This window comes from Stegostoma tigrinum, unplaced genomic scaffold, assembly GCF_030684315.1.
Source record: "Stegostoma tigrinum isolate sSteTig4 unplaced genomic scaffold, sSteTig4.hap1 scaffold_216, whole genome shotgun sequence".
In the NCBI taxonomy this organism is placed as follows: Eukaryota; Metazoa; Chordata; class Chondrichthyes; order Orectolobiformes; family Stegostomatidae; genus Stegostoma; species Stegostoma tigrinum.
In genome coordinates this window covers 168,535-385,000 of record NW_026728153.1, presented here as the reverse complement: position 1 = coordinate 385,000, position 216,466 = coordinate 168,535, and the positions used below count along the sequence as shown (strand labels likewise).

The following is a 216,466-nucleotide window of genomic DNA, read 5'->3' as shown; positions in this document are numbered from 1 at the left end:
GTTTAAAAGTGAACAAATCCCCACGCCCAGATGTGTTGTTTCCAAGACTGCTGTGGGAGAAGAGAAAGAAAATCTCTTCAGAGATAGTAGCAACTGCAGATGCCGGAGAATCTGAGGTAAGGAGGTGTAGAGCTGGATGAGCGCAGCAGGCCAAGCAGCATCAGAGGAACAGGACGGCTGATGTTTTGAATCTGGACCCTTCTTCAGAAATGGGGCAGGGGAAGGGGATTCTGAAATAAATAGGGAGAGAAGTGGAGGCGGATCGAAGATAGGTGGAGAGGAGACAGACAGTTCAAAGAGGTGGGGATGGAACCACTGAAGAAGAGTGCAGGTGGGGAGTTAGAACATAGAGCAATACAGTGCAGAACAGGCCCTTCGGTCCTTGATGTTGCGCTGACTTGTGAACTAATCGAAGCCCATCCCCCGACACTATCCCTTCATCATCCATATGCTTATCCAAGGACTGTTTAAATGCCCCTAATGTGGCTGATTTAACTACATTGGCAGGCAGGGCGTTCCATGCCCTTACCACTCTCTGAGGAAAGAACCTGCCTCTGACAGCTGTCTTAAATCTATCACCCCTCAATTTGTAGCTATGCCCCCTCAACCAGCTGATGTCATCGTCCTCGGAAAAAGACTCTCACTCTCCACCCTATCTAATCCTCTGATCATCTTGTATGTGTTTCTTGAATCCCCTCTTAGTCTTCTCCTCTCCAATGAGAACTGACCAAGCCCCTCAGCCTTTCTTCATAAGGCCTTTGCTCCAGACCAGGCAACATCCTGGTAAATCTCCTCTGCACCTTTTCCAATGCTTCCACATCCTTCCTGCAATGGGGCGACCAGAACTGCACGCACTAGTCCAAAATGAGACCGCACTCGCATTTTGTACAGTTGCAGCATGACATCTTGGCTCCAGAACTCATTCCCATTTTGAACGCGACCTCTATTGCCTCAGTGGGCAAGCCCTCCAGAATATCCTTTCTAGGTACAGATGTAATATTTCCCACAGGTTAGGAGAGCACCTCCTTCTTTTACCTTCCCCTCTATCTTCTCGAAAACAATGAAACCCTGGAACATTGAGCAACCAGTCCGGTCTCTGTCTCAACCAAACCCATGTAATGGCCTCAACATCAGAGTCCCATGTACTGATCCAGGCTCTAAGCTCATTTGCCTGAGCTATAATACTCCTTGCAGTGAAATAAACATACTTCAGCTTGTTCGTGCCATCATGTTCATGTCTGACTGCCATTCTTTTCTGATTTATTGGTCCTAACATGTACCTGCTATCAATTCATCGACTTGCTGACCTGCTGCTCTCGTTTCCAGCTGCCTGCCAGCCTTTAAATCATCCTAAGTAGCACTAGCAAACCTCCGTGTGAAGATATTTGTTCCCGTTCAGTTCAGGTGCAACCCATCCCTCTTACACAGGTCACCCCTTGCCGAAGAAGTGGACCCAGTTATCCATGAACTTGAAACCCTGGCCCCTGTACCAGCTCCTTAACCATGCATTCATCTCACCTATCTTTGTATAATTTAGCTCACGAACATGTGGCTCTGGTAGTAACCCAGTAACTATTACCCTCTAGGCCCTGCCTTTCAGCCTCTTTGCTAACTCCTTGTACACAGTCCACAGGATCACATCCCTCTTTCTTCCTACGTCATTGGTACCAATGTGGACAATGGCCTCTGGCTGCTCACCCTCCCCCTTAAGAATTTGTTGCAACCACTCAGAGATGTCCTTGACCTTTGCACCAGGGAAGCAACACACAGCCCTGCTGTCTCAAATGTGGCGACAGACACCATGCCCCCAACGAATGAGCCTCCAACCACAATCACTCACTTGGATTTGCCTGACCCTGTTCCACAGCAGGGCGGTTTGTACCACGGACCTGGCTACTGCTGATTAGATAACTGACCCAGTTTAGTTTTAGATCAGTGTTAACCTTGATGAAGTGGATAGCCAAGCACCTCAGTAGTCTACAATACAGGAGAATTAAATTCTTAAGCTCACGGATTCTGTGACAGTCAAAGAGAAGCAGTGAATTTTTCTGACCTCATTTCCAACACCTGGCCCATAGCCCTGCATGGCTTGGATAGCACTTGTACATTTAAAAATAAATGTAAGGATGATGTTCAGGTAAGGACATGGAATTTTGTGATATGGTCATATTCTCTCTTGTTGGAGCTGATTGCTGCTTAGCACTTGTGTGGTGCAAATGTTACTTATCATTTATCAGGCCCAGCCTGATCGTTGTCCAAGTCTCACTGTATTTTCTCATTGTTGATTTCACTGTTGGAAAAGTCATGAATTCTGCTGGACACCTGGACAATATTCAATGAACATTCATGTCTCCAATTTGGTTCAAATGAAGACATGACTTCAACCAGTGCAGGTATCCAGTGAATGCCACTGACTCAATTTTCTATTCCTCTGCTTCACACCACATTCAATCAGAAGTTGCCTTGGTGGAAATGACAGATTGCACTTTCCTTCCTTTTCAAGCTCAGGATCGCTGATCATATTTGTGGTAACTCCTGAATGAGGTTACGAGAAGTGTGGCATGACGAAAAGTAAACTGAACCTTAGTGTGCAGCTGTTTGACAGCACGGTCATCCAGATGTTGCATTACTTTGCTGATGATTGAGAATACATTGAGGCCATAATTGGTCAGCACAATTTGTCTGACTATTACATGATAGGTCATCTTTCTCTGAAATGTGAGTGTCGCAAGTGTTTAAAAATGTACTGGAAAACATTTACTGTTGGTGTGCTGACCTTGGGGCACATTGTTCCAATACAGTTTGTCAGATGCTGCCAGGTGCCATGGCATTTGCAGTATCCAGAACATTCAGTCTTGTCATTGCATGAAATAACTTGAATTGCGTGTAAGTTAAGATCTGTGATGCCTCCTCAGGATGAGGGCAAGAAGATCATCCAGACTGATGCTATGAATGGTTTCATCTGCCTCTTCACCTTTTGTTCGTAACATCTTGTGATAACTGCCATGTAGCCTGATGAGAAACTGAAGCTCATCTTGATTCATTTGCATTTGAAGGTGCCTATTTTTCCCAAACAAAAGGACCCATCACTGAGCGGGAAGTATGGAGAATGTTATAGACATCAGTGGTGAGACAATGGTGGATCTTGACCAGAAAACCATTGTTGTGTTGGTGAAATGCAAACAAAAATCTTTTCTGATGTAAACTTTATTCTCAGCTAATCCCTTTCTCAAATGACAGATTCTGATGTCGGTAACTGGAAAACCTCCATGGTTGGAGGACGAGAAGCCGTATCCAATTGAAGCAGCAGAGGCTTTTGCGATGACTGTGGAAACCACTGCTTATGCCTTGCTTCAAGCATTGTCAAGGAATGATATTGACTATGCAACACCGATTGCGAGGTGGCCAACGATGCAACAGAACTATGGTGGTGGATTTCACTCGACGCAGGTAAATGCTTGAGATCACAACAGCAGGCATTCAGATATTTCCATTGATCATGTTACTAACTGGTGGTTGATGCTGTTTGCAATCAAACTGGACACTGCATTTTCATCTGCAGGTTTGGTGCATTGGCACAAATACCAGTTCTTCAATGGTGTTAATCCTTTGTTAAATTCTTACATGCACTTTGACTGTGCATCACTTTTCCTTTTGGCATTGTCCTTGAAAAGTACCTGTTTCTGTTAACCTTCACTTGCTTGTCACAGGATCATTGAGGGACAGCATAATAGAGTGCTATGGCAATGGAACAGACCCTTCAGCAAATTGTATGTGCCCTCACAAGATGCAAGTCCCGAACTATTCTCATCACATTTCCCAGCACTCGACCCAGAGCCTTGTTTGCCTTGGCATCGCAAATGCCCAATCACAGACTTGTTAAATGTTATCATGCTTTCTGCCTCTACCACCCACACAGTCGGTGCGTTCCACATTCTCACCACAGTTTGGGTGCAAAAACAAGTAAGTTTCCTCAAGAGATAGTAGGAACTTGCCAATGCTGGAGAATCTGAGAGAGCAAGGTGTTGAACTGGATGAACACAGCGAGCCGAGCAGCATCAGAGAAGCAAGAAAGCTGACGTTTCAGATCGAGACCCTTCTTCAAAAATGGGGGAGGAGAAGGGGATTCTGTAAAAAATAGGGAGAAGTGCGGAGGCAGATAGAAGATGGATAAAAGAGAAGATAGGTGAACTGTCCCGTGCTGTCCACTCACTGTCCCCTGCTCCAGAATCATAGAATCAGAGAATTCTACAGAATTGAACAAGCACTTCTCCATTGTGTCTGTAACCACTGAAACCACACTAAGTTGACATTCGGCTCATGTTCTAGCAATAGGCCAATTGCCTTGAATGTTATTTCATTTTACGTGCTGTACCAACCCTTTTTCTTTAATGTGAAAAGATTATCCACCTCAACTGAAGTCCCAGACAATGAATTCCAACCCCCCAGCACCTTCTGGGTGTCTTTTCTTTCCTGAAATTCCTTCTGAGCTTTTAGCTTCAATGTATGTATCTCTTCCTCTCCCACCACCGCCCCCCGACCGACCCTATTATGGACCTTCTTTTTACCTCGCCCCTACCCATATTAATCTAAACAATTTTTTCAGGACCTCCTTCAACCTTCTCTACTCGAAAGAAAACAAGCCAACCTTATCCAGATAAAACAGTGATGCTAGATACAATGGGAACTGCAGATGCTGGAGAATCCAAGAGAACAAAGTGTGGAGCTGGCTGAACACAACAGGCCAAGCAGCATCTCGGGAGCACAAAAGCTGATGTTTCAGGCCTAGACCTTTGATCAGAGATCGGCAACAGTGATGCTGCCTGGCCTGCAGTGTTTCTCCAGCTCCACACTGTGTGATCTCAGACTCCAGCATTAGCAGTTATTGCTAACGCAAACTTATCCAGACTCTCCATCGAGTTAAAATGCTTCACCCCCTCAGAACATCCTGATGAATGTCCTCCACACATGCTCAAATGCAAACACCTCCTTTCTATAATGGAGAGACTAGAACTGCACTGAGCACTTCAGCTGGGGCCGAACCAAAGTCCTGTACAGCTCTTGAGCCATGTGCTTTCTGAACTGTCCTTTTAAGCTGCCATTCCATGTTCAGGAATCTGTGGACAAGCACCCCAAGATCACACCATTCCTCTGATCTTCCTAGTGTCCTGGCATTTCTTTGAATGATTCCTTGCCTTGTTAGTTTGTCCAAATTGCCTTCTTGATCAGGGTTAACATTCCATCTACCGTTGACCTGCCCATTTGACCAATCTGTAACTTTGGATTCAACTTGCTGTATTTTCCTGGACCCCCCGAGCTTTACCTTCTTTGCCACGCTCCCATTTGGGACCCTGTCCAAGTCTTTGCTGAAATCTATTTTCATTACATCAACTCCCATCTGCACACTCCGTCACCTCTTTGAAAGAATCATCTAAGTTTGTGATGCGTGACCTCCCTCTGACAAAGCTATGCTGACGGTCGCTGATCAGACCCCACTTCTTGAAATGGAAATTAAGTCTGCCGTTCAGAATTTTCTCCAATATTTTCCTCTCTACTGATGTGATACTCACCAGTCTGTAATACTCTGCTTTATGTTTGTTACGCATTTTGATAAGTGGAACGATGTTACCTGTTCTCCAGTCCTTTGGTACTTTTGAAAGCTCTGTATGAGGGCGAGGGGAATGTTTTCTCTCATCTCCCTGGGCATGCTTGGCCTGCTGTGCTCATCCAGTTCCACACTTCCTTATCTCTGTCCATTTGCCTGTTCATTCTATCGGACATGAATCATTGGATATTTCGTTCCTAACATTTATCCCCTAACAACCTTGTCTCTGTGATACCCAGAGTGATGTATCTGTCAATTTCAATGCGCACCACAAACTCATTCACTTAGTTTCATACACTCCCTGCAATTAAATACAACATCTTCAGTCTGGCATTTACAGCCACCCTTCTTAGCTGCTGCACCTGAAGTGAGAGTCATGAACATTTCCAAACTTTTTGTCCTATTACTTGCTCTGGAAACTTTGCTGAGCACTTACCAGCTTCTAACTTTTTCCATAATTTTCCATGCAACTGCGCTCACCCACTCCAGGCATTTTATTTTAGCGCCCTACCCCGAGACCTTGCTCTGTATTTTGCCAGGAGACTTGTCCCAATATGATTCTCGTCGAGCCGATACCACCAGAACAACTCCCTCCTTCCCCGTACCGATGCCAATGTCCCATGAATTCAAACACATTTCTGCCATGCCACCATTTGAACAATGCATTTACATCTATAAATTATGCTCACACCGTGCCAAATTGCTCAGATCGTAATCCAGAGATTATTACCATTCTGGTTCTGCTTTCTCACCTCAGCACCTTGGCGCTCATAATCCCTCAGCAGAACCTCTTTCCTCTTTCTTCCATATCAATGGTACCTGTGTGGACCACGATAGCTGGATTTCTACTCCTCCCACTTCAAGTTCCTTTGTAGCCGAGATGGAATATCCTGAACCTGGGCACCAGGCAGGCAACACTACTTTCGAGACTCTCGATCCTCATCACAACCAACAGTGTTCATTCCCCTAACTATACTACCTCTGATTATAACTACATTTCACTTTTTATCTCCTCTGGAATGTCCCCCTGTACCACAGTGCTACAGTCAGTTTACTCATCTTCCCTATACCCTGCACTCTCATCCACACAGGAAGAAAGAATCTCAAACCTGTTAGATAAGATCAAAGGCCAAGGTTCCTTCTGCACTACATCCTGGATCCTTCCACCTGCCCTGTTCTTTGTCACACTCTCACGTCTCTGGCCACTGACCGAGTCAGCTAGTTAATCTAAGGTGTGTGACTGCCTCCTGAGGCACAGCATTCCCCGGTAACTGTCCCCCACATGATTTGTTGATTGGTAAAAACTGAGATTCCAGTTCATCAACCCTGAGCTGGAGTATGGGGTCTGACCACTACCCCGTCACGTAGGTATAAATCATCGCCTGGCCTGGCATCTCCATTTCAATTACTTCGATCTTAATTTGATTTGAAAACATTCTGGTCTTTTAGTTTGTAGCCTGTAAATATTTCTCCGATTTACTTTCAATCTGAAAGCTACCGATAATAGATTCTTAAACCAGAAGCGATCACCAACGAATGAGCCTGGTTCACCCTCCGGGTCCCTGATTCTGGCTTCAATTTACCCTGTCTCAAAAAAAAATGCTTACAAACTATCAGGCAAAAAAAGCAAGCAAATGGCACCTCTTACACTCTGCACTGACTTACCGCATTGGCACCAAGTTCCCCAAAATATATATTCACTTGGTGCATTTCACTCGAGATGTCATCTCTCCTTCCAGAACGTGCAAAGCATACTGATCCAAAGCAATATACTACCTTCAAAACCTCAGCTCTCAGCTTATTACTTTTGAGTACATTCTCAAATGCTTTCTCCAAGTCCAAACACAACACATTTACTGGTTTTTCTCTATTAATTCTCCTTCCAAAACTTCCTCCAAAAACCCAAACAAATTAGCCAGACATAATTTCTCTTTCAGCAGGCTATGGTGATTCTGTTTGATTAGATTCTGATTTTCCAAATGTTCTGCTATTATTTTCTTCATAGTTGATTGCCACATATTTCCAACAATAGATGCCAGGCTGTTTCGATTGTAGTTATCTTCTTTTTGCCTCTCTCCTTTTTAAATAGGGACGTCACATCGGCATTTTTCCAGCCCTCAGATGCTTCTCTAGAATCTAAACCTTTTTGGGAAATTACAATCAATGCATATAATAAAATGTGAGGCTGGATGAACACAGCAGGCCAAGCAGCATCTCAGGAGCACAAAAGCTGACGTTTCGGGCCGAGCGAGACCCTTCTACTTCTGTGTGTTCATCCTACTGTGTTCATCCAGCTCCACACTTTGTTACCTTGGATTCTGAAGCATCTTCAGTTCCCATTCTGTCTGATACAAATGGACAGAGATGCCAGGGTTGGCTTGTCAGTAAGAAATGAGGTCGCGCTGAAGGAACCACAGCTCTTGTGCTTGTTTATTAATGACTTGGAGGAAAGAGGTGCATGTGCTGTGGCTAAATTTGTAGATGACTCAAAAATATTTTGAAAGACAAGGCATGACAGAGAAACAGAGATTTACCAGGATGTTACTTGGATTGGAATGTATTAGCTACAAGGAGGGTTTGGTGGAAATGTTGGATCATGACAAATGCAATGAGATCAACAATGACCTCACAGAATGATGGAGGAAATTCAATGGGCCAAGTAACTTTTTTAGTGAGTCTTCTTGTTTGACAATGCATTCATAAGGGTGTTTTTTTTCCTCTCTTGAATGAAATGTGAAAATGAAATGGATACACTTCCTTTTCATCTGGGAATAAATAATTGTTCTGAACGATTTCCATTGACTAATAGCAATCTGACAAGCATCACAATGTAAAGAGATTTTTAGCTTCTTTTTAATTGTCAAGTTATTCTTTGGAATTAATTGGGCATATATTATTTGCATCTCAGGAAGTATGTTCATCACTGCACCTCAAAAAGTGCTCTGTTGTATGACAACAGCTTTTTAAAGATCACTTCAATGGTTGTGATTTTCAGTTGCCATAACACACATTAGATTACATTGTTGGCCAATCTGTCCATGATGATTTCATTATCTTACGTTTCAAACAGACAAGGAAATATTGGTGATGCAATGAAGAGTTTGATTCTCAAATATAATTGCTGTTATAGTTTCCACTTGGAAGAAAGATTCACATCAAATTGACTGGTCAAGGAACTGGGACACTGACTGTGAGTACTTTGAATGTTCGAGTTATTCCTAAAATGAAAGTCATGACCTTGATGATTTATCTTGCATGCAGATATGAAGAGACTCTTTCAAAATATCCTCTAGGTTAGTGGTTCAGGCATAAAAGTGTTATATGTGTATTTATGTATATACATGTACATGCGTAATCTGAAAAGAAAATGACGAGAAATCACTTGTTGCAAGGTGAGAATGAGTTATCCAGATGGTAAGACCTGCCAATGTTGGTGTCTGTGATAACACATTGTGGAGCTGGAGGAACACAGCAGGGCAGGCAGCATCAGAGGCTCAAGAAAGTTGAGGTTTTGGGTCAGGACCCTTCCTGAGAAATGGAGGGTGGAAGGGAGCTCAGAAACAAATAGCGTGGAGGGGGAGGAGGTGCTGGGGAAGGTAGGTGGGATGGTAATAAGTGAGTACTATCCAGATGAGTGAAATGGGATGCAGTGACTGAGTGAAGTGGGATGCAGCGACTGAGGGCAATGGGATGCAGCGACTGAGGGCAATGGGATGCAGTGACTGAGGGTCATGGGATGCAGTGACTGAGGGACATGGGATGCAGTGACTGAGGGACATGGGGTGCAGTGACTGATGGAAATGGGATGCAGTGACTGAGGGAAAGAAGATGCAGTGACTGTGGGAAATGGCATACTGTGACTCAGGGTAATGGGATGCAGTGACTGAGGGGAATGGGATGCAGTGAGTTTTTGAATTTGAATACAGCGTCTGAGAGATACGGGAAACAGTGACTGATGGAAATGGGATGCAGTGACTGTGGGACATGGGATGCAGTGACTGAGTGAAATGGGCTGCAGTGACTGTTTGAAATGGGATGCAGTGACTGTGGTGAAGGAGATGCAGTGATTGAGTGAAATGGGATGCAGTGACTGAGTGAAATGCGAAGCAGTGACCGCCTTAAATGGGATGCAGTGACTGCGTGAAATGGGCCGCAGTGACTGAGTGAAATGGGATGCAGTGACTGACTGAACTGGGATGCAGTGACTGAGTGAAATGGGATTGCCATGACTGTGGAAAGGAGATGCAGTGACTGAGGAAATGGGATGCAGTGACTGAGGGAAATGGGATGCAGTGACTGAGGGAAATGGGATGCAGTGACTGAGTGAAATGGGATGCAGTGACTGAGGGTAATGGGATGCAGTGACTGAGGGTAATGGGATGCAGTGACTGAGGGTAATGGGATGCAGTGACTGAGGGTAATGGGATGCAGTGACTGAGGGTAATGGGATGCAGTGACTGAGGGTAATGGGATGCAGTGACTGAGTGAAATGGGATGCAGTGACTGAGGGGAATCGGATGCAGTGACTGAGTGAAATGGGATGCAGTGTCTGTTGGAAATGGGATCCTGCAACTGAAGGTAATGGGATGCAGTGACTGAGGGTAATGGGATGCAGTGACTGAGTGAAATTGGTTGCAGTGACTGAGTGAAATGGGATGCAGTGACTGACTGAAATGGGATGCAGTGACTGAGGGGAATCGGATGCAGTGACTGAGGACAATGGGATGCAGTGACTGAGGTCAATGGGATGCAGTGACTGAGGACAATGGGATGCAGTGACTGAGGACAATGGGATGCAGTGACTGAGGACAATGGGATGCAGTGACTGAGGGCAATGGGATGCAGTGACTGAGGGCAATGGGATGCAGTGAGTGAGGGCAATGGGATGCAGTGACTGAGGACAATGGGAGGCAGTGACTGAGGGGAATGTGATGCAGTGACTGAGGGAAATGATATGCGGTGACTGAGGGAAATGGGATGCAGTGTCTGTGAGATAGGGGAAACAGTGACTGAGGGACATGGGATGCAGTGACTCTGGTGAAGGAGATGCAGTGATTGAGTGAAATGGGATGCACTGACTGTGTTAAATGTGATGCAGAGGCTGAATGAAATGGGATGCAGTGACTGTTTGAAACGTGATGCAGTGACTGAGTGAAATGCGATGCAGTGACTGAGTGAAATGCGATGCAGTCACTGAGTGAAATGCGATGCAGTGACTGAGTGAAATGCGATGCAGTGACTGAGTGAAATGCGATGCAGTGACTGAGTGAAATGGGCTGCAGTGACTGTTGGAAATGGGATGCAGTGACTGTGGTGAAGGAGATGCAGTGATTGAGTGAAATGGGATGCAGTGACTGAGTGAAATGAGGTGCAGTGACTGAGGGAAATGGGATGCAGTGACTGTGGTGAAGGAGATGCAGTGATTGAGTGAAATGGGATGCAGTGACTGAGTGAAATGCGAAGCAGTGACCGCCTTAAATGGAATGCAGTGACTGCGTGAAATGGGATGCAGTGACTGACTGAAATGGGATGAAGTGACTGAGTGAAATAGGATGCAGTGACTGTGGGACGTGGGATGCAGTGACTGAGGGAAATGGAGCAAGTGACTGAGGGACGTGTGATGCAGTGAATGACGGACGTGGGATGCAGTGACTGAGGGACATGGGATGCAGTGACTGAGGGACATGGGATGCATCGACTGAGTGAAATGCGATGCAGAGACTGAGGGAAAGGAGATGCTCTGACTGTGGGAAATGGGATGCAGTGAGTGTGGGAAATTGAATGCAGTGTCTGTGAGATACGGGAAACAGTGACTGTTGGAAATGGGATGCAGTGACTGTGGTGAAGGAGATGCAATGATTGAGTGAAATGGGATGCACTGACTGAGTGAAATGGAATGCAGTGACTGAGTGAAATGTGATTCAGTCAGTGAGTGAAATGGGATGCAGTCAGTGAGTGAAATGTGTTGCAGTGACTGAGTGAAATGGGATGCAGTGACTGAGTGAAATGGGATGCAGTGACTGAGTGAAATGGGATGCAGTGACTGAGGAAAATGGGATGCAGTGACTGAGTGAAATGGGATGCAGTGACTGAGTGAAATGGGATTGCCGTGACTGTGGAAAGGAGATGCAGTGTCTGAGGAATTGGGACGCGGTGACGGATGGTAATGGGATGCTCTGACTGAGTGTAAAGTGAAGCATTGAGTGAAATGGGATGCAGTGGCTGTGTGAAATGGGATGCAGTGTTTGTGTGAAATGGGATGCAGTGTTTGTGTGAACTGGGATGCAGTGACTGTGTGAATAGGGATGCAGTGACTGAGGGAAAGGAGATGCATTGTCTGTTTGAAATGGGATGCTGTGACTCAAGTGAATGGGATGCCGTGTCTGTGGGGAATTGGATGCAGTGACTGTGGGGAATGTGATGCAGTGACTGTGGGGAATGTGATGCAGTGACTGTGGGGAATGTGATGCAGTGACTGAGGGACATGGGATGCAGTGACTGAGGGACATGGGATGCAGTGACTGAGGGAAATGGGATGCAGTGACTGAGGGAAATGAGATGCCGAGACTGAATGAACTGGGATGCAGTGACTGATGGAAATGTGATTCAGTGACTGCGTGAAATGGGATGCAGTGAATGAGTGAAATGAGATGCAGTGACTGATGGAAAGGTGATGCAGTAACTGAAGGAAATAGGATGCAGTGACCGAGGGAAATGAGATGCAGTATTTGTAGGAAGTAGGATGCAATCACTGAGTGAAATGCGATGCAGAGACTGAGGGAAAGGAGAAGCTGTGACTATGGGAAATGGGATGCTGTGCGTGTTGGAAATTGAATGCAGCGTCTGTGAGATACGGGAAACAGTGACTGTTGGAAATGGGATTCAGTGACTGTGGTGAAGGAGATGTAGTGATTGAGTGAAATGGGATGCAGTGACTGAGTGAAATGAGGTGCAGTGTCTGAGGGAAATGGGATGCAGTGTCTGAGGGAAATGGGATGCAGTGTCTGAGGGAAATGGGATGCCGTGACTGAGGGAAATGGGATGCAGTGACTTACGGAAATGGGATGCAGTGACTGACGGAAATGGATTGAAGTGACTGACGGAAATGGATTGAAGTGACTGATGGAAGTGGGATGCAGTGACTGAGTGAAATGCGATGCAGTGACTGAGTGAAATGGGCTGCAGTGACTGTTGGAAATTGGATGCAGTGACTGTGGTGAAGGAGATGCAGTGACTGAGTGAAATGGGATGCAGTGACTGAGTGAAATGCGAAGCAGTGACCGCCTTAAATGGGATGCAGTGACCGCCTTAAATGGGATGCAGTGACTGCGTGAAATGGGATGAAGTGAGTGAGTGAAATGGGATGCAGTGACTGTGGGACGTGGGATACAGTGACTGTGGGACGTGGGATGCAGTGACTGAGGGAAATGGATGCAGTGACTGAGGGACGTGGGATGCAGTGAATGACAGACGTGGGATGCAGTGACTGCGTAAAATGGGATGCAGTGACTGAGTGAAATGAGATGCGGTGACTGAGGGAAATGGGATGCAGTGACTGAGGGACATGGGATGCAGTGACTGAGGGACATGGGATGCATCGACTGAGTGAAATGCGATGCAGAGACTGAGGGAAAGGAGATGCTCTGACTGTGGGAAATGGGATGCAGTGAGTGTGGGAAATTGAATGCAGTGTCTGTGAGATACGGGAAACAGTGACTGTTGGAAATGGGATGCAGTGACTGTGGTGAAGGAGATGCAATGAGTGAGTGAAATGGGATGCACTGACTGAGTTAAATGTGATGCAGAGGCTGAATGAAATGGGATGCAGTGACTGAGGGAAATGAGATGCAGTGTCTGTTGGAAATGGGATCCTGCGACTCAAGTTAATGGGATGCAGTGACTGAGTGAAATGGGATGCAGTGACTGAGTGAAATGGGATGCAGTGACTGAGGGTAATGGGATGCAGTGACTGAGGGTAATGGGATGCAGTGACTGAGGGGAATGGGATGCAGTGACTGAGGACAATGGGATGCAGTGACTGAGGACAATGGGATGCAGTGACTGAGGACAATGGGATGCAGTGACTGAGGACAATGGGATGCAGTGACTGAGGACAATGGGATGCAGTGGCTGAGGGAAATGGGATGCAGTGACTGGGAAATGGGATGCAGTGATTGATGGAAATGGGACGCAGTGACGAAGTGAAATGGGACGCACTGACTGTGGCGAAGGAGATGCCGTGACTGAGTGAAATGGGATGCAGTGACTGACTGAAATGGGATGCAGTGACTGAGTGGAATGGGATTGCCATGACTGTGGAAAGGAGATGCAGTGACTGAGGAAATGGGATGCAGTGACTGAGGGAAATGGGATGCAGTGACTGATGGAAATGGTATGCAGTGACTGAGGGAAATGCGATGCCTTGACTGACGGAAATGGGATGCAGTGTCTGTTGGAAATGGGATCCTGCGACTGAAGGAAATGGGATGCAGTGACTGAGGGTAATGGGATGCGGTGACTGAGTGAAATGGGATGCAGTGACTGAGGGTAATGGGATGCAGTGACTGAGTGAAATGGGATGCAGTGGCTGAGGGGAATCGGATGCAGTGAATGAGGACAATGGGATGCAGTGACTTAGGACAATGGGATGCAGTGACTGAGGGCAATGGGATGCACTGACTTAGGACAATGGGATGCAGTGACTGAGGGGAATTTGATGCAGTGACTGAGGGAAATGTGATGCAGTGACTGAAGGAAATTGGCTGCAGTGACTGGGAATTGGGATGCAGTGACTATGGGAAATGGGACGCAGTGACTGAGTGAAATGGGACGCAGTGACTGATGGAAAGGAGATGCAGTGACTCTGTGAAATGGGATGCAGTGACTGAGCGAAATGGGATGCAGTGACTGAGTGAAATGGGATTGCCGTGACTGTGGAAAGGAGATGCAGTGTCTGAGGAAATGGGACGCGGTGACGGATGGTAATGGGATGCTCTGACTGAGTGTAAAGTGAAGCATTGAGTGAAATGGGATGCAGTGGCTGTGTGAAATGGGGTGCAGTGGCTGTGTGAACTGGGATGCAGTGACTGTGTGAATAGGGATGCAGTGACTGAGGGAAAGGAGATTCTGTGTCTATGGGAAATGGGATGCAGTGAGTGTGGGAAATTGAATGCAGCGTCTGTGAGATACGGGCACCAGTGACTGATGGAAATGGGATGCAGTGACTGTGGTGAAGGAGATGCAGTGACTGAGGGAAATGGGATGCAGTGACTGCGTGAAATGGGATGCAGTGACTGCGTGAAATGGGATGCAGTGACTGCGTGAAATGGGATGCAGTGACTGCGTGAAATGGGATGCAGTGACTGCGTGAAATGGGATGCAGTGACTGCGTGAAATCGGATGCAGTGACTGAGTGAAATGTGATTCAGTCACTGAGTGAAATGTGATTCCGTCTTTGAGTGAAATGTGATGCACTCACTGTGTGAACTGTGATTCAGACAGTGAGTGAACTGTGATGCAGTGACTGAGTGAACTCTGATGCAGTGACTGAGTGAACTCTGATGCAGTGACTGAGTGAAATGGGATGCAGTGACTGAGTGAAATGGGATGCAGTGACTTAGTGAAATGGGATGCAGTGACTGAGGGAAATGGGACGCTTTCACTGAGGAAAAGGGGACGCTTTGACTGAGGGAAATAGGACGCTTTGACTGAGGGAAATAGGAAGCTTTGACTGAGGGAAATAGGACGCTTTGACTGAGTGAAATGGGATGCCTTGACTGAGGGAAATGGGGCGCAGTGACTGAGGGAAATGGGACGCTTTGACTGAGGGAAATGGGACGCTTTGACTGATGGAAATGGGATGCAGTGCCTGAGTGAAATGGGATGCAGTGCCTGAGTGAAATGGGATGCACTGACTGAGTGAAATGGGATACATTGACTGAGTGAAATGGGATGCAGTCAGTGAGAGAAATGTGTTGCAGTCACTGAGGGAAATGGGATGCATTACTGATTGAAATGGGCTGCAGTGACTGAGAGAAATGGGCTGCAGTGACTGAGAGAAATGGGCTGCAGTGACTGAGAGAAATGGGCTGCAGTGACTGAGAGAAATGGGCTGCAGTGACTGAGAGAAATGGGCTGCCGTGACTGAGAGAAATGGGCTGCAGTCACTGAGTGAAATCTGTTGTAGTCACTGAGTGAAATGTGATGCATCACTGAGTTGAATGGGATGCAGTGACTGAGGGATATGAGATGCAGGGACTGAGTGAAATGAGATGCAGTGACTGAGGGAAAAGCGAATCACTATTTTTGGGAAGTAGGATGCAATCACTGAGTGAAATGCAATGCAGAGACTGTGGGAAAGGAGATGCTGTGACTATGGGAAATGGGATGCAGTGAGTGTGGGAAATTGAATGCAGCGTGTGTGAGATACGGGGAACAGTGAGTGATGAAAATGGGATGCAGTGACTATGGTGAAGGAGATGCAGTGATTGAGTGAAATGGGATGCAGTGACAGAGTGAAATGGGATGCAGTGTCTGCGTGAAATGCGGTGCAGTGACTGCGTGAAATGGGATGCAGTGACTGCTTCAAATGGGATGCAGTGACTGAGAGAAATGGGATGCAGTGTCTGCGGGAAATGGGATGCAGTGACTGAGTGAAATAGGATGCAGTGACTGAGTGAAATAGGATGCAGTGACTGAGTGAAATGGGATGCAGTGACTGAGTGAAATGGGATGCAGTGACTGAGTGAAATGGGATGCAGTGACTGAGTGAAATGGGATGCAGTGACTGAGTGAAATGGGATGCAGTGGCTGAGTGAAATGCGATGCAGTGACTGAGTGAAATGCGATGCAGTGACTGAGTGAAATGCAATGCAGTGACTGATGGAAATTGGATGCAGTGACAGAGTGACATGAGCTGCAGTGACTGAGTGAAATGAGATGCATTGTTTGATGGAAATATGATGCAGTAACTGATGGAAATGAGATGCAGTGCTGAGGGAAATGGGATGCAGTGACTGAGTGAAATGAGATGCAGTGACTGAGCGAAATGGGATGCAGTATTTTTGGGAAGTAGGATGCAATCACTGATTGAAATGTGATGCAGAGACTGTGGGAAGGGAGATGTTGAGTCTATGGGAAATTGGATACAGTGAGTGTCGGAAATTGAATGCAGCGTCTGTGAGATACGGGAACCAGTGACTGATGGAAATGGGATGCTGTGACTGTGGTGAAGGAGATGCAGTGATGGAGTGAATTGGGATGCAGTGTCTGAGTGAAATGGGATGCAGTGACTGCGTGAAATGGGATGCAGTGACTGCGTGAAATGGGATGCAGTGACTGCGTCAAATGGGATGCAGTGACTGCGTCAAATGGGATGCAGTGACTGCGTGAAATGCGATGCAGTGACTGCGTGAAATGGGATGCAGTGACTACGTGAAATGGGACGCAGTGACTGACTGTAATGTGATTTAGTCACTGAGTGAAATGTGATTCCGTCACTGAGTGAAATATGATGCACTCACTGAGTGTACTGTGATTCAGTCACTGAGTGAACTGTGATGCAGTTACTGAGTGAAATGGGATGCAGTGGCTAAGTGAAATGGGATGCAGTGGCTGAGTGAAATGAGATGCAGTGACTGAGTGAAATGAGATGCAGTGAAATAGTGAAACGGGGTGCAGTGACTGAGTGAAATAGGCTGCAGTGACTGAGAGAAATGGGCTGCAGTCACTGAGTGAAATCTGTTGCTGTCTCTGAGTGAAATGTGATGCATCACTGAGTTGAATGTGATGCAGGGACTAAGTGAAATGAGATGCAGTGACTGAGGGAAAAGGGATTCAGAATTTTTGGGAAGTAGGATGCAATCACTGAGTGAAATGCGATGCAGAGACTGAGGGAAAGGAGATGCTGTGACTATGGGAAATGGGATGCAGTGAGTGTGGGAAATTGAATGCAGCGTGTGTGAGATATGGGGAACAGTGAGTGATGAAAATGGGATGCAGTGACTGTGGTGAAGGAGATGCAGTGATGGAGTGAATTGGGATGCAGTGACTGCGTGAAATGGGATGCAGTGACTGCGTGAAATGGGATGCAGTGACTGCGTGAAATGGGATGCAGTGACTGCGTGAAATGGGATGCAGTGACTGCGTGAAATGGGACGCAGTGACTAAGTGAAATGTGATTCAGTCACTGAGTGAAATGTGATTCCGTCACTGAGTGAAATATGATGCACTCACTGAGTGTACTGTGATTCAGTCACTGAGTGAACTGTGATTCAGTCACTGAGTGAACTGTGATGCAGTCACTGAGTGAACTGTGATGCAGTGACTGAGGGAAATGGGATGCAGTGACTGAGGGAAATGGGATGCAGTGACTGAGGGAAATGGGATGCAGTGACTCGGTGAAATGGGATGCAGTGACTCGGTGAAATGGGATGCAGTGACTGTGTGAAATGGGCTGCAGTGTCTGTGTGAACTGTAATGCAGTGACTGTGTGATCTAGGATGCGGTGGCTGAGTGAAATGGGATGCATTGGCTGAGTGAAATGTGATGCAGTAATTGGTGGAAATGGGATGCAGTGACTGAGGGAAATGCGTTGCAGTGACTGTGTCAAATGGATGCAGTGACTGAGTGTAATGGGATGCAGTGACTGTTCGAAATGGGATGCGGTGACTGACAGTAATTGGATGGAGTGACGGACGGTAATGGGATGCAGTGACTGAGGGAAACGGGACGCAGTGTCAGAGTGAAATAGGATGCAGTCAATGAGTGAAATGGCATGCAGTGATTGAGTGAAGTGGGATGCAGTGACTGAGGGAAATGGGATGCAGTGGCTGAGTGAAATGGGATGCACTGACTCTTGGAAATGGGATGCAGTGACTGTTGGAAATGGATTGCAGTGACTGATGGAAATGTGATGCATTTACTCAGGTAAAGGAGATTGCGTGACTGTGGAAACAGGATGCTGTGACTGAGGGAAAGGAGGTGCCGTGACTGAGGGAAAGGAGATGCCGTGACTGAGGGAAAGGAGATGCAGTGTCTGTGGGAAATGGGATACTGTGACTCAGGGGAATGGGAAGCAGTGACTGAGGGGAATGAGATGCAGTGACTCTGTGAAATGGGTGCAGTGTCTGTGTGAACTGTAATGCAGTGACTGTGTGATCTAGGATGCGGTGGCCGAGTGAAATGGGATACAGTGGCTGAGTGAAATGGGATACAGTGGCTGAGTGAAATGGGATGCAGTGGCTGAGTGAAATGGGATGCAGTAATTGGTGGAAATGGGATGCAGTGACTGAGGGAAATAGGATGCAGTGACTGTGTCAAATGGATGCAGTGACTGAGTGTAATGGGATGCAGTGACTGATCAAAAATGGATGCAGTGACTGACAGTAATTGGATGGAGTGACGGACGGTAATGGGATGCAGTGACTGAGGGAAACGGGACGCAGTGTCAGAGTGAAATAGGATGCAGTCAATGAGTGAAATGGCCTGCAGTGATTGAGTGAAGTGGGATGCAGTGACTGAGGGAAATGGGATGCAGTGACTGCGGGAAATGGGATCCTGCGACTGAGGATAATGGGATGCAGTGACTGAGGATAATGGGATGCAGTGACTGAGGATAATGGGATGCAGTGACTGAGGATAATGGGATGCAGTGACTGAGGATAATGGGATGCAGTGACTGAGGGTAATGGGATGCAGTGACTGAGTGAAATGGGATGCAGTGACTGAGGGAAATGGGATGCAGTGACTGAGAAATGGGATGCAGTGATTGATGGAAATGGGACGCAGTGACTGAGGGAAATGAGATGCCGAGACTGAGTGAACTGGGATGCAGTGACTGATGGAAATGGTATGCAGTGTCTGTTGGAAATGGGATCCTGCGACTGAAGGTAATGGGATGCAGTGACTGAGGGTAATGGGATACAGTGACTGAGGGTAATGGGATGCAGTGACTGAGTGAAATGGGATGCAGTGACTGAGGGTAATGGGATGCAGTGACTGAGGGTAATGGGATGCAGTGACTGAGGGTAATGGGATGCAGTGACTGAGGGTAATGGGATGCAGTGACTGAGGACAATGGGATGCAGTGACTGAGGGCAATGGGATGCAGTGACTGAGTGAAATGGGATTGCCGTGACTGTGGAAAGGAGATGCAGTGACTGAGGAAATGGGACGCAGTGACGGATGGAAATGGGATGCCCTGACTGAGTGTAAAGTGAAGCATTCAGTGAAATGGGATGCAGTGGCTGTGTGAAATGGGATGCACTGGCTGTGTGAACTGGGATGCAGTGGCTGTGTGAACTGGGATGCAGTGACTGTGTGAATAGGGATGCAGTGACTGAGGGAAAGGAGATGCAGTGTCTGTTTGAAATGGGATGCTGTGACTCAAGTGAATGGGATGCAGTGACTGTGGGGAATGAGATGCAGTGACTGTGGGGAATGGGATGCAGTGACTGTGGGGAATGGGATGCAGTGACTGAGATAAATGGGATGCAGTGACTGATGGAAATGGGATGCAGTGAATGTGGGAAATGGGATTCAGTGACTGTGGGGAATGGGATGCAGTGTCTGAGGGAAATGGAATTCAGTGACTGAGATAAATGGGATGCAGTAATTGGTGGAAATGGGATGCAGTAATTGGTGGAAATGGGATGCAGTGACTGAGGGAAATGGGATGCAGTGACTGTGTCAAATGGATGCAGTGACTGAGTGTAATGGGATGCAGTGACTGATCAAAATGGGATGCAGTGACTGACAGGAATTGGATGGAGTGACGGACGGTAATGGGATGCAGTGACTGAGGGAAACGGGACGCAGCGTCAGAGTGAAATAGGATGCAGTCAATGAGTGAAATGGCCTGCAGTGATTGAGAGAAGTGGGATGCAGTGACTGAGTTAAATGTGATGCAGAGGCTGAATGAAATGGGATGCAGTGACTGCTTGAAATGGGATGCAGTGACTGAGTGAAATGTGATTCAGTCACTGAGTGAAATGGGATGCAGTGACTGAGGGAAATGGGATGCAGTGACTGAGGGAAATGGGATGCAGTGACTGAGGGAAATGAGATGCAGTGACTGAGTTAAATGTGATGCAGAGGCTGAATGAAATGGGATGCAGTGACTGAGGGAAGTGGGATGCAGTGACTGAGGGAAGTGGGATGCAGTGACTGAGGGAAGTGGGATGCAGTGACTGAGGGAAATGGGATGCAGTGACTGAGTTAAATGTGATGCAGAGGCTGAATGAAATGGGATGCAGTGACTGCTTGAAATGGGATGCAGTGACTGAGTGAAATGGGATGCAGTGACTGAGTGAAATGGGATGCAGTGACTGAGTGAAATGGGTTGCAGTGACTGAGTGAAATGGGATGCAGTGACTGAGTGAAATGGGATGCAGTGACTGAGGACAATGGGATGCAGTGACTGAGTGAAATGGGATGCAGTGACTGAGGACAATGGGATGCAGTGATTGATGGAAATGGGACGCAGTGACTGAGTTAAATGGGACGCAGTGACTGAGTGAAATGGGACGCCGTGACTGAGGGAAAAGAGATGCCGTGACTGAGGGAAAGGAGATGCAGTGTCTGTGGGAAATGGGATACTGTGACTCAGGGTAATGGGAAACAGTGACTGAGGGGAATGAGATGCAGTGACTGAGTGAAATGGGATGCAGTGACTCGGTGAAATGGGATGCAGTGACTGTGTGAAATGGGCTCCAGTGTCTGTGTGAACTGTAATGCAGTGACTGTGTGATCCAGGATGCGGTGGCCGAGTGAAATGGGATGCAGTGGCTGAGTGAAATGGGATGCAGTAATTGGTGGAAATGGGATGCAGTGACTGTGGTGAAGGAGATGCAGTGATTGAGTGAAATGGGATGCAGTGACTGAGTGAAATGAGATGCATTGACTGAGGGAAATGGGATGCAGTGACTGAGGGAAATGGGATGCAGTGACTGAGGAAAATGAGATGCCAAGACTGAGTGAACTGGGATACAGTGACTGATGGAAATGGTATGCACTGACTGAGGGAAATGGGATGCAGTGACTGAGGGACACGGGATGCAGTGACTGAGGGACACGGGATGCAGTGACTGAGGGACACGGGATGCAGTGACTGAGGGACACGGGGTGCAGTGACTGAGGGACACGGGGTGCAGTGACTGAGGGACACGGGGTGCAGTGACTGAGGGACACGGGGTGCAGTGACTGAGGGAGATTGGATGCAGTGACTGATGGAAATGGGATGCAGTGACTGAGGGAAAGAAGATGCAGTGACTGTGGGAAAGAAGATGCAGTGACTGTGGGAAAGAAGATGCAGTGACTGTGGGAAATGGCATACTGTGACTCAGGGTAATGGGATGCAGTGACTGAGGGGAATGGGATGCAGTGAGTGTTGGAATTTGAATACAGCGTCTGAGAGATACGGGAAACAGTGACTGATGGAAATGGGATGCAGTGACTGTGGGACATGGGATGCAGTGATTGAGTGAAATGTGATGCAGTGACTGAGTGAAATGCGATGCAGTGACTGAGTGAAATGGGCTGCAGTGACTGTTGGAAATGGGATGCAGTGACTGTGGTGAAGGAGATGCAGTGATTGAGTGAAATGGGATGCAGTGACTGAGGGAAATGGGATGCAGTGACTGTGTCAAATGGATGCAGTGACTGAGTGTAATGGGATGCAGTGACTGATCAAAATGGGATGCAGTGACTGACAGGAATTGGATGGAGTGACGGACGGTAATGGGATGCAGTGACTGAGGGAAACGGGACGCAGCGTCAGAGTGAAATAGGATGCAGTCAATGAGTGAAATGGCCTGCAGTGATTGAGAGAAGTGGGATGCAGTGACTGAGTTAAATGTGATGCAGAGGCTGAATGAAATGGGATGCAGTGACTGCTTGAAATGGGATGCAGTGACTGAGTGAAATGTGATTCAGTCACTGAGTGAAATGGGATGCAGTGACTGAGGGAAATGGGATGCAGTGACTGAGGGAAATGGGATGCAGTGACTGAGGGAAATGAGATGCAGTGACTGAGTTAAATGTGATGCAGAGGCTGAATGAAATGGGATGCAGTGACTGAGGGAAGTGGGATGCAGTGACTGAGGGAAGTGGGATGCAGTGACTGAGGGAAGTGGGATGCAGTGACTGAGGGAAGTGGGATGCAGTGACTGAGGGAAATGGGATGCAGTGACTGAGTTAAATGTGATGCAGAGGCTGAATGAAATGGGATGCAGTGACTGCTTGAAATGGGATGCAGTGACTGAGTGAAATGGGATGCAGTGACTGAGTGAAATGGGATGCAGTGACTGAGTGAAATGGGTTGCAGTGACTGAGTGAAATGGGATGCAGTGACTGAGTGAAATGGGATGCAGTGACTGAGGACAATGGGATGCAGTGACTGAGTGAAATGGGATGCAGTGACTGAGGACAATGGGATGCAGTGATTGATGGAAATGGGACGCAGTGACTGAGTTAAATGGGACGCAGTGACTGAGTGAAATGGGACGCCGTGACTGAGGGAAAAGAGATGCCGTGACTGAGGGAAAGGAGATGCAGTGTCTGTGGGAAATGGGATACTGTGACTCAGGGTAATGGGAAACAGTGACTGAGGGGAATGAGATGCAGTGACTGAGTGAAATGGGATGCAGTGACTCGGTGAAATGGGATGCAGTGACTGTGTGAAATGGGCTCCAGTGTCTGTGTGAACTGTAATGCAGTGACTGTGTGATCCAGGATGCGGTGGCCGAGTGAAATGGGATGCAGTGGCTGAGTGAAATGGGATGCAGTAATTGGTGGAAATGGGATGCAGTGACTGTGGTGAAGGAGATGCAGTGATTGAGTGAAATGGGATGCAGTGACTGAGTGAAATGAGATGCATTGACTGAGGGAAATGGGATGCAGTGACTGAGGGAAATGGGATGCAGTGACTGAGGAAAATGAGATGCCAAGACTGAGTGAACTGGGATACAGTGACTGATGGAAATGGTATGCACTGACTGAGGGAAATGGGATGCAGTGACTGAGGGACACGGGATGCAGTGACTGAGGGACACGGGATGCAGTGACTGAGGGACACGGGATGCAGTGACTGAGGGACACGGGATGCAGTGACTGAGGGACACGGGATGCAGTGACTGAGGGACACGGGGTGCAGTGACTGAGGGACACGGGGTGCAGTGACTGAGGGAGATTGGATGCAGTGACTGATGGAAATGGGATGCAGTGACTGAGGGAAAGAAGATGCAGTGACTGTGGGAAAGAAGATGCAGTGACTGTGGGAAAGAAGATGCAGTGACTGTGGGAAATGGCATACTGTGACTCAGGGTAATGGGATGCAGTGACTGAGGGGAATGGGATGCAGTGAGTGTTGGAATTTGAATACAGCGTCTGAGAGATACGGGAAACAGTGACTGATGGAAATGGGATGCAGTGACTGTGGGACATGGGATGCAGTGATTGAGTGAAATGTGATGCAGTGACTGAGTGAAATGCGATGCAGTGACTGAGTGAAATGGGCTGCAGTGACTGTTGGAAATGGGATGCAGTGACTGTGGTGAAGGAGATGCAGTGATTGAGTGAAATGGGATGCAGTGACTGAGTGAAATGCGAAGCAGTGACCGCCTTAAATGGGATGCAGTGACTGCGTGAAATGGGACGCAGTGACTGAGTGAAATGGGATGCAGTGACTGACTGAAATGGGATGAAGTGAATGAGTGAAATGGAATGCAGTGACTGTGGGACGTGGGATGCAGTGACTGAGGGAATTGGATGCAGTGACTGAGGGACGTGGGATGCAGTGAATGACGGACGTGGGATGCAGTGACTGCGTAAAATGGGATGCAGTGACTGAGTGAAATGGGATGCGGTGACTGAGGGAAATGGGATGCAGTGACTGAGGGACATGGGATGCAGTGACTGAGGGACATGGGATGCATCGGCTGAGTGAAATGCGATGCAGAGACTGAGGGAAAGGAGATGCTCCGACTGTGGGAAATAGGATGCAGTGAGTGTGGGAAATTGAATGCAGTGTCTGTGAGATACGGGAATCAGTGACTGTTGGAAATGGGATGCAGTGACTGTGGTGAAGGAGATGCACTGATTGAGTGAAATGGGATGCAGTGACTGAGTTAAATGTGATGCAGAGGCTGAATGAAATGGGATGCAGTGACTGAGTGAAATGGGATGCAGTGACTGAGTGAAATGGGATGCAGTGACCGAGGGAAATGAGATGCAGTGTCTGTTGGAAATGGGATCCTGCGACTGAAGTTAATGGGATGCAGTGACTGAGGGTAATGGGATGCAGTGACTGAGTGAAATGGGATGCAGTGACTGAGGGGAATCGGATGCAGTGAATGAGGACAATGGGATGCAGTGACTGAGGACAATGGGATGCAGTGACTGAGGGCAATGGGATGTAGTGACTGAGGGCAATCTGATGCAGTGACTGAGGGCAATGGGATGCAGTGACTGAGGGCAATGGGATGCAGTGACTGAGGACAATGGGATGCAGTGACTGAGGACAATGGGATGCAGTGACTGAGGGGAATGGGATGCAGTGACTGAGGGGAATGTGATGCAGTGACTGAGGGGAATGTGATGCAGTGACTGAGGGGAATGTGATGCAGTGACTGAGGGGAATGTGATGCAGTGACTGAGGGAAATGTGATGCAGTGACTGAGGGAAATGGGCTGCAGTGACTGGGAATTGGGATGCAGTGACTATGGGAAATGGGACGCAGTGACTGAGTGAAATGGGACGCAGTGACTGATGGAAAGGTGATGCAGTGACTCTGTGAAATGGGATGCAGTGACTGAGTGAAATGGGATTGCCGTGACTGTGGAAAGGAGATGCAGTGTCTGAGGAAATGGGACGCGGTGACGGATGGTAATGGGATGCTCTGACTGAGTGTAAAGTGAAGCATTGAGTGAAATGGGATGCAGTGGCTGTGTGAAATGGGATGCAGTGGCTGTGTGAAATGGGATGCAGTGGCTGTGTGAAATGGGATGCAGTGGCTGTGTGAAATGGGATGCAGTGGCTGTGTGAAATGGGGTGCAGTGGCTGTGTGAAATGGGGTGCAGTGGCTGTGTGAACTGGGATGCAGTGACTGTGTGAATAGGAATGCAGTGACGGAGGGAAAGGAGATGCAGTGTCTGTTTGAAATGGGATGCTGCGACTCAAGTGAATGGGATGCCGTGTCTGTGGGGAAAGGGATGCAGTGACTGTGGGGAATGGGATGCAGTGACTGAGGGCAATGGGATGCAGTGACTGAGGGCAATGGGATGCAGTGACTGAGGGCAATGGGATGCAGTGACTGAGGGCAATGGGATGCAGTGACTGAGGGCAATGGGATGCAGTGACTGAGGGCAATGGGATGCAGTGACTGAGGGCAATGGGATGCAGTGACTGAGGGCAATGGGATGCAGTGACTGAGGGCAATGGGATGCAGTGACTGAGTGAAATGGGATTGCCGTGACTGTGGAAAGGAGATGCAGTGACTGAGGAAATGGGACGCAGTGACGGATGGAAATGGGATGCCCTGACTGAGTGTAAAGTGAAGCATTCAGTGAAATGGGATGCAGTGGCTGTGTGAAATGGGATGCACTGGCTGTGTGAACTGGGATGCAGTGGCTGTGTGAACTGGGATGCAGTGACTGTGTGAATAGGGATGCAGTGACTGAGGGAAAGGAGATGCAGTGTCTGTTTGAAATGGGATGCTGTGACTCAAGTGAATGGGATGCAGTGACTGTGGGGAATGAGATGCAGTGACTGTGGGGAATGGGATGCAGTGACTGTGGGGAATGGGATGCAGTGACTGAGATAAATGGGATGCAGTGACTGAGATAAATGGGATACAGTGACTGATGGAAATGGGATGCAGTGAATGTGGGAAATGGGATTCAGTGACTGTGGGGAATGGGATGCAGTGTCTGAGGGAAATGGAATTCAGTGACTGAGATAAATGGGATGCAGTAATTGGTGGAAATGGGATGCAGTGACTGAGGGAAATGGGATGCAGTGACTGTGTCAAATGGATGCAGTGACTGAGTGTAATGGGATGCAGTGACTGATCAAAATGGGATGCAGTGACTGACAGTAATTGGATGGAGTGATGGACGGTAATGGGATGCAGTGACTGAGGGAAACGGGACGCAGCGTCAGAGTGAAATAGGATGCAGTCAATGAGTGAAATGGCCTGCAGTGATTGAGAGAAGTGGGATGCAGTGACTGAGTTAAATGTGATGCAGAGGCTGAATGAAATGGGATGCAGTGACTGCTTGAAATGGGATGCAGTGACTGAGTGAAATGTGATTCAGTCACTGAGTGAAATGGGATGCAGTGACTGAGGGAAATGGGATGCAGTGACTGAGGGAAATGAGATGCAGTGACTGAGTTAAATGTGATGCAGAGGCTGAATGAAATGGGATGCAGTGACTGAGGTAAGTGGGATGCAGTGACTGAGGGAAGTGGGATGCAGTGACTGAGGGAAGTGGGATGCAGTGACTGAGGGAAGTGGGATGCAGTGACTGAGGGAAGTGGGATGCAGTGACTGAGGGAAATGGGATGCAGTGACTGAGTTAAATGTGATGCAGAGGCTGAATGAAATGGGATGCAGTGACTGCTTGAAATGGGATGCAGTGACTGCTTGAAATGGGATCCAGTGACTGAGTGAAATGGGATCCAGTGACTGAGTGAAATGGGATGCAGTGACTGAGTGAAATGGGATGCAGTGACTGAGTGAAATGGGATGCAGTGACTGAGGACAATGGGATGCAGTGACTGAGGACAATGGGATGCAGTGACTGAGGACAATGGGATGCAGTGACTGAGTGAAATGGGATGCAGTGACTGAGGGACACGGGATGCAGTGACTGAGGGACACGGGATGCAGTGACTGAGGGACACGGGATGCAGTGACTGAGGGACACGGGGTGCAGTGACTGAGGGACATGGGGTGCAGTGACTGAGGGAGATGGGGTGCAGTGACTGAGGGACATGGGGTGCAGTGACTGAGGGACATGGGGTGCAGTGACTGATGGAAATGGGATGCAGTGACTGAGGGAAAGAAGATGCAGTGACTGTGGGAAATGGCATACTGTGACTCAGGGTAATGGGATGCAGTGACTGAGTGAAATGGGATGCAGTGAGTTTTTGAATTTGAATACAGCGTCTGAGAGATACGGGAAACAGTGACTGATGGAAATGGGATGCAGTGACTGTGGGACATGGGATGCAGTGACTGAGTGAAATGGGCTGCAGTGACTGTTTGAAATGGGATGCAGTGACTGTGGTGAAGGAGATGCAGTGATTGAGTGAAATGGGATGCAGTGACTGAGTGAAATGCGAAGCAGTGACCGCCTTAAATGGGATGCAGTGACTGCGTGAAATGGGCCGCAGTGACTGAGTGAAATGGGATGCAGTGACTGACTGAACTGGGATGCAGTGACTGAGTGAAATGGGATTGCCATGACTGTGGAAAGGAGATGCAGTGACTGAGGAAATGGGATGCAGTGACTGAGGGAAATGGGATGCAGTGACTGAGGGAAATGGGATGCAGTGACTGAGTGAAATGGGATGCAGTGACTGAGGGTAATGGGATGCAGTGACTGAGGGTAATGGGATGCAGTGACTGAGGGTAATGGGATGCAGTGACTGAGGGTAATGGGATGCAGTGACTGAGGGTAATGGGATGCAGTGACTGAGGGTAATGGGATGCAGTGACTGAGTGAAATGGGATGCAGTGACTGAGGGGAATCGGATGCAGTGACTGAGTGAAATGGGATGCAGTGTCTGTTGGAAATGGGATCCTGCAACTGAAGGTAATGGGATGCAGTGACTGAGGGTAATGGGATGCAGTGACTGAGGGACATGGGGTGCAGTGACTGAGGGAGATGGGATGCAGTGACTGATGGAAATGGGATGCAGTGACTGAGGGAAAGAAGATGCAGTGACTGTGGGAAATGGCATACTGTGACTCAGGGTAATGGGATGCAGTGACTGAGGGGAATGGGATGCAGTGAGTGTTGGAATTTGAATATAGCGTCTGAGAGATACGGGAAACAGTGACTGATGGAAATGGGATGCAGTGACTGTGGGACATGGGATGCAGTGATTGAGTGAAATGTGATGCAGTGACTGAGTGAAATGTGATGCAGTGACTGAGTGAAATGTGATGCAGTGACTGAGTGAAATGCGATGCAGTGACTGAGTGAAATGGGCTGCAGTGACTGTTGGAAATGGGATGCAGTGACTGTGGTGAAGGAGATGCAGTGATTGAGTGAAATGGGATGCAGTGACTGAGTGAAATGAGGTGCAGTGACTGAGGGAAATGGGATGCAGTGACTGTGGTAATGGGACGCAGTGACTGAGGGAAATGAGATGCAGTGACTGAGTTAAATGTGATGCAGAGGCTGAATGAAATGGGATGCAGTGACTGAGGGAAGTGGGATGCAGTGACTGAGGGAAATGGGATGCAGTGACTGTGGTGAAGGAGATGCAGTGATTGAGTGAAATGGGATGCAGTGACAGTGGGAAATGGGATGCAGTGACTGATGGAAATGGGACGCAGTGACTGAGGGAAATGAGATGCAGTGACTGAGTTAAATGTGATGCAGAGGCTGAATGAAATGGGATGCAGTGGCTGTGTGAACTGGGATGCAGTGACTGTGTGAATAGGAATGCAGTGACGGAGGGAAAGGAGATGCAGTGTCTGTTTGAAATGGGATGCTGCGACTCAAGTGAATGGGATGCCGTGTCTGTGGGGAATGGGATGCAGTGACTGTGGGGAATGGGATGCAGTGACTTTGGGGAATGGGATGCAGTGACTGAGGGCAATGGGATGCAGTGACTGAGGGCAATGGGATGCAGTGACTGAGGGCAATGGGATGCAGTGACTGAGGGCAATGGGATGCAGTGACTGAGGGCAATGGGATGCAGTGACTGAGGGCAATGGAATGCAGTGACTGAGTGAAATGGGATTGCCGTGACTGTGGAAAGGAGATGCAGTGACTGAGGAAATGGGACGCAGTGACGGATGGAAATGGGATGCCCTGACTGAGTGTAAAGTGAAGCATTCAGTGAAATGGGATGCAGTGGCTGTGTGAAATGGGATGCACTGGCTGTGTGAACTGGGATGCAGTGGCTGTGTGAACTGGGATGCAGTGACTGTGTGAATAGGGATGCAGTGACTGAGGGAAAGGAGATGCAGTGTCTGTTTGAAATGGGATGCTGTGACTCAAGTGAATGGGATGCAGTGACTGTGGGGAATGAGATGCAGTGACTGTGGGGAATGGGATGCAGTGACTGTGGGGAATGGGATGCAGTGACTGAGATAAATGGGATGCAGTGACTGATGGAAATGGGATGCAGTGAATGTGGGAAATGGGATTCAGTGAGTGTGGGGAATGGGATGCAGTGTCTGAGGGAAATGGAATTCAGTGACTGAGATAAATGGGATGCAGTAATCGGTGGAAATGGGATGCAGTGACTGAGGGAAATGGGATGCAGTGACTGTGTCAAATGGGATGCAGTGACTGAGTGAAATGTGATGCAGTGACTGAGTGAAATGCGATGCAGTGACTGAGTGAAATGGGCTGCAGTGACTGTTGGAAATGGGATGCAGTGACTGTGGTGAAGGAGATGCAGTGATTGAGTGAAATGGGATGCAGTGACTGAGTGAAATGAGGTGCAGTGACTGAGGGAAATGGGATGCAGTGACTGTGGTGAAGGAGATGCAGTGATTGAGTGAAATGGGATGCAGTGACTGAGTGAAATGCGAAGCAGTGACCGCCTTAAATGGGATGCAGTGACTGCGTGAAATGGGACGCAGTGACTGAGTGAAATGGGATGCAGTGACTGACTGAAATGGGATGAAGTGAATGAGTGAAATGGAATGCAGTGACTGTGGGACGTGGGATGCAGTGACTGAGGGAATTGGATGCAGTGACTGAGGGACGTGGGATGCAGTGAATGACGGACGTGGGATGCAGTGACTGCGTAAAATGGGATGCAGTGACTGAGTGAAATGGGATGCGGTGACTGAGGGAAATGGGATGCAGTGACTGAGGGACATGGGATGCAGTGACTGAGGGACATGGGATGCATCGGCTGAGTGAAATGCGATGCAGAGACTGAGGGAAAGGAGATGCTCCGACTGTGGGAAATAGGATGCAGTGAGTGTGGGAAATTGAATGCAGTGTCTGTGAGATACGGGAATCAGTGACTGTTGGAAATGGGATGCAGTGACTGTGGTGAAGGAGATGCAATGATTGAGTGAAATGGGATGCAGTGACTGAGTTAAATGTGATGCAGAGGCTGAATGAAATGGGATGCAGTGACTGAGTGAAATGGGATGCAGTGACTGAGTGAAATGGGATGCAGTGACTGAGTGAAATGGGATGCAGTGACCGAGGGAAATGAGATGCAGTGTCTGTTGGAAATGGGATCCTGCGACTGAAGTTAATGGGATGCAGTGACTGAGGGGAATCGGATGCAGTGAATGAGGACAATGGGATGCAGTGACTGAGGGAAATGGGATGCAGTGACTGACGGCAATGGGATGTAGTGACTGAGGGCAATCTGATGCAGTGACTGAGGGCAATGGGATGCAGTGACTGAGGGCAATGGGATGCAGTGACTGAGGACAATGGGATGCAGTGACTGAGGACAATGGGATGCAGTGACTGAGGACAATGGGATGCAGTGACTGAGGGGAATGGGATGCAGTGACTGAGGGGAATGTGATGCAGTGACTGAGGGGAATGTGATGCAGTGACTGAGGGGAATGTGATGCAGTGACTGAGGGAAATGTGATGCAGTGACTGAGGGAAATGGGCTGCAGTGACTGGGAATTGGGATGCAGTGACTATGGGAAATGGGACGCAGTGACTGAGTGAAATGGGACGCAGTGACTGATGGAAAGGAGATGCAGTGACTCTGTGAAATGGGATGCAGTGACTGAGTGAAATGGGATGCAGTGACTGAGTGAAATGGGATTGCCGTGACTGTGGAAAGGAGATGCAGTGTCTGAGGAAATGGGACGCGGTGACGGATGGTAATGGGATGCTCTGACTGAGTGTAAAGTGAAGCATTGAGTGAAATGGGATGCAGTGGCTGTGTGAAATGGGATGCAGTGGCTGTGTGAAATGGGATGCAGTGGCTGTGTGAAATGGGATGCAGTGGCTGTGTGAAATGGGATGCAGTGGCTGTGTGAAATGGGGTGCAGTGGCTGTGTGAACTGGGATGCAGTGACTGTGTGAATAGGAATGCAGTGACGGAGGGAAAGGAGATGCAGTGTCTGTTTGAAATGGGATGCTGCGACTCAAGTGAATGGGATGCCGTGTCTGTGGGGAAAGGGATGCAGTGACTGTGGGGAATGGGATGCAGTGACTGAGGGACATGGGATGCAGTGACTGAGGGACATGGGATGCAGTGACTGAGGGACATGGGATGCAGTGACTGAGGGACATGGGATGCAGTGACTGAGTGAAATGGGATGCACTGACTCTTGGAAATGGGATGCAGTGACTGTTGGAAATGGATTGCAGTGACTGATGGAAATGTGATGCATTGACTCAGGGAAAGGAGATTGCGTGACTGTGGAAACAGGATGCTGTGACTGAGGGAAAGGAGGTGCCGTGACTGAGGGAAAGGAGGTGCCGTGACTGAGGGAAAGGAGGTGCCGTGACTGAGGGAAAGGAGATGCCGTGACTGAGGGAAAGGAGATGCAGTGTCTGTGGGAAATGGGATACTGTGACTCAGGGGAATGGGAAGCAGTGACTGAGGGGAATGAGATGCAGTGACTCTGTGAAATGGGTGCAGTGTCTGTGTGAACTGTAATGCAGTGACTGTGTGATCTAGGATGCGGTGGCCGAGTGAAATGGGATACAGTGGCTGAGTGAAATGGGATGCAGTGGCTGAGTGAAATGGGATGCAGTAATTGGTGGAAATGGGATGCAGTGACTGAGGGAAATAGGATGCAGTGACTGTGTCAAATGGATGCAGTGACTGAGTGTAATGGGATGCAGTGACTGATCAAAAATGGATGCAGTGACTGACAGTAATTGGATGGAGTGACGGACCGTAATGGGATGCAGTGACTGAGGGAAACGGGACGCAGTGTCAGAGTGAAATAGGATGCAGTCAATGAGTGAAATGGCCTGCAGTGATTGAGTGAAGTGGGATGCAGTGACTGAGGGAAATGGGATGCAGTGACTGAGTGAAATGTGATTCAGTCACTGAGTGAAATGGGATGCAGTGACTGAGGGAAATGAGATGCAGTGACTGAGGGAAATGGGATCCAGTGACTGAGGGAAATGAGATGCAGTGTCTGTTTGAAATGGGATCCTGCGACTGAGGATAATGGGATGCAGTGACTGAGGATAATGGGATGCAGTGACTGAGGATAATGGGATGCAGTGACTGAGGATAATGGGATGCAGTGACTGAGGACAATGGGATGCAGTGACTGAGGGTAATGTGATGCAGTGACTGAGTGAAATGGGATGCAGTGACTGAGGGAAATGGGATGCAGTGACTGGGAAATGGGATGCAGTGATTGATGGAAATGGGACGCAGTGACTGAGGGAAATGAGATGCCGAGACTGAGTGAACTGGGATGCAGTGACTGATGGAAATGGTATGCAGTGTCTGTTGGAAATGGGATCCTGCGACTGAAGGTAATGGGATGCAGTGACTGAGGGTAATGGGATGCAGTGACTGAGGGTAATGGGATGCAGTGACTGAGTGAAATGGGATGCAGTGACTGAGTGAAATGGGATGCAGTGACTGAGGGTAATGGGATGCAGTGACTGAGGACAATGGGATGCAGTGACTGAGGACAATGGGATGCAGTGACTGAGGACAATGGGATGCAGTGACTGAGGACAATGGGATGCAGTGACTGAGGGCAATGGGATGCAGTGACTGAGGGCAATGGGATGCAGTGACTGAGGGCAATGGGATGCAGTGACTGAGTGAAATGGGATTGCCGTGACTGTGGAAAGGAGATGCAGTGACTGAGGAAATGGGACGCAGTGACGGATGGAAATGGGATGCAGTGACTGAGGACAATGGGATGCAGTGACTGAGGACAATGGGATGCAGTGACTGAGGGCAATGGGATGCAGTGACTGAGTGAAATGGGATTGCCGTGACTGTGGAAAGGAGATGCAGTGACTGAGGAAATGGGACGCAGTGACGGATGGAAATGGGATGCCCTGACTGAGTGTAAAGTGAAGCATTCAGTGAAATGGGATGCAGTGGCTGTGTGAAATGGGATGCACTGGCTGTGTGAACTGGGATGCAGTGGCTGTGTGAACTGGGATGCAGTGGCTGTGTGAACTGGGATGCAGTGACTGTGTGAATAGGGATGCAGTGACTGAGGGAAAGGAGATGCAGTGTCTGTTTGAAATGGGATGCTGTGACTCAAGTGAATGGGATGCAGTGACTGAGTGAAATGGGATGCAGTGACTGAGTGAAATGGGATGCAGTGACTGAGGACAATGGGATGCAGTGACTGAGGACAATGGGATGCAGTGACTGAGGACAATGGGATGCAGTGACTGAGGACAATGGGATGCAGTGACTGAGTGAAATGGGATGCAGTGACTGAGGACAATGGGATGCAGTGATTGATGGAAATGGGATGCAGTGACTGAGGACAATGGGATGCAGTGACTGAGGACAATGGGATGCAGTGACTGAGGACAATGGGATGCAGTGACTGAGGACAATGGGATGCAGTGACTGAGTGAAATGGGATGCCGTGACTGAGGGAAAAGAGATGCCGTGACTGAGGGAAAGGAGATGCAGTGACTGAGGGAAAGGAGATGCAGTGTCTGTGGGAAATGGGATACTGTGACTCAGGGTAATGGGAAACAGTGACTGAGGGGAATGAGATGCAGTGACTGAGTGAAATGTGGTGCAGTGACGGAGTGAAATGCGATGCAGTGACTGAGTGAAATGCGATGCAGTGACTGAGTGAAATGCGATGCAGTGCCTGAGTGAAATGGGCCGCAGTGCCTGAGTGAAATGGGCCGCAGTGCCTGAGTGAAATGGGCCGCAGTGCCTGAGTGAACTGGGCCCCAGTGCCTGAGTGAAATGGGATGCAGTGCCTGAGTGAAATGGGATGCAGTGCCTAAGGGTAATGGGATGCGGTGACTGAGGGTAATGGGATGCAGTGACTGAGTGAAATGGGATGCAGTGACTGAGTGAAATGGGATGCAGTGACTGAGTGAAATGGGATGCAGTGACTGAGTGAAATGGGAGGGAATGAGTGACTGAATTTGGGAGGCAGTGACTGAGTGAAGTGGGAGGCAGTGACTGAGAGCAGTGGGATGCAGTGCCTGAGTGAAATGGGATGCAGTGACTGAGTGAAATGGGATGCAGTGACTGAGTGAAATGAGAAGCATTGAATGCACTGTCTGTGAGATACGGGAAACAGTGACTGATGGAAATGGGATGCAGTGACTGTGGTGAAGGGGATGCAGTGACTGAGTGAAATGCGATGCAGTGACTGAGTGAAATGCGATGCAGTGACTGCGTGAAATGTGATGCAGTGACTGCGTGAAATGTGATGCAGTGACAGAGTGAAAGGCGATGCAGTGACAGAATGAAATGGGATGCAGTGACAGAGTGAAATGGGATGCAGTGACTGACGGAAATGGCATGCAGTGACTGAGGGAAATGGGATGCAGTGACTGAGGGTAATGGGATACAGTGACAGAGGGTAATGGGATGCAGTGACTGACGGAAATGGCATGCAGTGACTGAGGAAAATGGGATGCAGTGACTGAGTGAAATGGGATGCAGCGACTGAGTGAAATGGGATGCAGTGACTGAGGGAAAATGGGTTGCAATGACAGATGGAAATGGGATGCAGTGACTGTGGGAAATGTGATGCAGTGACTGAGTGAATTGGGATGCAGTGACACACGGAAATGGGATGCCTTGACTGAGGGAAATGAGATGCTGTGTCTGAGTGAAATGGGATGCAGTGACAGAGTGAAATGGGATGCAGTGACTGACGGAAATGGCATGCAGTGACTGAGGAAAATGGGATGCAGTGACTGAGTGAAATGGGATGCAGCGACTGAGTGAAATGGGATGCAGTGACTGAGGGAAAATGGGTTGCAATGACAGATGGAAATGGGATGCAGTGACTGTGGGAAATGTGATGCAGTGACTGAGTGAATTGGGATGCAGTGACACACGGAAATGGGATGCCTTGACTGAGGGAAATGAGATGCTGTGTCTGAGTGAAATGGGATGCAGTGATTGTGTGAAATGGGATGCAGTGACTGAGGGAAATGGGATGCAGTGACTGATGGAAATGGGAAGCAGAGTCTCAGGGAAATGGGATGCAGTGATTGAGTGAAATGGGATGCAGTGATTGAGTGAAATGGGATGCAGTGACTGATGCAAATGGGATGTAGTGAGTGATGCAAATGGGATGCAGTGACTGAGGGAAATGGGTTGCAGTGACTGAGGGAAATGGGATGCAGTGAATGAGGGAAATGAGATGCAGTGACTGAGGGAAATGAGATGCAGTGACTGAGGGAAATGAGATGCAGTGACTGAGGGAAATGGGATGCAGTGACTGAGGTACTGGGAAGGAGTGACTGAGTGAAATGCGATGAACTGACTGAGTCAAATGCGATGCACTGACTGAGTGAAATGAGATGCAGTGACTGCGTGAAATGTGATGCAGTGACAGAATGAAATGGGATGCAGTGACTGACGGAAATGGCATGCAGTGACTGAGGGAAATGGGATGCAGTGACTTAGGGTAATGGGATGCAGTGACAGAGGGTAATGGGATGCAGTGACAGAGGGTAATGGGATGCAGTGACAGAGGGTAATGGGATGGAGTGACTGAGGGAAATGAGATGCAGTGACTGAGGGAAATGAGATGCAGTGACTGAGGGAAATGGGATGCAGTGACTGAGGGAAATCGGATGCAGTGACTGAGTGAAATGGGATGCAGTGACTGAGGGAAAGGAGATGCTGTGACGATGGGAAATAGGATGCAGTGAGTGTGGGAAATTGACTGCAGCGTCTGTGAGATAAGGGAAACAGTGAGTGATGGAAATGGGATGCACTGACTGTGTTGAAGGAGATGCAGTGATTGAGTGAAATGGGATGCAGTGACTGAGGGAAATGGGATGCAGTGACTGAGTGAAATGGGATGCAGTGACCTAGGGAAATGGGATGCAGTGACAGAGTGACATGTGCTGCTGTGTCTGATGGAAATGGGACGCAGTGACTGAGGTACTGGGAAGGAGTGACTGAGTTCATGGGGATGCAGTGCCCGAGCGGACTTGGGGTGCAGTGAGTGAGGGAAATGGGATACAGTGCCTGAGTGAAATGAGATGTAGTGACTGAGGGAAATGGGATGCAGTGATTGAGTGAAATGAGATGCAGTGAATGAGGGAAATGGGATGCAGTGACTGAGGGACATGGGACGCAGTGACTGAGGGTAATGTGATGCCGTGACTGTGGGGAATATTGCGCGGTGACTGATGGAAATCGATTCGCTGTCTCAGTTGAATAGGATTCACTCTCTCCATTAAATGGGATGCAGTGACTGAGTGAAATGGGATGCAGTGACAGTGGGAAATAGGATGTAGTGACTGAGAGAAATGGGATGCAGTGACTGTGGGAAATGGGATGCAGTGTCTGAGTGAAATGGGATGCAGTGTCTGAGTGAAATGGGATACAGTGACTGAGGAAAATGGGGTGCAGTGACTGAGTGAAATGGGATGCAGTGACTGAGGGAAATGGGATGCAGTGACTGACTGAAATGGGCTGCAGTGACTGAGTGAAATGGGATGCAGTGACTGACTGTAATGTGATGCCGTGACTGTGGGGAATTGGGTGCGGTGACTGAGTGAAATTGGATGCAATGACTGTGGGAAATGGGATGTAGTGACTGAGAGAAATGGGATGCTGTGACTGAGAGAAATGGGATGCTGTGACTGAGTGAAATGGGGTGCAGTGACCGTGGGAAATGGGATGCAGTGTCTGAGTGAAATGGGATGCAGTGACTCAGGGAAATGGGATGCAGTGATTGAGTGAAATGGGATGCAGTGACTGATGCAAATGGGATGCAGTGACTGATGCAAATGGGATGCAGTGACTGATGCAAATGGGATACATTGACTGAGGGAAATGGGTTGCAGTGACTGAGGGAAATGAGATGCAGTGACTGAGGGAAATGGGATGCAGTGACTGATGGAAAGGAGATGCAGTACCTGACGGAACTTGATTGCAGCGTCAGTTGAGAAACGGGATGCAGTGACTGCGTGAAATGGGATGCAGTGACTGCGTGAAATGGGATGCAGTGAATGAGTGAAGTGAGATGCAGTGACTGATGGAAAGGAGATGCAGTGACTGAGTGAAATGTGATGCCAGGACTGTGTGAAATGTGATGCAGTGACTGAGTGAAATGTGATGCTTTGACTGCGTGAAATGGGATGCAGTGACTGCGTGACATGGGATGCAGTGACTGAGGGAAATGGGATGCAGTGACTGATGGAAATGGGAAGCAGAGTCTCAGGAAAATGGGATGCAGTGACTCAGGGAAATGGGATGCAGTGATTGAGTGAAATGGGATGCAGTGACTGATGCAAATGGGATGCAGTGACTGATGCAAATGGGATACATTGACTGAGGGAAATGGGTTGCAGTGACTGAGGGAAATGGGATGCAGTGAATGAGGGAAATGAGATGCAGTGACTGAGGGTAATGAGATGCAGTGACTGAGGGTAATGAGATGCAGTGACTGAGGGTAATGAGATGCAGTGACTGAGGGAAATGGGATGCAGTGACTGAGGGAAATCGGATGCAGTGACTGAGTGAAATGGGATGCAGTGACTGAGGGAAAGGAGATGCTGTGACGATGGGAAATGGGATGCAGTGAGTGTGGGAAATTGACTGCAGCGTCTGTGAGATAAGGGAAACAGTGAGTGATGGAAATGGGATGCACTGACTGTGTTGAAGGAGATGCAGTGACTGAGTGAAATGGGATGCAGTGACTGAGGGAAATGGGATGCAGTGACTGAGTGAAATGGGATGCAGTGACTGAGGGAAATGGGATGCAGTGACTGAGGGAAATGGGATGCAGTGTCTGATGGAAATGTGATGCAGTACCTGATGGAAATGGGACGCAGTGACTGAGGTACTGGGAAGGAGTGACTGAGTTCATGGGGATGCAGTGCCCGAGCGGACTTGGGGTGCAGTGAGTGAGGGAAATGGGATACAGTGCCTGAGTGAAATGAGATGCAGTGACTGAGGGAAATGGGATGCAGTGATTGAGTGAAATGAGATGCAGTGAATGAGGGAAATGGGATGCAGTGAGTGAGGGACATGGGATGCAGTGACTGAGGGACATGGGAAGCATTGAGTGAGTGAAATGCGATGCAGAGACTGAGGGAAAGGAGATGCTGTGACTGTGGGAAATGGGAAGCAGTGAGTGTGGGAAATTGAATGCAGTGCCTGTGAGATACGGGAAACAGTGACTAATGGAAATGGGATGCAGTGACTGAGTGAAATGGGATGCAGTGACTGAGAGAAATGGGATGCAGTGACTGAGTGAAATGGGATGCAGTGACTGAGTGAAATGAGATGCCTTGTTTGATGGAAATATGATGCAGTAACTGACGGAAATGAGATGCAGTGGCTGAGTGAAATGGGATGCACTGACTGCGTGAAATGGGATGCAGCGACTGTGTGAACTGGGTCGCAGTGACTGAGTGAAATGTGATTCAGTCTCTCAGTGAAATGGAATGCAGTCGCTGAGTGAAATGGGATGCAGTGACTGAGGGAAATGGGATGCACTGCCCGAGTGAAATGGGCCGCAGTGCCCGAGTGAAATGGGCCGCAGTGCCCGAGTAAAATGGGCCACAGTGCCCGAGTGAAATGGGATGCCGTGACTATGGGGAATAGGGTGTGGTGACTGATGGAAATTGATTCACCGTCTCAATTGAATAGGAATCACTGTCTCCGTTAAATGGGATGCAGTGACTGAGGGAAATGGGATGCTGTGACTGTGGGAAATGGGATGCTGTGACTGTGGGAAATGGGATGCTGTGACTGAGTGAAATGGGAAGCTGTGACTGAGTGAAATGGGATGCCATGCCTGAGGGCAATGGGATGCAGTGACTGAGGAAAAATGGGTTGCAATGACAGATGGAAATGGGATGCAGTGACTGTGGGAAATGCGATGCAGTGACTGAGTGAATTGGGATGCAGTGACACACGGAAATGGGATGCCTTGACTGAGGGAAATGAGATGCTGTGTCTGAGTGAAATGGGATGCAGTGATTGTGTGAAATGGGATGCAGTGACTGAGGGAAATGGGATGCAGTGACTGATGGAAATGGGAAGCAGAGTCTCAGGGAAATGGGATGCAGTGATTGAGTGAAATGGGATGCAGTGATTGAGTGAAATGGGATGCAGTGACTGATGCAAATGGGATGTAGTGAGTGATGTAAATGGGATGCAGTGACTGATGCAAATGGGATACATTGACTGAGGGAAATGGGTTGCAGTGACTGAGGGAAATGGGATGCAGTGAATGAGGGAAATGAGATGCAGTGACTGAGGGAAATGAGATGCAGTGACTGAGGGAAATGGGATGCAGTGACTGAGGTACTGGGAAGGAGTGACTGAGTGAAATGCGATGCACTGACTGAGTGAAATGAGATGCAGTGACTGCGTGAAATGTGATGCAGTGACAGAGTGAAAGGCGATGCAGTGACAGAATGAAATGGGATGCAGTGACTGACGGAAATGGCATGCAGTGACTGACGGAAATGGCATGCAGTGACTGAGGGAAATGGGATGCAGTGACTTAGGGTAATGGGATGCAGTGACAGAGGGTAATGGGATGCAGTGACAGAGGGTAATGGGATGCAGTGACAGAGGGTAATGGGATGGAGTGACTGAGGGAAATGAGATGCAGTGACTGAGGGAAATGAGATGCAGTGACTGAGGGAAATGGGATGCAGTGACTGAGGGAAATCGGATGCAGTGACTGAGTGAAATGGGATGCAGTGACTGAGGGCAAGGAGATGCTGTGACGATGGGAAATAGGATGCAGTGAGTGTGGGAAATTGACTGCAGCGTCTGTGAGATAAGGGAAACAGTGAGTGATGGAAATGGGATGCACTGACTGTGTTGAAGGAGATGCAGTGATTGAGTGAAATGGGATGCAGTGACTGAGGGAAATGGGATGCAGTGACTGAGTGAAATGGGATGCAGTGACCTAGGGAAATGGGATGCAGTGACAGAGTGACATGTGCTGCTGTGTCTGATGGAAATGGGACGCAGTGACTGAGGTACTGGGAAGGAGTGACTGAGTTCATGGGGATGCAGTGCCCGAGCGGACTTGGGGTGCAGTGAGTGAGGGAAATGGGATACAGTGCCTGAGTGAAATGAGATGTAGTGACTGAGGGAAATGGGATGCAGTGATTGAGTGAAATGAGATGCAGTGAATGAGGGAAATGGGATGCAGTGACTGAGGGACATGGGACGCAGTGACTGAGGGTAATGTGATGCCGTGACTGTGGGGAATATTGCGCGGTGACTGATGGAAATCGATTCGCTGTCTCAGTTGAATAGGATTCACTCTCTCCATTAAATGGGATGCAGTGACTGAGTGAAATGGGATGCAGTGACAGTGGGAAATAGGATGTAGTGACTGAGAGAAATGGGATGCAGTGACTGTGGGAAATGGGATGCAGTGTCTGAGTGAAATGGGGTGCAGTGACTGAGGGAAATGGGGTGCAGTGACTGAGGGAAATGGGGTGCAGTGACTGAGGGAAATGGGATGCAGTGACTGACTGAAATGGGCTGCAGTGACTGAGTGAAATGGGATGCAGTGACTGACTGTAATGTGATGCCGTGACTGTGGGGAATTGGGTGCGGTGACTGAGTGAAATTGGATGCAATGACTGTGGGAAATGGGATGTAGTGACTGAGAGAAATGGGATGCTGTGACTGAGAGAAATGGGATGCTGTGACTGAGTGAAATGGGGTGCAGTGACCGTGGGAAATGGGATGCAGTGTCTGAGTGAAATGGGATGCAGTGACTCAGGGAAATGGGATGCAGTGATTGAGTGAAATGGGATGCAGTGACTGTGGTGAAGGAGATGCAATGATTGAGTGAAATGGGATGCAGTGACTGAGTTAAATGTGATGCAGAGGCTGAATGAAATGGGATGCAGTGACTGAGTGAAATGGGATGCAGTGACTGAGTGAAATGGGATGCAGTGACTGAGTGAAATGGGATGCAGTGACCGAGGGAAATGAGATGCAGTGTCTGTTGGAAATGGGATCCTGCGACTGAAGTTAATGGGATGCAGTGACTGAGGGGAATCGGATGCAGTGAATGAGGACAATGGGATGCAGTGACTGAGGGAAATGGGATGCAGTGACTGACGGCAATGGGATGTAGTGACTGAGGGCAATCTGATGCAGTGACTGAGGGCAATGGGATGCAGTGACTGAGGGCAATGGGATGCAGTGACTGAGGACAATGGGATGCAGTGACTGAGGACAATGGGATGCAGTGACTGAGGACAATGGGATGCAGTGACTGAGGGGAATGGGATGCAGTGACTGAGGGGAATGTGATGCAGTGACTGAGGGGAATGTGATGCAGTGACTGAGGGGAATGTGATGCAGTGACTGAGGGAAATGTGATGCAGTGACTGAGGGAAATGGGCTGCAGTGACTGGGAATTGGGATGCAGTGACTATGGGAAATGGGACGCAGTGACTGAGTGAAATGGGACGCAGTGACTGATGGAAAGGAGATGCAGTGACTCTGTGAAATGGGATGCAGTGACTGAGTGAAATGGGATGCAGTGACTGAGTGAAATGGGATTGCCGTGACTGTGGAAAGGAGATGCAGTGTCTGAGGAAATGGGACGCGGTGACGGATGGTAATGGGATGCTCTGACTGAGTGTAAAGTGAAGCATTGAGTGAAATGGGATGCAGTGGCTGTGTGAAATGGGATGCAGTGGCTGTGTGAAATGGGATGCAGTGGCTGTGTGAAATGGGATGCAGTGGCTGTGTGAAATGGGATGCAGTGGCTGTGTGAAATGGGGTGCAGTGGCTGTGTGAACTGGGATGCAGTGACTGTGTGAATAGGAATGCAGTGACGGAGGGAAAGGAGATGCAGTGTCTGTTTGAAATGGGATGCTGCGACTCAAGTGAATGGGATGCCGTGTCTGTGGGGAAAGGGATGCAGTGACTGTGGGGAATGGGATGCAGTGACTGAGGGACATGGGATGCAGTGACTGAGGGACATGGGATGCAGTGACTGAGGGACATGGGATGCAGTGACTGAGGGACATGGGATGCAGTGACTGAGTGAAATGGGATGCACTGACTCTTGGAAATGGGATGCAGTGACTGTTGGAAATGGATTGCAGTGACTGATGGAAATGTGATGCATTGACTCAGGGAAAGGAGATTGCGTGACTGTGGAAACAGGATGCTGTGACTGAGGGAAAGGAGGTGCCGTGACTGAGGGAAAGGAGGTGCCGTGACTGAGGGAAAGGAGGTGCCGTGACTGAGGGAAAGGAGATGCCGTGACTGAGGGAAAGGAGATGCAGTGTCTGTGGGAAATGGGATACTGTGACTCAGGGGAATGGGAAGCAGTGACTGAGGGGAATGAGATGCAGTGACTCTGTGAAATGGGTGCAGTGTCTGTGTGAACTGTAATGCAGTGACTGTGTGATCTAGGATGCGGTGGCCGAGTGAAATGGGATACAGTGGCTGAGTGAAATGGGATGCAGTGGCTGAGTGAAATGGGATGCAGTAATTGGTGGAAATGGGATGCAGTGACTGAGGGAAATAGGATGCAGTGACTGTGTCAAATGGATGCAGTGACTGAGTGTAATGGGATGCAGTGACTGATCAAAAATGGATGCAGTGACTGACAGTAATTGGATGGAGTGACGGACCGTAATGGGATGCAGTGACTGAGGGAAACGGGACGCAGTGTCAGAGTGAAATAGGATGCAGTCAATGAGTGAAATGGCCTGCAGTGATTGAGTGAAGTGGGATGCAGTGACTGAGGGAAATGGGATGCAGTGACTGAGTGAAATGTGATTCAGTCACTGAGTGAAATGGGATGCAGTGACTGAGGGAAATGAGATGCAGTGACTGAGGGAAATGGGATCCAGTGACTGAGGGAAATGAGATGCAGTGTCTGTTTGAAATGGGATCCTGCGACTGAGGATAATGGGATGCAGTGACTGAGGATAATGGGATGCAGTGACTGAGGATAATGGGATGCAGTGACTGAGGATAATGGGATGCAGTGACTGAGGACAATGGGATGCAGTGACTGAGGGTAATGTGATGCAGTGACTGAGTGAAATGGGATGCAGTGACTGAGGGAAATGGGATGCAGTGACTGGGAAATGGGATGCAGTGATTGATGGAAATGGGACGCAGTGACTGAGGGAAATGAGATGCCGAGACTGAGTGAACTGGGATGCAGTGACTGATGGAAATGGTATGCAGTGTCTGTTGGAAATGGGATCCTGCGACTGAAGGTAATGGGATGCAGTGACTGAGGGTAATGGGATGCAGTGACTGAGGGTAATGGGATGCAGTGACTGAGTGAAATGGGATGCAGTGACTGAGTGAAATGGGATGCAGTGACTGAGGGTAATGGGATGCAGTGACTGAGGACAATGGGATGCAGTGACTGAGGACAATGGGATGCAGTGACTGAGGACAATGGGATGCAGTGACTGAGGACAATGGGATGCAGTGACTGAGGGCAATGGGATGCAGTGACTGAGGGCAATGGGATGCAGTGACTGAGTGAAATGGGATTGCCGTGACTGTGGAAAGGAGATGCAGTGACTGAGGAAATGGGACGCAGTGACGGATGGAAATGGGATGCAGTGACTGAGGACAATGGGATGCAGTGACTGAGGACAATGGGATGCAGTGACTGAGGGCAATGGGATGCAGTGACTGAGTGAAATGGGATTGCCGTGACTGTGGAAAGGAGATGCAGTGACTGAGGAAATGGGACGCAGTGACGGATGGAAATGGGATGCCCTGACTGAGTGTAAAGTGAAGCATTCAGTGAAATGGGATGCAGTGGCTGTGTGAAATGGGATGCACTGGCTGTGTGAACTGGGATGCAGTGGCTGTGTGAACTGGGATGCAGTGGCTGTGTGAACTGGGATGCAGTGACTGTGTGAATAGGGATGCAGTGACTGAGGGAAAGGAGATGCAGTGTCTGTTTGAAATGGGATGCTGTGACTCAAGTGAATGGGATGCAGTGACTGAGTGAAATGGGATGCAGTGACTGAGTGAAATGGGATGCAGTGACTGAGGACAATGGGATGCAGTGACTGAGGACAATGGGATGCAGTGACTGAGGACAATGGGATGCAGTGACTGAGGACAATGGGATGCAGTGACTGAGTGAAATGGGATGCAGTGACTGAGGACAATGGGATGCAGTGATTGATGGAAATGGGATGCAGTGACTGAGGACAATGGGATGCAGTGACTGAGGACAATGGGATGCAGTGACTGAGGACAATGGGATGCAGTGACTGAGGACAATGGGATGCAGTGACTGAGTGAAATGGGATGCCGTGACTGAGGGAAAAGAGATGCCGTGACTGAGGGAAAGGAGATGCAGTGACTGAGGGAAAGGAGATGCAGTGTCTGTGGGAAATGGGATACTGTGACTCAGGGTAATGGGAAACAGTGACTGAGGGGAATGAGATGCAGTGACTGAGTGAAATGTGGTGCAGTGACGGAGTGAAATGCGATGCAGTGACTGAGTGAAATGCGATGCAGTGACTGAGTGAAATGCGATGCAGTGCCTGAGTGAAATGGGCCGCAGTGCCTGAGTGAAATGGGCCGCAGTGCCTGAGTGAAATGGGCCGCAGTGCCTGAGTGAACTGGGCCCCAGTGCCTGAGTGAAATGGGATGCAGTGCCTGAGTGAAATGGGATGCAGTGCCTAAGGGTAATGGGATGCGGTGACTGAGGGTAATGGGATGCAGTGACTGAGTGAAATGGGATGCAGTGACTGAGTGAAATGGGATGCAGTGACTGAGTGAAATGGGATGCAGTGACTGAGTGAAATGGGAGGGAATGAGTGACTGAATTTGGGAGGCAGTGACTGAGTGAAGTGGGAGGCAGTGACTGAGAGCAGTGGGATGCAGTGCCTGAGTGAAATGGGATGCAGTGACTGAGTGAAATGGGATGCAGTGACTGAGTGAAATGAGAAGCATTGAATGCACTGTCTGTGAGATACGGGAAACAGTGACTGATGGAAATGGGATGCAGTGACTGTGGTGAAGGGGATGCAGTGACTGAGTGAAATGCGATGCAGTGACTGAGTGAAATGCGATGCAGTGACTGCGTGAAATGTGATGCAGTGACTGCGTGAAATGTGATGCAGTGACAGAGTGAAAGGCGATGCAGTGACAGAATGAAATGGGATGCAGTGACAGAGTGAAATGGGATGCAGTGACTGACGGAAATGGCATGCAGTGACTGAGGGAAATGGGATGCAGTGACTGAGGGTAATGGGATACAGTGACAGAGGGTAATGGGATGCAGTGACTGACGGAAATGGCATGCAGTGACTGAGGAAAATGGGATGCAGTGACTGAGTGAAATGGGATGCAGCGACTGAGTGAAATGGGATGCAGTGACTGAGGGAAAATGGGTTGCAATGACAGATGGAAATGGGATGCAGTGACTGTGGGAAATGTGATGCAGTGACTGAGTGAATTGGGATGCAGTGACACACGGAAATGGGATGCCTTGACTGAGGGAAATGAGATGCTGTGTCTGAGTGAAATGGGATGCAGTGACAGAGTGAAATGGGATGCAGTGACTGACGGAAATGGCATGCAGTGACTGAGGAAAATGGGATGCAGTGACTGAGTGAAATGGGATGCAGCGACTGAGTGAAATGGGATGCAGTGACTGAGGGAAAATGGGTTGCAATGACAGATGGAAATGGGATGCAGTGACTGTGGGAAATGTGATGCAGTGACTGAGTGAATTGGGATGCAGTGACACACGGAAATGGGATGCCTTGACTGAGGGAAATGAGATGCTGTGTCTGAGTGAAATGGGATGCAGTGATTGTGTGAAATGGGATGCAGTGACTGAGGGAAATGGGATGCAGTGACTGATGGAAATGGGAAGCAGAGTCTCAGGGAAATGGGATGCAGTGATTGAGTGAAATGGGATGCAGTGATTGAGTGAAATGGGATGCAGTGACTGATGCAAATGGGATGTAGTGAGTGATGCAAATGGGATGCAGTGACTGAGGGAAATGGGTTGCAGTGACTGAGGGAAATGGGATGCAGTGAATGAGGGAAATGAGATGCAGTGACTGAGGGAAATGAGATGCAGTGACTGAGGGAAATGAGATGCAGTGACTGAGGGAAATGGGATGCAGTGACTGAGGTACTGGGAAGGAGTGACTGAGTGAAATGCGATGAACTGACTGAGTCAAATGCGATGCACTGACTGAGTGAAATGAGATGCAGTGACTGCGTGAAATGTGATGCAGTGACAGAATGAAATGGGATGCAGTGACTGACGGAAATGGCATGCAGTGACTGAGGGAAATGGGATGCAGTGACTTAGGGTAATGGGATGCAGTGACAGAGGGTAATGGGATGCAGTGACAGAGGGTAATGGGATGCAGTGACAGAGGGTAATGGGATGGAGTGACTGAGGGAAATGAGATGCAGTGACTGAGGGAAATGAGATGCAGTGACTGAGGGAAATGGGATGCAGTGACTGAGGGAAATCGGATGCAGTGACTGAGTGAAATGGGATGCAGTGACTGAGGGAAAGGAGATGCTGTGACGATGGGAAATAGGATGCAGTGAGTGTGGGAAATTGACTGCAGCGTCTGTGAGATAAGGGAAACAGTGAGTGATGGAAATGGGATGCACTGACTGTGTTGAAGGAGATGCAGTGATTGAGTGAAATGGGATGCAGTGACTGAGGGAAATGGGATGCAGTGACTGAGTGAAATGGGATGCAGTGACCTAGGGAAATGGGATGCAGTGACAGAGTGACATGTGCTGCTGTGTCTGATGGAAATGGGACGCAGTGACTGAGGTACTGGGAAGGAGTGACTGAGTTCATGGGGATGCAGTGCCCGAGCGGACTTGGGGTGCAGTGAGTGAGGGAAATGGGATACAGTGCCTGAGTGAAATGAGATGTAGTGACTGAGGGAAATGGGATGCAGTGATTGAGTGAAATGAGATGCAGTGAATGAGGGAAATGGGATGCAGTGACTGAGGGACATGGGACGCAGTGACTGAGGGTAATGTGATGCCGTGACTGTGGGGAATATTGCGCGGTGACTGATGGAAATCGATTCGCTGTCTCAGTTGAATAGGATTCACTCTCTCCATTAAATGGGATGCAGTGACTGAGTGAAATGGGATGCAGTGACAGTGGGAAATAGGATGTAGTGACTGAGAGAAATGGGATGCAGTGACTGTGGGAAATGGGATGCAGTGTCTGAGTGAAATGGGATGCAGTGTCTGAGTGAAATGGGATACAGTGACTGAGGAAAATGGGGTGCAGTGACTGAGTGAAATGGGATGCAGTGACTGAGGGAAATGGGATGCAGTGACTGACTGAAATGGGCTGCAGTGACTGAGTGAAATGGGATGCAGTGACTGACTGTAATGTGATGCCGTGACTGTGGGGAATTGGGTGCGGTGACTGAGTGAAATTGGATGCAATGACTGTGGGAAATGGGATGTAGTGACTGAGAGAAATGGGATGCTGTGACTGAGAGAAATGGGATGCTGTGACTGAGTGAAATGGGGTGCAGTGACCGTGGGAAATGGGATGCAGTGTCTGAGTGAAATGGGATGCAGTGACTCAGGGAAATGGGATGCAGTGATTGAGTGAAATGGGATGCAGTGACTGATGCAAATGGGATGCAGTGACTGATGCAAATGGGATGCAGTGACTGATGCAAATGGGATACATTGACTGAGGGAAATGGGTTGCAGTGACTGAGGGAAATGAGATGCAGTGACTGAGGGAAATGGGATGCAGTGACTGATGGAAAGGAGATGCAGTACCTGACGGAACTTGATTGCAGCGTCAGTTGAGAAACGGGATGCAGTGACTGCGTGAAATGGGATGCAGTGACTGCGTGAAATGGGATGCAGTGAATGAGTGAAGTGAGATGCAGTGACTGATGGAAAGGAGATGCAGTGACTGAGTGAAATGTGATGCCAGGACTGTGTGAAATGTGATGCAGTGACTGAGTGAAATGTGATGCTTTGACTGCGTGAAATGGGATGCAGTGACTGCGTGACATGGGATGCAGTGACTGAGGGAAATGGGATGCAGTGACTGATGGAAATGGGAAGCAGAGTCTCAGGAAAATGGGATGCAGTGACTCAGGGAAATGGGATGCAGTGATTGAGTGAAATGGGATGCAGTGACTGATGCAAATGGGATGCAGTGACTGATGCAAATGGGATACATTGACTGAGGGAAATGGGTTGCAGTGACTGAGGGAAATGGGATGCAGTGAATGAGGGAAATGAGATGCAGTGACTGAGGGTAATGAGATGCAGTGACTGAGGGTAATGAGATGCAGTGACTGAGGGTAATGAGATGCAGTGACTGAGGGAAATGGGATGCAGTGACTGAGGGAAATCGGATGCAGTGACTGAGTGAAATGGGATGCAGTGACTGAGGGAAAGGAGATGCTGTGACGATGGGAAATGGGATGCAGTGAGTGTGGGAAATTGACTGCAGCGTCTGTGAGATAAGGGAAACAGTGAGTGATGGAAATGGGATGCACTGACTGTGTTGAAGGAGATGCAGTGACTGAGTGAAATGGGATGCAGTGACTGAGGGAAATGGGATGCAGTGACTGAGTGAAATGGGATGCAGTGACTGAGGGAAATGGGATGCAGTGACTGAGGGAAATGGGATGCAGTGTCTGATGGAAATGTGATGCAGTACCTGATGGAAATGGGACGCAGTGACTGAGGTACTGGGAAGGAGTGACTGAGTTCATGGGGATGCAGTGCCCGAGCGGACTTGGGGTGCAGTGAGTGAGGGAAATGGGATACAGTGCCTGAGTGAAATGAGATGCAGTGACTGAGGGAAATGGGATGCAGTGATTGAGTGAAATGAGATGCAGTGAATGAGGGAAATGGGATGCAGTGAGTGAGGGACATGGGATGCAGTGACTGAGGGACATGGGAAGCATTGAGTGAGTGAAATGCGATGCAGAGACTGAGGGAAAGGAGATGCTGTGACTGTGGGAAATGGGAAGCAGTGAGTGTGGGAAATTGAATGCAGTGCCTGTGAGATACGGGAAACAGTGACTAATGGAAATGGGATGCAGTGACTGAGTGAAATGGGATGCAGTGACTGAGAGAAATGGGATGCAGTGACTGAGTGAAATGGGATGCAGTGACTGAGTGAAATGAGATGCCTTGTTTGATGGAAATATGATGCAGTAACTGACGGAAATGAGATGCAGTGGCTGAGTGAAATGGGATGCACTGACTGCGTGAAATGGGATGCAGCGACTGTGTGAACTGGGTCGCAGTGACTGAGTGAAATGTGATTCAGTCTCTCAGTGAAATGGAATGCAGTCGCTGAGTGAAATGGGATGCAGTGACTGAGGGAAATGGGATGCACTGCCCGAGTGAAATGGGCCGCAGTGCCCGAGTGAAATGGGCCGCAGTGCCCGAGTAAAATGGGCCACAGTGCCCGAGTGAAATGGGATGCCGTGACTATGGGGAATAGGGTGTGGTGACTGATGGAAATTGATTCACCGTCTCAATTGAATAGGAATCACTGTCTCCGTTAAATGGGATGCAGTGACTGAGGGAAATGGGATGCTGTGACTGTGGGAAATGGGATGCTGTGACTGTGGGAAATGGGATGCTGTGACTGAGTGAAATGGGAAGCTGTGACTGAGTGAAATGGGATGCCATGCCTGAGGGCAATGGGATGCAGTGACTGAGGAAAAATGGGTTGCAATGACAGATGGAAATGGGATGCAGTGACTGTGGGAAATGCGATGCAGTGACTGAGTGAATTGGGATGCAGTGACACACGGAAATGGGATGCCTTGACTGAGGGAAATGAGATGCTGTGTCTGAGTGAAATGGGATGCAGTGATTGTGTGAAATGGGATGCAGTGACTGAGGGAAATGGGATGCAGTGACTGATGGAAATGGGAAGCAGAGTCTCAGGGAAATGGGATGCAGTGATTGAGTGAAATGGGATGCAGTGATTGAGTGAAATGGGATGCAGTGACTGATGCAAATGGGATGTAGTGAGTGATGTAAATGGGATGCAGTGACTGATGCAAATGGGATACATTGACTGAGGGAAATGGGTTGCAGTGACTGAGGGAAATGGGATGCAGTGAATGAGGGAAATGAGATGCAGTGACTGAGGGAAATGAGATGCAGTGACTGAGGGAAATGGGATGCAGTGACTGAGGTACTGGGAAGGAGTGACTGAGTGAAATGCGATGCACTGACTGAGTGAAATGAGATGCAGTGACTGCGTGAAATGTGATGCAGTGACAGAGTGAAAGGCGATGCAGTGACAGAATGAAATGGGATGCAGTGACTGACGGAAATGGCATGCAGTGACTGACGGAAATGGCATGCAGTGACTGAGGGAAATGGGATGCAGTGACTTAGGGTAATGGGATGCAGTGACAGAGGGTAATGGGATGCAGTGACAGAGGGTAATGGGATGCAGTGACAGAGGGTAATGGGATGGAGTGACTGAGGGAAATGAGATGCAGTGACTGAGGGAAATGAGATGCAGTGACTGAGGGAAATGGGATGCAGTGACTGAGGGAAATCGGATGCAGTGACTGAGTGAAATGGGATGCAGTGACTGAGGGCAAGGAGATGCTGTGACGATGGGAAATAGGATGCAGTGAGTGTGGGAAATTGACTGCAGCGTCTGTGAGATAAGGGAAACAGTGAGTGATGGAAATGGGATGCACTGACTGTGTTGAAGGAGATGCAGTGATTGAGTGAAATGGGATGCAGTGACTGAGGGAAATGGGATGCAGTGACTGAGTGAAATGGGATGCAGTGACCTAGGGAAATGGGATGCAGTGACAGAGTGACATGTGCTGCTGTGTCTGATGGAAATGGGACGCAGTGACTGAGGTACTGGGAAGGAGTGACTGAGTTCATGGGGATGCAGTGCCCGAGCGGACTTGGGGTGCAGTGAGTGAGGGAAATGGGATACAGTGCCTGAGTGAAATGAGATGTAGTGACTGAGGGAAATGGGATGCAGTGATTGAGTGAAATGAGATGCAGTGAATGAGGGAAATGGGATGCAGTGACTGAGGGACATGGGACGCAGTGACTGAGGGTAATGTGATGCCGTGACTGTGGGGAATATTGCGCGGTGACTGATGGAAATCGATTCGCTGTCTCAGTTGAATAGGATTCACTCTCTCCATTAAATGGGATGCAGTGACTGAGTGAAATGGGATGCAGTGACAGTGGGAAATAGGATGTAGTGACTGAGAGAAATGGGATGCAGTGACTGTGGGAAATGGGATGCAGTGTCTGAGTGAAATGGGATGCAGTGTCTGAGTGAAATGGGGTGCAGTGACTGAGGGAAATGGGGTGCAGTGACTGAGTGAAATGGGATGCAGTGACTGAGGGAAATGGGATGCAGTGACTGATGAAATGGGCTGCAGTGACTGAGTGAAATGGGATGCAGTGACTGACTGTAATGTGATGCCGTGACTGTGGGGAATTGGGTGCGGTGACTGAGTGAAATTGGATGCAATGACTGTGGGAAATGGGATGTAGTGACTGAGAGAAATGGGATGCTGTGACTGAGAGAAATGGGATGCTGTGACTGAGTGAAATGGGGTGCAGTGACCGTGGGAAATGGGACGCAGTGACTGAGGTACTGGGAAGGAGTGACTGAGTTCATGGGGATGCAGTGCCCGAGCGGACTTGGGGTGCAGTGAGTGAGGGAAATGGGATACAGTGCCTGAGTGAAATGAGATGTAGTGACTGAGGGAAATGGGATGCAGTGATTGAGTGAAATGAGATGCAGTGAATGAGGGAAATGGGATGCAGTGACTGAGGGACATGGGACGCAGTGACTGAGGGTAATGTGATGCCGTGACTGTGGGGAATATTGCGCGGTGACTGATGGAAATCGATTCGCTGTCTCAGTTGAATAGGATTCACTCTCTCCATTAAATGGGATGCAGTGACTGAGTGAAATGGGATGCAGTGACAGTGGGAAATAGGATGTAGTGACTGAGAGAAATGGGATGCAGTGACTGTGGGAAATGGGATGCAGTGTCTGAGTGAAATGGGGTGCAGTGACTGAGGGAAATGGGGTGCAGTGACTGAGGGAAATGGGGTGCAGTGACTGAGGGAAATGGGATGCAGTGACTGACTGAAATGGGCTGCAGTGACTGAGTGAAATGGGATGCAGTGACTGACTGTAATGTGATGCCGTGACTGTGGGGAATTGGGTGCGGTGACTGAGTGAAATTGGATGCAATGACTGTGGGAAATGGGATGTAGTGACTGAGAGAAATGGGATGCTGTGACTGAGAGAAATGGGATGCTGTGACTGAGTGAAATGGGGTGCAGTGACCGTGGGAAATGGGATGCAGTGTCTGAGTGAAATGGGATGCAGTGACTCAGGGAAATGGGATGCAGTGATTGAGTGAAATGGGATGCAGTGACTGATGCAAATGGGATGCAGTGACTGATGCAAATGGGATGCAGTGACTGATGCAAATGGGATACATTGACTGAGGGAAATGGGTTGCAGTGACTGAGGGAAATGAGATGCAGTGACTGAGGGAAATGGGATGCAGTGACTGATGGAAAGGAGATGCAGTACCTGACGGAACTTGATTGCAGCGTCAGTTGAGAAACGGGATGCAGTGACTGCGTGAAATGGGATGCAGTGACTGCGTGAAATGGGATGCAGTGAATGAGTGAAGTGAGATGCAGTGACTGATGGAAAGGAGATGCAGTGACTGAGTGAAATGTGATGCCAGGACTGTGTGAAATGTGATGCAGTGACTGAGTGAAATGTGATGCTTTGACTGCGTGAAATGTGATGCTTTGACTGCGTGAAATGGGATGCAGTGACTGCGTGACATGGGATGCAGTGACTGAGGGAAATGGGATGCAGTGACTGATGGAAATGGGAAGCAGAGTCTCAGGGAAATGGGATGCAGTGACTCAGGGAAATGGGATGCAGTGATTGAGTGAAATGGGATGCAGTGACTGATGCAAATGGGATGCAGTGACTGATGCAAATGGGATACATTGACTGAGGGAAATGGGTTGCAGTGACTGAGGGAAATGGGATGCAGTAAATGAGGGAAATGAGATGCAGTGTCTGAGGTTAATGAGATGCAGTGACTGAGGGTAATGAGATGCAGTGACTGAGGGTAATGAGATGCAGTGACTGAGGGTAATGAGATGCAGTGACTGAGGGAAATGGGATGCAGTGACTGAGGGAAATCGGATGCAGTGACTGAGTGAAATGGGATGCAGTGACTGAGGGAAAGGAGATGCTGTGACGATGGGAAATGGGATGCAGTGAGTGTGGGAAATTGACTGCAGCGTCTGTGAGATAAGGGAAACAGTGAGTGATGGAAATGGGATGCACTGACTGTGTTGAAGGAGATGCAGTGACTGAGTGAAATGGGATGCAGTGACTGAGGGAAATGGGATGCAGTGACTGAGTGAAATGGGATGCAGTGACTGAGGGAAATGGGATGCAGTGACTGAGGGAAATGGGATGCAGTGTCTGATGGAAATGTGATGCAGTACCTGATGGAAATGGGACGCAGTGACTGAGGTACTGGGAAGGAGTGACTGAGTTCATGGGGATGCAGTGCCCGAGCGGACTTGGGGTGCAGTGAGTGAGGGAAATGGGATACTGTGCCTGAGTGAAATGAGATGCAGTGACTGAGGGAAATGGGATGCAGTGATTGAGTGAAATGAGATGCAGTGAATGAGGGAAATGGGATGCAGTGAGTGAGGGACATGGGATGCAGTGACTGAGGGACATGGGAAGCATTGAGTGAGTGAAATGCGATGCAGAGACTGAGGGAAAGGAGATGCTGTGACTGTGGGAAATGGGAAGCAGTGAGTGTGGGAAATTGAATGCAGTGCCTGTGAGATACGGGAAACAGTGACTAATGGAAATGGGATGCAGTGACTGAGTGAAATGGGATGCAGTGACTGAGAGAAATGGGATGCAGTGACTGAGTGAAATGGGATGCAGTCTCTGAGTGAAATGGGATGCAGTCTCTGAGTGAAATGGGATGCATCACTGAGTGAAATGGGATGCAGTGATTGAGGGAAATGGGATGCAGTGACTGAGTGAAATGAGATGCAGTGACTGAGTGAAATGAGATGCCTTGTTTGATGGAAATATGATGCAGTAACTGACGGAAATGAGATGCAGTGGCTGAGTGAAATGGGATGCAGTGACTGCGTGAAATGGGATGCAGCGACTGTGTGAACTGGGTCGCAGTGACTGAGTGAAATGTGATTCAGTCTCTCAGTGAAATGGAATGCAGTCGCTGAGTGAAATGGGATGCAGCGACTGAGGGAAATGGGATGCACTGCCCGAGTGAAATGGGCCGCAGTGCCCGAGTGAAATGGGCCGCAGTGCCCGAGTAAAATGGGCCACAGTGCCCGAGTGAAATGGGATGCCGTGACTATGGGGAATAGGGTGTGGTGACTGATGGAAATTGATTCACCGTCTCAATTGAATAGGAATCACTGTCTCCGTTAAATGGGATGAAGTGACTGAGGGAAATGGGATGCTGTGACTGTGGGAAATGGGATGCTGTGACTGTGGGAAATGGGATGCTGTGACTGAGTGAAATGGGAAGCTGTGACTGAGTGAAATGGGATGCCATGCCTGAGGGCAATGGGATGCAGTGACTGAGGGTAATGGGTTGCAGTGCCTGAGTGAAATGTGATGCTGTGACTGTGGGGAATAGGGTGTGGTGACTGATGGAAATTGATTCACGTCTCACTTGAATAGGATTCACTGTCTCCGTTAAATGGGATGCAGTGACTGAGGGACAGGAGGTGCCGTGACTGATGGAAAGGAGGTGCCGTGACTGATGGAAAGGAGGTGCAGTGACTGAAGGAAAGGAGGTGCAGTGACTGAGGGAAAGGAGGTGCAGTGACTGAGGGAAATGAGATGCAGTGACTGAGGGAAAGGAGATGTAGTGACTGAGGGAAAGGAGATGCAGTGACTGACTGAAAAGGGAGGGAGTGACTGACTGAAATGGGATGCAGTGACTTAACGAAATGAGATGCAGTGACTGAGTGAAATGTGATGCAGCGGCTGAGTGAAATGGGATGCACTGGCTGCGTGAAATAGGATGCACTGGCTGCGTGAAATGGGATGCAGTGACTGAGTGAAGTGGGATGCAGTGACTGAGGGAAATCGGATGCAGTGACTGAGGGAAATCGGATGCAGTGACTGAGGGAAATGGAATGCAGTGACTGACTGAAATGGGAGGCAGTGACTGAGTGAAGTGGGATGCAGTGACTGAGTGAAGTGGGAGCCAGTGACTGACTGAAATGTGGTGCAGTGACTGAGTGAAATGTGGTGCAGTGACTGAGTGAAATGCAATGCAGTGACTGAGTGAAATGCAATGCAGTGACTGAGGGAAATGGGACGCAGTGACTGAGGGAAATGGGATGCAGTGACTGAGGGAAATGGGACGCAGTGACTGAGGGAAATGGGACGCAGTGACTGAGGGAAATGGGACGCAGTGACTGAGGGAAATGGGACGCAGTGACTGAGTGTAATGCGATGCAGTAACTAAGGAAAGGACATGCAGTGACTACGGGAAATGGGATGCACTGACTGAGTGAGATGGGGTTCTCAGACTGAGTGAAATGTGATGCAGTGACTGAGAGGAAAGGAGATGCACTGACTGACTGAAATGGGAGGGAGTGACTGACTGAAATGGGAGGCAGTGACTGAGTGAAGTGGGATGCAATGACTGAGTGAAATGGGAGGCAGTGAGTGATTGAAATGGGAGGCAGTGACTGAGTGACATGTGGTGCAGTGACTGAGTGAAATGCGGTGCAGTGACTGAGTGAAATGCGGTGCAGTGACTGAGTGAAATGGGCCGCAGTGCCTGAGTGAAATGGGCCGCAGTGCCTGAGTGAAATGGGCCGCAGTGCCTGAGTGAAATGGGCCGCAGTGCCTGAGTGAAATGGGATGCAGTGCCTGAGTGAAATGGGATGCAGTGCCTAAGGGTAATGGGATGCGGTGACTGAGTGAAATGGGATGCAGTGACTGAGTGAAATGGGAGGGAATGAGTGACTGAATTTGGGAGGCAGTGACTGAGTGAAGTGGGAGGCAGTGACTGAGAGCAGTGGGATGCAGGGACTGAGGGAAATGGGATGCAGTGCCTGAGGGAAATGGGATGCAGTGACTGAGTGACATGTGGTGCAGTGACTGAGGTAAAGGAGATGCAGAGACTGAGGGAAAGGAGATGCTGTGACCATGGGAAATGGGATGCAGTGAGTGTGGGAAATTGAATGCATCGTCTGTGAGATACGGGAAACAGTGACTGAGTGAAATGTGATGCAGTGACTGAGTGAAATGTGATGCAGTGACTGAGTGAAATGTGATGCAGTGACTGAGTGAAATGTGATGCAGTGACTGAGTGAAATGTGATGCAGTGACTGAGTGAAATGGGATGCAGTGACTGCTTGAAATGGGATGCAGTGACTGAGGGAAATGGGATGCAGTGACTGAGGGAAATGGGATGCAGTGACTGAGTGAAATGTGATTTAGTCACTGAGTGAAATGGAATGCAGTCGCTGAGTGAAGTGGGATGCATCACTGAGTACAATGGGATGCAGTGACTGGGTGAAATGGGATGCAGTCACTGAGTGAAATCGGATGCAGTGACTGAGGGAAATGGGATGCACTGACCGAGTGAAAAGAGATGCAGTGACTGATGGAAATGGGATGCAGTGACTGAGGGAAATGGGGTGCAGAATTTGTGGGAAGAAGGATGCAATCACTGAGTGAAATGAGATGATGAGACTGAGGGTAAGGAGATGCTGTGACTATGTGAAATGGGATGCACTGAGTGTGGGAAATTGAATGCAGCGTCTGGGAGATACGGAAAACAGTGACTGATGGAAATGGGATGCAGTAAATGTGTTGAAGGAGTTGCAGTGACTGAGTGAAATGGGATGCAGTGACTGAGTGAAATGGGATGCATCACTGAGTGAAATGGGATGCAGTGACTGATGGAAATTGGATGCAGTGACATAGTGACATGAGGTGCAGTGACTGAGTGAAATGAGATGCAGTGTCTGATTGAAATGTGATGCAGTGACTGAGGGAAATGGGACGCAGTGACTGAGGTACTGGGAAGGAGTGACTGAGTGAAATGCGATGCACTGACTGAGTGAAATGCGATGCACTGACTGAGTGAAATGCGATGCACTGACTGATGGAAATTGGATGCGGTGACAGAGCGACATGAGCTGCAGTGACTGAGTGAAATGAGAAGCATTGAATGCACTGTCTGTGAGATACGGGAAACAGTGACTGATGGAAATGGGATGCAGTGACTGTGGTGAAGGGGATGCAGCGACTGAGTGAAATGGGATGCAGTGACTGCGTGAAATGTGATGCAGTGACAGAGTGAACTCTGATGCAGTGACAGAGTGAACTCTGATGCAGTGACAGAGTGAACTCTGATGCAGTGACAGAGTGAACTCTGATGCAGTGACAGAGTGAACTCTGATGCAGTGACAGAGTGAACTCTGATGCAGTGACAGAGTGAACTCTGATGCAGTGACAGAGTGAACTCTGATGCAGTGACAGAGTGAAAGGCGATGCAGTGACAGAGTGAAAGGCGATGCAGTGACAGAGTGAAAGGCGATGCAGTGACAGAGTGAAATGGGATGCAGTGACAGAGTGAAATGGGATGCAGTGACAGAGTGAAATGGGATGCAGTGACAGAGTGAAATGGGATGCAGTGACTGAGGGAAATGGGATGCAGTGACAGAGGGTAACGGGATGCAGTGACAGAGGGTAACGGGATGGAGTGACTGTGCGTAATGGGATGCAATGACTGAGTGAAATGGGATGCGGTGACTGAGTGAAATGGGATGCAGTGACTGAGTGAAATGGGATGCAGTGACAGAGGGAAAATGGGTTGCAATGACAGATGGAATGGGATGCAGTGACTGTGGGAAATGCGATGCAGTGACTGAGTGAATTGGGATGCAGTGACACACGGAAATGGGATGCCTTGACTGAGGGAAATGAGATGCTGTGTCTGAGTGAAATGGGATGCAGTGATTGTGTGAAATGGGATGCAGTGACTGAGGGAAATGGGATGCAGTGACTGATGGAAATGGGAAGCAGAGTCTCAGGGAAATGGGATGCAGTGACTCAGGGAAATGGGATGCAGTGATTGAGTGAAATGGGATGCAGTGACTGATGCAAATGGCATGCAGTGACAGAGTGAAATGGGATGCAGTGACTGATGCAAATGGGATACATTGACTGAGGGAAATGGGTTGCAGTGACTGAGGGAAATGGGATGCAGTGAATGAGGGAAATGAGATGCAGTGACTGAGGGAAATGAGATGCCGTGACTGAGGGAAATGGGATGCAGTGACTGAGGGAAAGGAGATGCTGTGATGATGGGAAATAGGATGCTGTGAGTGTGGGAAATTGACTGCAGCGTCTGTGAGATAAGGGAAACAGTGAGTGATGGAAATGGGATGCACTGACTGTGTTGAAGGAGATGCAGTGATTGAGTGAAATGGGATGCAGTGACTGAGGGAAATGGGATGCAGTGACTGAGTGAAATGGGATGCAGTGACCTAGGGAAATGGGATGCAGTGACAGAGTGACATGTGCTGCAGTGTCTGATGGAAATGTGATGCAGTACCTGATGGAAATGGGACGCAGTGACTGAGGGAAATGGGGTGCAGTGACTGAGTGAAATGGGATGCAGTGACTGAGGGAAATGGGGTGCAGTGACTGAGTGAAATGGGATGCAGTGACTGAGGGAAATGGGATGCAGTGACTGACTGAAATGGGCTGCAGTGACTGAGTGAAATGGGGTGCTGACTGAGTGAAATGGGGTGCAGTGACCGTGGGAAATGGGATGCAGTGTCTGAGTGAAATGGGATGCAGTGACTGATGGAAAGGAGATGCAGTACCTGACGGAACTTGATTGCAGCGTCAGTTGAGAAACGGGATGCAGTGACTGCGTGAAATGGGATGCAGTGACTGCGTGAAATGGGATGCAGTGACTGAGGGAAAGGAGATGCTGTGATGATGGGAAATAGGATGCAGTGAGTGTGGGAAATTGACTGCAGCGTCTGTGAGATAAGGGAAACAGTGAGTGATGGAAATGGGATGCACTGACTGTGTTGAAGGAGATGCAGTGATTGAGTGAAATGGGATGCAGTGACTGAGGGAAATGGGATGCAGTAACTGAGTGAAATGGGATGCAGTGACCTAGGGAAATGGGATGCAGTGACAGAGTGACATGTGCTGCAGTGTCTGATGGAAATGTGATGCAGTACCTGATGGAAATGGGACGCAGTGACTGAGGGAAATGGGGTGCAGTGACTGAGGGAAATGGGGTGCAGTGACTGAGTGAAATGGGATGCAGTGACTGAGGGAAATGGGGTGCAGTGACTGAGTGAAATGGGATGCAGTGACTGAGTGAAATGGGATGCAGTGACTGAGGGAAATGGGCTGCAGTGACTGACTGAAATGGGCTGCAGTGACTGACTGAAATGGGCTGCAGTGACTGAGTGAAATGGGATGCAGTGACTGACTGTAATGTGACGCCGTGACTGTGGGGAATTGGGTGCGGTGACTGAGTGAAATTGGATGCAATGACTGTGGGAAATGGGATGTAGTGACTGAGAGAAATGGGATGCAGTGACTGAGAGAAATGGGATGCAGTGACTGAGTGAAATGGGGTGCAGTGACCGTGGGAAATGGGATGCAGTGTCTGAGTGAAATGGGGTGCAGTGTCTGAGTGAAATGGGATACTGTGACTGAGTGAAATGGGATGCAGTGACTGATGGAAAGGAGAGGCAGTACCTGACGGAACTTGATTGCAGCGTCAGTTGAGAAACGGGATGCAGTGACTGCGTGAAATGGGATGCAGTGACTGCGTGAAATGGGATGCAGTGAATGAGTGAAGTGAGATGCAGTGACTGATGGAAAGGAGATGCAGTGACTGAGTGAAATGTGATGCAGTGACTGAGTGAAATGTGATGCCATGACTGTGTGAAATGTGATGCAGTGACTGTGTGAAATGTGATGCATTGACTGCGTGAAATGGGATGCAGTGACTGCGTGACATGGGATGCAGTGACTGCGTGAAATGGGATGCAGTGACTGCGTGACATGGGATGCAGTGACTGAGGGAAATGGGATGCAGTGACTGATGGAAATGGGAAGCAGAGTCTCAGGGAAATGGGATGCAGTGACTCAGGGAAATGGGATGCAGTGATTGAGTGAAATGGGATGCAGTGACTGATGCAAATGGGATGCAGTGACTGATGCAAATGGGATGCAGTGACTGATGCAAATGGGATACATTGACTGAGGGAAATGGGTTGCAGTGACTGAGGGAAATGGGATGCAGTGACTGAGGGTAATGAGATGCAGTGACTGAGGGTAATGAGATGCAGTGACTGAGGGTAATGGGATGCAGTGACTGAGGGAAATGGGATGCAGTGACTGAGGGAAATCGGATGCAGTGACTGAGTGAAATGGGATGCAGTGACTGAGGGAAAGGAGATGCTGTGACGATGGGAAATGGGATGCAGTGAGTGTGGGAAATTGACTGCAGCGTCTGTGAGATAAGGGAAACAGTGAGTGATGGAAATGGGATGCACTGACTGTGTTGAAGGAGATGCAGTGATTGAGTGAAATGGGATGCAGTGACTGAGGGAAATGGGATGCAGTGACAGAGTGACATGTGCTGCAGTGTCTGATGGAAATGTGATGCAGTACCTGATGGAAATGGGACGCAGTGACTGAGGTACTGGGAAGGAGTGACTGAGTTCATGGGGATGCAGTGCCCGAGCGGACTTGGGGTGCAGTGAGTGAGGGAAATGGGATGCAGTGATTGAGTGAAATGAGATGCAGTGAATGAGGGAAATGGGATGCAGTGAGTGAGGGACATGGGATGCAGTGACTGAGGGACATGGGAAGCATTGAGTGAGTGAAATGCGATGCAGAGACTGAGGGAAAGGAGATGCTGTGACTATGGGAAATGGGAAGCAGTGAGTGTGGGAAATTGAATGCAGTGCCTGTGAGATACGGGAAACAGTGACTAATGGAAATGGGATGCAGTGACTGAGTGAAATGGGATGCAGTGACTGAGAGAAATGGGATGCAGTGACTGAGTGAAATGGGATGCAGTCTCTGAGTGAAATGGGATGCATCACTGAGTGAAATGGGATGCAGTGATTGAGGGAAATGGGATGCAGTGACTGAGTGAAATGAGATGCAGTGACTGAGTGAAATGAGATGCCTTGTTTGATGGAAATATGATGCAGTAACTGACGGAAATGAGATGCAGTGGCTGAGTGAAATGGGATGCAGTGACTGCGTGAAATGGGATGCAGCGACTGTGTGAACTGGGTCGCAGTGACTGAGTGAAATGTGATTCAGTCACTCAGTGAAATGGAATGCAGTCGCTGAGTGAAATGGGATGCAGCGACTGAGGGAAATGGGATGCACTGACCGAGTGAAATGGGCTGCAGTGCCCGAGTGAAATGGGCTGCAGTGCCCGAGTGAAATGGGCCGCAGTGCCCGAGTGAAATGGGCCGCAGTGCCCGAGTGAAATGGGCCGCAGTGCCCGAGTGAAATGGGCCGCAGTGCCCGAGTGAAATGGGCCGCGGTGCCCGAGTAAAATGGGCCACGGTGCCCGAGTGAAATGGGATGCCATGCCTGAGGGTAATGGGATGCAGTACCTGAGTGAAATGTGATGCCGTGACTATGGGGAATAGGGTGTGGTGACTGATGGAAATTGATTCACCGTCTCAATTGAATAGGAATCACTGTCTCCGTTAAATGGGATGCAGTGACTGAGGGAAATGAGATGCAGTGACTGAGGGAAATGAGATGCAGTGACTGTGGGGAAATGGGATGCTGTGACTGTGGGAAATGGGATGCTGTGACTGTGGGAAATGGGATGCTGTGACTGAGTGAAATGGGATGCTGTGACTGAGTGAAATGGGAAGCTGTGACTGAGTGAAATGGGAAGCTGTGACTGAGTGAAATGGGATGCCATGCCTGAGGGCAATGGGATGCAGTGACTGAGGGTAATGGGTTGCAGTGACTGAGTGAAATGGGATGCAGTGACTGAGTGAAATGGGATGTAGTGACTGAGTGAAATGGGATGCAGTGCCTGAGTGAAATGGGATGCAGTGCCTGAGTGAAATGTGATGCTGTGACTGTGGGGAATAGGGTGTGGTGACTGATGGAAATTGATTCACGTCTCACTTGAATAGGATTCACTGTCTCCGTTAAATGGGATGCAGTGACTGAGGGACAGGAGGTGCCGTGACTGATGGAAAGGAGGTGCCGTGACTGATGGAAAGGAGGTGCCGTGACTGATGGAAAGGAGGTGCAGTGACTGAGGGAAAGGAGATGCAGTGACTGAGGGAAAGGAGATGTAGTGACTTAGGGAAAGGAGATGCAGTGACTGACTGAAAAGGGAGGGAGTGACTGACTGAAATGGGATGCAGTGACTTAACGAAATGAGATGCAGTGACTGAGCGAAATGAGATGCACTGGCTGCGTGAAATGGGATGCACTGGCTGCGTGAAATGGGATGCACTGGCTGCGTGAAATGGGATGCACTGGCTGCGTGAAATGGGATGCAGTGACTGAGTGAAGTGGGATGCAGTGACTGAGGGAAATCGGATGCAGTGACTGAGGGAAATGGAATGCAGTGACTGAGGGAAATGGAATGCAGTGACTGACTGAAATGGGAGGCAGTGACTGAGTGAAGTGGGATGCAGTGACTGAGTGAAGTGGGAGCCAGTGACTGAGTGAAATGCGGTGCAGTGACTGAGTGAAATGCGGTGCAGTGACTGAGTGAAATGCGGTGCAGTGACTGAGTGAAATGCAATGCAGTGACTGAGGGAAATGGGACGCAGTGACTGAGGGAAATGGGACGCAGTGACTGAGTGTAATGCGATGCAGTAACTAAGGAAAGGACATGCAGTGACTACGGGAAATGGGATGCACTGACTGAGTGAGATGTGGTTCTCAGACTGAGTGAAATGTGATGCAGTGACTGAGAGGAAAGGAGATGCACTGACTGACTGAAATGGGAGGGAGTGACTGACTGAATTTGGGAGTTGTGACTGACTGAAATAGGAGAGAGAGACTGACTGAAATGGGAGGCAGTGACTGAGTGAAGTGGGATGCAATGACTGAGTGAAATGGGAGGCAGTGAGTGATTGAAATGGGAGGCAGTGACTGAGTGACATGTGGTGCAGTGACTGAGTGAAATGCGATGCAGTGACTGAGTGAAATGCGATGCAGTGACTGAGTGAAATGAGATGCAGTGACTGAGTGAAATGAGATGCAGTGCCTGAGTGAAATGGGCCGCAGTGCCTGAGTGAAATGGGCCGCAGTGCCTGAGTGAAAGGGGCCCCAGTGCCTGAGTGAAATGGGATGCAGTGCCTGAGTGAAATGGGATGCAGTGCCTAAGGGTAATGGGATGCGGTGACTGAGGGTAATGGGATGCGGTGACTGAGTGAAATGCGATGCGGTGACTGAGTGAAATGGGATGCAGTGACTGAGTGAAATGGGAGGGAATGAGTGACTGAATTTGGGAGGCAGTGACTGAGAGCAGTGGGAGGCAGTGACTGAGAGCAGTGGGAGGCAGTGACTGAGGGAAATGGGATGCAGTGCCTGAGGGAAATGGGATGCAGTGACTGAGTGAAATGGGATGCAGTGACTGAGTGAAATGCGATGCAGTGACTGAGGGAAAGGAGATGCAGAGACTGAGGGAAAGGAGATGCTGTGACCATGGGAAATGGGATGCAGTGAGTGTGGGAAATTGAATGCATCGTCTGTGAGATACGGGAAACAGTGACTGATGGAAATGTGATGCAGTGATTGAGTGAAATGGGATGCAGTGACTGAGTGAAATGGGATGCAGTGACTGCTTGAAATGGGATGCAGTGACTGAGGGAAATGGGATGGAGTGACTGAGGGAAATGGGATGCAGTGACTGAGTGAAATAGTATGCAGTGACTGAGTGAAATAGTATGCAGTGACTGCTTGAAATGGGATGCAGTGACTGAGTGAAATGTGATGCAGTGACTGAGTGCAATCGGATGCAGTGACTGAGTGAAATGCGATTTAGTCACTGAGTGAAATGGAATGCAGTCGCTGAGTGAAATGGGATGCAGTGACTGAGGGAAATGGGATGCACTGACCGAGTGAAAAGAGATGCAGTGACTGATGGAAATGGGATGCAGTGACTGAGGGAAATGAGGTGCAGAATTTGTTGGAAGAAGGTTGCAATCACTGAGTGAAATGAGATGATGAGACTGAGGGCAAGGAGATGCTGTGACTATGTGAAATGGGATGCACTGAGTGTGGGAAATTGAATGCAGCGTCTGGGAGATACGGAAAACAGTGACTGATGGAAATGGGATGCAGTAAATGTGTTGAAGGAGTTGCAGTGACTGAGTGAAATGGGATGCAGTGACTGAGTGAAATGGGATGCAGTCACTGAGTGAGATGGGATGCATCACTGAGTGAAATGGGATGCAGTGACTGATGGAAATTGGATGCAGTGACATAGTGACATGAGATGCAGTGTCTGATTGAAATGTGATGCAGTGACTGAGGGAAATGGGATGCAGTGACTGAGGTACTGGGAAGGAGTGACTGAGTGAAATGCGATGCACTGACTGAGTGAAATGAGATGCACTGACTGATGGAAATTGGATGCGGTGACAGAGCGACATGAGCTGCAGTGACTGAGTGAAATGAGAAGCATTGAATGCTCTGTCTGTGAGATACGGGAAACAGTGACTGATGGAAATGGGATGCAGTGACTGTGGTGAAGGGGATGCAGTGACTGAGTGAAATGGGATGCAGTGACTGAGTGAAATGGGATGCAGTGACTGCGTGAAATGGGATGCAGTGACTGCATGAAATGTGATGCAGTGACAGAGTGAACTCTGATGCAGTGACAGAGTGAAAGGCGATGCAGTGACAGAATGAAATGGGATGCAGTGACAGAGTGAAATGGGATGCAGTGACTGACGGAAATGGCATGCAGTGACTGAGGGAAATGGGATGCAGTGACTGAGGGTAATGGGATGCAGTGACAGAGGGTAATGGGAAGCAGTGACAGAGGGTAATGGGAAGCAGTGACAGAGGGTAATGGGATGCAGTGACAGAGGGTAATGGGATGCAGTGACAGAGGGTAATGGGATGCAGTGACAGAGGGTAATGGGATGCAGTGACAGAGGGTAATGGGATGCAGTGACAGAGGGTAATGGGATGGAGTGACTGTGCGTAATGGGATGCAATGACTGAGTGAAATGGGATGCAGTGACTGAGGGTAATGTGATGCAGTGACTGAGTGAAATGCGATGCTGTGACTGAGGAAGGGACATGGAGTGACTGAGTGAAATGTGATGCAGTCACTGAATGAAATGGGATGCACTGATTGTGTGAAATGGGATGCAGTGACTGAGGGAAAATGGGTTGCAATGACAGATGGAAATGGGATGCAGTGACTGTGGGAAATGCGATGCAGTGACTGAGTGAATTGGGATGCAGTGACACACGGAAATGGGATGCCTTGACTGAGGGAAATGAGATGCTGTGTCTGAGTGAAATGGGATGCAGTGATTGTGTGAAATGGGATGCAGTGACTGAGGGAAATGGGATGCAGTGACTGATGGAAATGGGATACATTGACTGAGGGAAATGGGTTGCAGTGACTGAGGGAAATGGGATGCAGTGAATGAGGGAAATGAGATGCAGTGACTGAGGGAAATGAGATGCAGTGACTGAGGGAAATGAGATGCAGTGACTGAGGGAAATGGGATGCAGTGACTGAGGGAAATCGGATGCAGTGACTGAGTGAAATGGGATGCAGTGACTGAGGGAAAGGAGATGCTGTGACGATGGGAAATAGGATGCAGTGAGTGTGGGAAATTGACTGCAGCGTCTGTGAGATAAGGGAAACAGTGAGTGATGGAAATGGGATGCACTGACTGTGTTGAAGGAGATGCAGTGATTGAGTGAAATGGGATGCAGTGACTGAGGGAAATGGGATGCAGTGACTGAGTGAAATGGGATGCAGTGACCTAGGGAAATGGGATGCAGTGACAGAGTGACATGTGCTGCAGTGTCTGATGGAAATGTGATGCAGTACCTGACGGAAATGGGACGCAGTGACTGAGGTACTGGGAAGGAGTGACTGAGTTCATGGGGATGCAGTGCCCGAGCGGACTAGGGGTGCAGTGAGTGAGGGAAATGGGATACAGTGCCTGAGTGAAATGAGATGCAGTGACTGAGGGAAATGGGATGCAGTGATTGAGTGAAATGAGATGCAGTGACTGAGGGACATGGGACGCAGTGACTGAGGGTAATGTGATGCCGTGACTGTGGGGAATATTGCGCGGTGACTGATGGAAATCGATTCGCTGTCTCAGTTGAATAGGATTCACTCTCTCCATTAAATGGGATGCAGTGACTGAGTGAAATGGGATGCAATGACTGTGGGAAATAGGATGTAGTGACTGAGAGAAATGGGATGCAGTGACTGTGGGAAATGGGATGCAGTGTCTGAGTGAAATGGGATGCAGTGTCTGAGTGAAATGGGATGCAGTGTCTGAGTGAAATGGGATGCAGTGACTGAGGGAAATGGGGTGCAGTGACTGAGGGAAATGGGATGCAGTGACTGAGTGAAATGGGATGCAGTGACTGAGGGAAATGGGATGCAGTGACTGACTGAAATGGGCTGCAGTGACTGAGTGAAATGGGATGCAGTGACTGACTGTAATGTGATGCCGTGACTGTGGGGAATTGGGTGCGGTGACTGAGTGAAATTGGATGCAATGACTGTGGGAAATGGGATGTCGTGACTGAGAGAAATGGGATGCTGTGACTGAGTGAAATGGGGTGCAGTGACCGTGGGAAATGGGATGCAGTGTCTGAGTGAAATGGGATGCAGTGTCTGAGTGAAATGGGATACTGTGACTGAGTGAAATGGGATGCAGTGACTGATGGAAAGGAGATGCAGTACCTGACGGAACTTGATTGCAGCGTCATTTGAGAAACGGGATGCAGTGACTGCGTGAAATGGGATGCAGTGACTGCGTGAAATGGGATGCAGTGAATGAGTGAAGTGAGATGCAGTGACTGATGGAAAGGAGATGCAGTGACTGTGTGAAATGTGATGCTTTGACTGTGTGAAATGTGATGCTTTGACTGCGTGAAATGGGACGCAGTGACTGCGTGGCATGGGATGCAGTGACTGCGTGAAATTGGATGCAGTGACTGAGGGAAATAGTATGCAGTGACTGAGTGAAATAGGATGCCCTGACTGAGTGAAATAGGATGCTCTGACTGAGTGAAATAGGATGCTCTGACTGAGTGAAATAGGATGCTCTGACTGAGTGAAATAGGATGCTCTGACTGAGTGAAATGTGATGCAGTGACTGACGGAAATTGAATGCACTGACGGATGGAAATTGAATGCAGTGAGAGAGTGAAATTGGCCGCAATGACTGTGGGAAATGGGTTGTAGTGACTGATAGAATTGGGATGCAGTGACTGAGTGAAATGGGATGCTGTGACTGAGTGAAATTGGATGCAGTAACAGAGTGGAATGCATTTCAGTGACTGATGGAAATTGAATCCAGTGACTGAGTGAAATCGAATGCCGTGACTGATGGAAATTGAATGCAGTGACTGAGGGCAATGGGATGCACTGTCTCAGTTCAATGAGAATCACTGTCTCAGTTAAGTGGGATGCAGTGACTGAGTGAAATGGGATGCAGTGACTGAATGAAATGGGATGCAGTGACTGAGGGAAATGGGATGCAGTGACTGAGGGACAGGAGGTGCCGTGACTGAGGGAAAGTAGATGCAGTGACTGTGGGAAATGAGATGCCGTGACTGACTGAACTGGGAGGTCGTGACTGACTGAACTGGGAGGTCGTGACTGACTGAACTAGGAGGTCGTGACTGACTGAAATGGGAGGCAGCGACCGACAGAATTCTGGAGGCAGTGTCTGAGTGAAATGGGATGCAGTGACTGATTGAAATGGGATGCAGGGACTGATTGAAATGGGAGGCAGTGACTGAGTGAAGTGGGATGCAGTGACTGAGGGAAATGGGATGCAGTGACTGAGGGAAATGGGATGCAGTGACTGAGGGAAATGGGATGCAGTGACTGAGGGAAATGGGATGCAGTGACTGAGGGTAATGGGATGCGGTGACTGAGTGAAATGCGATGCGGTGACTGAGTGAAATGGGATGCGGTGACTGAGTGAAATGGGATGCAGTGACTGAGTGAAATGGGAGGGAATGAGTGACTGAATTTGGGAGGCAGTGACTGAGTGAAGTGGGAGGCAGTGACTGAGAGCAGTGGGAGGCAGTGACTGAGAGCAGTGGGAGGCAGTGACTGAGGGAAATGGGATGCAGTGCCTGAGGGAAATGGGATGCAGTGACTGAGTGAAATGGGATGCAGTGACTGAGTGAAATGCGATGCAGTGACTGAGGTAAAGGAGATGCAGAGACTGAGGGAAAGGAGATGCTGTGACCATGGGAAATGGGATGCAGTGAGTGTGGGAAATTGAATGCATCGTCTGTGAGATACGGGAAACAGTGACTGATGGAAATGTGATGCAGTGATTGAGTGAAATGGGATGCAGTGACTGAGTGAAATGTGATGCAGTGACTGCTTGAAATGGGATGCAGTGACTGAGTGAAATGGGATGCAGTGACTGATTGAAATGGGATGCAGTGACTGAGTGAAATGGGAGGCAGTGACTGAGTGAAGTGGGATGCAGTGACTGAGGGAAATGGGATGCAGTGACTGAGGGAAATGGGATGCAGTGACTGAGGGAAATGGGATGCAGTGACTGAGTGAAATGGGATGCAGTGACTGTTGGAAATGGGATGCTGTGACTGAGTGAAATGGGAAGCTGTGACTGAGTGAAATGGGATGCCATGCCTGATGGCAATGGGATGCAGTGACTGAGGGTAATGGGTTGCAGTGACTGAGTGAAATGGGATGTAGTGACTGAGTGAAATGGGATGCAGTGCCTGAGTGAAATGTGATGCTGTGACTGTGGGGAATAGGGTGTGGTGACTGATGGAAATTGATTCACGTCTCACTTGAATAGGATTCACTGTCTCCGTTAAATGGGATGCAGTGACTGAGGGACAGGAGGTGCCGTGACTGATGGAAAGGAGGTGCAGTGACTGAGGGAAAGGAGATGTAGTGACTGAGGGAAAGGAGATGTAGTGACTGAGGGAAAGGAGATGCAGTGACTGACTGAAAAGGGAGGGAGTGACTGACTGAAATGGGATGCAGTGACTTAACGAAATGAGATGCAGTGACTGAGCGAAATGAGATGCAGTGACTGGGTGAAATGAGATGCACTGACTGAGTTAAATGTGATGCACTGACTGAGTTAAATGTGATGCAGCGGCTGAGTGAAATTGGATGCACTGGCTGCGTGAAATAGGATGCACTGGCTGCGTGAAATGGGATGCAGTGACTGAGTGAAGTGGGATGCAGTGACTGAGGGAAATGGAATGCAGTGACTGACTGAAATGGGAGGCAGTGACTGAGTGAAGTGGGAGCCAGTGACTGACTGAAATGTGGTGCAGTGACTGAGTGAAATGTGGTGCAGTGACTGAGTGAAATGCAATGCAGTGACTGAGGGAAATGGGACGCAGTGACTGAGGGAAATGGGACGCAGTGACTGAGTGTAATGCGATGCAGTAACTAAGGAAAGGACATAGAACATAGAACATAGAACAGTACAGCACAGAACAGGCCCTTCAGCCCACAATGTTGTGCCGACCATTGATCCTCATGGATGCACCCTCAAATTTCTGTGACCATATGCATGTCCAGCAGTCTCTTAAATGACCCCAATGACCTTGCTTCCACAACTGCTGCTGGCAACGCATTCCATGCTCTCACAACTCTCTGCGTAAAGAACCTGCCTCTGACATCCCCTCTATACTTTCCACCAACCAGCTTAAAACTATGACCCCTCGTGCTAGCCATTTCTGCCCTGGGAAATAGTCTCTGGCTATCGACTCTATCTATGCCTCTCATTATCTTGTATACCTCAATTAGGTCCCCTCTCCTCCTCCTTTTCTCCAATGAAAAGAGACCGAGCTCAGTCAACCTCTCTTCATAAGATAAGCCCTCCAGTCCAGGCAGCATCCTGGTAAACCTCCTCTGAACCCTCTCCAAAGCATCCACATCTTTCCTATAATAGGGCGCCCAGAACTGGACGCAGTATTCCAAGTGCGGTCTAACCAAAGTTTTATAGAGCTGCAACAAGATCTCACGACTCTTAAACTCAATCCCCCTGTTAATGAAAGCCAAAACACCATATGCTTTCTTAACAACCCTGTCCACTTGGGTGGCCATTTTAAGGGATCTATGTATCTGCACACCAAGATCCCTCTGTTCCTCCACGCTGCCAAGAATCCTATCCTTAATCCTGTACTCAGCTTTCAAATTCGACCTTCCAAAATGCATCACCTCGCATTTATCCAGGTTGAACTCCATCTGCCACCTCTCAGCCCATCTCTGCATCCTGTCAATGTCCCGCTGCAGCCTACAACAGCCCTCTACACTGTCAACGACACCTCCGACCTTTGTGTCGTCTGCAAACTTGCTGACCCATCCTTCAATTCCCTCGTCCAAGTCATTAATAAAAATTACAAACAGTAGAGGCCCAAGGACAGAGCCCTGTGGAACCCCACTCACCACTGACTTCCAGGCAGAATATTTTCCTTCTACTACCACTCGCTGTCTTCTGTTGGCCAGCCAATTCTGTATCCAAGCAGCTAAGTTCCCCTGTATCCCATTCCTCCTGACCTTCTGAATGAGCCTTCCATGGGGAACCTTATCAAATGCCTTACTGAAGTCCATATACACCACATCCACAGCTTGACCCTCATCAACCTTACTAGTCACATCCTCAAAAAACTCGATAAGGTTCGTAAGGCATGACCTACCCCTCACAAAGCCGTGTTGACTGTATTTGATCAAGCCATGCTCTTCCAGATGGTCATAAATCTTATCCCTCAGAATCCTTTCTAACACCTTGCAGACGACAGACGTGAGACTTACCGGTCTATAATTGCTGGGGATTTCCCTATTTCCTTTCTTGAAGAGAGGAATTACATTTGCCTCTCTCCAGTCCTCAGGTACGACTCCAGTGGAGAGCGAGGATGCAAAGATCTTCGCAAGTGGCGAAGCAATTGCATTTCTCGCTTCCCAAAGCAGCCGAGGACAAATCTGATCCGGGCCTGGCGACTTGTCAATCTTAATGTTTGACAAAATTTTCAGTACATCAGCTTCCTCTATCTCTATCCATTCCAGCATGCACACCTGCTCTTCAAAGGTTTCATTCACTACACAGGTCGTTTCTTTCGTAAAGACAGAAGCAAAAAACTCATTTAGGGCTTCCCCTACCTCCTCAGGCTCCACACACAAGTTCCCTATGCTATCCCTGATCGGCCCTACTCTTTCTTTGACCATTCTCTTATTCCTCACGTAAGTGTAAAATGCCTTTGTGTTTTCCCGGATTCCTTCTGCCAAGCCTTTCTCGTGCCCCCTCCTGGCTCTCCTCAGACCATTTTTGAGCTCCTTCCTTGCCTGCATGTAATCCTCTCTAGCTGAACTTGACCCTAGCTTCCTCCACCTTATGTAAGCTACCTTCTTCCTTTTCACTAGAAGCTCCACCGCTCTCGTCATCCAAGGTTCCTTTATCTTACCCCGTCTTGCCTGTCTCAGAGGGACATATTTACTCATCACTCCCAACAACTGTTCCTTAAACCATCTCCACATGTCTATAGTTCCCTTACCATGGAACAACTGCTCCCAGTCCATGCTTCCTAACTCGTGTCTAATCGCATCATAGTTTCCTCTTCCCCAATTAAATATCCTCCCATTCTGCCTAATCCTCTCCTTCTCCATAGCTATGTAGAATGAGAGAGTGTTATGGTCACTATCACCAAAATGCTCTCCCACCACAAGATCTGATACCTGCCCCGGCTCGTTTCCGAGCACCAAGTCTAGAATGGCCTCTCCCCTCGTCGGCCTGTCAACGTACTGCGTTAGGAAACCCTCCTGAACACACCTTACAAAAACAGCTCCATTCAAATCTTCTGCTCGAAGGAGGTTCCAATCAATATTAGGAAAGTTAAAGTCACCCATTACAACAACCCTACTGCGTCCACACTTTTCCAAAATCTGTCGACCTATGCTTTCTACAATCTCCCTGCTGCTATTGGGGGGCCTGTAGTAAACCCCTAACGAGGTGACTACTCCCTTGCTGTTCCTAATTTCCACCCATACTGACTCAGTAGGCAGATCTTCCTCGACAATGGAAGCTTCTGTAGCTGTGATACCCTCTCTGATTAGTAGTGCTACACCCCCTCCTCTTTTTGCCCCCTCCCTATTCTTTTTAAATGTTCTAAACCCTGGAATATCCAGCAACCATTCCAGCCCATGAGAAACCCATGTCTCTGTTATGGCCACAACATCATAGCACCAGGTACTGATCCATGCTCTAAGTTCATCACTTTTATTCCTGATACTCCTTGCATTAAAGCAAACACACTTTAACCGATCCCTTGGTTCCTTCCCAGGAAAATCCTTCCCACTAGCTGGTCTACCTCTTGCTACTGCCTCACCTGCATCAACGCTCACCTCTGGTATACAGCTCAGGTTCCCACCCCCCTGCCATACTAGTTTAAACCCTCTCGAACTACTCGAGCAAACCTTCCACCCAGGACATTGGTCCCCTTCCAGTTCAGATGCAACCCGTCCTTCTTGTACAGGTCCCACCTTCCCCAGAAGGCATCCCAATTATCAACATATCTGACATGCAGTGACTACGGGAAATGGGATGCACTGACTGAGTGAGATGGGGTTCTCAGACTGAGTGAAATGTGATGCAGTGACTGAGAGGAAAGGAGATGCACTGACTGACTGAAATGGGAGGGAGTGACTGACTGAATTTGGGAGTTGTGACTGACTGAAATAGGAGAGAGAGACTGAGTGAAATGGGAGGCAGTGACTGAGTGAAGTGGGATGCAATGACTGAGTGAAATGGGAGGCAGTGAGTGATTGAAATGGGAGGCAGTGACTGAGTGACATGTGGTACAGTGACTGAGTGAAATGTGGTGCAGTGACTGAGTGAAATGCGATGCAGTGACTGAGTGAAATGCGATGCAGTGACTGAGTGAAATGAGATGCAGTGCCTGAGTGAAATGGGCCGCAGTGCCTGAGTGAAATGGGCCGCAGTGCCTGAGTGAACTGGGCCCCAGTGCCTGAGTGAAATGGGATGCAGTGCCTGAGTGAAATGGGATGCAGTGCCTGAGTGAAATGGGATGCGGTGCCTAAGGGTAATGGGATGCGGTGACTGAGGGTAATGGGATGCGGTGACTGAGGGTAATGGGATGCGGTGACTGAGTGAAATGCGATGCGGTGACTGAGTGAAATGGGATGCAGTGACTGAGTGAAATGGGAGGGAATGAGTGACTGAATTTGGGAGGCAGTGACTGAGAGCAGTGGGAGGCAGTGACTGAGAGCAGTGGGAGGCAGTGCCTGAGGGAAATGGGATGCAGTGCCTGAGGGAAATGGGATGCAGTGACTGAGTGAAATGCGATGCAGTGACTGAGGTAAAGGAGATGCAGAGACTGAGGGAAAGGAGATGCTGTGACCATGGGAAATGGGATGCAGTGAGTGTGGGAAATTGAATGCATCGTCTGTGAGATACGGGAAACAGTGACTGAGTGAAATGTGATGCAGTGACTGCTTGAAATGGGATGCAGTGACTGAGGGAAATGGGATGGAGTGACTGAGGGAAATGGGATGCAGAGACTGAGTGAAATAGGATGCAGTGACTGCTTGAAATGGGATGCAGTGACTGAGTGAAATGTGATGCAGTGACTGAGTGCAATCGGATGCAGTGACTGAGTGAAATGCGATTTAGTCACTGAGTGAAATGGAATGCAGTCGCTGAGTGAAATGGGATGCACTGACCGAGTGAAATGAGATGCAGTGACTGATGGAAATGGGATGCAGTGACTGAGGGAAATGGGGTGCAGAATTTGTTGGAAGAAGGATGCAATCACTGAGTGAAATGAGATGATGAGACTGAGGGCAAGGAGATGCTGTGACTATGTGAAATGGGATGCACTGAGTGTGGGAAATTGAATGCAGCGTCTGGGAGATACGGAAAACAGTGACTGATGGAAATGGGATGCAGTAAATGTGTTGAAGGAGTTGCAGTGACTGAGTGAAATGGGATGCAGTGACTGAGTGAAATGGGATGCATCACTGAGTGAAATGGGATGCAGTGACTGAGTGAGATGGGATGCATCACTGAGTGAAATGGGATGCAGTGACTGATGGAAATTGGATGCAGTGACATAGTGACATGAGATGCAGTGACTGAGTGAAATGAGATGCAGTGTCTGATTGAAATGTGATGCAGTGACTGAGGGAAATGGGATGCAGTGACTGAGGTACTGGGAAGGAGTGACTGAGTGAAATGCGATGCACTGACTGAGTGAAATGAGATGCACTGACTGATGGAAATTGGATGCGGTGACAGAGCGACATGAGCTGCAGTGACTGAGTGAAATGAGAAGCATTGAATGCACTGTCTGAGAGATACGGGAAACAGTGACTGATGGAAATGGGATGCAGTGACTGTGGTGAAGGGGATGCAGCGACTGAGTGAAATGGGATGCAGTGACTGAGTGAAATGCGATGCAGTGACTGAGTGAAATGCGATGCAGTGACTGCGTGAAATGTGATGCAGTGACTGCGTGAAATGTGATGCTTTGACTGCGTGAAATGGGATGCAGTGACTGCGTGGCATGGGATGCAGTGACTGCGTGAAATTGGATGCAGTGACTGAGGGAAATAGTATGCAGTGACTGAGTGAAATAGGATGCCCTGACTGAGTGAAATAGGATGCCCTGACTGAGTGAAATAGGATGCTCTGATTGAGTGAAATAGGATGCTCTGACTGAGTGAAATGTGATGCAGTGACTGACGGAAATTGAATGCACTGACGGATGGAAATTGAATGCAGTGAGAGAGTGAAATTGGCTGCAATGACTGTGGGAAATGGGTTGTAGTGACTGAGAGAATTGGGATGCAGTGACTGAGTGAAATGGGATGCTGTGACTGAGTGAAATTGGATGCAGTAACAGAGTGGAATGCATTGCAGTGACTGATGGAAATTGAATCCAGTGACTGAGTGAAATCGAATGCCGTGACTGATGGAAATTGAATGCAGTGACTGAGGGCAATGGGATGCACTGTCTCAGTTCAATGAGAATCACTGTCTCAGTTAAGTGGGATGCAGTGACTGAGTCAAATGGGATGCAGTGACTGAGTGAAATGGGATGCAGTGACTGAGTGAAATGGGATGCAGTGACTGAGTGAAATGGGATGCAGTGACTGAGTGAAATGGGATGCTGTGACTGAATGAAATGGGATGCTGTGACTGAGGGAAATGGGATGCAGTGACTGAGGGACAGGAGGTGCCGTGACTGAGGGAAAGTAGATGCAGTGACTGTGGGAAATGAGATGCAGTGACTGACTGAACTGGGAGGTCGTGACTGACTGAAATGGGAGGCAGCGACCGACAGAATTCTGGAGGCAGTGACTGAGTGAAATGGGATGCAGTGACTGATTGAAATGGGATGCAGTGACTGAGGGAAATGGGATGCAGTGACTGAGGGAAATGGGATGCAGTGACTGTCTGAAATGGGAGGTAGTGACTGACTGAAATGGGATGCAGTGACTGAGTGAAGTGGGATGCAGTGACTGAGGGAAATGGGATGCAGTGACTGAGTGAAATGGGATGCAGTGACTGAGTGAAATGGGATGCAGTCACTGAGGGAAATGTGATGCAGTCACTGAGGGAAATGTGATGTAGTCACTGAGGGAAATGTGATGCAGTCACTGAGGGAAATGTGATGCAGTCACTGAGGGAAATGAGATGCAGTGACTGAGGGTAATGTGATGCAGTGACTGAGTGAAATGGGATGCTGTGACTGAGGAAGGGATATGGAGTGACTGAGTGAAATGGGCTGCTGAGGCTGACGGCAATGGGATGCACTGTCTCAGTCCAATGAGATGCACTGTCTCAGTTAAATGGGATGCAGTGACTGACTCAAATGGGATGCAGTGACTGAGGCAAATGGGATGCAGTGACTGGATGAAATGGGATGCAGTGACTGGATGAAATGGGATGCACTGACTGGATGAAATGGGATGCACTGACTGAGTGAAATGGGATGCAGTGACTGAGTGAAATGGGATGCAGTGACTGAGGGAAATGGGATGCAGTGACAGAGGGAAATGGGACGCAGTGACTGAGGGTAATGTGATGCCGTGGCTGTGGGGAATATTGCGCGGTGACTGATGGAAATCGATTCGCTGTCTCAGTTGAATAGGATTCACTCTCTCCATTAAATGGGATGCAGTGACTGAGCGAAATGGGATGCAGTGACTGTGGGAAATAGGATGTAGTGACTGAGAGAAATGGGATGCAGTGACTGTGGGAAATGGGATGCAGTGTCTGAGTGAAATGGGATGCAGTGTCTGACTGTAATGTGATGCCGTGACTGTGGGGAATTGGGTGTGGTGACTGAGTGAAATTGGATGCAATGACTGTGGGAAATGGGATGTAGTGACTGAGAGAAATGGGATGCTGTGACTGAGTGAAATGGGGTGCAGTGACCATGGGAAATGGGATGCAGTGTCTGAGTGAAATGGGATGCAGTGTCTGAGTGAAATGCGATACTGTGACTGAGTGAAACGGGATGCAGTGACTGATGGAAAGGAGATGCAGTACCTGACGGAACTTGAATGCAGCGTCAGTTGAGAAACGGGATGCAGTGACTGCGTGAAATGGGATGCAGTGAATGAGTGAAGTGAGATGCAGTGACTGATGGAAAGGAGATGCAGTGACTGAGGGAAATGGGATGCAGTGACTGTCTTAAATGGGAGGCAGTGACTGAGTGTAGTGGGATGCAGTGACTGAGTGTAGTGGGATGCAGTGACTGAGTGAAGTGGGATGCAGTGACTGAGTGAAGTGGGATGCAGTGACTGAGGGAAATGGGATGCAGTGACTGAGGGAAATGGGATGCAGTGACTGTCTGAAATGGGAGGTAGTGACTGTCTGAAATGGGAGGCAGTGACTGAGTGAAGTGGGAGGCAGTGACTGAGTGAAGTGGGATGCAGTGACTGAGGGAAATCGGATGCAGTGAGTGAGGGAAATGGGAGGTAGTGACTGACTGAAATGGGAGGAAGTGACTGACTGAAATGGGATGCAGTGCCTGAGTGAAATGGGATGCAGTGCCTGAGTGAAATGGGATGCAGTGCCTGAGTGAAATGGTACGCAGTGCCTGAGGGGTAATGCGATGCAGTGACTGAGTGAAATGGGATGCAGTGACTGGGTGAAATGGGATGCAGTGCCTGAGTGAAATGGTACGCAGTGCCTGAGGGGTAATGCGATGCAGTGACTGAGTGAAATGGGATGCAGTGACTGGGTGAAATGGGATGCAGTGACTGAGTGAAATGAGAGGGAGTGACTGAGTGAAGTGGGAGGCAGTGACAGAGGGTAATGGGATGCAGTGACAGAGGGTGTTGGGATGGAGTGACTGAGCGTAATGGGATGCAGTGACTGAGTGAAATGGGATGCAGTGACTGAGGGTAATGTGATACAGTGACTGAGTGAAATGCGATGCTGTGACTGAGGAAGGGACATGGAGTGACTGAGTGAAATGGGGTGCTGAGACTGAGTGAAATGGGATGCAGTGACTGAGTGAATTGGGATGCAGTGACTGAGTGAAATGGGATGCAGTGATTGAGGGAAATAAGATGCAGTGACTGAAGGAAATGAGATGCAGTGACTGAGGGATTGGAGATGCAGTGACTTGGAAATGGAATGCTGTGACTTAGGGCAATGGGATGCACTGTCTCAGTTCAGTGAGATGCACTGTCTCTGTTAAATGGGATGCAGTGACTGGATGAAATGGGATGCAGTGACTGGATGAAATGGGATGCAGTGACTGGATGAAATGGGATGCAGTGACTGAGTGAAATGGGATGCAGTGACTGAGGGAAATGGGACGCAGTGACTGAGTGTAATGGGACGCAGTGACTGAGGGTAATGTGATGCCATGACTGTGGGAATATTGCGCGGTGACTGATGGAAATCGATTCGCTGTCTCAGTTGAATCGGATTCACTCTCTCCATTAAATGGGATGCAGTGACTGAGTGAAATGGGATGCAGTGTCTGACTGTAATGTGATGCCGTGACTGTGGGAAATGGGATATAGTGACTGAGAGAAATGGGATGCAGTCACTGAGGGAAATGAAATGCAGGGACGGAGGGTAATGAGACGCAGTGACTGAAGGAAATGCGATGCAGTGACTGTGGGAAATGGGATGCAGTGACTGAGTGAAATGGGACGCAGTGACTGAGTGCAATGGGACGCAGTGACTGAGTGATAATGGGATGCAGTGACTGATGGAAATGGGATGCAATGACTGAACGAAATGAGATGCAGTGACTGAGTGAAATGCGATGCAGTGACTAAGGAAAGGACATGCAGTGACTATGGGAAATGGAATCCACTGACTGAGTGAGATGGGGTGTCGGGACTGTGGGGAGTAGGGTGTGGTGACTGATGGAAATTGATTCACTGTCTCAGTTGAACAAGATTCACTGTCTCCGTTAAATGAGATGCAGTGACTGAGTGAAATGGGATGCACTGACTGATTGAAATGGGATGCAGTGACTGAGGGAAATGCGATGCAGTGACTGGATGAAATGGGAGACACTGACTGAGTGAAATGGGCGGCAGTGCCTGAGTGAAATGGGCGGCAGTGACTGAGTGAAATGGGACGCAGTGACTGAGGATAATGTGATACCGTGACTGTGGGGAATATTGCGCGGTGACTGATGGAAATGGATTTGCTGTCTCAGTTGAATAGGATTCACTCTCTCCATTAAATGGGATGCATTGTCTGAGTGTAATGGGATGCAGTGACTGTGGGAAATGGGATATAGTGACTGATAGAAATGGGATGCAGTCACTGAGGGAAATGAAATGCAGGGACTGAGGGTAATGAGACGCAGTGACTGAAGGAAATGCGATGCAGTGACTGTGGGAAATGGGATGCAGTAACTGAGTGAAATGCGATGCAGTGACTGAAGTAAAGGAGATGCAGTGACTTGGGGAAATGGGTTGCAGTGACTAGGGGAAATGGGTTGCAGTGACTGTGGGAAATGGGTTGCAGTGACTGAGGGAAATGGGATGCAGTGCCTGAGTGAAATGGCCTGCAGTGACTGATTGAAATGGGATGCAGTGACTGAGTGATAATGGGGTGCAGTGACTGATGGAAATGGGATGCAATGACTGAACAAAATGAGATGCAGTGACTGAGGGAAATGGGATGCAGTGACAGAGGGAAATGGGACGCAGTGACTGAGGGTAATGTGATGCCGTGGCTGTGGGGAATATTGCGCGGTGACTGATGGAAATCGATTCGCTGTCTCAGTTGAATAGGATTCACTCTCTCCATTAAATGGGATGCAGTGACTGAGCGAAATGGGATGCAGTGACTGTGGGAAATAGGATGTAGTGACTGAGAGAAATGGGATGCAGTGACTGTGGGAAATGGGATGCAGTGTCTGAGTGAAATGGGATGCAGTGTCTGACTGTAATGTGATGCCGTGACTGTGGGGAATTGGGTGTGGTGACTGAGTGAAATTGGATGCAATGACTGTGGGAAATGGGATGTAGTGACTGAGAGAAATGGGATGCTGTGACTGAGTGAAATGGGGTGCAGTGACCATGGGAAATGGGATGCAGTGTCTGAGTGAAATGGGATGCAGTGTCTGAGTGAAATGCGATACTGTGACTGAGTGAAACGGGATGCAGTGACTGATGGAAAGGAGATGCAGTACCTGACGGAACTTGAATGCAGCGTCAGTTGAGAAACGGGATGCAGTGACTGCGTGAAATGGGATGCAGTGAATGAGTGAAGTGAGATGCAGTGACTGATGGAAAGGAGATGCAGTGACTGAGGGAAATGGGATGCAGTGACTGTCTTAAATGGGAGGCAGTGACTGAGTGTAGTGGGATGCAGTGACTGAGTGTAGTGGGATGCAGTGACTGAGTGAAGTGGGATGCAGTGACTGAGTGAAGTGGGATGCAGTGACTGAGGGAAATGGGATGCAGTGACTGAGGGAAATGGGATGCAGTGACTGTCTGAAATGGGAGGTAGTGACTGTCTGAAATGGGAGGCAGTGACTGAGTGAAGTGGGAGGCAGTGACTGAGTGAAGTGGGATGCAGTGACTGAGGGAAATCGGATGCAGTGAGTGAGGGAAATGGGAGGTAGTGACTGACTGAAATGGGAGGAAGTGACTGACTGAAATGGGATGCAGTGCCTGAGTGAAATGGGATGCAGTGCCTGAGTGAAATGGGATGCAGTGCCTGAGTGAAATGGTACGCAGTGCCTGAGGGGTAATGCGATGCAGTGACTGAGTGAAATGGGATGCAGTGACTGGGTGAAATGGGATGCAGTGCCTGAGTGAAATGGTACGCAGTGCCTGAGGGGTAATGCGATGCAGTGACTGAGTGAAATGGGATGCAGTGACTGGGTGAAATGGGATGCAGTGACTGAGTGAAATGAGAGGGAGTGACTGAGTGAAGTGGGAGGCAGTGACAGAGGGTAATGGGATGCAGTGACAGAGGGTGTTGGGATGGAGTGACTGAGCGTAATGGGATGCAGTGACTGAGTGAAATGGGATGCAGTGACTGAGGGTAATGTGATACAGTGACTGAGTGAAATGCGATGCTGTGACTGAGGAAGGGACATGGAGTGACTGAGTGAAATGGGGTGCTGAGACTGAGTGAAATGGGATGCAGTGACTGAGTGAATTGGGATGCAGTGACTGAGTGAAATGGGATGCAGTGATTGAGGGAAATAAGATGCAGTGACTGAAGGAAATGAGATGCAGTGACTGAGGGATTGGAGATGCAGTGACTTGGAAATGGAATGCTGTGACTTAGGGCAATGGGATGCACTGTCTCAGTTCAGTGAGATGCACTGTCTCTGTTAAATGGGATGCAGTGACTGGATGAAATGGGATGCAGTGACTGGATGAAATGGGATGCAGTGACTGGATGAAATGGGATGCAGTGACTGAGTGAAATGGGATGCAGTGACTGAGGGAAATGGGACGCAGTGACTGAGTGTAATGGGACGCAGTGACTGAGGGTAATGTGATGCCATGACTGTGGGAATATTGCGCGGTGACTGATGGAAATCGATTCGCTGTCTCAGTTGAATCGGATTCACTCTCTCCATTAAATGGGATGCAGTGACTGAGTGAAATGGGATGCAGTGTCTGACTGTAATGTGATGCCGTGACTGTGGGAAATGGGATATAGTGACTGAGAGAAATGGGATGCAGTCACTGAGGGAAATGAAATGCAGGGACGGAGGGTAATGAGACGCAGTGACTGAAGGAAATGCGATGCAGTGACTGTGGGAAATGGGATGCAGTGACTGAGTGAAATGGGACGCAGTGACTGAGTGCAATGGGACGCAGTGACTGAGTGATAATGGGATGCAGTGACTGATGGAAATGGGATGCAATGACTGAACGAAATGAGATGCAGTGACTGAGTGAAATGCGATGCAGTGACTAAGGAAAGGACATGCAGTGACTATGGGAAATGGAATCCACTGACTGAGTGAGATGGGGTGTCGGGACTGTGGGGAGTAGGGTGTGGTGACTGATGGAAATTGATTCACTGTCTCAGTTGAACAAGATTCACTGTCTCCGTTAAATGAGATGCAGTGACTGAGTGAAATGGGATGCACTGACTGATTGAAATGGGATGCAGTGACTGAGGGAAATGCGATGCAGTGACTGGATGAAATGGGAGACACTGACTGAGTGAAATGGGCGGCAGTGCCTGAGTGAAATGGGCGGCAGTGACTGAGTGAAATGGGACGCAGTGACTGAGGATAATGTGATACCGTGACTGTGGGGAATATTGCGCGGTGACTGATGGAAATGGATTTGCTGTCTCAGTTGAATAGGATTCACTCTCTCCATTAAATGGGATGCATTGTCTGAGTGTAATGGGATGCAGTGACTGTGGGAAATGGGATATAGTGACTGATAGAAATGGGATGCAGTCACTGAGGGAAATGAAATGCAGGGACTGAGGGTAATGAGACGCAGTGACTGAAGGAAATGCGATGCAGTGACTGTGGGAAATGGGATGCAGTAACTGAGTGAAATGCGATGCAGTGACTGAAGTAAAGGAGATGCAGTGACTTGGGGAAATGGGTTGCAGTGACTAGGGGAAATGGGTTGCAGTGACTGTGGGAAATGGGTTGCAGTGACTGAGGGAAATGGGATGCAGTGCCTGAGTGAAATGGCCTGCAGTGACTGATTGAAATGGGATGCAGTGACTGAGTGATAATGGGGTGCAGTGACTGATGGAAATGGGATGCAATGACTGAACAAAATGAGATGCAGTGACTGAGTGAAATGCGATGCAGTGACTAAGGAAAGGACATGCAGTGACTATGGGAAATGGGATGCACTGACTGAGTGATATGGGATGCAGTGACTGAGGGAAATGCGATGCTGTGACTGAGGGAAATGCGATGCAGTGACTGGATGAAATGGGAGACAGTGACTGAGTGAAATGGGATGCAGTGACTGAGTGAAATGGGATGGAGTGACTGTGGGAAATGGGACATATTGACTGAGAGAAATGGGATGCAGTGACTGAGGGAAATGGGAGGCAGTGACTATGGGAAATGGGATGCACTGACTGAGGGAGATGGGGTGGTCAGACTGAGTGAAATGTGATGCAGTGACTGAGTGAAATGTGATGCAGTGACTGAGGGAAATGTGACGCAGTGACTGAGGGAAAGGAGATGCAGTGACTTACTGAAATGGGAGGGAGTGACTGACTGAAATGGGAGGGAGTGACTGAGTGAAATGGGAGGCTGTGACTGAGTGAAGTGGGAGGCAGTGACTGAGTGAAATGTGATGCAGTCACCGAATGAAATGTGATGCAGTCACTGAGGGAAATGAGATGCAGTGACTGAGGAAGGGACATGCAGTGACTGAGTGAAATGGGGTGCTGAGACTCGGTGAAATGTGATGCAGTGACTGAGTGAAATGGGATGCAGTCACTGAGTGAAATGGGATGCAGTCACTGAGGGAAATGAAATGCAGGGACAGAGGGTTATGAGACGCAGTGACTGAATGAAATGTGATGCAGTGACTGTGGTAAAGGAGATGCAGTGACTGGGGGAAATGGGTTGCAGTGACTGTGGGAAATGGGTTGCAGTGACTGAGGGAAATGGGATGCAGTGCCTGAGTGAAATGGGCTGCAGTGCCTGAGTGAAATGGGCTGCAGTGCCTGAGTGAAATGGGCTGCAGTGCCTGAGTGAAATGGGCTGCCGTGCCTGAGTGAAATGGGATGCAGGGCCTGAATGAAATGGGATGCAGGGCCTGAGTGAAATGGGATGCAGTGACTGAGGGATAATGGGATGCAGTGACTGATGGAAATGGGATGCACTGACTGAACGAAATGAGATGCAGTGACTGATGGAAAGGAGATGCAGTACCTGACGGAACTTGAATGCAGCGTCAGTTGAGAAACGGGATGCAGTGACTGCGTGAAATGGGATGCAGTGACTGCGTGAAATGGGATGCAGTGAATGAGTGAAGTGAGATGCAGTGACTGATGGAAAGGAGATGCAGTGACTGAGGGAAATGGGATGCAGTGACTGTCTTAAATGGGAGGCAGTGACTGAGTGTAGTGGGATGCAGTGACTGAGTGTAGTGGGATGCAGTGACTGAGTGTAGTGGGATGCAGTGACTGAGTGTAGTGGGATGCAGTGACTGAGTGAAGTGGGATGCAGTGACTGAGTGAAGTGGGATGCAGTGACTGAGGGAAATGGGATGCAGTGACTGAGGGAAATGGGATGCAGTGACTGTCTGAAATGGGAGGTAGTGACTGTCTGAAATGGGAGGCAGTGACTGAGTGAAGTGGGAGGCAGTGACTGAGTGAAGTGGGATGCAGTGACTGAGGGAAATCGGATGCAGTGAGTGAGGGAAATGGGAGGTAGTGACTGACTGAAATGGGAGGAAGTGACTGACTGAAATGGGATGCAGTGCCTGAGTGAAATGGGATGCAGTGCCTGAGTGAAATGGGATGCAGTGCCTGAGTGAAATGGGATGCAGTGCCTGAGTGAAATGGGATGCAGTGCCTGAGTGAAATGGTACGCAGTGCCTGAGGGGTAATGCGATGCAGTGACTGAGTGAAATGGGATGCAGTGACTGGGTGAAATGGGATGCAGTGCCTGAGTGAAATGGTACGCAGTGCCTGAGGGGTAATGCGATGCAGTGACTGAGTGAAATGGGATGCAGTGACTGGGTGAAATGGGATGCAGTGACTGAGTGAAATGAGAGGGAGTGACTGAGTGAAGTGGGAGGCAGTGACAGAGGGTAATGGGATGCAGTGACAGAGGGTGTTGGGATGGAGTGACTGAGCGTAATGGGATGCAGTGACTGAGTGAAATGGGATGCAGTGACTGAGGGTAATGTGATACAGTGACTGAGTGAAATGCGATGCTGTGACTGAGGAAGGGACATGGAGTGACTGAGTGAAATGGGGTGCTGAGACTGAGTGAAATGGGATGCAGTGACTGAGTGAATTGGGATGCAGTGACTGAGTGAAATGGGATGCAGTGATTGAGGGAAATAAGATGCAGTGACTGAAGGAAATGAGATGCAGTGACTGAGGGATTGGAGATGCAGTGACTTGGAAATGGAATGCTGTGACTTAGGGCAATGGGATGCACTGTCTCAGTTCAGTGAGATGCACTGTCTCTGTTAAATGGGATGCAGTGACTGGATGAAATGGGATGCAGTGACTGGATGAAATGGGATGCAGTGACTGGATGAAATGGGATGCAGTGACTGAGTGAAATGGGATGCAGTGACTGAGGGAAATGGGACGCAGTGACTGAGTGTAATGGGACGCAGTGACTGAGGGTAATGTGATGCCATGACTGTGGGAATATTGCGCGGTGACTGATGGAAATCGATTCGCTGTCTCAGTTGAATCGGATTCACTCTCTCCATTAAATGGGATGCAGTGACTGAGTGAAATGGGATGCAGTGTCTGACTGTAATGTGATGCCGTGACTGTGGGAAATGGGATATAGTGACTGAGAGAAATGGGATGCAGTCACTGAGGGAAATGAAATGCAGGGACGGAGGGTAATGAGACGCAGTGACTGAAGGAAATGCGATGCAGTGACTGTGGGAAATGGGATGCACTGACTGAGTGAAATGCGATGCAGTGAGTGAAGTAAAGGAGATGCAGTGACTTGGGGAAATGGGTTGCAATGACTAGGGGAAATGGGTTGCAGTGACTGTGGGAAATGGGTTGCAGTGACTGAGGGAAATGGGATGCAGTGCCTGAGTGAAATGGGCTGCAGTGCCTGAGTGAAATGGGATGCAGTGCCTGAGTGAAATGGGATGCAGTGCCTGAGTGAAATGGGATGCAGTGACTGAGTGAAATGGGACGCAGTGACTGAGTGCAATGGGACGCAGTGACTGAGTGATAATGGGATGCAGTGACTGATGGAAATGGGATGCAATGACTGAACGAAATGAGATGCAGTGACTGAGTGAAATGCGATGCAGTGACTAAGGAAAGGACATGCAGTGACTATGGGAAATGGAATCCACTGACTGAGTGAGATGGGGTGTCGGGACTGTGGGGAGTAGGGTGTGGTGACTGATGGAAATTGATTCACTGTCTCAGTTGAACAAGATTCACTGTCTCCGTTAAATGAGATGCAGTGACTGAGTGAAATGGGATGCACTGACTGATTGAAATGGGATGCAGTGACTGAGGGAAATGCGATGCAGTGACTGGATGAAATGGGAGACACTGACTGAGTGAAATGGGCGGCAGTGCCTGAGTGAAATGGGCGGCAGTGACTGAGTGAAATGGGACGCAGTGACTGAGGATAATGTGATACCGTGACTGTGGGGAATATTGCGCGGTGACTGATGGAAATGGATTTGCTGTCTCAGTTGAATAGGATTCACTCTCTCCATTAAATGGGATGCATTGTCTGAGTGTAATGGGATGCAGTGACTGTGGGAAATGGGATATAGTGACTGATAGAAATGGGATGCAGTCACTGAGGGAAATGAAATGCAGGGACTGAGGGTAATGAGACGCAGTGACTGAAGGAAATGCGATGCAGTGACTGTGGGAAATGGGATGCAGTAACTGAGTGAAATGCGATGCAGTGACTGAAGTAAAGGAGATGCAGTGACTTGGGGAAATGGGTTGCAGTGACTAGGGGAAATGGGTTGCAGTGACTGTGGGAAATGGGTTGCAGTGACTGAGGGAAATGGGATGCAGTGCCTGAGTGAAATGGCCTGCAGTGACTGATTGAAATGGGATGCAGTGACTGAGTGATAATGGGGTGCAGTGACTGATGGAAATGGGATGCAATGACTGAACGAAATGAGATGCAGTGACTGAGTGAAATGCGATGCAGTGACTAAGGAAAGGACATGCAGTGACTATGGGAAATGGGATGCACTGACTGAGTGATATGGGATGCAGTGACTGAGGGAAATGCGATGCTGTGACTGAGGGAAATGCGATGCAGTGACTGGATGAAATGGGAGACAGTGACTGAGTGAAATGGGATGCAGTGACTGAGTGAAATGGGATGCAGTGACTGAGTGAAATGGGATGGAGTGACTGTGGGAAATGGGACATATTGACTGAGAGAAATGGGATGCAGTGACTGAGGGAAATGGGAGGCAGTGACTATGGGAAATGGGATGCACTGACTGAGGGAGATGGGGTGGTCAGACTGAGTGAAATGTGATGCAGTGACTGAGTGAAATGTGATGCAGTGACTGAGGGAAATGTGACGCAGTGACTGAGGGAAAGGAGATGCAGTGACTTACTGAAATGGGAGGGAGTGACTGACTGAAATGGGAGGGAGTGACTGAGTGAAATGGGAGGCTGTGACTGAGTGAAGTGGGAGGCAGTGACTGAGTGAAATGTGATGCAGTCACCGAATGAAATGTGATGCAGTCACTGAGGGAAATGAGATGCAGTGACTGAGGAAGGGACATGCAGTGACTGAGTGAAATGGGGTGCTGAGACTCGGTGAAATGTGATGCAGTGACTGAGTGAAATGGGATGCAGTCACTGAGTGAAATGGGATGCAGTCACTGAGGGAAATGAAATGCAGGGACAGAGGGTTATGAGACGCAGTGACTGAATGAAATGTGATGCAGTGACTGTGGTAAAGGAGATGCAGTGACTGGGGGAAATGGGTTGCAGTGACTGTGGGAAATGGGTTGCAGTGACTGAGGGAAATGGGATGCAGTGCCTGAGTGAAATGGGCTGCAGTGCCTGAGTGAAATGGGCTGCAGTGCCTGAGTGAAATGGGCTGCCGTGCCTGAGTGAAATGGGATGCAGGGCCTGAATGAAATGGGATGCAGGGCCTGAGTGAAATGGGATGCAGTGACTGAGGGATAATGGGATGCAGTGACTGATGGAAATGGGATGCACTGACTGAACGAAATGAGATGCAGTGACTGAGGGAAATGAGATGCAGTGACTGAGGGAAATGAGATGCAGTGACTGAGGGAAATGAGATGCAGTGACAGAGGGAAATGAGATGCAGTGACTGAGGGACAGGTGGTGTCGTGACTGAGGGACAGGAGGTGCCGTGACTGTGGGAAATGAGATGCAGTGACTGTGGGAAAGGAGACGCAGTGACTGTGGGAAATGGGTTGCAGTGACTGTGAGAAAAGTTTGCAGTGACTGTGGGAAAAGGGAGGCAGTGACTGAGTGAAGTGGGATGCAGTGACTGAGTGAAGTGGGATGCAGTGACTGAGTGAAGTGGGATGCAGTGACTGAGTGAAGTGGGATGCAGTGACTGAGTGAAATGGGATGCAGTGACTGAATGAAATGGGATGCAGTGACTCAGGGAAATGGGACGCAGTGACTGAGGGTAATGGGACGAAGTGACTGAGGGAAGTGAGATGCAGTGACTGAGGGAAATGAGATGCAGTGCCTGAGTGAAATGGGATGCACTGCCTGAGTGAAATGGGATGCTGTGACTGAGTAAAATAGGATGCAGTCACTGTGGGAAATGAGTTGCAGTGACTGTACGAAAAGGTTGCAGTGACTGAGGGATTTGGGATGCAGTGACTGAGGAAAATGGAATGCAGTGACTGAGGAAAGGACATGCAGTGAATATGGGAAATGGGTTGCACTGACTGAGTGAGATGGGGTGCTCAGACGGAGTGAAATGTGATGCAGTGACTGAGGGAAAGGAGATGCAGTGACTGTGGGAAATGGAATGCTGTTACTGAGCGTAATGGGATGCTGTGACTGAGTGTATTGGGATGCTGTGACTGAGAGAAATGGGATGCTGTGTCTGTGGGAATTGGGTTGCAGTGACTGTGGGAAACGTTTGCTGTGACTGTGGGAAATGGGAGGCAGTGACTGAGGGAAACGGGAGGCAGTGACTGAGTGAAGTGGGAGGCAGTGACTGAGTGAAGTGGGAGGCAGTGACTGAGTGAAGTGGGAGGCAGTGACTGAGTGAAGTGGGAGGCAGTGACTGAGTGAAGTGGGAGGCAGTGACTGAGTCAAGTGGAATGCAGTGACTGAGTGAAGTGGAATGCAGTGACTGAGGGAAATCGGATGCAGTGACTGTGGGAAATGGGATATAGTGACTGAGAGAAATGGGATGCAGTCACTGAGGGAAATGAAATGCAGGGACTGAGGGTAATGAGATGCAGTGACTGAAGGAAATGTGATGCAGTGACATGTGGGAAATGGGATGCAGTGACTGAAGTAAAGGAGATGCAGTGACTTGGGGAAATGGGTTGCAGTGACTAGGGGCAATGGGTTGCAGTGACTGTGGGAAATGGGTTGCAGTGACTGTGGGAAATGGGCGGCAGTGCCTGAGTGAAATGGGATGCAGTGCCTGAGTGAAATGGGATGCAGTGCCTGAGTGAAATGGGATGCAGTGCCTGAGTGAAATGGGATGCAGTGACTGAGTGAAATGGGACGCAGTGACTGAGTGCAATGGGACGCAGTGACTGAGGATAATGTGATACCGTGACTGTGGGGAATATTGCGCGGTGACTGATGGAAATGGATTTGCTGTCTCAGTTGAATAGGATTCACTCTCTCCATTAAATGGGATGCTGTGACTGAGGGAAATGGGATGCAGTGACTGTGGGAATTGGGTTGCAGTGACTATAGGAAATGGGATGCAGTGACTGAGGGAAATGGGATGCAGTGTCTGAGGGAAATGGGAGGCAGTGACTATGGGAAATGGGATGCACTGACTGAGGGAAAGGAGATGCAGTGACTTACTGAAATGGGAGGGAGTGACTGACTGAAATGGGAGGGAGTGATGAGTGAAATGGGAGGCAGTGTCTGAGTGAAGTGGGAGGCAGTGACTGAGTGAAATGTGATGCATTCACCGAGTGAAATGTGATGCAGTCACTGAGGGAAATGAGATGCAGTGACTGAGGGTAATGTGATGCAGTGGCTGAGTGAAATGCGATGCTGTGACTGAGGAAGGGACATGCAGTGACTGAGTGAAATGGGGTGCTGAGACTCGGTGAAATGTGATGCAGTGACTGAGTGAAATGGGATGCAGTCACTGAGTGAAATGGGATGCAGTCACTGAGGGAAATGAAATGCAGGGACAGAGGGTTATGAGACGCAGTGACTGAATGAAATGCGATGCAGTGACTGTGGGAAAGGAGATGCAGTGACTGTGGGAAAGAGGTTGCAGTGACTGGGGGAAATGGGTTGCAGTGACTGTGGGAAATGTGTTGGAGTGACCTAGGGAAATGGGATGCAGTGAGTGAGGGAAATGAGATGCTGTGACTATGGGAAATGGGATGCAGTGAGTGTGGGAAATTGAATGCAGCGCCTGTGAGATACGGGAAACAGTGACCGAGGGAAATGGAATGCAGTGACTATGGTGAACGAGATGCAGTGACTGAGTGAAATGTGATGCAGTGACTGTGTGAAATGTGATGCAGTGACTGTGTGAAATGTGATGCAGTGACTGTGTGAAATGTGATGCAGTGACTGTGTGAAATGTGATGCAGTGACTGAGTGAAATGTGATGCAGTGACTGAGGGAAAGGAGATGCAGTGTCTGTTTGAAATGGGATGCTGCGACACAAGTGAATGGGATGCCGTGTCTGTGGGGAATGGGATGCAGTGACTGTGGGGAATGGGGTGCAGTGACTGTGGGGAATGGGGTGCAGCGACTGTGGGGAATGAGATGCAGTGACTGAGATAAATGGGATGCAGTGACTGATGGAAATGGGATGCAGTGAATGAGGGAAATGGGATTCACTGTCTGTGGGGAATGGGATGCAGTGACTGAGGGAAATGGGATTCAGTGACTGAGATAAATGGGATTCAGTGACTGAGTGAAATGGGATGCAGTGACTGTGGTGAAGGAGATGCAGTGACTGAGGGAAATGGGATGCAGTGACTGCATGAAATGGGATGCAGTGACTGAGGTACTGGGAAGGAGTGACTGAGTTCATGGGGATGCAGTGCCCGAGCGGACTTGGGGTGCAGTGAGTGAGGGAAATGGGATACAGTGCCTGAGTGAAATGGGATGCAGTGACGGAGTGAAATGAGATGCAGTGACTGAGGGAAATGGGAAGCATTGACTGAGTGAAATGCGATGCAGAGACTGAGGGAAAGGAGATGCTGTGACTATGGGAAATGAGATGCAGTGAGTGTGGGAAATTGAATGCAGTGACTATGTCGAACGAGATGCAGTGACTGAGTGAAATGTGATGCAGTGACTGAGTGAAATGTGATGCAGTGACTGAGTGAAATGTGATGCAGTGACTGAGTGAAATGGGACGCATCACTGAGTGAAATGGGACGCAGTGACAGAGTGAAATGGGACGCAGTGACAGAGTGAAAAGTGATGCAGTGACTGAGTGAAATGGGATGCAGTGACTGAGGAGAATGGGATGCAGTGACTGAGGAGAATGGGATGCAGTGACTGGGAAATGGGATGCAGTGATGGATGGAAATGGGACGCAGTGACTAAGTGAAATGGGACGCAGCGATTGATGGAAAGGAGATGCAGTGACTCTGTGAAATGGGATGCAGTGACTGAGGAGAATGGGATGCAGTGACTGAGGGAAATGGGATGCAGTGACTGGGAAATGATGTGCAGTGACTGAGTGAAATGGGATTGCCGTGACGGATGGAAATGGGATGCCCTGACTGAGTGTAAGGTGAAGCATTGAGTGAAGCGGGATGCAGTGGCTGTGTGAAATGGGATGCAGTGGCTGAGAAATGGGATACAGTGACTATGGGAAATGGGACGCAGTGACTGAGGGAAATGGGACGCAGTGACTGATGGAAATGGGATGCAGTGACTGAGGAAAATGGGATCCTGCGACTGAGGGAAATGGGATCCTGCGACTGAGGGAAATGGGATCCTGCGACTGAGGGGAATCGGCTGCAGTGAATGAGGACAATGGGATGCCTTGACTGGGAAATGGGATGCAGTGACTATGGGGAATGGGATGCAGTGATTGATGGAAAGGAGATGCAGTGACTGAGTGAAATGGGATTGCCGTGACTGTGGAAAGGAGATGCAGTGACTGAGGAAATGGGATGCAGTGACTGAGTGAAATGGGATGCAGTGACTGAGTGAAATGGGATTGCCGTGACTGTGGAAAGGAGATGCAGTGACTGATGGAAATGGGATGCAGTGAATGAGGGAAATGGGATTCAGTGACTGTGGGGAATGGGATGCAGTGACTGTGGTGAAGGAGATGCAGTGACTGAGGGAAATGGGATGCAGTGACTGAGTGAAATGGGATGCAGTGACTGAGTGAAATGTGATGCAGTGACTGAGTGAAATGGGACGCATCACTGAGTGAAATGGGACGCATCACTGAGTGAAATGGGACGCAGTGACTGAGTGAAAAGTGATGCAGTGACTGAGTGAAATGGGATGCAGTGACTGAGGAGAATGGGATGCAGTGACTGAGGGAAATGGGATGCAGTGACTGGGAAATGGGATGCAGTGATTGATGGAAATGGGACGCAGTGACTAAGTGAAATGGGACGCAGCGATTGATGGAAAGGAGATGCAGTGACTCTGTGAAATGGGATGCAGTGACTGAGGAGAATGGGATGCAGTGAGTGTGGGAAAGGGGATGCAGTGACTGGGAAATGATGTGCAGTGACTGAGTGAAATGGGATTGCCGTGACGGATGGAAATGGGATGCCCTGACTGAGTGTAAGGTGAAGCATTGAGTGAAGCGGGATGCAGTGGCTGTGTGAAATGGGATGCAGTGGCTGAGAAATGGGATGCAGTGACTATGGGAAATGGGACGCAGTGACTGAGGGAAATGGGACGCAGTGACTGATGGAAATGGGATGCAGTGACTGAGGAAAATGGGATCCTGCGACTGAGGGAAATGGGATCCTGCGACTGAGGGAAATGGGATCCTGCGACTGAGGGGAATCGGCTGCAGTGAATGAGGACAATGGGATGCCTTGACTGGGAAATGGGATGCAGTGACTATGGGGAATGGGATGCAGTGATTGATGGAAAGGAGATGCAGTGACTGAGTGAAATGGGATTGCCGTGACTGTGGAAAGGAGATGCAGTGACTGAGGAAATGGGATGCAGTGACTGAGTGAAATGGGATGCAGTGACTGAGTGAAATGGGATTGCCGTGACTGTGGAAAGGAGATGCAGTGACTGATGGAAATGGGATGCAGTGAATGAGGGAAATGGGATTCAGTGACTGTGGGGAATGGGATGCAGTGACTGTGGTGAAGGAGATGCAGTGACTGAGGGAAATGGGATGCAGTGACTGAGTGAAATGGGATGCAGTGACTGTGGTGAAGGAGATGCAGTGACTGAGGGAAATGGGATGCAGTGACTGAGTGAAATGGGATGCAGTGACTGAGGTACTGGGAAGGAGTGACTCAGTTCATGGGGATGCAGTGCCCGAGCGGACTTGGGGTGCAGTGAGTGAGGGAAATGGGATACAGTGCCTGAGTGAAATGGGATGCAGTGACTGAGTGAAATGAGATGCAGTGACTGAGGGAAATGGGAAGCATTGACTGAGCGAAATGCGATGCAGAGACTAAGGGAAAGGAGATGCTGTGACGATGGGAAATGGGATGCAGTGAGTGTGGGAAATTGAATGCAGCGCCTGTGAGATACGGGAAACAGTGACCGAGGGAAATGGAATGCAGTGACTATGGTGAACGAGATGCAGTGACTGAGTGAAATGTGATGCAGTGACTGAGTGAAATGTGATGCAGTGACTGAGTGAAATGTGATGCAGTGACTGAGTGAAATGTGATGCAGTGGCTGTGTGAAATGTGATGCAGTGGCTGTGTGAAATGGGATGCAGTGGCTGTGTGAAATGGGATGCAGTGGCTGTGTGAAATGGGATGCAGTGGCTGTGTGAACTGGGATGCAGTGGCTGTGTGAACTGGGATGCAGTGGCTGTGTGAATAGGGATGCAGTGACTGAGGGAAAGGAGATGCAGTGTCTGTTTGAAATGGGATGCTGCGACTCAAGTGAATGGGATGCCGTGTCTGTGGGGAATGGGATGCAGTGACTGTGGGGAATGGGGTGCAGCGACTGTGGGGATTGAGATGCAGTGACTGAGATAAATGGGATGCAGTGACTGATGGAAATGGGATGCAGTGAATGAGGGAAATGGGATTCAGTGACTGAGTGAAATGGGATGCAGTAACTGTGGTGAAGGAGATGCAGTGACTGAGGGAAATGGGATGCAGTGACTGCGTGAAATGGGATGCAGTGACTGAGGTACTGGGAAGGAGTGACTGAGTTCATGGGGATGCAGTGCCCGAGCGGACCTGGGGTGCCGTGAGTGAGGGAAATGGGATACAGTGCCTGAGTGAAAAGGGATGCCGTGCCTGAGTGAAATGGGATGCAGTGACTGAGTGAAATGGGATGCAGTGACTGAGTGAAATGAGATGCAGTGACTGAGTGAAATGAGATGCAGTGACTGAGTGAAATGAGATGCAGTGACTGAGTGAAATGAGATGCAGTGACTGAGTGAAATGAGATGCAGTGACTGAGTGAAATGAGATGCAGTGACTGAGGGAAATGGGAAGCATTGACTGAGTGAAATGCGATGCAGAGACTGAGGGAAAGGAGATGCTGTGACTATGGGAAATGGGATGCAGTGAGTGTGGGAAATTGAATGCAGCGCCTGTGAGATACGGGAAACAGTGACCGAGGGAAATGGAATGCAGTGACTATGGTGAACGAGGTGCAGTGACTGAGTGAAATGTGATGCAGTGACTGTGTGAAATGTGATGCAGTGACTGTGTGAAATGTGATGCAGTGACTGAGTGAAATGTGATGCAGTGACTGAGTGAAATGTGATGCAGTGACTGAGTGAAATGTGATGCAGTGACTGAGTGAAATGTGATGCAGTGACTGAGTGAAATGTGATGCAGTGACTGAGTGAAATGGGACGCATCACTGAGTGAAATGGGACGCAGTGACTGAGGGAAATGGGATGCAGTCACTGAGTGAAATGACATGCAGTGACTAAGTGAAATGGGAAGCACTGACTGAGTGAAATGCGATGCAGTGACTGAGTGAAATGAGATGCCTTGTTTGATGGAAATATGATGGAGTAACTGACGGAAATGAGATGCAGTGACAGAGTGAAAAGTGATGCAGTGACTGAGTGAAATGGGATGCAATGACTGAGGAGAATGGGATGCAGTGACTGAGGGAAATGGGATGCATTGACTGGGAAATGGGATGCAGTGATTGATGGAAATGGGACGCAGTGACTAAGTGAAATGGGACGCAGCGATTGATGGAAAGGAGATGCAGTGACTCTGTGAAATGGGATGCAGTGACTGAGGAGAATGGGATGCAGTGACTGAGGGAAATGGGATGCAGTGACTGGGAAATGATGTGCAGTGACTGAGTGAAATGGGATTGCCGTGACGGATGGAAATGGGATGCCCTGACTGAGTGTAAGGTGAAGCATTGAGTGAAGCGGGATGCAGTGGCTGTGTGAAATGGGATGCAGTGGCTGGGAAATGGGATGCAGTGACTATGGGAAATGGGACGCAGTGACTGAGTGAAATGGGATGCAGTGACTGAGTGAAATGGGATGCAGTGACTGAGTGAAATGGGATGCAGTGACTGAGGGAAATGGGATGCAGTGACTGAGGGAAATGGGATGCAGTGACTGAGTGAAATGGGATGCAGTGACTGAGTGAAATGGGATGCAGTGACTGAGGGAAATGGGATGCAGTGACTGAGGGAAATGGGATGCAGTGACTGAGGGAAATGGGATCCTGCGACTGAGGGGAATCGGCTGCAGTGAATGAGGACAATGGGATGCCTTGACTGGGAAATGGGATGCAGTGACTATGGGGAATGGGATGCAGTGATTGATGGAAAGGAGATGCAGTGACTGAGTGAAATGGGATGCAGTGACTGAGTGAAATGGGATGCAGTGACTGAGTGAAATGGGATGCAGTGACTGAGTGAAATGGGATTGCCGTGACTGTGGAAAGGAGATGCAGTGACTGAGGAAATGGGATGCAGTGACTGAGTGAAATGGGATGCAGTGACTGAGTGAAATGGGATGCAGTGACTGAGTGAAATGGGATGCAGTCTCTGAGTGAAATGGGATGCAGTCTCTGAGTGAAATGTGTTGCAGCCACTGAGTGAAATGAGTTACAGTCACTGAGTGAAATGGGACGCATCACTGAGTGAAATGGGACGCATCACTGAGTGAAATGGGACGCATCACTGAGTGAAATGGGACGCATCACTGAGTGAAATGGGACGCATCACTGAGTGAAATGGGACGCAGTGACTGAGGGAAATGGGATGCAGTCACTAAGTGAAATGACATGCAGTGGCTAAGTGAAGTGGGAAGCACTGACTGAGTGAAATGCGATGCAGTGACTGAGTGAAATGAGATGCCTTGTTTGATGGAAATATGATGGAGTAACTGACGGAAATGAGATGCAGTGACAGAGTGAAAAGTGATGCAGTGACTGAGTGAAATGGGATGCAGTGACTGAGGAGAATGGGATGCAGTGACTGAGGGAAATGGGATGCAGTGACTGGGAAATGGGATGCAGTGATTGTTGGAAATGGGACGCAGTGACTAAGTGAAATGGGATGCAGTGATTGATTGAAAGGAGATGCAGTGACTCTGTGAAATGGGATGCAGTGACTGAGTGAAATGGGATGCAGTGACTGAGTGAAATGGGATTGCCGTGACTGTGGAAAGGAGATGCAGTGACTGAGGAAATGGGATGCAGTGACTGAGGAAATGGGATGCAGTGACTGAGGGAAATGGGATGCAGTGACTGAGGGAAATGAGATGCCGAGACTGAGTGAACTGGGATCCAGTGACTGATGGAAAGGAGATGCAGTGACTGAGGGAAATGGGATGCACTGACTGACGGAAATGGAATGCAGTGTCTGTTGGAAATGGGATCCTGCGACTGAAGGTAATGGGATGCAGTGACTGGGTGAAATGGGATGCAGTGACTGGGAAATGGGATGCAGTGACTGGGAAATGGGATGCAGTGACGATGGGAAATGGGACGCAGTGACTGAGTGAAATGGGACGCAGTGACTGACGTTAATGGGATGCAGTGACTGATGGAAATGGGATACAGTGTCCGACAGAAATTGAATGCAGCATCAGTGAGAAACGGGATGCAGTGACTGAGAGAAATGGGATCCAACGACTGAGGGAAATGGAACGCCATGACTGAGGGAAATGGGATGCAGTTAATGAGTGAAATGAGATGCAGTGACTGATGGAAATGTGATGCAGTTACTGTGGGACATGGGATGCAGTGACTGAGGTACTGGGAAGGAGTGACTGAGTTAATAGGGATGCGGTGCCCGAGCGGGCTTGGGGTGCAGTGACTCAGGGAAATGGGATACAGTGCCTGAGTGAAATGCGACGCACTGACTGAGTGAAATGCGATGCAGTGACTGAGTGAAATGAGATGCCTTGTTTGATGGAAATATGATGGAGTAACTGACGGAAATGAGATGCAGTGACTGAGTGAAATGGGATGCAGTGACTGAGGAGAATGGGATGCAGTGACTGAGGGAAATGGGATGCAGTGACTGGGAAATGGGATGCAGTGATTGATGGAAATGGGACGCAGTGACTAAGTGAAATGCGATGCAGTGATTGATGGAAAGGAGATGCAGTGACTCTGTGAAATGGGATGCAGTGACTGAAGAGAATGGGATGCAGTGACTGAGGGAAATGGGATGCAGTGACTGGGAAATGATGTGCAGTGACTGAGTGAAATGGGATTGCCGTGACGGATGGAAATGGGATGCCCTGACTGAGTGTAAGGTGAAGCATTGAGTGAAACGGGATGCAGTGGCTGAGAAATGGGATGCAGTGACTATGGGAAATGGGACGCAGTGACTGAGAGAAATGGGATGCAGTGACTGAGGGAAATGGGATGCAGTGACTGAGGGAAATGGGATCCTGCGACTGAGGGGAATCGGCTGCAGTGAATGAGGACAATGGGATGCCTTGACTGGGAAATGGGATGCAGTGACTATGGGGAATGGGATGCAGTGATTGATGGAAAGGAGATGCAGTGACTGAGGGAAATGGCATGCAGTGACTGAGGGAAATGGCATGCAGTGACTGAGTGAAATGGGATGCAGTGACTGAGAGTAATGGGATGCAGTGACTGTTGGAAATGGGATGCAGTGACTGATGGGAATGGGATGCAGTGTCTGAGGGAAATGGGATGCAGTGACTGAGCGTACTGTGATGCAGTGACTGAGGGTAATGTGATGTAGTGACTGATGGTAATGGGATGCAGTGATTGATGGAAATGCGATGCAGTGACTGAGTGAAATGGGATGCAGTGACTGATGGAAAGGAGATGCAGTGACTCTGTGAAATGCGATGCAGTGACTGAGTGAAATGGGATGCAGTGACTGAGTGAAATGGGATTGCCGTGACTGCGGAAATGGGATGCAGTGACTGAGGGTAATGTGATGCAGTGACTGAGTGAAATGGGATGCAGTGACTGAGGGGAATCGGCTGCAGTGAATGAGGAAAATGGGATGCAGTGACTGGGAAATGGGATGCAGTGACTGGGAAATGGGATGCAGTGACTATGGGAAATGGGACGCAGTGACTGAGTGAAATGAGACGCAGTGACTGATGGAAATGAGACGCCGTGACTTGGGGAAAGGAGATGCAGTGACTGTGGGAAATGGGACGCAGTGACTCACGGAAATGGGATGCAGTGACTGAAGGAAATGGGATGAAGTGACTGAGTGCGATGGGATGCAGTGACTGAGTGAAATGGGATTGCCGTGACGGATGGAAATGGGATGCCCTGACTGAGTGCAAGGTGAAGCATTGAGTGAAATGGGATGCAGTGGCTGTGTGAAATGGGATGCAGTGGCTGTGTGAAATGGGATGCAGTGGCTGTGTGAACTGGGATGCAGTGGCTGTGTGAATAGGGATGCAGTGACTGAGGGAAAGGAGATGCAGTGTCTGTTTGAAATGGGATGCTGCGACTCAAGTGAATGGGATGCCGTGTCTGTGGGGAATGGGATGCAGTGACTGTGGGGAATGGGGTGCAGCGACTGTGGGGAATGAGGTGCAGTGACTGAGATAAATGAGATGCAGTGACTGATAGAAATGGGATGCAGTGAATGCGGGAAATGGGGTTCAGTGACTGAGATGAATGGGACGCATTGACTGATGGAAATGGGATGCAGTGACTGAGGGAAAGGAGATGCAGTGATAGTGGGAAATGGCATACTGTGACTCAGGGTAATGGGATGCAGTGACTGAGGGGAATGGGATGCAGTGACTGAGTGAAATGGGATGCAGTGACTGTTGGAAATGGGATGCAGTGACTGTTGGAAATGGGATGCAGTGACTGATGGGAATGGGATGCAGTGACTGAGCGTACTGTGATGCAGTGACTGAGGGTAATGGGATGTAGTGACTGATGGAAATGGGATGCTGTGAATGAGGGAAATGGGATTCAGTGATTGTGGGGAATGGGACGCATTGACTGATGGAAATGGGATGCAGTGACTGAGGGAAAGGAGCTGCAGTGACTGTGGGAAATTGCATACTGTGACTCAGGGTAATGGGATGCAGTGACTGAGGGGAATGGGATGCAGTGACTGAGTGAAATGGGATACTGTGACTGAGGAAAGGAGATGCAGTGACTATGGGAAATGGCATGCAGTGACTGAGTGAAATGGGATGCAGTGACTGTGTGAATAGGGATGCAGTGGCTGTGTGAATAGGGATGCAGTGACTGAGGGAAAGGAGATGCATTGTCTGTTTTAAATGGGATGCTGCGACTAAAGTGAATGGGATGCCGTGTCTGTTGGGAATGGGATGCAGTGACTGTGGGGAATGAGATGCAGTGACTGAGATAAATGGGATGCAGTGACTGAGTGAAATGGGATTCAGTGACTGAGACAAATGGGATGCAGTGACTGATGGAAATGGGATGCAGTGAATGAGGGAAATGGGATTCAGTGACTGAGATGAATGGGACGCATTGACTGATGGAAATGGGATGCAGTGACTGATGGAAAGGAGATGAAGTGACTGTGGGAAATGGCATGCAGTGACTGAGTGAAATGGGATGCAGTGACTGAGAGTAATGGGATGCAGTGACTGATGGAAATGGGATGCAGTGACTAATGGGAATGGGATGCAGTGTCTGAGGGAAATGGGATGCTGTGACTGAGCGTACTGTGATGCAGTGACTGAGGGTAATGGGATGTAGTGACTGATGGCAATGGGATGCAGTGACTGGGAAATGGGATGCAGTGATTGACGGAAATGGGACGCAGTGACTAAGTGAAATGGGACGCAGTGACTGATGGAAAGGAGATGCAGTGACTGAGTGAAATGGGATCCTGCGACTGTAGGTAATGGGATGCAGTGACTGAGGGTAATGTGATGCAGTGACTGAGTGAAATGGGATGCAGTGACTGAGGGGAATCGGCTGCAGTGAATGAGGACAATGGGATGCAGTGACTGGGAAATGGGATGCAGTGACTATGGGGAATGGGACGCAGTGACTGAGGGAAATGGGATGCAGTGACTGGGAAATGGGATGCAGTGACTATGGGAAATGGGACGCAGTGACTGAGTGAAATGGGATGCAGTGACTGAGGGAAATGGGATGCAGTGACTGAGGGAAATGGGATGCAGTGACTGAGGGGAATCGGCTGCAGTGAATGAGGACAATGGGATGCAGTGACTGGGAAATGGGATGCAGTGACTGAGTGAAATGGGACGCAGTGACTCATGGTAAGGAGATGCAGTGACTCTGTGAAATAGGATGCAGTGACTGAGTGAAATGGGATGCAGTGACTGAGTGAAATGGGATTGCCGTGACGGATGGAAATGGGATGCCCTGACTGAGTGTAAGGTGAAGCATTGAGTGAAATGGGATGCAGTGGCTGTGTGAAATGGGATGCAGTGGCTGTGTGAACTGGGATGCAGTGGCTGTGTGAACTGGGATGCAGTGGCTGTGTGAACTGGGATGCAGTGGCTGTGTGAATAGGGATGCAGTGACTGAGGGAAAGGAGATGCAGTGTCTGTTTGAAATGGGATGCTGCGACTCAAGTGAATGGGATGCCGTGTCTGTGGGGAATGGGATGCAGTGACTGTGGGGAATGGGGTGCAGCGACTGTGGGGAATGAGATTCAGTGACTGAGATAAATGGGATGCAGTGACTAATGGAAATGGGATGCAGTGAATGAGGGAAATGGGATTCAGTGACTGAGTGAAATGGGATGCAGTGACTGTGGGAAATGGGATGCAGTGACTGCATGAAATGGGATGCAGTGACTGAGGTACTGGGAAGGAGTGACTCAGTTCATGGGGATACAGTGCCCGAGCGGACTTGGGGTGCAGTGAGTGAGGGAAATGGGATGCAGTGACTGAGTGAAATGAGATGCAGTGACTGAGTGAAATGAGATGCAGTGACTGAGTGAAATGAGATGCAGTGACTGAGGGAAATGGGAAGCATTGACTGAGTGAAATGGGATACTGTGACTGAGGAAAGGAGATGCTGTGACTATGGGAAATGGGATGCAGTGACTGAGTGAAATGGGATTGCCGTGACGGATGGAAATGGGATGCCCTGACTGAGTGCAAGGTGAAGCATTGAGTGAAATGGGATGCAGTGGCTGTGTGAAATGGGATGCAGTGACTGAGGGTAATGGGATGTAGTCACTGATGGAAATGGGATGCAGTGAATGAGGGAAATGGGATTCAGTGATTGTGGGGAATGGGACGCATTGACTGATGGAAATGGGATGCAGTGACTGAGGGAAAGGAGATGCAGTGACTGTGGGAAATGGCATACTGTGACTCAGGGTAATGGGATGCAGTGACTGAGGGGAATGGGATGCAGTGACTGAGTGAAATGGGATACTGTGACTGAGGAAAGGAGATGCAGTGACTATGGGAAATGGGATGCAGTGACTGAGTGAAATGGGATTGCCGTGACGGATGGAAATGGGATGCCCTGACTGAGTGCAAGGTGAAGCATTGAGTGAAATGGGATGCAGTGGCTGTGTGAAATGGGATGCAGTGACTGAGGGTAATGGGATGTAGTCACTGATGGAAATGGGATGCAGTGAATGAGGGAAATGGGATTCAGTGATTGTGGGGAATGGGACGCATTGACTGATGGAAATGGGATGCAGTGACTGAGGGAAAGGAGATGCAGTGACTGTGGGAAATGGCATACTGTGACTCAGGGTAATGGGATGCAGTGACTGAGGGGAATGGGATGCAGTGACTGAGTGAAATGGGATACTGTGACTGAGGAAAGGAGATGCAGTGACTATGGGAAATGGCATGCAGTGACTGAGTGAAATGGGATGCGGTGACTGTGTGAATAGGGATGCATTGGCTGTGTGAATAGGGATGCAGTGACTGAGGGAAAGGAGATGCATTGTCTGTTTTAAATGGGATGCTGCGACTAAAGTGAATGGGATGCCGTGTCTGTTGGGAATGGCATGCAGTGACTGTGGGGAATGGGGTGCTGCGACTGTGGGGAATGAGATGCAGTGACTGATTGAAATGGGATGCAGTGAATGAGGGAAATGGGATTCAGTGATTGTGGGGAATGGGATGCAGTGACTGAGTGAAATGGGATTCAGTGACTGAGACAAATGGGATGCAGTGACTGATGGAAATGGGATGCAGTGAATGAGGGAAATGGGATTCAGTGACTGAGATGAATGGGACGCATTGACTGATGGAAATGGGATGCAGTGACTGATGGAAAGGAGATGAAGTGACTGTGGGAAATGGCATGCAGTGACTGAGTGAAATGGGATGCAGTGACTGAGAGTAATGGGATGCAATGACTGATGGAAATGGGATGCAGTGTCTGAGGGAAATGGGATGCTGTGACTGAGCGTACTGTGATGCAGTGACTGAGGGTAATGGGATGTAGTGACTGATGGCAATGGGATGCAGTGACTGGGAAATGGGATGCAGTGATTGACGGAAATGGGACGCAGTGACTAAGTGAAATGGGACGCAGTGACTGATGGAAAGGAGATGCAGTGACTGAGTGAAATGGGATGCAGTGACTGAGGGAAATGGGATGCAGTGACTGAGGGAAATGGGATCCTGCGACTGAAGGTAATGGGATGCAGTGACTGAGGGTAATGTGATGCAGTGACTGAGTGAAATGGGATGCAGTGACTGATGGAAAGGAGATGGAGTGACTGAGTGAAATGGGATGCAGTGACTGAGTGAAATGGGATGCAGTGACTGAGTGAAATGGGATGCAGTGACTGAGTGAAAATGGATGCAGTGACTAAGGGGAATCGGATGCAGTGAATGAGGACAATGGGATGCAGTGACTGGGAAATGGGATGCAGTGACTGTGTGAAATGGGACGCAGTGACTGATGGTAAGGAGATGCAGTGACTCTGTGAAATGGGATGCAGTGACTGAGTGAAATGGGATGCAGTGACTGAGTGAAATGGGATTGCCGTGACGGATGGAAATGGGATGCCCTGCCTGAGTGTAAGGTGAAGCATTGAGTGAAATGGGATGCAGTGGCTGTGTGAAATGGGATGCAGTGGCTGTGTGAAATGGGATGCAGTGGCTGTGTGAAATGGGATGCAGTGGCTGTGTGAAATGGGATGCAGTGGCTGTGTGAACTGGGATGCAGTGGCTATGTGAAGAGGGATGCAGTGACTGAGGGAAAGGAGATGCATTGTCTGTTTTAAATGGGATGCTGCGACTAAAGTGAATGGGATGCCGTGTCTGTGGGGAATGGGATGCAGTGACTGTGGGGAATGGGGTGCAGCGACTGTGGGGAATGAGATGCAGTGACTGAGATAAATGGGATGCAGTGACTGATGGAAATGGGATGTAGTGACTGAGGGAAATGAGATGCCGAGACTGAGTGAACTGGGATGCAGTGACTGATGGAAATGGTATGCAGTGACTGAGGGAAATGGAATGCAGTGACTGACGGAAATGGGATGCAGTGACTGAGGGTAATGGGATGCAGTGACTGAGGGTAATGGGATGCAGTGACTGAGGGTAATGGGATGCAGTGACTGAGGGTAATGGGATGCAGTGACTGAGGGTAATGGGATGCAGTGACTGAGGGGAATGGGATGCAGTGACTGAGGGGAATGGGATGCAGTGACTGAGGGGAATGGGATGCAGTGACTGAGTGAAATGGGATGCAGTGACTGAGTGAAATGGGATTGCCGTGACTGTGGAAAGGAGATGAAGTGACTGAGGGAAATGGGATGCAGTGACTGAGGGAAATGGGATCCTGCGACTGAAGGTAATGGGATGCAGTGACTGAGGGTAATGTGATGCAGTGACTGAGTGAAATGGGATGCAGTGACTGAGGGGAATCGGCTGCAGTGAATGAGGACAATGGGATGCAGTGACTGGGAAATAGGATGCAGTGACTGTGTGAAATGGGACGCAGTGACTGATGGTAAGGAGATGCAGTGACTCTGTGAAATGGGATGCAGTGACTGAGTGAAATGGGATGCAGTGACTGAGTGAAATGGGATTGCCGTGACGGATGGAAATGGGATGCCCTGCCTGAGTGTAAGGTGAAGCATTGAGTGAAATGGGATGCAGTGGCTGTGTGAACTGGGATGCAGTGGCTGTGTGAATAGGGTTGCAGTGACTGAGGGAAAGGAGATGCATTGTCTGTTTTAAATGGGATGCTGCGACTAAAGTGAATGGGATGCCGTGTCTGTGGGGAATGGGATGCAGTGACTGTGGGGAATGGGGTGCAGCGACTGTGGGGAATGAGATGCAGTGACTGAGATAAATGGGATGCAGTGACTGATGGAAATGGGATGCAGTGAATGAGGGAAATGGGATTCAGTGATTGTGGGGAATGGGATGCAGTGACTGAGGGAAATGGGATTCAGTGACTGAGATAAATGGGATTCAGTGACTGAGATAAATGGGATGCAGTGTCTAATGGAAATGGGATGCAGTGAATGAGGGAAATGGGATTCAGTGACTGAGATGAATGGGACGCATTGACTGATGGAAATGGGATGCAGTGACTGAGGGAAAGGAGATGCAGTGACTGTGGGAAATGGCATACTGTGACTCAGGGTAATGGGATGCAGTGACTCAGTGGAATGTGACGCATTGACTGAGGGAAAGGAGATGCAGTGAATGTGAGAAATGGGATGCTCTGACTGAGGGTAATGTGATGCAGTGACTGAGGGCAACGCGATGCAGTGACTGTGGTTAATGGGATGCAGTGAATGAGGGATAGGAGATGCAGTGAATGTGGGAAATTGGATGCAATGACTGAGGGAAATGGGATGCAGTGACTGATGGAAATCAGATGCAGTGTCTGAGGGAAATGGGATGCAGTGTCTGAGTGAAATGGGATGCAGTATCTGAGTGAAATGGGATGCAGTGACTGAGTGAAAATGGATGCAGTGAATGAGGACAATGGGATGCAGTGAATGAGGACAATGGGATGCAGTGAATGAGGACAATGGGATGCAGTGACTGAGGACAATGGGATGCAGTGGCGGCGGGCAATGGGATGCAGTGACTGAGTGAAATTGGATTGCCGTGACTGTGGAAAGGAGATGCAGTGACTGAGGAAATGGGACGCAGTGACAGATGGAAATGGGATGCCCTGACTGAGTGTAAAGTGAAGCATTGAGTGAAATGGGATGCAGTGGCTGTGTGAACTGGGATGCGGTGACTATGTGAACTGGGATGCAGTGGCTGAGTGAAATGGGATGCAGTGGCTGAGTGAAATGGGATGCAGTGGGGAGTGAAATGGGATGCAGTGACTGGTGGAAATGAGATGCAGTGACTTAGGGAAAGTAAATGCAGTGTCTGTGGGAAATGGGATGCTGCGACTGAGGGAAATGGGATGGAGTGACTGACGGAAATTGGATGCAGTGACTGAACGAAATGGGATGCAGTGACTGAGTGAAATAGGTTGCAGTGACTGAGTGAAATGGGATGCAGTGACTGAGTGAAATGGGATGCACTGACTGAGGGAAGTGGGATGCAGTGACTGAGGGAAATGGGATGCAGTGACTGAGGGAAATGGCCTGCAGTGACTGAGTGAAATGGGAGGAAGTGACTGAGGAAAGGAGATGCAGTGACTGTGGGAAATGGGAAGCGGTGACTGAGTGGAATGTGAAGCATTGAAAGAGTGAAATAAGATGCAGTGACTGTTTGAAATGGGATGCAGTGGTTGTGTGAACTGGGATGCGGTGACTGTGTTAACTGGGATGCAGTGGCTGAGTGAAATGCGATGCAGTGACTCAGGTACTGGGAAGGAATGACTGAATTAATAGGGATGAAGTGCCCGAGCGGGCTTGCGGTGCAGTGACTTGGGGAAATGGGATACAGTGCCTGAGTGAAATGTGATGCACTGACTGAGTGAAACGGGATGCAGTGACTGAATGGAATGGGATGCAGTGACTGAGTGAAATGAGATGCAGTTAATGAGTGTAATGGGATGCAGTGACTGATGGAAATTGAATGCAGTGACAGAGTGACATGACCTGCAGTGCCTGATGGAAATGGGATGCAGTTTTTGTGGGACATGGGATGCAGTAACTGAGATCCTGGGAAGGAGTGACTGAGTTAATGGGGAGGCAGTGCCCGAGCGGGCTTGGAGTACAGTGACTGAGGGAAATGGGATACAGTGGCTGAGAGAAATGGGATGCACTGTCTTCGTGAAATGGGATGCAGTGGCTGAGTGAAATGGGATGCAGTAACTGGTGGAAATGGGATGCTGTGACTGATCGAAATGGGATGCAGTGACTAACAGTAATTGGATGGAGTGACGGACGGTAATAGGATGCAGTGACTGAGGGAAATGGGACGCAGTGTCATCGTAAAATAGGATGCAGTCAATGAGTGAAATGGCCGGCAGTGATTGAGTGATGTGGGATACAGTGACTGAGGGAAATGGGATGCAGTGGCTGAGTGAAATGGGATGCTCTGACTCTTGGAAATGGGATGCAGTGACTGTTGGAAATGGATTGCAGTGACTGTTGGCAATGGGATGCAGTCACTGTTGGAAATGGGATGCAGTGAGTGTGGGAAATGGGATGCAGTGACTGAGGGAAACGAGATGCAGTGACTGTGGGAAATGGCATACTGTGACTCAGGGTAATGGGATGTAGGGACTGAGGGGAATGGGATGCAGTGACTGAGTGAAATGGGATACTGTGACTGTGGAAAGGAGATGCAGTGACTATGGGAAATGGGATGCAGTGACTGAGTGAAATGGGATGCAGTGACTGAGGGTAATGGGATGCAGTGACTGAGGGTAATGGGATGCAGTGACTGATGGAAATGGGATGCACTGTCTGAGGGAAATGGGATGCAGTGACTGAGCGTACTGTGATGCAGTGACTGAGGGTAATGGGATGTAGTGACTGATGGTCATGGGATGCAGTGACTGAGAGAAATGGCCTGCAGTAACTGAGTGAAATGGGATGCAGTGACTGAGGAAAGGAGATGCACTGATTGTGGGAAATGGGAAGCAGTGACTGAGTGGAATGTGAAGCATTGAAAGTGTGAAATGAGATGCAGTGACTGTTGGAAATGGGATGCAGGGGCTGTGTGAACTGGGACACGGTGACTGTGTGTACTGGGATGCAGTGGCTGAGTGAAATGCGATGCAGTGACTCAAGTACTGGGAAGGAGTGTTTGAATTAAGAGGGATGCAGTGCCCGAGCAGGCTTGGAGTGCAGTGACTTAGGGAAATGGGATACAGTGCCTGAGTGAAATGTGATGCACTGACTGAGTGGAATGGGATGCAGTGACTGAGTGGAATGGGATGCAGTGACTGAGTGGAATGAGATGCAGTGGGAGTGAAATGGGATGCAGTGACTGGTGGAAATGAGATGCAGTGACTTAGGGAAATGAAATGCAGTGTCTGTGGGAAATGGGATGCTGGGACTGAGGGTAATGGGATGCAGTGACTGAGGGTAATGGGATGCAGTGACTGATGGAAATGGAAGCAGTGACTGAGTGAAATGGGATGCAGTGACGGAGGTACTGGCAAGGAGTGACTGAGTTAATAGGGATGCAGTGCCCGAGCGGGCTTGGGGTGCAGTGACTTCGGGAAATGGGATACAGTGCCTGAGTGAAATGTGACGCACTGACTGAGTGAAATGTGACGCACTGACTGAGTGAAATGGGATGCAGTGACTGAGTGAAATGCGATGCAGTGACTGCGTGAAATGGGATGCAGTGAATGAGTGAAATGCGCGCAGTGACTGATAGAAATCGGATACAGTGACTGATGGAACTGGGATGCAGTGACTGACGGAACTGGGATGCGGTGACTTTGTGAACTGGGATGTGGTGACTATGTGAACTGGGATGCAGTGGCCGAGTGAAATGGGATGCAGTGGCTGAGTGAAATGGGATGCAGTGAGGAGTGAAATGGGATGCAGTGACTGGTGGAAATGAGATGCAGTGACTTAGGGAAAGGAAATGCAGTGTCTGTGGGAAATGGGATGCTGCGACTGAGGGTAATGGGATGCAGTGACTGATGGAAATGGTATGCAGTGACTGATGGTAGTGGGATGCAATGACTGAGGGAAATGGCCTGCAGTGACTGAGTGAAATGGGATGCAATGACTGAGGAAAGGAGATGCAGTGACCGTGGGAAATGGGATGCAGTGACTGATGGACACGGGATGCGGTGACTGTGTGAACTGGGATGCGGTGACTATGTGAACTGGGATGCAGTGGCTGAGTGAAATGGGATGCAGTGACTGAGTGAAATGGGATGCAGTGACTGATGGAAATGGGATGCAGTGACTGGGATGCAGTGACTGGGATGCAGTGACTGGGATGCGGTGACTGTGTGAACTGGGATGCGGTGACTGTGTGAACTGGGATGCGGTGACTGTGTGAACTGGGATGCGGTGACTGTGTGAACTGGGATGCGGTGACTGTGTGAACTGGGATGCGGTGACTGTGTGAACTGGGATGCGGTGACTATGTGAAATGGGATGCAGTGGCCGAGTGAAATGGGATGCAGTGGCTGAGTGAAATGGGATGCAGTGGCTGAGTGAAATGGGATGCAGTGGGGAGTGAAATGGGAGGCAGTGACTGTTGGAAATGAGATGCAGTGACTTAGGGAAAGGAAATGCAGTGTCGATGGGAAATGGGATGCTGCGACTGAGGGTAATGGGATGCAGTGACTGATGGAAACCAATGCAGTGACTGAGTGAAAATGGATGCAGTGACTGAGTGAAATGCGATGCAGTGACTGAGGTACTGGGAAAGAGTGACTGCATTAACAGGGATGCAGTGCCCGAGCGGGCTTGTGGTGCAGTGACTGAGGGAAATGGGATACAGTGCGTGAGTGAAATGTGATGCACTGACTGAGTGAAATGGGTTGCAGTGACTGAAATGAATGGGATGCAGTGTCTGATTGAAATGGGATGCAGTTAATGAGTGAAATGAGATGCAGTGACTGATGGAAATTGAATGCAGTGACAGAGTGACATGACCTGCAGTGCCTGATGGAAATGGGATGCAGTTTTTGTGGGACATGGGATGCAGTGACTGAGGTCCTGTGAAGGAGTGACTGAGTTAATGGGGAGGCAGTGCCCGAGCGGGCTTGGAGTACAGTGACTGAGGGAAATGGGATACAGTGGCTGAGAGAAATGGGATGCAGTAACTGGTGGAAATGGGATGCACTGACTGATCAAAATGGGATGCAGTGACTGACAGTAATTGGATGGAGTGACGGACGGTAATGGGATGCAGTGACTGAGGGAAACGGGACGCAGTGTCAGAGTGAAATAGGAGTGAAATGTGATGCACTGACTGAATGGAATGGGATGCAGTGACTGAGTGGAATGGGATGCAGTGTCTGATTGAAATGGGATGCAGTTAATGAGTGAAATGAGATGCAGTGACTGATGGAAATTGAAGCAGTGACTGATTTGAAATGGGCTGCAGTGACGGAGGTACTGGGAAGGAGTGACTGAGTTAATAGGGATGCAGTGCACGAGCGGGCTTGGGGAGCAGTGTCTTAGGGAAATGGGATACAGTGCCTGAGTGAAATGTGACGCACTGACTGAGTGAAATGGGATGCAATGACTGAGTGAAATGGGATGCAGTGACTGAGTGAAATGGGGTGCAGTGACTGAGTGAAATGGGATGCAGTGACTGAGTGAAATGGGATGCAGTGACTGAGTGACATGACCTGCAGTGCCTGATGGAAATGGGATGCAGTTTTTGTGGGACATGGGATGCAGTGACTGAGGGAAGTGGGATGCAGTGACTGAGGGAAGTGGGATGCAGTGACTGAGGGAAGTGGGATGCAGTGACTGAGGGTAATGGGATGCAGTGACTGAGTGAAATGGGATGCAGTGTCTGTTTGAAATGGGATCCTGCGACTGAAGTTAATGGGATGCAGTGACTGAGTGAAATGGGATGCAGTGACTGAGTGAAATGGGATGCAGTGACTGAGTGAAATGGGATGCAGTGACTGAGTGGAATGGGATGCAGTGACTGAGTCAAATGGGATGCAGTGACTGAGTCAAATGGGATGCAGTGACTGAGTGAAATGCGATGTAGTGACTGCGTGAAATGAGATGCTGTGAAAGAGTGAAATGAGATACAGTGACTGAGTGAAATGCGCGGTGACTGATAGAAATCGGATTCAGTGATTGATGGAACGGGGATGCAGTGACTGACGGAAATGGGATGCGGTGACTTTGTGAACGGGGATGTGGTGACTGTGTGAACTGGGATGCGGTGACTATGTGAACTGGGATGCAGTGGCTGAGTGAAATGGGATGCAGTGGCTGAGTGAAATGGGATGCAGTGGCTGAGTGAAATGGGATGCAGTGACTGAGGACAATGGGATGCAGTGACTGATGGAAATGGGACGCAGTGACTGAGTGAAATGGGACGCAGTGACTGAGTGAAATGGAATTGCTGTGACTGTGGAAAGGAGATGCAGTGACTGAGGAAATAGGATGCAGTGACTGTGGCAAATGTGATGCACTCACTGAGTTGAATGGTATGCAGTGACTGAGTGGAATGGTATGCAGTGACTGAGTGGAATGGTATGCAGTGACTGAGTGGAATGGGATGCAGTGACTGAGTGGAATGGGATGCAGCGACTGAGTGGAATGGGATGCAGTGACTGAGTGAAATGGAATGCAGTGACTGAGGACAATGGGATGCAGTGACTGAGGGCAATGGGATGCAGTGACTGAGGGCAATGGGATGCAGTGACTGAGGGAAATGGGATGCAGTGACTGGGAAATGGGATGCAGTGACAGTGGGAAATGGGATGCAGTGAGTGATGGAAATGGGACGCAGTGACTGAGTGAAATGGGACGCAGTGACGGAGGTCCTGGGAAGGAGTGACTGAGTTAAGAGGGATGCAGTGCCTGAGCGGGCTTGGGGCGCAGTGACTTAGGGAAATGGGATACAGTGCCTAAGTGAAATGGGATGCACTGACTGAGTGAAATGGGATGCAGTGACTGAGCGGAATGGGATGCAGTGACTGAGTCAAATGGGATGCAGTGACTGAGTGAAATGCGATGCAGTGACTGCATGAAATGGGATGCAGTGCATGAGTGAAATGAGATGCAGTGACTGAGTGAAAAGCGCGGTGACTGATAGAAATCGGATACAGTGATTGATGGAACTGGGATGCAGTGACTGACGGAAATGGGATGCGGTGACTTTGTGAACTGGGATGTGGTGACTGTGTGAAGTGGGATGCGGTGACTATGTGAACTGGGATGCGGTGACTATGTGAACTGGGATGCGGTGACTATGTGAACTGGGATGCAGTGGCTGAGTGAAATGGGATGCAGTGGCTGAGTGAAATGGGATGCAGTGGCGGAGTGAAATGGGATGCAGTGACTGAGTGAAATGGGATGCAGTGACTGCATGAAATTTGATGCAGTGACTGAGGGAAGTGGGATGCAGTGACTGAGTGAAATGGGATGCAGTGACTGAGTGAAATGGGATGCAGTGACTGACGGAAATGGGATGCAGTGTCTGTTTGAAATGGGATCCTGCGACTGAAGTTAATGGGATGCAGTGACTGAGTGAAATGGGATGCAGTGACTGAGTGAAATGGGATGCAGTGACTGAGTGAAATGGGATGCAGTGACTGAGGACAATGGGATGCAGTGACTGAGGGCAATGGGATGCAGTGACTGAGGGAAATGGGATGCAGTGACTGAGGGAAATGGGATGCAGTGACTGGGAAATGGGATGCAGTGACAGTGGGAAATGGGATGCAGTGACTGATTGAAATGGGACGCAGTGACTGAGTGAAATGGGACGCAGTGACTGAGTAAAATGGAATTGCCGTGACTGTGGAAAGGAGATGCAGTGACTGAGTGGAATGGGATGCAGTGACTGAGTGGAATGGGATGCAGTGACTGAGTGAAATGGGATGCAGTGACTGAGTGAAATGCGATGCAGTGACTGCATGAAATGAGATGCAGTGGGGAATGAAATTTGATGCAGTGACTGGTGGAAATAAGATGCAGTGTCTTAGGGAAATGAAATGCAGTGTCTGTGGGAAATGGGATGCTGGGACTGAGGGTAATGGAAGCAGTGACTGAGTGAAATTGGATGCAGTGATGGAGGTACTGGGAAGGAGTGACTGAGTTAATAGGGTTGCAGTGCCGAGCGGGTTTGGGGTGCAGTGACTTAGGGAAATGGGATACAGTGCCTCAGTGAAATGTGACGCACTGACTGAGTGAAATGGGATGCAGTGACTGAGTGAAATGGGATGCAGTGACTGAGTGGAATGGGATGCAGTGACTGAGTGGAATGGGATGCAGTGACTGAGTCAAATGGGATGCAGTGACTGAGTGAAATGCGATGTAGTGACTGCGTGAAATGAGATGCTGTGAAAGAGTGAAATGAGATACAGTGACTGAGTGAAATGCGCGGTGACTGATAGAAATCGGATTCAGTGATTGATGGAACGGGGATGCAGTGACTGACGGAAATGGGATGCGGTGACTTTGTGAACGGGGATGTGGTGACTGTGTGAACTGGGATGCGGTGACTATGTGAACTGGGATGCAGTGGCTGAGTGAAATGGGATACAGTGGCTGAGTGAAATGGGATGCAGTGACTGAGTGAAATGGGATGCAGTGACTGAGTGAAATGGGATGCAGTGACTGAGGACAATGGGATGCAGTGACTGATGGAAATGGGACGCAGTGACTGAGTGAAATGGGACGCAGTGACTGAGTGAAATGGGACGCAGTGACTGAGTGAAATGGAATTGCTGTGACTGTGGAAAGGAGATGCAGTGACTGAGGAAATAGGATGCAGTGACTGTGGCAAATGTGATGCACTCACTGAGTGGAATGGGATGCAGCGACTGAGTGGAATGGGATGCAGCGACTGAGTGGAATGGGATGCAGCGACTGAGTGAAATGGGATGCAGTGACTGAGTGAAATGCGATGCAGTGACTGCGTGAAATGAGATGCATTGGGGAATGAAATGGGATGCACTGACTGTTGGAAATAAGATGCTTTGTCTCAGGGAAATGAAATGCAGTGTCTGTGGGAAATGGGATGCTGGGACTGAGGGTAATGGGATGCTGGGACTGAGGGTAATGGGATGCAGTGACTGATGGAAATGGAAGCAGTGACTGAGTGAAATGGGATGCAGTGACGGAGGTACTGGGAAGGAGTGACTGAGTTAATAGGGATGCAGTGCCCGAGCGGGCTTGGGGTGCAGTGACTTAGGGAAATGGGATACAGTGCCTGAGTGAAATGTGACGCACTGACTGAGTGGAATGGGATGCAGTGACTGAGTGGAATGGGATGCAGTGACTGAGTGGAATGGGATGCAGTGACTGAGTGGAATGGGATGCAGTGACTGAGTGGAATGGGATGCAGTGACTGAGTGAAATGGGATGCAGTGACTGAGTGAAATGCGATGCAGTGACTGCGTGAAATGCGCTCAGTGACTGATAGAAATCGGATATAGTGACTGATGGAACTGGGATGCAGTGACTGACGGAAATGGAATGCGGTGACTGTGTGAACTGGGATGCGGTGACTATGTGAACTGGGATGCGGTGACTATGTGAACTGGGATGCAGTGGCTGAGTGAAATGGGATGCAGTGGCTGAGTGAAATGGGATGCAGTGACTGAGTGAAATGGGATGCAGTGACTGAGGGAAGTGGGATGCAGTGACTGACGGAAATGGGATGCAGTGACTGAGTGAAATGGGATGCAGTGACTGACGGAAATGGGATGCAGTGTCTGTTTGAAATGGGATCCTGCGACTGAAGTTAATGGGATGCAGTGACTGAGGGTAATGGGATGCAGTGACTGAGGGTAATGGGATGCAGTGACTGACTGAAATGGGATGCAGTGACTGAGTGAAATGGGATGCAGTGACTGAGTGAAATGGGATGCAGTGACTGAGGATAATGGGATGCAGTGACTGAGGGCAATGGGATGCAGTGCCTGAGGGCAATGGGATGCAGTGCCTGAGGGCAATGGGATGCAGTGACTGAGGGCAATGGGATGCAGTGACTGAGGGCAACGGGATGCAGTGACTGAGGGAAATGGGATGCAGTGACTGAGGGAAATGGGATGCAGTGACTGGGAAATGGTATGCAGTGACAGTGGGAAATGGGATGCAGTGACTGATTGAAATGGGACGCAGTGACTGAGTGAAATGGAATTGCCGTGACTGTGGAAATGAGATTCAGTGACTGAGTGGAATGGGATGCAGTGACTGAGTGAAATGGGATGCAGTGGGGAATGAAATTTGATGCAGTGACTGGTGGAAATAAGATGCAGTGTCTTAGGGAAATGAAATGCAGTGTCTGTGGGAAATGGGATGCTGGGACTGAGGGTAATGGGATGCAGTGACTGATGGAAATGGAAGCAGTGACTGAGTGAAATGGGATGCAGTGATGGAGGTACTGGGAAGGAGTGACTGAGTTAATAGGGATGCAGTGCCCGAGCGGGTTTGGGGTGCAGTGACTTCGGGAAATGGGATACAGTGCCTGAGTGAAATGTGACGCACTGACTGAGTGAAATGGGATGCAGTGACTGAGTGGAATGGGATGCAGTGACTGAGTGAAATGGGATGCAGTGACTGAGTGAAATGCGCGCAGTGACTGATAGAAATTGGATACAGTGACTGATGGAACTGGGATGCAGTGACTGACGGCACTGTGATGCGGTGACTTTGTGAACTGGGATGCGGTGGCTGAGTGAAATGGGATGCAGTGGCTGAGTGAAATGGGATGCAGTGGGGAGTGAAATGGGATGCACTGACTGGTGGAATTGAGATGCAGTGACTAAGGGAAAGGAAATGCAGTGTCTGTGGGAAATGGGATGCTGCGACTGAGGGTAATAGGATGCAGTGACTGAGGGTAATAGGATGCAGTGACTGATGGAAATGGATGCAGTGACTGAGTGAAATGGGATGCAGTGACTGAGTGAAATGCGATGCAGTGTCTTAAGGAAAGGAAATGCAGTGTCTGTGGGATATACGATGCTGCGACTGAGGGAAATGGGATGGAGTGACTGACGGAAACGGGATGCAGTGTCTGAGCGAAATGGGATGCTGTGACTGAGCGAAATGGGATGCAGTGACGGAGTGAAATGGGATGCAGTGACTGAGTGAAATGGGATGCAGTGACTGAGTGAAATGGGATGCAGTGACTGAGGGAAGTGGGATGCTGTGACTGAGGGAAATGGGATGCAGTGACTGAGTGAAATGGGATGCAGTGACTGAGTGAAATGCGATGCAGTGACTGCGTGAAATGAGGTGCAGTGGGGAATGAAATTTGATGCAGTGACTGGTGGAAATAAGATGCAGTGTCTGTGGGAAATGAAATGCAGTGTCTGTGGGAAATGGGATGCTGGGACTGAGGGTAATGGAAGCAGTGACTGAGTGAAATTGGATGCAGTGATGGAGGTACTGGGAAGGAGTGACTGAGTTAATAGGGATGCAGTGCCGAGCGGGTTTGGGGTGCAGTGACTTAGGGAAATGGGATACAGTGCCTCAGTGAAATGTGACGCACTGACTGAGTGCAATGGGATGCAGTGACTGAGTGGAATGGGATGCAGTGACTGAGTCAAATGGGATGCAGTGACTGAGTGAAATGCGATGCAGTGACTGCGTGAAATGAGATGCAGTGAATGAGTGAAATGAGATGCAGTGACTGAGTGAAATGCGCGGTGACTGATACAAATCGGATACAGTGATTGATGGAACGGGGATGCAGTGACTGACGGAAATGGGATGCGGTGACTTTGTGAACTGGGATGTGGTGACTGTGTGAACTGGGATGCGGTGACTATGTGAACTGGGATGCAGTGGTTGAGTGAAATGGGATGCAGTGGCTGAGTGAAATGGGATGCAGTGGCTGAGTGAAATGGGATGCAGTGGCTGAGTGAAATGGGATGCAGTGACTGAGTGAAATGGGATGCAGTGACTGAGTGAAATGGGATGCAGTGACTGAGGACAATGGGATGCAGTGACTGACGGCAATGGGATGCAGTGACTGATGGAAATTGGACGCAGTGACTGAGTGAAATGGGACGCAGTGACTGAGTGAAATGTAATTGCCGTGACTGTGGAAAGGATATCCAGTGTCTGAGGAAATGGGTTGCAGTGACTGAGGGAAATGGGATGCAGTGACTGAGGGAAATAGGATGCAGTGATTGGGAAATGGGATGCAGTGACAGTGGGAAATGGGATGCAGTGACTGATGGAAATGGGACGCAGTGACTGAGTGAAATGGGACGCAGTGACTGAGTGAAATGGAATTGCTGTGACTGTGGAAAGGAGATGCAGTGACTGAGGAAATAGGATGCAGTGACTGAGGCAAATGTGATGCACTCACTGAGTTGAATGGTATGCAGTGACTGAGTTGAATGGTATGCAGTGACTGAGTTGAATGGTATGCAGCGACTGAGTGAAATGGGATGCAGTGACTGCGTGAAATGAGATGCATTGGGGAATGAAATGGGATGCACTGACTGGTGGAAATAAGATGCATTGTCTCAGGGAAATGAAATGCAGTGTCTGTGGGAAATGGGATGCTGGGACTGAGGGTAATGGGATGCTGGGACTGAGGGTAAAGGGATGCAGTGACTGATGGAAATGGAAGCAGTGACTGAGTGAAATGGGATGCAGTGACGGAGGTACTGGGAAGGAGTGACTGAGTTAATAGGGATGCAGTGCCCGAGCGGGCTTGGGGTGCAGTGACTTAGGGAAATGGGATACAGTGCCTGAGTGAAATGTGACGCACTGACTGAGTGAAATAGGATGCAGTGACTGAGTGAAATGGGATGCAGTGACTGAGTGGAATGCGATGCAGTGACTGCGTGAAATGCGCGCAGTGACTGATAGAAATCGGATACAGTGACTGATGGAACTGGGATGCAGTGACTGACGGAAATGGGATGCGGTGACTTTGTGAACTGGGATGTGGTGACTATGTGAACTGGGATGCAGTGGCTGAGTGAAATGGGATGCAGTGGCTGAGTGAAATGAGATGCAGTGACTGAGGGAAATGGGATGCAGTGACTGAGGGAAATGGGATGCAGTGACTGACGGAAATGGGATGCAGTGTCTGTTTGAAATGGGATCCTGCGACTGAAGTTAATGGGATGCAGTGACTGCGGGTAATGGGATGCAGTGACTGAGTGAAATGGGATGCGGTGACTTTCTGAACTGGGATGTGGTGACTATGTGAACTGGGATGCAGTGGCTGAGTGAAATGGGATGCAGTGACTGAGTGAAATGGGATGCAGTGGCTGAGTGAAATGAGATGCAGTGACTGAGGGAAGTGGGATGCAGTGACTGAGGGAAGTGGGATGCAGTGACTGAGGGAAGTGGGATGCAGTGACTGAGGGAAATGGGATGCAGTGACTGAGGGAAATGGGATGCAGTGACTGACGGAAATGGGATGCAGCGTCTGTTTGAAATGGGATCCTGCGACTGAAGTTAATGGGATGCAGTGACTGCGGGTAATGGGATGCAGTGACTGCGGGTAATGGGATGCAGTGACTGAGTGAAATGGGATGTAGTGACTGAGGACAATGGGATGCAGTGACTGAGGACAATGGGATGCAGTGACTGAGGGCAATGGGATGCAGTGACTGAGGGAAATAGGATGCAGTGACTGTGGGCAATGGGATGCAGTGACTGACGGAAATGGGATGCAGTGTCTGTTTGAAATGGGATCCTGCGACTGAAGTTAATGGGATGCAGTGACTGAGGGTAATGGGATGCAGTGACTGAGTGAAATTGAAAGCAGTGACTGAGTGAAATGGGATTGCCCTGACTGTGGAAAGGAGATGCAGTGACTGAGGAAATGGGACGCACTGACTGATGGAAATGGGATGCCCTGACTGAGTATAAAGTGAAGCATTGAGTGAAATGAGATGCAGTGGCTGTGTGAAATGGGATGCAGTGGCTGCGTGAAATGGGATGCTGTGGCTGAGGGCAATGGGTTGCAGTGGCTGAGGGCAATGGGATGCAGTGACTGAGGGCAATGGGATGCAGTGACTGAGGGAAATGGGATGCAGTCACTGTGGGAAATGGGATGCAGTGACTGAGGGCAATGGGATGCAGTGACTGTGGGAAATGGGATGCAGTGACTGTGGAAATGGGATGCAGTGACTCTGTGAAATGGGATGCAGTGACTCTGTGAAATGGGATGCAGTGACTGAGTGAAATGGGATGCAGTGACTCTGTGAAATGGGATTGCCGTGACTGTGGAAAGGAGATGCAGTGACTGAGGAAATGGGATGCAGTGGCTGAGGGAAATGGGATTGCTGTGACTGTGGAAAGGAGATGCAGTGACTGAGTGAAGTGCGATGCAGTGGCTGAGGCCAACGGGATGCAGTGACTGAGGGAAATGGGATGCAGTGACTGTTGGAAATGGGATGCAGTGACTGAGTGAAATGGGATGCAGTGACTGAGGGAAATGGGATGCAGTGACTGAGTGAAATGGGATGCAGTGACTGAATGAAATGGGATGCAGTGACTGTTGGAAATGGGATGCAGTGACTGAGGGAAGTGGGATGCAGTGACTGAGGGAAATGGGATGCAGTGACTGAGTGAAATGGGATGCAGTGACTGAATGAAATGGGATGCAGTGACTGAGGGAAATGGGATGCAGTGTCTGTTTGAAATGGGATCCTGCGACTGAAGTCAATGGGATGCAGTGACTGAGGGTAATGGGATGCAGTGACTGAGGGTAATGGGATGCAGTGACTGAGTGAAATGGGATGCAGTGACTGAGGACAATGGGATGCAGTGACTGAGGGCAATGGGATGCAGTGACTGAGGGAAATGGGATGCAGTGACTGAGTGAAATGAGATGCAGTGACTGAGGGAAATGGTATGCAGTGACTGAGGGAAATGTGATGCAGTTACTGACGGAAATGGGATGCAGTGTCTGTTTGAAATGGGATCCTGCGACTGAAGTTAATGGGATGCAGTGACTGAGGGTAATGGGATGCAGTGACTGAGGGTAATGGGATGCAGTGACTGAGGACAATGGGATGCAGTTACTGAGGGCAATGGGATGCAGTGACTGAGGGAAATGGGATGCAGTGACTGGGAAATGGGATGCAGTGACAGTGGGAAATGGGATGCAGTGACTGAGGGCAATGGGATGCAGTCACTGTGGGAAATGGAATTGCCGTGACTCTGGAAAGGAGATGCAGTGACTGAGGCAATGGGATGCAGTTACTGAGTGAAATGGGATGCAGTGACTGAGGGAAATGGTGTGCAGTGACTGAGGGAAATGGTGTGCAGTGACTGAGGGAAATGGTGTGCAGTGACTGAGGGAAATGGTGTGCAGTGACTGAGGGAAATGGTGTGCAGTGACTGAGGGAAATGGTGTGCAGTGACTGAGGGAAATGGTGTGCAGTGACTGAGGGAAATGGGATGCAGTGACTGACGGAAATGGTATACAGTGTCTGTTTGAAATGGGATCCTGCGACTGAAGTTAATGGGATGCAGTGACTGAGGGTAATGGGATGCAGTGACTGAGTGAAATGGGATGCAGTGACTGCGTGAAATGAGATGCAGTGGGGAATGAAATGGGATGCAGTGACTGGTGGAAATGAGATGCAGTGACTTAGGGAAATGAAATGGGATGCAGTGGCTGTGGGAAATGGGATGCTGGGACTGAGGGTAATGGGATGCAATGACTGAGGGTAATGGGATGCAGTGACTGATGGAAATGGAAGCAGTGACTGAGTGTAATGGGATGCAGTGATGGAGGTACTGGGAAGGAGTGACTGAGTTAATAGGGATGCAGTGCCCGGGCGGGCTTTGGGTGCAGTGACTTAGGGAAATGGGATACAGTGCCTGAGTGAAATGTGACGCACTGACTGAGTGAAATGTGACGCACTGACTGAGTGAAATGGGATGCAGTGAATGAGTGAAATGAGATGCAGTGACTGAGTGAAATGCGTGCAGTGACTGATAGAAATGGGATACAGTGACTGATGGAACTGGAATGCAGTGACTGACGGAACTGGGATGCGGTGACTTTGTGAACTGGGATGCGGTGACTGTGTGAAGTGGGATGCGGTGACTATGTGAAGTGGGATGCGGTGACTATGTGAAATGGGATGCAGTGGCTGAGTGAAATGGGATGCAGTGGCTGAGTGAAATGGGATGCAGTGGCTGAGTGAAATGGGATGCAGTGACTGTTGGAAATGAGATGCAGTGACTAAGGGAAAGGAAATGCAGTGTCTGTGGCAAATGGGATGCTGCGACTGAGGGTAATGGGATGCAGTGACTGAGGGTCATGGGATGCAGTGACTGATGGAAATGGATGCAGTGACTGAGTGAAATGCGATGCAGTGACTGAGTGAAATGCGATGCAGTGTCTTAAGGAAAGGAAATGCAGTGCCTGTGGGATATAGGATGCTGCGACTGAGGGAAATCGGATGCAGTGACTGACGGAAATGGGATGCAGTGACTGAGTGAAATGGGATGCAGTGACTGACGGAAATGGGATGCAGTGACTGAGTGAAATGGGATGCAGTGACTGACGGAAATGGGATGCAGTGTCTGTTTGAAATGGGATCCTGCGACTGAAGTTAATGGGATGCAGTGACTGAGGGTAATGGGATGCAGTGACTGAGGGTAATGGGATGCAGTGACTGACTGAAATGGGATGCAGTGACTGAGTGAAATGGGATGCAGTGACTGAGTGAAATGGGATGCAGTGACTGAGGATAATGGGATGCAGTGACTGAGGATAATGGGATGCAGTGCCTGAGGGCAATGGGATGCAGTGCCTGAGGGCAATGGGATGCAGTGACTGAGGGCAACGGGATGCAGTGACTGAGGGAAATGGGATGCAGTGACTGAGGGAAATGGGATGCAGTGACTGGGAAATGGTATGCAGTGACAGTGGGAAATGGGATGCAGTGACTGATTGAAATGGGACGCAGTGACTGAGTGAAATGGAATTGCCGTGACTGTGGAAATGAGATGCAGTGACTGAGTGGAATGGGATGCAGTGACTGAGTGAAATGGGATGCAGTGGGGAATGAAATTTGATGCAGTGACTGGTGGAAATAAGATGCAGTGTCTTAGGGAAATGAAATGCAGTGTCTGTGGGAAATGGGATGCTGGGACTGAGGGTAATGGGATGCAGTGACTGATGGAAATGGAAGCAGTGACTGAGTGAAATGGGATGCAGTGATGGAGGTACTGGGAAGGAGTGACTGAGTTAATAGGGATGCAGTGCCCGAGCGGGTTTGGGGTGCAGTGACTTCGGGAAATGGGATACAGTGCCTGAGTGAAATGTGACGCACTGACTGAGTAAAATGGGATGCAGTGACTGAGTGGAATGGGATGCAGTGACTGAGTGAAATGGGATGCAGTGACTGAGTGAAATGCGCGCAGTGACTGATAGAAATTGGATACAGTGACTGATGGAACTGGGATGCAGTGACTGACGGCACTGTGATGCGGTGACTTTGTGAACTGGGATGCGGTGGCTGAGTGAAATGGGATGCAGTGTCTGTTTGAAATGGGATCGTGCGACTGAAGTTAATGGGATGCAGTGACTGAGGGTAATGGGATGCAGTGACTGAAGGTAATGGGATGCAGTGACTGAGGGTAATGGGATGCAGTGACTGAGTGAAATGGGATGCAGTGACTGAGTGAAATGGGATGCAGTGACTGAGTGAAATGGGATGCAGTGACTGAGGATAATGGGATGCAGTGACTGAGGGCAATGGGATGCAGTGACTGAGGGCAATGGGATGCAGTGACTGAGGGCAACGGGATGCAGTGACTGAGGGCAACGGGATGCAGTGACTGAGGGAAATGTGATGCAGTGACTGAGGGAAATGTGATGCAGTGACTGAGGGAAATGGGATGCAGTGACTGGGAAATGGTATGCAGTGACAGTGGGAAATGGGATGCAGTGACTGATTGAAATGGGACGCAGTGACTGAGTGAAATGGAATTGCCGTGACTGTGGAAATGAGATGCAGTGACTGAGTGGAATGGGATGCAGTGACTGAGTGAAATGCGATGCAGTGACTGCGTGAAATGCGATGCAGTGACTGAGTGAAATGGGATGCAGTGACTGAGGATAATGGGATGCAGTGACTGAGGGCAATGGGATGCAGTGACTGAGGGCAATGGGATGCAGTGACTGAGGGCAATGGGATGCAGTGACTGAGGGCAACGGGATGCAGTGACTGAGGGCAACGGGATGCAGTGACTGAGGGAAATGTGATGCAGTGACTGAGGGAAATGTGATGCAGTGACTGAGGGAAATGGGATGCAGTGACTGGGAAATGGTATGCAGTGACAGTGGGAAATGGGATGCAGTGACTGATTGAAATGGGACGCAGTGACTGAGTGAAATGGAATTGCCGTGACTGTGGAAATGAGATGCAGTGACTGAGTGGAATGGGATGCAGTGACTGAGTGAAATGCGATGCAGTGACTGCGTGAAATGCGATGCAGTGACTGAGTGAAATGGGATGCAGTGACTGAGGATAATGGGATGCAGTGACTGAGGGCAATGGGATGCAGTGACTGAGGGCAACGGGATGCAGTGACTGAGGGCAACGGGATGCAGTGACTCTGTGAAATGGGATGCAGTGACTGAGTGAAATGGGATGCAGTGACTGAGTTACATGGGATTGCCGTGACTGTGGAAAGGAGATGCAGTGACTGAGGAAATGGGATGCAGTGACTGAGGGAAATGGGATTGCTGTGACTGTGGAAAGGAGACGCAGTGACTGAGTGAAGTGGGATGCAGTGACTGAGGGAAATGGGATGCAGTGACTGACGGAAATGGGATGCAGTGTCTGTTTGAAATGGGATCCTGCGACTGAAGTTAATGGGATGCAGTGACTGCGGGTAATGGGATGCAGTGACTGCGGGTAATGGGATGCAGTGACTGAGTGAAATGGGATGTAGTGACTGAGGACAATGGGATGCAGTGACTGAGGGCAATGGGATGCAGTGACTGAGGGAAATAGGATGCAGTGACTGTGGGCAATGGGATGCAGTGACTGACGGAAATGGGATGCAGTGTCTGTTTGAAATGGGATCCTGCGACTGAAGTTAATGGGATGCAGTGACTGAGGGTAATGGGATGCAGTGACTGAGTGAAATTGAAAGCAGTGACTGAGTGAAATGGGATTGCCCTGACTGTGGAAAGGAGATGCAGTGACTGAGGAAATGGGACGCACTGACTGATGGAAATGGGATGCCCTGACTGAGTATAAAGTGAAGCATTGAGTGAAATGAGATGCAGTGGCTGTGTGAAATGGGATGCAGTGGCTGCGTGAAATGGGATGCTGTGGCTGAGGGCAATGGGTTGCAGTGGCTGAGGGCAATGGGATGCAGTGACTGAGGGCAATGGGATGCAGTGACTGAGGGAAATGGGATGCAGTCACTGTGGGAAATGGGATGCAGTGACTGAGGGCAATGGGATGCAGTGACTGTGGGAAATGGGATGCAGTGACTGTGGAAATGGGATGCAGTGACTCTGTGAAATGGGATGCAGTGACTGAGTGAAATGGGATGCAGTGACTCTGTGAAATGGGATTGCCGTGACTGTGGAAAGGAGATGCAGTGACTGAGGAAATGGGATGCAGTGGCTGAGGGAAATGGGATTGCTGTGACTGTGGAAAGGAGATGCAGTGACTGAGTGAAGTGCGATGCAGTGGCTGAGGCCAACGGGATGCAGTGACTGAGGGAAATGGGATGCAGTGACTGTTGGAAATGGGATGCAGTGACTGAGGGAAGTGGGATGCAGTGACTGAGGGAAATGGGATGCAGTGACTGAGTGAAATGGGATGCAGTGACTGAATGAAATGGGATGCAGTGACTGAGGGAAATGGGATGCAGTGTCTGTTTGAAATGGGATCCTGCGACTGAAGTCAATGGGATGCAGTGACTGAGGGTAATGGGATGCTGTGACTGAGTGAAATGGGATGCAGTGACTGAGGGCAACGGGATGCAGTGACTGAGGGAAATGTGATGCAGTGACTGAGGGAAATGTGATGCAGTGACTGAGGGAAATGGGATGCAGTGTCTGTTTGAAATGGGATCCTGCGACTGAAGTCAATGGGATGCAGTGACTGAGGGTAATGGGATGCTGTGACTGAGTGAAATGGGATGCAGTGACTGAGGGCAATGGGATGCAGTGACTGAGGGCAATGGGATGCAGTGACTGAGGGCAATGGGATGCAGTGACTGAGGGCAACGGGATGCAGTGACTGAGGGCAACGGGATGCAGTGACTGAGGGAAATGTGATGCAGTGACTGAGGGAAATGTGATGCAGTGACTGAGGGAAATGGGATGCAGTGACTGGGAAATGGTATGCAGTGACAGTGGGAAATGGGATGCAGTGACTGATTGAAATGGGACGCAGTGACTGAGTGAAATGGAATTGCCGTGACTGTGGAAATGAGATGCAGTGACTGAGTGGAATGGGATGCAGTGACTGAGTGAAATGCGATGCAGTGACTGCGTGAAATGCGATGCAGTGACTGAGTGAAATGGGATGCAGTGACTGAGGATAATGGGATGCAGTGACTGAGGGCAATGGGATGCAGTGACTGAGGGCAATGGGATGCAGTGACTGAGGGCAATGGGATGCAGTGACTGAGGGCAACGGGATGCAGTGACTGAGGGCAACGGGATGCAGTGACTGAGGGAAATGTGATGCAGTGACTGAGGGAAATGTGATGCAGTGACTGAGGGAAATGGGATGCAGTGACTGGGAAATGGTATGCAGTGACAGTGGGAAATGGGATGCAGTGACTGATTGAAATGGGACGCAGTGACTGAGTGAAATGGAATTGCCGTGACTGTGGAAATGAGATGCAGTGACTGAGTGGAATGGGATGCAGTGACTGAGTGAAATGCGATGCAGTGACTGCGTGAAATGCGATGCAGTGACTGAGTGAAATGGGATGCAGTGACTGAGGATAATGGGATGCAGTGACTGAGGGCAATGGGATGCAGTGACTGAGGGCAACGGGATGCAGTGACTGAGGGCAACGGGATGCAGTGACTCTGTGAAATGGGATGCAGTGACTAAGTGAAATGGGATGCAGTGACTGAGTTACATGGGATTGCCGTGACTGTGGAAAGGAGATGCAGTGACTGAGGAAATGGGATGCAGTGACTGAGGGAAATGGGATTGCTGTGACTGTGGAAAGGAGACGCAGTGACTGAGTGAAGTGGGATGCAGTGACTGAGGGAAATGGGATGCAGTGACTGACGGAAATGGGATGCAGTGTCTGTTTGAAATGGGATCCTGCGACTGAAGTTAATGGGATGCAGTGACTGCGGGTAATGGGATGCAGTGACTGCGGGTAATGGGATGCAGTGACTGAGTGAAATGGGATGTAGTGACTGAGGACAATGGGATGCAGTGACTGAGGGCAATGGGATGCAGTGACTGAGGGAAATAGGATGCAGTGACTGTGGGCAATGGGATGCAGTGACTGACGGAAATGGGATGCAGTGTCTGTTTGAAATGGGATCCTGCGACTGAAGTTAATGGGATGCAGTGACTGAGGGTAATGGGATGCAGTGACTGAGTGAAATTGAAAGCAGTGACTGAGTGAAATGGGATTGCCCTGACTGTGGAAAGGAGATGCAGTGACTGAGGAAATGGGACGCACTGACTGATGGAAATGGGATGCCCTGACTGAGTATAAAGTGAAGCATTGAGTGAAATGAGATGCAGTGGCTGTGTGAAATGGGATGCAGTGGCTGCGTGAAATGGGATGCTGTGGCTGAGGGCAATGGGTTGCAGTGGCTGAGGGCAATGGGATGCAGTGACTGAGGGCAATGGGATGCAGTGACTGAGGGAAATGGGATGCAGTCACTGTGGGAAATGGGATGCAGTGACTGAGGGCAATGGGATGCAGTGACTGTGGGAAATGGGATGCAGTGACTGTGGAAATGGGATGCAGTGACTCTGTGAAATGGGATGCAGTGACTCTGTGAAATGGGATGCAGTGACTGAGTGAAATGGGATGCAGTGACTCTGTGAAATGGGATTGCCGTGACTGTGGAAAGGAGATGCAGTGACTGAGGAAATGGGATGCAGTGGCTGAGGGAAATGGGATTGCTGTGACTGTGGAAAGGAGATGCAGTGACTGAGTGAAGTGCGATGCAGTGGCTGAGGCCAACGGGATGCAGTGACTGAGGGAAATGGGATGCAGTGACTGTTGGAAATGGGATGCAGTGACTGAGGGAAGTGGGATGCAGTGACTGAGGGAAATGGGATGCAGTGACTGAGTGAAATGGGATGCAGTGACTGAATGAAATGGGATGCAGTGACTGAGGGAAATGGGATGCAGTGTCTGTTTGAAATGGGATCCTGCGACTGAAGTCAATGGGATGCAGTGACTGAGGGTAATGGGATGCTGTGACTGAGTGAAATGGGATGCAGTGACTGAGGACAATGGGATGCAGTGACTGAGGGCAATGGGATGCAGTGACTGAGGGAAATGGGATGCAGTGACTGAGTGAAATGAGATGCAGTGACTGAGGGAAATGGTATGCAGTGACTGAGGGAAATGTGATGCTGTGACTGACGGAAATGGGATGCAGTGTCTGTTTGAAATGGGATCCTGCGACTGAAGTTAATGGGATGCAGTGACTGAGGGTAATGGGATGCAGTGACTGAGTGAAATGGGATGCAGTGACTGAGGACAATGGGATGCAGTTACTGAGGGCAATGGGATGCAGTGACTGAGGGAAATGGGATGCAGTGACTGGGAAATGGGATGCAGTGACAGTGGGAAATGGGATGCAGTGACTGAGGGCAATGGGATGCAGTCACTGTGGGAAATGGAATTGCCGTGACTCTGGAAAGGAGATGCAGTGACTGAGGCAATGGGATGCAGTTACTGAGTGAAATGGGATGCAGTGACTGAGGGAAATGGTGTGCAGTGACTGAGGGAAATGGTGTGCAGTGACTGAGGGAAATGGTGTGCAGTGACTGAGGGAAATGGTGTGCAGTGACTGAGGGAAATGGTGTGCAGTGACTGAGGGAAATGGGATGCAGTGACTGACGGAAATGGTATACAGTGTCTGTTTGAAATGGGATCCTGCGACTGAAGTTAATGGGATGCAGTGACTGAGGGTAATGGGATGCAGTGACTGAGTGAAATGGGATGCAGTGACTGCGTGAAATGAGATGCAGTGGGGAATGAAATGGGATGCAGTGACTGGTGGAAATGAGATGCAGTGACTTAGGGAAATGAAATGGGATGCAGTGGCTGTGGGAAATGGGATGCTGGGACTGAGGGTAATGGGATGCAATGACTGAGGGTAATGGGATGCAGTGACTGATGGAAATGGAAGCAGTGACTGAGTGCAATGGGATGCAGTGATGGAGGTACTGGGAAGGAGTGACTGAGTTAATAGGGATGCAGTGCCCGGGCGGGCTTTGGGTGCAGTGACTTAGGGAAATGGGATACAGTGCCTGAGTGAAATGTGACGCACTGACTGAGTGAAATGTGACGCACTGACTGAGTGAAATGGGATGCAGTGAATGAGTGAAATGAGATGCAGTGACTGAGTGAAATGCGTGCAGTGACTGATAGAAATGGGATACAGTGACTGATGGAACTGGAATGCAGTGACTGACGGAACTGGGATGCGGTGACTTTGTGAACTGGGATGCGGTGACTGTGTGAAGTGGGATGCGGTGACTATGTGAAGTGGGATGCGGTGACTATGTGAAATGGGATGCAGTGGCTGAGTGAAATGGGATGCAGTGGCTGAGTGAAATGGGATGCAGTGGCTGAGTGAAATGGGATGCAGTGGCTGAGTGAAATGGGATGTGGGGAGTGAAATGGGATGCAGTGACTGTTGGAAATGAGATGCAGTGACTAAGGGAAAGGAAATGCAGTGTCTGTGGCAAATGGGATGCTGCGACTGAGGGTAATGGGATGCAGTGACTGAGGGTCATGGGATGCAGTGAGTGATGGAAATGGATGCAGTGACTGAGTGAAATGCGATGCAGTGACTGAGTGAAATGCGATGCAGTGTCTTAAGGAAAGGAAATGCAGTGCCTGTGGGATATAGGATGCTGCGACTGAGGGAAATCGGATGCAGTGACTGACGGAAATGGGATGCAGTGACTGAGTGAAATGGGATGCAGTGACTGAGGGTAATGGGATGCAGTGTCTGTTTGAAATGGGATCGTGCGACTGAAGTTAATGGGATGCAGTGACTGAGGGTAATGGGATGCAGTGACTGAGGGTAATGGGATGCAGTGACTGAGGGTAATGGGATGCAGTGACTGAGTGAAATGGGATGCAGTGACTGAGGATAATGGGATGCAGTGACTGAGGGCAATGGGATGCAGTGACTGAGGGCAATGGGATGCAGTGACTGAGGGCAATGGGATGCAGTGACTGAGGGCAACGGGATGCAGTGACTGAGGGAAATGTGATGCAGTGACTGAGGGAAATGGGATGCAGTGACTGGGAAATGGTATGCAGTGACAGTGGGAAATGGGATGCAGTGACTGATTGAAATGGGACGCAGTGACTGAGTGAAATGGAATTGCCGTGACTGTGGAAATGAGATGCAGTGACTGAGTGGAATGGGATGCAGTGACTGAGTGAAATGCGATGCAGTGACTGCGTGAAATGCGATGCAGTGACTGAGTGAAATGGGATGCAGTGACTGAGGATAATGGGATGCAGTGACTGAGGGCAATGGGATGCAGTGACTGAGGGCAATGGGATGCAGTGACTGAGGGCAACGGGATGCAGTGACTGAGGGCAACGGGATGCAGTGACTGAGGGCAACGGGATGCAGTGACTGAGGGAAATGTGATGCAGTGACTGAGGGAAATGGGATGCAGTGACTGGGAAATGGTATGCAGTGACAGTGGGAAATGGGATGCAGTGACTGATTGAAATGGGACGCAGTGACTGAGTGAAATGGAATTGCCGTGACTGTGGAAATGAGATGCAGTGACTGAGTGGAATGGGATGCAGTGACTGAGTGAAATGCGATGCAGTGACTGCGTGAAATGCGATGCAGTGACTGAGTGAAATGGGATGCAGTGACTGAGGATAATGGGATGCAGTGACTGAGGGCAATGGGATGCAGTGACTGAGAGCAATGGGATGCAGTGACTGAGGGCAACGGGATGCAGTGACTGAGGGCAACGGGATGCAGTGACTGAGGGCAACGGGATGCAGTGACTGAGGGAAATGTGATGCAGTGACTGAGGGAAATGGGATGCAGTGACTGGGAAATGGTATGCAGTGACAGTGGGAAATGGGATGCAGTGACTGATTGAAATGGGACGCAGTGACTGAGTGAAATGGAATTGCCGTGACTGTGGAAATGAGATGCAGTGACTGAGTGGAATGGGATGCAGTGACTGAGTGAAATGCGATGCAGTGACTGCGTGAAATGAGATGCAGTGGGGAATGAAATTTGATGCAGTGACTGGTGGAAATAAGATGCAGTGTCTTAGGGAAATGAAATGCAGTGTCTGTGGGAAATGGGATGCTGGGACTGAGGGTAATGGGATGCAGTGACTGATGGAAATGGAAGCAGTGTCTGAGTGAAATGGGATGCAGTGATGGAGGTACTGGGAAGGAGTGACTGAGTTAATAGGGATGCAGTGCCCGAGCGGGTTTGGGGTGCAGTGACTTCGGGAAATGGGATACAGTGCCTGAGTGAAATGCGACGCACTGACTGAGTAAAATGGGATGCAGTGACTGAGTGGAATGGGATGCAGTGACTGAGTGAAATGGGATGCAGTGACTGAGTGAAATGCGCGCAGTGACTGATAGAAATCGGATACAGTGACTGATGGAACTGGGATGCAGTGACTGACGGCACTGTGATGCGGTGACTTTGCGAACTGGGATGCGGTGGCTGAGTGAAATGGGATGCAGTGGCTGAGTGAAATGGGATGCAGTGGGGAGTGAAATGGGATGCACTGACTGGTGGAATTGAGATGCAGTGACTAAGGGAAAGGAAATGCAGTGTCTGTGGGAAATGGGATGCTGCGACTGTGGGTAATGGGATGCAGTGACTGAGGGTAATAGGATGCAGTGACTGATGGAAATGGATGCAGTGACTGAGTGAAATGGGATGCAGTGTCTTAAGGAAAGGAAATGCAGTGTCTGTGGGATATACGATGCTGCGACTGAGGGAAATGGGATGGAGTGACTGACGGAAACGGGATGCAGTGTCTGAGCGAAATGGGATGCTGTGACTGAGCGAAATGGGATGCAGTGACGGAGTGAAATGGGATGCAGTGACTGAGGGAAGTGGGATGCAGTGACTGAGGGAAATGGGATGCAGTGACTGAGTGAAATGGGATGCAGTGACTGAGCTGAAGATGATGCAGTGATTGAGTGAAATGGGATGCAGTGACTGAGTGAAATGCGATGCACTGTCTTAAGGAAAGGAAATGCAGTGTCTGTGGGATATACGATGCTGCGACTGAGGGAAATGGGATGGAGTGACTGACGGAAATGGGATGGAGTGACTGACGGAAATGGGATGCAGTGTCTGAGCGAAATGGGATGCAGTGACTGAGTGAAATGGGATGCAGTGACTGAGTGAAATGCGATGCAGTGACTGCGTGAAATGAGGTGCAGTGGGGAATGAAATTTGATGCAGTGACTGGTGGAAATAAGATGCAGTGTCTTAGGGAAATGAAATGCAGTGTCTGTGGGAAATGGGATGCTGGGACTGAGGGTAATGGAAGCAGTGACTGAGTGAAATTGGATGCAGTGATGGAGGTACTGGGAAGGAGTGACTGAGTTAATAGGGATGCAGTGCCGAGCGGGTTTGGGGTGCAGTGACTTAGGGAAAGGGGATACAGTGCCTCAGTGAAATGTGACGCACTGACTGAGTGCAATGGGATGCAGTGACTGAGGGAAATGGGATGCAGTGACTGAGGGAAATGGGACGCAGTGACTGGGAAATGGGATGCAGTGACAGTTGGAAATGGGATGCAGTGACTGATGGAAATGGGACGCAGTGACTGAGTGAAATGGGACGCAGTGACTGAGTGAAATGTAATTGCCGTGACTGTGGAAAGGAGATGCAGTGACTGAGGAAATGGGATGCAGTGACTGAGGGAAATGGAATGCAGTGACTGGGAAATGGGATGCAGTGACAGTGGGAAATGGGATGCAGTGACTGATGGAAATGGGACGCAGTGACTGAGTGAAATGGGACGCAGTGACTGAGTGAAATGGAATTGCCGTGACTGTGGAAAAGAGATGCACTGACTGAGGAAATGGGATGCAGTGACTGAAGGAAATGGGATGCAGTGACTGAATGAAATGGGATGCAGTGACTGTTGGAAATGGGATGCAGTGACTGAGGGAAGTGGGATGCAGTGACTGAGGGAAATGGGATGCAGTGACTGAGTGAAATGGGATGCAGTGACTGAATGAAATGGGATGCAGTGACTGAGGGAAATGGGATGCAGTGTCTGTTTGAAATGGGATCCTGCGACTGAAGTCAATGGGATGCAGTGACTGAGGGTAATGGGATGCAGTGACTGAGTGAAATGGGATGCAGTGACTGAGGACAATGGGATGCAGTGACTGAGGGCAATGGGATGCAGTGACTGAGGGAAATGGGATGCAGTGACTGAGTGAAATGAGATGCAGTGACTGAGGGAAATGGTATGCAGTGACTGAGGGAAATGTGATGCTGTGACTGACGGAAATGGGATGCAGTGTCTGTTTGAAATGGGATCCTGCGACTGAAGTTAATGGGATGCAGTGACTGAGGGTAATGGGATGCAGTGACTGAGGGTAATGGGATGCAGTGACTGAGGACAATGGGATGCAGTTACTGAGGGCAATGGGATGCAGTGACTGAGGGAAATGGGATGCAGTGACTGGGAAATGGGATGCAGTGACAGTGGGAAATGGGATGCAGTGACTGAGGGCAATGGGATGCAGTCACTGTGGGAAATGGAATTGCCGTGACTCTGGAAAGGAGATGCAGTGACTGAGGCAATGGGATGCAGTTACTGAGTGAAATGGGATGCAGTGACTGAGGGAAATGGTGTGCAGTGACTGAGGGAAATGGTGTGCAGTGACTGAGGGAAATGGTGTGCAGTGACTGAGGGAAATGGTGTGCAGTGACTGAGGGAAATGGTGTGCAGTGACTGAGGGAAATGGTGTGCAGTGACTGACGGAAATGGTATACAGTGTCTGTTTGAAATGGGATCCTGCGACTGAAGTTAATGGGATGCAGTGACTGAGGGTAATGGGATGCAGTGACTGAGTGAAATGGGATGCAGTGACTGCGTGAAATGAGATGCAGTGGGGAATGAAATGGGATGCAGTGACTGGTGGAAATGAGATGCAGTGACTTAGGGAAATGAAATGGGATGCAGTGGCTGTGGGAAATGGGATGCTGGGACTGAGGGTAATGGGATGCAATGACTGAGGGTAATGGGATGCAGTGACTGATGGAAATGGAAGCAGTGACTGAGTGTAATGGGATGCAGTGATGGAGGTACTGGGAAGGAGTGACTGAGTTAATAGGGATGCAGTGCCCGGGCGGGCTTTGGGTGCAGTGACTTAGGGAAATGGGATACAGTGCCTGAGTGAAATGTGACGCACTGACTGAGTGAAATGTGACGCACTGACTGAGTGAAATGGGATGCAGTGAATGAGTGAAATGAGATGCAGTGACTGAGTGAAATGCGTGCAGTGACTGATAGAAATGGGATACAGTGACTGATGGAACTGGAATGCAGTGACTGACGGAACTGGGATGCGGTGACTTTGTGAACTGGGATGCGGTGACTGTGTGAAGTGGGATGCGGTGACTATGTGAAGTGGGATGCGGTGACTATGTGAAATGGGATGCAGTGGCTGAGTGAAATGGGATGCAGTGGCTGAGTGAAATGGGATGCAGTGGCTGAGTGAAATGGGATGTGGGGAGTGAAATGGGATGCAGTGACTGTTGGAAATGAGATGCAGTGACTAAGGGAAAGGAAATGCAGTGTCTGTGGCAAATGGGATGCTGCGACTGAGGGTAATGGGATGCAGTGACTGAGGGTCATGGGATGCAGTGACTGATGGAAATGGATGCAGTGACTGAGTGAAATGCGATGCAGTGACTGAGTGAAATGCGATGCAGTGTCTTAAGGAAAGGAAATGCAGTGCCTGTGGGATATAGGATGCTGCGACTGAGGGAAATCGGATGCAGTGACTGACGGAAATGGGATGCAGTGACTGAGGGAAATGGGATGCAGTGACTGACGGAAATGGGATGCAGTGACTGAGTGAAATGGGATGCAGTGACTGACGGAAATGGGATGCAGTGTCTGTTTGAAATGGGATCCTGCGACTGAAGTTAATGGGATGCAGTGACTGAGGGTAATGGGATGCAGTGACTGAGGGTAATGGGATGCAGTGACTGACTGAAATGGGATGCAGTGACTGAGTGAAATGGGATGCAGTGACTGAGTGAAATGGGATGCAGTGACTGAGGATAATGGGATGCAGTGACTGAGGATAATGGGATGCAGTGCCTGAGGGCAATGGGATGCAGTGCCTGAGGGCAATGGGATGCAGTGACTGAGGGCAACGGGATGCAGTGACTGAGGGAAATGGGATGCAGTGACTGAGGGAAATGGGATGCAGTGACTGGGAAATGGTATGCAGTGACAGTGGGAAATGGGATGCAGTGACTGATTGAAATGGGACGCAGTGACTGAGTGAAATGGAATTGCCGTGACTGTGGAAATGAGATGCAGTGACTGAGTGGAATGGGATGCAGTGACTGAGTGAAATGGGATGCAGTGGGGAATGAAATTTGATGCAGTGACTGGTGGAAATAAGATGCAGTGTCTTAGGGAAATGAAATGCAGTGTCTGTGGGAAATGGGATGCTGGGACTGAGGGTAATGGGATGCAGTGACTGATGGAAATGGAAGCAGTGACTGAGTGAAATGGGATGCAGTGATGGAGGTACTGGGAAGGAGTGACTGAGTTAATAGGGATGCAGTGCCCGAGCGGGTTTGGGGTGCAGTGACTTCGGGAAATGGGATACAGTGCCTGAGTGAAATGTGACGCACTGACTGAGTAAAATGGGATGCAGTGACTGAGTGGAATGGGATGCAGTGACTGAGTGAAATGGGATGCAGTGACTGAGTGAAATGCGCGCAGTGACTGATAGAAATTGGATACAGTGACTGATGGAACTGGGATGCAGTGACTGACGGCACTGTGATGCGGTGACTTTGTGAACTGGGATGCGGTGGCTGAGTGAAATGGGATGCAGTGTCTGTTTGAAATGGGATCGTGCGACTGAAGTTAATGGGATGCAGTGACTGAGGGTAATGGGATGCAGTGACTGAAGGTAATGGGATGCAGTGACTGAGGGTAATGGGATGCAGTGACTGAGGGTAATGGGATGCAGTGACTGAGTGAAATGGGATGCAGTGACTGAGTGAAATGGGATGCAGTGACTGAGGATAATGGGATGCAGTGACTGGGGGCAATGGGATGCAGTGACTGAGGGCAATGGGATGCAGTGACTGAGGGCAATGGGATGCAGTGACTGAGGGCAATGGGATGCAGTGACTGAGGGCAACGGGATGCAGTGACTGAGGGAAATGTGATGCAGTGACTGAGGGAAATGTGATGCAGTGACTGAGGGAAATGGGATGCAGTGACTGGGAAATGGTATGCAGTGACAGTGGGAAATGGGATGCAGTGACTGATTGAAATGGGACGCAGTGACTGAGTGAAATGGAATTGCCGTGACTGTGGAAATGAGATGCAGTGACTGAGTGGAATGGGATGCAGTGACTGAGTGAAATGCGATGCAGTGACTGCGTGAAATGCGATGCAGTGACTGAGTGAAATGGGATGCAGTGACTGAGGATAATGGGATGCAGTGACTGAGGGCAATGGGATGCAGTGACTGAGGGCAATGGGATGCAGTGACTGAGGGCAATGGGATGCAGTGACTGAGGGCAACGGGATGCAGTGACTGAGGGCAACGGGATGCAGTGACTGAGGGAAATGTGATGCAGTGACTGAGGGAAATGGGATGCAGTGACTGGGAAATGGTATGCAGTGACAGTGGGAAATGGGATGCAGTGACTGATTGAAATGGGACGCAGTGACTGAGTGAAATGGAATTGCCGTGACTGTGGAAATGAGATGCAGTGACTGAGTGGAATGGGATGCAGTGACTGAGTGAAATGCGATGCAGTGACTGCGTGAAATGCGATGCAGTGACTGAGTGAAATGGGATGCAGTGACTGAGGATAATGGGATGCAGTGACTGAGGGCAATGGGATGCAGTGACTGAGGGCAACGGGATGCAGTGACTGAGGGCAACGGGATGCAGTGACTCTGTGAAATGGGATGCAGTGACTGAGTGAAATGGGATGCAGTGACTGAGTTACATGGGATTGCCGTGACTGTGGAAAGGAGATGCAGTGACTGAGGAAATGGGATGCAGTTGCTGAGGGAAATGGGATTGCTGTGACTGTGGATAGGAGACGCAGTGACTGAGTGAAGTGGGATGCAGTGACTGAGGGAAATGGGATGCAGTGACTGACGGAAATGGGATGCAGTGTCTGTTTGAAATGGGATCCTGCGACTGAAGTTAATGGGATGCAGTGACTGCGGGTAATGGGATGCAGTGACTGCGGGTAATGGGATGCAGTGACTGAGTGAAATGGGATGTAGTGACTGAGGACAATGGGATGTAGTGACTGAGGACAATGGGATGCAGTGACTGAGGGCAATGGGATGCAGTGACTGAGGGAAATAGGATGCAGTGACTGTGGGCAATGGGATGCAGTGACTGACGGAAATGGGATGCAGTGTCTGTTTGAAATGGGATCCTGCGACTGAAGTTAATGGGATGCAGTGACTGAGGGTAATGGGATGCAGTGACTGAGTGAAATTGAAAGCAGTGACTGAGTGAAATGGGATTGCCCTGACTGTGGAAAGGAGATGCAGTGACTGAGGAAATGGGACGCACTGACTGATGGAAATGGGATGCCCTGACTGAGTATAAAGTGAAGCATTGAGTGAAATGAGATGCAGTGGCTGTGTGAAATGGGATGCAGTGGCTGCGTGAAATGGGATGCTGTGGCTGAGGGCAATGGGTTGCAGTGGCTGAGGGCAATGGGATGCAGTGACTGAGGGCAATGGGATGCAGTGACTGAGGGAAATGGGATGCAGTCACTGTGGGAAATGGGATGCAGTGACTGAGGGCAATGGGATGCAGTGACTGTGGGAAATGGGATGCAGTGACTGTGGAAATGGGATGCAGTGACTCTGTGAAATGGGATGCAGTGACTCTGTGAAATGGGATGCAGTGACTGAGTGAAATGGGATGCAGTGACTCTGTGAAATGGGATTGCCGTGACTGTGGAAAGGAGATGCAGTGACTGAGGAAATGGGATGCAGTGGCTGAGGGAAATGGGATTGCTGTGACTGTGGAAAGGAGATGCAGTGACTGAGTGAAGTGCGATGCAGTGGCTGAGGCCAACGGGATGCAGTGACTGAGGGAAATGGGATGCAGTGACTGTTGGAAATGGGATGCAGTGACTGAGGGAAGTGGGATGCAGTGACTGAGGGAAATGGGATGCAGTGACTGAGTGAAATGGGATGCAGTGACTGAATGAAATGGGATGCAGTGACTGAGGGAAATGGGATGCAGTGTCTGTTTGAAATGGGATCCTGCGACTGAAGTCAATGGGATGCAGTGACTGAGGGTAATGGGATGCTGTGACTGAGTGAAATGGGATGCAGTGACTGAGGACAATGGGATGCAGTGACTGAGGGCAATGGGATGCAGTGACTGAGGGAAATGGGATGCAGTGACTGAGTGAAATGAGATGCAGTGACTGAGGGAAATGGTATGCAGTGACTGAGGGAAATGTGATGCTGTGACTGACGGAAATGGGATGCAGTGTCTGTTTGAAATGGGATCCTGCGACTGAAGTTAATGGGATGCAGTGACTGAGGGTAATGGGATGCAGTGACTGAGTGAAATGGGATGCAGTGACTGAGGACAATGGGATGCAGTTACTGAGGGCAATGGGATGCAGTGACTGAGGGAAATGGGATGCAGTGACTGGGAAATGGGATGCAGTGACAGTGGGAAATGGGATGCAGTGACTGAGGGCAATGGGATGCAGTCACTGTGGGAAATGGAATTGCCGTGACTCTGGAAAGGAGATGCAGTGACTGAGGCAATGGGATGCAGTTACTGAGTGAAATGGGATGCAGTGACTGAGGGAAATGGTGTGCAGTGACTGAGGGAAATGGTGTGCAGTGACTGAGGGAAATGGTGTGCAGTGACTGAGGGAAATGGTGTGCAGTGACTGAGGGAAATGGTGTGCAGTGACTGAGGGAAATGGGATGCAGTGACTGACGGAAATGGTATACAGTGTCTGTTTGAAATGGGATCCTGCGACTGAAGTTAATGGGATGCAGTGACTGAGGGTAATGGGATGCAGTGACTGAGTGAAATGGGATGCAGTGACTGCGTGAAATGAGATGCAGTGGGGAATGAAATGGGATGCAGTGACTGGTGGAAATGAGATGCAGTGACTTAGGGAAATGAAATGGGATGCAGTGGCTGTGGGAAATGGGATGCTGGGACTGAGGGTAATGGGATGCAATGACTGAGGGTAATGGGATGCAGTGACTGATGGAAATGGAAGCAGTGACTGAGTGTAATGGGATGCAGTGATGGAGGTACTGGGAAGGAGTGACTGAGTTAATAGGGATGCAGTGCCCGGGCGGGCTTTGGGTGCAGTGACTTAGGGAAATGGGATACAGTGCCTGAGTGAAATGTGACGCACTGACTGAGTGAAATGTGACGCACTGACTGAGTGAAATGGGATGCAGTGAATGAGTGAAATGAGATGCAGTGACTGAGTGAAATGCGTGCAGTGACTGATAGAAATGGGATACAGTGACTGATGGAACTGGAATGCAGTGACTGACGGAACTGGGATGCGGTGACTTTGTGAACTGGGATGCGGTGACTGTGTGAAGTGGGATGCGGTGACTATGTGAAGTGGGATGCGGTGACTATGTGAAATGGGATGCAGTGGCTGAGTGAAATGGGATGCAGTGGCTGAGTGAAATGGGATGCAGTGGCTGAGTGAAATGGGATGCAGTGGCTGAGTGAAATGGGATGTGGGGAGTGAAATGGGATGCAGTGACTGTTGGAAATGAGATGCAGTGACTAAGGGAAAGGAAATGCAGTGTCTGTGGCAAATGGGATGCTGCGACTGAGGGTAATGGGATGCAGTGACTGAGGGTCATGGGATGCAGTGACTGATGGAAATGGATGCAGTGACTGAGTGAAATGCGATGCAGTGACTGAGTGAAATGCGATGCAGTGTCTTAAGGAAAGGAAATGCAGTGCCTGTGGGATATAGGATGCTGCGACTGAGGGAAATCGGATGCAGTGACTGACGGAAATGGGATGCAGTGACTGAGTGAAATGGGATGCAGTGACTGACGGAAATGGGATGCAGTGTCTGTTTGAAATGGGATCGTGCGACTGAAGTTAATGGGATGCAGTGACTGAGGGTAATGGGATGCAGTGACTGAGGGTAATGGGATGCAGTGACTGAGGGTAATGGGATGCAGTGACTGAGTGAAATGGGATGCAGTGACTGAGTGAAATGGGATGCAGTGACTGAGTGAAATGGGATGCAGTGACTGAGTGAAATGGGATGCAGTGACTGAGGATAATGGGATGCAGTGACTGAGGGCAATGGGATGCAGTGACTGAGGGCAATGGGATGCAGTGACTGAGGGCAATGGGATGCAGTGACTGAGGGCAATGGGATGCAGTGACTGAGGGCAACGGGATGCAGTGACTGAGGGAAATGTGATGCAGTGACTGAGGGAAATGGGATGCAGTGACTGGGAAATGGTATGCAGTGACAGTGGGAAATGGGATGCAGTGACTGATATTAATGGGACGCAGTGACTGAGTGAAATGGAATTGCCGTGACTGTGGAAATGAGATGCAGTGACTGAGTGGAATGGGATGCAGTGACTGAGTGAAATGCGATGCAGTGACTGCGTGAAATGCGATGCAGTGACTGAGTGAAATGGGATGCAGTGACTGAGGATAATGGGATGCAGTGACTGAGGGCAATGGGATGCAGTGACTGAGGGCAACGGGATGCAGTGACTGAGGGCAACGGGATGCAGTGACTGAGGGCAACGGGATGCAGTGACTGAGGGCAACGGGATGCAGTGACTGAGGGCAACGGGATGCAGTGACTGAGGGAAATGTGATGCAGTGACTGAGGGAAATGGGATGCAGTGACTGGGAAATGGTATGCAGTGACAGTGGGAAATGGGATGCAGTGACTGATTGAAATGGGACGCAGTGACTGAGTGAAATGGAATTGCCGTGACTGTGGAAATGAGATGCAGTGACTGAGTGGAATGGGATGCAGTGACTGAGTGAAATGCGATGCAGTGACTGCGTGAAATGCGATGCAGTGACTGAGTGAAATGGGATGCAGTGACTGAGGATAATGGGATGCAGTGACTGAGGGCAATGGGATGCAGTGACTGAGAGCAATGGGATGCAGTGACTGAGGGCAACGGGATGCAGTGACTGAGGGCAACGGGATGCAGTGACTGAGGGCAACGGGATGCAGTGACTGAGGGCAACGGGATGCAGTGACTGAGGGAAATGCGATGCAGTGACTGCGTGAAATGAGATGCAGTGGGGAATGAAATTTGATGCAGTGACTGGTGGAAATAAGATGCAGTGTCTTAGGGAAATGAAATGCAGTGTCTGTGGGAAATGGGATGCTGGGACTGAGGGTAATGGGATGCAGTGACTGATGGAAATGGAAGCAGTGTCTGAGTGAAATGGGATGCAGTGATGGAGGTACTGGGAAGGAGTGACTGAGTTAATAGGGATGCAGTGCCCGAGCGGGTTTGGGGTGCAGTGACTTCGGGAAATGGGATACAGTGCCTGAGTGAAATGCGATGCACTGACTGAGTAAAATGGGATGCAGTGACTGAGTGGAATGGGATGCAGTGACTGAGTGAAATGGGATGCAGTGACTGAGTGAAATGCGCGCAGTGACTGATAGAAATCGGATACAGTGACTGATGGAACTGGGATGCAGTGACTGACGGCACTGTGATGCGGTGACTTTGCGAACTGGGATGCGGTGGCTGAGTGAAATGGGATGCAGTGGCTGAGTGAAATGGGATGCAGTGGGGAGTGAAATGGGATGCACTGACTGGTGGAATTGAGATGCAGTGACTAAGGGAAAGGAAATGCAGTGTCTGTGGGAAATGGGATGCTGCGACTGTGGGTAATGGGATGCAGTGACTGAGGGTAATAGGATGCAGTGACTGATGGAAATGGATGCAGTGACTGAGTGAAATGGGATGCAGTGTCTTAAGGAAAGGAAATGCAGTGTCTGTGGGATATACGATGCTGCGACTGAGGGAAATGGGATGGAGTGACTGACGGAAACGGGATGCAGTGTCTGAGCGAAATGGGATGCTGTGACTGAGCGAAATGGGATGCAGTGACGGAGTGAAATGGGATGCAGTGACTGAGGGAAGTGGGATGCAGTGACTGTGGGAAATGGGATGCAGTGACTGAGTGAAATGGGATGCAGTGACTGAGCTGAAGATGATGCAGTGATTGAGTGAAATGGGATGCAGTGACTGAGTGAAATGCGATGCACTGTCTTAAGGAAAGGAAATGCAGTGTCTGTGGGATGTACGATGCTGCGACTGAGGGAAATGGGATGGAGTGACTGACGGAAATGGGATGGAGTGACTGACGGAAATGGGATGCAGTGTCTGAGCGAAATGGGATGCAGTGACTGAGTGAAATGGGATGCAGTGACTGAGTGAAATGCGATGCAGTGACTGCGTGAAATGAGGTGCAGTGGGGAATGAAATTTGATGCAGTGACTGGTGGAAATAAGATGCAGTGTCTTAGGGAAATGAAATGCAGTGTCTGTGGGAAATGGGATGCTGGGACTGAGGGTAATGGAAGCAGTGACTGAGTGAAATTGGATGCAGTGATGGAGGTACTGGGAAGGAGTGACTGAGTTAATAGGGATGCAGTGCCGAGCGGGTTTGGGGTGCAGTGACTTAGGGAAAGGGGATACAGTGCCTCAGTGAAATGTGACGCACTGACTGAGTGCAATGGGATGCAGTGACTGAGGGAAATGGGATGCAGTGACTGAGGGAAATGGGACGCAGTGACTGGGAAATGGGATGCAGTGACAGTTGGAAATGGGATGCAGTGACTGATGGAAATGGGACGCAGTGACTGAGTGAAATGGGACGCAGTGACTGAGTGAAATGTAATTGCCGTGACTGTGGAAAGGAGATGCAGTGACTGAGGAAATGGGATGCAGTGACTGAGGGAAATGGAATGCAGTGACTGGGAAATGGGATGCAGTGACAGTGGGAAATGGGATGCAGTGACTGATGGAAATGGGACGCAGTGACTGAGTGAAATGGGACGCAGTGACTGAGTGAAATGGAATTGCCGTGACTGTGGAAAGGAGATGCACTGACTGAGGAAATGGGATGCAGTGACTGAAGGAAATGGGATGAAGTGACTGAGGGAAATGGGATGCAGTGACTGGGAAATGTGGTGCAGTGACAGTGGGAAATGGGATGCAGTGACTGATGGAAATGGGACGCAGTGACTGAGTGAAATGGGACGCAGTGACTGAGTGAAATGGAATTGCCGTGACTGTGAAAGGAGATGCACTGAATGAGTGAAGTGGGATGCAGTGGCTGAGGGCAATGGGATGCAATGACTGAGGGAAATGGGATGCAGTGACTCTGTGAAATGGGATGCAGTGACTGAGGGAAATGGGATTGCTGTGACTGTGGAAAGGAGACGCAGTGACTGAGTGAAGTGGGATGCAGTGGCTGAGGTCAAGGGGATGCAGTGACTGAGGGCAATGGGATGCAGTGACTGAGGGCAATGGGATGCACTGACTGTGGGAAATCGGATGCAGTCACTGTGGGAAGTGGGATGCAGTGACTGAGGGAAGTGGGATGCAGTGACTGAGGGAAATGGGATGCAGTGACTGAGTGAAATGGGATGCAGTGACTGAGGAAAATGGGATGCAGTGTCTGTTTGAAATATGATCCTGCGACTGAAGTCAATGGGATGCAGTGACTGAGGGTAATGGGATGCAGTGACTGAGGGTAATGGGATGCAGTGACTGAGTGAAATGGGATGCAGTGACTGAGTGAAATGGGATGCAGTGACTGTCGGAAATGTGATGCAGTGACTGATGGAAATGAGATGCACTGACTGAGGGAAATGGGATGCAGTGACTGAGTGAAATGTGATGCAGTCACTGAATGAAATGGGATGCACTGATTGTGTGAAATGGGATGCAGTGACTGAGGGAAAATGGGTTGCAATGACTGATGGAAATGGGATATAGTGACTGATGGAAATGGGATACAGTGACTGTGGGAAATGCGATGCAGTGACTGAGTGAATTGGAATGCAGTGACACACGGAAATGGGATGCCTTGACTGACGGGAATGTGATGCAGTGATTGACGGAAATGTGATGCAGTGACTGATGGAAATGGGACGCAGTGACTGAGAGAAATGGGATGCAGTGACTGAAGGAAATGAGATGCAGTGTCTGAGTGAAATGGGATGCAGTGATTGTGTGAAATGGGATGCAGTGACTGATGCAAATGGGTTACATTGACTGAGGGAAATGGGTTTCAGTGACTGAGGGAAATGGGATGCAGTGACTGAAAGAAATGAGATGCAGTGACTGAGGGAAATGGGATGCAGTGCCTGAGGGAAATGGGATGCAGTGCCTGAGGGAAATGGGATGCAGAGCCTGAGTGAAATGGGATGCAGTGACTGAGTGAAATGGGATGCAGTGACTGCGTTAAATGCGATGCAGTGACTGATGGAAATTGGATGCAGTGACAGAGTGACATGAGGCGCAGTGACTGAGTGAAATGAGATGCAGTGTCTGATTGAAATGTGATGCAGTGACTGAGGAAAATGGGATGCAGTGACTGAGGTACTGGGTAGGAGTGACTGAATGAAATGCGATGCAGTGACTGAGTGAAATGCGATGCAGTGACTGAGTGAAATGCGATGCACTGACTGATGGAAATTGGATGCATTGACAGAGCGACATGAGCTGCAGAGACTGAGTAAAATGAGAAGCATTGAATGCACTGTCTGTGAGATACGGGAAACAGTGACTGATGGAAATGGGATGCAGTGACTATGGTGAAGGGGATGCAGCGACTGAGTGAAATGTGATGCAGTGACTGAGTGAAATGTGATGCAGTGACTGAGGGAAAATGGGTTGTAATGACTGATGGAAATGGGATATAGTGACTGATGGAAATGGGATGCAGTGACTGTGGGAAATGGGATGCAGTGACTGAGGGAAAATGGGTTGCAATGACTGATGGAAATGGGATATAGTGACTGATGAAAATGGGATGCAGTGACTGAGTGAATTGGGATGCAGTGACACACGGAAATGGGATGCCTTGACTGAAGGAAATGGGATGCAGTGACTGACGGAAATGTGATGCAGTGACTGACGGAAATGTGATGCGGTGACTGATGGAAATGGGATGCGGTGACTGAGGGAAATGAGATGCAGTGTCTGAGTGAAATGGGATGCAGTGGTTGTGTGAAATGGGATGCAGTGACTGAGGGAAATGGGATGCAGTGACTGAGGGAAATGGGATGCAGTGACTGAGGGAAATGGGATGCATTGACTGAGGGAAATGGGAAGCAGTGACTCAGGGAAATGGGATGCAGTGACTGAGGGAAATGGGATGCAGTGATTGAGTGAAATGGGATGCAGTGACTGATGCAAATGGGATACATTGACTGAGGGAAATGGGTTGCAGTGACTGAGGGAAATGGGATGCAGTGACTGAGGGAAATGAGATGCAGTGACTGAGGGAAATGGGATGCAGTGACTGAGGGAAATGGGATGCAGTGACTGAGGGAAATGGGATGCAGTGACTGAGGGAAATGGGATGCAGTGACTGAGGGAAATGGGATGCAGTGACTGTGTGAAATGGGATGCAGTGACTGAGGGAAATGGGATTCAGTGACAGAGTGACATGAACTGCAGTGTCTGATGGAATTGTGATGCAGTACCTGATGGAAATGGGACGCAGTGACTGAGGTACTGGGAAGGAGTGACTGAGTTCATGGGGTCGCAGTGCCCGAGCGGACTTGTGGTGCAGTGAGTGAGGGAAATGGGATACAGTGCCTGAATGAAATGAGATGCAGTGACTGAGGGAAATGGGATGCAGTGACTGAGGGAAATGAGATGCAGTGACTGAGGGAAATGGGACGCAGTGTCAGAGTGAAATGGGATGCAGTCAATGAGTGAAATGGCCTGCAGTGATTGAGTGATGTGGGTTGCTGTGACTGAGGGAAATGGGATTCAGTGGCTGAGTTAAATGGGATGCACTGACTCTTTGAAATGGGATGCAGTGACTGTTGGAAATGGATTGCATTGACTGTTGGCAAAGGGATGCAGTGACTGAGGGAAAGGAGATGCAGTGACTGTGTGAAATGGCATACTGTGACTCAGGGTAATGGGATGCAGTGACTGAGGGGAATGGGATGCAGTGACTGTTGGAAATGGGATGCTGTGACTGAGCGTGCTGTGATGCAGTGACTGAGGGTAATGGGATGCAGTGACTGAGGGAAATGGCCTGCAGTGACTGAGTGAAATGGGATGCAGTGACTGAGGAAAGGAGATGCAGTGACTGTGGGAAATGGGAAGCGGTGACTGAGTGGAATGTGAAGCATTGAATCAGTGAAATGAGATGCAGTGACTGTTTGAAATGGGATGCAGTGGCTGTGTGAACTGGGATGCGGTGACTGTGTGAACTGGGATGCGGTGACTGTGTGAAATGGGATGCAGTGGCTGAGTAAAATGCGATGCAGTGACTGAGGTACGGGGAAGCAGTGACTGAATTAATAGGGATGCAGTGCCCGAGCGGGTTTGGTGTGCAGTGACTTAGGGAAATGGGATACAGTGCCTGAGTGAAATGTGATGCACTGACTGATTGAAATGGGATGCAGTGACTGAGTGAAATGGGATGCAGTGACTGAGTGAAATGGGATGCAGTGACTGAGTGGAATGGGATGCAGTGACTGAGTGAAATGGGATGCAGTGACTGAGTGAAATGGGATGCAGTGACTGCGTGAAATGGGATGCAGTGAATGAGTGAAATGAGATGCAGTGGGGAGTGAAATGGGATGCAATGACTGGTGGAAATGAGATGCAGTGACTTCGGGAAAGGAAATGCAGTGTCTGAGGGAAATGGGATGCTGCGACTGAGGCTAATGGGATGCAGTGCCTGAGGGTAATGGGATGCACTGACTGATGGAAATGGATGCAGTGACTGAGGTAGTGGGAAGGAGTGACTGAGTTAATAGGGATGCAGTGCCCGAGCGGGCTTGGGGAGCAGTGACTGAGTGAAAGTGGCTTCAGGAAAGGAAATGCAGTGTCTGTGGGAAATGGGATGCTGCGACTGAGGGAAATGGGATGCAGTGACTGAGTGAAATGAGATGCACTGACTGATGGAAATGGCATGCAGTGACTGACGGAAATGGGATGCAGTGTCTGTTTGAAATTGGATCCTGCGACTGAAGTTAATGGGATGCAGTGACTGAGGGTAATGGGATGCAGTGACTGAGTGAAATGGGATGCAGTGACTGAGGGAAATGGGATGCAGTGTCTGAGTGAAATGAGATGCAGTGACTGATGTAAATGGCATGCAGTGACTGAGGGAAATGGGATGCAGTGACTGACGGAAATGTGATGCAGTGTCTGTTTGAAATTGGATCCTGCGACTGAAGTTAATGGGATGCAGTGACTGAGGGTAATGGGATGCAGTGACTGAGTGAAATGGGATGCAGTGACTGAAGGCAATGGTATGCAGTGACTGAGGGAAATCGGATGCAGTGACTGAGGGAAATGGGATGCAGTGACTGAGTGAAATGGGATGCAGTGACTGAGGGAAATGGGATGCAGTGACTGAGGGAAATGGGATGCAGTGACTGAGGGAAATGGGATGCAGTGACAGTGGGAAATGGGACGCAGTGACTGAGTGAAATGGGACGCAGTGACTGATGGAAAGGAGATGCAGTGACTCTGTGAAATGGGATGCAGTGATTGAGTGAAACGGGATGCAGTGACTGATTGAAATGGGATTGCCGTGACTGATTGAAAGGAGATGCAGTGACTCTGTGAAATGGGATGCAGTGACTGAGTGAAATGGGATTGCCGTGACTGTGGAAAGGGGATGCAGTGACTGAGGGAAATGGGACGCAGTGACTGATTGAAAGGAGATACAGTGACTCTGTGAAATGGGATGCAGTGACTGAGTGAAATGGGATTGCCGTGACTGTGGAAAGGGGATGCAGTGACTGAGGGAAATGAGATGCCGAGACTGAGTGAACTGGGATGCAGTGACTGATGGAAATGGTATGCAGTGACTGACGGAAATGGGATGCAGTGTCTGTTTGAAATGGGATCCTGCGACTGAAGTTAATGGGATGCAGTGACTGACGGTATTGGGATGCAGTTACTGAGTGAAATAGGATGCCGTGACTGAGGGGAATCGGATGCAGTGACTGAGGACAATGGGATGCAGTGACTGAGGACAATGGGATGCAGTGACTGAGGACAATGGGATGCAGTGACTGAGGGCAATGGGATGCAGTGACTGAGGGCAATGGGATGCAGTGACTGATGGATATGGGACGCAGTGACTGAGTGAAATGGGACGCAGTGACTGATGGAAAGGAGATGCAGTGACTCTGTGAAATGGGATGCAGTGACTGAGTGAAATGGGATTGCCGTGACTGTGGAAAGGAGATGCAGTGACTGAGGAAATGGGACGCAGTGACTGATGGAAAGGGATGCCTTGACTGTGTGCAAAGTGAAGCATTGAGTGAAATGGGATGCAGTGGCTGTGTGAAATGGGATGCAGTGGCTGTGTGAAATGGGATGCAGTGGCTGTGTGAAATGGGATGCAGTGGCTGTGTGAAATGGGATGCACTGGCTGTGTGAAATGGGATGCAGTCACTGTGAAATGGGATGCAGTGTCTGTGTGAACTGGGATTCTGAGACTCAAGTGAATGGGATGCCGTGTCTGTGGGGAATGAGATGCAGTGACTGTGGTGAAGGAGATGCAGTGATTGAATGAAATGGGATGCAGTGACTGAGTGAAATGGGATGCAGTGACTGAGTGAAATGGGATGCAGTGACTGAGGGACATGGGATGCAGTGACTGAGGGACATGGGATGAAGTGACTAAGGGAAATGGGATGCAGTGACTAAGGGAAATTGGATGCAGTGACTGAGGTAAATGGGATGCAGTGACTGAGTGAAATGGGATGCAGTGATTGAGGGAAATTTGATGCAGTGAATGAGTTAAATGAGATGCAGTGACTTAGGGAAATTGGATGCAGTGCCAGAGTGACATGAGCTGCAGTGTCTGAAGGAAATGTGATGCAGTACCAGAAGGAAATGGTATGCAGTGACTGAGGTACAGGGAAGGAGTGACTGAGTTGATGGGGATGCAGTGCCCAAGCGGACTTGGGGTGCAGTGAGTGAGGGAAATGGGATACAGTGCCTAAGTGAAATGTGATGCACTGACTGATTGAAATGGGATGCAGTGACTGAGTGAAATGGGATGCAGTGACTGAGTGAAATGGGATGCAGTGACTGAGTGGAATGGGATGCAGTGACTGAGTGGAATGGGATGCAGTGACTGAGTGAAATGGGATGCAGTGACTGAGTGAAATGGGATGCAGTGACTGAGTGAAATGGGATGCAGTGACTGAGTGAAATGGGATGCAGTGACTGCGTGAAATGGGATGCAGTGAATGAGTGAAATGAGATGCAGTGGGGAGTGAAATGGGATGCAGTGACTGGTGGAAATGAGATGCAGTGACTTAGGGAAAGGAAATGCAGTGTCTGAGGGAAATGGGATGCTGCGACTGAGGCTAATGGGATGCAGTGCCTGAGGGTAATGGGATGCACTGACTGATGGAAATGGATGCAGTGACTGAGGTAGTGGGAAGGAGTGACTGAGTTAATAGGGATGCAGTGCCCGAGCGGGCTTGGGGAGCAGTGACTGAGTGAAAGTGGCTTCAGGAAAGGAAATGCAGTGTCTGTGGGAAATGGGATGCTGCGACTGAGGGAAATGGGATGCAGTGACTGAGTGAAATGAGATGCACTGACTGATGGAAATGGCATGCAGTGACTGACGGAAATGGGATGCAGTGTCTGTTTGAAATTGGATCCTGCGACTGAAGTTAATGGGATGCAGTGACTGAGGGTAATGGGATGCAGTGACTGAGGGTAATGGGATGCAGTGACTGAGTGAAATGGGATGCAGTGACTGAGTGAAATGGGATGCAGTGTCTGAGTGAAATGAGATGCAGTGACTGATGTAAATGGCATGCAGTGACTGAGGGAAATGGGATGCAGTGACTGACGGAAATGTGATGCAGTGTCTGTTTGAAATTGGATCCTGCGACTGAAGTTAATGGGATGCAGTGACTGAGGGTAATGGGATGCAGTGACTGAGTGAAATGGGATGCAGTGACTGAGGGCAATGGTATGCAGTGACTGAGGGAAATCGGATGCAGTGACTGAGGGAAATGGGTTGCAGTGACTGAGGGAAATGGGATGCAGTGACTGATGGAAATGGCATGCAGTGTCTGACGGAAATGGGATGCAGTGTCTGTTTGAATTTGGATCCTGCGACTGAAGTTAATGGGATGCAGTGACTGACGGTAATGGGATGCAGTGACTGAGTGAAATGGGATGCAGTGACTGAGGGCAATGGTATGCAGTGACTGAGGGAAATCGGATGCAGTGACTGAGGGAAATGGGATGCAGTGACTGAGTGAAATGGGATGCAGTGACTGAGTGAAATGGGATGCAGTGACTGAGTGAAATGGGATGCAGTGACTGAGTGAAATGGGATGCAGTGACTGAGGGAAATGGGATGCAGTGACTGAGGGAAATGGGATGCAGTGACTGAGGGAAATGGGATGCAGTGACTGAGGGAAATGGGATGCAGTGACAGTGGGAAATGGGATGCAGTGACTGAGTGAAATGGGATTGCTGTGACTGTGGAAAGGAGTTGCAGTGACTGAGGAAATGGGACGCAGTGACTGAGTGAAATGGGACGCAGTGACTGATTGAAAGGAGATGCAGTGACTCTGTGAAATGGGATGCAGTGACTGAGTGAAATGGGATTGCCGTGACTGTGGAAAGGGGATGCAGTGACTGAGGGAAATGAGATGCCGAGACTGAGTGAACTGGGATGCAGTGACTGATGGAAATGGTATGCAGTGACTGACGGAAATGGGATGCAGTGTCTGTTTGAAATGGGATCCTGCGACTGAAGTTAATGGGATGCAGTGACTGAGGGTATTGGGATGCAGTTACTGAGTGAAATAGGATGCCGTGACTGAGGGGAATCGGATGCAGTGACTGAGGACAATGGGATGCAGTGACTGAGGACAATGGGATGCAGTGACTGATGGATATGGGACGCAGTGACTGAGTGAAATGGGACGCAGTGACTGATGGAAAGGAGATGCAGTGACTCTGTGAAATGGGATGCAGTGACTGAGTGAAATGGGATTGCCGTGACTGTGGAAAGGAGATGCAGTGACTGAGGAAATGGGACGCAGTGACTGATGGAAAGGGATGCCTTGACTGTGTGCAAAGTGAAGCATTGAGTGAAATGGGATGCAGTGGCTGTGTGAAATGGGATGCAGTGGCTGTGTGAAATGGGATGCAGTGGCTGTGTGAAATGGGATGCACTGGCTGTGTGAAATGGGATGCAGTCACTGTGTGAAATGGGATGCAGTGTCTGTGTGAACTGGGATTCTGAGACTCAAGTGAATGGGATGCCGTGTCTGTGGGGAATGGGATGCAGTGACTGTGGTGAAGGAGATGCAGTGATTGAATGAAATGGGATGCAGTGACTGAGTGAAATGGGATGCAGTGACTGAGTGAAATGGGATGCAGTGACTGCGTGAAATGGGATGCAGTGAATGAGTGAAATGAGATGCAGTGGGGAGTGAAATGGGATGCAGTGACTGGTGGAAATGAGATGCAGTGACTTAGGGAAAGGAAATGCAGTGTCTGAGGGAAATGGGATGCTGCGACTGAGGCTAATGGGATGCAGTGCCTGAGGGTAATGGGATGCACTGACTGATGGAAATGGATGCAGTGACTGAGGTAGTGGGAAGGAGTGACTGAGTTAATAGGGATGCAGTGCCCGAGCGGGCTTGGGGAGCAGTGACTGAGTGAAAGTGGCTTCAGGAAAGGAAATGCAGTGTCTGTGGGAAATGGGATGCTGCGACTGAGGGAAATGGGATGCAGTGACTGAGTGAAATGAGATGCACTGACTGATGGAAATGGCATGCAGTGACTGACGGAAATGGGATGCAGTGTCTGTTTGAAATTGGATCCTGCGACTGAAGTTAATGGGATGCAGTGACTGAGGGTAATGGGATGCAGTGACTGAGTGAAATGGGATGCAGTGACTGAGTGAAATGGGATGCAGTGACTGAGGGAAATGGGATGCAGTGTCTGAGTGAAATGAGATGCAGTGACTGATGTAAATGGCATGCAGTGACTGAGGGAAATGGGATGCAGTGACTGACGGAAATGTGATGCAGTGTCTGTTTGAAATTGGATCCTGCGACTGAAGTTAATGGGATGCAGTGACTGAGGGTAATGGGATGCAGTGACTGAGGGTAATGGGATGCAGTGACTGAGTGAAATGGGATGCAGTGACTGAGGGCAATGGTATGCAGTGACTGAGGGAAATCGGATGCAGTGACTGAGTGAAATGGGATGCAGTGACTGAGTGAAATGGGATGCAGTGACTGAGTGGAATGGGATGCAGTGACTGAGTGAAATGGGATGCACTGACTGGGTGAAATGGGATGCACTGACTGGGTGAAATGGGATGCAGTGACTGAGTGAAATGCGATGCAGTGACTGCGTGAAATGCGCGCAGTGACTGATAGAAATCGGATACAGTGACTGATGGAACTGGGATGCAGTGACTGACGGAACTGGGATGCGGTGACTTTGTTAACTGGGATGCGGTGACTGTGAACTGGGATGCGGTGACTATGTGAACTGGGATGCAGTAGCTGAGTGAACTGAGATGCAGTGGCTGAGTGAAATGGGATGCAGTGGCTGAGTGAAATGGGATGCAGTGGGGAGTGAAATGGGATGCAGTGACTGGTGGAAATGAGATGCAGTGACTAAGGGAAAGGAAATGCAGTGTCTGTAGGAAATGGGATGCTGCGACCGAGGGCAATGGGAGGCAGTGACTGAGGGCAGTGGGATGCAGTGACTGATGGAAATGGATGCAGTGACTGAGTGAAATGGGATGCAGTGACTGAGTGAAATGCGATGCAGTGTCTTAAGGAAAGGAAATGCAGTGTCTGGGGGATAAAGGATGCTGCGACTCTTGGAAATGGGATGGAGTGACTGAGGGAAATGGGATGCAGTGACTGGGAAATGGGATGCAGTGACAGTGGGAAATGGGACGCAGTGACTGATGGAAATGGGACGCAGTGACTGAGTGAAATGGGACGCAGTGACTGAGTGAAATGGACTTGCCATGACTGTGGAAAGGAGATGCAGTGACTGAGGAAATGAGATGCAGTGACTGAGGGAAATGTGATGCAGTGACTGAGTGGAATGGGATGCAGTGACTGCGTGAAATGGGATGCAGTGACTGAGTGAAATGCGATGCAGTGACTGCGTGAAATGGGATGCAGTGAATGAGTGAAATGAGATGCAGTGACTGAGTGAAATGCGCGCAGTGTCTGATTGAAATCGGATACAGTGACTGATGGAACTGGGATGCGGTGACTTGGTGAACTGGGATGTGGTGACTCTGTGAACTGGGATGCGGTGACTATGTGAACTGGGATGCAGTGGCTGAGTGAAATTGGATGCAGTGGCTGAGTGAAATGGGATGCAGTGGGGAGTGAAATGGGATGCAGTGACTGTTGGAAATGAGATGCAGTGACTAAGGGAAAGGAAATTCAGTGTCTGTGGGAATTGGGGTGCTGCGACTGAGGGTAATGGGATGCAGTGACTGAGGGTAATGGGATGCAGTGACTGATGGAAATGGATGCAGTGACTGTGTGAAATGGGACGCAGTGACTGAGTGAAATGGAATTGCCGTGACTTTGGAAAGGAGATGCACTGACTGAGTGAAGTGGGATGCAGTGGCTGAGGGCAATGGGTTGCAGTGACTGAGGGCAATGGGATGCAGTGACTGAGGGAAATGGGATGCAGTCACTGTGGGCAATGGGATGCAGTGACTGAGGGCAATGGGATGCAGTGACTGAGGGCAATGGGATGCAGTGACTGAGGGAAATGGGATGCAGTGACTGTGGGAAATGGGATGCGCTGACTCTGTGAAATGGGATGCAGTGACTGAGTGAAATGGGATTGCCGTGACTGTGGAAAGGAGATGCAGTGACTGAGGAAATTGGATGCAGTGACAGTGGGAAATGGGATGCGCTGACTCTGTGAAATGGGATGCAGTGATTGAGTGAAATGGGATGCAGTGACTGAGTGAAATGGGATTGCTGTGGCTGAGGGCAATGAGATGCAGTGACTGAGGGCAATGGGATGCATTGACTGAGGAAAAATGGGATGCAGTGACTGTGGGAAATGGGATGCAGTCACTGTGGGAAATGGGATGCAGTGACTGTGGGAAATGGGATGCAGTGACTGAGGGCAATGGGATGCAGTGACTGAGGGAAATGGGATGTAGTGACTGTGGGAAATGGGGTGCTGTCACTGTGGGAAATGGGATGCAGTGACTGAGTGAAATGGGATTGCCGTGACTGTGGAAAGGAGATGCAGTGACTGAGGAAATGGGACGCAGTGACTGATGGAAATGGGATGCCCTGACTGAGTGTAAAGTGAAGCATTGAGTGAAATGGGATGCAGTGGCTGTGTGAAATGGGATGCAGTGACTGTGGTGAAGGAGATGCAGTGATTGAGTAAAATGGGATGCAGTGACAGTGGGAAATGGGATGCAGTGACTGATGGAAATGGGACGCAGTGACTGAGTGAAATGGGACACAGTGACTGAGTGAAATGGAATTGCCGTGACTGTGGAAAGGAGATGCAGTGACTGAGGAAATGGGATACAGTGACTGAGGGAAATGGTATGCAGTGACTGAGTGGAATGGGATGCAGTGACTGAGTGGAATGGGATGCAGTGACTGAGTGGAATGGGATGCAGTGACTGAGTGGAATGGGATGCAGTGACTGAGTGGAATGGGATGCAGTGACTGAGTGGAATGGGATGCAGTGACTGAGTGAAATGGGATGCAGTGACTGAGTGAAATGGGATGCAGTGACTGAGTGAAATGGGATGCAGTGACTGAGTGAAATGCGATGCAGTGGGGAGTGAAATGGGATGCAGTGACTGTTGGAAATGAGATGCCGTGACTAAGGGAATGGAAATGCAGTGTCTGTGGGAAATGGGATGCTGCGACTGAGGGTAATGGGATGCAGTGACTGAGGGTAATGGGATGCAGTGACTGAGGGTAATGGGATGCAGTGACTGATGGAAATGGATGCAGTGACTGAGTGAAATGGAATTGCCGTGACTTTGGAAAGGAGATGCGCTGACTGAGTGAAGTGGGATGCAGTGGCTGAGGGCAATGGGATGCAGTGACTGAGGGCAATGGGATGCAGTGACTGAGGGCAATGGGATGCAGTGACTGAGGGAAGTGGGATGCAGTGAATGAGTGAAATGAGATGCAGTGGGGAGTGAAATGGGATGCAGTGACTGGTGGAAATGAGATGCAGTGACTTAGGGAAAGGAAATGCAGTGTCTGAGGGAAATGGGATGCTGCGACTGAGGCTAATGGGATGCAGTGCCTGAGGGTAATGGGATGCACTGACTGATGGAAATGGATGCAGTGACTGAGGTAGTGGGAAGGAGTGACTGAGTTAATAGGGATGCAGTGCCCGAGCGAGCTTGGGGAGCAGTGACTGAGTGAAAGTGGCTTCAGGAAAGGAAATGCAGTGTCTGTGGGAAATGGGATGCTGCGACTGAGGGAAATGGGATGCAGTGACTGAGTGAAATGAGATGCACTGACTGATGGAAATGGCATGCAGTGACTGACGGAAATGGGATGCAGTGTCTGTTTGAAATTGGATCCTGCGACTGAAGTTAATGGGATGCAGTGACTGAGGGTAATGGGATGCGGTGACTGAGTGAAATGGGATGCAGTGACTGAGTGAAATGGGATGCAGTGACTGAGGGAAATGGGATGCAGTGTCTGAGTGAAATGAGATGCAGTGACTGATGTAAATGGCATGCAGTGACTGAGGGAAATGGGATGCAGTGACTGACGGAAATGTGATGCAGTGTCTGTTTGAAATTGGATCCTGCGACTGAAGTTAATGGGATGCAGTGACTGAGGGTAATGGGATGCAGTGACTGAGGGTAATGGGATGCAGTGACTGAGTGAAATGGGATGCAGTGACTGAGGGCAATGGGATGCAGTGACTGAGTGAAATGGGATGCACTGACTGGGTGAAATGGGATGCACTGACTGGGTGAAATGGGATGCAGTGACTGAGTGAAATGCGATGCAGTGACTGCGTGAAATGCGCGCAGTGACTGATAGAAATCGGATACAGTGACTGATGGAACTGGGATGCAGTGACTGACGGAACTGGGATGCGGTGACTTTGTTAACTGGGATGCGGTGACTGTGAACTGGGATGCGGTGACTATGTGAACTGGGATGCAGTAGCTGAGTGAACTGAGATGCAGTGGCTGAGTGAAATGGGATGCAGTGGCTGAGTGAAATGGGATGCAGTGGGGAGTGAAATGGGATGCAGTGACTGGTGGAAATGAGATGCAGTGACTAAGGGAAAGGAAATGCAGTGTCTGTAGGAAATGGGATGCTGCGACCGAGGGCAATGGGAGGCAGTGACTGAGGGCAGTGGGATGCAGTGACTGATGGAAATGGATGCAGTGACTGAGTGAAATGGGATGCAGTGACTGAGTGAAATGCGATGCAGTGTCTTAAGGAAAGGAAATGCAGTGTCTGGGGGATAAAGGATGCTGCGACTCTTGGAAATGGGATGGAGTGACTGAGGGAAATGGGATGCAGTGACTGGGAAATGGGATGCAGTGACAGTGGGAAATGGGACGCAGTGACTGATGGAAATGGGACGCAGTGACTGAGTGAAATGGGACGCAGTGACTGAGTGAAATGGACTTGCCGTGACTGTGGAAAGGAAATGCAGTGACTGAGGAAATGAGATGCAGTGACTGAGGGAAATGTGATGCAGTGACTGAGTGGAATGGGATGCAGTGACTGCGTGAAATGGGATGCAGTGACTGAGTGAAATGCGATGCAGTGACTGCGTGAAATGGGATGCAGTGAATGAGTGAAATGAGATGCAGTGACTGAGTGAAATGCGCGCAGTGTCTGATTGAAATCGGATACAGTGACTGATGGAACTGGGATGCGGTGACTTGGTGAACTGGGATGTGGTGACTCTGTGAACTGGGATGCGGTGACTATGTGAACTGGGATGCAGTGGCTGAGTGAAATTGGATGCAGTGGCTGAGTGAAATGGGATGCAGTGGGGAGTGAAATGGGATGCAGTGACTGTTGGAAATGAGATGCAGTGACTAAGGGAAAGGAAATTCAGTGTCTGTGGGAATTGGGGTGCTGCGACTGAGGGTAATGGGATGCAGTGACTGAGGGTAATGGGATGCAGTGACTGATGGAAATGGATGCAGTGACTGTGTGAAATGGGACGCAGTGACTGAGTGAAATGGAATTGCCGTGACTTTGGAAAGGAGATGCACTGACTGAGTGAAGTGGGATGCAGTGGCTGAGGGCAATGGGTTGCAGTGACTGAGGGCAATGGGATGCAGTGACTGAGGGAAATGGGATGCAGTCACTGTGGGCAATGGGATGCAGTGACTGAGGGCAATGGGATGCAGTGACTGAGGGCAATGGGATGCAGTGACTGAGGGCAATGGGATGCAGTGACTGAGGGAAATGGGATGCAGTGACTGTGGGAAATGGGATGCGCTGACTCTGTGAAATGGGATGCAGTGACTGAGTGAAATGGGATTGCCGTGACTGTGGAAAGGAGATGCAGTGACTGAGGAAATTGGATGCAGTGACAGTGGGAAATGGGATGCGCTGACTCTGTGAAATGGGATGCAGTGATTGAGTGAAATGGGATGCAGTGACTGAGTGAAATTGGATTGCTGTGGCTGAGGGCAATGAGATGCAGTGACTGAGGGCAATGGGATGCATTGACTGAGGAAAAATGGGATGCAGTGACTGTGGGAAATGGGATGCAGTCACTGTGGGAAATGGGATGCAGTGACTGAGGGCAATGGGATGCAGTGACTGAGGGAAATGGGATGTAGTGACTGTGGGAAATGGGGTGCTGTCACTGTGGGAAATGGGATGCAGTGACTGAGTGAAATGGGATTGCCGTGACTGTGGAAAGGAGATGCAGTGACTGAGGAAATGGGACGCAGTGACTGATGGAAATGGGATGCCCTGACTGAGTGTAAAGTGAAGCATTGAGTGAAATGGGATGCAGTGGCTGTGTGAAATGGGATGCAGTGACTGTGGTGAAGGAGATGCAGTGATTGAGTAAAATGGGATGCAGTGACAGTGGGAAATGGGATGCAGTGACTGATGGAAATGGGACGCAGTGACTGAGTGAAATGGGACACAGTGACTGAGTGAAATGGAATTGCCGTGACTGTGGAAAGGAGATGCAGTGACTGAGGAAATGGGATACAGTGACTGAGGGAAATGGTATGCAGTGACTGAGTGGAATGGGATGCAGTGACTGAGTGGAATGGGATGCAGTGACTGAGTGGAATGGGATGCAGTGACTGAGTGGAATGGGATGCAGTGACTGAGTGAAATGGGATGCAGTGACTGAGTGAAATGGGATGCAGTGACTGAGTGAAATGCGATGCAGTGGGGAGTGAAATGGGATGCAGTGACTGTTGGAAATGAGATGCCGTGACTAAGGGAAGTGAAATGCAGTGTCTGTGGGAAATGGGATGCTGCGACTGAGGGTAATGGGATGCAGTGACTGAGGGTAATGGGATGCAGTGACTGATGGAAATGGATGCAGTGACTGAGTGAAATGGAATTGCCGTGACTTTGGAAAGGAGATGCACTGACTGAGTGAAGTGGGATGCAGTGGCTGAGGGCAATGGGATGCAGTGACTGAGGGCAATGGGATGCAGTGACTGAGGGCAATGGGATGCAGTGACTGAGGGAAGTGGGATGCAGTCACTGTGGGAAATGGGATGCAGTGACTGAGGGCAATGGGATGCAGTGACTGAGGGAAATGGGATGCAGTGACTGTGGGAAATGGGATGCGCTGACTCTGTGAAATGGGATTCAGTGACTGAGTGAAATGAGATGCAGGGACTGAGTGAAATGAGATGCAGGGACTGAGTGAAATGGGATTGCCGTGGCTGTGGAAAGGAGATGCAGTGACTGAGGAAATTGGATGCAGTGACAGTGCGAAATGGGATTGCTGTGGCTGTTGAAAGGTGATGCAGTGACTGAGTGAAGTGGGATGCAGTGGCTGAGGGCAATGAGATGCAGTGACTGAGGGCAATGGGATGCAGTGACTGTGGGAAATGGGATGCAGTCACTGTGGGAAATGGGATGCAGTGACTGAGGGCAATGGGATGCAGTGACTGAGGGCAATGGGATGCAGTGACTGAGGGCAATGGGATGCAGTGACTGAGGGAAATGGGATGCAGTGACTGTGGGAAATGGGATGCAGTCACTGTGGGAAATGGGATGCAGTGACGGAGTGAAATGGGATTGCCGTGACTGTGGAAAGGAGATGCAGTGACTGAGGAAATGGGACGTAGTGACTGATGGAAATGGGATGCCCTGACTGAGTGTAAAGTGAAGCATTGAGTGAAATGGGATGCAGTGGCTGTGTGAAATGGGATGCAGTGACTGTGATGAAGGAGATGCAGTGACTGATGGAAATGGGACGCAGTGACTGAGTGAAATGGGATACAGTGACTGAGTGAAATGGAATTGCCGTGACTGTGGAAAGGAGATGCAGTGACTGAGGAAATGGGATGCAGTGACTGAGGGAAATGTGATGCACTGACTGAGTGAAATGGTATGCAGTGACTGAGTGGAATGGGATGACTGATGGAAAATGAAGCATTGACTGAGTGAAATGGGATGCAGTGACGGAGGTACTGGGAAGGAGTGACTGAGTTAATAGGGATGCAGTGCCTGAGCGGGCTTTGGGTGCAGTGACTTAGGGAAATGGGATACAGTGCCTGAGTGAAATGGGATACAGTGCCTGAGTGAAATGTGACGCACTGACTGAGTGAAATGGGATGCAGTGACTGAGTGGAATGGGATGCAGTGACTGAGTGAAATGGGATGCAGTGACTGCGTGAAATGGGATGCAGTGAATGAGTGAAATGAGATGCAGTGACTGAGTGAGATGTGCGCAGTGATTGATAGAAATCGGATACAGTGACTGATGGAACTGGGATGCAGTGACTGACGGAACTGGGATGCGGTGACTGTGTGAAGTGGGATGCGGTGACTATGTGAACTGGGATGCCGTGGCTGAGTGAAATGGGATGCAGTGGCTGAGTGAAATGGGTTGCAGTGGGGAGTGAAATGGGATTGCCGTGACTGTGGAAAGGAGATGCAGTGACTGAGGAAATTGGATGCAGTGACAGTGGGAAATGGGATTGCCGTGACTGTGGAAAGGAGATGCAGTGACTGAGTGAAGTGGGATGCAGTGACTGAGTGAAGTGGGATGCAGTGGCTGAGGGCAATGAGATGCAGTGACTGAGGGCAATGGGATGCAGTGACTGAGGAAAAATGGGATGCAGTGACTGAGGGCAATGGGATGCAGTGACTGAGGGCAATGGGATGCAGTGACTGAGGGCAATGGGATGCAGTGACTGAGGGCAATGGGATGCAGTGACTGAGGGCAATGGGATGCAGTGACTGATGGAAATGGGATGCAGTGACTTAGGGAAATGGGATGCAGTGACTGTGGGAAATGGGATGCAGTCACTGTGTGAAATGGGATGCAGTGACTGAGTGAAATGGGATTGCCGTGACTGTGGAAAGGAGATGCAGTGACTGAGGAAATGGGACGCAGTGACTGATCGAAATGGGATGCCCTGACTGAGTGTAAAGTGAAGCATTGAGTGAAATGGGATACAGTGGCTGTGTGAAATGGGATGCAGTGACTGTGGTTAAGGAGATGCAGTGATTGAGTGAAATGGGATGCAGTGACGTTGGGAAATGGGATGCAGTGACTGAGTGAAATGGGACACTGTGACTGAGAGAAATGGAATTGCCGTGACTGTGGAAAGGAGATGCAGTGACTGAGGAAATGGGATGCAGTGACTGAGGGAAATGTTATGCAGTGACTGAGTGGAATGGGATGCAGTGACTGAGTGGAATGGGATGCAGTGACTGAGTGGAATGGGATGCAGTGACTGAGTGGAATGGGATGCAGTGACTGAGTGAAATGCGATGCAGTGACTGCGTGAAATGAGATGCAGTGGGGAATGAAATGGGATGCAGTGACTGGTGGAAATGAGATGCAGTGACTTAGGGAAAGGAAATGCAGTGTCTGTGGGAAATGGGATGCTGCGACTGAGGGTAATGGGATGCTGCGACTGAGGGTAATGGGATGCAGTGACTGATGGAAATGGAAGCAGTGACTGAGTGAAATGGGATGCAGTGGGGAGTGAAATGGGATGCAGTGACTGTTGGAAATGAGATGCAGTGAATGAGTGAAATCGGATACAGTGACTGATGGAACTGGGATGCAGTGACTGACGGAACTGGGATGCGGTGACTTTGTGAACTGGGATGTGGTGACTGTGTGCAGTGGGTTGCGGTGACTATGTGAACTGGGATGCAGTGGCTGAGTGAAATGGGATGCGGTGGCTGAGTGAAATGGGATGCAGTGGGGAGTGAAATGGGATGCAGTGACTGGTGGAAATGAGATGCAGTGACTAAGGGAAAGGAAATGCAGTGTCTGTGGGAAATGGGATGCTGCGACTGAGGGTAATGGGATGCAGTGACTGAGGGTAATGGGATGCAGTGACTGAGGGTAATGGGATGCAGTGACTGATGGAAATGGATGCAGTGACTGAGCGAAATGGGATGCAGTGACTGAGTGAAATGCGAAGCAGTGTCTTAAGGAAAGGAAATGCAGTGTCTGTGGGATATAGGATGCTGCGACTGAGTGAAATGGGATGGAGTGACTGACGGAAATGGGATGCAGTGTCTGAGGGTAATGGGATGCAGTGACTGAGGAGAATGGGATGCAGTGACTGAGGTAAATGGGATGCAGTGGGGAGTGAAATGGGATGCAGTGATTGATGGAAATGGGACGCAGTGACTTCGTGAAATGGGATGCAGTGATTGATGGAAAGGAGATGCAGTGACTCTGTAAAATGGGATGCAGTGACTGAGTGAAATGGCATGCAGTGACTGAGTGAAATGGGATTGCCGTGACTGTGGAAAGGAGATGTAGCGACTAAGGAAATGGGATGCAGTGACTGAGGGAAATGGGATGCAGTGACTGAGGGAAATGGGATGCAGTGGCTGAGGGCAATGGGATGCAGTGACTGAGGGCAGTGGGATGCAGTGACTGAGGGAAATGGGATGCAGTGACTGTGGGCAGTGGGATGCAGTCACTGTGGGCAATGGGATGCAGTCACTGTGGGCAATGGGATGCAGTGACTGTGGGCAATGGGATGCAGTGACTGAGGGCAATGGGATGCATTGACTGTGGGAAATGGGATGCAGTCACTGTGGGAAATGGGATTGCCGTGACTGAGGAAAGGACATTCAGTGACTGAGGAAATGGGATGCAGTGACTGATGGAAATGTGATGCCCTGACTGAGTGTAAAGTGAAGCATTGAGTGAAATGGGATGCAGTGGCTGTGTGAAATGGGATGCAGTGGCTGTGTGAAATGGGATGCAGTGGCTGTGTGAAATGGGATGCAGTGGCTGTGTGAAATGGGATGCAGTGGCTGTGTGAATAGGGATGCAGTGACTGAGGGAAAGAAGATGCAGTGTATGTTTGAAATGGGATGCTGCGACTCAAGTGAATGGGATGCCGCGTCTGTGGGGAATGGGATGCAGTGACTGTGGTGAAGGAGATGCAGTGACTGAGTGAAATGGGATGCAGTGACTGAGTGAAATGGGATTGCCGTGACTGTGGAAAGGAGATGCAGTGACTGAGTGAAATGCGATGCAGTGACTGCTTGAAATGGGATGCATCACTGAGTGCAATGCGATGCAGTGACTGATGGAAATTGGATGCAGTGACAGAGTGACATGAGCTGCAGTGACTGAGGGAAATGGGATGCAGTGACTGAGGGAAATGGGATGCAGGGACTGAGGGAAATGGGATGCAGGGACTGAGGGAAATGGGATGCAGGGACTGAGGGAAATGGGATGCAGTGACTGAGGGAAATGGGATGCAGTGACTGTGGTGAAGGAGATGCAGTGATTGAGTAAATGGGATGCAGTGAGTGAGTGAAATGTGATGCAGTGACTGAGTTAAATGGAATTGCCGTGACTGTGGAAAGGAGATGCAGTGACTGAGGAAATGAGATGCAGTGACTGAGGGAAATGTGATGCACTGACTGACTGGAATGGGATGCAGTGACTGAGTGGAATGGGATGCAGTGACTGAGTGAAATGCGATGCAGTGACTGAGTGAAATGCGATGCAGTGACTGAGTGAAATGCGATGCAGTGACTGCGTGAAATGGGATGCAGTGAATGAGTGAAATGAGATGCAGTGACTGAGTGAAATGCGCACAGTGACTGATTGAAATCGGATACAGTGACTGATGGAACTGGGATGCGGTGACTTTGTGAACTGGGATGTGGTGACTGTGTGAACTGGGATGCGGTGACTATGTGAACTGGGATGCAGTGGCTGAGTGAAATTGGATGCAGTGGCTGAGTGAAATGGGATGCAGTGGGGAGTGAAATGGGATGCAGTGACTGTTGGAAATGAGATGCAGTGACTAAGGGAAAGGAAATGCAGTGTCTGTGGGAAATGGGATGCAGTGACTGAGGGTAATGGGATGCAGTGACTCAGGAAATGGGATGCAGTGACTGAGGGAAATGTGATGCACTGACTGAGTGAAATGGGATGGAGTGACTGAGTGGAATGGGATGCAGTGACTGAGTGGAATGGGATGCAGTGAATGAGTGAAATGAGATGTAGTGACTGAGTGAAATGTGCGCAGTGACTGATAGAAATCGGCTACAGTGACTGATGGAACTGGGATGCAGAGACTGATGGAACTGGGATGCGGTGACTTTGTGAACTGGGATGTGGTGACTGTGTGAAGTGGGATGCGGTGACTGTTGGAAATGAGATGCAGTGACTAAGGGAAAGGAAATGCAGTGTCTGTGGGAAATGGGAAGCTGCGACTGAAGGTAATGGGATGCAGTGACTGAGTGAAATTGGATGCAGTGGCTGAGTGAAATGGGATGCAGTGGGGAGTGAAATGGGATGCAGTGACTGTTGGAAATGAGATACAGTGACTAAGGGAAAGGAAATGCAGTGTCTGTGGGAAATGGGAAGCTGCGACTGAGGGTAATGGGATGCAGTGACTGAGGGTAATGGGATGCAGTGACTCAGGAAATGGGATGCAGTGACTGAGGGAAATGTGATGCACTGACTTAGTGAAATTGGATGCAGTGGGGAGTGAAATGGGATGCAGTGGGGAGTGAAATGGGATGCAGTGACTGTTGGAAATGAGATGCAGTGACTGAGGGAAATGAGATTGAGTGACTGAGGGAAATGAGATTCAGTGACTGAGGGAAATGGGATGCAGTGACTGAGGGAAATGGGATGCAGTGCCTGAGGGAAATGGGATGCAGTGACTGAGGGAAATGGGATGCAGTGACTGAGGGAAATGTGATGCACTGACTGAGTGAAATGGGATGCAGTGACTGAGTGAAATGGGATGCAGTGACTGAGTGGAATGGGATGCAGTGACTGAGTGGAATGGGATGCAGTGACTGAGTGAAATGCGATGCAGTGACTGCGTGAAATGGGATGCAGTGAATGAGTGAAATGAGATGTAGTGACTGAGTGAAATGCGCGGAGTGACTGATAGAAATCGGATACAGTGACTGATGGAACTGGGATGCAGAGACTGACGGAACTGGGATGCGGTGACTTTGTGAACTGGGAGGTGGTGACTGTGTGAAGTGGGATGCGGTGACTATGTGAACTGGGATACAGTGGCTGAGTGAAATGGGATGCAGTGGCTGAGTGAAATGGGATGCAGTGGGGAGTGAAATGGGATGCAGTGACTGGTGGAAATGAGATGCAGTGACTAAGGGAAAGGAAATGCAGTGCCTGTGGGAAATGGGATGCTGCGACTGAGGGTAATGGGATGCAGTGACTGAGGGTAATGCGATGCAGTGACTGATGGAAATTGGATGCAGTGACAGAGTGACATGAGCTGCAGTGACTGAGGGAAATGGGATGCAGTGACTGAGGGAAATGGGATGCAGGGACTGAGGGAAATGGGATGCAGGGACTGAGGGAAATGGGATGCAGGGACTGAGGGAAATGGGATGCAGTGACTGAGGGAAATGGGATGCAGTGACTGTGGTGAAGGAGATGCAGTGATTGAGTAAATGGGATGCAGTGAGTGAGTGAAATGTGATGCAGTGACTGAGTTAAATGGAATTGCCGTGACTGTGGAAAGGAGATGCAGTGACTGAGGAAATGAGATGCAGTGACTGAGGGAAATGTGATGCACTGACTGACTGGAATGGGATGCAGTGACTGAGTGGAATGGGATGCAGTGACTGAGTGAAATGCGATGCAGTGACTGAGTGAAATGCGATGCAGTGACTGAGTGAAATGCGATGCAGTGACTGCGTGAAATGGGATGCAGTGAATGAGTGAAATGAGATGCAGTGACTGAGTGAAATGCGCACAGTGACTGATTGAAATCGGATACAGTGACTGATGGAACTGGGATGCGGTGACTTTGTGAACTGGGATGTGGTGACTGTGTGAACTGGGATGCGGTGACTATGTGAACTGGGATGCAGTGGCTGAGTGAAATTGGATGCAGTGGCTGAGTGAAATGGGATGCAGTGGGGAGTGAAATGGGATGCAGTGACTGTTGGAAATGAGATGCAGTGACTAAGGGAAAGGAAATGCAGTGTCTGTGGGAAATGGGATGCAGTGACTGAGGGTAATGGGATGCAGTGACTCAGGAAATGGGATGCAGTGACTGAGGGAAATGTGATGCAGTGACTGAGTGAAATGGGATGGAGTGACTGAGTGGAATGGGATGCAGTGACTGAGTGGAATGGGATGCAGTGAATGAGTGAAATGAGATGTAGTGACTGAGTGAAATGTGCGCAGTGACTGATAGAAATCGGCTACAGTGACTGATGGAACTGGGATGCAGAGACTGATGGAACTGGGATGCGGTGACTTTGTGAACTGGGATGTGGTGACTGTGTGAAGTGGGATGCGGTGACTGTTGGAAATGAGATGCAGTGACTAAGGGAAAGGAAATGCAGTGTCTGTGGGAAATGGGAAGCTGCGACTGAAGGTAATGGGATGCAGTGACTGAGTGAAATTGGATGCAGTGGCTGAGTGAAATGGGATGCAGTGGGGAGTGAAATGGGATGCAGTGACTGTTGGAAATGAGATACAGTGACTAAGGGAAAGGAAATGCAGTGTCTGTGGGAAATGGGAAGCTGCGACTGAGGGTAATGGGATGCAGTGACTGAGGGTAATGGGATGCAGTGACTCAGGAAATGGGATGCAGTGACTGAGGGAAATGTGATGCACTGACTTAGTGAAATTGGATGCAGTGGGGAGTGAAATGGGATGCAGTGGGGAGTGAAATGGGATGCAGTGACTGTTGGAAATGAGATGCAGTGACTGAGGGAAATGAGATTGAGTGACTGAGGGAAATGAGATTCAGTGACTGAGGGAAATGGGATGCAGTGACTGAGGGAAATGGGATGCAGTGCCTGAGGGAAATGGGATGCAGTGACTGAGGGAAATGGGATGCAGTGACTGAGGGAAATGTGATGCACTGACTGAGTGAAATGGGATGCAGTGACTGAGTGAAATGGGATGCAGTGACTGAGTGGAATGGGATGCAGTGACTGAGTGGAATGGGATGCAGTGACTGAGTGAAATGCGATGCAGTGACTGCGTGAAATGGGATGCAGTGAATGAGTGAAATGAGATGTAGTGACTGAGTGAAATGCGCGGAGTGACTGATAGAAATCGGATACAGTGACTGATGGAACTGGGATGCAGAGACTGACGGAACTGGGATGCGGTGACTTTGTGAACTGGGAGGTGGTGACTGTGTGAAGTGGGATGCGGTGACTATGTGAACTGGGATACAGTGGCTGAGTGAAATGGGATGCAGTGGCTGAGTGAAATGGGATGCAGTGGGGAGTGAAATGGGATGCAGTGACTGGTGGAAATGAGATGCAGTGACTAAGGGAAAGGAAATGCAGTGCCTGTGGGAAATGGGATGCTGCGACTGAGGGTAATGGGATGCAGTGACTGAGGGTAATGGGATGCAGTGACTGATGGAAATGGATGCAGTGACTGAGTGAAATGGGATGCAGTGACTGAGTGAAATGCGATGCAGTGTCTTCAGTAAAGGAAATGCAGTGTCTGTGGGATATAGGATGCTGCGACTGAGGGAAATGGGATGGAGTGACTGACGGAAATGGGATGCAGTGTCTGAGCGAAATGGGATACAGTGACTGAGTGAAATGGGATACAGTGACTGAGTGAAATGGGATGCAGTGACTGAGTAAAATGTGATGCAGAGACTGAGTGAAATGGGATGCAGTGACTGAGTAAAATGTGATGCAGTGACTGAGGGAAATGGGATGCAGTGACTGAGGGAAATGGGATGCAGTGACTGAGGGAAATGGGATGCAGGGACTGAGGGAAATGGGATGCAGGGACTGAGGGAAATGGGATGCAGGGACTGAGGGAAATGGGATGCAGTGACTGAGGGAAATGGGATGCAGTGAGTGTGGGAAATTGAATTCATCGTCTGTGAGATACGGGAAACAGTGACTGATGGAAATGTGATGCAGTGACTGTGGTGAAGGAGATGCAGTGATTGAGTAAATGGGATGCAGTGAGTGAGTGAAATGTGATGCAGTGACTGAGTTAAATGGAATTGCCGTGACTGTGGAAAGGAGATGCAGTGACTGAGGAAATGAGATGCAGTGACTGAGGGAAATGTGATGCACTGACTGACTGGAATGGGATGCAGTGACTGAGTGGAATGGGATGCAGTGACTGAGTGAAATGCGATGCAGTGACTGAGTGAAATGCGATGCAGTGACTGAGTGAAATGCGATGCAGTGACTGCGTGAAATGGGATGCAGTGAATGAGTGAAATGAGATGCAGTGACTGAGTGAAATGCGCACAGTGACTGATTGAAATCGGATACAGTGACTGATGGAACTGGGATGCGGTGACTTTGTGAACTGGGATGTGGTGACTGTGTGAACTGGGATGCGGTGACTATGTGAACTGGGATGCAGTGGCTGAGTGAAATTGGATGCAGTGGCTGAGTGAAATGGGATGCAGTGGGGAGTGAAATGGGATGCAGTGACTGTTGGAAATGAGATGCAGTGACTAAGGGAAAGGAAATGCAGTGTCTGTGGGAAATGGGATGCAGTGACTGAGGGTAATGGGATGCAGTGACTCAGGAAATGGGATGCAGTGACTGAGGGAAATGTGATGCACTGACTGAGTGAAATGGGATGGAGTGACTGAGTGGAATGGGATGCAGTGACTGAGTGGAATGGGATGCAGTGAATGAGTGAAATGAGATGTAGTGACTGAGTGAAATGTGCGCAGTGACTGATAGAAATCGGCTACAGTGACTGATGGAACTGGGATGCAGAGACTGATGGAACTGGGATGCGGTGACTTTGTGAACTGGGATGTGGTGACTGTGTGAAGTGGGATGCGGTGACTGTTGGAAATGAGATGCAGTGACTAAGGGAAAGGAAATGCAGTGTCTGTGGGAAATGGGAAGCTGCGACTGAAGGTAATGGGATGCAGTGACTGAGTGAAATTGGATGCAGTGGCTGAGTGAAATGGGATGCAGTGGGGAGTGAAATGGGATGCAGTGACTGTTGGAAATGAGATACAGTGACTAAGGGAAAGGAAATGCAGTGTCTGTGGGAAATGGGAAGCTGCGACTGAGGGTAATGGGATGCAGTGACTGAGGGTAATGGGATGCAGTGACTCAGGAAATGGGATGCAGTGACTGAGGGAAATGTGATGCACTGACTTAGTGAAATTGGATGCAGTGGGGAGTGAAATGGGATGCAGTGGGGAGTGAAATGGGATGCAGTGACTGTTGGAAATGAGATGCAGTGACTGAGGGAAATGAGATTGAGTGACTGAGGGAAATGAGATTCAGTGACTGAGGGAAATGGGATGCAGTGACTGAGGGAAATGGGATGCAGTGCCTGAGGGAAATGGGATGCAGTGACTGAGGGAAATGGGATGCAGTGACTGAGGGAAATGTGATGCACTGACTGAGTGAAATGGGATGCAGTGACTGAGTGAAATGGGATGCAGTGACTGAGTGGAATGGGATGCAGTGACTGAGTGGAATGGGATGCAGTGACTGAGTGAAATGCGATGCAGTGACTGCGTGAAATGGGATGCAGTGAATGAGTGAAATGAGATGTAGTGACTGAGTGAAATGCGCGGAGTGACTGATAGAAATCGGATACAGTGACTGATGGAACTGGGATGCAGAGACTGACGGAACTGGGATGCGGTGACTTTGTGAACTGGGAGGTGGTGACTGTGTGAAGTGGGATGCGGTGACTATGTGAACTGGGATACAGTGGCTGAGTGAAATGGGATGCAGTGGCTGAGTGAAATGGGATGCAGTGGGGAGTGAAATGGGATGCAGTGACTGGTGGAAATGAGATGCAGTGACTAAGGGAAAGGAAATGCAGTGCCTGTGGGAAATGGGATGCTGCGACTGAGGGTAATGGGATGCAGTGACTGAGGGTAATGGGATGCAGTGACTGATGGAAATGGATGCAGTGACTGAGTGAAATGGGATGCAGTGACTGAGTGAAATGCGATGCAGTGTCTTCAGTAAAGGAAATGCAGTGTCTGTGGGATATAGGATGCTGCGACTGAGGGAAATGGGATGGAGTGACTGACGGAAATGGGATGCAGTGTCTGAGCGAAATGGGATACAGTGACTGAGTGAAATGGGATACAGTGACTGAGTGAAATGGGATGCAGTGACTGAGTAAAATGTGATGCAGAGACTGAGTGAAATGGGATGCAGTGACTGAGTGAAATGGGATGCAGTGACTGAGGGAAATGGGATGCAGTGACTGAGGGAAATGGGATGCAGTGACTGAGGGAAATGGGATGCAGTGACTGAGGGAAATGGGATGCAGTGACTGAGGGAAATGGGATGCAGTGACTGATTGAAATGAGATACAGTGACTGAGGGAAATGGGATGCAGCGTCTGTTTCAAATGGGATCCTGCGACTGAAGTTAATGGGATGCAGTGACTGAGGGTAATGGGATGCAGTGACTGAGTGAAATGGGATGCAGTGACTGAGTGAAATGGGATGCAGTGACTGAGGACAATGGGATGCAGTGTCTGAGGGCAATGGGATGCAGTGACTGAGGGAAATGGGATGCAGTGACTGAGGACAATGGGATGCAGTGTCTGAGGGCAATGGGATGCAGTGACTGAGGGAAATGGGATGCAGTGACTGGGAAATGGGATGCAGTGACAGTTGGAAATGGGATGCAGTGACTGTTGGAAATGGGACGCAGTGACTGAGTGAAATGTAATTGCCGTGACTGTGGAAAGGAGATGTAGTGACTGAGGAAATGGGATGCAGTGACTGAGGGAAATGGGATGGAGTGACTGAGGGAAATGGGATGCAGTGACTGGGAAATGGGATGCAGTAACAGTGGGAAATGGGATGCAGTGACTGATGGAAATGGGATGCAATGACTGATGGAAATGGGACGCAGTGACTGAGTGAAATGGGACGCAGTGACTGAGTGAAATGGACTTGCCGTGACTGTGGAAAGGAGATGCAGTGACTGAGGAAATGAGATGCAGTGACTGAGGGAAATGTTATGCAGTGACTGAGTGAAATGTGATGCAGAGACTGAGTGAAATGGGATGCACTGACTGAGGGAAGTTTGGATGCAGTGACTGAGGGAAATGAGATTCAGTGACTGAGGGAAATGGGATGCAGTGACTGAGGGAAATGGGATGCAGTGACTGAGGGAAATGGGATGCAGTGACTGAGGGAAATGGGATGCAGTGACTGAGGGAAATGGGATGCAGTGACTGATTGAAATGAGATACGGTGACTGAGGGAAATGGGATGCAGTGAATGAGTGAAATGAGATGTAGTGACTGAGTGAAATGTGCGCAGTGACTGATAGAAATCGGATACAGTGACTGATGGAACTGGGATGCAGAGACTGATGGAACTGGGATGCGGTGACTTTGTGAACTGGGATGTGGTGACTGTGTGAAGTGGGATGCGGTGACTGTTGGAAATGAGATGCAGTGACTAAGGGAAAGGAAATGCAGTGTCTGTGGGAAATGGGAAGCTGCGACTGAGGGTAATGGGATGCAGTGACTGAGGGTAATGGGATGCAGTGACTCAGGAAATGGGATGCAGTGACTGAGGGAAATGTGATGCAGTGACTGAGTGAAATTGGATGCAGTGGCTGAGTGAAATGGGATGCAGTGGGGAGTGAAATGGGATGCAGTGACTGTTGGAAATGAGATGCAGTGACTGAGGGAAATGAGATTCAGTGACTGAGGGAAATGAGATTCAGTGACTGAGGGAAATGAGATTCAGTGCCTGAGGGAAATGGGATGCAGTGACTGAGGGAAATGGGATGCAGTGACTGAGGGAAATGGGATGCAGTGACTGAGTGAAATGTGATGCACTGACTGAGTGAAATGGGATGCAGTGACTGAGTGGAATGGGATGCAGTGACTGAGTGGAATGGGATGCAGTGAATGAGTGAAATGAGATGTAGTGACTGAGTGAAATGCGCGGAGTGACTGATAGAAATCGGATACAGTGACTGATGGAACTGGGATGCAGAGACTGACGGAACTGGGATGCGGTGACTTTGTGCACTGGGAGGTGGTGACTGTGTGAAGTGGGATGCGGTGACTATGTGAACTGGGATACAGTGGCTGAGTGAAATGGGATGCAGTGGCTGAGTGAAATGGGATGCAGTGACTGAGTGAAATGTAATTGCCGTGACTGTGGAAAGGAGATGCAGTGACTGAGGAAATGGGGTGGAGTGACTGAGGGAAATGGGATGGAGTGACTGAGGGAAATGGGATGCAGTGACAGTGGGAAATGGGATGCAGTGACTGATGGAAATGGGACGCAGTGACTGAGTGAAATGGGACGCAGTGACTGAGTGAAATGGACTTGCCGTGACTGTGGAAAGGAGATGCAGTGACTGAGGAAATGAGATGCAGTGACTGAGGGAAATGTGATGCACTGACTGAGTGGAATGGGATGCAGTGACTGAGTAAAATGGGATGCAGTCACTGAGTGAAATGGGATGCAGTGAATGAGTGAAATGAGATGCAGTGACTGAGTGAAATGCGCGCAGTGACTGATGGAACTGGGATGTGGTGACTTTGTGAACTGGGATGTGGTGTGTCTGTGAACTGGGATGCGGTGACGATGTGAACTGGGATGCAGTGGCTGAGAGAAATTAGATGCATGGCTGAGTGAAATGGGATGCAGTGACTGAGTGAAATGGGATGCAGTGACTGAGGGAAAGGAAATGCAGTGTCTGTGGGAAATGGGATGCTGCGACTGAGGGTAATGGGATGCAGTGACTGAGGGTAATGGGATGCAGTGACTGATGGAAATGGATGCAGTGACTGAGTGAAATGGGATGTAGTGACTGAGGGAAATGGGATGCAGTGACTGTGGGAAATGGGATGCAGTGACTGAGTGAAATGGGATGCAGTGACTGAGTGAAATGGGATGCAGTGACTGAGTGAAATGGGATTGCCGTGACTGTGGAAAGGAGATGCAGTGACTGAGGAAATTGGATGCAGTGACAGTGGGAAATGGGATTGCTGTGACTGTGGAAAGGAGATGCAGTGACTGAGGAGATTGGATGCAGTGACAGTGGGAAATGGGATTGCCGTGACTGTGGACAGGAGATGCAGTGACTGAGTGAAGTGGGATGCAGTGGCTGAGGGCAATGAGATGCAGTGACTGAGGGCAATGGGATGCAGTGACTGAGGAAAAATGGGATGCAGTGACTGTGGGAAATGGGATGCAGTCACTGTGGGAAATGGGATGCAGTGACTGAGGGCAATGGGATGCAGTGACTGAGGGCAATGGGATGCAGTGACTGAGGGCAATGGGATGCAGTGACTGAGGGCAATGGGATGCAGTGACTGAGGGAAATGGGATGCAGTGACTGAGGGAAATGGGATGCAGTGACTGAGGGAAATGGGATGCAGTGACTGGGAAATGGGATGCAGTAACAGTTGGAAATGGGATGCAGTGACTGAGTGACATGTAATTGCCGTGACTGTGGAAAGGAGATGCAGTGACTGAGGAAATGGGATGCAGTGACTGAGGGAAATGGGATGCAGTGACTAAGGGAAAGGAAATGCAGTGTCTGTGGGAAATGGGAAGCTGCGACTGAGGGTAATGGGATGCAGTGATTGAGGGTAATGGGATGCAGTGACTCAGGAAATGGGATGCAGTGACTGAGGGAAATGTGATGCACTGACTGAGTGAAATGGGATGCAGTGACTGAGTGGAATGGGATGCCCTGACTGAGTGTAAAGTGAAGCATTGAGTGAAATGGGATGCAGTGGCTGTGTGAAATGGGATGCAGTGACTGTGGTTAAGGAGATGCAGTGATTGAGTGAAATGGGATGCAGTGACAGTGGGAAATGGGATGCAGTGACTGAGTGAAATGGGACACTGTGACTGAGAGAAATGGAATTGCCGTGACTGTGGAAAGGAGATGCAGTGACTGAGGAAATGGGATGCAGTGACTGAGGGAAATGTTATGCAGTGACTGAGTGGAATGGGATGCAGTGACTGAGTGGAATGGGATGCAGTGACTGAGTGGAATGGGATGCAGTGACTGAGTGAAATGGGATGCAGTGACTGAGTGAAATGCGATGCAGTGACGGCGTGAAATGAGATGCAGTGGGGAATGAAATGGGATGCAGTGACTGGTGGAAATGAGATGCAGTGACTTAGGGAAAGGAAATGCAGTGTCTGTGGGAAATGGGATGCTGCGACTGAGGGTAATGGGATGCAGTGACTGATGGAAATGGAAGCAGTGACTGAGTGAAATGGGATGCAGTGGGGAGTGAAATGGGATGCAGTGACTGTTGGAAATGAGATGCAGTGAATGAGTGAAATGAGATGCAGTGACCGATAGAAATCGGATACAGTGACTGATGGAACTGGGATGCAGTGACTGACGGAACTGGGATGCGGTGACTTTGTGAACTGGGATGTGTTGACTGTGTGCAGTGGGATGCGGTGACTATGTGAACTGGGATGCAGTGGCTGAGTGAAATGGGATGCGGTGGCTGAGTGAAATGGGATGCAGTGGGGAGTGAAATGGGATGCAGTGACTGATGGAAATGAGATGCAGTGACTAAGGGAAAGGAAATGCAGTGTCTGTGGGAAATGGGATGCTGCGACTGAGGGTAATGGGATGCAGTGACTGAGGGTAATGGGATGCAGTGACTGAGGGTAATGGGATGCAGTGACTGATGGAAATGGATGCAGTGACTGAGCGAAATGGGATGCAGTGACTGAGTGAAATGCGAAGCAGTGTCTTCAGGAAAGGAAATGCAGTGTCTGTGGGATATAGGATGCTGCGACTGAGTGAAATGGGATGGAGTGACTGACGGAAATGGGATGCAGTGTCTGAGGGTAATGGGATGCTGTGACTGAGGGAAATGGGATGCAGTGACTGAGGGAAATGGGATGCAGTGGGGAGTGAAATGGGATGCAGTGACTGAGGGTAATGGGACGCAGTGACTGAGGGAAATGGGATGCAGTGACTGAGGGAAATGGGATGCAGTGACTGATTGAAATGAGATACAGTGACTGAGGGAAATGGGATGCAGTGAATGAGTGAAATGAGATGTAGTGACTGAGTGAAATGTGCGCAGTGACTGATAGAAATCGGATACAGTGACTGATGGAACTGGGATGCAGAGACTGATGGAACTGGGATGCGGTGACTTTGTGAACTGGGATGTGGTGACTGTGTGAAGTGGGATGCGGTGACTGTTGGAAATGAGATGCAGTGACTAAGGGAAAGGAAATGCAGTGTCTGTGGGAAATGGGAAGCTGCGACTGAAGGTAATGGGATGAAGTGACTGAGTGAAATTGGATGCAGTGGCTGAGTGAAATGGGATGCAGTGGGGAGTGAAATGGGATGCAGTGACTGTTGGAAATGAGATACAGTGACTAAGGGAAAGGAAATGCAGTGTCTGTGGGAAATGGGAAGCTGCGACTGAGGGTAATGGGATGCAGTGACTGAGGGTAATGGGATGCAGTGACTCAGGAAATGGGATGCAGTGACTGAGGGAAATGTGATGCACTGACTGAGTGAAATGGGATGCAGTGACTGAGTGAAATTGGATGCAGTGGCTGAGTGAAATGGGATGCAGTGGGGAGTGAAATGGGATGCAGTGACTGTTGGAAATGAGATGCAGTGACTGAGGGAAATGAGATTCAGTGACTGAGGGAAATGAGATTCAGTGACTGAGGGAAATGAGATTCAGTGACTGAGGGAAATGGGATGCAGTGACTGAGGGAAATGGGATGCAGTGACTGAGGGAAATGGGATGCAGTGACTGAGTGAAATGTGATGCACTGACTGAGTGAAATGGGATGCAGTGACTGAGTGGAATGGGATGCAGTGACTGAGTGGAATGGGATGCAGTGACTGCGTGAAATGGGATGCAGTGAATGAGTGAAATGAGATGTAGTGACTGAGTGAAATGCGCGGAGTGACTGATAGAAATCGGATACAGTGACTGATGGAACTGGGATGCAGAGACTGATGGAACTGGGATGCGGTGACTTTGTGAACTGGGATGTGGTGACTGTGTGAAGTGGGATGCGGTGACTGTTGGAAATGAGATGCAGTGACTAAGGGAAAGGAAATGCAGTGTCTGTGGGAAATGGGAAGCTGCGACTGAAGGTAATGGGATGCAGTGACTGAGTGAAATTGGATGCAGTGGCTGAGTGAAATGGGATGCAGTGGGGAGTGAAATGGGATGCAGTGACTGTTGGAAATGAGATACAGTGACTAAGGGAAAGGAAATGCAGTGTCTGTGGGAAATGGGAAGCTGCGACTGAGGGTAATTGGATGCAGTGACTGAGGGTAATGGGATGCAGTGACTCAGGAAATGGGATGCAGTGACTGAGGGAAATGTGATGCACTGACTGAGTGAAATGGGATGCAGTGACTGAGTGAAATTGGATGCAGTGGCTGAGTGAAATGGGATGCAGTGGGGAGTGAAATGGGATGCAGTGGGGAGTGAAATGGGATGCAGTGACTGTTGGAAATGAGATGCAGTGACTGAGGGAAATGAGATTGAGTGACTGAGGGAAATGAGATTCAGTGACTGAGGGAAATGAGATTCAGTGACTGAGGGAAATGGGATGCAGTGACTGAGGGAAATGGGATGCAGTGACTGAGGGAAATGGGATGCAGTGACTGAGTGAAATGGGATGCAGTGACTGAGTGAAATGGGATGCAGTGACTGAGTGAAATGGGATGCAGTGACTGAGTGGAATGGGATGCAGTGACTGAGTGGAATGGGATGCAGTGACTGAGTGAAATGCGATGCAGTGACTGCGTGAAATGGGATGCAGTGAATGAGTGAAATGAGATGTAGTGACTGAGTGAAATGCGCGGAGTGACTGATAGAAATCGGATACAGTGACTGATGGAACTGGGATGCAGAGACTGACGGAACTGGGATGCGGTGACTTTGTGCACTGGGAGGTGGTGACTGTGTGAAGTGGGATGCGGTGACTATGTGAACTGGGATACAGTGGCTGAGTGAAATGGGATGCAGTGGCTGAGTGAAATGGGATGCAGTGACTGAGTGAAATGTAATTGCCGTGACTGTGGAAAGGAGATGCAGTGACTGAGGAAATGGGATGGAGTGACTGAGGGAAATGGGATGCAGTGACTGAGGGAAATGGGATGCAGTGACTGAGGGAAATGGGATGCAGTGACAGTGGGAAACGGGATTCAGTGACAGTGGGAAATGGGATGCAGTGACTGATGGAAATGGGACGCAGTGACTGAGTGAAATGGGATGCAGTGACTGAGTGAAATGGACTTGCCGTGACTGTGGAAAGGAGATGCAGTGACTGAGGAAATGAGATGCAGTGACTGAGGGAAATGTGATGCACTGACTGAGTGGAATGGGATGCAGTGACTGAGTAAAATGGGATGCAGTCACTGAGTGAAATGGGATGCAGTGAATGAGTGAAATGAGATGCAGTGACTGAGTGAAATGCGCGCAGTGACTGATTGAAATCGGATACAGTGACTGATGGAACTGGGATGCAGTGACTTTGTAAACTGGGATGTGGTGACTCTGTGAACTGGGATGCGGTGACTATGTGAACTGGGATGCAGTGGCTGAGTGAAATTAGATGCATGGCTGAGTGAAATGGGATGCAGTGACTGAGTGAAATGGGATGCAGTGACTGAGGGAAAGGAAATGCAGTGTCTGTGGGAAATGGGATGCTGCGACTGAGGGTAATGGGATGCAGTGACTGAGGGTAATGGGATGCAGTGACTGATGGAAATGGATGCAGTGACTGAGTGAAATGGGATGTAGTGACTGAGGGAAATGGGATGCAGTGACTCTGTGAAATGGGATGCAGTGACTGAGTGAAATGGGATGCAGTGACTGAGTGAAATGGGATTGCCGTGACTGTGGAAAGGAGATGCAGTGACTGAGGAAATTGGATGCAGTGACAGTGGGAAATGGGATTGCTGTGACTGTGGAAAGGAGATGCAGTGACTGAGGAGATTGGATGCAGTGACAGTGGGAAATGGGATTGCCGTGACTGTGGACAGGAGATGCAGTGACTGAGTGAAGTGGGATGCAGTGGCTGAGGGCAATGAGATGCAGTGACTGAGGGCAATGGGATGCAGTGACTGAGGAAAAATGGGATGCAGTGACTGTGGGAAATGGGATGCAGTCACTGTGGGAAATGGGATGCAGTGACTGAGGGCAATGGGATGCAGTGACTGAGGGCAATGGGATGCAGTGACTGAGGGAAATGGGATGCAGTGACTGTGGGAAATGAGATGCAGTGACTGAGTGAAATGGGATGCAGTGACTGAGTGAAATGGGATGCAGTGACTGAGGACAATGGGATGCAGTGACTGAGGGCAATGGGATGCAGTGACTGAGGGCAATGGGATGCAGTGACTGAGGGCAATGGGATGCAGTGACTGAGGGAAATGGGATGCAGTGACTGAGGGAAATGGGATGCAGTGACTGAGGGAAATGGGATGCAGTGACTGGGAAATGGGATGCAGTAACAGTTGGAAATGGGATGCAGTGACTGAGTGACATGTAATTGCCATGACTGTGGAAAGGAGATGCAGTGACTGAGGAAATGGGATGCAGTGACTGAGGGAAATGGGATGCAGTGACTAAGGGAAAGGAAATGCAGTGTCTGTGGGAAATGGGAAGCTGCGACTGAGGGTAATGGGATGCAGTGATTGAGGGTAATGGGATGCAGTGACTCAGGAAATGGGATGCAGTGACTGAGGGAAATGTGATGCACTGACTGAGTGAAATGGGATGCAGTGACTGAGTGGAATGGGATTGCCGTGACTGTGGAAAGGAGATGCAGTGACTGAGGAAATGGGACGCAGTGACTGATCGAAATGGGATGCCCTGACTGAGTGTAAAGTGAAGCATTGAGTGAAATGGGATGCAGTGGCTGTGTGAAATGGGATGCAGTGACTGTGGTTAAGGAGATGCAGTGATTGAGTGAAATGGGATGCAGTGACAGTGGGAAATGGGATGCAGTGACTGAGTGAAATGGGATGCAGTGACTGAGTGGAATGGGATGCAGTGACTGAGTGGAATGGGATGCAGTGACTGAGTGGAATGGGATGCAGTGACTGAGTGAAATGGGATGCATTGACTGAGTGAAATGCGATGCAGTGACTGCGTGAAATGAGATGCAGTGGGGAATGAAATGGGATGCAGTGACTGGTGGAAATGAGATGCAGTGACTTAGGGAAAGGAAATGCAGTGTCTGTGGGAAATGGGATGCTGCGACTGAGGGTAATGGGATGCAGTGACTGATGGAAATGGAAGCAGTGACTGAGTGAAATGGGATGCAGTGGGGAGTGAAATGGGATGCAGTGACTGTTGGAAATGAGATGCAGTGAATGAGTGAAATGAGATGCAGTGACTGATAGAAATCGGATACAGTGACTGATGTAACTGGGATGCAGTGACTGACGGAACTGGGATGCGGTGACTTTGTGAACTGGGATGTGGTGACTGTGTGCAGTGGGATGCGGTGACTATGTGAACTGGGATGCAGTGGCTGAGTGAAATGGGATGCGGTGGCTGAGTGAAATGGGATGCAGTGGGGAGTGAAAAGGGATGCAGTGACTGGTGGAAATGAGATGCAGTGACTAAGGGAAAGGAAATGCAGTGTCTGTGGGAAATGGGATGCTGCGACTGAGGGTAATGGGATGCAGTGACTGAGGGTAATGGGATGCAGTGACTGAGGGTAATGGGATGCAGTGACTGATGGAAATGGATGCAGTGACTGAGCGAAATGGGATGCAGTGACTGAGTGAAATGCGAAGCAGTGTCTTCAGGAAAGGAAATGCAGTGTCTGTGGGAAATGGGATGCTGCGACTGAGGGTAATGGGATGCAGTGACTGAGGGTAATGGGATGCAGTGACTGATGGAAATGGATGCAGTGACTGAGTGAAATGCGAAGCAGTGTCTTAAGGAAAGGAAATGCAGTGTCTGTGGGATATAGGATGCTGCGACTGAGTGAAATGGGATGGAGTGACTGACGGAAATGGGATGCAGTGTCTGAGGGTAATGGGATGCAGTGACTGAGGAGAATGGGATGCAGTGACTGAGGTAAATGGGATGCAGTGGGGAGTGAAATGGGATGCAGTGATTGATGGAAATGGCACGCAGTGACTTCGTGAAATGGGATGCAGTGATTGATGGAAAGGAGATGCAGTGACTCTGTAAAATGGGATGCAGTGACTGAGTGAAATGGCATGCAGTGACTGAGTGAAATGGGATTGCCGTGACTGTGGAAAGGAGATGCAGCGACTAAGGAAATGTGATGCAGTGACTTAGGGAAATGGGATGCAGTGGCTGAGGGCAATGGGATGCAGTGACTGAGGGCAGTGGGATGCAGTGACTGTGGGCAATGGGATGCAGTGACTGTGGGCAATGGGATGCAGTCACTGTGGGCAATGGGATGCAGTGACTGAGGGCAATGGGATGCATTGACTGTGGGAAATGGGATGCAGTCACTGTGGGAAATGGGATTGCCGTGATTGAGGAAAGGACATTCAGTGACTGAGGAAATGGGATGCAGTGGCTGTGTGAAATGGGATGCAGTGGCTGTGTGAAATGGGATGCATTGGCTGTGTGAAATGGGATGCAGTGGCTGTGTGAAATGGGATGCAGTGGCTGTGTGAAATGGGATGCAGTGGCTGTGTGAAATGGGATGCAGTGGCTGTGTGAAATGGGATGCAGTGGCTGTGTGAATAGGGATGCAGTGACTGAGGAAAAGAAGATGCAGTGTATGTTTGAAATGGGATGCTGCGTCTGTGGGGAATGGGATGCAGTGACTGTGGTGAAGGAGATGCAGTGATTGAGTGAAATGGGATGCAGTGACAGTGGGAAATTGAATTCATCGTCTGTGAGATACGGGAAACAGTGACTGATGGAAATGTGATGCAGTGACTGTGGTGAAGGAGATGCAGTGATTGAGTAAATGGGATGCAGTGAGTGAGTGAAATGTGATGCAGTGACTGAGTTAAATGGAATTGCCGTGACTGTGGAAAGGAGATGCAGTGACTGAGGAAATGAGATGCAGTGACTGAGGGAAATGTGATGCAGTGACTGACTGAAATGGGATGCAGTGACTGAGTGGAATGGGATGCAGTGACTGAGTGAAATGCGATGCAGTGACTGAGTGAAATGCGATGCAGTGACTGCGTGAAATGGGATGCAGTGAATGAGTGAAATGAGATGCAGTGACTGAGTGAAATGCGCACAGTGACTGATTGAAATCGGATACAGTGACTGATGGAACTGGGATGCGGTGACTTTGTGAACTGGGATGTGGTGACTGTGTGAACTGGGATGCGGTGACTATGTGAACTGGGATGCAGTGGCTGAGTGAAATTGGATGCAGTGGCTGAGTGAAATGGGATGCAGTGGGGAGTGAAATGGGATGCAGTGACTGTTGGAAATGAGATGCAGTGACTAAGGGAAAGGAAATGCAGTGTCTGTGGGAAATGGGAAGCTGCGACTGAGGGTAATGGGATGCAGTGACTCAGGAAATGGGAGGCAGTGACTGAGGGAAATGTGATGCACTGACTGAGTGAAATGGGATGGAGTGACTGAGTGAAATGGGATGGAGTGACTGAGTGGAATGGGATGCAGTGACTGAGTGGAATGGGATGCAGTGACTGAGTGGAATGGGATGCAGTGAATGAGTGAAATGAGATGTAGTGACTGAGTGAAATGTGCGCAGTGACTGATAGAAATCGGATACAGTGACTGATGGAACTGGGATGCAGAGACTGATGGAACTGGGATGCGGTGACTTTGTGAACTGGGAGGTGGTGACTTTGTGAACTGGGATGTGGTGACTGTGTGAAGTGGGATGCGGTGACTGTTGGAAATGAGATGCAGTGACTAAGGGAAAGGAAATGCAGTGTCTGTGGGAAATGGGAAGCTGCGACTGAAGGTAATGGGATGCAGTGGCTGAGTGAAATTGGATGCAGTGGCTGAGTGAAATGGGATGCAGTGGGGAGTGAAATGGGATGCAGTGACTGTTGGAAATGAGATACAGTGACTAAGGGAAAGGAAATGCAGTGTCTGTGGGAAATGGGAAGCTGCGACTGAGGGTAATGGGATGCAGTGACTGAGGGTAATGGGATGCAGTGACTCAGGAAATGGGATGCAGTGACTGAGGGAAATGTGATGCACTGACTGAGTGAAATGGGATGCAGTGACTTAGTGAAATTGGATGCAGTGGGGAGTGAAATGGGATGCAGTGGGGAGTGAAATGGGATGCAGTGACTGTTGGAAATGAGATGCAGTGACTGAGGGAAATGAGATTCAGTGACTGAGGGAAATGGGATGCAGTGACTGAGGGAAATGGGATGCAGTGACTGAGGGAAATGGGATGCAGTGACTGAGGGAAATGTGATGCACTGACTGAGTGAAATGGGATGCAGTGACTGAGTGGAATGGGATGCAGTGACTGCGTGAAATGGGATGCAGTGAATGAGTGAAATGAGATAGAACATAGAACATAGAACAGTACAGCACAGAACAGGCCCTTCAGCCCACAATGTTGTGCCGACCATTGATCCTCATGGATGCACCCTCAAATTTCTGTGACCATATGCATGTCCAGCAGTCTCTTAAATGACCCCAATGCAGTGACTTAGTGAAATTGGATGCAGTGGGGAGTGAAATGGGATGCAGTGGGGAGTGAAATGGGATGCAGTGACTGTTGGAAATGAGATGTAGTGACTGAGTGAAATGCGCGGAGTGACTGATAGAAATCGGATACAGTGACTGATGGAACTGGGATGCAGAGACTGACGGAACTGGGATGCGGTGACTTTGTGAACTGGGAGGTGGTGACTGTGTGAAGTGGGATGCGGTGACTATGTGAACTGGGATACAGTTGCTGAGTGAAATGGGATGCAGTGGCTGAGTGAAATGGGATGCAGTGGGGAGTGAAATGGGATGCAGTGACTGGTGGAAATGAGATGCAGTGACTAAGGGAAAGGAAATGCAGTGCCTGTGGGAAATGGGATGCTGCGACTGAGGGTAATGGGATGCAGTGACCGAGGGTAATGGGATGCAGTGACTGATGGAAATGGATACAGTGACTGAGTGAAATGGGATGCAGTGACTGAGTGAAATGCGATGCAGTGTCTTCAGTAAAGGAAATGCAGTGTCTGTGGGATATAGGATGCTGCGACTGAGGGAAATGGGATGGAGTGACTGACGGAAATGGGATGCAGTGTCTGTGCGAAATGGGATACAGTGACTGAGTGAAATGGGATGCAGTGACTGAGTGAAATGTGATGCAGAGACTGAGTGAAATGTGATGCAGAGACTGAGTGAAATGGGATGCAGTGACTGAGGGAAATGGGATGCAGTGACTGAGGGAAATGGGATGCAGTGACTGAGGGAAATGGGATGCAGTGACTGAGGGAAATGGGATGCAGTGACTGATTGAAATGAGATACAGTGACTGAGGGAAATGGGATGCAGCGTCTGTTTCAAATGGGATCCTGCGACTGAAGTTAATGGGATGCAGTGACTGAGGGTAATGGGATGCAGTGACTGAGTGAAATGGGATGCAGTGACTGAGGACAATGGGATGCAGTGTCTGAGGGCAATGGGATGCAGTGACTGAGGGAAATGGGATGCAGTGACAGTTGGAAATGGGATGCAGTGACTGTTGGAAATGGGACGCAGTGACTGAGTGAAATGTAATTGCCGTGACTGTGGAAAGGAGATGCAGTGACTGAGGAAATGGGATGCAGTGACTGAGGGAAATGGGATGGAGTGACTGAGGGAAATGGGATGCAGTGACTGGGAAATGGGATGCAGTAACAGTGGGAAATGGGATGCAGTGACTGATGGAAATGGGATGCAGTGACTGATGGAAATGGGACGCAGTGACTGAGTGAAATGGGACGCAGTGACTGAGTGAAATGGACTTGCCGTGACTGTGGAAAGGAGATGCAGTGACTGAGGAAATGAGATGCAGTGACTGAGGGAAATGTTATGCAGTGACTGAGTGAAATGTGATGCAGAGACTGAGTGAAATGGGATGCACTGACTGAGGGAAGTTTGGATGCAGTGACTGAGGGAAATGAGATTCAGTGACTGAGGGAAATGGGATGCAGTGACTGAGGGAAATGGGATGCAGTGACTGAGGGAAATGGGATGCAGTGACTGAGGGAAATGGGATGCAGTGACTGATTGAAATGAGATACAGTGACTGAGGGAAATGGGATGCAGTGAATGAGTGAAATGAGATACAGTGACTGAGGGAAATGGGATGCAGTGAATGAGTGAAATGAGATGTAGTGACTGAGTGAAATGTGCGCAGTGACTGATAGAAATCGGATGCAGAGACTGATGGAACTGGGATGCAGAGACTGATGGAACTGGGATGCGGTGACTTTGTGAACTGGGATGTGGTGACTGTGTGAAGTGGGATGCGGTGACTGTTGGAAATGAGATGCAGTGACTAAGGGAAAGGAAATGCAGTGTCTGTGGGAAATGGGAAGCTGCGACTGAAGGTAATGGGATGCAGTGACTGAGTGAAATTGGATGCAGTGGCTGAGTGAAATGGGATGCAGTGGGGAGTGAAATGGGATGCAGTGACTGTTGGAAATGAGATACAGTGACTAAGGGAAAGGAAATGCAGTGTCTGTGGGAAATGGGAAGCTGCGACTGAGGGTAATGGGATGCAGTGACTGAGGGTAATGGGATACAGTGACTCAGGAAATGGGATGCAGTGACTGAGGGAAATGTGATGCACTGACTGAGTGAAATGGGATGCAGTGACTGAGTGAAATTGGATGCAGTGGCTGAGTGAAATGGGATGCAGTGGGGAGTGAAATGGGATGCAGTGGGGAGTGAAATGGGATGCAGTGACTGTTGGAAATGAGATGCAGTGACTGAGGGAAATGAGTTTCAGTGACTGAGGGAAATGAGATTCAGTGACTGAGGGAAATGAGATTCAGTGACTGAGGGAAATGGGATGCAGTGACTGAGGGAAATGGGATGCAGTGACTGAGTGGAATGGGATGCAGTGACTGAGTGGAATGGGATGCAGTGACTGAGTGAAATGCGATGCAGTGACTGCGTGAAATGGGATGCAGTGAATGAGTGAAATGAGATGTAGTGACTGAGTGAAATGCGCGGAGTGACTGATAGAAATCGGATACAGTGACTGATGGAACTGGGATGCAGAGACTGACGGGACTGGGATGCGGTGACTTTGTGCGCTGGGAGGTGGTGACTGTGTGAAGTGGGATGCGGTGACTATGTGAACTGGGATACAGTGGCTGAGTGAAATGGGATGCAGTGGCTGAGTGAAATGGGATGCAGTGACTGAGTGAAATGTAATTGCCGTGACTGTGGAAAGGAGATGCAGTGACTGAGGAAATGGGATGGAGTGACTGAGGGAAATGGGATGGAGTGACTGAGGGAAATGGGATGCAGTGACAGTGGGAAACGGGATTCAGTGACAGTGGGAAATGGGATGCAGTGACTGATGGAAATGGGACGCAGTGACTGAGTGAAATGGGACGCAGTGACTGAGTGAAATGGACTTGCCGTGACTGTGGAAAGGAGATGCAGTGACTGAGGAAATGAGATGCAGTGACTGAGGGAAATGTGATGCACTGACTGAGTGGAATGGGATGCAGTGACTGAGTAAAATGGGATGCAGTCACTGAGTGAAAAGGGATGCAGTGAATGAGTGAAATGAGATGCAGTGACTGAGTGAAATGCGCGCAGTGACTGATTGAAATCGGATACAGTGACTGATGGAACTGGGATGCAGTGACTTTGTGAACTGGGATGTGGTGACTTTGTGAACTGGGATGTGGTGACTCTGTGAACTGGGATGCGGTGACTATGTGAACTGGGATGCAGTGGCTGAGTGAAATTAGATGCATGGCTGAGTGAAATTAGATGCATGGCTGAGTGAAATGGGATGCAGTGACTGAGTGAAATGGGATGCAGTGACTGAGGGAAAGGAAATGCAGTGTCTGTGGGAAATGGGATGCTGCGACTGAGGGTAATGGGATGCAGTGACTGAGGGTAATGGGATGCAGTGACTGATGGAAATGGATGCAGTGACTGAGTGAAATGGGATGTAGTGACTGAGGGAAATGGGATGCAGTGACTGTGGGAAATGGGATGCAGTGACTGAGTGAAATGGGATGCAGTGACTGAGTGAAATGGGATGCAGTGACTGAGTGAAATGGGATTGCCGTGACTGTGGAAAGGAGATGCAGTGACTGAGGAAATTGGATGCAGTGACAGTGGGAAATGGGATTGCTGTGACTGTGGAAAGGAGATGCAGTGACTGAGGAGATTGGATGCAGTGACAGTGGGAAATGGGATTGCCGTGACTGTGGACAGGAGATGCAGTGACTGAGTGAAGTGGGATGCAGTGGCTGAGGGCAATGAGATGCAGTGACTGAGGGCAATGGGATGCAGTGACTGAGGAAAAATGGGATGCAGTGACTGTGGGAAATGGGATGCAGTCACTGTGGGAAATGGGATGCAGTGACTGAGGGCAATGGGATGCAGTGACTGAGGGCAATGGGATGCAGTGACTGTGGGCAATGGGATGCAGTGACTGTGGGAAATGAGATGCAGTGACTGAGTGAAATGGGATGCAGTGACTGAGTGAAATGGGATGCAGTGACTGAGGACAATGGGATGCAGTGACTGAGGACAATGGGATGCAGTGACTGAGGGCAATGGGATGCAGTGACTGAGGGCAATGGGATGCAGTGACTGAGGGCAATGGGATGCAGTGACTGAGGGAAATGGGATGCAGTGACTGAGGGAAATGGGATGCAGTAACAGTTGGAAATGGGATGCAGTGACTGAGTGACATGTAATTGCCGTGACTGTGGAAAGGAGATGCAGTGACTGAGGAAATGGGATGCAGTGACTGAGGGAAATGGGATGCAGTGACTAAGGGAAAGGAAATGCAGTGTCTGTGGGAAATGGGAAGCTGCGACTGAGGGTAATGGGATGCAGTGATTGAGGGTAATGGGATGCAGTGACTCAGGAAATGGGATGCAGTGACTGAGGGAAATGTGATGCACTGACTGAGTGAAATGGGATGCAGTGACTGAGTGGAATGGGATGCAGTGACTGAGTGGAATGGGATGCAGTGAATGAGTGAAATGAGATGTAGTGACTGAGTGAAATGCGCGCAGTGACTGATCGAAATCGGATACAGTGACTGATGGAACAGGGATGCAGAGACTGACGGAACTGGGATGCGGTGACTTTGTGAACTGGGATGTGGTGACTGTGTGAAGTGGGATGCGGTGACTGTTGGAAATGAGATGCAGTGACTAAGGGAAAGGAAATGCAGTGTCTGTGGGAAATGGGAAGCTGCGACTGAGGGTAATGGGATGCAGTGACTGAGTGAAATGGGACGCAGTGACTGAGTGAAATGGACTTGCCGTGACTGTGGAAAGGAGATGCAGTGACTGAGGAAATGAGATGCAGTGACTGAGGGAAATGTGATGCACTGACTGAGTGGAATGGGATGCAGTGACTGAGTGGAATGGGATGCAGTGACTGAGTGGAATGGGATGCAGTGACTGAGTAAAATGGGATGCAGTCACTGAGTGAAATGGGATGCAGTGACTGCGTGAAATGAGATGTAGTGACTGAGTGAAATGCGCGCAGTGACTGATAGAAATCGGATACAGTGACTGATGGAACTGTGATGCAGAGACTGACGGAACTGGGATGCGGTGACTTTGTGAACTGGGATGTGGTGACTGTGTGAAGTGGGATGCGGTGACTGTTGGAAATGAGATGCAGTGACTAAGGGAAAGGAAATGCAGTGTCTGTGGGAAATGGGAAGCTGCGACTGAGGGTAATGGGATGCAGTGACTGAGTGAAATTGGATGCAGTGGCTGAGTGAAATGGTATGCAGTGGGGAGTGAAATGGGATGCAGTGACTGTTGGAAATGAGATGCAGTGACTGAGGGAAATGGGATGCAGTGACTGAGGGAAATGAGATGCAGTGACTGAGGGAAATGGGATGCAGTGACTGAGGGAAATGGGATGCAGTGACTGAGGGAAATGAGATGCAGTGACTGAGGGAAATGGGATGCAGTGACTGATTGAAATGAGATACAGTGACTGAGGGAAATGGGATGCAGTGTCTGTTTGAAATGGGATCCTGCGACTGAAGTTAATGGGATGCAGTGACTGAGGGTAATGGGATGCAGTGACTGAGTGAAATGGGATGCAGTGACTGAGGACAATGGGATGCAGTGATTGAGCGCAATGGGACGCAGTGACTGAGGGAAATGGGATGCAGTGACTGAGGGAAATGGGATGCAGTGACTGAGGGAAATGGGATGCAGTGACTGGGAAATGGGATGCAGTGACAGTTGCAAATGGTATGCAGTGACTGATGGAAATGGGACGCAGTGACTGAGTGAAATGTAATTGCCGTGACTGTGGAAAGGAGATGCAGTGACTGAGGAAATGGGATGCAGTGACTGAGGGAAATGGGATGGAGTGACTGAGGGAAATGGGATGCAGTGACAGTGGGAAATGGGATTCAGTGACAGTGGGAAATGGGATGCAGTGACTGATGGAAATGGGACGCAGTGACTGAGTGAAATGGGACGCAGTGACTGAGTGAAATGGACTTGCCATGACTGTGGAAAGGAGATGCAGTGACTGAGGAAATGAGATGCAGTGACTGAGGGAAATGTGATGCACTGACTGAGTGGAATGGGATGCAGTGACTGAGTGGAATGGGATGCAGTGACTGAGTGGAATGGGATGCAGTGACTGAGTGGAATGGGATGCAGTGACTGAGTAAAATGGGATGCAGTCACTGAGTGAAATGGGATGCAGTGACTGCGTGAAATGAGATGTAGTGACTGAGTGAAATGCGCGCAGTGACTGATAGAAATCGGATACAGTGACTGATGGAACTGTGATGCAGAGACTGACGGAACTGGGATGCGGTGACTTTGTGAACTGGGATGTGGTGACTGTGTGAAGTGGGATGCGGTGACTGTTGGAAATGAGATGCAGTGACTAAGGGAAAGGAAATGCAGTGTCTGTGGGAAATGGGAAGCTGCGACTGAGGGTAATGGGATGCAGTGACTGAGTGAAATTGGATGCAGTGGCTGAGTGAAATGGGATGCAGTGGGGAGTGAAATGGGATGCAGTGACTGTTGGAAATGAGATGCAGTGACTAAGGGAAAGGAAATGCAGTGCCTGTGGGAAATGGGAAGCTGCGACTGAGGGTAATGGGATGCAGTGACTGAGGGTAACGGGATGCAGTGACTCAGGAAATGGGATGCAGTGACTGAGGGAAATGTGATGCAGTGACTGAGTGGAATGGGATGCAGTGACTGAGTGAAATGCGATGCAGTGACTGCGTGAAATGGGATGCAGTGAATGAGTGAAATGAGATGTAGTGACTGAGTGAAATGCGCGCAGTGACTGATAGAAATCGGATACAGTGACTGATGGAACTGGGATGCAGTGACTGACGGAACTGGGATGCGGTGACTTTGTGAACTGGGATGTGGTGACTGTGTGAAATGGGATGCAGTGACTATGTGAACTGGGATACAGTGGCTGAGTGAAATGGGATGCAGTGGCTGAGTGAAATGGGATGCAGTGGGGAGTGAAATGGGATGCAGTGACTGGTGGAAATGAGATGCAGTGACTAAGGGAAAGGAAATGCAGTGTCTGTGGGAAATGGGATGCTGCGACTGAGGGTAATGGGATGCAGTGACTGAGGGTAATGGGGTGCAGTGACTGAAGTAAATGGGATGCAGTGACTGTGGTGAAGGAGATGCAGTGATTGAGTGAAATGGGATGCAGTGACTGAGTGAAATGGGACTCAGTGACTGTGGGAAATGGGATGCAGTCACTGTTGGAAATGGGATTCAGTGACTCTTTGAAATGGGATGCACTGACTGATGGAAATTGCATGCAGTGACAGAGTGACATGAGCTGCCGTCACTGAGTGAAATGAGATGCATTGTTTGATGGAAATATGATGCAGTAACTGACGGAAATGAGATGCAGTGACTGAAGGAAATGGGATGCAGTGACCGAGTCAAATGAGATGCAGTGACTGAGCGAAATGGGATGCACTATTTTTGGGAAGTAGGATGCAATCACTGATTGAAATGAGATGCAGAGACTGTGGGAAAGAAGATGCTGTGATGGTGGGAAATGGGATGCAGTGACTGTGTGAAATGGGATGCAGTGACTGCGTGAAATGGGACGCAGTGACTCAGTGAAATGTTATTCAGTCACTGAGTGAACTGTGATTCAGTCACTGAGTGAACTGTGATGCAGTCACTGAGTGAAATAGGATGCAGTGGCTGAGTGAAATGGGATGCATTGACTGAGTGAAATGAGATGCAGTGACTGAGTGAAATGAGATGCAGTGACTGAGTGAAATGAGATGCAGTGACTGAGGGACATGGGATGCAGTGACTGAGGGACATGGGATGCAGTGACTGAGGGAAATGGGATGCAGTGACTGAGGGACATGGGATGCAGTGACTGAGGGACATGGGATGCAGTGACTGAGGGACATGGGATGCAGTGACTGAGGGAAATGGGATGCAGTGACAGAGTGACATGAGCTGCAGTGACAGAGGTACTGGGAAGGAGTTTCTGAGTTCACAGGGAATGGAGTGCACTGACTGAGGGAAATGGGATACAGTGACTGACCGAAAAGGGACGCACTGACTGAGTGAAATGGGATGCAGTGACTGAGGGACATGGGATGCAATGACTTAGTGACATGGGATGCAGTGACACACGGACATGGGATGCAGTGACTGAGGGAATTGGGATGCAGTGACTGCGTGAAATGGGATGCAGTGACTGAGTGAAATGCGATGCAGTCACTGAGTGCACTGTGATGCAGTGACTGGGTGAAATGCGATGCAGTGACTGCTTGAAATGGGATGCATCACTGAGCGCAATGCGATGCAGTGACTGATGGAAATTGGATGCAGTGACAGAGTGACATGAGCTGCAGTGACTGAGGGAAATGGGATGCAGTGACTGAGGGAAATGGGATGCACTGACTGAAGGAAATGGGATGCAGTGACAGAGTGACATGAGCTGCAGTGACTGATGGAAATGGGACGCAGTGACTGAGTGAAATGGGACGCAGTGACAGAGTGAAATGTAATTGCCGTGACTGTGGAAAGGAGATGCTGTGACTGAGGAAATGGGATGCAGTGACTGAGGGAAATGGGATGCAGTGACTGAGGGAAATGGGATGCAGTGACTGGGAAATGGGATGCAGTGACTGAGGGAAATGGGATGCAGTGACTGAGGGAAATGGGATGCAGTGACTGGGAAATGGGATGCAGTGACAGTGGGAAATGGGATGCAGTGACTGATGGAAATGGGACGCAGTGACTGAGTGAAATGGGACGCAGTGACAGAGTGAAATGTAATTGCCGTGACTGTGGAAAGGAGATGCTGTGACTGAGGAAATGGGATGCAGTGACTGAGGGAAATGGGATGCAGTGACTGAGGGAAATGGGATGCAGTGACTGGGAAATGGGATGCAGTGACAGTGGGAAATGGGATGCAGTGACTGAGTGAAATGGGAAGCAGTGACTGAGTCGAATGGGATGCAGTGACTGAGTCGAATGGGATGCAGTGACTGAGTCGAATGGGATGCAGTGACTGAGTCAAATGCGATGCAGTGACTGCGTGAAATGGGATGCAGTGCATGAGTGAAATGAGATGCAGTGACTGAGTGAAATGCGCGGTGACTGATAGAAATCGGATACAGTGACTGACGGAAATGGGATGCGGTGACTTTGTGAACTGGGATGTGGTGACTGTGTGAACTGGGATGCGGTGACTATGTGAACTGGGATGCGGTGACTATGTGAACTGGGATGCAGTGGCTGAGTGAACTGGGATGCAGTGGCTGAGTGAACTGGGATGCAGTGGCTGAGTGAAATGGGATGCAGTGACTGAGTGAAATGAGATGCAGTGACTGATGGAAATGGTATGCAGTGTCTGTTTGAAATGGGATCCTGCGACTGAAGTTAATGGGATGCAGTGACTGAGGGTAATGGGATGCAGTGAATGAGTGAAATGGGATGTAGAGACTGAGTGAAATGGGATGCATTGACTGAGGGAAATGGGATGCAGTGACTGAGGGAAATGGGATGCAGTGACTGATGGAAATGGGATGCAGTGTCGGAGGTACTGGGAAGGAGTGACTGAGTTAATAGGGATGCAGTGCCCGAGCGGGCTTGGGGTGCAGTGACTTAGGGAAATGGGATACAGTGCCTGAGTGAAATGTGATGCCCTGACTGAGTGAAATGGGATGCAGTGACTGAGTGAAATGGGATGCAGTGACTGAGTGAAATGGGATGCAGTGACTGAGTGAAATGGGAAGCAGTGACTGATAGAAATCGGATACAGTGACTGATGGAACTGTGATGCAGTGACTGACGGAAATGGGATGCGGTGACTTTGTGAACTGGGATGCGGTGACTGTGTGAACTGGGATGCGGTGAGTATGTGAACTGGGATGCAGTGGCTGAGTGAAATGGGATGCAGTGACTGAGTGAAATGGGATGCAGTGACTGAGTGAAATGGGATGCAGTGACTGAGGGAAGTGGGATGCAGTGACTGAGGGAAATGGGATACAGTGACTGAGGGAAATGGGATGCAGTGACTGACGGAAATGGGATGCAGTGTCTGTTTGAAATGGGATCCTGCCACTGAAGTTAATGGGATGCAGTGACTGAGGGTAATGGGACGCAGTGACTGAGTGAAATGGAATTGCCGTGACTGTGGAAAGGAGATGCAGTGACTGAGGAAATGGGATGCAGTGACTGAGGGAAATGTGATGCAGTGACTGAGGGAAATGGGATGCAGTGACTGAGTGGAATGGGATGCAGTGACTGAGTGAAATGGGATACAGTGACTGAGTGAAATGGGATACAGTGACTGAGTGAAATGGGATGCAGTGACTGAGTGAAATGGGATGCAGTGACTGAGGGCAATGGGATGCAGTGACTGAGGGAAATGGGATGCAGTGTCTGAGGGAAATGGGATGCAGTGACTGGGAAATGGGATGCAGTGACAGTAGGAAATGGTATGCAGTGACTGATGGAAATGGGACACAGTGACTAAGTGAAATGGGACGCAGTGACGGAGGTACTGGGAAGGAGTGACTGAGTTAATAGGGATGCAGTGCCTGAGCGGGCTTGGGATGCATTGACTTAGGGAAATGGGATACAGTGCCTATGTGAAATGGGATGCACTGACTGAGTCGAATGGGATGCAGTGACTGAGTCAAATGGGATGCAGTGACTGAGTCAAATGGGATGCAGTGACTGAGTGAAATGCGATGCAGTGACTGCGTGAAATGGGATGCAGTGCATGAGTGAAATGAGATGCAGTGACTGAGTGAAATGCGCGGTGACTGATAGAAATCGGATACAGTGACAGACGGAAATGGGATGCGGTGACTTTGTGAACTGGGATGTGGTGACTGTGTGAACTGGGATGCGGTGACTATGTGAACTGGGATGCAGTGGCTGAGTGAACTGGGATGCAGTGGCTGAGTGAAATGGGATGCAGTGACTGAGTGAAATGAGATTCAGTGACTGATGGAAATGGTATGCAGTGTCTGTTTGAAATGGGATCCTGCGACTGAAGTTAATGGGATGCAGTGACTGAGGGTAATGGGATGCAGTGAATGAGTGAAATGGGATGTCGAGACTGAGTGAAATGGGATGCAGTGACTGAGGGAAATGGGATGCAGTGACCGAGGGAAATGGGATGCAGTGAGTGAGGGAAATGGGATGCAGTGACTGGGAAATGGGATGCAGTGACCGTGGGAAATGGGACGCAGTGACTGAGTGAAATGGGACACAGTTACTGAGTGAAATGGAATTGCCGTGACTGTGGAAAGGAAATGCAGTGACTGAGGAAATGGGATGCAGTGACTGAGGGAAATGTGATGCAGTGACGGAGTGGAATGGGATGCAGTGACGGAGTGGAATGGGATGCAGTGACGGAGTGGAATGGGATGCAGTGACGGAGTGAAATGGGATGCAGTGACTGAGTGGAATGTGATGCTGTGACTGAGTGAAATGCCATGCAGTGGCTGCGTGAAATGAGATCCAGTGGGGAATAAAATGGGATGCAGTGACTGGTGGAAATGTGATGCAGTGACTGAGGGAAATGTGATGCAGTGACTGAGTGAAATGGGATGCAGTGACGGAGGTACTGGGAATGAGTGACTGAGTTAATAGTGATGCAGTCCCTGAGCGGGCTTGGGGTGCACTGGTGGAAATGGGATACAGTGCCTGAGTGAAATGCGACGCACTGACTGAGTGGAATGGGATGCAGTGACTGAGTGGAATGGGATGCAGTGACTGAGTGGAATGGGATGCAGTGACTGAGTGGAATGGGATGCAGTGACTGAGTGAAATGGAATGCAGTGAATGAGTGAAATGAGATGCAGTGACTGAGTGAAATGCGCGCAGTGACTGATAGAAATCGGATACAGTGACTGATGCAACTGGGATGCAGTGACTGACGGAACTGGGATGCGGTGACGTTGTGAACTGGGATGTGGTGACTGTGTGAACTGGGATGCGGTGACTATGTGAACTGGGATGCAGTGGCTGAGTGAAATGGGATGCAGTGGGGAGTGAAATGGGATGCAGTGACTGGTGGACATGAGATGCAGTGACTAAGGGAAAGGAAATGCAGTGTCTGTTGGAAATGGGATGCTGCGACTGAGGGTAATGGGATGCAGTGACTGAGGGTAATGGGATGCAGTGACTGATGGAAATGGATGCAGTGACTGAGTGAAATGGGATGTAGTGACTGAGGGAAATGGGATGCAGTGATTGTGGGAAATGCGATGCAGTGACTGCGTGAAATGAGATGCATTGGGGAATAAAACGGGAAGCAGTGACTGGTGGAAATAAGATGCAGTGTCTTTGGGAAATGAAATGCAGTGTCTGTGGGAAATGGCATGCTAGGACTGAGGGTAATGGGATGCAGTGACTGATGGAAATGGAAGCAGTGACTGAGTGAAATGGGATGCAGTGTCGGAGGTACTGGGAAGGAGTGACTGAGTTAATAGGGATGCAGTGCCCGAGCGGGCTTGGGGTGCAGTGACTTAGGGAAATGGGATACAGTGCCTGAGTGAAATGTGATGCACTGACTGAGTGAAATGGGATGCAGTGACTGAGTGGAATGGGATGCAGTGACTGAGTGAAATGGGAAGCAGTGACTGAGTGAAATGCGATGCAGTGATTGCGTGAAATGCGCGCAGTGACTGATAGAAATCGGATACAGTGACTGATGGAACTGTGATGCAGTGACTGACGGAAATGGGATGCGGTGACTTTGTGAACTGGGATGCGGTGACTGTGTGAACTGGGATGCGGTGACTATGTGAACTGGGATGCAGTGGCTGAGTGAAATGGGATGCAGTGACTGAGTGAAATGGGATGCAGTGACTGAGGGAAGTGGGATGCAGTGACTGAGGGAAGTGGGATGCAGTGACTGAGGGAAATGGGATACAGTGACTGAGGGAAATGGGATGCAGTGACTGACGGAAATGGGATGCAGTGTCTGTTTGAAATGGGATCCTGCCACTGAAGTTAATGGGATGCAGTGACTGAGGGTAATGGGATGCAGTGACTGAGTGAAATGGGACGCAGTGACTGAGTGAAATGGGACGCAGTGACTGAGTGAAATGGAATTGCCGTGACTGTGGAAAACAGATGCAGTGACTGAGGAAATGGGATGCAGTGACTGAGGGAAATGTGATGCAGTGACTGAGGGAAATGGGATGCAGTGACTGAGTGAAATGGGATGCAGTGACTGAGGGCAATGGGATGCAGTGACTGAGGGAAATGGGATGCAGTGTCTGAGGGAAATGGGATGCAGTGACTGGGAAATGGGATGCAGTGACAGTAGGAAATGGTATGCAGTGACTGATGGAAATGGGACGCAGTGACTAAGTGAAATGGGACGCAGTGACGGAGGTACTGGGAAGGAGTGACTGAGTTAATAGGGATGCAGTGCCTGAGCGGGCTTGGGATGCATTGACTTAGGGAAATGGGATACAGTGCCTATGTGAAATGGGTTGCACTGACTGAGTCGAATGGGATGCAGTGACTGAGTCAAATGGGATGCAGTGACTGAGTGAAATGCGATGCAGTGACTGCGTGAAATGGGATGCAGTGCATGAGTGAAATGAGATGCAGTGACTGAGTGAAATGCGCGGTGACTGATAGAAATCGGATACAGTGACTGACGGAAATGGGATGCGGTGACTTTGTGAACTGGGATGTGGTGACTGTGAGAACTGGGATGCGGTGACGATGTGAACTGGGATGCGGTGACGATGTGAACTGGGATGCAGTGGCTGAGTGAAATGGGATGCAGTGGCTGAGTGAAATGGGATGCAGTGACTGAGTGAAATGGGATGCAGTGACTGAGTGAAATGAGATGCAGTGACTGATGGAAATGGTATGCAGTGTCTGTTTGAAATGGGATCCTGCGACTGAAGTTAATGGGATGCAGTGACTGAGGGTAATGGGATGCAGTGACTGAGGGTAATGGGATGCAGTGAATGAGTGAAATGGGATGTAGAGACTGAGTGAAATGGGATGCAGTGATTGAGGACATTGGGATGCAGTGACTGAGGACAATGGGATGCAGTGACTGAGGGCAATGGGATGCAGTGACTGAGAGAAATGGGATGCAGTGACTGATGGAAATGGGATGCAGTGACTGGGAAATGGGATGCAGTGACAGTGGGAAATGGGACGCAGTGACTGATGGAAATGGGACGCAGTGACTGAGTGAAATGGGACACAGTGACTGAGTGAAATGGAATTGCCGTGACTGTGGAAAGGAGATGCAGTGACTGAGGAAATGGGATGCAGTGACTGAGTGGAATGGGATGCAGTGACTGAGGGTAATGGGATGCAGTGACTGATGGAAATGGAAGCAGTGACTGAGTGAAATGGGATGCAGTGACGGAGGTACTGGGAAGGAGTGACTGAGTTAATAGGGATGCAGTCCCTGACCGGGCTTGGGGTGCACTGACTTAGGGAAATTGGATACACTGCCTGAGTGAAAGGCGCCGCACTGACTGAGTGAAATGGGATGCAGTGACTGAGTGGAATGGGATGCAGTGACTGAGTGGAATGGGATGCAGTGACTGAGTCAAATGGGATGCAGTGACTGAGTCAAATGGGATGCAGTGAATGAGTGAAATGAGATGCAGTGACTGAGTGAAATGCGCGCAGTGACTGATAGAAATCGGATACAGTGTCTGATGGAACTGGGATGCAGTGACTGACGGAACTGGGATGCAGTGACTTTGTGAACTGGGATGTGGTGACTGTGTGAAGTGGGATGCGGTGACTATGTGAACTGGGATGCAGTGGCTGAGTGAAATGGGATGCAGTGGCTGAGTGAAATGGGATGCAGTGGGGAGTGAAATGTGATGCAGTGACTGGTGGAAATGAGATGCAGTGACTAAGGGAAAGGAAATGCAGTGTCTGTGGGAAATGGGATGCTGCGACTGAGGGTAATGGGATGCAGTGACTGAGGGTAGTGGGATGCAGTGACTGAGGGTAATGGGATGCAGTGACTGAGTGAAATGCGATGCAGTGACTGAGTGAAATGCGATGCAGTGTCTTAAGGAAAGGAAATGCAGTGTCTGAGCGGTATAGGATGCTGCGACTTAGGGAAATGGGATGGAGTGACTGACGGAAATGGGATGCACTGACTGAGCGAAATGGGATGCAGTGACTGAGTGAAATGGGATGCAGTGACTGAGGGAAATGGGATGCAGTGACTGAGGACAATGGGATGCAGTGACTGACGGCCATGGGATGCTGTGACTGATGGAAATTGGACGCAGTGACTGAGTGAAATGGGACGCAGTGACTGAGTGAAATGTAATTGCCGTGACTGTGGAAAGGAGATGCAGTGACTGAGGAAATGGCATGCAGTGACTGAGGGAAATGGGATGCAGTGACTGAGGGAAATGGGATGCAGTGACTGGAAAATGGGATGCAGTGACAGTGGGAAATGGGATGCAGTGACTGATGGAAATGAGATGCAGTGACTGAGGGAAATGGGATGCAGTGACTGGGAAATGGGATGCAGTGACAGTGGGAAATGGGATGCAGTGACAGTGGGAAATGGGACGCAGTGACTGATGGAAATGGGATACAGTGACTGAGTGAAATGGGACACAGTGACTGAGTGAAATGGAATTGCCGTGACTGTGGAAAGGAGATGCAGTGACTGAGGAAATGGGATGCAGTGACTGAGGGAAATGTGATGCAGTGACTTAGTGGAATGGGATGCAGTGACTGAGTGGAATGGGATGCAGTGACTGAGTGGAATGGGATGCAGTGACTGAGTGGAATGGGATGCAGTGACTGAGTGAAATGGGAGGCAGTGACTGAGTGGAATGTGATGCTGTGACTGAGTGAAATGCGATGCAGTGACTGCGTGAAATGAGATCCAGTGGGGAATAAAATGGGATGCAGTGACTGGTGAAAATGAGATGCAGTGACTAAGGGAAATGAAATGCAGTGTCTGTGGGAAATGGGATGCTGCGACTGAGGGTGATGGGATGCAGTGACTGAGGGTAATGGGATGCAGTGACTGATGAAAATGGCCGCAGTGACTGAGTGAAATGGGATGCAGTGACTGAGTGAAATGCGATGCAGTGTCTTAAGGAAAGGAAATGCAGTGTCTGAGGGGTATAGGATGCTGCGACTGAGGGAAATGGGATGTAGTGACTGACGGAAATGGGATGCAGTGTCTGAGGGAAATGGGACGCAGTGTCAGAGTGAAATGGGATGCAGTGACTGAGGGAAATGGGATGCAGTATTTGTAGGAAGGAGGATGCAATCACTGAGTGAAATGCGATGCAGAGACTGAGGGGAAGGAGATGCTCTGACTATGGGAAATGGGATGCAGTGAGTGTGGGAAATGGAATGCATCGTCTGTGAGATACGGGAAACAGTGACTGATGGGAATGTGATGCAGTGACTGTGGTGAAGGAGATGCAGTGATTGAGTGAAATGGGATGCAGTGACTGAGTGAAATGTGATGCAGTGACTGCTTGAAATGGGATGCAGTGACTGAGGGAAATGTGATTTCGTCACTGAGTGAAATTGGATGCAGTCGCTCAGTGAAACGGGATGCATCACTGAGTGCAATGGGATGCAGTGACTGGGTGAAATGGGATGCAGTGACTGAGTGAAATCGGATGCAGTGACTGAGGGAAATGGGATGCACTGACCGAGTGAAATGAGATGCAGTGACTGACAGAAATGGGATGCAGTGACTGAGGGAAATGGGATGCAGTGACTGGGAAATGGGATGCAGTGACAGTGGGAAATGGGACGCAGTGACTGATGGAAATGGGATACAGTGACTGAGTGAAATGGGACACAGTGACTGAGTGAAATGGAATTGCCGTGACTGTGGAAAGGAGATGCAGTGACTGAGGAAATGGGATGCAGTGACTGAGGGAAATGTGATGCAGTGACTGAGGGAAATGGGGTGCATTATTTGTGGGGAGAAGGATGCAATCACTGAGTGAAATGAGATGATGAGACTGAGGGCAAGGAGATGCTGTGACTATGGGAAATGGGATGCACTGAGTGTGGGAAATTGAATGCAGCGTCTGTGAGATACGGGAAACAGTGACTGATGGAAATGGGATGCAGTAACTGTGTTGAAGGAGATGCAGTGACTGAGTGAAATTGGATGCAGTGACTGCGTGAAATGCGATGCAGTGACTGAGTGAAATGCGATGCAGTGACTGAGTGAAATGTGATTCAGTCACTGAGTGAATTGGGATGCAGTCACTGAGTGAAATGGGATGCATCTCTGAGAGAAATGGGATGCAGTGACTGATGGAAATTGGATGCAGTGACAGAGTGACATGAGGTGCAGTGACTGAGTGAAATGAGATGCAGCGTCTGATTGAAATGTGATGCAGTGACTGAGGGAGATGGGATGCAGTGACTGAAGTACTGGGAAGTAGTGACTGAGTGAAATGCGATGCAGTGACTGAGTGAAATGCGATGCACTGACTGAGTGAAATGAGATGCACTGACTGATGGAAATTGGATGCAGTGACAGAGCGACATGAGGTGCAGAGACTGAGTAAAATGAGAAGCATTGAATGCACTGTCTGTGAGATACGGGAAACAGTGACTGATGGAAATGGGATGCAGTGACTATGGTGAAGGGGATGCAGCGACTGAGTGAAATGGGATGCAGTGACTGCGTGAAATGGGATGCAGTGACTGCGTGAAATGGGATGCAGTGACGGATGCAAATGGGATGCAGTGACTGAGTGAAATGGGATGCGGTGACTGACGGAAATGTGATGCAGTGACTGAGGGAAATGGGATGCAGTGACTGAGGGAAATGAGATGCAGTACCAGAGGGAAATGGGATGCACTGACTGAGTGAAATGGGATGCAGTGACTGAGTGAAATGTGATGCAGTCACTGAATGAAATGGGATGCACTGATTGTGTGAAATGGGATGCAGTGACTGAGGGAAATGGGATGCAGTGCCTGAGTGAAATGGGATGCAGTGATTGAGTGAAATGGGATGCAGTGATTGAGTGAAATGGGATGCAGTGACTGAGTGAAATGGGAGGCAGTGACTGCGTGAAATGGGATGCAGTGCCTGAGTGAAATGGGATGCAGTGATTGAGTGAAATGGGATGCAGTGACTGAGTGAAATGAGATGCACTTTATGATGGAAATGTGATGCAGTGACAGAGTGACATGAGCTGCAGTGACAGAGGTACTGGGAAGGAGTGACTGAGTTAATAGGGAATCAGTGCCCGAGCGGGCTTGGGGCACAGTGACTGAGGGAAATGGGATACAGTGCCTGACCGAAAAGGGACGCACTGACTGAATGAAATGGGATGCAGTGACTGAGGGACATGGGATGCAGTGACTGAGGGACATGAGATGCAGTGACTGAGATACATGGGATGCAGTGACACACGGACATGGGATGCAGTGACACACAGACGTGGGATGCAGTGACTTAGGGAATTGGGATGCAGTGACTGAGGGAAATGGGATGCACTGACTGAGTGAAATGGGATGCAGTGACTGAGTGAAATGCGATGCAGTGACTGAGTGAAATGCGATGCAGTGACTGAGTGAAATGCGATGCAGTGACTGAGTGAAATGCGATGCAGTATTTGTAGGAAGGAGGATGCAATCACTGAGTGAAATGCGATGCAGAGACTGAGGGAAAGGAGATGCTCTGACTATGGGAAAAGGGATGCAGTGAGTGTGGGAAATGGAATGCATCGTCTGTGAGATACGGGAAACAGTGACTGATGGGAATGTGATGCAGTGACTGGTGAAGGAGATGCAGTGATTGAGTGAAATGGGATGCAGTGACTGAGTGAAATGTGATGCAGTGACTGCTTGAAATGGGATGCAGTGACTGAGGGAAATGTGATGCAGTGACTGAGGGAAATGTGATGCAGTGACTGATTGAAATTGGATGCAGTCGCTCAGTGAAACGGGATGCATCACTGAGTGAAATGGGATGCAGTGTCTGAGTACAATGGGATGCAGTGACTGGGTGAAATGGGATGCAGTGACTGAGTGAAATCGGATGCAGTGACTGAGGGAAATGGGATGCACTGACCGAGTGAAATGAGATGCAGTGACTGACGGAAATGTGATGCAGTGACTGAGGGAAATGGGGTGCATTATTTGTGGGAAGAAGGATGCAATCACTGACTGAAATGAGATGATGAGACTGAGGGCAAGGAGATGCTGTGACTATGGGAAATGGGATGCACTGAGTGTGGGAAATTGAATGCAGCGTCTGTGAGATACGGGAAACAGTGACTGATGGAAATGGGATGCAGTAACTGTGTTGAAGGAGATGCAGTGACTGAGTGAAATTGGATGCAGTGACTGCGTGAAATGCGATGCAGTGACTGAGTGAAATGCGATGCAGTGACTGAGTGAAATGTGATTCAGTCACTGAGTGAATTGGGATGCAGTCACTGAGTGAAATGTGATGCATCACTGAGTGAAATGAGATGCAGTGTCTGATTGAAATGTGATGCAGTGACTGAGGGAAATGGGATGCAGTGACTGAGGTACTGGGAAGTAGTGACTGAGTGAAATGCGATGCACTGACTGAGTGAAATGAGATGCACTGACTGATGGAAATTGGATGCAGTGACAGAGCGACATGAGGTGCAGAGACTGAGTAAAATGAGAAGCATTGAATGCACTGTCTGTGAGATACGGGAAACAGTGACTGATGGAAATGGGATGCAGTGACTATGGTGAAGGGGATGCAGCGACTGAGTGAAATGGGATGCAGTGACTGCGTGAAAGGGGATGCAGTGACTGAGTGAAATGGGATGCAGTGACGGATGCAAATGGGATGCAGTGACTGAGTGAAATGGGATGCAGTGACTGACGGAAATGTGATGCAGTGACTGAGGGAAATGGGATGCAGTGACTGAGGGAAATGGGATGCAGTGACTGAGGGAAATGAGATGCAGTGACTGAGGGAAATGAGATTCACTGACCTAGGGAAATGGGATGCAGTGACTGAGTGAAATGTGAAGCAGTCACTGAATGAAATGGGATGCACTGATTGTGTGAAATGGGATGCAGTGACTGAGGGAAAATGCGTTGCAATGACTGATGGAAATGGGATATAGTGACTGATGGAAATGGGATACAGTGACTGTGGGAAATGCGATGCAGTGACTGAGTGAATTGGAATGCAGTGACACACGGAAATGGGATGCCTTGACTGACGGGAATGGGATGCAGTGATTGACGGAAATGTGATGCAGTGACTGATGGAAATGGGTTGCAGTGCCTGAGAGAAATGGGATGCAGTGACTGAGGGAAATGGGATGCAGTGACTGAGTGAAATGAGATGCAGTGTCTGTTTGAAATTGGATCCTGCGACTGAAGTTAATGGGATGCAGTGACTGAGGGTAATGGGATGCAGTGACTGAGTGAAATGGGATGTAGTGACTGAGGGAAATGGGATGCAGTGTCTGAGTGAAATGAGATGCAGTGACTGATGTAAATGGCATGCAGTGAATGAGGGAAATGGGATGCAGTGACTGACGGAAATGTGATGCAGTGTCTGTTTGAAATTGGATCCTGCGACTGAAGTTAATGGGATGCAGTGACTGAGGGTAATGGGATGCAGTGACTGAGGGCAATGGTATGCAGTGACTGAGGGAAATCGGATGCAGTGACTGGGAAATGGGATGCAGTGACAGTGGGAAATGGGATGCAGTGACTGATGGAAATGGGACGCAGTGACTGAGTGAAATGGGATGCAGTGACTGATGGAAAGGAGATGCAGTGACTCTGTGAAATGGGATGCAGTGACTGAGTGAAATGGGATTGCCGTGACTGTGGAAAGGGGATGCAGTGACTGAGGGAAATGAGATGCCGAGACTGAGTGAACTGGGATGCAGTGACTGATGGAAATGGAATGCAGTGACTGAGTGAAATGGGATGCAGTGACTGAGGGTAATGGGATGCAGTTACTGAGTGAAATAGGATGCAGTGACTGAGGGTAATGGGATGCAGTGACTGATGGAAATGGGACGCAGTGACTGAGTGAAATGGGACGCAGTGACTGATGGAAAGGAGATGCAGTGACTCTGTGAAATGGGATGCAGTGACTGAGTGAAATGGGATTGCCGTGACTGTGGAAAGGAGATGCAGTGACTGAGGAAATGGGACGCAGTGACTGATGGAAAGGGATGCCTTGACTGTGTGTAAAGTGAAGCATTGAGTGAAATGGGATGCAGTGGCTGTGTGAAATGGGATGCAGTGGCAGTGTGAAATGGGATGCAGTGGCTGTGTGAAATGGGATGCAGTGGCTGTGTGAAATGGGATGCAGTGGCTGTGTGAAATGGGATGCAGTGGCTGTGTGAAATGGGATGCACTGGCTGTGTGAAATGGGATGCAGTCACTGTGTGAACTGGGATTCTGAGACTCAAGTGAATGGGATGCCGTGTCTGTGGGGAATGGGATGCAGTGACTGTGGTGAAGGAGATGCAGTGATTGAGTGAAATGGGATGCAGTGACTGAGTGAAATGGGATGCAGTGACTGAGTGAAATGGGATGCAGTGACTGAGGGACATGGGATGAAGTGACTGAGGGACATGGGATGAAGTGACTGAGTGAAATGGGATGCAGTGATTGAGGGAAATTTGATGCAGTGACAGAGTGACATGAGCTGCAGTGTCTGATGGAAATGTGATGCAGTACCAGAGGGAAATGGGATGCGGTGACTGAGGTACAGGGAAGGAGTGACTGAGTTCATGGGGATGCAGTGCCCAAGCGGACTTGGGGTGCAGTGAGTGAGGGAAATGGGATACAGTGCCTAAGTGAAATGTGACGCGCTGACTGAGTGAAATCGGATGCAGTGACTGAGTGGAATGGGATGCAGTGACTGAGTGGAATGGGATGCAGTGACTGAGTGGAATGGGATGCAGTGACTGAGTGAAATGTGATGCAGTGACTGATGGAAATTGGATGCAGTGACAAGTGACATGAGCTGCAGTCACTGAGTGAAATGAGAAGCATTGATTGCACTGTCTGTGAGATACGGGAAACAGTGACTGATGGAAATGGGATGCAGTGACTGTGGTGAAGGGGATGCAGTGACTGAGTGAAATGGGATGCAGTGACTGAGGGTAATGGGATGCAGTTACTGAGTGAAATAGGATGCAGTGACTGAGGGCAATGGGATGCAGTGACTGATGGAAATGGGACGCAGTGACTGAGTGAAATGGGACGCAGTGACTGATGGAAAGGAGATGCAGTGACTCTGTGAAATGGGATGCAGTGACTGAGTGAAATGGGATTGCCGTGACTGTGGAAAGGAGATGCAGTGACTGAGGAAATGGGACGCAGTGACTGATGGAAAGGGATGCCTTGACTGTGTGTAAAGTGAAGCATTGAGTGAAATGGGATGCAGTGGCTGTGTGAAATGGGATGCAGTGGCTGTGTGAAATGGGATGCAGTGGCTGTGTGAAATGAGATGCACTGGCTGTGTGAAATGGGATGCAGTCACTGTGTGAAATGGGATGCAGTGGCTGTGTGAACTGGGATTCTGAGACTCAAGTGAATGGGATGCCGTGTCTGTGGGGAATGGGATGCAGTGACTGTGGTGAAGGAGATGCAGTGATTGAATGAAATGGGATGCAGTGACTGCTTCAAATGGGATGCAGTGACTGAGTGAAATGGGAGGCAGTGACTGAGGGACATGGGATGCAGTGACTGAGGGACATGGGATGCAGTGACTGAGGGACATGGGCTGCAGTGACTGAGGGACATGGGATGAAGTGACTGAGTGAAATGGGATGCAGTGATTGAGGGAAATTTGATGCAGTGAATGAGTTAAATGAAATGCAGTGACTTAGGGAAATTGGATGCAGTGACAGAGTGACATGAGCTGCAGTGTCTGATGGAAATGTGATGCAGTACCAGAGGGAAATGGGATGCGGTGACTGAGGTACAGGGAAGGAGTGACTGAGTTCATGGGGATGCAGTGCCCAAGCGGACTTGGGGTGCAGTGAGTGAGGGAAATGGGATACAGTGCCTGAGTGAAATGTGACGCGCTGACTGAGTGAAATCGGATGCAGTGACTGAGTGGAATGGGATGCAGTGACTGAGTGAAATGGGATGCAGTGACTGAGTGGAATGGGATGCAGTGACTGAGTGAAATGGGATGCTGTGACTGACTGAAATGTGATGCAGTGACTGAGTGAAATGGGATGCAGTGAATGAGTGAAATGAGTTGCACTGACTGATGGAAATTGGATGCAGTGACAGAGTGACATGAGCTGCAGTCACTGAGTGAAATGAGAAGCATTGATTGCACTGTCTGTGAGATACGGGAAACAGTGACTGATGGAAATGGGATGCAGTGACTGTGGTGAAGGGGATGCAGCGACTGAGTGAAATGGGATGCAGTGACTGAGTGAAATGGGATGCAGTGACTGAGTGAAATGGGATGCAGTGACTGAGTGAAATGGGATGCAGTGACTGAGTGAAATGGGATGCAGTGACTGAGTGAAATGCGATGCAGTGAATGAGTGAAATGAGATGAACTGACTGATGGAAATTGGATGCAGTGACAGAGTGACATGAGCTGCAGTCACTGAGTGAAATGAGATGCATTGTTTGATGGAAATGGTCTGCAGTAACTGACGGAAATGAGATGCAGTGACTGAGGGAAATTGGATGCAGTGACTGAGGGAAATGGGATGCAGTGACCGAGTGAAATGAGATGCAGTGACTGAGCAAAATGGGATGCACTATTTTTAGGAAGTAGGATGCAATCACTGATTGAAATGAGAGGCAGAGACTGTGGGAAAGGAGATGCTGTGTCTATGGGAAATGGGATACATTGAGTGTCGGAAATTGAATGCAGCGTCTGTGAGATACGGGAACCAGTGACTAATGGAAATGGGATGCTGTGACTGTGGTGAAGGAGATGCAGTGATGGAGTGAATTGGGATGCAGTGACTGCGTGAAATGCGATGCAGTGACTGCGTGAATTGCGATGCAGTGACTGCGTGAATTGCGATGCAGTGACTGCATGAAATGCGATGCAGTGACTGCGTGAAATGGGATGCAGTGACTGCGTGAAATGGGACGCAGTGACTCAGTGAAATGTGATTCCATCACTGAGTGAAATATGATGCACTCACTGAGTGTACTGTGATTCAGTCACTGAGAAAACTGTGATGCAGTCACCGAGTGAAATGGGATGCAGTGGCTGAGTGAAATGGAATGCAGTGACTGACGGAAATGGGATGCAGTGACTGAGGGAAATGGGATGCAATCACTGAGTGAATTGCAATGCAAAGACTGAGGGAAAGGTGATGCTGTGACGATGGGAAATGGGATGCAGTGAGGGTGTGAAATTGAATGCAGCGTCTGTGAGATACGGGAAACAGTGACTGATGGAAATTGGACGCAGTGACTGTGGTGAAGGAGACGCAGTGATTGAGTGAAATGGGATGCAGTGACTGAGTAAAATACGATGCAGTGACTGAGTGAAATGTGATGCAGTGACTGCGTGAAATGGGATGCAGTGACTGTGGTGAAGGAGATGCAGTGACTGAGGGAAATGGGATGCAGTGACAGAGTGACATGAGCTGTAGTGTCTGATGGAAATGTGATGCAGTACCTGATGGAAATGGGATGCAGTGACTGAGGTACTGGGAAGGAGTGACTGAGTTCATGGGGATGCAGTGCCCAAGCGGACTTGGGGTCCAGTGAGTGAGGGAAATGGGATACAGTGCCTGAGTGAAATGAGATGCAGTGACTGAGTGAAATGAGATGCAGTGACTGAGTGAAATGAGATGCAGTGACTGAGGGAAATGGGATGCAGTGACTGAGTGAAATGAGATGCAGTGACAGAGAGAAATGGGATGCAGTGACTGTGGGACATGGGAAGCATTGACTGAGTGAAATGCGATGCAGAGACTGAGGGAAAGGAGATGCTGTGACTATGGGAAATGGGATGCAGTGAGTGTGGGAAATTGAATGCAGCGCCTGTGAGATACGGGAAACAGTGACTGATGGAAATGGAATGCAGTGACTATGGTGAAGGAGATGCAGTGACTGAGTGAAATGGGATGCAGTGACTATGGGAAATGGGATGCCTTGACTGACGGAAATGGGATGCAGTGATTGACGGAAATTGAATGCAGCCTCAGTGAGAAACGGGATACAGTGACTGAGTGAAATGGGATGCAGTGACTGATGGAATTGGGGTGCAGTGACCACATCAGTACTGGGTGATGATCCTGGCCAGGTGTTAGATTTCAAAGTCGTTGATCACCTTGGTGATAGCGATCACAATTCTGTTATGTTTACTTCAGTGATGGAAAGGGATAGGTGTACACCACTGTGCAAGAGTTATAGCTGGCGGAAAGGCAATTACGAAGAGATTATGCAAGATTTAGGGAGCATAGGATGGGGAAGGAAACTGCAGTGGATGGGCACAATAGCAATGTGGAGCTTATTCAGGGGAAAGCTCCTGTGTGTCCTAGGTAAGTATGTACCTGTCAGGCAGGGAGTAAGCTGTAGGGTGCGGGAGCCGTGGTTTACGAAGGAAGTGGAATCTCTGGTCAAGAGGAAGAAGAATGCTTCTGTTACTTTCAGATGTGAAGGCTCAGTTAGGGTGATTGAGGGTTACAAGGTAGCCAGGAAAGACCGAAAGAGAGAGCTCAGAAGATCCAGGAGGAGACATGAGAAGTTGTTGGCGGATAGGATCAGGGTAAACCCTCAGGCTTTCTCTCGGTATTTAAGGAATTAAAGAATGACAAAAGTAAGATGAGGCCCAATCAAGGATAGTAGTGGTAAGTTGTGTGTGGAGTCAGATGAGATAGGGGAAGCGCTAAATGAATATTTTTCAACAGTATTCACTCTAGAAAACCACAATGTTGTCGAGGAGAATACAGACATACAGGCTACTGGACTAAGTGGGATTGAGGTTCACAAGGAAGAGGTTTTTGAAATCCTACAGAGGGTGAAGATAGCTATGTCCCCTGGGCCGGATGGGATTTATCCTCGGATCCTCTGAGAATCCAGGGAGGAGATTGCCGAGCCTTTGGCATTGATCTTTAACTCATCATTGTCTACAGGAATAGTGCCAGATGACTGGAGGATAGCAATTGTGGTTCCCCTGTTCAAGAAGGGGAGTAGAGACAACCCTGGTAATTATCGGCCAGTGAGCCTTACCTCAGTTGTCGGTAAAGTGTTGAAAAAGGTTCTGAGGGATAGGATTTACAATCATCTAGAAAAGAATAAATTGATTCGGGATAGTCAGCATGGTTTTGTGAAGGGAAGGTCGTGCTTCACAAACCTTATTGAGTTCTTTGAGAAGGTGACCAAACAGGTGGATGAGAGTAAACCGGTTGATGTGGAGTATATGGATTTCAGCAAGGCGTTCGATAGGGTTCCCCATAACAGACTATTGTACAAAATGCAGAGGAATGGAATTGTGGGAGATATAGCAGTTTGGATCGGAAATTAGCTTGCTGAAAGAAGACAGAGCGTGGTAGTTGATGGGAAACGTTCATCCTGGAGACCAGTTACTGGTGGTGTACCGCAAGGGTGGGTGTTGGGTCCACTGCTGTTTGTCATTTTTATAAATGACCTGGATGAGGGCGTAGAAGGATGGGTTAGTAAATTTGCAGACGACACTAAGATCGGTGGAGTTGTGGATAGTGACAAAGGATTGGTTGCAGAGGGACATAGATAAGCTGCAGAGCTGGTCTGAGAGGTGACAAATGGAGTTTAATGCAGACAAGTGTGAGGCGATGCACTTCGGTAGGAGTAACCAGAAGGCAAAGTACAGGGCTAATGGTAAGATGCTTAGTAGTATAGATGAGCAGAGAGATCTTGGTGTCCATGAACACAGATCCTTGAAAGTTGCCACCCAGGGTGACAGGGCTGTTAAGAAGGCATACAGTGTTTTAGCTTTGATTAATAGAGGGATCGAGTTCCGGAACCAAGAGGTTATGGTGAAGCTGTACAAAACTCTGGTGCGGCCGCACTTGGAGTATTGCGTACAGTTCTGGTCACCGCATTATAAGAAGGATGTGGAAGCTTTGAAAAGGGTGCAGAGGAGATTTACTAGGATGTTGCCTGGTATAGAGGGAAGGTCTTAGAATGAATGGCTGAGGGACTTGAGGCTGTTTTCATTCGAGAGAAGAAGGTTGAGAGGTGACTTAATTGAGACATATAAAATAATCAGAGGGTTAGATAGGGTGGATAGGGAGAGCCTTTTTCCTTGGATGGTGACGGCGAACACGAGGGGGCATAGCTTTAAATTGAGGGGTGAAAGATATAGGACAGATGTCAGAGGTAGTTTGTTTACTCAGAGAGTAGTAAGGGAATGGAACGCTTTGCCTGCAACGGTCGTAGATTTGCCAACTTTAGGTATATTTAAGTCGCCATTGGATAAGCATATGGGCGTACATGGAATCGTGCAGGTTAGATGGGCTTGAGATCGGCATGACAGGTCGGCACAAGATCGAGGGCCGAAGGGCCTGTACTGTGCTGTAATGTTCTATGTTCTATGGCTAGCTCTCCCTGTGCTCCGTGTGATTTAACTTCCCTCTTGGAGTACCGTGAGGAACCACCTTGAACGCCTTACTGAAGCCCGTATGCGTCCATCTTTCTGCCTTCGTCAATGCTCTTGATTACTACTTTAAAAAACTCAATCAAATTACATGAGTTATGATTTCCTGTGCACATGTGTCCTCGGATCCCATGGACTGTTTCCTGTTCTAACAGTCTTCAAATGGGGCATCTTGTCAAAAGCTTTGCTGATGCCCAAGTAGACTGTATCAAATGCATTGCCCTCATGCACACACCTAGTTAGCTCTTCAATCATAGATTCATAGAGTCATACAGCACAGAATGAGGACCTTCAGTCCCAATCATCTGTACTGATCAGGTGTCCCAAACTTAACCGGTCCCATTTGCCTGTGTTTGGTATCCGTCTAAACCTTTCCTAATTGTGTACCTGTCCAAATGTCTTTTAAATACAGCAATTTTATCTTCCTCGACCACATCTGTTGGCAGCTCCTTCCATTCACGAACCCCACCCCCCCGACCCCTTGTGGAAAGTTGGTTGAAAGTCAAAGCTGTGAATGTTAGAGATTCATCAACAAACCTCTTGCTGTCAACTGAAAGAAACCAGAGCTGATAAATCTCATTAGTAAACAAAATCATAGTTCTCCAGATTTAGTAACCATTATTTAGTAATTCCTCTTTTAATAGCTCTCACACAGTTGGCTGTCACTGAGGGGACTTCTCCTTGTACATTTCCTGCCATTAACCCAGTGCACTCTACAGGGACAGAAGACAGTAAAACTAAATAAAGAAACTCTAATTGAAAGAAAGAAGAATTATGGAAATGTCCTGCCCTCACCCCTTCTTACCTCACAACCGCTCCCCACCCCTTTCACAAAGAACGATCAAACGAATGCTGTTGTAACATCTTACTTTGTTCCAATCCCAGTTTATTTGTTGCTGAAACAGACTTTCTTGCTATTGGTCCCTTTGCACTTAATTATTCCAATGCACCCTGCGCACCTCCCGCTTTCTATTCTCGATAAAATCAGGGTCTTCTGCTGTTTATGTTAACCGTTCATAGCACATCCTGTGCCCCTTGACCTGCATCAATTCCAAGTTCAGCAAATCCTCAATTTTAATATTAATTAATAAACTCTAGTTTCGGTTTCAAATCCCTCCACGGTCTTGAATCCCTCCCCTAATCTCTGTAATCCCCTCCAGTCTCCTAGTTTTCAGAGCTATCTACAGTCTTACACTAACTCATTCCTGAACATTTCCAGTTGTAGTTAGCTCACAGGTGGCATTGCTGTGAGCTGCCAAGGTACTAACACTGGAATTTCTTTCCTCAACCACTCTGTCCCTCAACCAGTTATTCCTCATTTCGTACACTGAGCATGAGTGACCTGCAGTGAGGTCTCAAGGAATTGGTGCCAGTTCACCAGAGGATAAAGTCACACTCCATTTCAGCTACAGGGGATTCAGATGAGAACTGCAATGGGGATGGGGTGGCCGACAGAAGAAGGATTGGTGCATTGGCAGGTTAGAAAGCCTGCCATTAATGTCACGGAGCATGAAAGACTCTGGCTTCAATCTGGCGCAGTGTTTGGAACCCATCCACTCCAGCACTGAGTTGTGGCCAACCTGATGGGAACAGTTACAGATTGAGTCATGATTGGCATCTCTGCTCCAGAAAAAGCAGAAGCTGTTGTGGTACAGTCGTGGGTGGGCCCTTCTGGAGCTCGAGTTACTCAGGATAAACACAATAAAAATCATCAGCTTTCACCTGCAGTGCCACAGTCACAGGGATCGCACTCTGTGGGAGCATTAAGCAAGAAAAAGGCACCTATAATACTGGTATGAAGGAAATAAATGAGGGCAGTTGATATTTGCATGCATTATGGCATAGATTGTTCAACATTATTGTTTTGAAATATCGATATTGTGATGGCATTTACTGTTGTTTGTCGACAAGTGGTGCAGTGGTAGTCAACAGCCAAGGAGAGGGAAGGTTCAGCCTTGTTAGTGGAATTTGAGCTTACATTTACCTGTATTACAGTTGGTCGAGTGGATCACAGAAAGTCTGGCAACAAAAAAGCTGCAATGGTTACCTCCTCACTGCTTCCAACTCCTCCTCTTTCTCAGCTGGTGCCCGATCACTGGCAGCGACAGCGTACCCTCATGATGCCAAGGTTGGAGACTATCAAGAATCATGACGACACCGGCCCTTCTCTGTACTGCAGGACTGCCCCAGAGTGCTCCAGGCAGCAGAAACAACATTGAACTACTCCAGTGGTCTGCACCATGACATTTCCTGTGGTACTTTATGCAGCCCCTCTGAGTGTGTAATACACACTCCCATATGGACCACGTCTTCAAACTAAGGCTCTTGTCACCTCCTCATTACTTCAAGTTGTTCAAATGAGGATGGCAGGGCAGAATATTGAAGAATTATTACAAAGTCTTCTGTTCAGTATCCTGCTGCTCTCTGACAAGGAAAACTGAAATGTACTTGATTTTCATGTAATTTTGATTCCCATTACAGGTCCTTATGGGAACAGGAAAAATGACAAGCTGGAAAATTTTGCAAGTAATCTTTGGGCCAGCCTGGAATCTTCCCATCCTCTGGCCATGACCTTGTGACCCTGCTTGGAGGTTGTAGTTACAGTTTCAGAAGTGATCAATTCCAGTGAGGATGTCTGTACTAAGGTGAAAGCTCACGCACAGTTCTTCACGACGGGAAAAATGGCTCCATTCAGACTCTGGAGATTCAGGTATCCCACTGAGAATCGTTGTCTCCTTCATCATTCACCTTATTCCAGTCACCTGTCCTGCTCTGTGTGATTTCTGTCCATTCTCTCAGTCATGCTTGTCTGAGGGGATAGCCACTACTGTAGCCCTGTTGTTGACTTGTGCAGTATCCTCACAGTCAGGGAATGCTTCCCCATTCCTGAGAGATTTCAGCTGGCTTAAACAGCTCTGAAAACCACGAAACACTTTTACAAGAGTCAGCGGAAATCCACTTGCATCTAACCTGTAAGTGGTTGGTGATATCTCTATCCTCACTGCACTGGATTAAGAGAGGATTGTAACTGGAATACTGAGATCAAAACATATACCATTAGCATCCAAGCAGCATTACGCATACTTCCATCAGAATGTGAATCAGATGACAGGGATTATACCTAGCACTTGGAGAACTGACAGAAACCCCAGGTTACCTTGTCAGGAAAGTTCCAGTGAATGAAGTGCCAACGGAGCACTTACCATTCGGGGGCAGTCTGTGGCTAAAACCCCACTCACTGAGAGATGCTGGCCAAACAGAGACTAGTGCCTCGCCATTGCAGGTGGTGCCACCAGGAAGGGTGGCTGATGCTGGTACTGCAATTAATCCAATGCTATTAGTGAGTCATGAACAAATTGGGGTCGTGGGAGAGGTTTTCTGGCCAGGGAATCAGGAGGTTGTAAGAAAAGGTAGTCAGGTGCTATCTGTTTGCCATCGCTACTAATATGGCATGGCGGATCAATGGTCAGCACTGCTGCCTCACAGCTCCAGGGACCCAGGTTCAATTCCAACCTCAGGTGACTGTCTGTGTGGAGTTTGCACATTCTGTATATGTCTGCATGGGTTTCCTCTGGGTGCTCCAGTTTCCTCCCACAGTCCAAAGATGTGCAGGTTAGATGGCTTGGCCATGCTAAGTTGCTAAGAGTGTCCAGGTATGTGTGGGTTAGGTGGGTTATAGTGGAATGGGTGTGGGTGGAATGCTGCAAAGGTCAATGTTGGGTCAAAGGGTCTGATTGTACACTGTAGGGATTCTATAATTAAGAGTTTTACTTCTCAAACTTTCTGTGTGATATTTGTTCAGCCTAAGTTATTAATTGCCCACTCAGGGGAGTAAAGACCATTTACCAGCCTTCCCAATCGAGACTGCATCAGGGTAAAACTTGAAAGACAGTCAGGTCCGTACTTACACTCTCCAGCTCAAACCCCGCATAAAGAGAGGGGTGTTAAATTCTACCCGTCATGTACAAAATCCAGCACCTACGTGATTGCCTGCAAAAATGCCATCCATCACTGCCCACAACAGAAGAGTGAACCTGGCAGAAACGCAGAATTGCTACAACGCAGAAGGAAGACATTCAGCCCATCATACTTGCCAAGCTCTCTGAGCACTCTAATTTAAGGCCAATCTTCTACCTTTTTCCAAAAACCCTGCACGTATTTTTTTTTTCTGTTTAAGTAACCATCCCTCTTGCGTGCCTTCGCTGAATCTGCCACCACCACATTTCCGGGCAGTGGATTCCAGGCCCAGATCACTCACTGGCTGAATAAAGTATTTTTTCTCACTGCCCATTTGCTTCTTTTGTTAGCATCTTTGAAACTGTGCCCTCTGGTTCTAGATTCATTTTAGGAGTGGGAACATTTTATTCCTAGATAACAAGGTGTAGAACTGGATGAAGAGCTTTCTGAACTTTCTTCAGAAAAATGAAGAAGGGTCTAGGCCTGAAATGTCAGCCTTCCTGCTCCTCTGATGCAGCTGGGCCTGCTGCGTTCATCCAGCTCAGCACCTTGTTATCTCAGATTCCCCAGCATCTGCAGTTCCTACTATCTCTGAAGCATTTTATTCCTATCTGCTTTCTCCTGAGCACTCATGGTTTTGGAAAGTTTCTATCAAGTTTCCAAGGAAAGCAGTCCCAGTACCTTGAAAAAATCCTCATAACTGAGTTTCTCATCCCTGAGAATCATTCTCATAAATGGAGGCGTTGTGACAACATCACTGGACTAGTAATCCGGAGATTCAGGTAATCAGAATCAACTTTCACCATGACGCATGTTTGAATCCAATTTCAATTTAAAAACAACACCCAGGAATGAAAGTCTAATGGCGCCCATGAAATGGACCAACGACTGTGCTGTACATTTCTATGACTCTATGTCTCATAACAGGTCGCAGTACATTGGAGTTTTGTGTCATCTGCACAGTACAATGTTGTCCCCTGCACACCTAAGCCTAGATCATTTATGTCCGTATCAGGAAAGCAAGGGTCTCAATACCAGCCTCAGGGGAACTCCACAACAAACATCCTCTCAATCAGAAAAACACCCATCACACTCTCTTTCTTGTGATCAGAGATAATGGGAACTGCAGATGCTGGAGAATCCAGGATAACAAAGTGTGTAGCTGGATGAACACAGCAGGCTGAGCAGCATCTCAGGAGCACAGCAGCTGACGTCAGCTTTGGTGCTCCTGAGATGCTGCTTGGCCTGCTGTGTTCATCCAGCTACACACTTTGTTATATTACACTCTCTTTCTTATCCCTCAGACAATTTTGGATCCCTTTCATTCTGAGATTTTCTTCAAAAATTGTACAAAATGCTTTTGGATAGCCCATGCACAGCACAACAGCATCTTTGTCCTTTTCAACCTTCTCTGTTACCTGCGACTATCTCAAGCATCCAAATGATGTGGGCAAGTGGATACTGACGTTATTGGATCTTAAGACACGGAAAATAACTCATTGATAATGTGGTATCCCAAATTAGAACCATCAGAGATTTACATGTCGGTGATAATTTACACACATGAGAGGGGTGCAGACACTTAGAGCCATTCAGCCGCTAGGTGGAAACATTTCCGAGTTAATTGCCACCCTGCGCAGAGTGCACATACAAATCTGGATGACAAGCATGACCCCAAGTCAGACAGCATCATTAGCATTGCTTCCAGATTAAAAATAACCCAGGGAGAACAAGACACTGCCTTTCAGACAGGTGTGGAGATAATTCCCAAATAACTAGCTTGATCCCAGACCATAGATGGGATGTACAATTATGGATTGACCAGATAAGGAACCAGCCAGGGTGCTCAATGATAACTGGTTAACATGGCGGGGAAGGGAGTGGAAAAATAACGAGACGTGCTAATCGGAATTGAGCTGTATTTGTGTGTTAAGTATAATTGAAGGGGCGTAAGAAGTGGGAGAGGGCTGTGGTGGCGGGTGGAATGATTGATGGAAGCCGCATTTGCTTCTTGTCCAAGTTTAATTCACTTCCGGAGACGCCGGTATTATTTTCAAATTGGCGCTATTTGCAGCGTAAAATTGCAACCGCCAAATGTTATGCTGACTCCTGAGACAGCAGGTTGGCAACCCCCAGTGAAAAGGGACCAGGTACCAACGCTGCATCACCTTGCAGTTCTTAATCCAGGATGATAGAGAGTTTGGAACAGTCCCGGCCAAGTTGAAGTTACAGCATCCATTTCCATCAGTTAATATTGTGACGAGCATAATGTTTAAATGTGCAGTTTCACCTGTTCAATTCTTGTCTATCGACCAATAAATACAGATATTGCAATGGTGGGAAGGATGAGCGGGATGTTAGAAAGCAAAGCGGTGTTATTTTCAGAAAATGGTTACAAACCAGAGATTTTAAAAGGATTAGTTCCACCCCTTTCCCACCCCACCCCACCCCCAACACGCACTCTTTGGTAGGGGTTTCCTTTAAGAGCGCTTCCAGAAATAAACCTGCCTTGGCCCAGGATCTGTCCTATTTGGTATGAGAGGGATGTGATGATTTGGCTCCTGTACAATCTTCCTCCGCCATGCGGCAGGGTAGGAGCATTGAAAGCAGATCTCAGCTCTTGTGGAGAGAGAGAGAGAGAGAGAGAGCGTGAGGCAGCGGCTGCGAAACGCGATGGGGGTGAGGACGGACTGAAGAACCATGGCATCGCCGCTGTGTACTTAGTGCAGCCACCAGGCTCTCGGGGGAGGACAGCAAGG

General features: G+C 49.3%; 1 protein-coding gene across 1 annotated transcript; it reads left to right on the top strand.

The window, feature by feature from the left end:
- Positions 1-3,240: 3,240 nt before the first annotated feature.
- On the top strand, positions 3,241-212,200 carry LOC132207939 (complement C5-like; the record flags this gene model as incomplete). Its single annotated transcript, XM_059643747.1, has 3 exons — positions 3,241-3,450; positions 8,736-8,795; positions 211,746-212,200. Coding segments are annotated over 3 exons (396 nt in total), but the record flags the coding sequence as incomplete, so codon positions are not given.
- Between the last annotated feature and the right edge of the window lie 4,266 nt (positions 212,201-216,466).